Source organism: Mixophyes fleayi, chromosome 8, assembly GCF_038048845.1.
Source record: "Mixophyes fleayi isolate aMixFle1 chromosome 8, aMixFle1.hap1, whole genome shotgun sequence".
Lineage (NCBI taxonomy): Eukaryota > Metazoa > Chordata > Amphibia > Anura > Limnodynastidae > Mixophyes > Mixophyes fleayi.
This window is the reverse complement of record NC_134409.1, coordinates 41,502,187-41,790,544: the sequence shown is the minus strand read 5'-3', so window position 1 is coordinate 41,790,544 and position 288,358 is coordinate 41,502,187. Positions and strand designations below refer to the sequence as shown.

The 288,358-nt window shown below is 40.0% G+C and overlaps 3 protein-coding genes, 1 long non-coding RNA gene, 1 other non-coding gene and 1 pseudogene across 8 annotated transcripts in view; 5 read left to right on the top strand and 1 right to left on the bottom strand.

Annotated features, from left to right (window-relative positions):
* Positions 1-917, top strand: part of LOC142099209 (uncharacterized) — a 2,857-nt gene extending 1,940 nt beyond the window's left edge. Inside the window, exons 1-2 of the long non-coding RNA XR_012678491.1 lie at positions 1-439; positions 648-917. The exon at positions 1-439 is cut by the window's left edge and continues 1,940 nt beyond it. This is a non-coding gene — a long non-coding RNA (uncharacterized LOC142099209). The remainder of the gene's footprint in view (positions 440-647) is intronic.
* The window catches only part of SH3GLB1 (SH3 domain containing GRB2 like, endophilin B1), a 44,224-nt gene extending 35,291 nt beyond the window's left edge, over positions 1-8,933 (top strand). For all 4 annotated transcript variants that reach the window (XM_075182428.1, XM_075182427.1, XM_075182429.1 and 1 more), the window contains 4 exons: positions 1,316-1,405; positions 2,643-2,743; positions 6,303-6,528; positions 7,504-8,933. In XM_075182428.1, the coding sequence (XP_075038529.1) occupies positions 1,316-1,405; positions 2,643-2,743; positions 6,303-6,528; positions 7,504-7,611 (525 nt within the window). In that variant the 3' untranslated portion in view covers positions 7,612-8,933. The remainder of the gene's footprint in view (positions 1-1,315; positions 1,406-2,642; positions 2,744-6,302; positions 6,529-7,503) is intronic.
* Positions 8,934-49,121: 40,188 nt separating this feature from the next.
* Positions 49,122-67,501, bottom strand: SELENOF (selenoprotein F). Its single transcript, XM_075182434.1, has 5 exons — positions 67,398-67,501; positions 59,788-59,955; positions 53,640-53,703; positions 51,608-51,657; positions 49,122-50,895 (listed from the first exon to the last, which is right to left on the bottom strand). The coding sequence occupies exons 1-5, from the start codon at positions 67,443-67,445 to the stop codon at positions 50,764-50,766; spliced, it is 462 nt and encodes a 153-aa protein (XP_075038535.1). The 5' UTR covers positions 67,446-67,501; the 3' UTR covers positions 49,122-50,763.
* Positions 67,502-67,828: 327 nt separating this feature from the next.
* On the top strand, positions 67,829-173,258 carry HS2ST1 (heparan sulfate 2-O-sulfotransferase 1). Its single transcript, XM_075182425.1, has 7 exons — positions 67,829-68,197; positions 144,501-144,739; positions 158,353-158,438; positions 159,345-159,483; positions 160,636-160,733; positions 167,212-167,369; positions 170,992-173,258. Exons 1-7 carry the CDS (start codon positions 68,074-68,076, stop codon positions 171,216-171,218), a joined length of 1,071 nt encoding a protein of 356 aa, XP_075038526.1. The 5' UTR covers positions 67,829-68,073; the 3' UTR covers positions 171,219-173,258.
* Positions 173,259-209,577: 36,319 nt separating this feature from the next.
* Positions 209,578-209,696, top strand: LOC142100293 (5S ribosomal RNA; annotated as a pseudogene).
* Positions 209,697-229,763: 20,067 nt separating this feature from the next.
* LOC142100525 (U6 spliceosomal RNA) lies at positions 229,764-229,871 on the top strand. Its single transcript, XR_012678827.1, has one exon. It is a non-coding gene; the product is annotated as a U6 spliceosomal RNA (small nuclear RNA).
* The last annotated feature ends 58,487 nt before the right edge of the window (positions 229,872-288,358 follow it).

The following is a 288,358-nucleotide window of genomic DNA, read 5'->3' as shown; positions in this document are numbered from 1 at the left end:
TTACCGTATTACCGGTAATATTTTTAGAGCGCGAGTATTTTCCCGATCTCGCAAACAATTGAACACCCCCCTTAGTGTAATCTGCAGGCAGACAAGACAAGTTACTTAGTCATGTGAAGGGGACAAACTCTTTCAGTTGATATTTTTATCTGAACCTCTTAAATGACCCCAGATTGGCAGATACTGTATATTGCGTCTGTCATACAAAGTGCATGCAACATCCTGCAATGTCCCTTGTATGCAAAGGCAGCCCATTCCATATTCTGTGTTTATTTGCAATATGCTTGTCCACTTTCTCACATTTTACTATCTTTGCAGTCCAGATAATCGGTACAGTCTGTTGTATGATCCTCTTAGGAATAAATCATCCCTACTGCTCCCTTCAATCCTGGTGCATGATTGTATGCAAATGCAACATGGCCAAAACACATTCACAAACGTATGGCAAGGCTCCAGATAAGTGAATGGCAGCAGGGAGGCTGTCGGTGGCCCGGCGAGTCTTCTCCTGCAGCCCACAACTCTGTACCCCCTGCTCTGACTTGTAGCAAAAAATGTCATAAAGCATAGAATAAAACTGAAAGCAGCCGCAGTCCAAGTCATGTGACAACCTCTGCACAGTGTAAGGAGTTCACACAGTGCCAGAGCAGGAGGGCGTGCAGTGTCGTCTGCACCACGTGGTCTCCCTCCTACCTCTGCAGCCTCTGGCTATGAAGCCAAGTGTTGTTTTTTTTTGTTTGTTATTTATGCAGTAGACTAACCAGTATGTCGGGAACTTAATTGGCTTCTGACAAAATTGACCCTCAACTGTGTGAGGAAGGGAATTGTGTTAGTCATTCAAAGTAGTCCATGCCCCATTGGAGATTACAAAGTTCTGTACTGCCTAATATGCTTGTTGTATAAATAAACTGCGAACAATACTGCTTTGAATACTTTGTATTGCGTAATCATCAGTGAAATATTTTGGTTATTGCTCAGTGGTCTGTATTAGCAGTTATTTGAGGTACCTTGATTTATGTGGTTACTTCATTATTTAAACTGAATAGATCACTGGGAACATTGGTTTAGTAAGTTGGGGGGTGGGCGTTTTGACAGATGAGCTCCCATGTTTATTGTTCAGTGTAAAAGCCACACATGTAAGCTGCATTTAGTGAGTTCTAGCTGGTGAAATCGGCACACGTGTCATTGCATCTTGTGCAGGTTAGTTGATGGAGCACATAAAGTGGCGGAGTATTATGTGGTAGTGATCAGTTTGACGGTCTGTCTTTCTGACGTAAAACATTGAAACTCATTTGTATTTGCTGTTTTCTTTTTCAAGGCTGAACAGGAACTCAGAATCACACAAAGTGAATTTGACCGTCAGGCTGAGATTACTAGGTTACTGCTAGAAGGCATAAGCAGTACACATGTGAGTATTTTCTGAACACTATTCCTGAGTGTGTAGAGATGTTCTTACATACATTGTTTTGTTATTGCTATATGAATTTAAAGATCATTTTATTTAACCACAAAATTGGCAACAGGTTTGTGATATTGGTTGGTAATGAAAGTTAGCAAAGAAATAAAACTGCAAGATTAATCCCATATTATATATGGTACCAGCTGTATGGCAATATAACTGCCCCATATATATACAAAACAAAGACAGTTGTTGTCAACACTTATTCTTAACGCACTGCATATTTGTGCGTACCTAGCAAAATGAAAACATGAGGTATTGGTTCATATTTTGAGCAAAACATTTAAGCCTGCATTCCAGCATCAAGGGTACCTCATTGCCTGCTGGTCCTACACTGACCTACATAATGAAAGTTAATAATATCCCTTCTAAGCTGTGGTAGAAAGGATTGTTACTTAGTGTGACATTGGTTCTAACAGTTCTTTAGTAGCTGCTACTCTGTGGCTTTTTCTGCGCTTCCTCTTGTTGTTCTATGTACTAAACTACTCCCTCTAGTCATTCTTACCAAGTAAAGGGCTTCATTGGTATATGAGATATGATCTAATATTAGCCAACTACACATGCATTATTTCATAATATTTAGATGGAAAAGAAGACTATACAAAATAACTAGTTACACATCTCTATATTAGTAGTTTTAAATTTCTTCATTATTCCTAGAATTTAATTTAAAAGGGGGATTCCACCTTTGCTTTTCATTTTCCCCAGTTGGAAAGAGAAAATAAACCAGTCTGTATCAAGTGAGTTTAAAAAGATACTAGTCTGATCTTTGACATCTCCCTTTTGCAACAGTAGAACAGGCAGACCTTTACCTTAAACTGTTTTATATATTTTAGACGTAGTGTAGCAGGAAAGTTTTGTTTGTATCTTTTTTTAATGCTTTTTTTTCCCAGTACGTGACAGCTAAAAAAAAAGAGAAATAAACAGAAATCATCTGTATTTTATCTTGTCAATTGGGGATTATTAAAAAATACTAAAACAAAAAAAAATTTAATTTAAGTTTCATGAATTGAAGGCAATAGTCATTTGTCAACCTAAATGAAGTTTGGTCCCACCACCTGCTCTGTGTATGCTCACTGATTAAGTGCACAGCTAAAAGTATGGCAACATTGATGGCTGACAGTTGATACAGTTATACAGTTGTTGTGCATCAAATAACTATAATGTACATTGTGATTCAATATAGGCACATCACCTTCGCTGTCTGAATGACTTTGTGGAAGCCCAGATGACCTATTTTGCACAATGTTATCAATATATGCTGGACCTTCAGAAACAACTTGGCAGGTAACTACTTGATTGTTTTGTGTGTGTGTGTTTGTAACCATTAATACAAAGCCACCTACTTCACATTACTTTTAATGTGCGTTTGACAAGGTTCTGAGCATCTATCTTTATTAATTTCATCTTTTCATGCTTGTCCAGAGTGTCCTTAGTTTTCAATTAATTCTGGTCCAAGAAGGACCCAAGTAACAGTATAAATGACATGGGTCCTGCCTTGAGTGATATCCTGGTGTCACAACCAGACAAATCACCAGTCATGTGATGTGACAAACTACTCATGCTGTAAGGATCTCGGGAGGCATGATAGAGAGGAAATGTCTGGATTATGGATTAAAAAAAATAGAAATTCAGACTGTTCTGTATGAAATTAAGCAATGCCTATTTGATGCTGACCCTAGCTTATTTAATAAAAAAAAAGACTGGCTTATTTCGTTAACAAAACAAAAAACTGGAGTGCGTATAATACCTATATACAGGCATAAGTCTCTTGCAATAATTCTTATTTTACATTGTTCTATGAAGAGTGATGTCAAGATGAATTGCAATCTCACCTCTACCTGAAGGTCTATTTATTTTTATATATATATATATATATATATATATATATATATATATATATATATATATATATATATTATACATGCACACACTTTAACTATAATTTGCATGCAAATTGCCAGATTGTGAGGGTCGCCTTGTTTTACCAATGTGTTGTACAAATGTCGCTGTGAAGTATTTACATAACTGTGATTTGTATGGGCTTTTACTTGTGAATTGATAAGACTGTCTTTATAGAATGATGCATTTCATATAGGCTAGTGATTGTTTGGCAGTAGGTGGTCTATGGGCCCCAGTGAGCCTTCACCTACAACTCTGGCTCTTATGCTCCTGGAACGACTTATTGTCGTCTTTATGCTATAAAGCTGAAAATGAGACGGATCCTGCGTCAGGGAGGCCACGTAGCACATCAGAGGAGGAGGGTGCAGTGTTGTCTGCACCAGGTGGGTCTCCCTCCGTCCTCTGAGGACTCCAGTGTATACAAGTTCTTTCAGTTTTATAAAATAGCTCAGGTGCTTGTAGCATTTCATGAGACAGAGGTTTTGACCAATTCAGAAGGTATAAAACCACCTAGTAACAGTCTGTAGGTTCATTATATCAATGAATGACCATATGTCAGCAGTAGATATCTAGTATAGTGTAAGCCCTGTGTCCAAAAATATCATGGAGAAATACCCCTGATACTTTACCTCTGTCAAAAAACAAATCTGCACCACTCATAATCTTTAAATTAGGAAACTGTAAACCTATTTTTTTTTATGTAAATATATATGGCCCTCAAAAACACTATAAGAATGTTGGTGTCCTTGAGCTGTAAGTAATTTTTGGGTTACTGTAAATAAATTTAATTAGTGACTATTTTGGGTACTATATTAGTAGTGAGTGATCACTGGCTTCCACTGAGTTGGGGCATTGAGTGGTGAAGGGAGTTTTGGAGCACAAGTTTTTTGGCATGTAGGGACAGAGGGCATTATGGGGAAAGTGATGTCGGGGTGTGGAGGTCATTTTGTAGATTAAAGGTAATGAGCATCCCTGGACGTGTTACAGGTTGCCCATCACTGATCTGCGTTATGTAACAATATTTATACTGTTCATTAGTTTATAGAACTCCCATCTTCTGCAGGATCAATCCATAAGTCAAATAATGCAAAGATAATTGCTATTAAGACTGCATGGAAAGTATTCCGCCTAGACACATGCATACAGTCTTGCTCTGTCTACATAATGTGTACACAATTATTGGGGAAGATGCCATTTATCATATTTTATTCATATCTTGTGCATATATAACAAAGTATTTTGAATACTTAATAAAAAAATATTTAAGAAAATCTGTCCAATATTATTAATCTTGTCTAATAGTGAAAAGCTGCATTTATTTTACAATTCAAAATAAATATTTGTGTAAACTGACCTAATTTGCAATACTTATATTCCACTAGCTATTTAACTTTTACTTATTAATAGTGATCAACATGAAAACCAAAGAGAGATGTTTGAGCGAGAGGCAACTAGTGATTAACTTTACCAAAAAAGGAAAATTGTAATGTCCGAAACATATAAACTAAAATGCCTTCATTGGTAGTTGGTAATATTGTAAAATGCTTTAAAGAACAGCCACATTGAAAACCAACCAGGAAAGGGAGGGGGATTCAGCCAAGAGGTAACTCCTGGATGTGAGGAAAAGCAGTGCACTAAAGCAGCTGTCCAAGTAACGGCACAAACTCTGAGAAATGTCCTTCATAAGCACTGCTTTACTGCACAAACCGCAAGATGGAAAAATACGATCCTCAACATAAGAAAAGACTGGAGTTACTTATTGCCAATATTTCCAAACCAATGGACTTTAGCCATTGAGTTTTGTTTACTGAAAAAAATAAAAGTTTAATTTATTTGGGAGTGACTGCCACATGGAGGTGGCAGAGGAAGTGCAATAAGGTCCTGAAACCAGAATGTATCAGACAAACTACGAAGCACGACATTGGCTCTGCGATTGCCTGGGGGGTGGCGCGGCATTGGCTCTGCGATTGCCTGGGGGGTGGCGCGGCATTGGCTCTGCGATTGCCTGGGGGGTGGCGCGGCATTGGCTCTGCGATTGCCTGGGGGGTGGCGCGGCATTGGCTCTGCGATTGCCTGGGGGGTGGCGCGGCATTGGCTCTGCGATTGCCTGGGGGGTGGCGCGGCATTGGCTCTGCGGTGAATGGAATTGCAAACTGGAATTTATTGAGGGAATCATGACTAACAAAGAATAATACTGGATCTTTATACCGTTGAGTACCTGTGGGATGTGCTGGAAAGAAAGTCCAGAACCCGTCCATTATCCAATGTGACTGAATGGAACACTTTTCAGTGAAGTTTGGTACCAAATGCGGTTTGAAAAATCCTGGATAAACTGGCAAAGAGCGTATCTAATGGTTTGGGGGCAGATGTCAAAGTTGGGCCAACCAAATACTGGTACTTCATTATTCTTATTTGTTTCATTTACTTTATGCTAATATACTATGTGCAAAATTGGTGTTTTAGTAAAAATCATTTGTTTCTTATGTTTTACGTCATTACAAACTGCACACAATACGACTTTTGTTTTCTCTGACTATTTGTCATGTGTTCACAATGGTTAATTAGTGCAGCAAGATGCATTCCTAAACTCCTAATATGTAAGTGCTTCAAAACACGTGTGCTAGGAAAGTTTCATTTGACATGCATTTTTCATCCAGTTGTTAAAGAAAGACTTGTTAGAACATGCCATGGTTTGTATAAACCTCAAGTATCACGGTTTCTAGCATTCCGATGGACTATAATGAACTGTATTTGGCAGTTTCATTATCTCAGTAATGTCCGTCTGTCATTTCACAGAATGCAGGAAGAATGCATCCAGTCATACACATGAGTGAAGAGCATGTGCAGACACATCAAGGACATTTGACAAAACATTTTAAAATGATTAGTGCTATTAAAGGGACAGTGATTTCATTAGCCATTTCTGTGTTTCTTGTATCGCCAGCTTTCCATCAACGTTTGCATCCAACAATAATCAGTCATCCTTAACGCCTATGCAAAATGCTCCTCTCCCGTCAATCTCTGCCTCCGCATCATTACCTGCTGCAAGCAATTCTGTTGTCACATCAGGCTTCAGTGAGCTGAAAGCAGCAAGTGGTAACAGAAAGGCCAGAGTTCTGTATGATTATGATGCTGCAAACAGCAGTGAGCTATCACTTCTCGCAGATGAGGTAATTGCTTTGATGAGCTAAGAGGTCACTTTTTAACTGCTAAATATTCATTTATCGTTTTAATATTGTAAGTGTACTTTTTTAAAAGTGAATTGATAATGTAATCTACTTTTATTCTAAGTAGTATAAAGTGCAGTTGAAAATGTAATGTAACTAGAAATAAGGAAAATGCAGTGTATTTATGTGCCCGTGATCTACACAGCGGAGTAGTAGCCGTTTTATGAGCACTTTGCACCTCATGTCTCAGAGGTGATGAAATGGTAATATACATTCTCAGAAATACTAGCTCAGGCAACACAATGACTTTCTGACCTGTATGTAAGTGCTGAATAGACCTTAATAGGAGATGCACATCATGTAACAAGTCATTACATTGAGCAGATGAATGCTACATCTTCTGACATTAAAGCAGTTTGAGCATTAGTGAGATCATTTTGCGACTTGTACCCAGTTAAAAGTTTAGTTGTTCTCCGTATTTAAGAATGGTGGTCGTCAACTTCTTTCCCCCCTAAATTTTGAGACCACACAAGTGTCAGTGTGCCACTGTTTTGGGATCCCAAAAGAGGTGGTCCACAATAGACTGTTGTATATATGACAGTCTGTCAACCCTAAAGACAGATTCTTGGACCCCCCCTAGAGCAAGCATTAGTCCAGTCTTGATACTTCCCCAATATACAAGAGCACCGCAGCTCTGCTCTCAACCTTAGGAGAGGCCTTTTCTAACAACAAGCAGAGTTGTTGACACTGAAACTAATAGGTAATGTAGAATGAGTGTCAATAACACTACTTGGGACTCGCAAAGCCTTAGGTGAGACCTGCTGAATCATAGAATCTCTGTACCACAAGTGCCTGGAATATTACATTTCAATTTGAATGGCATCCAAAATTTTGGATTGCGAGTAGCATTCTTTAAATTGGGAAAAAATATTTGTTTGATTTATCATTTACAATTTTTTTTTTTCTCTTTATTTTTAGGTCATAACAGTGTACAGCATGCCTGGGATGGATTCTGATTGGTTGATGGGCGAGAGAGGCAACCAGAAAGGCAAAGTGCCAATTACCTACCTAGAGCTACTTAATTGACTTATTTTTGTTTTGGTTTTTTTCTCCTAAAGTGCCGATTTACAGCAAACAAAAAATATTTATATGCAATTAACTTGATATAAAAGTAGATGTGTATAAATGTCTTCTATGAATTTCAGCCATATTAAACTGGCCTCTGACAGTACTGCCAACTCTTGCATGAAAAAAAAACACTCCGTGGTCACAAGATTCTGTTTTTGACTATGCGGAATGTGTTTTCAGAACTCTATACCGACTGATTTGTCAGTTTCAACAAACTTTTGCCATGAATTGGAAGATGTCAACACCATTTTGTACTCCATTTATGTTTGTTGTTGGTGACTAGCTTCTTTTTTTTCTCTCTCTTCTTTATCAGGTTTTTTTTTCTTTTTCGCCCTATTTGTAAAATAAATGCGGTTTTTGTGCCAAATGCTTTATTCATACATTTAGTTCTGAAGAAAGAATGTGACATTCCCTTGCAGTGTCTTGAGTGTTATGTTTAGAGTCACTTGCTCTATTGATAACCATTCTCTAAAATGCCATTGATCAGGTGAAGCAGTTGATTATTCCGGTGCTTAGTTATTTGAACTTTTAAAGAGAATGTTGATATTGTTGAGTTTTTTGCCACTTTACCATGGTACCATCGTCATTTACGAGTTTCAGCTGTCATGGCCACCCCCATAACCCATAATTCTTTATTCTACAAGGATTGCTGTCTTTAATTAGGTCACTAAATAAATCCCTGACTTGGACTGACAGTACAGTTAACAACAACCTTACAATCATGCACCACTTTTCCTTGTACAGTCAGGTGCAATCTGTTATTTTACAGCATCTCCAAGCCATGGATGGATACAAGCACTGATTGCTGGGAAGTTAGGGAGGGAACCTTGTTTACCTAATATGTCTGAACAAAGGGGAATTGTTGTTCTCCCTCTCAAAGGTGAAAAACCGTCTTATAATACAATATGAACATTTGTACGCAGATCTGCTGTAATAAGGTATTTATCTTAACAGCATTGGTTCATTTTGTTTTTTTGTTTCTTTTTATTGTCCTTACGTTAGTAAACAGCCTTTAGTATAACCAGAATGATTCTGATATAGAAAGCCTTAAAATTAATATAAGAATGTTTTTATCTAGTGAATGTATATGGGGGAGGACAAAGACCTCAAGGCATACCACCGTCACACTTTATTTTGTATTGTTTTATAAATATATTTAATATTTCTTAGAATAAATGTAGAGACCAAGAACGATTTAAAAAAAAAATGAAATATATTGAAGCACAATTGGAACTTGTGTAAATTGGACTGTAAAATAAAAACAAAACATTGTCTTCCCAGTTTTTGGTTCATTTTCGTGTGTAATCTGAATGATTTATTTGGTGTTTGTTTTTATTAATGAAACATCTTGAGACATAAATAAGGCCTTATGGACTCCTGGACAGATATTTACCTTCAGCATCATCTCCTAAAATTCCTTTGATCGATCTAAACTCCTTGGTCTCCTAAATTGCTCACAGAAAACTTGCATTACAGCAGCAGTGCACAGATCAGATGGCCTAACAATTGCATAGGGCATCTTCCTGTTTCGATGATTTTGCATTGCAAGTTCGTGGTCATTGGCCTGACATACATATAATATGGTTTTAAGAAATGTTATAAGTGGTTGAACAAAAGGTGACCTATGTGTGCAAATCATGGGTTCTTGCTGCTGGGTCATTCTGACTGTAGTTAATAAGTCCCCTAACTTTTATTTTGGGATCATCTGCTACAAGAGCTTTCATTTTGGACTGTTTGTTAAAATAATGAAAATGGGAACTATCGAGGCCTGTTCATTACCTTTTTGGTTCCTTAAACATTTCCTTTGATATATGTTATGTACAATGACACAATGTTAATACTGAAATATTTAAAACATTTGTGAAAATTGTATGTCTTTCACTTACTGTAAGAACACTTACTACTCATCATTAGCATTTGGTGCTGCTGCTCTGGATGGATGGTGCTACTTGATGAGTTGGAAAAAAGGCTTCATTTGTGCTTAGTCTTTCCATTTCAGAAAGGGTGTACATTAGACCTGTTTGAGTTAACATTCACCTTACACAGAACATCTACCATAAGTAATCCATAAAACATCCGGCTTCCTTGAGTAAGAAAAAGATGGTGATGGACCAGCTGGATGGAGGAATGTCCCTTTCACTTCATCGATATTTTCATCTTTCTTCAGAATAAATCTGAGCCACCATTTGTTGTTGTAGGCAGCAGTTACATACCCTTTGGTGTTGGCAAGTGGGAGCTTTTCTTGGGATGTCTGTTCCAATGAATTTTGTGTTTTTGAAGTGACCTAGAAATATTGCTGTCTCAATATGTTGTTCTTGTGTTGAGAAAGTAAAATGCATTCCTGTATTGTTTTTCTTCTGCCCAGTCAAAGTTGTGGTGTAAGAATCTGATTATCATATGGGCGTTGCAGGCTTGCTCAGGATGCTAACTTCTCCACTGTGCTACCTACACCAGCGCAGCGCCCTTTGGCATGTGCAGTCCCTGAAAAATGCCACTCTGCTTCTTTGCCAACTTATGCTCTGATAAAGATGATTTTGGTAAAGTTTTCTGTTCTTAAATTGTGTGGCTGACGGTGACCCATCAGAGAAGTATAATTATTTTTTTTTTTGGGTGGTTTCTCAAATTTTGTCTTCAAGTTTGAGTTTCCTCTGGAAGCAGTAGACTGCCAATGTGTTGTGTACCCCTTATGCACACTGCTGTTCCTCCTTGCTCCCAGCACACATTCTCCCAGCCTGATTCTCCACTGTAATTAAACACTCTACTTTTTCAAATGTGCCATATATGGTCCAGGGTTGGGTGGGCTTAAATTAGTGACCTAGGGGCTTTTCTTCACTAATTTAAAGTCCACCCAAACCTACTCTGTCCCTGTAAAAGACAGGTCTATTCAACACGAAGGAAGTGTGTTTCCACTTAAGTTTGCACACCTACTCAGCATGATTGAATAGTCCTATGCTATTTGTGTGAATAAGGTGTGATTTGAACTATGGCTTTTCTAAACCGATTCTCATACTGCATTATACTGTATTATACTGTTTAGGTACATAACAGTTTCATCTTCAACCCACACTTGCACAATATATCATGTTTGATATTTCATTGTAAGTACTAGTGATTCTACTTTGCTTGTCCTACCATTCTGTACTAGACTTGCAGGATTGTGCTGTTTTAATTAGTAATCATCAGTGTTTATGAATCTAGGACCTGCCCTGCACCTATATTTTCTCTAGTACCATATTTTTCTTCTGGATATCTAGCTGTATTACAAATAATAAACAGCATTTTCTTTCTCAGTCCTCAAACTGCTTTCTGTAAGACATATGCCTACTTTCTATATAATGGTATATCTCAGAATGCAGGATATTGAAGTTGCAACTAAATAGAAGTTGCCCTTTAGCAAAAGAGATGCTAAAATATATAAATGTATAAATATATTCTTCCAATGTTCACAGCTCAAGCAGCATATCTTCTGTTCTTGTAAATTTTTAAAACCTTTACATATACATTTGTTAATTTTGGTAAATTCTCTTTCATACAAGGTAATTTGTATTCTAGGTTTAATATTTTTATATTGAGATATTATCTTAGATGTGAAAGGTATCACAGTGCCTTGCAGCCCTGTACAGCAGGGAAAACAGGACATACATGAAACGGGGTAATGCAAGATAGACAAAGTAACTGCAGACATGAAAACAAAGGGTATAAAGGACCCTGCTCATTAGAAAGATTACATTATAAGGATATGAGGACACAACTCAAACAAGAGGCGCAAATGTGGTTCAGAGTGGAGATTAGGACAGTTGTAAGGGTGCATTAGTGTGAATATTATTATCCTTTATTTGTTAGGTGCCACAAGATTTCCGCAGCGCCCTACACCATACAAACAGTACACTATACAGGGTGAAACAGTACAAAACAATAAACAGAGATACCAGTACTTCAGGAGCTCCAGGCAGGTTAAAGCAATAAACATGGAGCAGAAGAACAGGTGAGGAGACAGGAGGAAAGAGGGCCCTGCTCAAGTGAGCTTACATCCTAAGGGAGGGAAAAGAGAACAGGCACAAGGGGAGCCAGATGAGGCAAGGGAAAGAGCGAGTGGAGGAGATGAAGGGGTTATACGGATGGTTGGTAGGCTTTAAGGAAGAGGTGGGTTTTCAGTGCACGTTTGAAGGAGCACAGAGTAGGAGAGAGGCGGATGGAACGATGGAGGTCATTCCAGTGAAGGGGGGCGGCACGAGAAAAATCTTGGATTCTGGAGTGGGAAGAGGCGTCGATCATTGGCTGAGCGCAGGGAGCGGGCAGGAGTGTGAATGGAGAGGAGGTTAGAGATGTAGGGGGCTGTAGAGTGGGAGAGAGCCTTGTAAGTGGTGGTGAGGAGTTTGAAAAGGAATTATGTAGGGGAAGGGAAGACAGTGTAAGGCGAGGCAGAGGAGTCTAGCGGCCGCATTGAGTACAGAGAGAAGGGGAGAGAGATGTGAGGGGGGGAGGCCAGTGAGGAGGAGGTTGCAGTAATCCAGGCGGGAGATGATGAGTGCATGGATGATAGTCTTGGCAGCATCCTGAGAGAGAAAGCGACGGATGCGGGCGAAGTTAAAAGCGACAGGCTTGGGCAAGGGAGTGAATATGGGGGGCAAAAGAGAGAGCGGAGTCAAGGGTGACATCCAGACAGCGGAGTTGGGTGACAGAGGAGATGGTGGTGCTGTTGACGACAAAAGAGAGGTTATGGTGGGATGGGAGTCTGGACGGAGAAAAATAGTGTTATCGGTGGTAAGGTCAAAGAGCGTCTAAAGATTTGAAGGTTGTGGGAAAGTCTAATTGACCGAGGTAGATAATTGCATAAGTGAGGAGCGGCACGGAAGAAGTCTTGTAGTCGGGAGTGAGAGGTGGTTACCAGAGACAAGGCCAGATCGGAGGTGGATCTAAGAGGATGGGAGGAAGAGTATTTTGATATTAGATTTGAGATGTATGAAGGGTTTGGTTTTGTTGAGGGCTTTGTATGTAAGGGTGAGTATTTGAATCGGATTTGAAGGACACGGAGCCAGTGTAGGGAATTGCAAAGTGGTGTAGCAGATGTGGAGCGGTGAGAGAGGAAGATCAGTCTTGCAGCAGCATTTAGGATTGATTGAAGTGTATATATCTGGAAGTCATACCATCTAGCTGTGAAATATTGACTTTTTTGGTGCTGCCGATGAAGGCAAGCCACTCTCTCAACAAGTCATGCAAATTAGCACTTTAGAAGAAAAATTGGGGAAATGGGCCTTTCCACATATGAATAACAGACTAAATGCAGTGCTTTACAATCAGATGGTGCTTTACAGTTTAGCTACATGTGGGAGAATTAAGGAGAAAGCAATCTAGGTGTAGCTAACGCAACTCGTGAGATGTGTATACTATGATTGTTAAAATAGGTATTATGGTATGAATGTTAGTAATGCACATGTTCAATGGTGCAGTATTGTAATGGAAACTACTATATAATGATGGAGAGGTGTTGTGTTGCAAGAGAGGAGGAATGTGGAGATCAAGAGGCATCACTACTTTTACTGCAGTGTAAGTCCATATTATTCTTAGTAAGTAAGTGGTATTACATCACCTGACACTTCCATTGGTTTGAGGAAAAACATTTGGAATATTGTAGAAGAAACAGAAAGTAGAAATGTGTAACTACTTTATCTTCTGATGTTTGCCCAATCTGGGAGCAACAAAAATTAATTCTATCAGAGTACAAACTCTCACCGATAAAGGTTTCATTATTATCGTTACACAGTGCTTTTTTTGAAGAGAATGTTTAACAATGTCATCTTGCCTGCACCATTGGAGCTTACAGTCTAAATAACACACACACTAGGGTCCATTTTGATTTACAGCCATTACAATTAAGGGATATGTCTAATTAAAGCACAATAATAAATACAGCAATTACAAGTGACTAGCAAACTGCATGTATTCCAAAGTTATAGCTTGCTATGGCATCAACTGGTTACTATGGTGCAGGAAGCTAGTTCTATAGGACGATAGGAGGAGTAGTTGGCAGACCCTATAAACTGATACACAAGTGGCAGTGCAACAGCGGCAGCTAGGTTAGTATTTGTGCTGTCTGTGTTGAACATAGCAGTTCTATAACTAACATTAATGTGTGTACTTTAGGGGAACATTATACTGTACTTATTTTATATCTTGTGTTGCTTTTTGCTCCGTACAACAATGGCTTTCTCTTCTGAGAAATAGTTATGGTGTTGAAAGTTATTGCTTAGTAAACACAGACTTTTTAAATAGCATATTATTTTATATACCCACTAGGGCACTTTATGGAAAATATTTATTCCATGTCTGCTGGGCAAGTGTTAGAGCATTCTCTGCTCATTTTAATAAATGCAAATATGTAGCGTAATTTGTTTATTTGTGTAGTTTGACATATGCATGTATATAAAGTGGAAGTGTAGAGAAAATTAAAGTTATAAAATGAACTGATGAGGGAAGTTTTTCCCTCCTCAAAATTCAACAGTAGAAGTTTAACAATGAAAACATTTTTTTGGGAAGTTAACAGTTCTGAACAACTGCATTCACTTACATGTAAAGATTTGTCTTCCTATTATCAGTTGTTGCTGCAGAGCTAGACTAATGTCTGTTAAAAACCTACCCAAAAAACTTTTATATATTCTACCTCAACATACATATTCCATCTTTTGGGATATATACAGTGGACATACATGGAAGGAACAGGATTTCTGGCCTGTAGGCTATATTAAGAGTAACCAATTTGTGCTCTTTATTCATGTGGAACCTTTAAGGGGTTGGGTACATATAACCGATGCTGACCGAGTAAATTGCTACAAAAGAATGGCGGTTGGGGCAGAACGGTGGCTAAGCGGTTAGCACTTCTGCCTCACAGCACTGGGGTCATGAGTTCAATTCCCGACCATGTCCTTATCTGTGAGGAGTTTGTATGTTCTCCCCGTGTTTGTGTGGGTTTCCTCCGGGTACTCCGGTTTCCTCCCACACTCCAAAAACATACTGCTAGGTTAATTGGCTGCTAACAAATTGACCCTAGTCTGTGTGTGTGTGTGTGTGTGTGTGTGTATGTTAGGCAATTTAGACTGTAAGCCCCGATGGGGCAGGGACTGATGTGAATGAGTTCTCTGTACAGCGCTGCGAAATTAGTGGAGCTATAGACAGGGCTGCCAAGAAGAATTCAGGGCCCGGGTACAACAAATTCATGGGGCCCCCCCCTCATAGTCAAATAAGCCCCAAAAAATTTAGGTGTATGGTCATGCATTCAGGGGCGTAGCTAGCCAAACGGCGGTGCAAAAATTTTGGGAGGTGTGGTCATGCATTTTGGGGCGTGGCAAATGTGCCATTGGGGCGTGGCTAACATAAAAACCACTAGGCTCTCAATTCGCCGGAGCGTCACATATGTTCAAGCACTCCTGACTTTCAGGACATCTACCACCACAGTGTAGTATACAAACAATGCAGTGTGTACACAAACAGTTCAGTCTTGGCCTACACCTTACATTGGGCACAACATTCACCAAAAATTGGTATTGTCCCTACTAGAATCACAACATTTCACATACTGTCCTGCTCTCTCCTACCTGTTCTTCTCACTTTCTCCACCTGTGGCTGCATGTTTCTTTAGTTGCGGCTTGTCTGGATCCTGGAATGCTGGGGGCCCTATTTGGAAAAAAATAGCTACATTTAGATAATTCCAAACAACCCTGGCGTTAAATCAATACCATCCACGATTAATAATTAGGCCTTCCTCCAGCTCCAATATTACAATAATGTGCCCCTTCATCATCGCCATGCCTTATGATCACACTGTGCCCTCCATGCTGTTTTTGCCCCCTTCATCTGGCTCCCCTTCATCAGACTATACTATGCTGCTCCCCCCCTTTTTCAATCCCACTGTGCCATGCCTCCCCCCCCTTTGTAACCCCACTGTGCCATGCTGCCCACCATTTTTTAACCCCACTGTGCCATGCTGACCCCTGTTTATTAACCCCACTGTGCCATACTGCCCCGTTTTTTAACCCATCTGTGCCCCTCTCATTTTTTCACCCCCTCTGTCATGCTGCCCCCCCCCCCCCCCCGTTTTTAACCCCTCTGACATGCTGCTTTCCCATTTTTTAACCCCTCTGTGCTCCCCCTCAATTTTTAACCCCTCTGACATGCTGCTTTCCCATTTTTTAACCCCTCTGTGCCCCCACTCATTTTTTAACCCCTCTGACATGCTGCTTCCCCGTTTTTTAACCCCTCTGTGCTCCCCCTCATTTTTTAACCCCTCTGACATGCTGCTTCCCCGTTTTTTAACCCCTCTGTGCTCCCCCTCATTTTTTAAACCCTCTGACATGCTGCTTTCCCGTTTTTTAACCCCTCTGTGCTCCCCCTCATTTTTTAACCCCTCTGACATGCTGCTTCCCCGTTTTTTAACCCCTCTGTGCTCCCCCTCATTTTTTAACCCCTCTGACATGCTGCTTTCCCATTTTTTAACCCCTCTGTGCTCCCCCTCATTTTTTAACCCCTCTGACATGCTGCTTCCCCGTTTTTAACCCCTCTGACATGCTGCTTCCCCGTTTTTAACCCCTTTGACATGCTGCTTTCCCGTTTTTTAACCCCTCTGTGCTCCCCCTAATTTTTTAACCCCTCTGACATGCTGCTTCCCCGTTTTTAGCCCCTCTGACATGCTGCTTCCCCGTTTTTAACCCCTTTGACATGCTGCTTTCCCGTTTTTAACCCCTTTGACATGCTGCTTTCCCGTTTTTTAACCCCTCTGTGCTCCCCCTTATTTTTTAACCCCTCTGTCATGCTGCCCCCCCGTTTTTTAACCCCTTTGTGCCCCCCTCGTTTTCCTCCCTTCACTTACCTTTTCTCCTCTCTTGGTCTTCTCTGCTGCTCTGTGCTCCATTGCTCCAGACTGACTGAATGCTGGGCATGACATGATGACATCACACCCAGCATTCAGACAGTCTGAATAGAGCACAGAGCAGCAGAGAGGAGGGATGCCGGCTCCGCGATCAGGTGAGTATGTTTTGGGTTTTTTTTAAACTAGCCTGCTCCCCCCACCAACGACCGAGCCCCCCCCCCCCCCCCCCTGCCAAAAAAAAAAAAAAAAAAAAAAGAAAAGGAAAAAAAAACGTTTTGAAAAAAAATATTTGAAAATTAAAAAAAATCAGCAGCGCAAGGGCCCGGGCCGGGCCCCCTGACATGCCGGGCCCGGGTAATTAGTACCCGCTCCCCCCCCCTCTCGGCGGCCCTGGCTATAGAAATAAATGGTGATGATGATTGTAATAAACCCGATAAAAAGGAAATGCAGACTTAATATAAAAAAGACACAGTAGATCCCCAACATGACTGGTATATTTTGCAATTGAAGGAAATGATGGCACTTAGTATTTACGTCACTGATGAGGGCGACAGTAAAATTTCAGGATTTAAAGTGGCAATGCCATGACTCGCCGGATTTACAATCTAATTAGAGCCCAATTGCAATCCATTTACAATCTAATAAACCGATCCCTAACCTTTAAGTTAGATTGGAAATGCGGTTAGTGATGTTATTGCTGCTTTAAATCGGGAAATTTGACTCTTGCGCAGAAGTTAAGCAAAATACACATATACTTGGATGGCCTGAAATGTGCATAAATGTTTCAAATGAGTAAGTAGGTGACCATGATGCTGATTTGCTGCATAGCAGACTGAAGAAGGAATTGTTGATTTGGATTAAATAGATGCTTCAAAAGAGAACTGTATTGAGATTAGAGTCAGCAGAGGTTGGAGGCAGTCTCTACACAAATTAAGGAACTATTATACAAAATTACAAAAACATTTTTTTTAAAATATGTAAGACACTAGATCGCTGAGAATCAATGTCAGAATAGTAGGCTGGTGCAGTTTGTTAAGCCGGGGAAGCTAAAGTTTTTTTTTATTCAAAGGTGATCCCACAACCATAAAGTTGAAAGTGTTCATTGTATAATCTTTCTATTGCAAAATTTTAGCTATGAAACTTTTTCTTAGGTCTTCCTTATTGCCAGGAACTGGTAGATGCAGTGTAACTATGATGTTACAGGAGTTGACATTTCAACCATGGTTTGATCCAGGTGGAATTCAATTGACCGCGTTATTTGTGAGAGTAACATGGTCCATGCACTATTACCGTTTGTACAGTATTTTTTAACGCGGATTTCTGCTCAGAGCTGTGAGCAGAAATCAGCGTTTAAATTACCTCACTAACGGTAATAATGTGCACTATTACCGTAATGTTAATAGTATGCGGGCTGCGTTACTCGTGAGAGTAAATTAATTCCTCCCTGTGTGTCCTTGACCTCTTCAGCAGTGCCCAAACTCTGTCCTAAGCATCTATGTCTATGGAGGGGCCCCAAGAAGTTGCTGTTCTGGGGCCCAAAATTTCTCTTCCCAGCCACTGTGAAAATCCAAATAAGGCCCATCTGAGCAGAGGAGAGGATCTTCTGTTTGGACTATTGGGCAAATCAGGAGATCTGCTGGATCCACCAAGCGCTGGCAAGTAAATTTTTTTGTATTTTTTGTTGGTTTGTTTTTTTTTTACTTTTTTTGTCCACCATGCTCCTTTTTACCCTTTAGTTATAGATTGCAGTGTTAGAAGGGAAGTGCCCCTGTATCAGTCGGCAGAGTGTGGGTGGCAGGTCTGCAGAAATGCATTGTGTAGATTGGTAGATTTTTACACCAGAGAGAACCAGTGATGTCAACAGCTCAAGTGGCTTAAATGTCAGTTTTGGGGGTTTTTAAGTTGTTTTTTGTTTTTTTAGTTTTTACAACTATCAAGTTCGATTTTGACTGCTTTTGAATTATCACAGGGTGCTGCGTAGAGGTTAGACACACCTTACTGCTTCTGCTTCATTGGCAGTTCCCATAGCCAGCTGCTATAGTGGTAGTTATGTTATTGGAACCTAAGTTTCTGGAAGCATATTGAAGACACATGAATGAAGAAAACAAAGTACAAAAAAGAACAAACACATTCAAAGTCTTGCTAACTTTCTGATGACTTTCTCTGGTCATTAAGGGGAAGGGATTTTTTTTAGATGAAATTATTGTTTGGGTCGTGGGTGCTTTCAGGCTTGTCATATTACAGACGGAATAACAGATTACTACCTGCAGACTGTCTTACAGGTCATTTCACTAAATAAATATAGGGCAGCAACGTTCAATCAGTTGTACAGAAAAGAAAATTTCTGATTCCATTAAGGAAGAAACAAAGTTCAAGTTGTTTTAACCTTTTATACCCGGTCATCATTTTGACATAACTCAGCTTTACAGAAGCTGTAGAAAATGTATTTCAAGAAATTAACCTTTGGCTTCTAAAGATGGGTACACTTTGAAGCATGACATGATATGGTTTAGTGGAATATATATTGAAAGCTTAGCTGCAGTATGTATTGATGTGTTAAAAATATTCCAGAACTAGATTGGGTTCAAAAGGATTAAAAATGACATGTTCCAGAAGCTATTCTCCTCCTTTTGCTTTTTATGTGATTTAATTGAAAAGCCATCTAGTGCAATCCATTTACGTACATTGCAACCATGGATGAAATAAAGGGTTCAGTCCCCACAATGAGAAAGATGAGAGGGGAATAGGCAATATGCAATGTGGTGGTGGGGGGGGGGGGTCATCTATGTTTGTTTTGTTTGGTGCTTCCTTGTCAGGCTAAAGCTTGACATGCATGTGTGCACCAACAAAAATTACGTAGCAGAGAATTATCTGATTGAAATAAATAAATTGATTCTCAGGCATGTTTCTAAATCCATTTGGCAGGCCGGTCATCTATTTAACACATGAAGGCATTTTATTAGTCACTCAGCCCATTCACATCTCATTTGGCCGCTCTTGTATGTGGGCATATTTGAAAAGGATCTGTCACTCAGACAGAGCAGGAGGATCAATCTGCTAGCAACAGGCTTAAGTTGCAGTAGTGCAGATTGGATAAGGTCAAAAATCCTAAATATACCTAGCAACTAGGGATGAGTGGGCTCTGATTCTCGCAATCCGAACAGCCCCGAACAGTGCGGATCCGAGCCCGATCCGAGCACTGTTCGGTTATTCCCGCCGACCGCTAAACTGAAAACGAGGCTTACCATCATAATCCCGCCGTCGGATCTCGCGAGATCCGGATTCTTTATATTCCCCGCTTGCCGCCGCCATCTTCACCAGGGCATTGATCAGGGAAGAGGGAGGGTGTGTTAGGTGTCCTCTGTCCTGCTCTTTCTCGTGGTGCTGTCCTGTGCTGTGTCCTGCTCAGTCCAGTGGTGCTGTGTCCTGTGCTCTGTCCTGCTGAGTTCAGTGGTGCTGTGTCCTGTGCTCTGTCCTGCTCAGTCTAGTGGTGCTGTGTCCTGTGCTCTGTCCTGCTCAGTCCAGTGGTGCTGTGTCCTGTGCTCTGTCCTGCTAAGTCCATTGGTACTGCAGTATAACTACATTCACTGTTCCTGCAGTATATAAGTCCATTGGTACTGCAGTATAACTACATTCACTGTTCCTGCAGTATATAAGTCCATTGGTACTGCAGTCTAACTACGTTCACTGTTCCTGCAGTATATAAGTCCATTGGTACTGCAGTATAACTACGTTCACTGTTCCTGCAGTATATAAGTCCATTGGTACTGCAGTATAACTACGTTCACTGTTCCTGCAGTATATAAGTCCATTGGTACTGCAGTCTAACTACGTTCACTGTTCCTGCAGTATATAAGTCCATTGGTACTGCAGTATAACTACGTTCACTGTTCCTGCAGTATATAAGTCCATTGGTACTGCAGTATAACTACGTTCACTGTTCCTGCAGTATATAAGTCCATTGGTACTGCAGTATAACTACGTTCACTGTTCCTGCAGTATATAAGACCATTGGTACTGCAGTATACCTGTGTCCCTGTAACATTATTTCTACTGTGATGTAATTTATGACCCTTTTGTGTGTATAAACTCCTGTTCCTTCCCCAAAGCATTAGAGTATCCTGTGAGACGCTCAGCTGGCCGGTATACACATGCTGCTTTTGGTGATTTTTTTTCTTGCTGCTATTTCCTCCTTTTTGTATTTCACATTTATAATTGTATCTTTGCATTTATTAATGTTTCATTATGTGTGCGCTTTGCGATGTTAATGTATTTTGTCATTGCGGACGCATTTTAATATATCTGTATGCATCGCAAATAAATTATTTTGTTAACTTTTGAAACCACAGCAATTGTATCGGACAATCACTTATTACAGCTCTGATATATTATATATTATGTTTGTAGTGACTGCAGTGTAGCGGAGTCAGATAGTTTAATTATTTTTTCTGAATTTGGCGCCCTCCAAGGTCTTCAGATATGATGCCTGAATAGTAACATACAATTGGTAGTATTTGTGAGCAGTCCTATCTGCCCAATGGATAAATATATAGTGTCATTGAACCTCTTTTTTATGATAACTACCCTTACTGGACTGTGGAACCTTCAAATTAACAAAATACATAGGGGATTCCAAGGGAAGAAATAGGGCCACAACAGGTTCCGGACTCCATGGAGAACAGTGGATACAGGATGGTTGATGATCCTCTATATTTATCCAGTGAATAGATTGCACTGCTCACTAACTTAAAAGGATAACTCTACTCAGAACTGTAAATTAAACCATACCTCAGAGACTAACTTACATCTCCTGATATTTGGTGTCTGCTAGCCACTTCTATGCTCTCTCCCTATTTATGGTTGTTGGTGGTCCATACGCTGCCTGCACAAGAAAGGACTGAGTTGTCATGAACAAGGGCGATCCCCTTATGTCTGCTGTGTCACACACCAGGCCATCTAGGTCTGTCATTTACCTATACACTCACTTTCCAAGCGGTCCTCAGGCTCTGCTGGTTTTAGATCTCTCTGCAAGATGCTGCTCAGTCTGTCTCCACTCCAGAGATCTCTCCGGAATCAGGGTAGCAGTCTCCACTACAGGTTTTCCTCCAAAACCAGTTCCTGGGAGCTGCCATCTTGGATATAGTCACCTGATCCATCTCAGCAACTCAGAGTGCTGCTTCTGCCCAGCTGACTGCAGTCTCCAATCAGGAAACAACTACTAACAAAGGACATCCTGGAGCCCCGACTTGTTGCTGGTGTAACACTGTATTTCCAAACTCCAACCTGGTTCCCAACAGTCTGCAGTCTTTCTATCCTTCCAGCTCAGACAGTGCAGTCTGCATTCCAGTTCCTCCTGCCTGGTCTCCTCTGCTAGTCTATCACCACCTGTGTCAGTCCTTCCATTTACATGCAGAGGAACATAATCAGGCCTCCCAACTTTGTGTAAATAGTTACCAGCCTAACTGCAGAGACACAACCCAGTCTGGGTACAGACAGATCCTCAGGAGTGATATGCTGCACTCTCCTTGTTCCTGATCCTGAAGACAGTGCCATACTGTTGGCTGAAGGACCTACAAGGAGTCCACTGAATATAAATTTGTCATATGCAATAAACACATAATATATATATATATATATATATATATATATATATATATATATATTATGTACTCTGTGGTTCACATTTTGGAATTGGCATTGAGACCTGAGTATCAAAATGCATTCAACAATTTAATGTCTACTTGTGTTAAGCATATTACTGGGGTACACTTATACAATTAACTATAATGTGATATAAGTCCTACTGCATCATATGATGATTTACATATGATCATATGAATCATTATATGATTATTCATATATTTATATATATGACGCTTCATACCACAACGCTCTGTTTATAAAAAAAAAAACACGTTTAAAATGTGGTAATACTGTGTCACGAGCCGCGGCGGTACTCACGGCCGCCGCGGCTCGCTTCCTGTGTGCCCCGGCGTCCCGGTCGTCACCATGACGACCAGGACGTCACTTCCTTCTAACCCCTGGCCATTGCCAAGGCAACGGGCAGAAGCTTTGCGAGGCAGCGCCGCGTCCCGGCAACAAGGGGACAGCCGGGCGCATGCGCGGAGGTCTTTAATAGCCTGATGACTATTAAGCTAGTTATGTTAATTAGCCAGCCCCTGGGGGTGCTTGCAGAGTTAGGCTCTGATTGGTCCATGTGTATATTTAAGGCAGTGAGGTCTGCAGCCTCACTGCCGGTTATAGTTTCTGTTGCCAGTGTGCTGACCTGCTCCCTGCCTTGTTCTGTCCTTTGGATATTGTGTTGGATTGCTCGTGTATGACCCCTTGCCTGGATTTGGACCTTGCTCGTGTTTCTCGTGACCCTGACCTTCTTGCCTGAACTAGACCTAGCTACCGTGCCTGTGACCCTTGACCCCGGCTTGTGTATTGGATTCTCTGTCTGCTGCCGGCCCTCGACCCCTGCCTGGACTGAGTAAAGTCCAGGCAGGGGTCTAGGGCCGGCAGCAGCTTACTCCGCTTTCCTGGGTTCTCCCAAGTCGGTACGCACTTCACGACCCTCTGCTAGTCTGCGGCCAAGTCTGTCCCCACCACTAGGGACTCCAGTGAACACCTGACTGGCAGAGCAGACTCCGGGTTGTGCTGTACCGGCTAGAGGGGTTCCTAACATACTGATGATGTTTTAATGTGGACAACATATGGTTGAACTAATAAGTTGTAATGCACTTTTTTGCAGAGAATATAACTATATACCCATGCACTCAAATGCCATATTTTTATAACGTTCTTTATGTTACTTACTTTCCATGCAGCTCTTTGTTGATAATGTTTTAGAAAACACTGCAAACGTCTTTCCTTCCTTTCTCCATCCCACTGCAAATCTCTTTTTTTTGCATCTATTATCAGATTACCAATATACTTTTATTCAACTGTAAATCACAATCTAGTGGAGAAATAAAATCCAATAAAAATATGTATGCTGCAGTCAGGATAATGGGTAGCAAATAAGCTTTTATAACATCTAACAGCTCCGCTGTGCAGAGAGGCAGGTAAGAGATAGCAGCATAGTAGTTTCAATTCCTTATGTGTACAACTGAAGTTATGATCCTGTTATTATGCACTGCTCTTCCCAACGATAGCTACAATAATTTATAACTGAATTTCAGGCTGCAGAGCACAATACACAACACATTTAATGCTATATTTTAGCACATAATTCTTTCACCAGACCTTTAGGAATCATGAATAGAAGAGATGCAAAGAAATATCATTACATGAAGAAACACAATACTGTGGCATTGTCATAGGATGCTATTGGTTGGCAGCTGTGTTAGGTCTAATACACCGGTTTTTAAAACTTGTAATTTGTAACACTTTCAAAATACAAACAAGCAGAAAAGGTAAGTTATAAGAATTGTACAATATGGTACATTTTGTGTTGGTGCACTACAGATCACAGCAAGCCCAGACTGCCATTAACTGTTTGGGCATGCTGGTGCTTGTAGTACTACAAACATCAGCATACCCTACCAGAGCATGCTAGCACTTGGGGAGACACAAGTGTCAGTATGCCATGCATAATGGGCCTGCTGCTACCTGTAGTGCCCCAACACAAAATTTAAATAACCCAGACACTTTATTTTAATCATTTTAAAAAAATGATTAAAAATGAAAAACACCAGTAATACTGGAGCCAGTAAGCTGGTAATACTAGGGTTAATCTGATTGGGAAGGGAGCATGCTTTTTTAAAAAAATATTTTAAATGTCTTAATCCTTTGTGTGCCGACTGCTGGTGGGTCCAGCGGCTGAATTGCCGTCTGGTCCGTTGGTCGCCAGCACAAGTTGTCATGTGTTTTGGGAGTGAGAGGGGGGGGGGGTTTAAGCTTTTTAAGTGTCTTATTTGGTATCACTATTTTGTGCAGGCTGGGAACAGACATTGGACCCGCCGACATTGTCCGTTTAATGTCGACATTGTGATTGTCGGCATTACTACTTTCGACAATCACAGTATCTACATTTCAAGCATGTAGACAAAATGAATCTGTCGACAGTTAGACTGTCGTCATTTTGGTGTCAGATACAGCATCAAAAATAATACTACCACCGGCCTCAGTGGTCACATTTGCTGAAAAATTACACCCCTGTTTTCCAACAATGTTAAACTAAGTATTTCTCTACATTAAAGTCCTCCTATAAATATATTGTCTACTATATTCAAGTGTATTCTTCCTAAGTTAATTGTTTGAGTTTAAGGGTTGCATGCTAAATAAATACTGCAGTCGCTCCATTATTTTAAGATCAGAAAAAATCCCTAGTATGTTCAGATATAATTTCTACATTTTCCTATTACAGCTGTGACTTTCAGCACTTGCGGAGGAAAGGTCCAGCTGAATTATTACAGGCTACTATTTTCGTCTATAAATAACATTATCCATCCCTAGTAAATTAATAATAAGTTATGTGTGTGGCCGGAGATGGATACTGTGAGATTTCACACCTAATATTCCCTGCGGTGATTGCAGCTAATGAGCTACAATTAACAGATTTTAGATATACCAAATTGTTTTGATTAATTGTGTCAAAAGATCAATAAGATAAATTTGATCTTGGCAAAGTTATTGGGGTGTTTAAGTATCCATGAAATAGCTAATCAATTGTGGGAAAAGTCATTGTGATGCATTGTGATATTGACTTCTTGGTTAGAAGATCTATATCCTGTATTATTCACTGCTATTTTCTAAGGTTATCAAGCTAACAGATTATGATATACTGTACAACAACCTCGGATAACTGGGTGCAAAATCCGCCAGAAGGAAAGCAATGGAATAGTGTAAATATGTCTACTCTCTTTTGGGTTTTTTTTATTTGGAAAAGATTTAACTCGTTACTGGTGAAATTCCAGACCAGAGGTGTCCAAACTCAGTCCTCAAGGGCTACCAACAGTTTATGTTTTCAGGATCTCTTTAATCATGCACAGGTGAGTTAATCTATTTGGCTGGGTCAGTACCTATCCCACCTGTTTCTACAGACAAAAATGCTTAACACATGACCTGTTGCAGGGGTAAATGCAGGATTTAGAAGGGAGGGTTTCCGCCCCCCCCAAAAAAAAAAATAGAGCGAGAGAGAGCTGGTCCTTTTCGGCGAGTCTTAATTGTACAGCAGCCGCGGCGCTGTCAAAGAAGCATCCGCGGCATTGCTGTATTGTAGTACAATACAGCACTGCCGCGGACGCTTCTTTGACAGCGAAGCGGCTGCTGTACAGTACCGTTCGTTCACGGAGGGGAGGGGTTTCTGGAGAACCAGAAACCCCCCCCTGCGTGCCCCCCTGTATTGGTAGATCTTGAGGACTTAGTTTGGACACCTCTGTTCTTGACAAAAGAGACAGCAGTGGCAATTAATCTAATTGATCTAATGCATTGTCTTGGGATGGAAGCTCATGTCTTAGCAGCATTTATAACAAATTGCTCTGATGTCATATAGACCAATTTTATGTTACCTGTATTCTTCAATATATATAATTTAAATATGTTTTTTAAGTTTCATACTCAGATAGTTGAATTGGGCTCTTGTGTGATGTTTAAATGACAGGTGCTTAACGGATTCAAGAAATTTAAAATAGTTAAACGTTTCTCAGACCCACACACCATCTTCATACCGCCCAACATTTGAGAATCTGGCATCAGGGGGAGATAAATTCTGCTATGATTCCCAGACAGAGTAAGAATATTGAAGTTTCCATGGCATTCCAAACCACCCACTGCAGTGGTGGGCAGCAGACGCCTGGTGTTCGTCGAGATATCACCTGTGGAGCAAGTAGGGGGCATTTTGGAATGAGTGGGAAAAAAAAGGGAGCACCCATATATTAAACTGCTCCCACACATCGTATAACCTTGCTATGCCTCTTGTATCCACACAGGGCACTCGTTTTGCAGTGGGTACCTTGAAAAATACAGGTGTGATCGAGAGGTGGCTTATCTGTTGCATTTTGTTTTCAAGCAATATATTATTTTGTCTTAACTAGTACTCAGCCAGACTATAAAGGTTATTTAGGTGTTGTTTAAAAACCTAACAATAGCAGCAAAAAAATACCCTTGAAGATGCTCAACAATATAAGAAACTAATAGCAGCTGTTTATGGGATAATGCTATCTCTCACATTGATAAAAACACTAAATAAAAATGTCAATGCTTTATACATCCAAGCTAGATTATGATAGGTTAATAGCATATTGTGTGTGTGTGTGTGTGTGTGTATATGTGTATATATGTGTGTATATATATATATATATATATATATATATATATATATACACACACACTTTTACGCAGTCAATATATTTTGAGCACTATCTTATTTATTTTGCAGTTTTAAAAAAAAAAAAAAACTAAGTGCACATTTTAGTCACCAAAATAGTGAGGTTATATATATATATATATATATATATATATATATATATATATATATATATATATACTGATTTCAGGTAGTAGAATTAACAGGTATACTCCAATACACAAGTATGAGCAGGTGTGATGAATGGCAGGAATAGTCCACAGAAGCAAAAGAGTTCCAAGCAGTGATTCAAATGGCAAATAAAGTTCAAAATGCAGAAACAAGTAGATTAAGTTACCCAATTGCCAGGAGGCCGAGACACCAGTTTAAGGGAGCCCGGGATCAGGATTCCAGTTAGCCAGAGGCACGAGGCAGTCCAGGGAAGCTGGACTAGCTGAGTCCAGTGACCAGGCAGAGGTCAGGGTCACAAGCGAACAAGCATAATCCAGTAATCAGGCAGAGGTCAGGGCAACAGGCAAACAAGCAGAGTCTGGTAATTAGGCAGAGGGTCACAAGAGAGATGAAGAGACCAGACAGAAATGAAGCAAACTGGAACAGGGTATAAACAGGAGACAAGCAGCAGCCAGGTATAAACAGGAGACAAGCAGCAGCCAGGTATAAACGATGAACTGCACAGAACGCAGATAGTGGCGGTATATGAAGCCGTAAAACAGGTGCTGGCACTAGTTAGGTAAGGAGATTAACTCCTAAAAGAGAGGTGCAAAGTTCATGGACAAACAGCAGCATCTCTGGTGAAATTGAGGTACTGCAGCCACATACAAAATATAGGGTACAGAGTCCCAACAATTGCCCAATCACATTTTACTCAACCAATAATTACTATTTAGTTTTGGAATTGTGCAAATTTGTGCAAGAGAATTATAATTTCTACATGAACTATAGCTGACCTTTACAAATAGTTATATTATGACTTTACAAAATTACTTCCTGTTTCTACAAACTCACAATGCACAACAGGAAACCAGTCAGCGCTGATTCTAGTAGAATGGAAAGTTAATTAATCCTATGTACATACAATTTCAAACGTCTTAAAACAGCAAATATTTGTAAATGCATTAGTAATTGTACCAGGAATTTTAAATTTGAAACCAGGAAATCCAGAATTTTAAAGTGGAATTACTGCATATTAGGCATATTAGACATATTAAACATGCTGGAAAATTTACCAAGGCGAAAAAGTCCTTTTGAAAATGAACTATAGTAGGTAATGTGCCAGATTCGCTAATGTACTTGCACATCATGATTGTATATTCAGGTATATTCATATTCAGGTATTTATGGCATCATTTATAAAGCCTTGTCTTATTTTGTTTTGTTAATTGCTGATTTTCTGCGATTTTGCGAGGGGGATTTGATATGGCAATTTTATTAAAAGCAAAAACCAGCGCGTGGGGTTGGTAAATTTGTATTCTCCAACCCAACACACTGGCTTTAATAAAACAGATGTTTTAAATCCTGCTGGCAAAATTGCAGAAAATTAGTCATAAAAAAACGAAACAAAAAAATTCTTGATAATTAATGCCCTTAGTGTGCTATTTGGAATGTGGCTGGAGTTAACCTGTAACTTCTTTTCAGCAATAGACACTGTTTAGCCTTATGAACAGCAGATGGCAGCAGAATGTTTTATCACTGCCTTATGCAGAGTCCTCAGGTTGATTTTGTGGCTCTGTGTCACAAGTGACCTAAATGTGTATATACTGATTAAAAGTCTTTAGTATTATTTAGTTTGACCTGACATTTGTTTTAAAGGACAATTACACTGAGGGCAAAAATACTTACGTATGTAATACGCTGGGTATAGATGTCTGGCGTGATTGCTAAAGAAAAATACATGAATACAATTTAAAAATCTTTTTTAATGTAAGAAACATTTGAACTGTTAGCATATAAAGATTTCAATTTAAATATTTTTAAAATAATGATCATCAAGACACGTATTCTGAGCACATCCCACGCATAGTATTTTACGCATACTTGCCAACTTTTGGCAAGTGTATTCCGGGAGAGGGGCATAACTAGAGGAAGGGCGGGGCACGGCCAAACGCTGCATTTTGGCTTTGTCCCCGCAATGGAAATGCCGTTTTGTCACGGGGGTGGGGCCAAAATGACGCAATTCACAGCGAATCACGTCATTTAGGCTAGGCAGTTGCGGGATGCGGGAGACTTGCCTGCTCTCCCGGGAGGCCGTGAGACCGACCGGAATTTTGGGAGTCTCCCGGACATTCCGGAAGAGTTGGTAAGTATGATTTTACGCACGTATTTAAGCTTTGGCACTCCCGAATTCATCAATTCATGGATCTCCAGATACGTGTGCTGCTGAAATCGGAGGCAGGTTTGCTCTGCTCTATTACACCAGATGCCGTTCCGAATCCAAATCGAGGCCGAACGTCATCGTGACGTCGTCTGATCTCGGGGCTCGGTTCTCGCGATACTTCAACATTATAAATACACGCCTCCACAGCAATCCATCGCCATTTGACAGAGGGAGAGAGCAGGGTGTAGTCACAGGCTGATTAGAGCAGGGACAGAGAATCCAATATTCTTCTTGCAATTGCTCTAACAAAAATCGCTAGAGAAGAGAGGAGGATAGAGGTTTATTATTTTTTGTTAATATTTGGCACTCCTCAGTGCTTTTGGGGTGTCCCCCATAATTGTGCATAAATATTTCTGGCTGTCAAAAGTCATATCTGTCAGCAGTATCTACCAACTAATTTTTAGCACTCCCCAGTGCTTTTGGGGTGTCCCCCATAATTGTGCATAAATATTTCTGGCTGTCAAAAGTCATATTTGTCAGCAGTATCTTACCAAATAATTTTTACCACTACAAGTGCTTTGTGCTCAGAATGGATTCAAAGCAGTCCACATATGATCAGAATGAGCAACCAGGTTCTGTCACCAGTCCTGATGTTAGTGATCCCAGTACGTCATCTGGGCAAGGCAATGTCAAACTATACAGTGTTTCGAAATCAGTCCAAAAAACAAAAACCCCCCCAAAAATTTACTGTGTTGAAGCCAAAAAGAAGTGTTACTGAGCAAAAGTTAAGTGCCGATAAAAAAAAAATTGCCAACATGCCATTCTACACACGCAGTGGCAAAGATCCAAAAATGTTACCGAGCCTACAAGTGGTGCACAAGTACTGTTACGCGTGAAAGCCGAGCTGCAAGAAAACAGTAAGGCATTAGAGGATAATGTATGCTCTGAATCAGAAATGACACCAATCCCTGGGGAGAGTCCATCCACCAGTGCTATGTCTAATCGTGAGCATTCTGTTAGTGACAGTGTACCCATAAAGAGTGGTCCTTTCAGCAGTTCTGCTGATGTGTGCCTTAACAGCCCGAGTGTAGCCGGTGATACACCAATTGAGGATGCCACTTTTGAATTAGAAGAGGATGAGGGGGAGATTTGTGTAGGTGACGAGGGCACTAATGATGTTGATGATTATGATGCAGACAGATACCAAATTGCCTTTCTCAATTTCTATTTATATTCTAGATTCTATAACGGCTGAATAGTTTACTATTTTACTCCTAGTGGAGAGGGGGTCTGATGCAGACAGATACCAAACTACCTTGGTCCATTTATTTTTACTTTCTTATTCCACAGTCTATGCAGGCTGCTTTTTTTCTATACAACTACAAGTGGAGGGCGGGGGGGGGGGCATAGATAGCCACCAAACTACCATGGTCCATTTATTTTTACTTTCTAATTCCACAGTCTATGCAGGCTGCTTTTTTTCTATACAACTACAAGTGGAGGGTGTAATATACACCCAAAGACAATGGCTGCATTGCCAATAGGCAAAGATGAAGAGGAAGACAACCAAGTTTACTGAACATAAAATACATTTTTACAGTTGCTCAAGATTGCAAATACATTTTTGTAACATGCATACGAGACTGTCATCACTACTGCTCAGGACTTAGACAGGCCCTTTAGCTGGAGTAAGAGATAGGACAGAACAAGTCATTTTGAGACGCTCAGAGCTGGATTCAGATGTGGTTGCGTGCGCTTGACATTGTCACACCACTACTGTACATTGACTTCTCCACCCTGTACACTCCCTGAAATCAAAGACTGTATAAAGTGTCTTTTGCCTTCGAATACTCAGTGGACAGGGCTGTGTTCACGGACATAAATCCCGGTTCTGGGCATGCGCAGAGTGATTTTGCAATTATTATTGCTTAGTATAATCAAGCAAGCAGTCTACTACTTCACATAATATAGTGACTACTGGGGTGTATGGATGATAGTTCATTATACATTGGGTGGGGAAGCAGTAGCAGATTCTATGGAAGTCACTCAATGTAAAGAAATCTGGTTCTCTATACTGGAACAGTGCACACATTATCAGTGCCAGATTAAGACCCCACGGGGTCCTAGGCAAGGTACTCTCTCCCCCATTCCATACCAAAATACCTTTCCACTATATCACATACTCACCTGTATATTCCCCCAATATTAGTTTTCCTCCTGGTGTTCAACTTTATGACATACTGTAAATACATACACACACATATATATATATATATATATATATATATATATATATATATATATATATATATATATATATATATATATATATATATATATATAGTCCTCCAGACAGCTACCTGAACTTATGTAAACTTTGGTGAGATTTTTATAGTATTACTTTGTATTGAGCGCAGCTCAGCTCTGTGCGTGTTTGTGGATGTGTGTTGTGTTGTTTGTTATGCAAATCCTGGCAAAGACATCTCAATTCCTGGCAGTTTGGAACACTGTGACTGCTCCTACAGGCACACAGACTGCAGACAATATGTTTCTTCCACAAGGGACTGTCAGGATCCACACCACAGGGCCATGCATGTATTAAGTTACCTTTCACACCCCATACCAATTTAAGACTCTACTAATTATACTTTTCCTACATAACAGAGGCCGCACTTAGAATAATATTCCCACAAGGAGCTGTCAGGACCCATACCACAGGATCAGACACTTAGAATACACCTAGGGGTAAATGTATTATTGTCCGGATTCTTCAACTCCGGCGTGTTCAGCGTCTTTGGCGATTAAATTTAAAGCGGCGCTGCATTGTAAAGGGAAGTTTTCCTTTACAATGCAGCGCCGCTTTAAATTTAATCACCGAAGACGCTGAACACGCCGGAGTTGAAGAATCCGGACATTAATACATTAACCCCCTAATCTTTTATTCATCACAATCACTTATTACATAAAAAACCTTACGAAACCTGATGCACCTCAGTACTCCCCACTGACACTTATGTCCCCCACATAATCATAAACATAGAAAGTTGTTCACTGCCCTCATTCAATCAACAGACACATGATCACTCACATATAGAACATAAATAAATTCCCTGCTGCCTCCTTGCCTCAAACATCATATTTCAAAGGAGATTTTCCATCCCACCAACCCCCAGTATACTCCACCAGTTGTGGAACTACAAGCCACAGCATGCCTGGTTGCTCTCACCTACCTGTTCTAGCAGCTTTCACTACATGCTGCTGCTAGTATCTTAAGTTCAGATGTTGCTTGACCTGATTGTCACAAATCGGGAACTTAGCCGCACTTACCCCATCCGCCGCTGTCATATCACGGCTACCTGGGTCCCTTCTGGTCGTCTGCAACATTCCCATTCTCCACACCTCCGTTTGTAAACAAACACACACTGTTTGTTCTGCTGCATGGGCGCGGCCATCTTGGATGCAGTCAGGTGATCATTCCAGACCAACCAGATTCAGCAGCTGTGATCACATGAACTGATCAGCCAATAGTTGTTTGGGACACCCTATTTAAACCTGCTGCTGTGATCTGTTTATTGCCAGAACAACACACTTCTCTCCAGAGGATAGATCTTGGCTTCAGTGTTCCTGACTGCATTACAAGTGCAGTGTTCCTGTCAACATTTCCAGACTGCTCATTCCCCTGCTATATTCTACAATCAGCAAGAACATGAGCAGAAAGATCATCCAGGCTGCTAGGTTCTGTTTCAGTCCTGCTCCAGCTAGTCCCAAGGGTCCCGAATCAGATCAAGAAATACAGACGACCGTGACAGTCCCAATCCTGATGAGGTGGTAGAGTTTCAGCGGCCTGCTTACTGAAAACGTTGGTGAACTCTTGGTAGGCAGGAGGAACTGGCAAAATTTCTTTATCAGAGGTGGAGCAATGTGGAAGAACACGTTGTAAACAGGACCCAAAACAAGTGGGAGCCCACACCAAGATTTGTGGAGTCGACCAGTCAATATGGGGGTTATGCTTTTGAAGCCATAGAAACTCGAGAACCACAGGGCTAGTGGCTTCTGGGATGACCAAAAAGGTAAGAGATTCAGAATGCAGAACTCCTATTTGGAGCGTCACTGGAGAAGTCTGATGCGTAATGGTACCCCCTGGAATACGGCTACCATGAACCGCAGAGAGAAAGATGGTCACTGGAATTTTCACTAGTGGAATGGCTAGTTCAGCAGCTAATTTGGCAGACATGAAATTCCCAGCTGCTCCAGAATCCAGCAGGGCTGAAATGTATTGGGAGCCTTGAGCGTGTTTCAGGGTGACTGGGATAATACAGTCCTTGCCTCCTTTCCTCCAATGAGCCCCAACATTAACTTAATAACCCAATATTTAATATTAGTTTCACGTTGTATTAATAGCCCCTGCAGTAGGGAGGCAGACAGGTGTGCAGAGACATGGGAAGAGATGGAGAAGACTGGAGAGAGTAGGGAGGAACGGATCTCTGATCCGCGGTGCAGCTCATAGTTTGCTGAGGTTTGGCAAGCCACCAGACAACACAGATTAAGTGAAAGCACCGGTGTAATACTAGAAGAAAAAAACTGTTAATGGTTAAATCAGGCTCAAGTAAAGGCACCAATGCAATACTAAAAGGAAACATTGGTTAAAGTAATCAAGGTGATGTGTGGGTCTCCCAGGAGATATTGGGGCATAGGCTCCCTCCTTGGTCGTCCAGGTTGTGATCCTGTTCTGCCCATTATGGCTACAATGAATTAGACTAGAATTAATACTGAAACAAGATCCTTGATATTACCCAGCTCCCTGGCCTGCACACAGTGCCTGACCATATAGTTTCACATGTCCCTATACAGTATATGAAAACATTTAAAAGTAAAAAAATTGCATTTTATAATCCCTTACTACTCCAGGGTCCAGATGCAGCAGCAGCATCAATGCCCCTCCATTTTTCTACATTCTTGCTTCATCTTTTCTCTTTCTTGTTACTTATTTCAGCTTTGTATTTCTGTGACTCATGTGTGATAAAGGATTAATCATAACAAAACCACCTGGTTTGTATAAAAATTATTAAATTACCTATTTAGTTATACCTCACACCAAGATTGGATCTCAAGCTAACAATTTGAAGAAGTACTTTGTTTCTTCTTGCCTTGTATCCCACTACAATCAAACAAATGAACCTGAGTTCCAAGCAATCCCTTGTATTTCAGTCATGTAGCATTATAATAACCAAGCTTATCTAACATTTGAATATGTAAAGAACACAAAGACAGAACTTTATTATAGGAAGTTTAATATGATGAAAATGTCACAATGCTTAAGGTATAAATGATATAATAATAAAATGACACACAGTAAAATAATTATGCAAAGAAGTTTATTAAAAATAAAAAAGAGGGGACGTGGTTTGGACGCCATTCTACACGACCACATTTTTCCGAAGCTCCATTGATTATCCCTAATTTTTGGGATAAGCTTTGGGACTTCGCCACCACTGTACACTCCTGTACACTCATTTTACATCCGGGAAGTTGTGGAGTACTTGTGGCCGTCACAGTAAGCCCTGGCAAGCTGACATCTGTACTCGAGAGGCACCATCCTACCCAGCGTGGTATCTGCCAACAGTCGCCACCACCCAGAACTCCTCTACGACCCCCCTGTGGTCCTCTATCATCAACCTAACTAATTTATCCTCCCTTTGGATCCCCACGATATGCTCCGGCTGAACCCACCTGTTGTCCAGCTCAGCTCCCTGCTGACCTAGTAGGCACTTACCCGGTTTCCAGCTCCTGGGACAGACATTTAGGTCTGGGTCGACGGAGGTGAGGTGCCTCCTTCCCTGTTGCTGCGGTCTCAGGCCTGGCTGCTCCGGAGGTGCTCGCGCGACGTGAGGCCTACTTCCGATTTGAAACCCCGGTGTTTGGTGAATACAGTGCACCCCACTTCCGGTGGCAGGCGTGGCCTGTGAGTGCTACGGCTTCGGACTTTTCAGCCTCTCCTCTGCTACCTCAAGATATACTGTTTTGGATCTGTGTACGGGTCAGTAGAAGAGCTTATAGTTATTACCTGTACCTATCTGGACTGCACAGAAGAAAGTGCATACTATTATCACCAGTCCCCTTCTGCCAAGCTGGACCTGAGTGAACAAATCTTCAGCTTTGCAACTGAGATTCCATGTCATAAGAAAGGAGGTCTGATTCAACCTCTATTCTGCACATATTGGGCTGTAAACTATGTATATTTTCTAACTGTTTCTATCGCCACCTGGTGGTCACATTGCAATACTTCAGCTGCTGCGCTGCAGATTTACAACCTGCATCTAATATCAAGAAGGTGAAATTCCCTCCTGGCAAGCAGTTACCTAACCACTCTATACCTTAACAACAACTTATATGTAATAACCAATCATAACTTGCTGAATACCCATCTGTTACTACTCTTGGTCGAAACTCGCAAAGTACTTGGAAGAGGGCTTCTACAGTAAGATGCAAATTGCCAGATAACTAACGCTGACTTTCCCCCATGTGACTGCTTCTTTCCCTACAGTCATAGCTTCTGATCAGTTGTCCGCCTTCCTCGACTACCAATGGGTTCCCGTAACCTACTATGCCACCTAAGAAGAATAAACCTAGCTCTCTCACTCCACAGATCCGTTTTCTACTTATAGCTTCCCCTAAACCAGAGGTCTCTCCTTCAGGAAAGGACCGTCCTCAACTCACATCAGCCCCTGAGGAGGGTACCCTCCCAATATCTTCTTCTCCTCCTGTCATGAGTTCTGACCCAGAGTTGGATGCCCCACTTACAGTCCATACTTTATATCAGATGCTGACTGCCCTCTTGGGGTCTCCATTTTATTTAGTACACGCATCAGTTTCTCTTTGCTGACAAAAATAGAAGACAAATCTGGCCGCTATTTGATTCTTGTGGGACTATTAGACGAGGAAAATGTCACTAGTGTCTCATTATATGCCCTCAACTCCCCTTCCTAAAATTACTCTGTGAAGAGGTGTCTAGAGTTCAACAGGGTCACTTGATCATAATGGGAAATTTCAATTTAACCCTTGATCCTAAATTGGATTAATCACAAACCCTGTCCTCAAGTAGTTCACTTGGGTGGGGTACGTGTTGCCGATGCTGATAAATCTGACGCTGAGAACACCTACAAAAGAAAAACGATTTGAGAAGAAAACGACAAGAATATACACAGACATACCTGATCAGCGACTGTCCACATATCAGATCCTAGCAAAACACTGACAGGAGCTTCTTCCGAATGCACAGGTGTCCGGCAGTAGTGTCTGACATCAGTGCACACTCAATGAATTTTTATTTAAAAGGGCAATGTCGGGACCCCTCTCTTAACAGTTAACCTGCGTGGTCCAGACATTGCCGCTTTAAATAAAAGTTCATTGAGGGCGATCTGATAACTCTCATTTAAGCCTTTCGCTGATAAGGTTCCAAGTGCATAGATCCAGTACATCTCTCTTTGGGAGAGCTTTTTTTGTAAGTCCCCTCCTTTGTACCAATTTGACATGTTCTATAGCTTTATAATTCAAATATTGAGGATCCAATCCATGTTTCTGAATAAAATGGCTAGATTCAGAATGGCTCTCTACTTTATTCTTAATGTTTCTAATATGTTCCTGTATTCTTAGTTGCAATGATCTCTTAGTTTTACCCACATATATTTATCCGCAGGAACATTCTAATAGGTAGATGACCAAGGTGGTTTGACAATTCATGAGCTGTTTGATATCGAATTTTTGGCTGTTGTCATAATTGCTAAAAGATCTATTAGCTGTATTTACATATCTACATACATTACAGTGGTTACACTTAACAAAGCCCTTAGTTAGTAAAAAGGTGCTAATTGTATTTGTTTACTCAATTACCATACTAGGGGCCAGTAGCTCTTTCAAATTCCGATTCTTTTTAAAAATTACTACTGGCTTTTCGGGCACAAAATTCTCCAGTTCTGGGTCTTTTTTAAGGACCCCCTAGTGTTTTCTGATGGTTGATTTAATTCTAGTTTCTCCACTATTGAAATGTGTGATCAATGCAATATTGTCCTTCTTATCCTCTTTTTTTTTGTAGTAGAGTTTAATATGTCCTGCCTATCTGTCACTACAGTTTTTTCAATGGCACCAGATAATAGGTTCTCAGGATAGCCTCTATTCTTAAACCTATCCGCATAAATAGATAGTTGTTCCAAACATTGTGTATTATCACTGCAATTTTTTTTAATCCTGTGAAACTGTGACAAAGGGATGTTAGTTTTCCATTTTTTTTGGTGACCGCAATTAAAATGTAGATAGCTGTTGGTAGCCACTGGTTTTATGTAATTTTGTGTGGATATTTTATCACCTGTACTCAACAAGATCAGATCCAAGTATTCAACTTGGTTGGGGTGAATTTTAGCTATAAATTTTAAGTTATAGTCATTCTGACCAATATATGTGAGAAAGTTATTAAAACATTCTATATTACCATTCCTTACCATAATAATATCATCTATGTAGCCTTTGTATATTATTATATTTTTGGAGAATGGGTTTGGATTGTATATTCTTTCTCCCAACTCCCCATAGAAAGATTGGCGAAACTAGGTACGAAAATTGTACCCATAGCGGTACTGCACGTCTGTAGATAAAAGACATCCAAAAATGTAAAATAGTTATGCGTAAGTATAAATAGCATAGGTTCACATATGAACTCCTTATGTTGTAGATTGAGATTCATATCATCATTCATGAATTGTTTCCAAGCCTCTATGCCTTTGTTATGTTCAATACAGATATAAAGCGATTGCACATCTGTTGTAACCCACATATAATTTGGATCCCTTTTGAATTTGTTAAGAACACCAGTAGTGCCCTTAAGATAAGATAGTAGTCAATCACATATTTTACGTAGAAAGATGTCCGCATATTCAAATATGTGGGAACTTACTGAATTTATGCCTGCTACTATTGGTCTGCCTGGGGGGTTTGATAGACTTTTATGTATCTTTGGCAAAAAATAAAGATAGGCATGATAGGATTATTCATCATTAGATACTGAAATTCCTCTATATTGATAAGTTGTTGGTAAAGACCTTTAAGTAAAATTTCTCTCAAAGAAGATGACCTACTTGATAATCTATGGTGGAGTGTTGTATCCTGGTCCATTTGGCCATTGTGGAGTCCTTATCTGACTTCTTGTGTGGAGGTCTTAAAGGTTATCCATACTTGGGAAGAACCACTAGGAGCAGCACATCCAAGGTATATGGAACGCAGGTAAGCTTTATTTGTTCTTAATTAATGTAAGTGCATAATATATATGCCATTGTGAAATAAATCTTTGTGTGTGTGTGTGTGTATATATGTGTATATATATATATATATATATACTTATATTTATACTGTATTGACTTGTATGTGCCATTCGGCAACTTTTACTACATGCATGATGTTTTATTTCAAGATTCTTTTAAAGAAGTTTCAGCCATACAATTTATATTATCAAGCAAAGTTATTGACATTCATTGTCTTGGGATACCACACAAAGGTGCCCTCTAGATACAACTGTAACTCACATAACAAGACTAACAAACCACTGAACTTTTATAAAAGGCAGATGTAATTATGTGTATATGAGATTATACACCCCTACTGTGAAACATAAGGATATTTAAAGTCAATAGCAGTAATAACTGACAGGGAAGATAAAAAAAACTTTGCAATTTTAATAAATTTGATATACTTCTTTTTTTTTTTTAATTATGTCAGCATGTCACAGAGCTTTGTCTCTTGAGCGGAGTATGTGACAGGAAGATTATACTTGGTTGATGGGCTGTGTGATGCCAACTGCAGTTTTGCTGCTTGGTGTATTTGTGAGTAGTGTTATTGGCTAAGATAAATTTGATTAAGAAGAATGACATTAAAGAGAAGCTGTAAGTATTGTTCAAAGCCAGTTTGTAGATCAGTGTGAAATATATGTATGATTGCGATGCATGGGCTTAATCCTACAATTTAGCCCCAATAATGAAATAAATTATTATTAATATGGGGAGGAATGCTTCTATATTGCCTTTCCATCACAGCTTATTCTTATCAATGTATTCCAGCGTTCCAGGATTACAGAAATATTAGTTGAGTGCCCCCCGACAGTTCTGATACACCTATAAACAGATGTCCTTCAGATCTACAATGATTTTATTAAAACACTAATAGCCTACTTGCTCTTAGATTTCTATCACTTGATGACTTAATTTTAAATTAAGAAACTGCCCTTTGCAGTACCAGATAAATTATTTATGATTCTAGGCTTTTATAACATGAATAAAATCATTGCACGCTGTGTTTCCTCATTCTTATTCATTTTTCAGTCATATGAGAATTTACATCCTTAGAAAACTCCAGGAAATTAAATTTATATCAAACTGCTCTATTAAATTCCAATCGATTTCATTGTACATCCGCATTGTATTGTACCATGAAACCTTGGACAAATGGTAATGTAAAATCAACTTGATATAAAAATTAACAACGGACTGCCAAATTATGTGTGTGAAAGGATCTGATTTCTACAAAAAATAAAAGCATTGTTAAATGGAAAAAGTAAGTGACATAAATCCCTCACTGCCCCTAAGAGGTCATATAAGAGGACTGCTAAAGATTTAGGTCTCATGCTATGTGATATGCACTGAAAGGTGTGGAAGGTTTTACATCAATAACAAGGCTACCATTAGCTGGATGTTTTCTGTGTATGTTTTATATAAATAGGAACCCACGATTCTTGTCAGGGAATCTTATTTCTCTGAATGTTTGTATTTATTTTTATATTTTTGGAAAGCAGCTTTGCTTTGTTCAACCAAACGCATTGCATTACCAATTATTACTCGAGGTATACATGTTGTCAATTTGGCTATGCACAGGGCAAAATTGTACAGTAAATAAGTAATCATTATGATTGTATAATTCTTGGGCAGGATAATTGTTTTGGAAACCACACAGAAGGCTAATTTCCCAATGTTTCTGCATGCGGCCAACATTAGCGTTCAATGATCAATATCTTAGATATCAAAATTTTGTGGAGGATGGTAAAATACTGAATTTACTAAACATTTTTGAATGATACATGTTATATACTTTCGCATTGCCCCCTCGGCAATATCCCAGGTATATGAACCCGGGATACAGAGCCCTCCACCCCTGCAAATTCCAGGGTTGACCCGGCTCAGGGTCTCCATGGCAACATCACAAGAGGAGCTTTGATTGGCTCCTCTTGTGATGTAAGTTTTTCATTTTATTTCTCTTTTCAATAGGTTTCGGTAAGACCCGGGTTGCAAAACCCAGGTCTCACCATTCAGACTGGAGGCTACGGTCTGGCCCGGGAATAACCCTCCAAAAGACTAGGTTCTAAGTTCCATGGTCATCCGACCAGGGAATTAGCAGGGGACCCATTCACACTCAGCCTTGACCTGGGTCATTGGGGGCTTGCCCAGGCAATAACCCGGGTTTTTGAGGCAGTGTGAATGGGGTATTAAAAGCCTTTATAAAAACACTAAAATATACAGTGAGATCTATCAGTTTGAAGAGTCATCCAAGAACATTTGCAAATACTGTACATTTATAATGATATATTTTGCTACATGATATTTACCTCTTCAGTCCTCCACGGCAGCCATTACAATTAATTGAATCCCTTTCCAGTTTAGGTAGAGACAGGTTAACAAAAGCAAAATGCTCCTCCAGATTGTATATAAGGCATATCCTCCTTTACCACTGTGTCTTTTCCTGTCTTTAATAATAGGTATGACAGGTAGTGTTTTATTAATTTTTGTAGAGCAGGGGCTTCTCTTGGTTCCTTGTGTTGCAACATCCAGTGGCGTAAGTGAAGGACTTGGTTGGCTACATGTGGAACACTCATCTGCTACCTTCAGGAGCAGATCTGGTGTAGTAATTTTAAACTTGGCTCTAATTTTTGGACCTAGGTGGCATGCGCATGCATGAGAGCTGCATCATACGTCACATGGCACCAAGATGGAGACCAGGTTAGAAGGAGGCTTGAAACTGATCTAAAGCATTCCCTGCCCTGGGAGACATTTTGCCACAGTCATTTGATGGACAGCAACCAAAACTGACAGCAGAACGAAGCCTACCACAAACAGCCGAAGGGCCCCCACACTAGGTAAGCTCCTAAGTGATAGGATCTTGATTATTTTTTTTTGTGTATATTTACTTTAGTTCGTTAATAATGTCTGGTTTCTTCAGTATTCTTGTATAGCATGTGGAAGGGAAGAAGGGCAGCGACATACAACAGCATAAAGTTTGTGGAGCCTTTAACAATTAAGTCACAATGAGTCTTTTGCACAGCATGCAGTTCTCAATCCAAGGGAAAAACTCAACGGCGCTTATACCATGGATGAAGGAATCTTTTATGACTAGATCTATGTACCATACAAGGGTTAAAGAGAGCAAGGTCTCTGACAAGTATACATTTAGGGGAGAGATACTTGCAGTCAGAATGTGGATGTCCAGGGAATTTGGAGGATTCCTCTAGTAATGAATCCAGATAAATTAAAGGGTTATCTAAGATGTTTAATTTACACAATGTGGAGAATTTGGTTAAGCATATATACAAATCTCGGTGTATTCATAAGGAACCAACTGCCTTAGAAACTCTTACATTCCTTTTTGAAGACTGAAGAGGTAGAGTTCCTGTGGATAATCTGCCCTAATTCTGATTGATATTTGTTGTGACCTTTGGCTTGTTCTGGACCCTGCATGTTTTCTGATTTTCCCTGACCTCTGCCTGTCTATTGGAATTTCCTTGCTTGCAACCTGTCCCTGATTATCCTGTTTGCTATGGACCCATGAACCTTCGGCTGTTTCTGGATATGATCTCCTGTATTCCAGTTATTCTGCGTTACATTGTCTGCACATAAACTTTCACTACACAAGGGTTAAGACATGAGGGCATCCGAGTACCTGTGAGCACAACTAGCTCTATGAGAAAGGTGGCTGCTATAGGTGAAGATCTCTCACTATCTATTTTAAAGGTTTAGGTCAGTGGCTGTTAGCCGTGACACAATGGCTAGTATGTCATCCAGAATTACCATCCCTATTGGAGATGCTGGTAACCTGAAAGATCACATGAAAGATCTTCTCTCTATACACCTCTTCCCTGGGTGAACTCATCAGCTCCTATGGCCTCAACTACCACCTCTACGCTGACGACACTCAACTTTACCTCTCCTCTCCTGATCTCTCTCCCTCCCTCCTCTCTAGGGTGTCCGCCTGCCTCTCTGCCATCTCCTTCTGGATGTCCTCTCGATTCCTCAAACTCAACCTCGCCAAAACAGAACTCATAGTCTTTCCTCCCTCTCATACCTCGCCCCCTGCTGACCTCGCTATCACTGTCGACAACACCTCTATCTCCCCTGTCCCCCAACTTCGCTGCCTCGGTGTCATCCTCGACTCCTCTCTCCCCTTCGGCCCCCACATTCTCTCTCTTGCAAAATCCTGCCGCTTCCAGCTGCGTAACATCGCTCGCATCCGGCCCTTCCTCTCCCAAGATGCCACCAAGTGTCTTATTCACTCTCTGATCATCTCCCGCTTGGAATACTGCAACCTCCTCCTTACTGGCCTGCCCCAATCTCATCTCGCTCCCCTTCGATCTGTTCTTAACGCAGCCGCTAGGCTTATCTTCCTTTCTCGCCGCTCTGCGTCTGTCTCCCCCCTCTACCTATCCCTTCACTGGCTTCCCTTCCCCTACAGAATCCTCTTCAAGCTTCTCACTCTTACATACAAGGCCCTCGGGAACTCCACTGCACCCTACATCTCCACCCTCCTCTCTATTCATGCTCCTTCCCGTCCTCTCCGATCAGCCAATGACCGTCGCCTCTCTTCTCCCCTGATCACCTCCTCCCATGCGCGTATCCAAGACTTCGCCCGCGCTGCCCCCCTCCACTGGAACAAGCTCCCTCCCTCTATCAGAACCTGCCCTAATCTGTCCAGTTTCAAACGGGCTCCTAAAACCCACCTTTTTCTTAAAGCCTTCCAGTCTCCCACTTAACTCCCTACCAGATCTTCTGCCTCTTCCCCTTCACTCCCCTTCCCTTATCCTCCTTCTCTCCCTCCCTCGTGTCTCTCTATCTGTATACCCCACCCCTTAGATTGTATGCTCTTTTGAGCAGGGTCATCTCTCCTCCTGAATGTAAATTTGTATCACTAGCTTAGGAACTCACCTACAGGAGATGCCTTGACGCTGGCAGGTGAGCTTAACCCCAATATAGCTATATTGTGCACGAAATTCTTCTTTATGTATATGCTGACACAGTGGTTTTTATATTTTGTTTGCCGGACAACATTTTTCTTTAATTTACATTTCACGCTAGGTTGTTTTTTCTTTGTCTTTCATGTTACAGTGGTTACTTCTTTTCTACAGGCATTGTATTATTTTTTCTGACACCTTTTGTAACCCAATAATCTAATATATAAATGCTTAGTGGCGTCTGTGTGTGGGAAAAAAAACACAAGTCACCTACTAAATTCTTAGTTTGTGTGGGAAAAATTTTTCAAAAAGGGCTGAAATTTGGTAGGGCTCAAACTTATTTTCGTGAGGTAATTTTACCTCATGAACACACATGTGTAGAGGCGTGCGTTAGTGTGTGTGGAAAAAACTATTTTTTTCAGAAAGGGCTCATCCAATTGACCAGAAATTTGGTATACTGACATTTTTTGACAAAAAAATTAGAATAGTCAAGTCAGTTAACTTCCATCATCCCCCCTTCCCCCCGTGGGAGGGGTAGTAAAGGCTAAATTTACGAGTTGAGGGGTCAAACTCATTTTCGTGAGGTAAATTTACCTCATGAACACACATTAAAAAGACTGCTTGCGTCGGGAACTAACGCTCTTCCCCTGAGGAGGCCTGGGCTAGGTCCAAATGCATGACAGGAACCTTTTTAAGACCTTAAGTAGCTTGATTTGACTAGAATGCATGAGTATCGTGCACGGGTTAACTTGTATTACATGTGGTCTGATCACTTAAATTTCTTTTTTTGGTGTATGTTCTTCAGATTTTCTTTTTTCCACTCTTTATTTTTCATTATATATTTTACTACCTCATTTTCTGTGGTTTGATCTACTTTTCTTTTTGTCTCTTCCCCACCCATGTCTGTTTTCAGGTCTGATACAGCAACAGAGCTGCAGTGCTTAGGAAAGCATCGACACTTTTCATGCATTAAGCTGCTTTAGATCTTTGTTGATGAATTTTGTGACATAGGATAACAGAGATCAGGTTCTATTCCAAGGTAGTGGGGGGAGTGTAAATATATATAGGCAAGCCATGCATGAGTGCGTCTCATTGCCTAACCCATACACCTTAAGGTCTGTTGTCTTAGAATATTCTTAGATGTTTTCCCTATAAGTGATCCTGAAATACTAAACTACTTTCACCACCAGCTCTCATTTCCAAGATGTTTATTTGCAAGTTACTTTCTCTCTACAAACATATACCTTCTGATGTCATAAATATGCACCCCATTCCATTGGACAGGAGTCTATTGGGAGTATCACAAACAGGGCCTGATTAGGGAGGGGAAAAAAACAAAACAAAAAACCAACCGCTATGAAAGATTTAATCCTGGCAACAATGTGGCATCCTTGGATGGACACGCAAGTAGGAGAGACAAGGACAATGACAGGCGGAGGTGGGACAACCCCCTCTTCATGCCTCCTTTCTCCTATACCGAGATTTTAATGAAAATGAAGTGAGTGATGAAGATTACCAAAACCCTGTTAAAAGGCCAATCGAAGCAAAGTTTCCAAAACACAGAAACAAACTGTATGTGTGGTGTTGTGGAGGAAGCCAGATTTTAAATTAAGGCCATGGACTTATTCCTATTGTTGAGGAAAACATTCCCAACAGCCCAGACCATTTACTCTTCTTGTCGGATGAAACTGCAATTGTTGTGCTGGAGGTAGAGGAAAGATGGGTCAAGATACTGACAGAAGACTTGTTTCTTCTGGTGTCTATTTAGACTCCCAAAACCTTCATCTGTTGCGTTGGAACGAGATGGCTCCTTTTCTTGTTCATAACCCAAGGGGCAAGATGAAACGTTTTAAAACATATCTCCATTTCCCAAACAGTTTGTGACCTTAAAGGACCTACATCTTCTAAAGGAATAGCAGTTTTTCCTTTTACAGACTCCACGGCAGGCCACACAAATGGGGTAACCTTTAGTAAGCCGAATACAGGCAAGAAAAAATAAAAATAACCACCACTGGAAGGTAGTGTAACGACTCCTTTCCTTCCTTTTTTTTTTCCCATGCTCTTCAAAAGCAGAGTAAGGCAGTGGCAGAGCAGTACCTTCTGCATCACCAAGTCCTGGCCACAACCTGCAGGATATGCCTCCAAAAAGCCAAAGAACACAGGTTTTATGCAAGCTCTAGTAAGGGATGTTTGAGTTTAGAAAAAAAATTCCTGGAATCAAAAGGTTTAAAGGAATCTACTTGCATTCCAATTGCATCTCAGCATAATACGTTTCTAACATTCTACAGTCTGGGTCCCCAATTCCAGTTTATGGGTCTACAGTTTGGCCTCAAAAATCTCTTGGAACTAAAGTACTGGTGGTCAGGGCCACCTTAACAACATTATGGGCCCCCGGGCAAAGCAGTGCACCGGGGCCCCTAGATATAGATATATAGATGTATACAGATATAGAGCGATAGATGGATGTACTTGCTCAGTGACCCTTGTAGGTTTTTTTTTTTTTCAGGTTTTTTTTCTTTTGCAGGATTATTTATTCTCATTATGAGCCGTGTCTATGGGGGCCCCCTTGCCCGTGGGGCCCCCAGGCAGCTGCCCATCGTGCCCAATGGAAAAGATGGCCCTGCTGGTGGTCCTGACGGCTGCTATTAGCAAACAAGAAACTGCAGTGTAGCCATATCTGGACAATGTTTTATTAATTGTGAAGAGCCAAAACACCATGCAACACAAATACACTTACTATACTTTTGTTTGTACAGAAACATGACTGGATCATAAACTACAACTAGAGAGATACTCAAATGATGGTATCACAACCCAGAATACCTGGATTAACCCCTAAGAATTATGCAGAGCATCAGCAAGTCTCTGGACTTGTGACAATTTCCAACATAAATGGAAAGGTGAAGCACCCGCTTCAAAACAAGAATAACTGTGATAACAAATTCAGGATTCTAAAGGCTGGGAAGTTCATCTGAAGACAGAAATTAATACAAGGTGTACGGAGTCAAAAGGAAAAAAAACCAAAAATGGCTACATGTAAATATACTGAAAGCAAGAGCAGTGTGGTATGCAATACAACAGACATCTAAGGATCTTTCCTGACAATTGGAAGGCTGTTGCTTTCATTAAACAGATAAGGAGGCAGCAAGATCAAACACAGGATGGGAGGAATATCAACAATATTATGGACAGAAGACAATCTAGAGTCCCTTTCAGCTTTTCATGTAGCACTAAATGACAAGGTGGTATATTTCAGTTACGATAGCCATCCTGCACCATCAATGGGAATTGAACATGAAAGTGTTGAAGTATATAAGAGATCAAGTTTCCAAATTTGATTTGATGGTGATAAGCCAAAAACAGCAAAGTAAACATTCTCTACTACTGTTACAAGGACTCAAAAAAAAAAAATGTGAATAGATGCTCTAACAAAGCCTTGCAAATTCAAACGGAGGTAGAAGTTCCCTCTTGTTACTCTAATTGCACATACAATGAATCAGAGGAAGCAATATATATAATTTTTTCAATTATGACCTTGCAGACAGTGGTTCACATTAGCATGGGAAATGCGCTTAGAAAACATGGCCTCTACTACCTTAGCCAGACCTTTAATGTGAGGGGCCAGTTTCAACCAAATTAAGATAATCTCCACCCCATCAAAAAGAGATTGTGCGTGCACTGTTTAAGCGTAAAGGTATCACTGATTGACGTACTACTACAGACAAGAAAGAATTCTTCCATAACATACTGCAGTTTGAAAAACATTTTTCAATCCCATGGATTGTAAGGTTGCATACAGGGCCTTCTTACCTCTGCCGGTGTTATTTCATTATGGTCTTTGTTCCCAATTGTAAAAGCGCTATAGAATTTGCTGGTGCTATACAAAATAATTGAAGATCGGGATATTGGTGCAGGTCCAAGTTAAGCAATGCACAGACTGCTAGTATACCTCAGATACTGGACTTTAAGGTTTGCCAAAAGTCCTTGCCATTGGTACATTGAAAGTACAAATGTTGGCACGGAGTGTTTCTGCATACGAGATTGATATCAGATCTAATCAAGAAGTTATTTCAAACATCCAAAAAAATTCACCCTTGCATAAAATATTTTGTGACACATTGGGATAGCAATCTCATTTTAAAGATCAAACACTAGAACCCTTTGAACCTCTAAAGAAAGTATCACTCAAGTGGCTCACACTTAAAATATTTTGATATTCATGACGTCTGCTAGGAGTGGCAGAACTTCTGGCTCTGTGATACAAAAACCATATAAAATGGCGCTGCAAACAAATCCAAGTTTCAGGTTAACCAAGAAATTGTACTTCCCACTATGTGTCCAGAGCCAGCTAATCAGGAGAAAAAGTTACAGTATATTGCTCTGACCAGAAATAAATATCTGCATCTGTATCTCTCCAGAACAAAGGATGTCAGAAAAACAGATAATCTTTGTACTCCCAGAAGGTCAACAGCAAGGTAAAACTCCTTCCATAATCACACTTGTGAGATGGTTTAGGAGAAATTGTTTCACAGGCTTATAAGAGGATGTGAGGTTCTAACAATATTGAGGGCACATTCTACAAAAAAGTGGTGACCTCTTGGATTCACACAGCAAACTTTAGCAGAAAATCTTTACATAGCAGCAGAATATATGAAGCAATAACCATTCTCCAGCCACTATCTTCTGGATCTCATGAATTCTGAGGACACTGTGAATGAAAAGTGTATGCAATTGATAATGCACCTAAAAGGTTTTTATTTTTAATTTAATTTATCAGGGTTTGATTTGTTCTCTTTGTTGCAGACTGTGTACCATGACTCAGCAATGCATCTGCAGAAGTAGCAAACTTCTCCCTTCCCTGTGCCAGTGCTGACCTAGGAGGTGATGTCAGACACCAAAGTTACGTTGCCTGATTACTCAGTGGTTGCTTTTGAAATTTCCTGTAAGACTAATCACCAGATTTTGCCACATTATCTAAAAATGGTATTCGAGAGCAGCCAAGGGAGCTACCCCCTGTACCAGTGGGAACACTCCTAGGGAGTGGCACCAAAACCCACATACAAGGGTGGTCTTGGTGCACTCACCACTGCCTTATTCAGCTCTGCAGAGACATGGGGGAAAAAAACCCCAAAAAAACAAAAAAAAAAACCACATGACAAGGGAGGAGTCACTATACAGCTTCCAGGGGTGTCAATTTTTTTTCTCTTTCTCTACTCATTTGTTAGAGCAGCTACAGAGTCTTAGGAGGAAATACAAAGTACTAGTTTATTTGCAGTAGTCTGTATACTCTACAAACAGCAAAGAACGGTCATTTGAACAGAGCACAAATGTAATATATTTAAAAGGAGAAAAGTACAACTGATAATATTGACCTGGGATGTATCACCGGTCTCATGGTCACCCTCTCTATACAGAGGTCTGTAGTCACGTCGCCTCTGATGACACTTCTAGTAGATATAAATAATCATAATCCCTGGCCTTCACTTGTTGAACAGTTGAAGCGTTAAAGTACTGTATCTGTCTGCACTCAGACTAAATACGTAGTTCAGACACACACTACACTAGATTTTGTTAGACTACAGTTTCCAGCATCTTGTCAGATGATAGGAGTTGCATTTCAAACATTTGCCAATTCATAAGATATCCAAACCTGTTAAAGATTAGTAGCTTACAAATATGATCTGTAAAAACAATACACAAATCAAATCAGTAGTTAGAATATTTGAAAAAAAAAATATTTTTATTGTTGTATTTAAACATATCTTTCTTCAACAAGTCAATTCATTCAACTCCTATTTAAAGCAGCAGAGTTAGACATCGGGGTGCATTACACTGCACATCAGACATTCCACAAGCCTTATGAAGGTTTTCTGTGTAGTCTTCACTAAAGTGCATGACCCTAATGTGTCACATCTAAAAGCAATGAACGGAGCCCTTTCATCATAACAAAACAACACATCCTTTCAGCATCTGGCTTCTGCAAGACACTGTTTAAAAAAAAAAAAAAAATTACAAAATGCATATGAAATTAAAAAAGGGCACTTAAAAGACAAGGTGGCATCCATCAAAACTGACGCATTGCTTTAACATGTGCCAATTAATTAAGGATTACAAATTTGCATAATTTTTCTTGTGAGAAACTAAAGTATAATATAGGCGAATGTGACTGAACAATATCTAATGAATGCCACCCTATCCATTATAATGCTCCTAGTTCATTGCACATTTACTAAAGGTCAGTGAAAAAGATAGTTATAATCTCAGTGATACAGACACCGCAAACGGAGTTTGGAAATGCCTTATACTTAAACTGGCAAAAAAAAGTGATTTTTGTGGTAGAATTACTAGAGGTTTGTTGTTTACCAAAGATGGACTTGCATGTCTGACACTTGGCCAATCCCTGTTGGTCTAGATCACTAGCTAAAGTAAAGCTTTTCAGTCTAAGACGACTTTAATTTACATGATCCATGTTTTGGGTCTCAAGAAAAAAAACCCCAGATATTTAAATGCCAAGCTGCAAGTAATCCATCCCCTTACTAATATTTTCAGGAATATCTAGATCAGGGGGTACATTTACTAAGCTGCGAGTTTGAAAAAAATGGAGATGTTGCGTAGAGCAACCAATCAGATTCTAGCTGTTATTTTGTAGAATGTACTAAATAAATAACTAGAATCTGATTGGTTACTATAGACAAAACGTCCACTTTTTCAAACCTGCAGTTTAGCAACTATACCCCCAGGCCTAGGAAAAACGTGGCACCAGCAGGCTGGGACTTGCAGTTCTACAACAGCTGGAGAGTGACATTGGATTTTTCTAGATCAGAAGTTGTCAGAGAAGATATTAATGCACAAAAACACAAAATGCAAATATATCTAATTAGCATATTATATGCAAGTAACAAAATATGATCCTGTAAAGAGATATAAGCTGTGCTTATTGATATCACCACTTCATTAAAAACCATTGTGACGCAATATATTCCTTAATGTAGATTGAAAGTTACATACGAGCTCTGATCAGTATAAAAGCTCTGACTCAGAAATCGTACCTAAATATGGCTACTGAATTTCCAAAATCCCTGTAATTTAAGAAAAGGATATCTTCTCACATACAGATTAAGCACAATACAATGTCTGCAAAGCTGGCCAGGCTAGAAGACCATAAAAAAAGGTATTTGTGTATTGAGAGCCAATACTGGCGACATCACAGCTATGCCCATACAAATTATATACAGCGATTTCCTTGCAAAAGATCAAATATAAATAATTAAAACAGAGATGAAATGTGATTGTTAGGAAAAACTGCATACTACTGTGGCTTTATGGAGGGATAATGGATAGAGATCAGGATTGTGATATGTATAAGATTATAAACGGTGCAGTTTTTCGCTTAAGAATTCTTCCACGCTGTCTGTGTTCCACTTGGTAATGCTCAGTTCTTCAGAGATGTTCCCATTGTCATCCAACAGCTTCAGTACAGGATCAGAGCCACGCACATACTGTGGAGAAGAAAACATATACATTTTATACAAACAGCATGATTTCAGGTGAACGTAAATGTCATAGGTGGAGACACTTATAAACAGCACCATAAGTTCACACTTTGTTATGTGACACAGCATTTTCAGTAGCAAGGACGGTTGCAAAATCCATATTCAAAAGAGCTTTCCTTGGCGTAGCAATCAACTTCTAAATAAAGTGACTTCAGAATGCCATAGGAATTTTTAATGAAAGCAAAATAAATCTCATTCCTTATGATACAATGCTCAAGGGAGATTGTAAGAAACAGAAAAGACTACTCCATGTAGAGTTCAGCTTCTCTATATTAACACCTCTAAAAGCTGCACAGAGCAATGCAACATTATATATTCACCTCTTAACATTTATATTGGACAAATACAAGAGGAAAATAAACAAATAGGCTTAATATTCCTATAACATGAACATTAACTTAGCATTCAGAGGGTGGTATTCTATAGACGGAGTGAACGCCGAATATCGAGCGCTCGAAAAATATTACCGTTAATATGGTAATTACCCGCTGAATTTCCAGCGAGTAAATTACTGTATTAACGTTTTTTACGCGCAGATTACCGTATTAACGGTAATATTTTTAGAGCGCTCGATTTTCGGCGATCCCACCGTCAATTGAATACCCCCCAGAGAATCTTTAATGTAAAATGAAGGCACTAAGAGAGAATAATACCATACCTTGATCTGCAGACCCTTAAAAAGCTTGGGCTTATCACTCCTGACAAAAGCTAGAAATACAAGAGGCAAAATAATTAATCATGTAAGAAAACAAAACCCAATGAATAACAGGTTTGATATTTCCTGGTGCTCACTGACCTAGATAGTCATCATGAAGGGATTCCCTACCCCAGGGTTGGCTAATCTGTGACACTCCAGGTGTTGTGAAACTACAAGTCCCAGCATACCCTTCCAGCAATAAGCTGCTATATATTGGCAAAGCATGCTGGGACTTGTAGTTTCACAACACCTGGAGTGTCACAGGTTAGCCAACACTGCCCTACCCAAACATTTTTCAGTAACATTGGGGTATTAAAATTAGATTCAAGATGTAAATATTAAAATACTTAAACTACTTTTGCTGGACAGCATTATTCTAGACTTGTTATACTCGGTTTGATAGTTTTCACAATATAGACATTCTTTAAAATATACCTCTTTTGTGGAACCTAGATTATTGCTCATATTACAAACACTACATTTTAGACTGTGGAAAATGACATCTCAGAGGTCTATATGTGCGCTGAAAAGGCAGCATGTGATACGATGCTATTCCAGAAACTTTATAAAACATGTCAAGTGTGTGGCTTGGCCGGATACCAGACCAAGTCAGATCACTAGTGAGATGTCACGCCAGTGCTTAGTAGCAACAGTCAATGCTAGAACAAATAAAAACAACTTATACAGACTATGCATGAGTCAATATTTACCCCTTTTAAGAACAAAATGTATAATTCAATAACCTCCATGAGACACCTGTAACTTTTAGGCATTCTTCTGCCTGTAAGTTAATGTCTTTCTAATAATGAACAGCTGCAAGTCAACGGTTCTCATAAATAAATGAAAGAAGTACAAGAATATATCTTTGTAATAGCACAGTGAAGAACTTTATAAGGACTTTACATAACACATCTTCCACCCTCATGTAGTATTTGGAAAAGTGAAACGCAAAGAGTATAACAAGGGGACAACGGTCAGCCAAAGACGCTATATTCAAAAGTGCACCTTACCACTTGCAATTTATTAAGATCTATGAATTCTCTCTCTACTGTAGATTCAGCAAACTTTACTAAGAAAAACAACCCCTCCCCCAAAAACTAACCAGGTATAATTTACTAAATGATAGTTATTATAGATTAACCCCACTTATAAATAGTGTCTGTCATATTACTCTCCTGATAGCAAATAGGTGAAATACCAAAAATAAGTAAAATAGCTGTAATGAACAATTGCTTTTTCATTACCCACAATGCAGCACCTGGATATCTTTCCATCAATAGAAAGTAGTGTTGGTTTTAAACTGAACATGTGCATTTAAATGCTTAGTGGAGAAGTTACTTCTGATTATCTGTTTTCATTGTGAAGGGCTTTGAACATGAATGATTTAACTGCACGACTTAAACGTGATCATCTGAAAAATACAAGAACAGCTGATGCATCCCTTCTGCTTAATTTAAAAAGCAGAGAGAATAATTCAAATAGGAGCCAGCAGATGCAATAGTCATGAGACTGTACCATGCCAAGTATTTCCAGCCATAGATTACACATCTTCAAGATTTACAATATGGAAATCAACAAATAATAGATTTCTCCAATGCTGCAATTTAGGGGTCTGGTAATTGATAATGGCATGAAAGGGGGTGGGTATGACAGAACAGAGAGTAAGACGTGCCAAGCTTTTATTAGAGGGAAATGCAGCAAGCTCACGCATAAGATTTAGGAAAGCCTGTTCCCTGATAAATTCTACATCTTAATAATCCCCTTTTGCTGCCAGGCAACAGGCAGACTAAAAATATGAGTTAGAGAGATACTATGCATTGGCATTTCTGTAAAATATTAAGTTTAGCTTTGGCTGCTGAAGATACTAAATCCTAATGTACCCTATCGTGCAAATATTTACTACTCAATAATAGAATCTGCTAGAAGCCTGGCCGGAAACAAAGTGGAGTCTACAAATATTAACTACGAAAATATTTTAAAAACAAAAGCTTACCCTGGACTTGTGGGAACCTCCCCAATTTTCATCCGCAGACCTCAAGAATAGCCCCTGCATACATCTGAAAATTGATGCAGAATTATGTTAAATAGGCAAATAAAGCTGAGCTTTAAAAATGTAAACGATTATTAAAAAAAACTAGATAAAGAAAAAAAGAAATAATCCAAGTGAACTCACGTTCAAAGAGTGAAGAGTTTGCTATGCACAAAATAGGAATCAGCAAACAGAAAAAACAATCCACAACTAAAGACTGTTTTAGACTATTCAATTGTTGGCGCTACATGTAAAAGTAACGCGACGTGCGTACTATTACCGTCATTACGGTAATAGTGCACGTAAATACCGTTATTACGGTACCTTTCAAGCTGAATTTCAGCTCGCAGCTCCCAAATCCGGCTTAGTATTTCCATAATAACGGTAATACTTTTAACACCACGGGGAAATCCAACAATTGAATATGCCCCATAGTTTGCAGCTAATGCACCCGACTGTGTGGTCACCGTTCTGCTCACATTAATAATGCCTTGTTGGTTCCAGTTTTACAATGCTACCATTATGTTCATAAAAACAAATGCAACTTCTGTTCACAATGTAATTAATGACAGCAACAGATTGGGAACCCAAGAACTTAATCAATGTTAGCTGAATGGACCATTTCCAGCCATCAAAATAGATCTGCTAAATCCATTTCTGTAAAGCAAAGATGAGACTCAAGCCTTTGAGCTACTGATCCCAACTTGCCATGTTTGAGAGTAAATTAAGAGCTATAGCTCATCACCAGTGGGAACCGCAGTTTACTTGCTAATATCAGGTATAAGTTAATCAACAATAGCAAAACAGTACTGGCATGTTACAGACAATTAGAACATTTAAGCAACAGTGAAAACTGTGTGCTGTCTATTTTTAAGCGGATTACACATTATGAAACTGCATTTGGCACTTTGACCCGGACCATATGTAAAATCTGAGCCCTAGTTAAACAAGTCATCTTTGTTTAAAAGAGTTTCAGGGCACTGATGTTGCAATGAAATACAAAAGAATTAGATATTCTGCACATGAAGCTTTCTGGCCATCGTATTTGTAGACATAATCAAGTGTACTTGTGTCTTAACAAGAAAGGATGATATTCATGAAGCCAACAGCTGCGCTTTGCGGTTTCAAGCTGGAATGCAATTCAATCAGGTTCATTTAGAATGGTGGTCTGTGAAATAAACTATTTTTGACTTGACTTGGCAATGCCAGACTTGTGATTTATAGTGGGTATGATCAACACACAAGACAAAATAAGATATATCTCAGCAGAAATGAACAGCCTGCACCCACATCTAACTAAACAGCACTTAGTATTTCTATAGACCAGGGATAAGGAGGGCATTGCATATGGAATATGGGCAGGCAAGAGTGTGGTCATTATTTCGCAAACTAAATATACCTTGCTGCATACCTTCATACACCCCCCTCCATACTGCTGTCACAATCATTACTCACTTAGGAACCCTTAATTACCCATGTTCACCTAACTGGTGGTATACATACATTATGAGAATTAGCAAATTATGGCAACTCATCATACTACCTGCAGAAAGCCAACAATCAATTTGAAAGCAGTGTAGGATTAAATACCATGAGGACAGTTCTCAGAACCAAGATAACAGGCACATGAGAGCATATCTGGACTAACAACGATCATGTCGTATGTCAACTGAACTATGTTTCACCTGATGAGTAATGCAAACACCTCCTCCTTGACGGAAGTGTATGTATATGCCATTCAGCAGTTAGGTGTAGGCTTGGAGCTAAGATTTCTGATACATGTCTGGGTTGTAACAAATATTACACCCCTGCGTGTTCAAGTGATCCAATTGTAAAGGGTCATCTCAATGAAAGAGGCGTTCGTTTTTAGGGCTTTCGCATGAAAACATCATCAGTGGACAAATAGAAGTCAACTAGATTGTGAAATCCACGGCCAGTTGTCTCATATGTATGTGTTAACATACCAAGTTGTCACTTAGAGACATATAATCACTATGCTATAAGCATCCTACACTATGACAATTTCATGTGAAAACTGTCTGGCCCACGTCAAGCAGAGAGCAGTAATACAACCACGTGAAAAATAGAATCTAAATTATTCATGTTGATTGCCATTTGTTCCGCGAACTGTAAAGCAGACAACAGTGTTCGGCTCTAATACACACACAATATGGTCATGGACTATAAAATATAATGGAAGCAAATTGCTGGGCAAATGCTATTGTTATACAGGGTGAATGTATGCATATTTGAATTACTTTAGTATGGAAAGATAGAACATTAACACTTAGAAAATAAGTCTATGCTTTTAAACCACAGCTATATTTAGTAACATGAAAGCGTGGACAATTTCCAGCGCTGCTACAATTTCACGCACAGTTACAGTCACCTCATCGTTCTTTGTTTTACACCCCAGTAGCATCCTGCATCTGAAGCAGAAAACTTTAACTCTTTTTGACCAACTTATTTTGGAAAGAAAATAAAAATGTATTTTATTTGAGAGAGATGTGCATTATTAACAGTCTATCCAATAGTTTTTAGAACTACTCAAAACCCCTTACAGCAGCTACCACCTCTCTGCTATTCTGAAAGCCAAGGCCAAGGTTCCAGTAGAAAGTGACTCCTCCTTTAATATAAGATTTAAAGGAGATATGGTACCCACACACTGTTTGTCTTCTAGTTTTGTCAGACAAAAAACAAATATTGCGACTACAGACACAGGACGGTGGTTACAGTACCCTAACTACTGTAATTTCGGAGGGAGGGGGGGGAGTTACACGAGGGGACAAGGATAGTGTGGGAATGGATGGGTGCGCAGCAGGCTGGTAACGCAGCACACCAGGCAGCGTTCCACTATATAGCATTATTGACAGGGAGACTCTGCAGCAGCGGGGTGTACCTGGCCAAAGCCATCCCAAGGTGAGATGTGAGCATCATGCGGTCAGCTTACATCCTACCCTGGGACATCTTTGGTCAGCTATGACCCACACTTTCCCGTCTCGCTACTGTACCACTAGCACACCCATTTAGACTGCTAGGTCATCATAGATCCAGTGTAAGAATCTAACAACCCACTTTATTAGATGAGCACCTTACCACTATCATAGCAACCTTCTATAGCATAGTGAGAACATTATGAACATATTTAGACAAGAATGAACACATCAGTTAATAATATACATTATTCAGTTCAATAATACACAACCTTTGATATGTATCGGTGTCAAATAGTGGCTTAACTTTCTCTTTAAAATAAAAAGCTAAATAGCCATGTACTAATGTTGGGTAATTAAGGATGGTGTGAAAGGTACTATATTTCCTGTTCTGTATAACAGTCATCTACAATCTTGTCATACTGGTAGTTGGCTAATACATCATCTGTTCTATTCACACTATTACAGTAAATGTTAGTCATCCAAATTCTCCAAGAAAAAAAAAATCATTAATAATCTAAGTCTCATCTCAATAGGAGTTTACAAGAATGAGAGAGATGAAGAAAAGACTATCCATCATGATTAATGGTGAACATTTATCTTACAGAAAATTATTCTCATATGAAAAAGTCGAAACAGACTGATCGTTTAAAAAAAAAAAAAAACCACAAAAAAAACCAAAAACAAAACACGTTTCAACCAAGCTGCTGTCAAAGTGTAATCCTCTTCAGACAGGGAGTCTGCAGAGGGGTTTAAATCACCTGAGCAATAGAGAAAAAAAACAAAAAACAAACACACCAAGAACCCCAAAACCAGTTAATACAGATATAAAATGCATATGAAACTCAATCTCCTAACACAGGAATTACTCGGATAACATTTCATAAGTGAATCCTTGACATGCATCCTCTTTACGCATGTTTAGCCATGACCATTTGTAACTTTATATTTTAGAACACAACATAAGCTTGCCATCCATTATACAAGTCTAAAGCAAACATTTGGAAATTAAAGCCAAGGGAGAAAAGCTGAAAGATAAATTACCAAAGACAATTTGATGAATGAAGAATGAGAGAACAACATGTGGTATCAAGACCAATTTTAAGACAGAAAGAAGACATTGTGTTCAAACCGCTAAGCCGAAGATATTTACTCCCTACTTATCTCACAAAACAAATATTTAACCGCTATACCTACGAGTACAAAATCATAAAATGCAAGAATTGGGCTAGTCAGACACATCCAAAAACCAGCCAAAAACCCAAAAAAATATAAAAAAAAAATTAAAGCCGGAAGTACATTTTTAAAATGTTATGTTCACTTGTCTTCTGGAGGGGAATGCTTAGTGTCTTGTTTGAACAGGGGCAATATAAAAAGTAAAAAAAATAAATAAATAAAAAAATATAAAAAAAAAAAATGCAGGTGATATTCTTCAGCTGTCTCCTTGTATGTAAATTAATTCTATTTGTCACGGAGCTCAAATTTGGGTACTGTTTGTAATACAAATGATCAGCTATTTTTAATGCAATAGTGTAAATTGTAGGTTATGGTGTCTTCTATAATACAGGATTTATCTGCCTAGACCAGTGGTTCCCAAACTTTTGCAGTTCGCGGCACCCTGAGAGTTTCCAAATTTTTTTAAGGCACCCCTCCAAAATAATTTTTGAGCAGTCCTGTTTTAGAAGTAGTTGGGTCAAAAAAATGTAATAAGTATTTAGGTCACGACATAAATACTTATTTAGTTGTATGCAAAAATGCCCCCTCTGCATCCAGACACTCTGCCCTCTCTCACACTGCCCCCTCTGCTCTCTGTCACGCTGCCCCCCCCTCCTCTGCCCTCTCTCACGCTGCCCGCCCTCCTCTGCCCTCTCTCACGCTGTCCCCCTCCTCTGCCCTCTCTCACGCTGTCCCCCTCCTCTGCCCTCTCTCACGCTGTCCCCCTCCTCTGCCCTCTCACGCTGTGTCGCCCTCCTCTGCCCCTCTCACGCTGTGTCGCCCTCCTCTGCCCCTCTCACGCTGTGTCCCCCTCCTCTGCCCCTCTCACGCTGTGTCCCCCTCCACTGCTCCTCTCACGCTGTGTCCCCCTCCACTGCTCCTCTGTCTGCCCCTGTCACACTTCTCTGCCCCGCTGTCTGCCCTGCTGTGCCTCTGTCTGCCCCGCTGTGCCCCTCTGTCTCCCCTGCTGTCACGCTCCCTCTCACTCCTCTGCCGCGAGCCAGCCATAGGAAAAAACAAAGAGCCGCAGCTGTCACTGAATATCGACGTCAGTGACAGCTGCGGGAGAGATGAGTCTGCTGGGTCCCGGCACTACGCGGATTGGTAAGTTTATGTGCTCTTTGTTTTTTCCTATGGCTGGCTCGCGGCACCCCAGTGACAGCGCCGCGGCACCCCTGGGAGCCGCGGCGCACACTTTGGGAACCGCCGGCCTAGACAGTAGAGTTTTATTTATGCACTGGCTTGTTATTTAAAAAAGTGAATTATATATAGGGGGGGGAAAAAAGAAAAAATAATCAAAACTCTTACATTCATTTTATAAACCAAACTTTTATGAACTTTCAGGGTGGGTCAAATGGACACTTTTCGCATTTACAGTGCAGCATCCAATTATTCCAAATTGAAAGGATGTCACATGAGCGATTTAATTACCCAAGTGTTTGTTTAAACTATTAAAAACGCTGGCAGTGTTTTGGACAAGTCCAAAGAACTCCATAAAAATGCTCTCCAATGGAAATCCATTAATTGGAGCAGTCCCTGTAACACAGTGTTCTAAAAACTCATTAATATTTGAAAGCACTGTGCTTTTCCAGCTGCAATAAAACTGCTATAAAAACTAGGCATATTCCCTTCTGGAGCTGAAAAAAAAACCACATGAAATGTGCTCTTGTGGCACCAACACGATTCCAAGCTCTTATTATACATGTAAATGCTTTAATACTTCTTTCAACTGGGAATGTCTTCTCCTAAAATAATATTTAGCAATGTGACTCCCAAGCATTTAAGAAGTTTATATCATTTACATCTGCTTTTAGCGCATTACTGTTTCAGACATTATGAGCTTTTAAACATTTCTACTGGTTAAAGGAGTTTCCAAATGGCTATTCAGCTTACAATTTGAGCAAAAAGATTTATTAGAATATTATATGTGCCCCCACTTTGCATAATGCAAATATAAACCTTACCTTTCTTGATTCAAAGCGTGCCTCTTCCTGGCAACACTGTCTACAGAATGGCTCTATCCCAATTAGTCCAAACTGCCCAAGCAGGTCACATGAGCTGCACAATAGATTACTGGAGAAGCCAGCATCTCTGCATGCTTCCACCGATAGCTCAGTTCCATATGTGGATACCTGAAAGAGAATACAAACACATTAAATATTATATATTTTGAACCCCACCCACTGAGAACATTTCCTATATCTAAAATAGAATTAACCATTTTCTGTTGCTAGGCCATATCTGAAACTTATAGACTGGCTCTGGAAGGGTTCTGCCTACAAACAGCTTGAGCGCTCAGTGCCTGGCACTACACAAGCATCTTTTTCTGTGAACTCCAGCAACCAATCAGAAGCAGCAGCAGTGTCAGTCATTGAACTCTCAAGCTGCTTGTAGCTAGCACCTTCCTGTGGTCTATAAGATTTAATTAGGTGCATCTTCTATAGTAGTAAGGAGAAAGTGGGAGGTGATGGGCCTTGCTTGGACATATTCACTGATCAGCCACAACATTAAAACCTCTGAAGTGAATAACTTTGATTATTTAGCTACAATGGCAGGTGGGATATATCAGGCAGCAAGTGAAGTCAGTTCTCGAAGTTGATGTGTTAGAAGCAGGAAAAAACGCCAAATTGTGATAGCTAGATGACTGGGTCAGAACATCTCCAAGCATCCCAGTAGACAGTGGTTAGTACCTACCAAAGTGATCCATCTAAGGCTCACTGATGCGCGTGGCATGGGTAATGAAGCCTAGGCCAGTGTAGCACAAATTGCTGAAAAAGGTTAATGCTGACCATGACAGAAACGTGTCAGAACACAATGCATCTAAATGTGCTCCATATGGGGCTGCATAACTTCAGACTCGTTAGAGTGCCCATGATGACCCCTGTCCACTGCTGAAAGCGCCTGCAATGGCCATGTGACCGCCTGGACCACAGAGCAACGGAAGAAGGTGGCCTGATCTGAAGAATCATGTTTTCTTTTACATCATGTGCGTGTGTATCAATTACTTGGGGAACAGATGGCACCAGGATGCACTATGGGAAGAAGGCAAGTTGGCAAAGGAAATGTGATGCCCTAGCCAATGTTCTGCCGAGAAACCTTGGTTCCTGGCATTCATGTGGCTGTTACTTTGACATGTACCACCTACCTAAACATAGTTGCAGACCATGTACACCCCATCATGACATCGGTATTCCCTGTACCACCTACCTAAACATAGTTGGCAGTGGCCTCACCTACCTAAACATAGTTGGCAGAGGCAGTGGCCTCTTTCAGCAGGATAATGCACCTTGCCACAATGCAAAAAATGTGCAGGAATGGTTTGAGGAACATGACAGAGTTCAAAGTTTTTACTTGGTCTTCCAATTCCCCAGATCTCAATCTGATTTAGCATCTGTGGGTTGTGCTGAAAACGCAAGTCTGAGTCATGGAGGCCCCACCTCGCAACTTACAGGACTTAAAAGGATCTGCTGCTAATATCTTAGTGCCAGATACCATAGGACACCTTCAGATGTCTTGTGGAGTCCATGCCTCAATAGGTCAGAGCTGTGTTGGCGGTATCTGGGGGACCTATACAATATTAGACAGGTGGCTTTAATGTTGTGACTGACTATTGTGTATGTGTGAGCACACTATATATATATATATATATATATATATATATATATATATATATATATATATATATATATATATATATATATATATATATATATATTAGTGTGCTCACACATACACACACACACACACATGTTCTCTCTAAATAATGCTCAACTATAATATAAAAGTAAAAATGAAAATTAGGAGATAAGACTATTTATGTATAGCCCATGTTTAGCGACCTAAAAATAATTTCCACATTCTGTGAAACTAAAATGAGAAGGTGCCATAATGTAGATTTACATTATGAAATATAAACTACATTAAACTGATACAGTAACAAAATATTAATCTCTGCTTTCTTGTCACAACAAACGTTAAATTCAATACACTGGTACACAAAGAGCTTAAAGTAAATTTGATTACATTTAACAAAGTGGCAAAACATTACTGTGCATAAGTGCTGCAACCTTTTGAATATCAAATATCATATTGTGACTGGCCTTTTAAATAATATTTTCCCTCCTGGAAGTGAGCATTATGCTCCGTGTCCTACATGGCAGGAAAATTAGGATTTACATTTAGTTGTTTGGCTGAACACGAATCTAACCGATTCCCAACTGAATACGTCCTTGACTCAGTGCATCATAAGAAAAATTATAAGATATGCAGTTTAGCGCCAATAACACATGGTATCATCGATCACATATGTATGTGGAAAACTTGTATTGCTTTTAGATGCCGGATTAGGCTATTTAAGTATTAAAAGCATTAAACATTTCTGTAGACAAAACAGCAACAATGTTCTGCAAAGCAAATGGGTAAAATAAAATGGCTCATATAAATGTTGACATTTGTGAATGTAGGGTCACCTTATAAACAAACATTTGTGAATGCGCCATTTCATATGGGGGGGGGGGGCATTGTTATCTATATTTATACTATTATTCTGACTTGTACAATAAAGTATTGTAGAAGAAATCAAAAGGTATTTAGTAAACCTGTTTAAGAAACGCAGGTTCAGGGTACAAATTTAAAGCCCAATTAAATTCTGACATTTATCCACTTATTGCCAAATAGAATTATAGCACTAATACTAAAGAATGACACCAAGCATGAAATTAAATTACTGAATAGAAGGATATCACCTTGTTTGCAGTGTACATTTATTAGTATTCTTTTCCAGTAATGAGCATGTTAGTAGATTCCAAATAATGTATGGCAAGAACCAATTAGCTTTAATCAAGTTTGCAAATGAAGGCAGAGAAACCCTGGTGTATGCAATTTATTCTCCTTGCTGACACTTGAAGGAAGAAAAACAAGATTACAAATAGCCTTTAGTTGATGATTTTTCAAAATGGATAGGAACACACACACACACACACACACACACACACACACACACACACACACACAGAAGACCTAGTAAATGGCACCAACATATCTTACAGTGCTGTACAATAATATTTACCCACCATTCCCTGTCCCAGTAGAGTTGACAGTTTAATTTCCCTACCACGAACAAACACACATACCAGAGCTAGTTTAGCTCTTCCACAGTCCACATAACAAAAGCACATCCATGCAGACATGTGGAGAACATGCGATCACCACACAGATCACAGGTCATCCATGGCAATTAAGACAAAGTTCCTTGGAATTTCATGGAAATTTGATGGTTTACCATGATTAATACTGGACTTTTTTTGTTAGGTAGATCAAACCCAATGGTCCAGACTTGTGAGACAACAATGCTCACCACTGTGCCACCCATTATACAATATCAATACACAATTAAAACACGCATATAACTTCTTGTCATAGCACAACATTACCCTCAGCATAGCAAGTTTGTTGGACAGTAAAATCAACATCCCCTAAATGTAATATTAACATAACAAAATACTTGGCATAAATATATATATATATATAGTAAAGGAATTTTGGTATTCTCCTGAAGAGGAATTGTTGTGGTGAAAAGCTGAATGCCTCTTCAGCATAGCACCTTCTATCAGGTTTTAAATAAAGACATACATCCATTAAGTTCAATTCTCCTTCCTCAAAATGCTAGTCCGTTGATGCAATAGAGAAAACCCCCAAAAACTAAAAACAATACACCAACTAAAAATGAAGCACAGGTTAGAAGGCAATAAAAGTGAACATTCCAACTTCATAACGGCAATATAACAAACTCCCTGGATCACCAAATTATCATGTGACTGTCAGGAATGTAGTACAATAGTTTCACTTCTGCTAGGAAGAGGTCTCTCCTTTTCCTGCTGTACTATAAATTACCATTTTTCACAACTGGAGTTTACTTATTTTCCTCTAGCCACAAGGGGTGTTCTATGCAGAGAACATGTTTTCACAGTGTTTTTTGTCAAAATTTCTTTTCTGCAAGATGATTTTTTTTTAACTATATCATCAGCATTTGTTTATATAGCACAAACAAATCCTACAGCACTTCACAATGCCCAAAATTCTAGTCAGTTTGCTGTAATCTCTCAATTTTCAAAGCAAAATATGTATGGATGCCCAAAATTTAAGTGTTTATTGCCATTACTTGATTTCTGTCTAGTATGCTTTCCTCTGATGAGAGAAGAAATCTCCCCTTCTAAAAACGCATGTCCATCACCTATATTCTCTCATAAGCAAATACATAAAATATGTAAACATTGCTGCAAATGTCCCGGGTTGTGACTAACATTTAGACATGGCGATTTCATACTTGGTTTTCCCTATATGGAATGAACAGAAGCTTCTTTTAAAATTTACAATCTTATAAAGGGATTGAAGTTTGCTTTTTCCTGTTTAGTATTAAAACATAAACAACATTAAAATTCATAAAATCTGTTTCAAAATATTTAAAGAAAAGGTAACCTTTACAGGATGTCACATCACCTACATTTACGGAGATCATTTTAAGTCGTGCACTGGAAAGGCTTCCCAAGAATCCAAAAGCAACACCCAAATACTATCTTTTGACCATATTCTTTTTTTTTTTTTTTGGATAATCACCTCTGACTACCAAAAGGTGTCTATTAGGCTCCAAAAATATATCCCTCGTCATATGGCATGCCTTTAAGAAATGTAGTATATTCAGCTGCACATTACTGGGTTTTTATAAAAAGAATATGTATGTGCAAGCGAGTTGATGTATGTATGTCTTCTAGCATCATTAATAAAGCCAGCCACACATGGACACTTTCAACCGCTTGACTAGAGCGCCATGTGGACGTCTCTATATCCAATATGGCAACATATACCAAGTGACAAACTAGTGCACTTTAATAAAGACTGCATACGTGGTGAAACATTACCTAATTACATTTTCTGCCTGTGCAGATTAGATACCACCTGGGATTGGAAATATTTTTTGTAATCCCATTCAGTAAAATTTGTGGCAAATTAGTTCTAAAAAAAAACAACAAGAAAAAAAAAAATAACTAACAAAGTTTCACTTTTTGACCTGTTGATATGCTGGGAGTTATGGAAGCTACTTACAGATTAATAAACTGTTATGCAAACTTTTATGAGTGCAACTTTAAACATTTTATTGCCCATTTCTGACTAAAATAAAGAAGACTCCACCCAATGTAAATTTCCCTCGGGAACCTTCCCAACTTGCAGAAACCAGGTCTTGCGCAGTTTGGGGGTTGGGCTCACTACCTGGTGCTTCACTATAACAGTAGACATTAGACTGCAGATGCTTTTTATCTCACGATTAAACCACACAAGGTACTGTCTGCAGACATAGAATAGCAGACAAAATGTTATAATTTTCAGTACCAGGGAATTTGTATTTGTTCTTAGCATATAAAGCGCAATATCACAGTCTACGCACTATTACCGTTATTACAGTAATAGTGCGCATTATAATATAGTAATATTTAACGCTGGTTTATGCTCACAGCTCAGGGAGCTACGAGCAGAAATCAGGTTTAAAATGACCATATTAACGGTAATAGATTTAGCGCCGCGTTACATGCGACAGAATTGAATTCCCCCTATGAATACTATTACCATGGCCGCTCCCAGTCAGCAAAAACAGATTATATAACTGGCATAAATCACTATAATACACAAGAGATTAATGTATAGATTTCTGTAAATAGTTGCAGCATAAATTGTGAGTTCTGATGTCAATTGATGCATTTTAATGTCTTAACTTTCAGCATTCATAAGGAAAAATTGTGTATTCTAAAAGGAATAATACACCTGACTGCAAATTATGGACATTTTAAGTCACCTCAGCCTTACACCTTCAGGTCACATAAATCTTCTGTCAGATACGATACCCGAATGTAGGAACACCATATGGTTAAACACGTTTCATGCATACAAAAACAACAAATGCATCCCTCAACTTCAATCAAATGAGGTATTTAAAACGGTCTCCAACGTGTGAAACACACCTAAAATAAGCTACAGAAAGATTACTTCTACTTTGCGAATATTTTCCAACGATGGTACCTTTCGCATTAAAGATTTTAAATAGGTTACTTTGTGGCTCACATTAACTTTACCATGCAAACTTTGTTTGTCCTTGAAAATTTTAAATAGAACCTTAAGTTGAGTATACACTAATGTAAATATCATGCAGATCACACGATAAACGTGTAGAGTGTGCAAGAGTCAATCTTTTCAGCAGATGGTTAGGAGAGATGAAAACCACAGATCTGAAGGTAAATTGTGTTGGTGTGTACGCATGAATCGGTATGCTCATGGGGGACTTTCAGTCATTGTTAAAACCATTACAGAAATTGCATCTGCAGTAGATTGCATTAGTGTGTAGCAAACTTTAAAGCAGGACTGTAAAAATATCAAGTAGCCAATGCTCCCCACTCCCCAAAAAATTACTGCTAGCACCTTTTTTCCCCCCATCATCCCCATTTAACATCATACCAATACCCCCTTTAAATATCTTAAAATAACTTTCTAGCTCCTATACTGGAGGGATTTGCTCTTGAACGCTATCTTATTTTGCCCACCACTCTACTATAGACATCTTGGTATAGAAACTGTTCAAATGGAACTGAACATGAAAAAATAATGTTGCTGACAACATGCTGTCATACATGTCAAGTTAATCCCACGTCTATACCCTATTACCTACTTAAATATCACAGACTTTTTAAAAACAATATAGACATCCATCAACATATTAACGATTTGTAAACAGACAGGAACATGAAACAGAAGGTAAATATGGTCCTGTCCAAAACAGCGTACAATCTAAGAGGCGTATATACGTTCTACAAAAGGTAGTGGGTAACAATTGTAGCTGGTGTCGGTGACACATTTTCACGGATACAAGCACTCTGTTAGCGCCCAGCACCAGACATTTGATAACTATTCTGTATCCATGATACATGTGTGGGCAGTACGGTGGCTTAGTGGTTAGCACTTCTGCCTCACAGCAATGAGTTCAATTCCTGACCATGGCCATATCTGTGTGGATTTTGTATGTTCTCCCCGTGTTTGTGTGGGTTTCCTCCCACACTCCAAAAACATACTGGTAGGTTTATTAGCAGCTATCAAAATTGACCCTAGTCTCTCTCTGTCTGTGTGTGTGTGTGTGTGTGTGTGTGTGTGTATATGTTAGGGAATTTAGATTGTAAGCTCCAATGGGGCAGGAACTGAGGTGATTGAGTTCTCTGTACAGCGCTGCAGAATTAGTGGCGCTATATAAATAAATGATGATGATGATGATGATGATGAACAGATGTTCCTTACGTGAGTTTTTAAGTAGAGTTTAGTTTCCAACAAATAGTTATGCGCCTAAAACGCAGCAGCAGCAGCTTGGGCAGGAACCAATGCTGAGCCAACAGGAAGCAACTTAGAGCCACGTCACCCATGGTATAATAAGACATAACTAAGTGGCGCTGCATCTGTCCAGTACCCCAGCTTCTACTAGACAACATGAGAACACATATAGTACAGACACCCCGATACGACATGGCCCCATCGCTCTTACCGCCTGCAACGCGGCGACGAGCCACAGCAGCATCCTCTCCGCCACCATCTTAACACCCGGCACTACTGACGACGAAGCCCCCAGCAGCTATCTATACATTTGCCAGCTGATAGCAGATTTTTTTATAATCACTAAGGTCGCTTGTATTTTGCATTATATAGGTTAATCGCTACATAATAAGTGAGCAAGTATACCAATATTTTATGGTTTTCTTAATGCATTAAGCACCTTATCCACTTTATATATCGGTATTATTTGTCAGGCAATTACAAGACAGCTAAATAATCCGCCGTCAGGGCCTTGGATCATACAGGATGTCCCTCGGCGGAAGCAGAGCGGCAGCCAATCAGATCTTGTGACTTGGCTGAGTCTGGTTGCCTGGTAACCGGTCGCACTGTGGAAGACTCTACGCGTCACACGTAGGGGGCGTGGAAATCTGACGTACAGCGCAATGGGCCGGCGTTGGTGCTGCGGCTAGAGCTGGAGCAGCATCGGGTAGTCAGTGTGTGCTGGGAGCGGATCACGCTGGAGCCGCTGCTTACCGTGGTACCCTCCTTCCCTCCGCTCTCCCCGGCTCCGCGGAACCAGCCCGGCGGGTGTGTCTCTGCGCTGCGGGCAGTGCTCTTCCTCACACCCCACCCCGATGCCCACGTTATGTCGCGATAGATAAGGTTTGATGGGGCTCCTAAGGATTATGATGCCGCCCAAGTTGCAGCTGTTGGCGGTGCTGACCTTCGGGGTCGCGATGCTTTTCCTGGAGAACCAGATCCAGAAGCTGGAGGATTCCCGGGGAAAGCTCGGTAAGATGCCTCCAGGGGGAGGGGATGAGATGTGGCTGGAGAGGAGCCCTGTGATCTACCGCCTCGCAGTGAGATTCCCAGACACCTCTCCATACACAGCCAGCGATGTCTGTGCAGGGCTGACAGCTGTGTATGGCCACATTACTGTCTCTGGCCCTGATAGATGTTTGCCTATAGTTATCCTTGTGTATGTAGACACAACTGGAATTCTCTTATTTATTGTTCGGGGGGTAATAACCTATTGCTGAACCTACTTGCACATAGTAATGATCCAGCAGTGTGCTGAAGACATGCTCTGATCGCACTCCTACCTAAAAGTTCTGCCATATTCCCAGTCTGAAATGCATCATTCTGTCCAATTATACCAAGTTCCAAGAATAATATACCCCTTTATAAAATTTAGTCACACGCTGATATGTTTATTACTCAAAGGTTAGGGAAAAGTAGCCTATAAAGCAAGAAGGTCCATAGTGTTGTCAAAGGGTCTTGTGTTCAGTTTAACCTGTTGCTGGGGGTATTAATGACTAGTATTATATTATACTGGAATATAATGTTATATTAAATATTTTGTGTGAGTAACTAATTACTCTGTATTTTGAGTCTTTATTGCAATGATTCTTTTCTAACTGAGTTCTGATAACAGAAAGTTGTGTAGTGCATGAAACCTCTTGTTTTAAAAATGCTCATTTCATCCCAACACAGAGAGAACAATACACAATCTGAAAAAAATGTTTTTGCTAATTGGCAGGCAAGGGAATTTAATTTTGTTTTGTTATTCAGGTTTAGCATACATGTTCAAAGTTTATGTTCCTCACCTTTCAAGTGTTCAGTATGACAAGGGAGTAAGTTATTCTACACAAGAGAAATAAAATAATTTCCTATGTAGGAATGATTGCAGTGGTCAAATTGTCCCAAAATGTCAGAATGCTACTTTAGTGCTATTGATCATATCTGTGTTTTTTTTTTTTTTTTACCCTGTATAACCTTTCCTGATAGAAATTCCTTGTCTTTACCCAACAATAATCTAGAGCTAGCTATATAGTTAGAATAGGCTTAGTTTGAAAGCAGATCCAATTTAGGGTTTTAGCAGTCCCCTAATAAAAGTAGTACATTCAAGAACAAATATAATAAAGTGTTATCTACAAACCCACATACTTTAATAAAATAGCAATTGTTTATTTAAAATATCAAATTACACTGTAATACATCCTGTGTAATTTGATATTGTGAGATTTTAAATGTATTAATGTAAATTTGTTGCGTTTTTTTAATATGGAATTATGTTCATGTATTATGTGGATTAGTAGTTGGTGCTCTGGTTATTATATTTGTTCTTGTCTTTACCACCTACAGAATGCCACGTGAATTGTTCTTTAATTATTAATGATCTTCTTGTGTCTGTCCACCTCGCACGACCCTGATGTAATGTCTTAAGCTGAATTTTCTGCTGTTTCATGGTATCTGTGCTAACTGTAATTGCTAGCTCATGATTATCCATGTATGTGCTTAAATGTATTCATGAATCTGTCTATATGTTTATTATAGTCATGTATGACTTATCTGTAAGATAGTCCAGCACTGCATAATCTGTGGTGCCCTATAAATAAACAATGCTGATGACACATGGAAGTGGGAATGCAGGACTGGCTTTTTTATTTATTTATTTTAAAACCCATTATGCACAGTGTCTGCATAACTATCAACCTAAAATGTAATCGAATTGTCCATTATTCAATATTTGTGTCGAGCATGCAGTTTTCCATAGCACTGTATACTTTAAATCGCAAGTTGATCTTGCCAACTTATTTTGGTGATTAGGAGGCAAAACTGGAATTTGAACCCCACTCTACAAGGATACTCTCTGTTATCAGGATGTTTAACCAGTGAGCTGCTAATTATCTGCATTATTGTGCCTTCAATCGTGTTCATTTTACAGAACCAATAGCTGTGATTCGTAGCAAAGGTAATGATGATTCACCCTAGTGGATTTTTTTGCCTTATTATAAAGCACGCATTGGAAACAGACATTTTTTATTTTAAGACTAAAAAGAAGAAAGCAAATCTTATATTTTTATCCACACCTAACTAAAGATTTTTGTGTTTTATTATAAAATGAAGTCTTGATTGCAGACATAATAGTGTCTTGATGAGACCTGATAAAACTTGAACCACGGGCTTGATATGCCCTCTAGTTGGTGCCATATATGTCAGTATATAAAATATGTGGATCAACTTTTTAGTCGTCTTGTTTCTTGAAGAGAGTCTTTGACAAGTGTTTGTTTCTGCCCTCCACTGTATGATGCACTTTCACTACTAGGAGGACTGTTGAATCCATTTCATGAGAAACCCTTTTTCTTTACAAGATTACGATTTTAAGAGACTGGATTACTAATAAAGTCTAAGCTAATTTACATAGATTATCATATATTAGACACAGTTAGACAACACAGTTGGACAAACATTGGACTACATTTGACTTGATTTAACTCCCAGCAATAAGCAACATCTGCCACAGCCTATTTCAGCACTACTTGTCTATTTATATGGAATACTGCTAAGAGGTAATTCTTAAAATACCCTTGCTTTTTGCTTTTACCCCTTTTATCACAATGTTTCACAAATTGCTTTTCTTAGTCTCATTTCATGGCATGATCTTTAGGACTGTGTCATCTTTCACCCCTCCACCAACACACAAATTTGTTCATATTGCACCTGCATTACTCCACTCACCTCTATTTAACACCCATGAACTGTTGTCCTATTTATTATCTCTAACAAGTACAGCCTCCACCTGTCGCCAGAAAATAAAAGGCCACACATCTTACAATCCCCTTGCCTATCTTTCGCTCACTCTGCTTCTATTAGCTGGTGATATATCACCTAATCCAGGTCCCCCACACTCCTCACACACACATACATCAGAACACTACCGTTCTATAGCAAACCTCAAACACATCACCTGTCTCCCCTCTCTTCCCAAGTCCTTTAAATGTGCCCTTTGGAATGCACGCTCTGTTTGTAACAAACTTACCTCCGTTCATGATCTCTTCCTCTCAAAAAACCTCAACCTTCTGGCAATAACAGAAACATGGCTTATGCAATCAGACACTGCCTCACCTGCAGCACTTTCACATGGTGGCCTCCATCTCACCCACACCTCCAGACCTGAAGGCAGACAAGGAGGTGGGGTTGGACTACTTCTCTCCCCACAGTGCACATACACAGTTCTACCAAATGTCCCATCACTCACGTTCACATCTTTTGAAGTACATGCTATTCGCATTTTTAATCCATTCTCCCTACGTGTTGCGGTGATCTATCGTCCCCCTGGAGCACACCAACAATTTATTGAGGATTTCTCTGCATGGCTCCCTCACTTCTTATCTTCAGACATCCCCACCATCATCATGGGTGACTTCAACATCCCCATTGATAACCCACCTTCCAAAGCTGCTTCCAAACTACTCTCTCTAACATCCTCACTTGACCTCTCCCAGTGGATTGAATCATCTACTCATAAGGATGGCCACTGCCTTGATCTTGTTTTCTCTAGACTATGCTCAGTTTCTAATTTTATTAATACACCCTTCCCCCTCTCGGATCATCACCTTATCAGCTACACTCTCACCCCCACTGCTCTAACCTCTCTACTGTCTGACTCAACCAAGCCTCCTCATACTCGTAGAAATCTTAATTCTATTAATCTTCAACAATTTTCCACCTCTCTCCAACACCTTCTCTCCCCTATCTCTACATTCTCATCCCCTGAGATGGCAGTACCTCATTTTCACCTAACCTTAGCAACGGCCCTTGATCAAGTGGCTCCAGCGACACTTCATACTACACGTCGACTTCGATGTCAACCGTGGCACACCAAAGCAACACGAAATCTTCAAAAACTGTCCCGTAAAGCAGAACGTCACTGGCGTAAATCTCGAAGCTCTAATGACTTCTTCACATATACTTCTGTCTACCACTCCTATCGAAATGCTCTGGACACTGCAAAACAAACATACTTTCAATCTCTTATCTATGCTCAGGCTTCTAACCCCAAACGCCCTTTTCAATACATTTAATCATCTTCTCAATCCTCCCACCCCGAACCCTCCATCTACTATCAGTGCTCAGGATCTTGCTTCCTACTTCAAGGACAAGATTGACAAGATCAGACTAGAAATGGTATCCTCCTCCTCAACAAGCCATCAGCTCATTTCCTTCCCACTACCCTCTGACACCCTTTCTTCATTTGACCCCACAAATGAAGAGGAAATTTCTACGCTCTTCTTATCTTCCTACTCTACCTCCTGTCCTCTTGATCCTATTCCCTCGCAAATTGGTAGATCCCTGTCTTCTGTGCTCATTTCACCTCTAACTCAAATCTGTAATCTCTCACTCTCTACTGGCATCTTTCCATCACTATACAAGCATGCAGTGATTACTCCTATTCTAAAAAAACAAAACTCCGACCCAAACTCTCTCTCAAATTACCGTCCCATCTCTCAGCTCCCTTGCCCCTCCAAGCTTCTAGAGAGACTTGCCTACACTCGCCTCACACGCTTTCTTTCCGCAAACAACCTGTTGGATCCTCTTCAGTCTGGCTTTCGTTCTCAACACTCCACAGAGACTGCGCTGACCAAGGTTGTTAATGATCTGATCACTGCTAAGACTGAACGCCATTACTCTCTCCTAATTCTCCTTGATCTCTCGGCTGCATTTGACACCGTTGACCACTCTCTTCTCATACAAACACTGCAATCCCTAGGTCTTCAAGACACAGTTCTATCCTGGTTCTCATCTTACCTCTCTAATCGCTCTTTCACTGTTAATTTCTCTGGAGCCACCTCTGCTCCGCTTCCCCTATCAGTTGGAGTACCACAAGGCTCGGTGCTAGGTCCTCTGCTGTTCTCTATCTATACCGCTTCTCTTGGAAATCTAATAAGTTCCTTTGGCTTTCAGTATCATCTCTATGCGGATGATACCCAAATCTATCTATCCTCTCCTGATATCTCGACATCTGTGTTGTCCCGTGTAACTGACTGTCTTTCTGCCATTTCATCTTGGATGGCCTCTCGTCAACTCAAACTTAATCTTTCTAAAACAGAGTTAATAATATTCCCACCCGCCAACAAGAGCATACCTGACATTTCTATCTCTGTTGATAACATGACCATAAATCCCACCCCACAAGCTCGCTGCCTAGGTGTAATCCTTGATTCACGCCTATCCTTTGTTCCCCACATTGACTCTATATCTAAATCATGTTACATACATCTAAAGAACATTTCCAGAATCCGCACATATCTCACACAAGACACTGCTAAAACCTTAATTCATGCACTAATCATCTCCCGCATTGACTATTGCAATTCCCTCCTTACTGGTCTTCCCAAAAACAGACTCAAACCCCTAAAATCTATTTTACATGCTTCGGCAAGACTGATTTTCCTTGCAAATAGCTATTCCTCTGTTGAATCACTCTGTATGTCTCTACACTGGCTGCCTGTCTTCTACCGAATCCAATATAAAATACTTTTACTAACCTACAAGGCCATCAACAAAGCTGCACCAACATACATCTCCTCTCTTGTCTCAAAATATCTCCCAACTCGGCAACTCCGTTCTGCAAAAGATCTGCGTCTCTCATCCACCCTCATTACATCCTCCCATTCCCGGTTACAGGACTTTTTTCGGGCTGCACCCACTCTATGGAACTCTCTCCCTCGCACAATAAGACTCTCCTCTGTTCTACAAACTTTCAAGCGTTCTCTGAAAACCTACCTATTCAGACAAGCTTATAATATTCCTCAACCACCATCTTAACCTCACTACCTTTAGCCTGTTACACAATTTCACACAAGACAACTACCCCCGGAATAACATTGTTGTGTGACAGGATCATTTAGCTTATGAGTCACCCTACCTTTGCAGTCTGGCTGGGCCAAGATGCAAAATGTATACTTAACCTCATGTGTCAATCTCCCATTGTCCCATAGATTGTAAGCTTGCGAGCAGGGCCTTCTCACCTCTTTGTCTGTTTTACCCAGTTTGTTTATTAGTTTATTACGTTTGTCCCCAATTGTAAAGCGCTACGGAATATGTTGGCGCTATATAAATAAATGATGATGATGATGATATATGCAATTTTTCATAAGCCTTGACCCAGTTTCTTTTATTGAAGTTAGCTGCCATAAGTTAGCCCTACAGGGCTTTAACTTGATTGCCGTGTTGAAATGTAGCTGTTTTAATTGTTATCCGAGTCCGTCTCCTCGATCTCCATTGCTCTGGTCATTTTAGTAGGAAAAGCAGACAGGAAAAGAAGAAAATTGGTTTAAAAAGAGAAGTTATAACTAAAAGAGCAAAATATTGTTTGTGTTAAACCTGAAAAATGTCAAGGGAAGTTCTTTAAAGTGGACCTGTCACTTATAAACTGTGGAGACAGCCTAGGCTACATTCTCCTGAATATGATCAACTCGCCCGGAAAATGTACCTCCTCATTAAAACGCCAGCCTCATAAATATTAATTAGGCAGCTGATTAGTGATGTTACTAGTACCTAACAAAGTGATAGACTGCATGTGTTTTTAGCCCAGAAATGGATGTCTACACTATGTGCAGGTGACAAATTTGCTTTAAAAAAAGACAATTCCAAAAGCAATTTTACTTGCCTCTACATCAGCTATGTTAGAAGCAATTTGACTTTCTAAAAGCAAATACATTGTATCCCAGTACAGATACAATCCATAGCAGATGAAATAGTATGAAAGTAGGGCAGGATTTCATTTAGCTTACAAAGTTTATCTGTAGTCTGTGTTGGGCTTTTCAAGGAAGAATTTGAACAAACAGCAGGTTAAAATTCACCCAGAGTTGTGGCAGGGGCAAGTGTTGTGTTTGGGGCTGTTTGTTGTCAGGCTAAAATTTGAATTCCTACTGCCCTAATTAGTCATTTTGATTTGTTACAGGTAATGGGATAAAAATCTGTACTTTAATTCTTAAAGTGACTGTGCGGTGATTAGTTCTGAAAGTGCATTATTTGATTTGTAATGTACAACATGTCATTTTATAAGAGATAAGAGGCAAATGATTTTGTCCTTGTGCTCTAGACTAAAGAACTGTCCCAGAATGTGCTTCAATATTGGCACCTGAGAAATTCCTAAGATGGCTGCTGTTGCTACATTTTTACTAAGCAAATTACTAAATACAAGTTTTTATTCAGATATGTGGAACTCAAAATTCTCTACCAAGGAGGGTGGTTCTTTAAACTGCACCAATTGCCAGGACAATTTAGGTCAATCTCTGACTGATTGACCATCCCTAAGAGCCAAAAATATCTATAGATACCACAAAGAGCAAATGCCCCTCAATCCTCGCCACGTTACCAGATTTCCCAACATGCCTCTTACATACCCCTCAGACCAACCCCCACTTGCCCGTTAGACCTCACCTGCTTTATGTTTACAGCTAGAGCCCACAGATATGTTCAGAAGAAGGGACATGGCAGGGAAGTCAGCTGTTCCCAATCAATCTTATTCACTTTTGTTGTTGTTTATAAAGCAGGATATAAGTCAGACTGGGAGCAGCCATCGCCCAGAGCACTCTACAGGAAGGAGTCCTGTTTAGAACTCAAAAGAACTGTCTACGGCTTGAGAGCCTCAGGTTGGCCACCGTTGCACTAGGCCAGGGGTAGGCTACCTGCGGCTCTCCAGGTGTTGTGAAATTACAAGTCCCAGCATGCTTTGCCAATAGATAACCAGCAGATAGGTGGCAAGGCATGCTGGGATTTGTTGTTTCACAACACCTGAAGAGCCGCTGATTGCCTACCCTTGCACTAAGCAGTCATTTTGTTGGCCTATCCAATACTACACTGTTTTCAAGAAACTTTTAACATCTATGAGACATGATAGATCTCAGAGAATTGAGTGCATTCTGCACATGTTGCTACTACCTAGTAAATTGTAGGTCTCATTCTTATGATTTTTTTTCAGGTAAAAAATGTCTGCCTCCACTGAATTTGGACAACAAGTATACATCAATACTTTAATATTAAATTCTATATTACAATGTGACTGTCTATCTACTTCTGACTGCATGTGTATGGCCTAAACTCTCTTTTGGTATACTGGGGTATGTGTGTGGTGTTTTTAGTATGTGAGGAGATCCACAGCAATAATAGAAACGCACTATGTTTATATGGAAAATATTTAACAAGGTAATAGTTTAGCAGATGTTTTTCCTCCATTTTATGTTGTTGTAAATTGTAAAGTAGCTAATTTGCTTTGGATGCAGCGTTTGGACTTCCTCTGTATTTCAATAAAAAATTGATTATGCTTCTCCCTGGTTTATTAGAACATTCTATCTAGTTAGGGAAATTATGGAAGTACTGGTTTTATTTGTACGGTTTACTGTTAGCATCTGGTAACACTTGATTTACCAGATACTAGAGTAAGAATATGTACAGATAAGTGTTTTGCTTTCTTTTCTTCCCCATAATGGATTTCAGTTTCTAAGAAATAGTACAATATCTATGGTGTGTGTATTATGTATGTATGTGTATGTGTATATATGTATGTATATATATATATATATATATATATATATGCGCACACGGTGATCTAAGTGGAGATTTATAAGTGGCGGGTATGGAAAATGTAAATTAATTGAATTTGGTTTTACAATGAAAGCAGTGGGAGGAGTGGCAGTATGTGTTGATTATATAGATTTATTTTTATAGAAAAATGTCAGCACTCACTTACAGTATATTAAAAAGTCCATTGCAGGAGAAAACTTATTGACATTCAATTTACCAATTATCAATTATTTACTCCAGTCCATCTAGTAAAACTGTATCGACAAGCCAAAAACATTGTATTAATCTCCTAATAGGGCTACTGTACATTACACCCAGCCATCCTAATATAGCTACCTTAACAAGGCGAGATGAAGTGCTTCCGGGGTTGATGTTGGCTGAACTCTGCTTGGAGCCGTGCTCAGGTAACTAAGGCCTAAGATGCGTAGAACCTCTGTTCATGGTCCATCTGCAGTTTAGAATTAGAATACAGCTAAAATAGATCATTATTCTAAGGTCTGCCTAAGCTACACTTGCCAACTGTTGAACATAGGGCATCACACGACAAACAGATGCAAACAACCTGCATGTGTTCTAAAGGCTTCTGGGAATAAGATCTGTGGTTTCTTGGAATGAGATGTAAAGGAACCTTGGATGAATTAGTGCAGGATAGAGATTAATTGATCTCTTTACCATGCATTGTGTGCTGTCCACACAGACAGCTGTGAAATATGTGCCATTGACCAGAATGAAAGAATTATGCAGGCATAACTTTTTGTGTTCCTGTCTGTGCTATGTAATTCAGAATGGAAATCTCAACAATGCAGTATTTCATTCACTGGTTTTCTCATGTTGTTCCATGTGGTAAAAGAAACCACTCGCTGGTTGTGCCCATAAGCTGCCCATATACTGCTGATCCAACATGCAGGTGCCTAGCTAAAGCATTTCATCAATTTTACCATGTTACCAGATTTTGAGGGATCAAGCCAAGCAGCCAGAATATAAGGGGTGCTGTCAGATTGCTAAATATATGGGCAGCTTTTTAACTGTAACTGCCATCATTGTTGTTTTCTCCCATAAGCCAGCCACACTCTGCCTGGTCAGTTGAGCAACAGAATCTCTTCAATTTAGCCACACAAATTTGTGCCCAAATGGGACAGATCCCACTGCTAACGTTTTAGGACACAGACAGATAATGGTGATCTGCTGTCTTGATTTCCATTTTAATTTTGTATTTTTTTTTGTATATTTTTTTTTTTTAAATAAAACTCATTTACTATAGGAATATATAGTGTGAAAACAATGTATAATTTATGTATTACTTGGAGATTAAAAGAGCAACTTATGTATCCCCCTCGCGTCCATTCTCTATGTACCCCCTCTCCTAAAAGCCTCCCTTCCTCTTCTGAATCTTTGCAGCCCACCTCTTCATCCTCCTCTCCTCATAATCCCCCTATAAACATGTCCACCTAATCACTATTGCCATCTTGTCCCTCTCATCATCACCCCGTCTCCAGCCAGGGGCCGATCTAGACTTTTAGGGGGTGGCAGTTTATAGATTATCCCTGACTCCCCCCCCCTCTATAGTCACAGCCCCTCTCCTCTCCAGTCCCGACTCCTGTAGGCCCTGTGCCCTACAACACTATGGGGCTGATCCAGTTCAGCCACGTTATTCTAGAAATAACGCAGCGCTAGCCGTATTAACGTTTTATACAGTAATTTTAACCCAGATTTCTGCTCGTGGCTCCTGCAAAATTCAGCGTTAAAGATTACCGTACAAACAGTAATAATTGGCACTATTACCGTAGTAATTGTTACCGTAGTAAGTCAGGTTTGTTAATTGCTTTATTTTAAATAAAACCCTATATAGCTATAAAATGACAACAATAAGAGCAACAAATTACAGATATGTATGCCCCATCATCACACTGCTGCCACTTTCATCCCACCTTCACCACACTGGTGTTTCCTCCCACACTCCAAAAACATACTAGTAGGTTATTTGGCTGCTATCAAATTGACCCTAGTCTCTGTGTCTGTGCCTCTCTCTCTGTGTCTGTGCCTCTCTCTCTGTGTCTGTGCCTCTCTCTCTGTGTCTGTGCCTCTCTCTCTGTGTCTGTGCCTCTCTCTCTGTGTCTGTGCCTCTCTCTCTGTGTCTGTGTGTCTCATTCTTTAACCACCCATAAATGGGCTTTAAGTGACCCTTGCTGGGGCTTAGCGGCAGAATTGGATGGACCCAATAATGTCATTTCTTTAACGATATATAGATGAAGAACAACTATTATTGATTCCTATTTGGCTATTAAATATTGCAATTAAGGCAGGTTAAATCCAGGAGCTGTATTTCTGCTCTCTCTGGTAATAAGCAGCCAAGATCTGCAGGACACGCCAAAGTTACAAGGGTCCATTCGAATGCACTGAAAATGTGCTCACAATGCATTATTAATGCATCAAATTTTTATTTCCAATAGGTCAAATACAAGTTAAAATCTATGTGCTGGATTGCAAAAGCACTGTGGATACATGGTAATGAGCCTTAGATATACATTATTTTCATATTGTACATTTAATTTTATTTTTTGTATTGTAGATTTGTATTAATATAGGATTTCTTAAGTTTATTTAAAAACAAATAAAAGGACAAATGCTTACGATTTCTGTAATCAAAATGAATGGCAATATTTTTGTCTGGGAAATTTTCCTTAAAAAAGGAAATTCAATTATCCATATATAAAATGTTTGCACCTGTCCAAAGTTATTGTCAGGTGTGCAAGCAACACAAGCTAATTGTGGTGATAGAACTAAACATAAGTATGCCATTTGTGTTGTCTGCCTGCTGTTTCTAGTATCACAACTGACCTCTATTAGTTGTATAGAGGATTTTCAGATTGATGTCACTTCCCACTTGTCACTTCAGGTTTGTACCTTTCTGTTTTTTTCACTTTAAAAACTCTGGAGGCAGCAGTGTGCGAGGGGGGGGGGGGGGGGGCGATCGCCCCAATTGCCCCCCCTGGATCCGCCCCAATTGCCCCCCCTGGATCCGCCCCTGTCTCCAGAATCTCTCCTTCATTGTTATCCAAATAGTTTGTAACCCCCCATATACAAAGTGATCCTTTAAGACCCTCATACTCGCTAATCCACCAAATAATTCAGACATGAGTCATCCGAGCCAATCCCCCGTGAATCAGTCTTTATCATCACTCACTCATCCTTCATTACTTTCCCTTCCCCCATATCTGCTCTGCTCTTCCGCATTTGCTCAGAGGGCTAGTGATCATATATCAGGTTCATCTGAGTACTTCTTCTGTGTTACTACAGAGAGTAACTGATCTGTGATTTGCTACCTCCTGAGGAAGTTTAAATTTGATGCCACAGTCGGCGGTCAGCACAGAAAGCTCATTACATAGTGCCATGGCCCAATGTTTTAGGCGCCAAGTCAACCAAGATTTGTCAAGCCCTGGTGTATACATTGTCTGCCTTTAAAGGTACCTTTAGGTATTTTACCAATTATCAGAAGTGGCGATCGTAGAAGTGCCACTGTGTATTAAAAAGTCCCCAAAAGATCTGTTTTTGTTTAAGCAATTTTGTTGCATAACCTTGTTCGTTAAAACATTCTCGCTTTTTTATTTTGTTTTTGGTTTTTATATGATGATTCTCTTTCAGATGGTCAGTGCAGAGTGTCTTCTGATAAACTGAGATTTAGGAATTTGAATATGAGCAAAGAAGGATAAAGCTATTGACATTTTAAAATGGAATTTGTGGAGATGTTTCCTACATAACATTTTTTTCATTTGAACCTGATTCAAATATGTTTATGTCCATAAATTAGGTAGCACAAGTTTCATAATGAAGATATAGGCCTTCAAAGCAGGAATTTATATACGGAATAAAGAAACCCAAAGCCACTTTTATTCCAGACCAAAGACTGATAATGTTATCAATGTAGTAATATAAAGCTACAATATCTTCCTCAAACTTTCATTGTAAATAATTGTACGTTATTTCCACACTGCATATCAATTCAACAGAAGGGTCCATAGCTGGCCTCATTTACACTCCCTCACATTATGGGGTGTCTTGGGGATCATTAATTTAGAATACACTCCAAAAACATACTAGTAGGTTAATTGGCTGCTATCAAAATTGACCCTTGTCTCTACCTGTCTGTCTCCCTCTCTGTCTGTCTATATGAGTCTATATTAGGAAATGTAGACTGTAAGCTCCAATGGGGCAGGGACAGATGTGAATGAGTTCTCTGTACAGCGCTGCGGAATCAGTGGTGCTATATAAATGGTGATGATGATGAATACATCAATGTTTCAGTTACTAAGAAACTTGACTGGAAGGAACAGTTTTTAATTTGTAAACGTTATCGTATGAATCTTTTTAATCGGATAATAAGTGTGTTACTGAGGGTGCAATATCCTCATCAAGAAGCTGATAACCAATTTAATAGTTTTTGTGTACATTTATTTTGAAGGTTATGTCTTAATGTGCAGATTAGCAGTAGTTTAGATTTTCTGTTACAGAATGGGTTAAGCATTGATAAGCTTGTGCTCAATTAAGTTGGCTTCTTTCTTATTGATTAAGAGTCTAAGCTCTCTGAAATCCCATGCTATAGTAGAAGATAGTATTGTATTAAGGGCAGGCATTGGACAAAATAAATAACCAGTTGTGAGAGGGTCATATTGATTAATGTGTTTAATCTGCTTCATCTGTAACTTTCATGTCTCCTCGGCTTTGTCTAATTTTTGTAACGGCAGTCACAGTGCAAGTTGTTAGTAATTCTGGCCAGGAAAATTCAGTTTGCGCTCAATTAATTTACCTAGGTCCATGCAATGAGCTGAAGGTCTTATATGGTCCTTAGGCCATGTGTGTGGCTAGCTTTGAGTTCAGAGAGTGTTGTCACACAAGTGTATTAGCGTCCACAAGGCTTCTAACTGAATTGTATGTAATGTGGCAAATGTTAGCACTCCCAGAGGATATAAAACACTGTTTATAGTGTGAGGAAGATCAACCTCTATCTCTTTACACTCCTTTTTTCCTTTGTAAGTAGTTGCTTTTAATAAGTGGAAAATTGTATTCTGTACTATTGAGTCTATGAAATTGTTATATGATGTGATTGGAAGTTCTTACTAGAAATATTAAAATGCAGTTATTTAAAAATACACATCACTGAAAACACTATGGGGTATATTTACTAAACTGCAGGTTTGAAAAAGTGGAGATGTTGCCTATAGCAACCTATCGTTTTCTAGCTATCATTTTTTTTTTAGTGCATTCTACAAAATGACAGCTATAATCTGGTTGCTATAGGCAACATTTCCACTTTTTCAAACCTGTAGTTAAGTAAATATATCCCCTATGATTAATTTAGACCCGTCCCCCTTTTCCCATACCTGCGTATGGCGTGAGAACCAGCACATTGTGTTTAAATATTAATGTAGTGTGCAACCAGATTTTACCATGTGGGGAAGTGTAGTAGTGCCAGAGTCACGGTGCCCCCGGTGTAGAGCAGTATAACTAAGCTAGAAGAGCTCTGTACCTTAATAAAACAATATTCTGAAATGGAATTGCCAGTTATAAAAACAGGCACAGATTCTTTGCAGATTATTGCTTAAATATAAACCCGTCCAGGCCAATATTTTAGATGATTGTAACTCATTCAGGTAACTTTATTGTTGTTGGTAATTTATAAATCATATAGTATGGCTGAGAGTGTACGGATGCAATTTTTTTTCTTTTTTTCTTAATGAAATCTGTAATTATTCAACTTTGGTTGTTTCCTAATGTCACAGATATCCTTGCTTTTTTTTTTTTTGTTTTTATTTTTTTTTTATTTTTTTTATTTTTTTTTTAGACCACACTTGCATAATTACATATAAGTAGTTTGCCAACCACAGTTTAGACCTGTCTAATGTTGTCCGTTCACATACAAGCCATTGTCTTCTCTTCCAAGAGTCAACACCTTTTCTACAATGTAGATGTTGCATTTTAATTAAAAGTGACAAAAAAAAACATGTTTACAAGTACCTGGGTAGGGTTTTTTGATGTTGTAATTTTTGTTTTATTTGTTTGGGTGGTAGAAGGGTGTGCCAGCATTTCCATATTTGTGCAGTAAGTAAATGACACTTATGAATATTTACTGGCTAGTGTACAGATTTTTATTTATTTTTTTGTTTAATTTGAGTGTTTTGAAATTAAAAAATTATTTTTTACACAAAAAAAAACCAACAACAAACAAGCCCAAAATACCACATACAGGGCTTGGAATCTGTTTTCTAGATGTTGCAACATAATATACCTATAGAGGTTTTTTTAAAACGTGAAGAAAACTGTATGGCTGGACTTAAACTTATACAGGAATTTAGAGGGTTTGGGGAGACATCATCATCATTTATTTATATAGCGCCACTAATTCCGCAGCGCTGTACAGAGAACTCGCTCACATCAGTCCCTGCCCCATTGGAGCTTACAGTCTAAATTCCCTAGACATGAATTGTTCCCGTTCAACAACCTAATCTGTGGCCTATATGGCCTCCTGCTAGTGGCCTGATTGGGTAGATTTGATATGGGAGCTAAACAACAAATGTTATTTTAATCCAGCCAAATCTACACACATGACAATTCTAGTCCATTAAAAAAAAAAAAAAAGACAAGCCTATAATCAGACATGGTATTTAATCTGAATGTAGTAGTCTAAAGAGAAAATAGATTCTTGACATTGGCAGAAATGGAATGAACCAGCTTCAAATCAGCCACAAACAGGTGCCCCACTCACATAGCGGTTTCTATTTTAAAGCGTTGTCTGGTCAGCAGACACATACACTGACACACTGTGTTAGCTGGTAGATTTTCCTGAATGATTTGGTTTAGCTTAATTTTGGTTTTCAGTTCATCTGTTTTGTAGATGTGGAGAATCTGGGGTCCCTGTCTGTTTTGGGAAACGAGTTTGTCTTGTTCTCATGTCCTCTCACAGATCAAACTGACATTTCTATTCTTGATAGGTGTTTTTTCCCTATCATACATTTTATAAAGGCCAAGATGTAATTTTGTCCACCGGTGTTACCCTATTGGCTGGCTAATAAGCATTTCTCTATCTTCTAAAGAGTGAAGAAATTAAACAACATAAACTGACTTGTCTCCTAAACAGTGCTAAAAGAATATAAATAAATACATCTATACATTTTATTTGGTTTTATGTAGTGCTCAGTGTGTAACTGCTTCACAAAACCCATTACAATTTACAGTGCAGAAAATTCTCTTTCGTTAACACAACAGTAAATAAACCAAATGGTGATTTAAATGGAAATGATCTTGGTAAATTGCAGCCAACTTTAAACCTATGTGAACAGTTTATTGGAATAGAACAACACACTGTTGTGCTTTCATATTTCTACTTGCAGCTGCTGATTCCTCACCATGCAGTAACCTCTCTGAAGCCCACGTGCTAGCAATCATTGAATAGAAACTGGAATGACATTCAGTGTAATTTAGGTACTTGGTACTTTTGCTAAGTATCAGTTAGAAGCTGCCAAACACTGCAGGTGCTGGGGTGTGTGTGTGTGTGTGTGTGTATATCCCTTTTAAAAAATTGCCACTCCATTGGGCTTGGCAGTGCTTCACTCTGCTAATCCCATAGGAACAGTAAGCCACTTTGCATTTGTGCTCATACATTTTAGTAAAATAAAGCCACTATTTGGGATTAGCATCAAATGCAACGTCGTCCTGAGCAGAATAATGTCTATACACTAACGGAACCAGATATGTCCATATATGCTATATTTGACTGGTTTGCAGTGGTTGCCATGTTGAGATGGTAGAGTGCGTGACAGGCTTCTTCTGCAGGAGTGCATTGTGTGGTAAGTACACTTTAGCTATACCTGTGATGTCACAGCAGCCTAACTGACTGAAATTTAAGTTTCTTGACTTATATTAGATTCCATTAGTACAGTGGCCTTAACGTGACATGTGACTTCAGCTGTCTAATGGAGTGGTTTTAAACTTTTTAACAGAGCTGCAGTGGATTATCAGATTGACAATGGTGTGTGTCTTTCAAGATTTAAAAAAAAAAAGACAATTTAGGGCCTAGTGGTCTTTTTACAGTGCACCTCTTATCTATTTATTAAACAAGAAGAAACTATATGCTTGTAACCCAGTGACAATGTAGCACTCAATACATTTGACATAGATGATGAAGTTTAAAAAAGACAAGTCTGTCAAATTCAGCCTTTTATAAACTCTAGTTGTGATCCAGAGGAAATCGAAACAAAAGCCCCAGAAGCATCTGCCAGTTTAACCTCCCAGTGAGGGGGTGGGCGGATTCCTTCTTCGTTCCATACAGGACAATAGGATTAATTCCCTGGATCAATCACTCTACTGCTTAATTTGCTCATTATAACTATTGATATCGCTCCTTGTAAGAAAATCCTCCCAATCTATATTTCTAAATCCATTCAGTAATTTAACCATTACTACTAAGCACTTTTTCCCCACTGCAGTCTGACTGGACCAATATGCAGTATGTGGCACTTAACCTTATGTATCAAACCCCTACAGTTTTGTAAGCTAGCAAGCTGACCCCTCTTATTTCTTCATCTTTAATACAGTGCCTTGTTTTGTTACTGTATGTGTTCTGTATTGTAATGCTGGTGCTATATATAGAACTGTTCATAGTAATCAGGGCCAACTAGCTCTGTGGGATTTATTGCACCCCACTCCTTCTCTCAGTGGGCGGGAGGTATGTGCAGTATTGTCTGCTCCTCGGGCAGTATAGCGCAGAACTGTAACGACATAGCCAAGCGCCACACACCTAGAGTAGCACTGACATTGAGGAGCAGCTGCTAATGGCTTCATAGATGAGATACTGCCAGCTGCTTCTTTTCTTTATCAGCGGCGGTGCTCCATGTGGCGGAGACATTAAAAACACTGGTTGAGTGACGTCCATGTTTTAGGAGCCTAGGCTTACCCATTGGTAGCATCAGCCCTGATGGTAATACTACCTCCCACAATCTGTCTAAATTTACAGGGAACAATATTCTCTTATTTTGGTAATGTGCTTCCAGTAAGAGTGGATGTCCCATTGTTCCCTGTGCAGTCCTGGCTGTAACATATAAAACAGAAAAAGCTTCTCAGACAAATCTTTGTATTGTCCTTTTGTATATATTAGTGTTTTTCTTTTCTTTGTTTTGAATGTAACGTAACCATCTTATACGCGTTTAATGTCAAATTTTTCAATAATGTAACCTCTATTTCTTTTATTAATAGTCAATTTCTGGACCCTCTCTTATGTCTTTAATTATACATAGGTGCCCAACACTGTAGCCCAGTGATTTATTCAATGGAGATATTACTTTCCAGCACCTATGCCCCGTTTTATGCATCTCAGGAATATTCTGCTCTTCCAGCAGCTGCCTGACACTTGGCCCTGCTACTTTGCTTATTGTCTACTAGTGTACTCAAGCACTCTCCCCAACTGTATGCCATTGATATATATGTAGCACAATTATTATCATGACCTAAATGCATTCCACCTATATTTTATTTTACATTGAACCTCGACTGCCTTCTGTAGTCCATTACTGTCCTGCTCGGTTAGTAATCTTACAAACCTTAATGTATCTGCAAATATGGACAATTTAATTTCTAGATCTTCTACAAGACCATTAATAAAAACGGAAGAAAAGCACCAGTCCCGGGGCTGATATCCTGCTATTTCTCCGCCAATAGATAATTTTTTCCCTTAGTCCCTCTGCTTGTCATAAACTTTGAATAAGTCTGCATAGTCTTTATTTCCTCCAATAAATTGTCTTAGTTCAGCTTTTAATGTTTTGCTATTTTGATAAACTTTTTGGGGATAGACCCTTTTCGTTACCAATTTTTCTGTTATTTTGTCTTTGCTAGCCTCATTTGTCTTGCATATTTTGTTACATTTCTTATATACCTGATCCACAATATGCTGATCATGAGCTCTAGGGAGACTGCAAACTGTTCAGCAGTCACAATTTTAGTGACAGATTACTCTCTGTCCTGCTAATACAGTCCCCATACCTCCAGCACCTGTCAGGACTTTATCGTATGCCGCCTCCATTTCTTACTAGAACAGTCGTTCCCATGGCTGCTGGAGGAATTATTCAACTCCAGTAACTGCTGCTCCTGAACTGACATCTCCAGTATCTGCCAGTGTAGCATATTTATTGGGGTGTCTGAAATTGGGACTTGCCTCCCTGATACTTTCCTCACTGTTATCCAGTTGCCTACCTCTCGATCCTGCTATCCCAACATGTTTTTATTTATATGTTGTCTGTTCTGTTTAATGTGTGCATAATTGTAGGTGACCTGTTTTTAACACAGTGCAGGGTTAATTTGAAATGCAGTTGCTTTTACAATTTAGAATCAAAAGATATTACAAAAAAAATTTAAAGGGTTAATTTAGACTGTAAGCTCCAATGGGGCAGAGACCGCTGTGAGTTCTCTGTACAGCGATGCGGAATTGGTGGCGCTATATAGATGATGATGAAGCGTTGTCCATTTTAGGAACACTTCACCCCTATTCTTCTGTGTAGTAAATTGGTGGACCCTTTTCTACAAATTCCACCTATTAAGAGAGCACTGGTGGGTGGGAGGCAGGTGAGAAAGCTGAGGTTGTCCAAAACTACTTCCTATTATTATAATTTTGTTTTTTTATTACTGTGCTCAATTAAGTGAGTTTTCAAACATCACTGTGGCCTAGTGGTTAGCACTTCTGCCTCACAGCACTGGGGTCATGAGTTCGATTCCCAACCATGGCATTATCTGTGTGGAGTTTGTATGTTCTCCCAGTGTTAGCGTGGGTTTCCTCCGGGTGCTCCGGTTTCCTCCGGGTGCTCCGGTTTCCTCCCACACTCCAAAAACATACTGGTAGGTTAATTGGCTGCTATCAAAAAATAAATAAATAAAAATTGACCCTAGTCTCTCCCTGTCTGTCTGTGTGTGTATGTTAGGGAATTTAGACTGTAAGCTCCAATGGGGCAGGGACTGATGTGAGTGAGTTCTCTGTACAGCGCTGCGGAATTAGTGGCGCTATATAAATGATGATGATGATGTTAGGGTCCCTTTAACATCGTTTAATATTAAACAATAGACCAGGACCACAAGTAGTTGAATGGGTTGAGTACTGCTATCATGCAGAACCTCTTAGCGGTGCAGAAAATACTAGTGTTGTATAAATAAAATAAAAAAATCCTATTTACATATTTATTTATTTTCTTCCATGAGAAAGAAACCTTCCATAGCAGACGTTGTTATATGTGCACGTTAACCTTGCTTTGGGGGACTTTTACTATTTAATTTACTACATAACAAGACTATTTGTGGAACCTCCATAGATATTTATTTTCTTCCCCCAGGGAGGTAATTATAAACCTATCATTAGTCAGACAGCCCAGGCTTGTGGATAATTGGGGATTGCAGGAATTGGTGTCACTGCTAGAAAGGACACAGAATAATCGTTTAATTAAATTTAAAACTGAAATTGCTACGAAATATAATTGTGGTAGATAAAATTCTCAACATTTATTTATATAGCACTTTACAATTGAGAGCGAGCACAGTAATACAGTGTTTGTGCATCAGTTTTTCGAACTTCAATGGTGTTCAATAAAATGATAAAATATTTGTATTTGTTTCTGTGTTATCCCGACTTAAAGATCAAGTGAGAGCTACATTGTTTGCTGTGCTCCTCACACCAGCTCTGTATGAAAGCAGCCATTTGTGGGCTCAGACAATATTCCTGAGGGTGCAGACCAGCGATGTCACATGACACAAAGTGCATCAGTGATTTCACTGATGAATTGGTGAGCAGCATTCTCATGAATATTTGTGCAAGTCTCAAAATGACTCTCCATGGCTTCCATGACCGTTATACACGCCTACTAAATCAACAGTGTTAGAGCAATTATTTTCTATTTTTGCATCTATTTTTGTAATCTATAAACTGCTAAATATGTAATCTATAAATGCTGAATAAAACATGGGCCTCTAATAGTCAAGGAGTGCTTAGCTTGTTACTAGGTAAATTTAAAGGGGATGTGTCCCCGTCCCCCCTCTCCCCCCACAACAACTGCTTCATAGACTCGTACGTATCTCGTGTGTGGTGCTGCTGCGGACCAATCGCGGTCTGCTGAACTCCATTTTTATTTTTTTTCCAGTTGTCCCTCTATGGACACTGTCACATTGGTGTATTTGAATGTTTTTCCACTTAGTTGTTAGATGTTGGTAATGTGATCCTGGCTCTTATGATTCCTGTTTTGCCCACTCAATAGTGAACTGCAGTGTAATAAGCTACGGACACTTTAATCACGACATGCGCCGTCCCTGTGTCCTTACTTCAGCACATGGATGGGTGCCCGCCTCCCATGACTCAGCCGCCTCTGGTTGCTTGGCAATTGGACACAATTCTCCCTTCTGCCCTCTGAGCATGTGCGTCCCACTGCCAGGCAACAGGACGCTTTTCCTGGATCCAGCAACAGTGACTGAAACCGCCGCTGGTAATCATGCGGCTTTTCTCTATAAATACTCTGTTCTGGCACCAGAGTATTGGGTCCCCTTATTCTAGCGCCTCCTAGGGTATACCTGTTGTCTGTTACTGACCTCGGTTATCCTGTGACCTCGCACCTGCTTATTCCCTTGGTGTTTCTGATATTCGTGCTTGAGCTTGGCTTCCCACCAAGCTTGGTTCTGCCTTTCCCTTATGGTGCATTCGGGCTTCTGTGTTTGGACCCGGCTTGTTTGACCTCGCTTTGGATTTCCCCTGTATTGCTGCTGACCCAATGGCTTGACCCGTATTGCCTGACCTTCTGTATCCTTTGTTTCAAACCTCCTTGTAGGGGTACCTGGAGAAGACAGAAGGTGCGTTAGACTCCGCATCTCACTGTATTGTAGCGTTAATACCAGCAAACAGCCATCTTGCTCCATATAGTGGGACACATCAAATGTTATGATATAAAAATGGTTATTGGTGACAAAATGTAACTGTTACTAATACTATGGATATAGCTGAATATCATAAGACCGTTTGATATTCACTGAAGTAATTATGTAACGTGGAAAGTTTGTTATAAATTATTTTATGGGTGAAGTTAAATGCTTTACTAAATATGCTCTATTGCTACATGCATATTCCTGTCATTATTAGAGAATAACTCAAGTCCCTCTCCCAAAAATCAGGATATTCAAAATGAGCAAAGTTCAATCGTATAGAATCTCCACCCAAGTGGATTAAAGCTCTTTATGGGGAAACGGTTTCCCTGTTAGAGGGGAGCAAATTGGCTCTTAAAACGATGTATTGCAAGTGACACACAGACTGTTGACTGGTGCTATAGGAATGATTGAACTTCAGTTAGAAAAATGCCATTTTTCTGAGGCTGTGATTCTCTCTCTCCTTTAGGCGTCCTTGTGACACCACACAAAGGATGCATTATTTTGTTGCCTGCAATGTACTTCTGTGTGTGTGTATGTAAGTGCCATACCCACCTTCACTGAGATTTCTTCATCCTAATATAATACCCAACCATGCAATAAAGTAATGGCCTGGTTTCTAATTAAACATGCTGCCTCAACTATGTATAAATCCCTTTCATTTTCAGTGGTTCCCTAAATAAATCAATACACTGCCATATGGAGGGGGCCCCCTTCAGACACATGACTTTTATTTTGGAAGGCTGCCTATGCTGCAGCCCATTGCAGTAGCATGGCGCCCATTGCAGTAGCATGGCGCCCATTGCAGTAGCATGGCGCCCATTGCAGTAGCATGGCGCCCATTGCAGTAGCATGGCGCCCATTGCAGTAGCATGGCGCTCATTGATCTTTGAGACCTTCCAAAGCTATCTAGGGTTGTACTGTATACAATGCATTGCTTTGTTTCACCTCCTTTCGCTTCAGATGCTCAATAAACGATTATGTAAATATATTGAGAAAGAAATTGTTAAATATTATAAGCCAATAAAACAGTACTGCATATGCCTAAATACAGTGGCTAAATGATGCATATATTGCTGTTGCAAAATATTCTAAGCAAATTGATTATTTTTGATCAAATACAAACAATTCTCTTTCCTGCATTTTCAACTCGTTGCCTATAGTTTTCTGAAAAGGTCAGATTTGCGTTTTTACGGTATTAAAATTGTCCCTCCAAAGATAGACAGTTGGGTACTTTGAAAGTTGATTCATTTAGAAATTCATGTTGTCATTTTGTCACCACTTACACTTAGGAGAACATGGGCTACTAATATGGCTTTGACCTTCTCTTGTAAAATGTTCAGCTAATGGCTTGGGAGAAATACATACTATAATTGGTGTCATTGTCTGAAATCATCACTATGTTCTTATTAGCCTATATTTGTTTTTATTCGCTATTTTTAGCATCTTTCTTGGCCAGCACATGTGTGTGTTTAAATAGGCTTCAGGTAGCATTATTTATCTCCCTTATTTTAAACAAGGGTCTAATTAGCTGTGAAAGGTCATCACCAAATAGGAATTAAAATGTCAATATAGAACTGCAATTTATATTATGCATTCAGGAAGGGCTGTAAATCTCAGGTAATTAGGTGGTTCTAGGAAGTGTTGTGTACTGCAGCCCAGGAATTAATGGTACAGCATTAAAGCCCATTGTGGAATAGAAAACACTTAATCATGCGACACCTTTACACCATTGTCCCATCAACAGTGAGCAAATGTGAAATCATTTGAAGAGTCTACTAATTAAAATACTGTTTATTATTTGTGTATTCTGTCGCAGACTGTAGCATTATCTGTAAAGAGATGCACCATTGAACCATAAACCCTACAATATTGTTTATGAAATTTAATAAAATCTATAGAATACACATCTTGTTAACTCTACAAAAGGAATGATTGTCCTGCCCTGCCATTGCACTGCTTAGTAATGGAACTGGGAATACACACGTTTACTCAAGTAGCCCTTCCCGTAGTGGGCCAGGACTGTGGCCATAATGTATAACTGTGGCTCCCTATAGAAACATACAGCTGAATAGCACAGATTATTTTTTTGAAAAGGAATTGGAACATTATATAAGTACACTTATAAAGGATGTGACTGTGGTTTTGTTGTGTTTTATAATTTAACCTGTGTGGCTAATATTTAAAAACCCACTAAGCCAGGCTTTCCTTTATTTGATCTGTAAATATGGTTAATAGACTATACAAATCATGGTAACTTGTTAATTGTATATTAAGCAGACCTCTTCTATAAAGGTTTACTCACTGTTGTAATTCTGTAGTTTGACATAACCATGCACCATTAGGTATAAATGTTAGGAGTCGGAGGTGGGGGGGATTGCAGAACTAGAAAAGTTGATTAAATTGATTCACATGAAGACTTTCTGCTTGAGTATTGAAAGACGGCTGATCTTAAATCAATCCTGCTGAGAAAATAGCTGTGCCTTGTTAGAATGCATTGCTGGGAGACTTGGCAGATGAGAATATATTGAATATTTGCTTTTAGAGGAAATGCTAATAATGGCCTGTAAGTGTTTTCGTACTTGTGGCTGAAGCGCTGTGAAAATTGCGAAAAGCAAGTAGGATGTTCTCTCCTATACGCTGTGAGAATATGTGAAGTGGTTGTCTAGTTATTGGCTTCAAACCTAAGGTTGCAGTTAATGAAATGGCTATATGACTCGTGTTTGTTTGTCATTTTATGGAGTGCGCCATCTTTAAAAAGGACTTGCTTTTTTTTTTTTTTACAACCTTTAACATTTACAAATCTAGTTGGAAAATGTTTCAATAAAATATCAGAATGGAAATTACTCAAAATTGTAGGTGTCTTTAAGTAGCTCACTTCACTGTCATTCAAAATATATATATATATATTATACATTATACAGGAATTTGGTTTGAATGAAGGTGTGTGTATGTGTGTGTGTGTGTGTGTGTGTGTGTGAGCAATGAAAAAGGAGCTTCAGAGTGCAGTACACAACCTTTATTCAGCAGCTTGATTTAAAAATTATAGATGATTATTATTGAATCGCTCTTCAGCCCTTTGGCTCAGAACTGAAAAAAACCCGTGGGACCAAGGTACACCCATCTACTGTTTGGAGAAGTTTGGCCAGAAGTGGTCTTCATGGAAGAATTGCGGCCGAAAAGCCAAACTTCGACGTGGGAACAAGGCCAAGTGACTGAACTATGCCCGAAAACATAGGATCTGAGGTGCACAGGTGTCTTTATTACTGACACATTGTAACAGATCCACATGTGGTATAATTTTTTTTTCCCCATATCACCAGGAAAACCTGCTTTCTATTGCGAAACACTGCATTAGATGAGTCTTCATTGTGCATGAATTAGTGAGAAAACTTTCACACCCCAACTCCCATTTTCATTTATATGTAGCTGACAAATTCATTGATATTCTGCAACTATTTCTTAAAGCAAATTGCAAAAGTCCAGCTGTTTGATCTGTACAATGAACAAGCAAGCTAAGCTCCATGAAGTTCCCAAGAACCTCTTTAAATGACGACATTTTTCTGAAATGAATAGCATATTACATTACCTGCAATAACTGGTTATCTTCCAGTTTAGATGATAGCAGAAAAGCCTTTGGGACCCAGGACTCGTATATAGAGCATCATGAATGATTAAAACCTTTTGTCAGCAATGAGTGTAAAAATGTGAACTGGGAAAAGAACTCTTAGGAATTTGAATTTAGCACTTTTTTTTGTATGCAATTATATTTGTTGCATAAATAATCCCCCCCCCCCCCCCTCATCCCCCAGCTACAATGTCCACATCGCTTTCTTGAGGGTTGAGGCAACTGCTCCAGGAAAGTGATCAGACTATTACTGCATTGTGTGTCTGCTGATATTTCTGAAAGGATTATTTGTTTGCTACACTGTGTGGTGTCAATCCATTATGCAATGTCTTTTACTGTGACTGCACAGTAACTGTGCTTTTTGATATTAAAGGAATTGTCATTTGAATTTTTTTGTTTTACATACCACCTATGCTACAGTGTAATGCATTAAAAGTACTGTTTCGTTGCAGCCTGGCTTGTAATTTTAAGTTCATATGAATAATTGCAATTTTTTGGGGGGACAATAATTATGTTGACAGTCTGTTCTCGCCATAGACAAAACCAAAAGGCACGTTGCAACTAATGGTAGACTAAATTAAGAATACTATGTGTTGTGTTTTTTTTTTGTTAAGCAAACTTTGAAAAGTAATAAAATAAATTTCAGGCTAGGGATTTTCAACTAGTCGCTTGTGTGTTCAGGAAAAGATATAGAAATATTATAACACTGACACAAGAGCAATACAAAATTTGATAAAATTATTACTGTGTGTGTGGCTACCCTGACATTAAATGTCCCTTTCAAAGTTCTGCTGCAGGCCTCTGTTTTTGACCGTTTTTAAAATGAGTGACACACCCTGCCTTGTGTAAGTGCTACAGGTCTTATGTGCAGTGAAATAATGTAAAACAATGGCATATTTCAATGGCTGGTAAAGCATTCTTAGACAAATTCATTAGCACCCCCTAAATGAATTTATACTCTTATCAAAATACTCTCCATCCCTTCCTCTTAAATCTACCTCTGACCTGCGCCTTGTCTCCTCTCTGGTAACCACCCCTCACTCCCGCCTATGAGACTTCTCCCGTGCTGCTCCTCACTTATTCCCTACCACGCTCTATCAGACTTTCCCACAGCCTTCAAATCTTTAAATGCTCTTTGAAAACCCATCTCTATTTTTTCATTTTTTTTTTTATTAAAGAAGTGACCTTATCCCCAATAGCACTATTCACACTAATGCACCCTCACAACTGTCCCAATCTCCACTCCAAGCCACACTCGCTCCTCCTGTTTCAGCTGTGCCCTCTTCTACTTAGAATGTAAGCTCTCTAATGAGCAGGGTCCTCCGTACCCTTTTGTTTTAATGTCTTCATTTATTTTGTTTACCTTGTATGTCCCTGTTTTAGACATGTATGGATTTCCCTATTGTACAGTGCTACGGAGCACTGTGGCGCCTTACAATTCCTGCGTTAATAATTCTATTTTTTTATTTTGCATACTTTTTTCTGCATACTTTTTTTGTAGACCGATCTGTTATTTCATACATGATTGTTTTAGAAGTAGGACTTTTTTGCTATTTTGGTAAGTACCTCTGCTTACCATGGTGTGTGTTTTTTTTTTTCTAAAGCCCCCCTTAGTGTTAACCTGCACTTGTTTACCACTTCGCATAAATAAGTTGTTTATAAATAAAGGGTAACTGTTGACTGGATGGTTTCTGGTTGTTGGACAGTTTGTGTTCATCAGCCACTCTACGGGTCAAAGTACTGGTGAAGGGTCTAAAAGTGTTAAGCATTGTATTTGTATACTTTGATTTCTGTAACTTGGATCCATATTTTCACTCATTCTGTCCCTAAGTTGACACATGGGGCAGCCATGAAAGTCTGCTTATGGTAGCGGGTGTTATTTCTAATCAATAATGAGTTATTTCAAAAATTCTTTATTTTTAGAAACAATAAAATGGAAAAAAATACAGTAAAAAATTAGGGGTCACAGCCTGTCAATTTAGGGATAGTTTTGTTCCATGTAGCCAACTGTGCTTTCTGTCAATACTGAAAGCATTGTGGTAACACCAAAGCCCTTAACATGAATCTTGTATATACCTCTGTCTAGCAAGAGGTGTGTTTTTTTTTTTTTTTTTTTTTTTTTACCTTTCTAGTGTTATTCAGTTGAAAAGGCCAAATGCTGTATCAAATGCTTTGACTGCAATCTCTTGGTGCACAAAATCAATAATAGCATGGTTTGCAGTATACAGTTAAATGTCTACTTGAAATGACTGTTCAGCTGATAAACATTACAAGCCCACTGCAGTATGGTTTCAAATGTGTTCTTGCGACTAGCTGAGAATCACAAATCCCTTTTTGGAATGCTGAGATATTGTGATGCCCTTGTCCAGTTCAGTAATCAAAATCATAATCCATGAAATGAGAAACATATGGGCATGTTTTGTTACAAAGATATAAACAGGGTTTGGTCTTCTCTCCTTTTCTCCAGTGATCTAGCACATAAAAAGTTCTGTAACAAAAGAATCAGAAGTACATAACCTTTCATGGCCGTAATTCTCAATGCCTAGCACAAGATCAAGGTTTAAAGTTATTAATCGCTTTACATGGGCCTTGTGCTTGCTGAGGATCAAAGCTTTAATTTGCATTAGGAGGTAAACTGTAAACTTGATTACCAGGTTGTCTTGAAGAGAAATGAGTACAATTTTAATATTAAAAACTTGCCTTACTGGTGTGAAGCGAAAATTAACTCGACAGATAAAAATGCTTTACTGTAATGGCCAAACTTTAACTATTTACTCATAAAATTGTTGTCTCTAAGGGCCTGATTCATTAAGGATCTTAAATGAAGAGGATTCTTATTTCAGTCTCCTGGACAAAACCATGTTACTTTGTAAGGGGTGCAAATGAGTGTTCTGTTTTGCACATAGGTTAAATACTGACTGTTTTTTCATGTAGCACTCAAATACTTGATAGCTTATTTGTACACTGAAATTGAAAGTTGATATTTGTGTGCTACATGAAAAAACAGTCAGTATTTAACTTATGTGCAAAACAGAACACTCATTTGCACCCCTTACAAAGTAACATGGTTTTGTCCAGGAGACTGAAATAAGAATCCTCTTCATTTAAGATCCTTAATGAATCGGGCCCTAAAAGTCCATCCTGCCAGAGTAGTTTCTAATTTGACTCCAGAAACTTTCCTATTAACAGCAATGTATTTTACAGTGGCATCTTTTACCCCCTTTATCCATTTCCATATCAATTTACTACCCAATTTATTTGGGTAGTACACCGATGGGGAATCCCTCCACAATTATCTCGCCTCCCCCCCCAATTATTTTTTATTTATTTTATCTCTCTTCTGTCCAGTCCTCTAGCCATAGTAGAATAGTTACTCCGTAGATTAGAACAGTTCTATTCAACTGTGTCAAGTGAATGATTTAAGGCTAGATACACACTGGAGCGTTTTCGTCCAATAATTAGGCAAATAAGCCAACATTTGGCCGATCGGTTTGGAAATCGGGTTAATGTGTATAGTAACACAATGGTTGAAAGTCGTTCCAAAGTGTTGATTGTCGGCTCATTTGGTTGGTCGGAAAATATTTAACAGTACGACCATCACTTAACGATAATGTAGTGTGTATAAGTTTCCGATCGAATCCACGAGCAATTGCCAGTAGTTCCTCGAGCAGCGACTCCTTTGGGGGCGTGTGTATGTTAATTTCTGATGCCTGTACCAGTCCCACGTGGTGCAGTGTCCGCACGTCACTCATATGGTAATTAGGTGCTACTAGCGGTAAAGCAATAGCAGGTGACTATTGCATTAATGCATATAGCATATGTCTGCCATTTCAAGTAGAAACCTTTTGTCAGTGTAGTGTTATAAAAACAAACCCAAAAATCTATTTATGTGTATTGCCTATGGATGCCTACATAATTACAATCCTTTGTTTATTTATTGTACACTCAATACACATTCATGCAAATTTCTGTATTACATTTGTTTGCCTACATAATTATATAACTTTTTTCATATAACAAGTTTTTGTGTTTCCTATAGATGTGTATTTTATATGACTAGTTGGATATTAGTACACCTGTGTAAATGGTAATGCATCTTGCTCCTGTGTTCTGTAACACTTTTACATGTACATTCAACATATTTTATAATCAAACCTTTATTTGCTTGTTAATGCATATATTTATTTCTAAAATACACAGAGTAAACCACTCATTGTAAATCCAACAGATTTTTATGAGGTTTGGGGTGGTTACTATTGAACATGCTCTGCCCTTTATTTAAATTTCTTGGGGGTATCGTTAGATTGACCTCATATGACGTATCAGTGTGTACAAAATTCAAATATTTGCTCACGACAATATGACTGAAAAGTCGCTAACCAGGTGGTCGGTCTTTCGTTAACGTGACTAATGTGTACGCATTAATCATCCAAGCGATTGGACCTTCGGTCAAAGATAAAGTTATTGTACATAACTTATCGGTCGGAGAATTCTCCAGTGCGTACCTAGCCTAAGCCTAGGCAGCTAATTGGATGCCCGAGGCACCTGTCCATTTATTAGGTGATATCTTGACTTAATTACTTGACAGTATTTGCATAGTCCTGATGGCTGGAGGACTAAACAATGAAGTATAGGTAGCAAAATGCAGGTAATGGTGGGAGTCTCAACAGGGGAAACGCACCTTTTGGGATATCCACAGTGAAGGAAGTTTGACTTGAGTGGAGCTTTATTGACAAAAGCCCGTAAGTGTCCACATGTTGGAATACCAAATGAGTGCTCCTTATTGTGACACAATCTGATCCTGTATGCACAAGTTGACTGAAAACCCAGTTAGCCTTTGTGTTTCACCTTAAAGTGTAGGCACACCTTATGTTTGCAGTCTCCTCATCCACATCTGATACCAAATTACTCTCTGATCTGATTATTAGTGGGATTGCAATGGCTATGTGCGGCCACACGTGCAGTTCATTCTTGCCGTTGACCATTATATTGCAGCTTTGTTATTCTTGCTAAAGTATGATTTCCATTTAAAGAGCATTTATTTTAAGTTATATGTAAATTGGAGACCATGTAGATCATGTGGCTGTTTTGCTGCCGAAATATTAGTTCAAGTAAATTGTAAGCATACATTCCTATCTCTGCTACAGTCTTTGTATACATGTGACCAGTGAGGCTCCTCTCTCCATGTGCTAGTGTAGGCTTATGATGGCTGATGGGAAAACCTGCTCTCCCTCTTCAGTAAGGATGCTAGAAATTGTTTTTTTAACATAAGCCCTGTAGTCATTTCAAAGTAAAGGTCATCGATTTTCTCCTCATTCCTTCAATATCCTCCAGATAATTTTTGTCCAATTCAAGTTCCAAGGTTCTGCTTCAAAGCCAATTTATTTCCACAGGGTGAATTTAGAAACCTATTGGTAAAATGATGTGCAAAGAGGAACTTTGGGTAAACTTCATTGATTAACAAATGTATGTTTCGGATACAAAATATTAATGTGCTTTTATTTTAGCAGGAGCTCCGAGAACGTGTTTGTTTTATTTTCTTTCAGTAAGTGGACAGCAAAATCTCCAAATCCACTGAACTTTGGGAATCTTGCGGGATTCACAAATGGTAGATTTCTTTTATTTCATATCTGTGAATGTTCTGCTTTATTATGTATAAGCTATAAGTGTTACATCTAGGCTTGCTAGCTGGAGGTGATGATCAGCAAAGGCCTTGTTGGCTTACAAGGCTGCTGTGGTTCATAGAGATGGTTTATTTATGAAACAAACATGACTGTACAAGCCCATTGTAGTTAAATTATAGGATGGTACACAGGCATTCTGCTGTAAGTGTGCTGTTGAGATCTTGAATTGACAGCTGTGGTGAATGTGAGTTTTTTGTTTGTTTTTTCAAACCCTATTCTTTATCAGCATTGTTATTTAACTGCAAGGGCTTTGTTGTCTGTTTTGAAGTAATTTGCTACCTATTAATCTTTTTGGTTGCATATTAAGAGTACTTTTTTAAGACAGTTTGGATTGAGGCATTTGTAAAAAAAAAAAGGGTTTGTTTTTATGCAATATGTAAAAACATTAGTACATTGCAGAACACTTTATCTTTCAAGTGGCGTACATACTTATTGTTCATTTTTCACTAGCAGCTTTTCATTTGGCTGCTGACTGTTTCCAAATGTCTGGCTCTGGCCATTCCCCCATTTGTGTCAAACCTGGTTCTGCCTCTAGATCAGTGTTTCCCAATCTCAGTCCTCAGTCCCAGGTACCCCTAACAGTGCATGTTTTCCATATCTCCTTGCTGGAGCACAGGTGCATTCATTACGATCTGACACATTGTAACAGATTCACAGGTGGTATAATTATAATGTGTCAGTAATGAATACACCTGTGCTCCAGCAAGGAGATATGGAAAACCTGCATTGTTAGTGGTACCTGAGGACTGAGTTTGGGAAACACTGATCTAGATTATGGCCACAAGTTTTTTATTGGTTGATTAAATAAACATGGCCTGTATATTAAGAACCTGCTGCTGGATATTCCAGTGTATGGGCATTTTAAGACAAAAAAGGAGGGTGCTATTAGGAGATGAGTGGATTATAGAGCAAACGGATACAAAGGGCATGTAGGCAGCCTTGGTAACACCATTGTTAAAACTATTACATTTTCTACAACAGGTACATAGAAAATGTGTTTTAGTTTGTCCTAAAGATGTTAACAAATTGGTATAACCTTTTTATCTATACCACCATATACAATTGTCCTTTATCTGCCATTATATGCTCAGCAATGCACTGTGCAGTGTCCTTTTAAAGAAGAATGCATAAATGATTTTGCTTCTTCTTGGTAGCAATTTATAAATGGCTGCTCCTGTCAAGCACACCATCATCACTGGTTCCCTGCAGTCAATGTCCATTTTGTTTGGTACCTGGCACCAGGATCGCAGTATATAAGGGGCAAGGATGCCAGGGATTTCCCATTGAAGCCGTGTATGATAAGGCTCCACGGGAAGTTATGGCAACACTGCTGGTTCAGAGATGTAATACCTGGAATTGCCTGCAGGCACAAATCATACAAGACTCCTACTGGAGTTTGCACTTAATTGGATCCTACCCCATCATGTCAAAACTGAACACTGTATCTAATGCAAAGTGCATGAAACTTAGATTAGATGTAAGAGGGAATCCTGTAACTTCAGTAGCTAGGACCCCCTCAATGGCAGACTAGGTGAGGGCAGAGGATGCTCCAATCCACTTTCTGCAAGCCTGCACTAACAAATCCATGCAAACCCGATCTAATATTAGATTTCTTTCCAGGTACCGTTAGATTCAGTTTACATTCAATCTGTATGTGCTGTTTATAGTGGTCACCAACTGGGAGTAAAATAAAATCCTATGTAACTATATTCCAAATATGTTTCTAAAAGTATACATATTTACATCTCTACTGGGGAAAATTAATGGGGTTGGCCGTTTTGTATTAGCATGACCTTTCAAATTCAGTCTTTCCTTTCTAGTTTTATATATAATTATCATATTACAAATGTAATATATATTATTAGAAGAGTGCCCCATTAGTCTAGAAAAAAAACCCATGACAACATAATATAAAATACCACTAAACCATAACAAGGTGTGAATGATTGTTGCTGCCAACACTCCTCAAATTTCGCCAGCTGCCCAATATTTTTTTTTCCTAGTCCTGGCTTTACCCCACCCTTTTCCAAACTAAAGATTTGTGTGCACAAGAAAGTTATACTTCTGTATAGGGGTGGTATACGATCAGAGGGCAAACTGTAGAACTAAAATATGTACTCTACTGTCTAAAATCTTAAATTACAAACATTTCTTCTCTCTAGAGAACTGACCCATATAAAATTTAGTTTCTATATTGTAATTATGTGAAGCTATGAGTACAATGGAAAGCCCTTTTTTTCTCCCTATATAATTCCAATAAAATAAAATGATTTTATTCTAATATGCTACAAAAAGTACTATATGTTCTACACAAATTAATCTTCTATATTGCTTTTCAAGCCAAACAAGTTATACCCATTTTTATAAACTGTATAGATCATAAGCACCCTTCCAATATTGTATATTGGGGATGCATAGGGATTTAGTCTTTTTTTTGTTTTTCTTGTATATGAGTAAATGGTTTTCAATAGATATGAATAAAATGCACCTCCTCTGTCACCATATATAATATCTGCATGTAACCTTGTTCATTTCCTTCCATCTTTATTTAAGGAATTCTAATACAGCCAGCAGACAAGGGAGCTGGAACACAAGCTATATCAGTAGTTGTCAGATCATTCTTACTGTGGTTTCATCCTGCAAGCAGCTTATATAACCCTTACTCAGCATTAAAACCCAAATTCAGAACACAGCCGCTGCAACATGAGCCTGACCTGTGATAGGAAAGTGCATGTAAAAGAACTTGTTTAGATGGCAACATTTCATATGCCTGCAAAGAGACATTGTTTATTGATCCAGAGGTATTTTTATTTTTTTTATTTTTTTTGTGCATCTGCAAAGTGAAAGAAAATACATTATAACATTAGTCTTCTGTTCTGGTTTTGTTGTATTGATTTGCTAACCGCAAGTAAAACCACTTTATGTAGCACAGGCTATAATAATGATGGTCCATACTATTCCATAGTCATAAATTAACCTGGAAGATATGTTGTCATTCTAGGAACGTGTGGCTTTAGGAGAGAGATTTTATTGTGAGTCTAAGGCTAACTACACACGTATAATCTCCATTATATTTATACACGTTTTGATATGTATATATTGACATGCATCAGATGTACTGAAATGGAACAAGAAGCATTGTGTCTGACAGTACAGTTCTATTCCACCAGCTAAATGCTAATATTTACCGTGTAGTACGTTATTTTTATATGTGATTAACTTGCATTAGCAATGCATAATGTTAACACCTGTGTGTATATAGCCTTACTGTAGTTGTAATTTAATGTCCGTTTAGTCATGAAGCTCAGAGGTGGCTTCTAATATCTTTAATAATTTAAAGTGTGAGTACATTATTCTTTTATAATACACAATAGACAGATTGTTTTTACCTTAAGACTGATCTATAATGATACACAGGTAGATTTATCAACCCTTCTAATATATGGGTCTTACTGCCCATATATACAAAAGTACACCGTATGTTCTAACTCCATGGCTGGCATTTTAACTATTTTGAAAACCACCTTGGCCTCTTTAATATTTAACCCTTGCAGAGATCCACATCGGGACATTGGTCAAGATAGCTGTATATATTTCATGGCTGGCTAATTCTTCATTCCCCAAGGAGAGTACATTTTAAATGTGAATAAGCATTTGTTTTCTTCAATGCTGAAGTGCCCTATGACTCAATCCTTTCGTTTTGATTTAACTTTGTCCACTAGCTCTGCCCATGTGTGGTCACATTACTATTCTGACCTCTAACCTAATCAGAATGAATTGTCTCCTGTTTTTTTTGTTTGGTTTTTTTTCTGCACAGTTAACTCCTCTAGGAGCGAAATTACAAATGGTCATCATTTTGGACCTTTGAGCCGAAGTTACTATTTATATTTTATTTTTCACAATTTTTTGCAAAGGGATTTGGTGAAATCTTCTTCAAATCTACACTAAGGGCTAGATTTGCTAAGCTGTGGGTTTGAAAAAGTGGGGATGTTGCCTATAGCAACCAATCAGATTCTAGTTGTCATTTTGTAGAAAGTACTAAATAAATGAAAGCTAGAATCTGATTGGTTGCTATAGGCAACATCCCCACTTTCTCAAACCCACAGCTTAGTAAATCTAGCCCTAAGTGCTTTTTTAGTTGTCCTAAAAAAATTCTGTTTTCTTTTTATTCAAGTAATTGTTTGAGGAATCTTTTTTTTTTTGTTTTCATGTCTGTGTTTACCAATTAGCTAAGATATTGTTCAAGTTAATTGCTTTGTTGTCACAGTGGCATTTAGCTGTCTGTCTGCACGTCAACTTTGTCATTGATGGAAACAAAGTCTGACGGACTTTTAGGAGTTGTTCTTTTATCAGTATAAATTCTCTTTGGCAGCTCATATTGTCACATATCCTGAGCTTGATAACATCCCAGCTATAATTGAGCACTTGTCAATCACAGAGCCAGCTCTGCCACTTTGCATTTAGTCACAAATTCAGTGAACTATTTTTTTTGTATTTGAAAAGTTGTTGCTATGGCAAAACTACAGTTTTATTTTTATTTTTCCCACAAACTGCTGCTCTTGTACGCACATGTTGGATACGTAGAAAGCTTTAATGTTTCAGAATGTGTTATATTTTTGTTTCAAGGTCTTGTGCCCCAGTGAATAGAAACTTGCAAAGAGCTCAACCTGGATCATGTGTGTTAGATACATATGATGGATGAGCCTGGCAGAAAAAGAGCAGATTCATTCATCTAAGCTGCCGAATATCTACATCTTGTACTATATAGTTTTCTCTCACTTCTTCCATGAGCATCAAGCAGCATCTTGTGGCGAAAAGGAAGGATTTATTTATTTGGGGGGGCAGTGACCGTATCATTCCATTCAGGTCATGTCTGATGGCCAAACCTGGGTGATATCTAGACGTGGAATCACTTATGACTCACACTGAGGCTTGTTAGTGCATTTATGAACTTACTGTACCTGTTCAATTGGTCACAAGACAAAGTGGGATGCCTGACAAAATCAGTCATGCATTGGTGCATGCTGTAGTGAGTTATTGGAGTTTTATTTCCTTTTTTAATGTGCTTGGTCATTTTAGATCTCTACTCAACTTGCCAGCTTTTAAATCTCTCTCTCTCCTCAAAATTGCCTTGCAAAATTTAATTCCTGACCTTGTCTTTTATCTGCTGTGGCTTTCAAAGCTCTCGACATGGATTTGGTTTGTCCTAGAAATGGTGGATGGGAAGTGAACTGACAATTTTTTGTCAGTCAACTACTCCATTATTTCTTTGGTCAACTGAGCATTATGGAAGGTGCTGTTTATCAGCTAGCAGAGTGCAGTAGTTTTGAATATAATCCAGTGGGCTTGAATGTTTCCTGTGTATGGTAGAAGCTAAATTTAGTTTGTAGTGCAGCATTTGTAACTTATACATGTGATGGTATTGAATCTCATTGCTGTTGGCAGTATTGAGTTAAAGGGTGTTTCACCTTCAGCTGCACCTTGCAGGAGCGTTCTCTCTGACAGCAGCACATTAATGTATAGCTGCGGCGCCCATCTAAGCACTAAATTCTAGAGTGAAGCTACCTCCCAGCAACTTGAAAGTGGTGGGGTCAGCTGTCCATGTTCCTGCTGTTTCTAATACGCTGCCTATCGGGGGGAAGAAGGGGGCACTTTAGCTGTCTTTTTCCCCTGTAAAAGACAGGGATATTTAAAATGTCCCCATTTAAGCAGTACGGTGGCTCAGTGGTTAGCACTTCTGCCTCACAGCACTGGGGTCATGAGTTCAATTCCCGACCATGGCCTTATCTGTGAGGAGTTTGTATGTTCTCCCAGTGTTTGCGTGGGTTTCCTCCGGGTGCTCCGGTTTCCTCCCACACTCCAAAAACATACTGGTAGGTTAATTGGCTGCTATCAAAATTGACCCTAGTCTGTGTGTGTGTGTGTGTGTGTGTGTGTGTGTGTGTGTGTGTGTGTGTGTGTGAATTTAGACTGTAAGCTCCAATGGGGCAGGGACTGATGTGAGTGAGCTCTCTGTACAGCGCTGCGGAATTAGTGGCGCTATATAAATAAATGATGATGATGATGATTTATGGAGAGCTCAGTATGGATGCTGCTACAACTGCTTAATGGTGTTTGCAGCAGAAGAAGGAATGAAAAAGTTGAGTGTTCTTGAACATAAGACACTCGTCGAGTGGGATTTTTATGTTTTTATAATTTTATGGCTTAATTTTCTGCATAAAATTTGCCTTCCATTGTTTGTGCCACTAGTATCCCAGTTCATGATTTTAGTTTATAAGGTCTGTCTACTCTTAGCTGGATATGTCCAGGAAGTAATTTGGATACTTCAACAGAGATACAGAATAGAAGAACCTGTCCAGTCAAATTTGGGAAATGAAAAGCTTTTACAAGGATATGTCCATATGGTCCGTAGGTAGGCACTGATGGGGAATGTGTATAAAATTCCCAAACATCCCCCTGCATGCTATAGGCGTTATTAGCAGAAATTAATTTGTTGTGGTTGAAATGACTTAATAATGTATGAACAAAATATTTTTTCTTTTTAAATTTGGCAAGCAATTGTATCATTATATTTCTTTAAGCTTATATATTACCCCATAGTCCATTGTGTGTGTTTTATGATTAGTTTTTGTGGAATAATAATCAGCACAAACACTGTAACTTGAGTTACTAAGCTGTGTACAGTTTCCTAGCTGGTCAGGTCTTAATATTTTTAATTTTTCTCCTTCCAAAATTAATTTCCTTCTAGTTTTATTTTCCCTTTTTGCCACAATTTCTGTTAAAGCCAACAGTATGATGTTTGTTTGTGTATTTTTAGCACTAAATAATGCTAATTTAAAATGGTGGTTCTGCTCTCTGTTTTAGAACCTAGGTGCCAGAGGAGATTGGGAAAGTAACTCTAAGGGGCATATTCAATTAGGGTTCCGGTTCGCGGTAACGCACGTTACGGCGGAAAGTGCGCGTTATTGCTGGTTTTACGGTACCGCAATAACGCAGATTTTCGTACGCAACCCTATGGGCTGCGAACGAGAATCCACGTTATTGCGGTAACGTGGATTAAGTTCGCGGCCCGTTCCGGCGCGATCCCGCGGACCGGAATCGTAATTGAATATGCCCCTAATATTGAATATTGTGTGAAATGAAAAAAAAAATCCAGCACTTTTTAGATTTTTGGGTGCTGTGGGTGTCTCCTTGCCAGATGGCCTTCTCCCAAAAAAATAGCCAAGTTAGTGAGTCGGCAGAATTTTGTCTCTCCAGTGCTCCTCCCGTCTCCTTTTATATCTGCACTACAGACTAGTAAGGGACACTTGGGGGTGGGGAGGAAGAACTGGCTGTACCTGAAAAGACGCACCCCTGCACAGTTTACTATTATATCAGCCTTCTCTGTCAGTGATTAACTGATGTGGTGTTCTGACATACTGTGTAGTGGTGATGGGAGAGAGTGTGGGTGCCCTGGTAAACCTTTACAATCCTGTTTATATATTAACCTATTGTATTACCTCAAATTGCATCATCACAGTTCGCTGGCGATTAATATAACCTATTTTTTTATTTTTTTTAAGCAATCAGTGTGTGGATTTCTTTGCACATATCCAGTTCTGGAGTGATGCTGCAATGCCTCAGTGCAGCTTTATTGACAGCTATTGTATCCATCACACAATTACATGACCTTGGTTTGAGCTTTATGGATCACTAAGTTGATGTGCAACATCCTTTCTCTAGGGCTGAGGTCATTAATTCTTTCCTCAGCTGTGTGGTTTTATAGAGCCCAAGAACTGCTCTTACTGTGGGCCTGTTCTAGACTATACCCTTGTCTGTTAGGACATGTGGATGGTAAAACTGGGTTTGGCAGTCGACATCTTGCCAAAGACCTATAAATTGTAGCAGTCATCTTAGTGCTACTGATGATTTACTGGCGCTGATCACTGAATTGCCGGGACATATTTAAATGCTGGATGTGATAATTTTCTTGGTTATCTGTCTCTGACAAGTACTAGTAAACCTGACACAGGTTTTTTTTTCGTAATGTTATGACGGAGTATTTGAAAAATATCTCAAGCAAACTTCCAGTAGTGGCCTTTTTTGCTTTTTTTTATATGAACAGATGCATAATTCAGTGTGTAGTATTACTTCTACCTTTCAGGTGTCCTACTGGATGATGGTTATAGATGCTTGTCGGCTTTTTGGCAACAACCCTTTTGTCAGTTGCAATCTTGGGGTTAGTTAATGCAAGCTATGTAGTTCCTAGATACAAGTCTCTTCCCAAAGAATCTCTGTTCCAAAACAAATCACTTTCCTGCCTTTGTCTATTGTATTTCTGCTAGGAAAAGTCTGGCAAGGGGGCAAGGTGATGACTAGACTACTGTTTTGTCCTCATGGCATTAAGAGACAAAATGATTAAAGCCATGATTATGTCACAGCTTGGTACTTTTAAATCTGTTTAGTTGCATTGATTATGTATCTTGTGAAAGTTGAAGCTTAGCACATAAATTAGTGTCCTGTATTGTATGCGAAGTCTTGTGGTGCTTGTTAAGATGTCATACAACAATCATTATGGAGGAAGTCACAGAAGCAACAAGAAGGGCAACATGTTAGGATTTTTTACAGTTCAGCTAGCATGTTCAGTTTGATGTCATCTGATTGTGACCCTCGGCTTGCAGGTTGACCTCTGAGTTCACCCCCTTACAGTTGACTGGTGGTTGAATGTTGAGCACAGTTGTCATGATCCATCCTAATGTCTGATTTGGCTGCTTCTAGTCAAATTGGTTTCCAGCAATTCACTGTGGTTAATGTATTTTGATGAAGGAAACAGACAAAATTCAGAGGTCTGCTTTCTGTTGCCTTAGATGGTTGTTTGTTTACTCAGAGATGCTCTGTTATAACAGAAGAGCAATTAAGTTTTTTTTATTAGCCAGTTAAGAGTTTTAAGGCCTGAAATATCTGGGCCAATCCTAATTATTTAAATGTTCCTTGAATGGATCAAAGCTATACTTCTTATATTAAATGTTTGTGAAGACCTCTGTATTGATTTATAACTGCTGAAAGAACCCAGATAACATGTCTATGACCTACTTAGGCCCATAAGGAACCTATAGGGATAATGGGTCTACCCTACAAATTAATATTACCAAATCATGTTTCCTATATACATGCGCTGAAAATTCTATAATGTTTATTGAAATGAATGCCATATCTCTGCTATATTTCAGGAGGGAATAATGGTATATTTTAAAAAACCCTTTGACAGTAGGACAATAATTTAGTTGTAAAACAAGCAACCTCTTTCAGTAATGAGAGGTTTTGGATAACAAAGTATCCTAAGGCATAAATGCACAGTCAATGGACTGAGCTCCCTAGTGAGGTTTAAGAATCTGTGTCCCCTGATCATGTTGTATAGAACTGAGATTTTTGGCGTCATTTGAGGTTGAGCACCACTGTTAAAATATACAAATTTTAAAAACATACGTATTTTGTTGTAATATGAATGTCTTAAAATAAACCCTTTCTCACCTAAACCACCTGTTTTGTATATATTTCTATGATGGAGAAAATGTTAGAAATATGGTTATTTTACATGATTTTTTAAAGCAGCTATCCCACCATTTTTTTTTATTTCTTTTTTTAACAACATGCAGACTATAAAAAGAATCTTTGTATTTACCATTTTCCTTGGTTTGTTTCTTCAGACTGCTGCTAATTATAATTCTGCACAATGTCATTGACAACCATGGTGACTACAGTCACATAGTACATGGTCTAGTGAGCAGAGAGGATTTGAAACACCTGTCTGAGTGCTGTCTGCTCTGTGTATTGTAAAATCCTCTCCCTTCACATGACTTGTCGAGAGCTGTGATTTGTTGTGTGACCGGCAAACCTACTTTGGCGCCTTCCAGAAAGATTCTGAAAAGGTGATGGTATTTTGTCAGGGGATAGCTAAAAAAACCATGATTGTAATGCATACCTAAAAGGTGCTTAACTTGCTATAGAAAAAAAAAACAAAGACCCCGTAGGTGGGATTGCAGGTTTGACAACTGTATATGAGAGATAGAGACACAGCAAAATCCCCCCCCCCCCCCCCCACTGTTTATTTCTTGTATGACATGCTCCTATTTCTGCTTAACTTGGTGTGGTATGATTCCTCGGACAGACCAAACATGTGCTTGAATATTTTCTTTCTGTTGAGTAAATACTGCTGGAACTCTTGGGTTTTGGTCTGCCTATACCACACAGTTAATCTGCTAATTTATATACTTGTTACCATAGTCATCCAGTGTTGCGCGAGTCTGATTTTGTAATGTGTAGCAGATTTTATATATTGGCATTTACAATAATTTGCTATTTAGAAATAGATTGGTTGCTTTGTCGTATTGTGGCGAGGTTTCCTTCCAGCAGTCAAACAATTGTTTACAGCCAAAATATGATGATTTCAATATATGTTGCTCCGTCGCTATGTTGCCTAATAGGTTACTTTTTCGTTAATAACAAACTATGTAAAATTTGGCAGCTTTACCTCGAGCACTGTGGAATATATTTGTCAACAAACAAAATAAATATATATATATATATATATTTATTTTAGAACATTTGATACCAATTTGAGTCTTGCATTTTGCAGCTGTCTGCACATAGTGATGCCACATACTTCTAATTAAACCATGTTCAGGACACTGGCAAGGAATAGCCAGCAATATCTACATGACAGTGCTACACACAGGTTAAAGTAACCTTATAGTTTTAAAGCAAATACTTGTGCAAATTGCTGACCCTTGCAGTGACACTGGCTGTCCATCTAAATCCTTTTAAGCTTTCAAAGACTTTTTTCTTTGGGCTGTAGAGACAAGGTTTGTTGTCTACTGGGTGCAGGGATATGTCAATCACCAAGATTAAACCCTTCAACCTATTGCTGCCATTGATTTACCTGGTCTCATGTGAGAAATTCATTTGACATGAGGGTCAAAGCCTAAACATTGCCAGTCTATCATTATTAGCTGTTTAAACCGTTCCTTTAATATTTGTAAGTGTATTGTTTTCTTTTATGTTGTCATTTTATGTTGTGGCATTTTGTATTTAACTTAGTATGTTAATAGCGGGTTATAATCTTTTGATATCTATTATGCTTTCCGTTGTCTGAGAAAGAGTCTACATGATAACTCTACCTGAATATAGTACAGTTGTGTTAAAAGGCAAGTGGTGTATTGCAGTGTACTCTGTTGCCCCAAATTTAACGAGTGACACAAAACCATTAAATCCTTTCAATTATTGTGTTTTTTTAATTCTATTTAAAAAAAACATGTAAATCAGTATGGGAATGAACGCATTGGTTTCAGTGACCACCATACCCACCCAAGTTTTGTGATTGTCGTTTGGAGCATCTGCATTGCTGCGTCAATGCTTGTGTTTTTTGTTTTGTGTTTTTTTCTGTTTTTTCTTTATTTCTTTATTTTATTTTTTAACATGCATGCTCCATTTACTTGCTCTCACAAGCGAACATAGGGGTCTATAGAGTGTCCAGTTGACCTAAACCCCCCTGCAAGAGCTCATTATCACTTTGCAAAAGGAGAATGTGTTTTCCATAGAGTGCCAATGACATTTAATGCAGCCACAGTACATACCCAGCCTTGGACTATTTTGGAACCTTTTGATACTTGGCCTGCTATTTGCCCACACTCTGCTTTTCATTTTCTCTTAGGCTGGATACTTACTATCCAAAATTTCTCCTGATGTGATATTCTTAACGATTTTATCAGCGATTTTACTGGGCTAAAAGAAAATCGGCATGCCAATTAATGTGTACACATTAAATACATTTTACACGTTTTACCTTCAGATCTGTGCTCTCCATCTGTTGTAGTAATCTGCTGAAAAGATCATGACTCTGTGCACTCCATAGAGATCTATGGACACTGTCGGTCATGAGAGCCTACACGCTGCAGAATTGGAAGGACATCGTTCCACTGCTGAATGAGATTTTTAGTTTGGTTTCAAAGTCAAATGATCCGATGTGCTTCGGAACGATAATCGTTCATTGTTGGAGTGTACACATTGTGATATTGGGCCAAACGGTCGTTTATTGTGTGATTTGCCTGATAATCTGCTGAAAACCCTGTAGTGTGTACCCAGCGTTTGGACAGATTTTGCAGGATGCAGTAAAATGGTCCTGTGTCTGCTGCTACTAAAGGCGTTGTTAGCACAGGAATGACAATGAAAGCTTTTGCTTCTCATGCAGTCATTAAAGGGTAGAAGTGCCGAAGAAGAGGAAATTGCTGATTGCATTTCACCCCCCTGGGGCTTTGTGACAAGGTGTCCTGTACTTCACACTATTTAAAAATTAACTAGTATTTTTGATATGTTCAATACTATTCAAGTGATCAAATCTGTCAAATTTTGCCTATATTAGGAATTTTTAAAATGTCTCCATTCATATAGATTACTTTTTTACTGTATTTTTATAGTAAGCCTTCGCCTTTGGCCTATAATATGATAAAAGCCATTTGTTTGTTGGGATTTTTTTTGCCACCCCATATGGGTATATGTTTCATTTCACTCCTTAGCAAAGGGAGAAAAGTTGCTAGTTGTAAAACCATTTACACACTGAGAAGCATTTATCTCACATTTATTTAAGAATCACAGAAATTCTATCTTGATAACCACTTATAAACCAATTTAAAGTGTTTGATCTTTGCTAAAATTATCTTAATTTTAGGCATATAAACATCATTGTAGTACCTAACACTGTACCTGTAGTCAGTATGTTGGTGATAGACTGATTTACCATTTATGCCACAAGAGGCTCTTTTCCCCCCTTTGCAGCAATTAATTTCAGTCTCTGTTCTATTATACTCGTCTCCCTAAATTAGTTCCTGTCCATTCTGTGCATTAATAAAGCTCACCAGTGTTTGTGTGTGTGTATATATATATATATATATATATATATATATATATATATATCATATCCGTTCACCACACATTCTTTTAAATGTATCACCCCCCCCCACCCCATTTAACCCTTAACCTTCTTATAAACCTTAAAAGTTGCTTGTTACATAACTGAAGACTCATTTCCATTCTGGAAAGTGCATTAATGACTGGTTCTGCTGTTTCCCCTGGCACCCGGGAGAAACCGTATATAAGTTGGCCAATTTAAATCTAGTCAAGGTCAGACCATGCTCATTGACAGATCCAGCACCGTTATCTTCTGTAGCGCTGGGACTGTTAATCATCATGCTGCAGCATGAAACTATAAAGGTGTAAGGCTGGATTGAAATTGTTCACCGTGCAATATGTGTTTTCTTAGTATCTAGTGTAAGAATAGCACAGCTAGCTAGTGGCTGCAGTCAGTTCATTTCCTGTACTTTCCTGCAGATAAATCATTGTTGTGTCCTTCCTTCAATTAATCTTCTTTCCTCATCCACATTAAAAAGGATGGGATCATCTGTCATTTTATTGCTATACTACGTTGTGCCTTATGCATAGTGACCCGTCTTTCTCCTGGTCCTGCTGCCTCCAGACTGCATAGTATAGGTAAGACGAGGTATGGAGGATGCGGGCCTGGAAGCGAGCATAGTGAATTCACATACCATAGCTAGGAGGCAGGGTTGCCAACTCTGAAATAAAAATCAAGCAACCACTTGGTGAAAAACAAGCCCAAAACAATCCTAAAAAGCCCCCAAAAAAAGCCCAACTTACAGGGAACCGTCCTTTTCTAGAACACTAATTTCTACACTGAATCTCCATTTAGAAAACCTTTATAAACACAAGAGGACACATTTATACACTGATATGGCAAATAAAAAAGCAAATGCTGTAATTTAGGACACTGGTATGTCTATACCACACATCCCCATGATATAACAGTATAAGCAGTCTTCTGACATGAGCAGCTTACTGAATGGGACTGGGGTGTTATATGGCAGTGTTACCTGCTAGAGGTGCAGCGATCGTGTGTCTGTCACAGCACTTATTTCAGTAGGTTGCTGTAGATCTGTTTTTCTGTGATTTATTCCACGTCCTCCTCTGACTCCGCCCACCTGCAAAGCGCCACTTCATTGGAGGATGTCGCTGCACAACCCGCCCACAAAAAAACAAAAAAAACTTGAATGCACCAATCACAAAATGGTAACGGAGGAAAAAAAAAAACAAAAACGATTATGCAGCATGAGAACTTGGAGAACGTCTCCAAGCCCAAAAACAAGCTACCCGCGGCAGTGAAAAAAAACCCGCAACTTCACAAAAAAAGAAGCCCAATTTCGCTTGTTATAAGCGGAATTGGCAACTATACTAGGAGGGCTGTCGTCATAAAGAGCTCACTCCTGGGATGCCTGTGTCTGTAGCTCACAGCTCAAAGTTTATATTGGTGAGTTTTAAATAGTGCTCCTGCTCACACAATACTTAGTGTAATGGAAGAGCACTCATGCTGCTACAAAGCAACAGTACAAAAGTCAAATTAGAAAAGGTTAATGCAAATTAGAGCATGAAAGGGTAACAATGGAAATGCAGACAGACATACTTATCTCATAAAAAGCAAATGTTATGTTGAGCATAGAGAACGGACCTATTCGGAGCAGGGTATTGTCTCTACTGCAGTACAAAATCAATTCAAATTCTGCTGGAAACCAGAGGCAATGGTAAACAGAATCAGAACATGAAAAGAAATCTTGTGAGCCTAAATGCAACTAGCTAGCACTCTAACAATAACTTTTATTTACCATTCCTTATTAGGTGGCAGACATATTGGCTCAGACAGGCTTCATGTGAAAGTACTTCTCCGCAATGGCTCAATAGAAAATGCATTGACCTGTAAAACTATATTGCTGAGCACCCGCCGCTCTTGAATGCGAATATATGTGGTCTAAGGCCAACTATTATAGAGAAATCCAAGTGAGCCACAAGATATTTTAATGCATGTATCACTCAAATGGAATCTTTATTGTCCTTTCCTACTAGCTATTAAAAGAAGCAGAGTACAAAGAAACTGATTGAACTGAGTGATTGTAGGTAATCCAATGCAGCAGACCTCAAGGCTTATTCTTTTATTAGCTTCAAACAGAAGCAACGTAAGAAACAAAATAAAAACGGCTTTGAGATGCATTAATACAAGGGGGGGAGGGGGGAAACCTTTTGGTTTGGATGCAAGCTTTGGATTTAAACCTTTTTTTATTATAAGACCATATTGTTAGATGAAATGTTTGCTTTAGTTGAATTTCAAGTGAATCTTGCTGGAAGTTTGATGTCGGTGTTTACAGCACAGCCTGTGGCATTGAGGGATGTTTGTTTTGTCTTATCACAGAGTCTGTGTTAATCAAATCTTCCAACGTAAATGTACCATCATAGAATTGCTTTCAAGCAGAACATGGAATGCTTGTTGTGGTAAGTGTCCAGTTTGTACATGTTATAGAACCTTGCTCTGGTTACAAGCTTGCATTGATTTATCTCTAGAGAAGATTGTATCATGTTTTGTGGCTTAACGGTCCTAGAAATGTTTCTGCTAACTCTAGTCCACAATTGACGATGTGCTGTCTCTAAAATATTAACTTTTTATTTCTGCTCCAGTGTCATATTTAATTTTATTGTATTCACGCACCCCCCCCCCCCCCCCCGAGATTTTTGTATTTAAGGGACTTTGCGTTGTCCACCTTGTCCCCCCCCCCCCCCCCCTTTGGAACCATGATGTTAATGTTAATTGGGCAGGGAAAATATGCAAATCGCATATAGTGACCTTTTAAAGCAATTTGTTTTGGAAACTTGACCCAAGGAACAGAGCCTTTGAGTTTATGCTGAAAGACAGTTGTACATACTGTGTGTCTGCTGATCATTTGCCATGAAGTCCTAGATCACCAGGTATGTGGGTAACTGAATTAGACGAAGTAGGACAGCTCAGTAGTGGCCAGGTGACTGCTTAAGTCAGTGTCTTATAGTGCAGTTGAAAGATGACTGCACAAGTCAGTAGCTGTCATCTTTCTACCACGTTTACCAATGTGCAGGACTGTACATTGAGGGCATCATGACACAAACAAATTCAGTACGTTGACCTGAAACAGGAGGCAATTATGTTCATGCCCATGTGAGCTTACAGGTGTGGTGAACACTTGACACACAAGGTAGCAGAATAACAATTGTAACTGCTGGTAGTAAACGAATGTGTGGGGCTATTGTAAGTCCGCAGCATTACTATCTGTCGGTAAGTTAGCAGCTATTGGTAACTGGCATTTCCATGCAGCTACCAGTTATGTATGTTAGAATGAGGAGAGAAAATGGAAGGAAGTGGCACGAGATCTGAACCAGCCACTGTCAACCATAACTGTCCAATGCTATTTATCTTCACCTAACATGCTTCCTCTTCTGGTTCTAAAACAAGGAGGACAGAGATGGTATTAACAATGACAGTTGACAGTAATGACTATATTGATTACCATCTCTGTTCAGCTGCTGGACCAGTGATTTACTCTCCTCGTTGATACGGTCATAGCCAAGGTTCACAGTCCTTTGTGCGGCGCACACGAAGCGATAACTGACCAATCCTGTACTATCAGTGTGTGAGTTGTCAGCATAAGACTTGGCAAACCCTGAACACAGAGGACTGGGTATTTGGCACTGGTTTTCTGAAGTCCATTCTGTGAACATTGACTTTGATACTAAGTTTTTGATCATTATTTTCCCTAACATGGTGATGATTCATGGGCAGCTGTATACGAACTCTTAGGTACTTGCCAGGATTGTGTTATGAAATGTCGTAGTGTGGAGATAAATGGTATAATTTATATGTGGAAATTAGAATTCTCAGCAATCGGGAAAACAACCGAGTGAAGGCAGTTGCTACAGGGAGCTATATTTCAAGCACTGTTGTTAGTTTCATATAGATGTGTGTGTTCCAGTTCAATTGGAATAGAATTACATTGACCTCATTATCTGAATACATTTCTTGAAAAGAGACTTGTAAAAACGATAATAAAGGAAGCTGAATGTTTGAAAGTGAAATGTGTGCATGACTGCCATTGCTAATAACCGAGTGTTGCCTCCGGTCCCGAAACACCTAATGTTTGATTTGTGTGGGCAGAATGACAGTGTTTGCACATTTCAATCAAAGTGCAGCTTGACAGGATGAGTCCTGACTGCGTTATGCTGCTTGTAATTAAGTGATGACAGGTGCCCTAATTTCTAAATAAGGTTTGATGTGTTACTACGTTTCTCAGACCTGTATTACACATACACTAGTAGCGGCAGATTAGTCATAACATGCTGCATCCCTTGGGATCTTTGGGAATAATGTGAGGGTTTAAGCATTTTTACTGCTTGCTAAAAGAAAAAAAAGCTCTCTGGTTGGGAAATATGAAACAGGATTGAAAGGTATGCTCTATATAGTGACTTACTGTGCTATTAGACTCCTGTCATTAAGGGATATGAGGCATAATTCTGAAGTTTACATTAAGCTGTATGGTCCTTTGCCCAGACATACTCAATTTGTGGTTATTTATTTGCCAGAATAGCAGACAGCCCAGCCCAGATCTGATGTTGATTGGAATATCTCATCATTTTCAGAAGGCAAGAGCCAGGTGAAGGGGGAGTCGGTCACAAGGCTCTATTTGGTTCAGTTGGGTTGGTGCTGCGGTAGCATGACCTGGGGGTAAATGTATGAACCTCCGATTTCGGCAAGTCGCAAGTGCAAATTTAAAGCGGCAATGGCTTTTAAAGGCAAACTTGCCTTTACAAGCAATCGCCGCTTTAAATTTTACCTGCAAAGTCGCCAACTTGCAGAAATCGGAGGTTCATACATTTACCACCTGGTGTCTTTCCACGTGATATTTTAGTAATCTTCACTCACTTTCTGCTCTCAACCCCTAGGGTTGCGAGGAAAAAAAAGGAGCAAAGATTTTGTTACCGTAATGGCCGGTAATGCGCACATAAACGCAGCGAGGGGCTAGTATGCCACCTCGCAGCTAATTGAATAGATAGCACAGACGACTGGCATGTATCCATCTTAAGCATATTTTATATTTGAGGTAAGTAACCTCAGAAATAATTAAAACTGATACTGTGTATTTAAATCCTGTAGTATTATGCTAGCCTCTTTTACTGCTGATGGATATTTACCATTTTTCTATTAAGGTTTGATTCACATGTGTAGTTGTATTTTGTTATTTTTACAAATCTTAAAATTCCAAAGGCAATCATGCATCTATATAGACGTACTCGTTTGAGAGTGTTAACATCCATTTTGTTTGTTTTTAGACCTGTGAAATATTTTTTTGCACAGAGTAATAGGACAGCGCCACCTAATGGGCACATTTTTACCAATAGGGAGTGATTGTTGGACATGAGGAAGTTTTAAACATATCATCTCTCCTGTCTCGGAGCACAGTGTTTACTTGGCTTTCTGAATGTTTCCACGCACTACTATAAATTCTTTTTAGCGTAAATTTCCATTGCACACTTGCTGTAATGCTACTTTTACCCCCTTCTCCCCTATCGTGATGTGGGCTTTTCTCAGCCTGTTGTCTGTATCATTGACCCTTGATGTAGTGCTTCAACTTCAACTAGTGCTGGTATTGGTTGCTTTCACCATTGAATTCCAGATCTTGGCTGTTTTGAGTGGAACGGCAGCATTGCCAAATAAATCTAATAATAAGCCTCATTCAGTGCTTGCATTCTCGCTCTCTTTCTCCTTAGAACTATACAGTTGTTGTTTTTGTTTTTTTTTACTTGTCTAGTGTGAATATGAAAAACATTGTATGCATTTATCCCTTAACACTTTTATCTAGTATCTATTACGGCGTTGGCAAGCACACCATTCAGTAGATAGCAGATATTTGCTTCTCCTCATAATCCCTTTATTTTCTCCAAGAGCCAGCCTGTCAGTCTTATTATTAAGGTGTGATAATCCTCTCTATAGAATATCTTGGGGGGGGGGGATGTCATGGCATAGTAGTAAGATTATTATATTATTAGGCACCAGTCATATTACGCAGCACTACACAGAGGGTATATAGACATTCCCATAAATCCCTGCTCCAATTCACTTCCAACACACAGGTCCTTTTTTTTGTCAGAAAACTGTGGAAGGAACCTGGAGCACCCAGAGGAACCCATACAAACTCCACGCTGTTATGCCCCTGGTCGTAATTGAATTAATGACCCCAAAGCTGCGAGACAGCAATGCTAACCACAGTTCTGCCTTATAGCCACTCTGCTTAATTATGCCTAGTTTTAATTACTCTAAGAAACTGAAGTTATACAGACCATTTATAATGCACAGACCATTTTGAGTCGTCCAACACAATGGGGTGTGAAAACGTTTTGGAGTATGATCACTCAGGCAGTGAAAGCAGCTTATTTTCTGATCAAAATATCAGTTAATAGATCACCCTGACAAAAGCACTTACAATACAGCAGTTATAACAAACGCTGGACAGCGCATAGCGTCTTGTTCCTCCATCTGTTTTTTGTTTAAATTATCTATACTACTGTCACAGCAATATTTTAATTGCTTTTTTGGCATGGGTTCAAGAAGCAATTGCCTGTTGACGCATGACAACGTACCACAGGCAAAATCACCATAGGTTTCTACTGATAAAGTGCCACTTACAGAAAGTCTAACTGTAATGAAGACATTGGGGTATATTTATTAAACTGCAGGTTTGAAAAAGTGGAGATGTTGCCTTTAGCAACCAATTAGATTCTAGTTGTCATTTTGTAGAAAGCACTAAACAAATGAACACTAGAATTTGATTGGTTCCTAATGGCAACATCTCCACTTTTTCAAACCTGCATTTTAGTAAATATACCCCCATTGTGTGTTGGAGTTCATTTTATATTGATTTATTTTCCTGTTCCGTGCTCGCTGTAAGTTACACTGCTACTGTGCTGACATACATCCAAGTGCGGATAATGTCAAATATACAAAGGGCTTATTGCCGCGTCAGATGTTTTAATAACACGTTGCCCCCCATTGAATATTTTAAATACAAGAATCCCCAGCTGTGGCAGCTCAATTAGTGAAACATGTTGTACATACCACTAGGAACAGGTTGCTGACAGTCACACTCTTCCATGTCACATGAAGAGTAGCAGCTGTTTGGAAGGTGAGAAGATTTCCTGTTCTGCAGAACGCTCACTAAGAAATGAACTATTACAGGAAGATCACGTCCCTTGCTGCTGCGTTTCTTCACCTGCTGCGCAAATAATAACTTGGGTCTTCTGCTAGGGAGCTTCTGAATGTCTGCCTTAAACAGTAAGGGGCACCTGAAATGTGTGTGTTGTCTTTAAAGGTTGCCCCCTTGCACTTATAATGATTTGGGTGGTGGTTATGGTACTTGGGTCATTTTCCAGAAGATAGGGCAGCATAGTAGACTAAAAGCTTTTTTTTTTTTTTTTGGATGCATCTGTATTGCGTGGGAATAACGATGGCTCCGGAATGGGCATCATCTTTTACCTCTAAAGTTGAGCAAGGACCAATAATAATAATAATAATAATAATAATAATAATAATAAAAAAAAACTTTTTTCTGGTACTTTCATCATCGGCAATTTATATAGCCGCACTAATTCCGCAGCGTTGTAGAAATAAGTTGCTCACATCAGTCCCTGCCCCATTGGAGCTTACAGTGTAAATTCCCTAACACACACGCACACTAGGGTCAATTTGATAGCAGCCAAGTAACCTACTAGTTAATTGACACTGAAGATACAATTCCCACATGAATATACCTCCTAATATGTTGTGTTGAAGCTAAAGCTGCATCTACTATGAGTCTGACACGTACCATGTGCAGAGATAATTATTATGCTATGGAAACCATTCTAGAGATGAAGAGGTAATGGAAATAGTTTCTTTTTGACGTGACTGATCTTCTTTTTAGTACGTTTGATATAAAGCAGTATCAATATAGTGTCATTTAGTGCCTAGAATAAATAGGAAAATCTGTCCCTGCACATTGTTACCCTAGATGGTCAGTGTGATCTAATTTACCAATGCAAATACTGTTTGGGAGTGTTCCAGAATTATAATGTGGTGCAGCACATGGGGTCATTGTTGGTCGTGGAAGAGCAGAAGACAATGCCATGCATTCCGAGCCATGGCAACCAGATCAATGTGACTTCCCATCTGTATGTGCGGCCAAATTCTCACTGATTTGGTGGTTTGACGGGTAGAATTAAAAATCTAGTTTACAGTCTAATATTTTACACAACATCCTAATGTGCGGTCAGCTTTTAAAACCAATTGTTTCGATTAGTCTAAGTACAAGTTTAAGTAAAATCATGCAATCCAACCTTTACTTCTATTAGTCTTAATACATTTACACTTTATTGCACAGCTGTTAATTAATTAGACCAAATTTAATAAATATTGAGCAAGCAAACTGCCTGCAATAAAATATACAATGACTAGCAGTTTGTGAGTGACGCTGCTATTTCTGTGGTTTAAGGTGTTCCGTTTTCCCATAGGGCCTTCTGCATTTACTTGTCAAATTGCTTTTTAAAGAATCGTTCACCTTATTCGATGCCTTGTTTTGTTTCCTTTCCCATGTACAGAAATGTGCGGCTCCCATTCCTCACAATGTAGCCAATATTTCAGTCAATTATATATTTCTTTTAGATGGAGGCTGTGAAGAATCCACTAACCATACATTTGCCAAGCCCATCAAGTAGGCTGTGCTCATCCATTTAACATAGCGGCAGACCTATTTGTCATCCTGTTAAGTGTGTCATCTCTGTTTGCCGTTTTTCCCTCATCAGTAAAAAGCAATCTTCATTTAAAGAATGATGTCATTTCATTTTAAGCCAATTCTTATTACCTCCACTGTGAAATGGAAAATGGTCACACAGCAAATTGTCAAATGGGAAAGATTTTTTTTTTTTTTTCATTCCTCAATTGGAGCTGCGAGACTGCACAGGCTTTATCTTGTAAAATGTCCCTGGTCAATCCCCCCCCCCTCCCCCCCATTTAATTTGGTGTCAGAATGATTTGATTGTATGTATGAAAAAAATGAGTTTTTACAAGTAATCATTTTCCACAAATTGAAAGTGTCATTTTTTTTTCTTTCTTAAGCTCTGCTGTTGCCTTAAGTGTTCATAGCTGTCAAAGCTCAATGTTATGTAAAAACATTAATTTTATGTCTCTCTCGACAAATGTATCTTCATGTAGAAAATTGCTCTGTCCACTAAGTGCAATTTTAGTGCAGTGTATTTAAATGTATTTAAGGTTTAGTGTGAATATATTTAAAGCTGCTATAGCCATGTTGTATGCTGGCATACCACCGAAATTCGGCATATTTAGTAGATGTTATGTGTCCTGGCTATCTAGTAAATCTACTTTTTGTGAGGGTTTTGGGTATGGCTTATTGGTACCGTATAAAGGTTATTCTCCAAGATGTGCTGTCAGATGCTTATTTTGTTAAAGTGCTTCTTCAAACTCTTACTTTATAAACCTCTTCTCGATTTTTGTTCTGTATTTTATGGGGGTCACACACACACACGCACCATAAACTGTCGGCAATAATTGGTTCCTGTGCCAGCACTTGCATACAGTTCATATGGGCAGCAGACCAAAATGTGAATGGTCTTTTTCTAATGTTTCAGTCTGGGGTCGACAAACGCCTATCCTAGATTAGGTCAGATTTTTTGTAGGAAAGATATGGGGCTGTAGGTTGGATACAAAAAACACTATTTTTTTTATTTGTTTTTATTATTAATAATAATACTAATAATAATAATAATAATAATAATAATAAAAAAAAAAAATACGTGTGGTTTGGTTTTGGAATATATGGTACTTTCTAGATGCATAATGTTTTGTTTCCAAATAATTATGCTTTTAAACTGTTTCTAATACAAAGAATTCAGATGGTAAAAGATAAAATAGTTCATGTTCTACAGTGCCAACTATTATATTTTGGGAGATTAATTTTTTCTCGTTCTTTTGGAACTATGTTTTTGTTTTGTCTTTAAAGTGTTTTCTATATCAGAGGACTATACTGCAAAAATTTTAGAAGATGCTTTTGAAACTCCTTATACAATGCCTAAGCTTTACCTCTGTTAGATCAAACGGTACCCAGTCAATGGCATTTTAGACAAGTCTTTGCGGAATATTCAACTATGCAATTGTTACTTGTGAAGCAGCAATCTCCTTGAAAAGGTTTGGGGAGACTGGCTAGAGTTTAATCAGGCTGATCTGTTTAGCTTTATCTAGTTCTAAACGTTTAATCTCCAACAGCTAACTGCAAGTGGTATTTTTAATCTAGAAAATGACCAATAGTATTTATTTTATATGTATATTACCCTGTGTGTGTGTGTGTGTGTGTGTGTGTATATATGTATGTGTGTGTGTATATATATATATATATATATATATATGTGTGTGGCCTAGTGGTTATCACTTCTGCCTTACAGCACTGGGGTAATGTGTTCGACTCCAGACTCTGGCCTTATCTGTGTGGAATTTGTATGTTCTCCCCGTGTTTGTGGGTTTCCTCCGGTTGCTCCGGTTTCCTCCCACACTGCAAATACATACTGTAGGTTAATTGGCTGCTATCTAAATTGACCCTCGTGTGTGTCTGTCTATGTGTGTGTGTTAGGGAATCTAGACTGTAAGCTCCAAAGGGGCAGGGACTGATGTGAATGAGTTCTCTGTACAGCGCTGCGGAATTAGTGGTGCTATATAAATAACTGATGATGTATATAATAGTGTCAATATATTATACAATACAGCAAACACTCACATACACTAGGATTCTGTTTTGATTCATAAAGTTTTGATTGACAAGGTGACACATAAAAAATGTGGAATGACTAAAAAAAACAACTATTTGCAGAGGAGAATAATAAAATAGATAATATGTATGTGTACAGTCCTGTAAAAAGGAACGTAAAATTTGTTATGGATTATTTCCCACATTAATTTAGATTTACATATCCAGACATAATTAAAAATCAACTAGTCTTAAAATTTGATAAATAGAGATTTGGAAGAAGGTGTACTATTTCTTGGCTATATGTCTGTGTGCTTAAATCTGTTTCCTTTTGTATTCCCCCCCCCCCCCCCTTTTAATAATTGTTTATAGTGTGCCACCATATTATGCAGCTTTGTACAGAGAATATTTAATCCACATCAGTCCCTGCCCCAGTAAAATTTAAAATCTAAATTCCCTACCCCCAAAACACTAGATTTTGTCAGAAGTCTGTTCACCTATCAGTATGATTTTTGTACTGTGGGAGGAAACCAGAGGGCACCCACACAAACACGGGGAGCACATACAAACTCCACACAGATAGGGCCCTGGTTGGAATCAAACCCATGAACCCAGCGATTAAATGTATTATCCTCTGAGCAGGGCCATCTCTCCTCCTGTTTCCACCACTTCTAACTCTGCTCTCCAGCTACTTTGCCCTCCTCCTCGAGGACCCTCCTCCCCCCGTCCCCTCTGGGGGTCTCCCTGTCTTCCGCGCCCTCCTTCTTGGGCTCCGTTGTTTGCCGATCCTCCCTCACCCTTTCCCCGCCCTCTCTAGCTGTGCATTGAGCTTACTGAGTTACTGTGCTTACTGTTTACTGTACTGTGCTGTCTCACCTTGTATTGTAATTCGTTTTGTCCCTGTACGGCGCCACGGACACCTTGTGGCGCCCTATAAATAAAAATCAATAATAATAATAAAAAATATATTTTTAACACCCATGTTTCATCAGGACTGCGATTGGTTTTCTTGATGACATATAGAAACATGAAATTATGAAATGGTTGTGGTTGGAGCTATCAGAGTATTGGACACAAAAGTTAGAGCTAATTGGCATAGAAACAGCCACAAGCTATGCTAGTGATGTGCCTCTGTGGAACAAAGTTCATCCATCTATTTTCTGTAGGTTCTTGTGTGTTAAATATACATGCAATATTTTTAAATCAAAATATTTAATGTAACTGTGAGTAATCTCCCACCCCCCTCCCAATTTTATTATCGCTTGAGTGGATATGACAATGTAATGGAATTGGAACTTGTTGTTCTGTTACATGTTTGGTTGCTGGCAAAATAAGAATGGGTTATCCACCCCTACCCCAAATAAGTTAATATTATGTCTTCTGTAACTCTGACCAAAGTTTTCATATCATGATGACATTAAGCATTTTATATTTCAAATTGTGTGTTCATTACATGTTTAAAAACAATTGTCATTTGCTCCAATTAACTAGCCCACAGTCTGATAAAGATTGATCAGAGTGTGTGACTGTACAATCCAATTGACCAGTTACCTCATTGGCATACTACTGTACAATCATATCTCTGCCATTTAGACACCTTGGATATGGCCAGATGGGACTCTAGAACTTTATAGTAAGACTTGGTTCTACATAGAAAATGCCTGTTCTTGGAAAAAGTAAGTTATTTTAAAAGAACACGGCTAATGTATAAAACTTATTTAAAAATGTTTAATAAATGATCAAATTTGATGTCTCCTCATACAGTCATTACTTCGTCCATTGAATATGTTATGACTACTGTACATTAAACTCTGTAATAGTATACTACAGAGCAAATGAAAATCCTACCTGGCACATTTTTTTTTTTTTGGGATAAAATCCACATTTTCTAAGCCTATATTTAAAATCTGACTTTCAGTTCTTTCCTGTAAGACACGGTGAATTAATGGAGGATTGAACTCTGCATTGTAACAAAGATAAGTATGTGCACTTCTTAATGTAAATGCTGCAAGGCACCAAAATGTTTGAGCACTTGTTCCCTTAAGTCTGGTAAATTAAATTCATTCTTGTGCAAAATATATTTTAAGTTTGAGTTACTTTGGCTTTGACTACTAGAACACATTTATTTGAACAAACACACACAGAATGGAAAATAAGTTTATTTCTTCTCCATTTTTATTTTTGTTTATTTTTTCCTACCATTTTTTAGGACAATATTCTGTTTGAGTATCTGCATAGACAAGCACAGGCTATGTGTGTTTAATTGGGGCGAATTGCTCTGCCATGTTTGTGTCCAGTCTTATTGAATTGAAATATAACTGTACAACTTAATTTAGATGGCATCATTGAATGTAATACACGCAAGTTGCATTTTGCACCAAACAAGAATGATATGCAGTAATTAAATATTTAAACATGGTCATGGTCCAAGAAACCATTACAGGGACAAATAGTTTAGACTTGGGACAAGTTTCTGGAACTTGTTAGGTATGCTAATTACTGTCCATCCTTTCTTGTAATTTCTTAACTGTTGCTGTCTCAAAATGTTTTGCTCTGCCTTGTGAAGCAAAGATGGAAGCTGTCACTCATATTTATACATACGAATACTTGGAGAACAGAGGGGTTATTTACTAACAGGTTTTCTGCGTTAGAATTTTGAACTTGGTTATTAAAAAACCCATCAGTTTCATCATAAAGGCCACAAGTTATACCTATATGTGGTACTTTCCTCTTATGTTAAAATCCATGAACCTGAAACTAGATCTCGGATGCAGGTGGAGTCTCCACAGAGCATTGTTTAACATAAAAAATTAGCATGATCTTTGCTGTCTTGATCTGTGCAGTTGAAACTGACATGTATCAACACTTTAATGCAAGTTACCCTATTAGACTAATGTATGCCATACACAGGGCCGGTGCTAGGGTCCTCGGCGCCCTAGGCACAATTTCGAAATACCCCCCCCCCCCAGCATGGAGGTGCGCCCCATCAGCTGTCGGAGGGGAGAGGGGAGGGCGGCGGCGGTGGTGATCCATAGCTGTGCAGCGGCCGTGGAAGGTATGCCCAGCGGTCGCTGCACAGTATTACAGTATAAAACTATCTGCATTTTAATTCTGTGGCGCCCACCAGAGCCCGGCGCCCTAGGCAACTGCCTAACGTTGCCTAATGGGAGCGCCTGGCCTGGCCATACATCAAACATTCACTCATAGACTGTACATACTCCCATCTAAGCATAATCTACATCTAATCAATGGTGTGAAAGTGGGACATTTAATTTCAACTCTGTTTGTGGAAAGTATTTATAGTAAAAGTATCTCAAGTGCTTGCTTCATCAAAGGAAAAAGGGGTATAAAGAAAGCAATGCTAGATTCCACTAGTTTACATATATACAATTTCCAATAACTTTGCATAACTTACCACATTTTTCCAAGCTGTTTGTCATTTAGTGTGTGTTTATGTATATGTGTGTGTGTAATAAATATATATATAATATATATGTTAACCCGTGCATGATACTCATGCATTCTAGTCAAATCAAACTACTTAAGGTGTTAAAAAGGTTCTTGTCATTGATTTGGGGCTAGGCCAGGCCTCATCAGGGGAAGAGCGTTACTTCCCGACGTAAGCGCACTTTTTTAACGTGGTTTTGTCCACATGTCACCACCTCATCATTCTTCTCCATCACCTCATCCTTCATCTTCATCGCCACATCCTTAATCTTCATCGTCTTACTGTTCTAAAACCTCTCGATACACAACGTTTCTGCTAAACACCTTATCGCTGTGCTCAATCAGTCTTCCTTGAAGGGCAGTATTCATAACCTGCACTTTCACATCACTGCTTCTCTGTACTCGTGAAAATGCGACATACAATTGTCCATGACCAAACACAGGCTCTGGTAAATAAATACCCACACGGTCAAGAGTTTGAGCCCTCAACTCGTAAATTTAGCCTTTACTACCCCTCCCACGGGGGGAAGGGGGGATGATGGAAGTTAACTGACGTCACTATTATATTTTTTTTGTCAAATAATGTCAGTATACCAAATTTCAGGTCAATTGGATGAGCCCTTTCTGAGAAAATAGTTTTTTACACACACACACACACACACACACTAACACACGCCGCTAGACTTATATATATTAGAAGGGGAAACAATCCTTAGAATTAAGTTTCATATATTTTCCGATTTGCAGTGATACTCGCATTGTACAGATATAGTGATAAAGCATATTAGAAATTCATTTCATTTCCTGGATTACTAGAACAGGCAGCATACAAGCACTGTTGAATTATTAATTCCCTTTTACAGTAACTGTGATAAATGCAGACGCTAATATCTTTTCTACATAAACCGCATAAAAACAGAATCCTCAATGGCCCTCGGCATAAATTCAGTGTAAGAATTGTCCAGCTTGGACCCTCTCTGCCAAAATTTAGCGACCTAGGAAAAGCATTGGGCATTAGTGATGGTCACTGTCAAGAGGAAGACAAACCTGCAGTAAATTCTTTGATATTTTTTTTTTTTTTTTCGTGTGAGCGGAAAATTCAACAGACTTACTTTATCAATACCTGTCAGCTGCTATAGATTGCTTCAAATCATTTCCTACTGTTAACCATAAACAGGACTCCCTTGAGTAAAAGACCCATTAATTATATTAGTTAAACAAAGTAAGCAATACAAGGTTATTGGATTATACACATCTTGCTGAGTATTAAAGTGAACCTACCCGTCCACATTAATCTACATATTAATGAATGCAAAGATGCATTAGTGTTTTGCAGTGATTAAACTGGTCCCAATTAATATATGCATTAACTTGCTGTTGTGCCCCCTGACTAAACCTCAGAATGGCAGTGATCTCTTATGCATAATATATAAATACGTAATCATAGGTTATGAATACATTTTTAATTCAGTGTATTGCTCTTTGATTGCACATGTACAGTACAGATGGCTCTTGGACACTGTAATGTCCAGGTACTGCAGTGAGAGGGTGAGTCAGCAACGATTGGCTTAGCAGCGCTCTCCTGTGTCCTTCCTCATTGTCATTAATACAAGACCCAGAAGCCAGGCAGTGATGTGATTGGCTGCAGGAGGAGCTTAAGTGAATAAATGAGTAGTGAGTGCACCATAGTAAAGTAAACATGGTTCACGTTTTAGGATGTGCTGATGTATGTTTTGGTAATTGTGATGCTTTTGAATTAGTCATTGTGTACTTCATGTTTGTGATGACACACACTAAATTAGCATCAAATGCTAAGTGTTATCTGATGATGATGATGATGATGATAATATTAAGCAGGGATACTAGGAGAGCTGTATACAAATGTAGGCCTGTGAACCCGTCAAATGGTCTCTGACCCTGTGCTCCAGCATCTTCTAAAATATGTTGTGGTCAGCACTGGTATAACCAACATATTTAAATCGTGTGTGTGTGTGGTCCAAAAATGCCCAGTAATAATTCGATCAACAGCAATAATCATTATTGGGTTGTTAAATATGTTCGGAAGGTAACTGCTAGTGACTATTGGCCTGTCTCTGGTCATCCAGTAGCTGGCCATCACCACATGTTCTTTTTGAGAGAGAGAGAGAGAGTGCACAGTGGCTAAGTGGTTAGCACTTCTACCTTGCAGCGCTGGGGTCATGAGTTCGATTCCCAACCATGGCCTTATCTGTGAGGAGTTTGTATGTTTTCCCTGTGTTTGCGTGGGTTTCCTCTGGGTGCTCCGGTTTCCTCCCACACTCCAAAAACATACTGCTAGGTTATTTGGCTGCTATTAAAATTGACCCTAGTCTCTCCCTCTCTCTGTGTGTGTGTGTGTGTGTGTGTGTGTGTGTGTGTGTGTGTCTCTATATTAGGGAATTTAGACTGTAAGCTCCTGTGGGGCAGGGACTGATGTGAATGAGTTCTCTGTACAGCGCTGCAGAATTAGTGGCGCTATATAAATAAATGATGATGATTCATGTCTTTTTAAGAGCAATGTATATTGCATGGAACCCTGCATTTTTGGCTACAACAAAAGTATTCCAACTTGGTATTGCGGTTTCCACCTGAAAGATGTGGATTTTATGCATTGATTTATATCAAATGTCTTGTTCAGTCAGGAGATAGAATCTTTTACATTTTCATTTATGGATGTTGACTTGGTATTGGTGTTGGATATAGTTCACTAATAACAGTTCAGGTCATTGATCCGGGGAATTAATCCTATTGTCATTTACTGATACAGGCAGTTTTTTGGGTGTTTTTTTTCTCCATTAGCCACTGTTTCAGTTTAATTTAGTACTTTGTTTCCCATGAATGAACGCTGACCACACTCTTAGGGCCCTATAACAGCTGACAGTTTGGAGTGACTACAGATTGGTCATATCAGCAAACATGCTTGTAGATCTATTGTAATGTAACCTCAGTATTGTGTTATTGTCACAGCTGTTTCTGGTAACCCTAGTTCTTGTAGTTTGTAATGAATAACTTTTTTTTTTTTTTTTTTTTTTTTCTATTTGTATTTTTAGCATTTTCTAATCTTCAATACAAATACATGTGTAGCACTCAGTTTCTTTATTGTCAGATCTATTCCTTGCCTTGTAGGGTATTGCCTTAGTAGCTTTTGAGTCAATTTCTTCTCTGCAGTGATAAATAGCTGAGTATCATATACAGCGTCTTTGTGAGTCTTAGATCTACAATGCCAAACTGTCTGCTCTGTATAAATGGGCTAAAGGAGACTCTCTATTGATCTGCTTACTTTCTTTCTTGGATACAAATGACAGGCTTTTTGTTTCCAAGTACATATGTGTCTACGATGTACCTGACTTGATGCTGTACTAAATGGCTGGTTAAAGAGCAACTTGTCTTCTGCTAGTCCATTTTCTTCTTTGGTCTCTGTCATTAAATTGCCAAGATGTATTTCTATTTTTTTGTTTTTTTATGCAATTTTACCAATTTATCTCCTTAATGTAGACCAATATGAAGGAACAGATTCAGATTTGTAATACTCATCTTGTCATTTCTTTTCTTACATTATTTTATTTGCTGTTTTTTTGGGGTTTTTTTGCACGCCTCGCAATCCTTTCCCCTGGCCTTTTTACAATCTATGCAAATGAGCAGTGAGAGAAGTCTCCTTTATCAAGCTATATTTCATTTTAACCCATTACAGTCTAAGACATTGGTTCCCAAAATTTCTCAGTTCGCAGCACCCTTAGTCTCCATAATTTTTTCAAGCACCCCTCCAAAATATTTACCAAGCAGTCCTGTTTTTTAAGTATTTGAGTCAAAATAACGTAGTAAGTATTTAGGTCATTACGGAAATACTTAGTTGTTTGCATAAATAATATACATAAATCCAAGGGAAAAGAATATTTTTATATATATTTTTTTTCAATTATATTTGTCAAAGAATAATTTACAGCTAATATTAAGATGCATAAGATCAAACAAAATAAAACATGTACAAAAATCATCACACTGTTGCCCTTCACCTTTACTGTGTGTGGACAGTGTGTGTGGACAGTGTGTGTGGATGAAGAGGGGCAGGCAGTGTGTGTGGATGAAGAGGGGCAGGCAGTGTGTGTGGATGAAGAGGGGCAGGCAGTGTATGTGTGGATGAAGAGGGGCAGGCAGTGTGTGTGTGGATGAAGAGGGGCAGGCAGTGTGTGTGTGGATGAAGAGGGGCAGGCAGTGTGTGTGTGGATGAAGAGGGGCAGGCAGTGTGTGTGTGGATGAAGAGGGGCAGGCAGTGTGTGTGTGGATGAAGAGGGGCAGGCAGTGTGTGTGTGGATGAAGAGGGGCAGGCAGTGTGTGTGTGGATGAAGAGGGGCAGGCAGTGTATGTGTGGATGAAGAGGGGCAGGCAGTGTATGTGTGGATGAAGAGGGGCAGGCAGTGTGTGTGTGGATGAAGAGGGGCAGGCAGTGTGTGTGTGGATGAAGAGGGGCAGGCAGTGTATGTGTGGATGAAGAGGGGCAGGCAGTGTGTGTGTGTGGATGAAGAGGGGCAGGCAGTGTGTGTGTGTGTGTGTGGATGAAGAGGGGCAGGCAGTGTGTGTGTGTGTGTGTGTGTGGATGAAGAGGGGCAGGCAGTGTGTGTGTGGATGAAGAGGGGCAGGCAGTGTGTGTGTGGATGAAGAGGGGCAGGCAGTGTGTGTGTGGATGAAGAGGGGCAGGCAGTGTGTGTGTGGATGAAGAGGGGCAGGCAGTGTGTGTGTGGATGAAGAGGGGCAGGCAGTGTGTGTGTGGATGAAGAGGGGCAGGCAGTGTGTGTGTGGATGAAGAGGGGCAGGCAGTGTGTGTGTGGATGAAGAGAGGCAGGCAGTGTATGTGTGGATGAAGAGAGGCAGGCAGTGTATGTGTGGATGAAGAGAGGCAGGCAGTGTATGTGTGGATGAAGAGGGGCAGGCAGTGTGTGTGTGTGTGGATGAAGAGGGGCAGGCAGTGTGTGTGTGTGGATGAAGAGGGGCAGGCAGTGTGTGTGTGGATGAAGAGGGGCAGGCAGTGTGTGTGTGTGTGAAGAGGGGCAGGCAGTGTGTGTGTGTGTGTGTGTGTGGATGAAGAGGGGCAGGCAGTGTGTGTGTGTGTGGATGAAGAGGGGCAGGCAGTGTGTGTGTGTGTGGATGAAGAGGGGCAGGCAGTGTGTGTGTGTGGATGAAGAGGGGCAGGCAGTGTGTGTGTGGATGAAGAGGGGCAGGCAGTGTGTGTGTGGATGAAGAGGGGCAGGCAGTGTGTGTGTGGATGAAGAGGGGCAGGCAGTGTGTGTGTGGATGAAGAGGGGCAGGCAGTGTGTGTGTGGATGAAGAGGGGCAGGCAGTGTGTGTGTGTGTGTGTGTGTGTGTGGATGAAGAGGGGCAGGCAGTGTGTGTGTGGATGAAGAGGGGCAGGCAGTGTGTGTGTGTATGAAGAGGGGCAGGCAGTGTGTGTGTGGATGAAGAGGGGCAGGCAGTGTGTGTGTGGATGAAGAGGGGCAGGCAGTGTGTGTGTGGATGAAGAGGGGCAGGCAGTGTGTGTGTGGATGAAGAGGGGCAGGCAGTGTGTGTGTGTGTGGATGAAGAGGGGCAGGCAGTGTGTGTGTGTGTGTGGATGAAGAGGGGCAGGCAGTGTGTGTGTGGATGAAGAGGGGCAGGCAGTGTGTGTGTGTGTGTATGAAGAGGGGCAGGCAGTGTGTGTGTGTGTGTGGATGAAGAGGGGCAGGCAGTGTGTGTGTGTGTGTGTGTGTGGATGAAGAGGGGCAGGCAGTGTGTGTGTGTGTGGATGAAGAGGGGCAGGCAGTGTGTGTGGATGAAGAGGGGCAGGCAGTGTGTGTGTGGATGAAGAGGGGCACTGAGTGTAAAGGTGAAGGTGGATTGGTAAGTTTTTTTTTTTTTTTTGTTTTTTTTTTATTTGTCCCCTGGCTACGGGCATGTGACACACTTTTGGAACCGCAGGCTTATGAGATTAGTTTGAGAGTATGTGACTTTACCTTCTGTTTTCAATATTTCCTTAATGTGACCAATTTGTATTTGATAATATAAACCCTAATCCGAGCTACGCTCCGATTCCGATCACATTCTACTCCGTCTCCACTCCTTGGCCTGACGCTACAGGCCGGCCAGTGGGAACCATTATTCCCAAAAAGCCCCTGCTACATTGTCAGCTGAACATCCACATTGCCCCCTTTCATTTTCCTGAAGGGGATTTTTAAAGTCTGTTTCCATGATCTGGCCACTTCAATTTTGACACTAGTGTGTGGTCAAACTGGAGGAGATATGGTTGTTTGGAATTTGCAGCAGTTGTGTTACTTTCTGATCATGCGGAGACCTGTAAGTGCAATCAGGAAAATAACTGCGCACACAAACGGATACTGATTTATTTATTGTTCCTTCTGACTGTGTCTCCGAACTTGTCCAACATGTTCCAGTATTTAATTGAATTATTAGGCATAGCACTCATGTTGGGGCCACATACACAGGTATCTGGCTGATATAGTAGTGTACGTGGACTGCTTTAAACATGGTGATTTTTGGTAGTCTCTGCATTATTTTAGAGCATTCTAATTTTTTTTTTTCTTCCTCAAATGTATACACCTCCCATCCCAATTGATAGACGGATTGGTCAGTGGAGGAAATTGGGAAATTTCTCCCGATCTTTAACTATTTTACCACCAGAAAAACAAATGTCCCGACCAGCGTGCTGATTCATGTCTACACACTGAACGCATTTTACATGATTTACCTTCAGATCGTTGCTCTTCGTCTGTCATAACCATCGGCTGAAAAGATTGTGACTCTGCACACTCCATAGAGATCTATGGACACTGCCGGTCATGAGTGCACACACACTGGAGAATCGGCAGGACATTGTTCCATCATTGAACAATGTTTATAGTTCGATTTAAAAATCAAATTAAACCATAAGATGTGCTTTTGGAACTATAATCGTTCATTGTTGCAGTATATACAGTAATACAATATCAGGCCAAACGGATGTTTAACGTTTGATTGGCCCGATTATCCACTATAAATACTGTAGTGAGTACCCAGCCTTACCCTTCACCTGCGTGTTAGATCTGCATATCCAAAGTTCCTCCACCTCTTATAACATAGTAAAAATACCAATGTCTTCTGTTACTCAGTTTTCAGGAAGAAAAAGAAGTGTCATTTTGAGAACCCTCATCCCAGACACACTGTTGCTAGTTATGTTAAGCTATACGCTGAATTTAATGGTGGTTTAGCAGCTATCCAATTACAGTGTGTATATGAAATGTGAATGAAACAGTAGTGGGTTTTCAGCACCAGTAGGTCAAAATTTTGAGACAGCTGCTGCATTAGATTTCAGTTAATGAACTAGAGGCCCAGCTGGGATTCAATCCTGACCGCTGGTCGTTTTTCTGCTCGCACACCAGCAGTATAGAGCACCAGGTGTGTCCTTTGGTGTGTGAAGATTATTTACTGTTTGCACCCTGATGTTAAGCATAAATTTTATTTTAATTTTGTAATTTGCTTAGTATTCTATGACTTTACCAGCGAGCAGGCTGGCAGTAGCACACCAGTGAAGCTATACAGTGTGGTGGTAAAAGGGGTTGTCCTCATTAATAACAAACAATGAACTATGCACTGCCTGTAGGCACACCATACCTGGGTGACATGACCTAAATCACTCTTGCTTCCCTTCATGCTACTTTTAATGATGGGTTCCTGTTTCTTCACTGCGGAGACACAAGAGCAGCGCCTTGTAACTTGAACTACAATTTGGCGCCCTTTCCTTTATACACTGTATGGAAAGGTACATAAGGAGGTGTACATGAAGTTGTGATTGACATTAGACCTCACTTTGCCTCACATAACATCTACAGTGATGGGTCTGTACTTCTTTAATAGAAAATGAGGCTTCCTAACTTTATGAACTTTAGGACGTGTTTAAAGATCAATGCAGGCCTATGAACTGCTTATTATATGACATTACCTCTTTTCTGTGAGGATGTTACTAGATTTCACAATAGACTGACATTTAATTTTCTCTGTCTCCTAATCCCATTATCTCCCAGAGCATTTCTACCAATCTTAATCATATGATAATCCCCTTACAACATCTTGGCAGCATGCATGGCCTACTGTGTATGACATCCCCCAAAATATGGACAAGGAGGTGGCTCCTATAATCTTCTCAAAACCTGTAGAAAACTGTATTTAGGTGCTTCAATTGGATGCTCTGTGCCAAATGTACCCTTCAAGTGCCTCCGATGCGCCGACGCGCTCTCTCTCGTGCCTCCGGTGCGCCGACGCGCTCTCTCTCGTGCCTCCGGTGCGCCGACGCGCTCTCTCTCGGGCCTCCGGTGCGCCGACGCGCTCTCTCTCGTGCCTCCGGTGCGCCGGCGCTCTCTCTCTCTCGTGCCTCCGGTGCGCCGGCGCTCTCTCTCTCTCGTGCCTCCGGCGCTCTCTCTCTCGTGCCTCCGGCGCTCTCTCTCTCTCGTGCCTCCGGCGCTCTCTCTCTCTCGTGCCTCCGGCGCTCTCTCTCTCGTGCCTCCGGCGCTCTCTCTTTCGTGCCTCCGGCGCTCTCTCTCGTGCCTCCGGCGCTCTCTCTCGTGCCTCCGGCGCTCTCTCTCTCTCTCGTGCCTCCGGCGCGCTCTCTCTCTCTCTCTCTCTCTCTCGTGCCTCCGGTGCGCCGGACCTCTCTCTCTCTCGTGCCTCCGGTGCGCCGGCGCTCTCTCTCTCTCTCTCTCTCGTGCCTCCGGTGCGCCGGCGCTCTCTCTCTCTCTCGTGCCTCCGGTGCGCCAGCGCTCTCTCTCTCTCTCTCTCTCTCGTGCCTCCGGTGCGCCGGCGCTCTCTCTCTCTCGTGCCTCCGGTGCGCTGGCGCGCGCTCTCTCTCTCTCTCTCGTGCCTCCGGTGCACCGGCGCTCTCTCTCTCTCTCTCTCTCTCGTGCCTCCGGTGCGCCGGCGCGCTCTCTCTCTCTCTCGTGCCGCCGGCGCGCTCTCTCTCTCTCTCGTGCCTCCGGTGCGCCGGCGCTCTCTCTCGTGCCTCCGGTGCGCCGGCGCTCTCTCTCGTGCCTCCGGTGCGCCGGCGCTCTCTCTCTCTCGTGCCTCCGGTGCGCCGGCGCTCTCTCTCTCTCGTGCCTCCGGTGCGCCGGCGCTCTCTCTCTCTCGTGCCTCCGGTGCGCTGGCGCGCTCTCTCTCTCTCTCGTGCCTCCGGTGCGCCGGCTCTCTCTCTCTCTCTCTCTCTCTCTCTCTCTCTCTCTCTCTCTCTCTCTCTCTCTCTCTCTCTCTCTCTCTCTCTCGTGCCTCCGGTGCGCCGGCGCTCTCTCTCTCTCGTGCCTCCGGTGCGCCGGCGCTCTCTCTCGTGCCTCCGGTGCGCCGGCGCTCTCTCTCGTGCCTCCGGTGCGCCGGCGCTCTCTCTCTCTCGTGCCTCCGGTGCGCCGGCGCTCTCTCTCTCTCGTGCCTCCGGTGCGCCGGCGCTCTCTCTCTCTCGTGCCTCCGGTGCGCCGGCGCTCTCTCTCTCTCGTGCCTCCGGTGCGCAAGCTTCTGTCTAGATCTCCATAGTTCATAACCGTAAGGAGATGCTCTCTAAAATGGGTGCTTATCAAACAAATATCTTGGGTTAGCATTTCTGAAAAAAACAAAGTTTAGCATGAAAGAAAATTGTTAATATGTGTTGACGGATCTATATTTTAAAGACGGCATTAATTCTAGCTGATGCAAGGATCCCAAGATGTCCCCTTGTAGTCGTATTAGAGAGTGAGAACAAACAGGTTTAAACCTAAAGCTATTGATGAAACCTTCCAATGATTCACTGGCTTGGCAGACTCCGATAAGCCGTAAAGATTAAATAACCAACAATGCTGTATTATAATCATCTACGTTGATCACACTTGTATCCTGTACTGGGACTATTTCCTGTAATTTTCTGCCTTTTAGCAATAAAATCTATTTTAAGATATCTCTGGCTAGAACTGTAAAGAATGCATCTACCTGGGTTGGATGTTGTAAAAATGAGAAAAATATAAGTTGTTTGGGCATGAAACATACACCAGATATTCCTGCAGACCTTTTATAATGACAAACTGCATTCACAGTGTGCAGTGTGATTCAATTGTACCTGAGGGGCTGGTTCATCTGAACATCATTTCACTCTCCTCCAACAAAGTGACATGTTTGGACTTGCTGTAGCAGATTCTGATCTTGTATCCAGCTTGCCATTTCTGCTTGTTTACTGCGATTCTGCAGGAGGCTTGAGTAATTGGCATTTAATCACCATGTGTGTGTGAAGCAGGAGAGTGTTGTCAGATTTGTTTTATTTAGCCAGTTTATTTTTCAGAAGTGCATGGCAGGAAAAATATTGATTCCTCCTTAAACCTCAGGTAGTTACTTCAAAAGTAATCGAAGTGGTATTTGACACTCCTCATTACATTTGTAAGTGCTAACAGCCACTTCTTTCTGTCTAAAAGCTGTCACTTCTTCCTTTTCACTTCAATCGGTTTCCAAAATGACGGAGCACTAAAGAATTGTGTAGAAATTTGTCCAGGGGATCATGTCTGAATGCAGTTCAGTTTCATTTGCCACTGTTTTTGCAGGTAGCAATACTCCTGAAGTGGGCTAAATTAAGGGAAACTAAAGATGAGTGGCTCAGATTAATTACCCATACACCTCTTGGGGCACATTTATCAATGTTCACATAAGGATTGAAAACTATTTTTCACTTTATCACATTGATAAGGATTGAACTATTTCTCAAATTTACGTACAACCCAGCACAGAAACAGCAGTTCCGATAAACTGCTGTTTCTGTGATAAAAAACAACTACACATCTTTGTGCACATGCACACTAAGATCTCTGCTGTCTCTGCAACTATAGGTGAGTGACAGGGAGGGATCATGTGATCCCTCCACACATGCGCAGTCCAGCTCTGCTCTTCGGAGCAGAGCTGACAGCACTGAAACTTTTCAATTATGTTAATGTACGCCAGCTTCAGCTGACGTACATTAACATGACAAGTTTCCGAAAAAAACTATTTTTCGGAACTTGTTAGATTGCTGTTGGGAGCAGTCGCCATACTATTGAATGGTGACTGCTCCCAAAAACGAAGCAGAATGCAAAGCAGCAGATATCCACGATATGTGCTGCGATGCACCTTTCTTAAATATGCGGGGGACACAGAGGGCCATGGATTTTACGGGAAGCGCACGATAGTGCTCCATCACTATTTGTTAAATATGCCCCCTTGTCTGAAAGAGAGGCAAAATGTAAATTTCACATGGTTGTATCTCCGGAGATTTGATTATGGTCAGTCCAGGCTTTTGACTTTCTGGGAGATGTAGTCCTGCTCTGTCATGTCTCATTATGTTATAGGAGAAGCATGACTACAACTCCCAGAAGTCCATGCACAGTTCACATGCTATTATTGAGCCAAGTTAGCAGTTAATGCTGGACCCCTCAGAAAGAGACATCAGTGGTTGTCAGAGATATGGCGGGGACCTGCCCAGCAGCACACTACATCATGCTGCAGCATGTCCAGCGTGTAAAGCCTGTAGGGAAGTTTTAGAAAGATGGGTAAATGTGTGTTGTATTCTCTCTTTATGGCAGTGATTGCCATATGTCTAATGGTCCATTTGTTAGTGTTACATTGGACTTCATTCTGTATTAATATAGTATTTGGGTATAATGTCGTTAACCTTTATACATTGCAATTATGTCATTTGATCTGAAATAAAGGTGCTTATGTAATGCTGATTATTGGGATATTTCTGAAGAGAAATGATAGGAAAGTACGTTTTTCCCATCAACAAAGCAGAGTGCAGTGTGTGGCATTGTGGTAGCACAAACAGGTAATTACTCAGATTGACCCCTATCTATAAATAGACTGAACATTAGTGTCGGTAAATGCAAATGCTGGTGTAGGAACAAAAAACATTTCATGATTTTAGGTGGGTTTGTAGTTCTTTATTTTTCAGTAATAATTATTATTATATTTTTTTTTTTGTGGAGTCCAGGAACCAAACACCAACTTGGTTTTGCCAAAGCACAGATTGACTCACTCATCTCTGCAAAACCTTTGGTGGATGTTTGTCTAAACGCAGAAAGGGGGGTGGGGGGGGGGGATTATGACCTGATATATAAAAATATTTCTTTCTTTCGTATCTGTGTAACAAATGTGTGTAATATACAGTGTGTTCTGAAACAGTGGTGTGTTTCACTGTACTCTAGTATAAATATAATAGTGAGAAATCTATGAATATATATGGTTGCAGAGTGAAGATTCATGATATAAATTGAATTTCACAGTCAGGTTGTTCGTTGTTCGTAATATCAAAGGTGTCTTGTTTAATTAACAGTGGTTTTTATATTTTTATTTAAAAGTAACTTGTAAAGTTCGCTTGAAGATATTTCACGGTTGATATTGGAGGAAGTAGGAGATGATCGCTGCTCTCACACACTTCAGGTAACCACCAGGGAGAGTGTGTGTGTGTGTGTGTGTGTGTGTGTGTGTGTGTGTGTGTGTGTGTGTGTGTGTGTGTGTGTGTGTGTGTGATGTCTGTATTACAAAGGAATGTGTTGGCCATAGGTTTGCATGACAGTTAGAACACAAACAACAAATTATACATAATTAACACATACAAAATTACGTAAAGAAAACACTAGGTGAGTGCCCTGTTTGCGACGCGTACATTCTAGAGCAGTGGTCAGGGAACAGGGGTAAATTACCCCACATGGGGTAAAAATGAAATTCCTGGGGGTTGTGCTGCCGATTCACATGCTGTCAGTTGGATTGTAGACCCCTTTAAATGTGAAATTGCTGTTGTACCACAAGAGTCTCAAGGGTTGGCAGAGGCACTTCTTGAGCTTCGATGCAATAATGAAGCACGTATTGCATTTGAAAACAAAGCAGATCTGTCATATCTTTGGATGTCAACAGCTGCAAAGGCATTCAAAATTGCACATGAGGAGGCAGTCAAAAAGTTGCTGCCTTTTGCAACAACCTACCTTTGCGAACAAGGATTTTCCACTCTAACGAACATAAAAACAAAGCAGAGAAATCGATTGGACGCTGAAGACTGTATCCAAATTGCTCTGACATCAAAATGCCCCAATATTGATGCTCTCGTATCAAAAATGAAGCAACATCATTTCTCCAAAACCTGAAGTTGAAGCTTTCAAAGAAATTTTGAATAGATTCAATAAAATTTTGAATTCCAATAATTAATAATATATGATTTCCTTCCTATCAAATCAAGGGGGTAACGTCGGCGTATCTAAATATATTTGGGGGTAAAAGGTAAAAAAAAGTTCCCTGACCCCTGTTCTAGAGGGTATGGGCAGCACAGTGGCTTAGTGGTTAGCACTTCTGCCTCACAGCGCTGGGGTCATGAGTTCAATGATCTCTCGCTCGGCGCTCTCTCTCGCTCGGCGCTCTTTCTCATATCATTTGTCACACAAGCAAAATGTCACAATTCCTTTTGTCTGACATAGTCATGTTAAGAAGAATGTACACCCTCTATTTAACTGTACAGTGTTGATTTGGAATTGCTAGGAAATGGTCGTCTAACCCTTTCCAGACTGAGGAGCAGCAACAATTGCTTCTATGAGGTCACAGCAGATGTATTTTTCTCCTTGGCATGGTGTTAACATAACGTGAATGCCCCAGACTGAGCTGCCAAAGGTTCTGCTTTTATATAGATGCGTTAGTACTTCCTGATGACCAAAGAATTAAGTGCATTTGATTAGCTCCTGGCACAAATGACCTTTATTGATACGGAAGCCTTTAGAGCGGTGATGGGCAATCTAATACACTTTGGGGGCCGCACTGTGAGGTTCTTACCTTCCAAAGGGCCATACATTACCCTTAATCTCAGTAATAAATTAAAACGATATCTGTATTAACATATCGGCAGGTGTTTTAAATAAGTGTTGCAAGCTATAACCCACGATTCTGACAATAAAGCAGTAGGGACCAGGGGGCCGCAGGTATCTGCTCGGAGGGCTGTCTGATGCCCATCATGGAGTTAGGGTGTACTTACTTACTTCACACATGGCTTCATGTTGTTTCATTTTTTTTGTAGCCTAAATAATGACCTAGTATTACCTGGTATGGTTTATTTATCATAGATTGCATTTATCAAACTGTATGACTTGGTGAGGACTGCATGATTATGTTCTGATCTGTAAAACAGACTTAAAGGGGCACTTGTCCTCGTTGCTATGTGGAATCGAAATTGTTTCCCATCTTGGGAAATGAAAAAGAAAATATATGCCAAATGGATTTCTAATTGGGCACCAAGCTGTACATAATGACAATCTGCTCTCCTGTACTTGGAAATTACTGGGTAAAATGTCATAATGTACCTGCCTTGTGAAAAAGTGCTTTATAAAGTACAAATGGCTGTTTACTTTTTCCCTGCATTCTCCCAAGTCTAACACTTTAATTTATGCATCTTACATTGAACATTTGATATGACACATGGTGTCAATTAAATATGTAATGTTTTTATTGTTGGGAAATAATCACTTTGTGATGGAATGGGAAAACAGTTTAATGTTTACTGCAACAAAATAAATAATATCAATTAATCAAATGGGAATGTAAGTGTAGAGAGAATGATATACTCTATTCCCAGGTAGTGAAATGAGCTGTTCTAAAGAGATGCTAGTTAAAAATCGACCACCTGCCCATTTAATGGTATTTTATATTAAAAAAAAAATATTTTTGTTTCGTTCAGCTCTTCTGTCTCTTGATACACAATATAATGCTACATTATAGCGGAGTCTAGCACCTTAATGTTTGGTTTCATATAGCACATTAGTGTATTAGAGGCAGAAGTGTTTCATGGAAACACAGATCAGCATACCTGTCAAATGGTTTTCTTGTAGGTAGGAAGCTGAGAACTATGCAGTCTGTCTGTGCTGTGATTGCTTGTTAGGTAAGAACATTTAAAGGGTTTTGTAAGCAGACAATTGGAACAATATATATAAATTTGGAGCTTTACTTTAAAGGTAAACATTGGCGCATGCTATTTCTTTTGTGTGTTATTGCACAAGTAATGAAGACTTGTACCATATATACAGACTACTGGGTGGATTGACGGCACAGTTAATTTCTGTTGTCCATGAGTAATGGCCATCCATGTAAGGTTTGCTCATGAGGGTTCTCCAGCTCACTTGCTTGAGGGGGAAATGTATTGGAGAATTAAATTTCATATAGATTGTGGGTGATTTTAATTAAAAAGTAGCAGTAGAAATATATTTGTATAAGCTCAAAACAGGATGACATCCACAATAGTGGTGACTGTTTTTATATGTAATTCCATTGTAAAATTGGACAGACACCTATCAAACTTAGCATTTTTAATTGTTTTGATCCAGAAAAAAGAAACACAACCCCTTCAGTGAAGCAGTTGTCAGTTTAACCTCACAGGGGAAACACAAATGAAACACTTTAGAAGTGTCAAGCAGATTAGTTCCCCGACTCGATCATCTGCTATAATGTCCTGTATTAATTTTAGCCACTACATCCTGTTACGAAATTCCACAGCCTGATCACCTTACACTGAAGCATCCCTTCCTATGCAGATGGTGAAAGTCTTTCCTCCAGTCCTAAATATCAACTGTGACAGTATAAATGACCCAGGGATGTGTGCATATTGGTTCCCATAGTAAGCAAACCTAATATTCAGTGAATTATGTGGTGGTAAAACTGTAGCTTCCCCCATTTAATGCTGCCTCAGATTTTCTTGGCCTTTTCAACAGCCACCTGGCACTAATCTTGAATAGCGTGTTTGTTTGTTTAAAACTTTTTGTGGTGGACTGACACCAGTGATGTAAAACACTGGTGGTGGCTTAAACTAAGGCCTGCTGCTCTTATTATGTAAATGTACTGTTTGTCTGATGAAACATTCCAGCACAGGCAACATTATTACTTCCTCCCCTGGTAGTGTGGAAGCTGTGCAGTGTTCTGTTGGTGGCTGCTGAGGGTACTGTTATGTGTTTGCAGAGAAGAAAGGGGGCTGTGTGGGGTTTTTTGTTTGATGGAATAGTACTGTTGTTTTTTTTTGTGTTTTTTCTTGGGGGGAGGGGGTGCAAAAATTAGCCTTTTTTTTTTCTCCGACTTTGTGTGTGTATATAATATAGCACATACTTGCCAACTCTCCCTGAATGTCAGGGAGACTCCCTGAAATAGGGGTGATCTCCCTCACTCCCGGAAAAGTCTGGCATTCTCCCTGATGCTGAGCCACTACAAGACATGGTTGGCTTCACCATCTGTGGCATGATGACACAGTTCAGAAATTGTGTCCTGATGCCTATGGAGGTAGCCATTTTCATGGAGACCAAGATTTAATCAAAGACTCTACAGGCAACACATCATGACTTCAGTAATAGAGACAGAAATGTAAAAGACGCTTCATCTCTAGAGATTTATTAGCTGCTTTTCTTTAATGCATAGTTGACTACTCTCCCAGAATGTCCGGCAGACTCCTGCATTTCTGGGGGACCTCCCAGGAGAGCAGAGCAACCTCCCGGTTCTCAACCCTGCAATAGATAAGCGGCTGAAGGCGGGACTTAATGATGCGAATATTGCGTCATTGTAGCTCTGCCCCACTGTTGTAATTCCCTGAAATTTTGACAATCGTTTAGGGGCAGTGTCAAAATGATGCGATTCATCAAGCCCCACCCCCAGACACCCACCTCCCCCTGGATCTCCCTGAAGCCAACGAGGAAAAGTTAGCAAGTATGATATAGCATGTGTGTGTATTTATGTGGCCATTCAGTAGGCTGGTACACTTTTTGAGATTGGAACTTGATAATTCTCTAGGAAACAGCGACATCACTGAGGTACTATTTTCAATCTGTATATGAGGTAATGTCGTCTGGTGAACTGATGAGCTGCATTGTCTTCAGAAAGTAGTTCTGTCTGATCCCGATAATTAAGATTTATTTGTCCAGTCTACCCCTGCACCCTGTAGTTGGTGTGTTTATTAAGCTTGGATTTAATGCTTGCACCAATGTTATGTACTTTTACCTGCAATGTGTGGGGGAACGGGTGATAGTCTGAAAAAAATTGTGACTTGTGACCAACGCAATATCTTGTATAAATGTTGTAATCTAGAGTCCTTGTTTAGAGCAAGTGCCTGCAGAATTTAGCACTATCTGCTGGGACTGAGTGAGTGTAGCATATTACACTAAACACCTCTCAGATGGATTGTATTTCAGTTATCAAAGTACGGCATTGTAACCCTGAAGGGAATATGCTTAATATAGGCAGTATATTCAGCGAAGTGGTAATAGCTTTGTATACTTCTTGCTAACGGGAAGCTGCCTTGTCTATCTGCATTTGTTGCATAATTGGAACCCTATACCTGTTTGAGATGGTGCCATTAAATTAAATTAAAGGAACAATACAGACATTGCTCTTTAAAATAAAGAGAAGGAGATACTTTATGTTTAAAGCTGGATGTCTACCACAGATCCAAATCTAGTGAATCTCTTGCAATTTTCAAGATCACGTCACTAAGACCTAAAGCTTTAGGAATCTGTTCTACTTTTTTGAAAGCACTGCCTGCCATTGAGCAGTTACTTTGCCATTGACCACTGATATAAATTCAACACAGCCTGTGATGGGATGAGTTACAGACAATCTGGCGGAAGACTGTTTAAATTAAAACTTACAATGACTTTACAGGAAACTGCTTTATCCACTCATGCATTAAAACAATCGATGCTTCCTAATTCAGTTAATTAGCTACCCACTTTCCTGATTCCTCCTCAGAAACAGGTAAAAATTAAACCGGTATAGAAGATGCATTACATATGATTCGTACGTATTTGGTATTTATCCAATTGTTAAAGTGCAGCGTTTTGCTTCTTAACGAACAGTGTATCTATGCGCCTCTGCTTTGCATGTGGGCCTGGTTTTAAGTGACTGGTGCATAAACTTTTAGCGCATAAATCTTTTAAGACTTGCAAAAAAAATTCTGTTCAGCAGAACGGTTTGGGTTTAAATATTAGCTGAAGTGAACATAAAAACACATCAAAGTAAACACAGGCAGGACAAATATAAATCAAATAGCTGAATACAACTGTGTTAAAAATAAATACATGAACTACACTTGTGCTTGCTTTATAAATGACTCCATTGACTTCCAGTTTTCACAACAATAATGTGGATTGTGTTTTGTCTTATTTATTGCTTTATGCTGGAATTTTAGTTCCTCTTTTTTGGAACATTCTATTTGCACTGTGTGATGATATTACAGTTCTATGTTGTGCTCCCTTCTATAGAGCCATTATGTTGCAGTTCTTTAGTGTTACTAATCTCTCCCCATTACATCTGTATTTCAGAGAGGGCCATTGCACGCCACGAGGTGCGGGAAATAGAACAACGCCACTCCATGGACGGCTCCCGGCAAGACGTAGCACTTGATGAAGATGATGACATTTTGATTATTTATAATAGAGTGCCCAAGACTGCCAGCACTTCCTTCACAAACATTGCCTATGACCTCTGTGCAAAAAACAAATACCATGTGCTTCACATTAATACAACCAAAAATAACCCGGTGATGTCTCTTCAAGACCAGGTAAGATTACTCTCATATCATGCTATAGATGGTTACCTTTCATTTGTTCTTTTTCCATGTATAAACCATAACTGTGACGCTGACCTTGTGGTGGATATGATTGTATAGTTTATCACTTTAGGCGCACTCCTTATTGCCCCACAGGAGCATGAACTTAATGTTGACAACACTCTGCTTTGCAGCCCAACAAGTTTCATAATTTCTCTGCTAATATTAATATGATCCCGAGAGTTCTTTGTGATTTATGTTACACACAACTAGTGCACAAACCAGTAACTATTATGCTGGAGCTTGCCATGCATAATTCCAGCAGGGCACTATTATGTGCCATCTAAGGTGAGGAAAAGTGAACATATTCTTTATATCCCATACTTGCCAACTCTCCCGGAATGTCCGGGAGACTCGTGCATTTTGCGAGAGTCTCATGGACTCCCGGGAGAGTGTGACAATCTCCCGGAAGTGCCCACTTCCTAGTGAAGTGGGCAGAATTAGGTCCCAAATGCCGCGATGGCGTTTGGCCCCGTGTATTTTGGAGGCCCGCCCCCCCCCATCACGCCCACCTCCCCTGCAGGCTCCCGGATACCAACATTTTAAAGTTGGTAAGTATGTTATATCCTTCCCTTGTCCCCATTCAGCACTTTGGTTGTGATTCCCACACTCCTATTGGTACCTAAACTGAGTCACCAGAGCGCTTACTTTGTCACCCTGACAGCACCTGTTCTCTCAACCAGCTAACTGGGAAATTCATGGTGGTCTGTAGTGGATCTGACAGGAACCACTGGTAACTAATCAGGGATGTAATCACTCCACAGCCTGAACCCTTAGGGTGAGTTCAATACTGCACAGATGAGTGCTGTTCCCTCTGCCTGCTAATCTCATGTGTATCGGGTAACGGTAGGGAACCCAAGCAGGGGTTTGGTTTAATGCATTTTTTAGCAGGGGAAGGCCCTAACTAAAGAGGTGCGTTTAGGTGTTTGTATAACAATGCATTGATTCAGTAGGGAATTGATTCCTTAGTTCCTTGTCCTATAAAGCAATATAATTGCATTTTTTTCCAAACGTAGCTTGGTTCACTTTAAAAATAAATCCTCAGTACCCAGGAATTTGCTGGCTCCCGAGGCTTCTGATCACTTGACTGTGAATACATCATCCAATCAGATTGTTATCAAAACTCTCCTTGAGCTGAGTCTCATCAGCAGCAGGTACAACATGAACCATTCTGTGTCATTGTGCCGCATTATGTGTGATTTGGTATCTTGGTAATCAGATGTTTAAAATCCTGCGGTAAAAGAGATTGCTTGAAAAACACATTTTTCTTTGTTGTGTTTGTATATAAGTAACAGGCACATACATACATACATTTTGCATCTGGATGAGGAAAGCGTAATCCCCATTCGGTGGACTTAGTTCATTAACACTTTTCATATAATCTGCAGCACCAGGAGTTCTAGAATATTTGCATTAACACTTTTCATTTAGATTCTAAAAGCGGCATGATATTGATAATGATAATTGCTGTGTTTGAAACTTAAATCATCATCATCTATTTATTTATATAGCGCCACTAATTCTGCAGCGCTGTACAGAGAACACATCAGTCGCTACCCCATTGGAGCTTACAGTCTAAATCCCCTAACATATACACACACAGACCAAGAGAGACTAAGGGCAATTTAATAGCAGCCAATTAACCTATCAGTATGTTTTTGCAGCTTGGTAGGAAACCCGAGCACCTGGAGGAAACTATTTGGCAAATAACTGGAACCAAAACAGGATATGCTAAGAAATCCAAATAGCAACATATATTTTGGCATACAAATTAAGCAGCTATTATTTTAGAATGAATCAAACTGTTGCTTTTTTTATGCGGCAAATAAAATCGCAATAAATCATTATGTCGAGTGTGTCAGGGTTACCAGCAAGGGAATTGAATTCCCTCCCTAGTGTCCTACTCCTTTTACATGTGTTGGAGAACATTTGGGCGAGCGTATATTTTAAATGCCTTTGAGGAAATTGCTCTGAGTCAATGAAACGTGTCGGCTTTCTTTGGAAAACTTTTGTTTGAGACTACTCACCGCTGTGTGGAAGAACTCTGGTGTCTTTATCCCTCAATCTATTTTTGAGCCACTGTGTGCGCACACACACATTACGGAGCAGACTGTTTTATCGTAGGAACCCTTGTACACTGGTATTGATTCACGGGGAACACTTTCCTTGCTGCACCACCGGCTCCCAAGAGCTCTACGGAGCCAGTGGGCTCAGCGATTACAGATTGATCCTAGGTGCGGTCTTCTAGAGGTCTGGTAAGACTGTTAGGGGGGTATTCAATTGTTTCTTTTAACGCGCTAAAACAAAAAAAATATTACCGTTAATACGGTAATTACTCGCTAAATTTCATCTCTTAGCTCCCTGAGCAGCTAACTGAAATTCAGCCCGCTGGCAGCGAGTAAGTACCGTATTAACTGTTTACGCGCGCAAAATTACCGTATAATATGAAGTTTTTTTCGAGCGCTCGTTTTTTTTTGTTTTAGCGCGTTAAAAGAAACAATTGAATACCCCCCCTTATTCTTTTGCCCCAATGCTGGGTACCATCTAGATCACCTAAGGCAGGCACTTTTTGACTATTCTAGTATCACTCCTATATTCTATACCGTGTGATTTTTAACATCTTCAGTGGACTTCCTATTATATCTGCTCTATTATTGCTACCAATGCGTAGTCATTTAGTTTATGAACATTTAAGAGAAGGAGGGAGAGATATATATATATATATCCTCATATCCTCCATGTGATGTATGTTGCATGCAAATCTATGTTTACACTTATAGATAAAGCGGTTTGTTCTCATTTGATCTATTTGTACGTTTTACCCTGATAATTACATTTTATATGTATTTCGTATGTATTTTTTTATATATACTATATATGTGATGCTAGCTATATATATGTATGTGTGTGTATGTATATATATATATATATGTGTGTGTGTGTGTATATATATATATATATATATATATATATATTATTATTATTAATAATAATAATAATAATAATAATAATAATAATAATAATAATATTATTATTATTTTACCATATCTGCAGTTCACAGTTCTTTTTGTAGTTATTCAACTACCAGTACAGATTCTTCTTTCATATGTACACTTTAAATGTGTTTGATCACATATCTTGTGGGACAGCAGCCTGTCTATTCACTAGGAACCGTGCCTCATGCCTCAGTGATGTCACCAGTTCCTATTGAAGTCATGGGCTACATTCTCATGAATATTGAAACCATCCACAAAATGTATATTTCCACTGTGTGCAGGTGTTAATTTTGATTTCTCCAGTGGTAGCTTGCATTGTTATAATGAGAAGTAAATTGCTAGAGAACTAATTCTCTCTTCACATTCAATATATGTATAAAGAAGCTGCATTCATTTTAATGATTGTTTTGGTATATACAATTCTCCACTTAATCAAATTTGTTCTCGCAAATTTTAAGGCTGCAGAGTACATGAAATTAGCCCTTTTGTAGAAAACTTGTTGTTCTTTTTATATACTTTTATATTGCGCTCTTAATTCCCAGGTCCAATGTTCCACTGCCATTATTTTGTGTTGCCGAATTTTCTTTTCATAAAAAGTCAGGCTATGCGGAGTGAGTCATTTGTTTTAATTTACATTTGTTCTTGTACTGTGTATTTATTTTCCTTTATTGTTGAGCATTTTGTTGCAACTATTTTTCCTGTAGCGCACATGCTGTGCTTTGCACATAATCCTTTCATATGACAAATAGGGAATTGAGCAGATATAGCTTGGAAAAACACTTATATGGTCACAATGAAATAAATTACATTTTCTGTGTTTCGTGCTCCACGGGTACTGTCTGTTCTGTTGCAGATTATAATATTTGGTCAAATCCAGCAGCAACTTGGAAGGTATAAGTAATATATAACTGCTATATATTGAAAATATACTGTCATATCTGTTAGCCAAGATTTTGTTTTCATTGTATGTTTAAAAACTATTTGGCTCATTGTAATTAAAGTGCAACTGTCATGTGAGGCAGTCCTCAACACTAATGCATGCAAATTAGATGCTGGTCAGCAGTGGGGTAATATCTTATGGACTTATAAAGTCCGTATCATGACAGAATTGGGCTAGCTATGATATCTGTGGAATAATTCTGTGCTGAGCAGTGAAGTCAGAGAAGAACCAATCGAACAGAATAAGCCTCTCTGATAATAATGCACACTGGAGAATTGTGCATTATGGGAGCTGGTGAGGCTGAACAGTGGTGCCTGACCATGGGACCCCTAAATTTAACCCAGTTGCACCATTTGAGGATAGGGGAGAATTTGGATTAATCATTATCTGCTGCCTGGAGTCTGCTTTTTAAGTTTCTTCTTTTAGAAGGCATAACACAATTGATTAAAGGTACATTTTCTTAACCTCACTAAATTTAATATATTAAACAGAATGGGTGTGAAGAGTTGAGACCACAGATGACTGTTTTTCTTTCCTATGAAGAATAAGTTTGAAACTTTGGATGAGAAGGAAGACGCCCTCCAAATTAAAAATAAACAAAAATTGTGTGGATTAGAAAGTTGTGGGTGGAATCCGTATCAGGAACGCCACCATACTTGCCTATATTTATTCTGTTACATAGGAGTGGGGTGGCACTGTTGGTAAGTGTGAGGCAGCACCAGAGTGTGCACTCGGGAAGATAAACATAAGCGTTTAATTTGGAATTTAGGTTATTAATATTATTTGGTTACTGAGAAAAAGCCACTGCTATCTGTAATCAGACATTGTTTTTCTACATTAATCTACCTTTTACAGATCTTTAGAACTGACAAGATAGGAAACTATATTATATGTATACAGTATTGGCTTGTTCTACTGCCACCCTATCCCTTTCCTTCCTGCCATAAAGTTGCTTACTTAACACCCAGATTATTGTTTGCTCAAATCAGTATCAAATCTCTCTTTCTAATACTGGAGCTTAAAGTAGAAATTCCATGACAAAATGAGATGTGTTTTAAAATAAATCACAGTCAAGCTATAAGAAGAATCTTCGTATGTGTAATTCCCCTGCTTTGTTTCTTTAGGCTACTACTGATTTATTATTTTAGTGTCCCAGACTACCATAGCAACCACAGTCGCAGGGCACATGATGCTGTGAACAGAGTAAACACCTCTCTGAGCTCTGTGAACTGTTAAATGCTCCCTTTTCTCCCGCCCTCCTCTGTCACAAGACATGCTGAGAGCTGTGAGCCTGTGTCTGTGTTACTGGCAGACATATTGTGTAACCTTCAGAGAGATTTTTTAAAAGGCGTTTATGGTTTGCAAAAGGGCCACTAAGATAAATGACTATCCAATGCATGCTTAAAAAGTACTTTACTTAATATTGAAAGATAAAAAAGATAAAAAAAAATATACCTATGTGGTATTACTGTTTTAACCAGTACATTCAACACTTTAGTTGAAAGCAACAGTCCCGCATAGAGATTTTTTTTCTATTTATATGTTTTCTTTAAATCGCAAGTAAAGTAGATTTAGGCATGCATCTGTCATTTTTCTTAGCTGCCCTACAAATCATTCTCCTTTTTATAAAGCTCTCTGGTTGGCAAATAAAAAAATGGCTGCCAGACATTCGACCTGCTACGCGGACACAGGCTCTCAGTATGTCATGTGATGGCAGAAGGAGGATGTCACAGAGCAGACAGAGCTCAGAGGGGGTGTCCAAAGCTGCTCTGCTCACTATGTCATGTTCCTTGTGATTGTGGTTACCATGGTAGTCCAGAATCCTAAATCATTATTAGCTGCCTGAAGTGAAAATGGTAAATACTAATATTTTGTCTTATAATTTACCATAGTGATTTATGTGAAAAATATCACCTTATTTTTTTTCCCCATGGGATTGCTGCTTCTCACTGAGCAACGATGTAAGAATATAGATAAACACAATTTATGAACAGACAAAACATAGTATCCCTTAACCAAAGTCCTTAGTGATGCCATCTTTAATTGTATACAGGGGCGGACTGGCCATCTGGCACTTCTGGCAAATGCCAGAAGGGCCGATGGCTTGATGGGCCGCTCTGTCCACCCGAGCAGCAGCACCTCCTGGCAGCACTCTTTTTCCCCCCACCGGGCAGCACATACGTTACCATGCGAAGGGGGCACAAACCCCTCTATGTCGGGTCTAAGATCCTCTGAAGGGGGCAGTCGCTGACTGTGCAGTCGCTGATGGCTGGCCCCTCCTCCGGGACCAGCCAGCTTCACACTCCCTGCGCTTTCAGTCCATTTTTTTTTTTTTTTTAACTTCCGCGCGGCCGCGCGATCGGACATCATGACGTCACGCAGCCGTCCAGGAGCCGTCGGTCTGTTGAGCGCGCAGGGGTGTTGAGGTGAGTTGGTGTGTCCGGGGATAGTGACAGGTACTGGAGGGAGGGGGGGGGATGAGTAAAAATAACTGCACGGGAGACTGTACGGGAGAAGTGATTTAAAATGTCTGCAGGGAGGGGGTGTGAGGGACAATGTCTGCAGGGGGCAGGGGGTGGTGTGAGAGACAATGTCTGCAGGGGGGGGTGTGAGGGACAATGTCTGCAGGGGGCAGGGGGGGTGTGAGGGACAATGTCTGCAGAGGGGGGTGTGAGGGACAATGTCTGCAGGGGGCAGGGGGTGATGTGAGGGACAATGTCTGCAGGGGGCAGGGGATGGTGTGAGGGACAATGTCTGCAGGGGGGGTGTGAGGGACAATGTCTGCAGGGGGCGGGTGTGAGGGACAATGTCTGCAGGGGGCAGGGGGGGTGTGAGGGACAATGTCTGCAGGGGACAGGGGGGGTGTGAGGGACAATGTCTGCAGGGGGGGTGTGAGGGACAATGTCGGCAGGGGGATTGGGGGGGTGAGTGACAATGTCTGCAGGGGGATTGGGGGGGTGAGTGACAATGTCTGCAGGGGGAATTGGGGGTGAAAATGTCTGCATGGGGCAATGGCTGTAGGAGGGGAAAAATAAAAAATGGCCAATGTGTGTGGGTGACAGTATATGACTGTAATGTGTGTGGGTGGACAGTATATGACTATAATGTGTGTGTGGGGACAGTATATGACTGTAATGTATGTGTGGGGGACAGTATATGACTGTAATGTATGTGTGGGGGACAGTATATGACTGTAATGTGTGTGGGGGACAGTATATGACTGTAATGTGTGTGGGGGGACAGTATATGACTGTAATGTGTGTGGGGGGACAGTATATGACTGTAATGTGTGTGGGGGACAGTATATGACTGTAATGTGTGTGGGGGACAGTATATGACTATAATGTGTGCTATTAAGTGAATGTGGGGCTGTTTGGGGAAAATTAGGTATATTTATTAAATGAAATTATGAATTATTTAATGCCTGAGATGGTTGTGGGAAATGGTTATTTTTATTAAATATAAATGCTATTTAATTTCTTGCTGGGGTTGTTTGGAGGGAGGGAAAGCAATTTATTTATTAAATGGGAATACTATTAATTTAATGTTGGGGCTGGTTGTAGGGAAATAGGTCTATTTATTAAATGTATATACTTTTTAATGTCAGGGCTAGTTGGAGGGAAATAGATGTATTTATCAAATGTGAATACTATCATTTTAATGTTGGGGCTGGAGTAAGGCCTAATTTTAAAACGTAGGTGTTATATTGATTTAACACCGCTGCTGGTTGGAGTTTTCTGAATTTCATATAACCATTTTTTTTCCCAAATAGGGCCCCCAACATTCCAGGATCCAGACAAGCAGCAACTGATCTAAAGACACCAGCAGCCACAAGTGGAGACAATGACAAGACAGGTAAGAGAGACCAGGACATTCTGCCAACTGTCCTGAATTTGGTGGGTGAATGTCCCGCTTAGTCAGGATTTGGTCTGACTACAAGGACAGTTGGGAGGTATGTACTGCTTCACATTGTACTGCTTGTGAAGGCAGAACTGTGTGCACCTAATAGTAGTGCTCACAGTATTGCCTGTGTATTTGTTGAAAATGTGTCTAATAACCCTATTACATCATAGTAGCCCCCCTGACTTAAGTGCCTAGGGCCCCCTGAGCCTAAATCCAGCTCTGGTTAGCAGGAGGGAGCGGATAGCTACTCCCAGTTCCTGGATAAGACACAGCCTGCAGAGCAAGCCGAGGAGCTCTAAGTCTCATGAGATTTATTAATCTTGTGAGACTAAGAGCTTCCCTGCTCACTCTACAGGAAGTTCCCACCCTGATGGATGTCAGCAGCATCAGAAGCATAGATAAGTGCAGTGGGCTGGGGGTGTGGTAATGTGTTTCTGAGGTGGGGGGTGGCATGATAGGGAGGGCCTGATAAATGTAATGTTTTATTATAATGTATGTATCAATGCCCCATGTTGACCATGCCCCCAACATAATGTGGGTATGCCCCCGGTGGCGCCGCTGCTGTGCAGCGGCACACAATTTTGTGCTGCTCATCAACAGAGATGGGCCTGTATGCTTGAAATGCCAGGGCTGATTTTTAGTCCCAGTCCGGCCCTGATTGTATACAAAGATATTTAAAAGTGAATAACATCCTCCTTCGTTTTAACCCATAATTAAGAGTATGGCAGACCCAGCGGATGGCATTCATGCCCAGTGTTATCTGCTACTCCTCAAGAGTCTTCACCAGGGGGTTGGGACCCATGGCTATGCTTTTTTTTCAGCTGTCTCCACCCTTTACTTTAACTCTGTGGTATTAAAAATCTTCGTTGTATGCCTTTTCTTTTTCAGAGCTTCCCCCCCACTCCTCACAATGGATCTAGTCACCATTCTCCCTTCCTTTTCTCTCTTCTGTTCCCTTTTCCTGGTCCCCCTTTTTTTCTCTTCTCCTTTTCTCTTCCCTCTGTACAAAAAATTTGGGTCACTCCTTTTTCCTTTTATTTAAAAGTCCGGTTGAAGTGTAGGATTTTTTCATCTGTGGTTTACATTGAACAAACACAACTTTTGTGTAACTTGTTAAGTTTTTTTCTTTTTGTATTTTTATTAACTTGTCTGTAAAGAGTGTATTCAAATGTTTGAAACCCTGATTCGAACATATTCCATTTGTTATTCTGTCTCCACTATTACTGTTGTAGACACATCTATATATCTACCCTTAGAATACCCTTTACTCTTGCTGTATTTTTCAACAAGGCAGTATAATGATGGAGCGATTCTGAATGTTACGAATAGCTATTTAATAAATGTAATATTAAACTAAAACTAAAATACAAGAGGATCATTTTAGATTAAAGACATTGAAGTGCTGGCGAGCTCAGTGCTACTACAGCAATGAAATTATTTATTAACAGATTTGTTTTGCACCATTACTTAGATATTTAGTTCTAGAATTTAAGTGCTGTAGTCTGAATGCCGCAATAACCGTTTCATCAGAGGCTAATTAAGGTCTCTTATGAAGCTAAAGAGGAATGCCGGTCTCGGATCTGTTAATAAATTGTTATTGTGAGAACAGATTGTGTATGTATGTTGTCCATTATTTTTATATAACAGAAGTCTGGCAGCGCAGTGGGAAAGCAATGTGTTATAGAAATGTCTGGATTTGATGTATGAAGAAATAACTTTCAAGTGTACGGCTGCTGGCCATGCATAACATCCAGGAAAGGATTCACTGATCTGACGTTGTTAGCTCTGCAGCCCTAACTTGATTCAGGGTGTGAAGCTAGGGCTTTATACCTAGGGGGGTATATTTACTAAACTGCGGGTTTGAAAGAGTGGAGATGTTGCCTATAGCAACCAATCAGATTCTAGCTGTCATTTTGTAGAATGTACTAAATAAATGACAGCTACAATCTGATTGGTTGCTATAGGCAACATCAACATTTTTTTTTCAAACCCGCAGTTGTAGTACAACAGACTAGGGGCTAGATTTACTAAAGTGTAAAGCATACAATGAAGGTTAATGACTTTCTACCACTACCATACCTTGCTACAGAACTGTTCTCCAGTACAATCACTGCTGTGCTCCCACCTATACCATTTGTAGCATTCTTTAGTAGGTGTTCAACAGCACTTGGGAATAAAAATACTATATAAAGGAAAATACATTGTTTAATCCTGACCCATTAAATTTAGGTGGTATTGGCATTGTCCATATAATTATATATTAGCCTGTGCTCCTTGATAATGTGAAATATGATGAATTCTAAGTAATGTGGAATAACAAAAGTATTTCATTTGTGTGTATGTCTATGCTGTAGAATTATTTCATCAGGGATAAGCCTGTTTATTGGCTAGGGCTAATTATAATATTCATAATCAATGGAAGTAGCAGCATTGCATGGAAAGTTGCAGTGAGACTGTTGCAAGACCAGGTTCTTCTTCTTGTGGCCTTTTGTCCTGGAGACAACACTGTTTCTTGTATGGCTACAGGGAAGTTCCCAGCCTTTAATGTATAACTAAGATAGGATGCAACAGACTGTCATTCTGGTGCAACATGCGGCCTATTATGATAAAATACAAATAAAGTCTGTCTTTATAAGGATTGCTCAGCTGTTTTTGAGTATGATGGCCAAGATTAGAAGATGCTTTTGTAATCGCGCCTGACTGGATACCGTTTAGTTCCACTGGGTGTGCAATGAAAAGTATTAAGAAGCCTGTGCTGCTTTTTTTTTTTTATTTATATTTTTTTATAGTTGTAATAGGCATATCACACTAATTTCTTGCTGGTAAGAAGTAAAGTACATATCCTGCTGTAATAGGAATCTCATTAACACTGTAACTATAGAAAACAAGAATCATAATCCCTGTGAGAATAGAAGTAAGAGACCTTTATAAAAACTGGATTACAGGTAACTAAATTAAATGCTGCAACTCATAACATTGATTAACACAAGTTACGTTTCTGAACATTACCAGAAAAGTCAGTGTCTAATTGTTTGTTATGATCTACAGCAGTGTTACCTGTGCACTAGGTGGCAGCAGTGAGAGTCGTGGCTGAGCGCACAGAGCTGTCCCTTCCCCTTCAGGATTCCTTCCTTCCATGTTGAACTGCTCTCAATTCGTTTTATTAGTTTTAAGTATTTTAAGGACAAATATATAGATATTGTACCAGCTGACGCTGCTACCTGGGGTCACTGAACCTAGTAACTCTGCTACTTTCTAGCCAGCATAGCAGTTTGGACACAGTCTTCAGGTCCTCATCAGCAATTTTGATATATGTAGTTACAAACTCTATGCGTTACCTCCGACCAAACCCATAAGTCCGGTTACCCACTGGTGTTAAGAAAACGCCAGTGACACTTATGTAAAAGAAGATTTGCTTTTGAAAGGCAGTGTGCAGCCATCACTTACAACTGTGGTTGGGGGGAGGTTCGGTTCAATGGAGGACACTTCATTGATACACCTACCTCCTTGCGCCCTACTCAGTGAACAAGAGTGAACGCAGAATACAGCATCCAAAAGATAGTTGTACCACTGCTGCCCCTGTCCACAGGCCTGGTCCTTGGAACCAATAGGTCCAATCTCCATACCTGTTTGCATGCCTCACAACTATCCCAATTTAGACAGGATAGTCCTCATGTGGGCGGAGGTTCCTGACATCCTGACCTCTGATGGTCGGAATGTTGGTGTCTGTACTGATCACTGCTGCTCTGTGACAGTGTATAGCGGTTTTTAGGAGATTGGGTTAAAAGGAGCCCTGGCATTTCAGAAATGCCAGGCATATCCCCGGGGAGGTGGTTACACCCATTCTGACATAGATTAGCACAACATGTCCCAATTACAGATTTTGGGTCAAGATATCTGTTTTCTAGCATATAAAAACATACTAGTGTATGATTAAGAGCAATGGGTAACCCGTCTAACTGAAATCATTTGAACTCTGAAAAGTTCCTCAAACTGTCTACATTTTTAGAAAATTTGCGAAATAAAAGTGCAATGTGATTTTGAGTATGAGGTAAAGTAGCCATTTTCATGTTTAGTAAGTGACTGATGTCTATGTGCAAGGTTCCCATACCCAGCATAAATTTCTCAGGCAGCAAATTGTCCTTGAAAATAGTTTCCAAATGTTACAAACTATGGTTAAAACAAAAAGTGAAAACTATAGTCTAAAGTTTTGCTGACAGCCTACTACAAAAATTATATCAAAATAATTGCTTTATCTTCCACCAAAGAAAGCGTGTGAGGAACCATTCTTGAGTTTAAGCATTTATCAAACCGAAATCATCAGATTTTCATCTGAAGGAAGTGTTGTATCCCGAGCTGTAAAAACTATTCTACTAATCTTCATTCTAGTAATCTTTAGTTATCGCTCAGAAACACAATGGAAAATATACCTTTCTGATGTTGGTTCCACTTACTCAGCGTTGCTGGCATTACCTATGATGAATATGGCTTTAGTTGGACGTGTTACCAATTTCAGGAAACCACCCAAACAGACACTTCTGTAAAAAAAAAAAAAAAAAAAAAAGGGGCATGCGTTAAAGCAGAGGTGTCCAAACTCAGTCCTAGAGGACTACCAACAGGTCATGTTTTCAGGATTTCTGTAGAAACAGCTGGGATAATTGCTGACCCAGCCAAATAGAATAACTCACCTGTGCATGATTAAAGAAAACATGAACTGTTGGTAGCCCTTGAGGACTGAGCTTGGACACCTCTGCATTAAAGCTGCAGTAGGAAACAAAAAGCCATTATGTTTGGTTGTAAAATACAATACTGTTATACATAATTTTAATTAGAAAGTATTCATGTACGTGAATTCAGAGGATAATGTGTGGGCACCATCTACAGACTCGACAAAATTGCACTCGTGATATAGTAGCCACAATAAAAGCAATTTTTGTGTGGTACAGTCCAACTTCTATCACCTTGATTGCACAAAAAAAATTTAGTCTGATTAATTGAATACATTATTTGGCATAAGTACTAGGCATTGCTCATAGCAACAACGCGCGCATGTATGTATTTTGTCACCTAATAAGAAAACATCACTAGCTCCAATTTAAAGGGAAACCATCAAATTTAAAAATTAAAAAGAAATACTGCCCAGTTTACAACAAGTTCCCAGCCAGTGTGTGGTCCTGTCTTATTATTATTATTATTATTATTATTATTATTATTATTATTATTATTATCATTTATTTGTCTTACTACGCTGACTGTTTTTGACTACACTCGGGGAGACAGGACAGGGCAGTGGGAGTAGTTTGAGAGCTGTGAATAAGCTAACCTGTACACAGACTGTAATATATAATGTTTATATCAAATTTAAAAGGCTTTTGAACAGGCTTACTGCTCGTGCGTCATTTTTAATTTCAGTTACAATTGATACTGTGGGATATTCTGTTTATTTAACGAAAATAGATCTCCCACCTTTTTTAGAAGATTTCTGAAAGCTTTTTTTAGATCCATGTGTCAGAGCCCTGCTGGTGTTCTTAGGTGCAATAATGATTCACATATAGCGTGTAAAATGTCCTTTGCTGAAATAATTAGTTGACTATGACTATTTTTCAATGTTCTCCTACACATTTGGTATTCAAATCTTATGTGATGGAGTTGAAACCAGTTTCTGGAATATAAACAGTTTGCATCCAGTCTGACTACTATTTTCTTATGATCCTGTTATTTTCTAGATGCGATTTGTCAAGAATGTAAGTTCGTGGAGGGAAATGAAACCAGGCTTCTACCATGGACATATTTCCTATTTGGACTTTGCAAAGTAAGATTTTTATTTATCTGTCATTTATTTATAATTTTTTACTTTAGAGCCTAAGCAGAAACACTTCACATAAAAAAAAAAAATGCCCTCTAGTGTGCACCCAGGTTGAGAGAGATACATTTAATAACATCAGGTCATTTTGCTATTTAATATCTTGCATGCAGTAGCTTTTGTTATCATAATTCTGAATATCTTCCGCAGGAAATTTCTAAAAAAAATCGTTCTATTAAAGTGCCCTGATTTACTGATCTGGCTGTCTTTGGCTAGACTCGGTGGGACAGGGCAGTGGGTGTAGTTTGAGAGTCATGTGTAAGTTAAGCTGTACAAAAACTGCAATATATAATTTTTAGATCAAGTTCTTAACGACTTTACTGCTCTTATATTTCATTTTTAATTTTATTATAGTTGATGTTGTGAAAGTCACAGAAATTATTAATCTCGCCCCTTGTGATTACTGATTTTTACAGCCACCTTTGTCTAGTGTCAGACAAACTACAAGACACCAGAGGTTTGAAGCTATATTATTTTGGGCGGTTCTCTCCATTTCCCCACACATTAGAGTCAGCAGGTGAATGTACAGATTAAACCCTGCATTTATTTTCTTACAAAAAGTAGGCGTTTTTACAGTCCTTCCTTGCATCAGCCTTCAGCATTTCAGCTTCTGCTAAACGTCACCCCCTGCCATCCTCGGCCAGCCATTGTACTAATGCAGGTCTAGGTAATCTTTAGCACTACAGCTGTTGATCTGCCTCCCGTGGTGCTTTAGGTGTTCTGCCTCCTAATCACTGTGGGAGTTGCAGTTCAGTAACGGAGGGCACGCTGACAGTTACCCTATTTCTGCTCTGTGGAATTTTTCATTTGTCTTTGTGGCGCTATTAACCAATTTATTCTGTTCTTATATTCCAGGTTTGGCTTTAAGAAGAAACCTATTTATATAAATGTAATTAGGGATCCTATAGAGAGGCTTGTTTCGTACTACTATTTCCTACGTTTTGGTGACGACTACAGACCAGGTCTGCGTCGGCGAAAGCAGGGAGATAAAAAGGTACAGAAGAGACTGATTTAAGTGATTTTATCTTCAGCAGTAAATGTTATGTTAGATATTCAAAAATTACATTTTTGCTTGAATTGGCTTCTAACAGGTCCCCACAGTTGGGGAGAACTACTTGTCATCCCCCCACCCCTCTGCCAGTCCCTCCCCCGTTAATAAGTGTGAACTGTTCTAATTCAAACTGTGCAGTATCAGGTAGGACAGACCTGTGGCTCCGACACAGAGCTGATCAAACCATACTTGCCTACACTCCCTGAATTCCTGGGAGACTCCCGAATTTTGAGGAGTCCTCCCTCCCGGAAGAGTAGGCAAACCTCCCGGATTCGCTGAATTTCGCTGCATTGAATTGCAGGGGCAGGGCTTAATCGCGTAAATAAGCCCCGCCCCCGCTATTCAATGCCGTGAATTTCACCATTTTATAGTGGGGGCGTGACAACGTCTCCACGCCTCCTCGCCTCCTCCTACCCCCTGTCACATGACTTCTCCCCCAGGGAGAGAGAAGTTTTGAAAGGTGGCATGTATGCATCAAACATCCCCAGCGCCTGGTTGCCTGGATAACAACAATTGCAGTACTGGGATGGGAGAGGTCTCCCAAACTGTAAGGATCCTTGACATGAAAGTTCCACTACTCTACTAATTGTCTATGTGAATGATATGTGGTAAATACAATATTATTTTTAATCTAAAAAGTAGCTTACAGGTAAGAGATCAGCTTTATTAAATAGATATGAGATATGTGGTTTGTAATTTATACCAGGGGATAAATGTATCGAGCTGAGAGTTTTCAGGCGAGTTTTCAAAGGGAGCCAGTGATCGGTTAGTTTAGCTGGTCCTTATAACTATAACAGCAGCCACTGGCTAAATAGTAGGAGCAGGATCAGTAGGAGGTAAGATGGTGTTTGCTTCATGTACATGGCAGAGGTGCATTAAATAAGTTGTGGATCATTTATTTTATACTGTGCATGAAATGAGTGAATTTGCCAGCATATGATTTAAGTTAAAATGTTTCTGCCCCTTTAAAATAATTTAAATGTAATTAATCAGTATTTAACTCTTTCACGGGCACATTGCTGTCCACTTGGAGGGATTAAAATGTTTTGCGATATGTTTGGCATTTATATCTCATGGTTCATCTTTATCTTCCAGACCTTTGATGAATGTGTAGCAGCTGGAGGATCTGACTGCGCTCCAGAGAAACTTTGGCTTCAGATCCCGTTCTTCTGCGGCCACAGCTCAGAGTGCTGGTAGGGAGAGAAAATTGGCTTACCTTGTTAATTAAGCATCTTATCTCTGTAATCTGTACTTAACAAATCAGAATTTGTACTAAAGAAGGACATTAAAGAGAAATTATTTAGCGGCTCTCGGAACATCTTATTTGTTTTTCCAAGATCACGGCTCTTTGGAAGGCAGCCTTTTTTATTTAAGGGAATTCATTTCAGGTTTACCTTCAGCTTGTAAATGGTTTGTTTAAACTAATGAAAACCTGGCTTATGTGCTGACCAAATGTTTGAGAATTCAGTTGTATGAGTTCACGATGGCCGTGGTGTGTAGTAGAAAAGGGCACTTTATCTCCTCTCTGTTTTAAACTGTTAGAATGCATATAGATGTCATATTTTAAGTGACTTTGATTAGGGTCAAAACACCTACTGTATACATTCTTTTCAAAACTGGTTGCGCACTGACATGCTGGTGCCAAAAATGTGGCCAGTGCCACCTATACCCAATAAGCACCTTAGAAGTTTAACAGCAGCAGCACAGATTATTTCATAAGATAAGCGTGCAGATCTATGGTCTTGATGGAGGCAGTGTCCTGTCCGCTTGTGGTAAAGTAATAGAGGACAGAGCTGTATGTGACAGGGACAACGTTAGACGTGAAGGGGAACTGGAGGCGACCTGGAAGCCACAGTGATGGTGGAAAAGAATCTGTCCACATTTTAGCATAATTTCTAGGGATTCTTTGTTGATAGGTAGGTGCAGCTAATCAGGGGTGTGCATGATGCCACTGGAACCAGGTTGACAGTGACATCAGGTTCGCAGTCGCACAATCGCCTAAAGATAAGTCATTCTAGGTGCTTTGCTCCTGAATGCAACAGAACTACCTTCAAAAGGATCTTGTCATATTAGGTCATATCTCTCCTGCCTTCTGGTAGCAATAGATCATTGTTAATTTACCATTAGATGTAGTCTAACTAGGTCTCCTGTGCCCCTCAGCAATGTTAAAGTATCTAATGAACATCTTTGGTCCCCCACTAGAAAAAAAACCAAAACATTTGTAAATAAAATCTAAAACAAACATATTTTTTTCCTGGCCACCCAACTAATTCCTATCTAGGGCCATTCAGTATGTGTCAGCCTATCCTGTGTCATGAGGACACTCGCTGATTGGGTGTCGCAGACTCATGCAGTATTAAAGAAATGTTGCGCAGAACACAGAATCCATGATCCCACAACATTCTCTGTCCTTATTTGTGTCTACCCACACCCGACCCTACATACCGTTTAGGGCTGGTTTAAGATTGTGCACATGAGTAAAGTTGAAAGGACAAAATCCCTTCAGTCATCCAATGGTTAAGAACAAGTATTGAGCTGTGGTGATAAGCCCTTTTGGCTACTGTATTTTGCTGCTGACTCACCCCTAGGAGTGGTTATGAAGCCCTCATTTCCCATACTGAATACCTACTGTCAATCGTTCGATTATTTTCCATTTTGATATCTATTTAGAATAAAATGAGGACTCTTTTTAATTCAGATTGTCAGTCATTAAATGTTAACTTATTAGTAAAACACAACCTTAGGTTGTGGTGTCAAATACACCCCTGTATGTCATAAAATTGATGCTTCCGACTTATTTAATTATACTCGCAGGTTAGTGTAATCAAACAAAAACAAGAAGCTTGGCGTTCTGTTTACCTGTTGAAAATATTGGTTTCAAAGAAAAGGGGCACCAAAACACACCTGCTTTCTTAGTATTTTTTTCTGAGATAGCAGAAACTAATTTTGGAGCATTATAAACCTGATATCCTGGCGCTGTTATAGTAATTTGTGTTCCTTTGTCTGCAGGTTGTATGTACAGCTAGCTGTTGGGTATGCAATTTTTCAAGCACAATTTTAACTAGAACTATAATTTTAAATGGGTTGTTTGAGCAAAAGGTAAAATAATTCTCTTTTCCAAGGACAAAGGTTCACACTGTGACTTAAGATCAGATTACTGTACCTGCTTCAAAGTTATGTTCTATTTAATAGGCAAAGGGTTTCAACTGTCTAAACTTGTGTGTTTGTATAATTTATGCAGTGTGGTTTTTAAAATAACTTGTGTAATTTATAATTTTGAGATGTGTGTAAGATGCAAAGAGGGGAAATTGGTTTTTCGGTAGAGTTAGGCAGTGGTAAGGTAGGCTTTGTTAAACAGGTGAGTTTTAAGGGAGACTCCTCCAGCTTTGGAGGCATGAGGAGAGTCATGATAGAGCAAGAGAGTGTTCCACATGTGGAGAAACACATGAGACAAGTCTTGACAGGAGAGATCTGGTTACCAGAGGGGGAGATGAGGCAGCAGTCTTTGACAGAGAGGGCAGAAGGGAATATGAAGGGAGATGGAAGTTGGAAATCTGGGAGGCAGAGAAGGGCTTTGTAGGTAACTTTGAATTGGATTCTATAGAGAATAGGGAACCTGTTTAGGGAAAGTGATGGGAGAAGAAAATCAATCTTATTTTATCGCTAAGGCAAGATTGAAGAGGTGAGAGGGGGAAGCCAGAAAGGAGAAGGTTGCAATTGTTTTTCTTGAGTAAAGTATTTTTTATATTTCTTTAGTTGCAACATACAAATAACATATTTAACTTCTATCTGTGCCTATCACTATAAACTTTATACAGTGATATCTAGTCAACTTTTAGGGTGATGATATCATCATAACATTTTCACTACACTCCAGATCAGATCAGTTGAAGCTGCACAGGGCTGAGACTTATCCATCCACCTGGTGACTCCCCAAACCCACCATATCATCCTGGTGAGGGTGGATAACATAACTTGATTCATACCAGTGGTGCCATATCTTATGGTATTTATGTATGGTCTTTCTACTTTCATACATGAACCGCTCATGCCTCCATACTTCAGTAACTAGATTAATCCAGTGAGGTACACTAGGTGGTTCAGTCGCCATCCATCCCCTAGCTAGAATAACTTTAGCCAGGAAGGTTAAGGTAAATAAAGGTTGCAATTGTTGAGGCGAGAGATAATTAAAGAGTGAATTGGTGTTTTGGTAGCTTTGAGAGAGGAAGGTTCTCATCCTGGTTATATTCCCAATATGAAAACACCTGAGTGGGACATGTACTGGATTTTAGGTGTAAAGGAGAGGGATGAGTCGAGGATATCGCCTAGGCAGCATCCTTGAGGAACAGAGGAGATTGTGATGCTGTCAACATTAGGTAGTGGTGGAGACTTGAGATGAAGAAAAGTTTTGAACACATCTAGTTTGAGAGAGTATTGGGGCATTCAGGAGGAGATGAGAGACTGTTAGAAACCAGAGAAAAGAGGGAAGGGTTGAGGAAAGGGAAGGATATGTAGATTTGGGTGTCGTCCATGTAGAGGTTGTACTGGCTACATGAAGGAACCGATTAGTTCACTGAGGGAGGAGGTATAGGGAGAGAATGGAAGGATTCTGAGGATGGTGTCTTGAGAGACCTGGAGGGTAGAGGAGGTAGGACAAACTGATGGTTGAGACAGAGATGATCTATAGGAGAGATAGGGAGCAGATCGGGAGTGGACCGTGTAGGAGATCCAGTGGAGTGGAGGGTAGCATAGTAGAAGATGGTGGTCAATGTTGTCAAAGCCTGGAGAGAGATCCAGAAGGATAAGAGCACGAGAAGTGACCCTATGGTGGCGGATAAAGAGATTGTATTGGTGGGTAAGGAGGCAGGCTGGCATTTGAGGACATGGAGCAGAGAAGACGAGAGAGCATGGGGCAGGTAGAGGGGGGACAATATGAGAGAAGAGCTTGAATTTAATTTCCCTGTGGTGGGGTAGAAGGAGCACATGGAAGAGGAGGGTGGTGACGGAGGCACTGTACACACTAGGTTGACAAAGAAGGTGCAGATGTGAGAAGGTAGAGAGGTCCCAGCTTTTCATAGCTCACTTATTATCCAGCTTTCTGTATTAAGGATTTTCTCAGAATTTGGTACTACATTCGTAAAACAAGTTTTTTTAATTTTATAAATAACCCCCTACACTCTCGGTGTTCTCATCCGTATTCATTTATTTAGCAGCGCTTCTCACGGGAACTATAAGAGGATGCACTTTGGTGATCTTGTTTGTTGGTATGACCTTTTCACTGAGCAGCAGCAGTTACTTCTTTTAATTCTTCATATCAGGATTTCCGAACTCTCTGGGTAACGGGTTCCCAAATTTGCTATTCCTGTGGCTGTGCATAATTGTAACCATTTCTGTTTAGACCAGCAGAATAGGGATAGGTAGATACTAGGGAAGGTAAATTGGCGTGCATGGATGTAATAGGCGCTTTCCCTCAGAGCTCAGGATTACCCATGGGTATAATATAGACATAAGGAATGTATAGCGAAAATAAAGTTAACCAACAGGGCTTACAAGATTAGTAGGACCTCAGGAATCAAGGATCAACTCGTTTAAGATTACTTGAATAAAACTATATTTTATTTGAAGATTTCAGTCTAAGAGCATTAAATATAGTCTCTGTCAGCAGTGCCCAATACTAATGAATGTTTAATTTAAGCTATGGTATCTAGTAAAAAATAACTTCAGGTAAAACTTTCTCTGCTCTCCTCGGATCAATACATCACGGCAAACGTGTTCCATATAGCACTTCCGTTAATCAGCATGAGGCTGTATAAATTCAGGTCCTATTTTTTTCTCCAAGCTGGGAATTTACTAATTAGAAGAAACTCACTATAAACAGACAGCAGGATATTGAGTAAAACTGTTAAAATGTCATTAAATATTTATGAGAAGATCAAGGTCTCATTAGACTTCCAAGAAGTGAAACCATATTAGTACGTCGTACACAGCAGCTTGTGTTCTTTTCATAATCGCGGGTTTCATTCATAGCGATGTCTAATTTAGGTTATCATATTCAATGTGAGTTGTTCCATAGTTTATTTTAGAGCTTGCACACACTGTATTTTTTTATTTTTACTTTTTTCTTTGCCAGTCATTTAAATATTCTTCGCAAATAAAGCTGCACACAAGCAGAATTGGGAATGATTGATCCCTATGGAAGTGTTCACACACATACTTCATTATGTTTCATCTGCTGGGCTTGTAAATTACTATGTGTAACCTCAGGGATCAATGATCCCTACTTTATCCTCTGTCTACGGCTTAGATTGCCTTCCCCCCCAAGTATTCCTTTGAGACATGTCTGTAAATGGGGTTGACAGGTGATTATCTCCCAACTACACTAACAGGTCTTAATGTGATCTGGTCTTGGCCGTGTGTCAAGTGATCAGATCTTGTCCAATTTCACCAACCGTGTGTGGCCAAATTGAATGAGTGCCAGGCAACAGGATCACTTTCAGAGCAGCAGGATGGACTCATGTGGCCAGCAATAAGGCCAGTGTATTAATTAAGCTTTGCACCAAAACTTATAGCCTTTACCCCCTTACACAGGGGGGCAGTCAAGAAACATGGTCCTTATATAATCATTAATGTTTGAAGCGCCACACATTCCCTGCCGTACTGTACAGTCGGCAATACAGAAAACAGAAGCGTCAGTTACATGATAGAAGTACACAAAGGAGCAAGGGTACAAACCATTATACGAGACATGAGAACATAGCAATTACATTGTATATAACCGCACATCCTGCATGTCTGCATATACATTCCCTTTACAAAATTAATGCACAGGGAACTCTTACTGTGCGGTGGGACAGTTGTTTTTAGTAAATTTAACTCCATTATAGTAATGAGGGTTTGATAAAACACTCCCTGTGTAAAGCTATTATTAAATAAAGTCTTTATCACATTGTAGTCTGCAAGGTACTTCCCATGGGGCCTTCTGTCCATCAGTTAGACGTTACAGCTGTAGCAGAATTCTTGGATTTTTATTGCCTAAATAATACTTGTTGGGCCGCTCTTGTGCTCTCTATACGCACATTGCCACATGAAGATTACGGTTGTACAGCTTTTACGGCTCTATAGCTGCTGCTTTTAGTGCCCACTTTCCTCAAATTATTTGTTGAGAGAGAAGATATAAAATTGTTATTGTGGTGTTAGGTATTACTAATCTCTCGAAAAAAATGTTATTTCCCCCTCACCTGCAGCTGCAAGCAGTTAGCATCATGTTATTTTAATGATTCCCAAAGAGACCAAAGATCATACATTTCATACAGGGGTTTTTCAGCATCTCATTAGCTGATCCGGATCCAAACACCCAGCACATAAAATGTACATTGCATGTTTAACGTAATCGCTATTTTATGTATGCTAAGTATTTTACCACTCAAATAGCCACAAGGATAAGGCTCAGGCTAAAAAAAAAACTATTGCCAACAATTCCTTTTCTGACAAAGCATCTGTCCTGACACTTGGGATATTTTTTGTAACCGTTACCATAGGAACCAGTCAAAAGATGCACTATATGATGAGCAATACGTTTTTGTGATAGGCTGTTTGTCGTCTTCCTGCTTTTCCACTCCACTATGATTATTTGAAAGTTTTAGATTGTCTTTAACTAAACTGTTGTTTCAGGAACGTGGGGAGCAGATGGGCCCTGGACCAAGCCAAGTACAACCTGATTAATGAGTACTTTCTAGTGGGAGTCACGGAAGAGCTGGAGGATTTCATTATGTTGCTGGAAGCTGCTTTGCCCCGTTTCTTTCGAGGTGCCACAGAGCTCTACCGCTCAGGTATTGGGACACCAGGTCTTTACGTTTTTATCTTGTCTTAGGGATCGTGAGATTGTACTGGAACGTATCGCAGAAAAATCCATTGATTTCACAACGGTTATTGATCGACCCCATTTCCCTGAAGCCTGTTTGTTTAGAATCTGAACCGTCCTCCTTTTCTAATTATTGTAAAATGTAGCTCATCCACTTCATTTAATTAATGTGCTATGATGGATGTGGGAGAATTGATGCAGGGTAACTAAAATGGTATTAAGAGCATATGTTGGATAACTTGAGAGCCTACATTGGTATGTTGAAAATAGAGGTTACATTGACTATTGCTGCATTCAGCAACACTGGAAAAACTTATACATATTTTATATTATGTGACCCTTATGTCTGTAATAATTTTGCCATGTATCCTTTAAGGAGTATACTTTTTTTTTTTATATAAATGATCCCCTTTTGGGTTGTTTTAATATATTTAGCTATATTTAACTCAACACAAAATACTGTGTTAGCAACATTTTACTGTATTCTTATATAGTAAAATGTTGCTAGAACAGTATTTTGTGTTGAGTTAAAATGGCACAGGATAATGAATCCCTGTGTATAAAATTACTATAGGTTGATTCATCTTGCTGTATACATCTATATGGACTCATCAGCATCCCTTCTAGGGAGAGCCACAAACTTGCACTGTTTGGTATGGGTTTATTTTGATCCCATAGGTGGAAACTACAAATCATTATTGGTAGCCTTAGGAACTGGTCTGAAAACAAGTGGTCTTTGTTTCCTACATTAATAGGAGATGCTTTAGCACCATTTACCTTTGCTAACCCGTCTGACTGCTTATTTAAAAAATAAAAAAAAATTGTCCAATTAGGAGCAGTGAATAAATGGGAGACAAAGCTGCAGCAGAAATATTGGAATTGGCAATCCCTTATGAAAAGCCTGGTACAATACCATATTTTTGTAAGGGATTCCAAAGGCAGCAGTGGAACCAAAACCGTTTTCTTTATTTCTATCCCTCCAGTGAAACAGTGAAGAGAATACAGATTTTGATTGGCCACTACTCCTAAACAAATCTGTAGGACCACATAGTATTAACAACAGTATATAATTACAGACTTTCAGCCAAGCAGCTGATAATTAATACTAGCTGTGCTGGCTGTTTAAAATGAGTCACTGCAGCCTCTAGGCCCCAGTCACACAAGAGTTTTTGATTTTGGCAATATATAATGAAAACCTCTCTGTAACAGAAGCCATAGTAATAAATGATCCTATTTTTTTCTTTTTTTTCTTTTTAAATTCAGCATTCCTATTTTTAAAGTGTCAGCTGCTGGCAAGCCTAGGTGCCAGTATTTGAGACCAGAATCATTTTTAGAGAGTCGCTTATTTTAGAATTGAAATACAATTCTATGAATGGGGGAAAAACGATTGACAATGCAGTTTTTTAATTTTTGTTCCAAGGCTATAAAAAAAAAGTCTGCTTATTACATAATATATTGTTTAGGTCATAAGACCTAAATTAATAACTCTTATCCTAAATATAAACATTAGTTAGATACATGATACAGAGTATATCTATCAAAAGACCTTTTGCTGCAGATTTTGGATGCTCAGAAGACTGAGCACAGCCAGCTGTCTACAACTGACGATATAGTATGTCATATCCAGCATTCTGTCCTCTGCCGTTTGGTATGTGATACGGTGGTTGGAGCCTGGTGTACACAGAGCTACATATACCTGCTTTCCAGTAGATTAAGAACCTACTGTAAAATGCGCTGGAGAGTGCATCTAACCAATTATGAGTCTATCCTGCAAATTTAGCCATCCAGCCTCTGCCCCACTAAAAGATCACAGAGATGTCCCCACTTTTTAAATTCGGTTTCGTCGTAAACGCAGAGTTAACAATAGTATCATCAAAATAGAGCCTGAGTAAAAGTCTCATTGCATTGTACAGTTTGCACCACACATGCCAGTATTATGAAAACTCAGCGATAAAACTGTGCTTCAGCTTCCCTATATCATAAGTGCCTTAGGCATTATTTAAATGGGCTTGGATAGAACTTCCAGCGACACTGAGTTCATGAAATTTGTTCAGAGCCGATGTACTGAAAGTTGTCCACTTGGTGATGTCACTGGATGATTCTCGAGACCTGTGTGCATGCTTCTGCCTGTTAGCATTTAATTAATACTCATGAATATTCATAGCTGCCCAGAATATGTCTAAACTCATGTAGAATGTAAGAAGGGTCAATATATGAAACTATATAGCTGTAACACACAGTAAAATGTACCATATGTTTAGTTATGTAGTCAAATCTGTTCAGATAATTGGTTTATGTGCACTTCAAAGTAATTTTGTTATGTGAAAAGCTTTTTGTGTAAGTTAATTTCGAGGTGAAATGTTTAAGAAGCTGTTTAGCAGCTGCAAAGTCATTTATAATGTAATTTATTGCTTCCATTTTCTTGTCTTAGTTCATTGTTTTCAGAGAATTCTATAAAAATGTTGTTATTTTGAGTTGACTTGAAACTCTGCCCACTTTGCCTTTTTAGGAGCAAGAGTCCAAATCCTGTCCAAATGTAACTGCTAATTTTAACATGAACACAGTTTGTATATCCAGATCACCGTTGGGATGGCCTCCTGTTATCCAGACAATGGTAGCTTACATGAGATGTCTGAATCGGTTACCCCCATTCAAGGCATTATTGTTAGACCTAGTGCAAGCGGGATCTATTTGTGACTGCAATAGCAGTTACATTTTAACCAGCGCCATGGAAACTTTTTGTCTATCAACTCCTAAAGCCTCCCCTGGTTAAAAAGAATGGTAAAAAAAAAAGGTGAAAATTAGTTGAAGTTACGTGTGCTCTCTTGAAGACCATGGGCCAGATTTACTAAGCTGCTGGTTTGAAAAAGGGGGGATGTTGCCTATAGCAACCAATCAGATTCTAGCTATCATTTTGTAGAAGGTACTAAATAAATGACAGCTAGAATCTGATTGGTTGCTATAGGCAACATCCCCACTTTTTCAAACCCGCAGCTTAGTAAATCTAGCCCCATGAATTAACGTACATATTTGATGTGCCTGGGAGTACTAGAATAATACATTTTATTATGCTACTTTGGGGACCTCTATGAATATATAGGTAAAGAAAATTGACCATCAGAAAATTAGGGAAAACTATCTTTTCATAATTTTTGCTTGTTTACTCCAGCTGATGGTCAGAAAATAAAGTTAACAATGTAAAGGGGGGATTTAACACTTTCTGGAGCAAGGGTATATCTTTATCAACTGTGAGGTTTTTGGCCATGTCCTTTTTAAAAGAGATCTCCACATACATTTTGTATTGAAAATTAATCACTTCCGTTTTAAAAAGATAGTAATCCAACTCCCTATTCAACAGACTAGAACTTGGCTGGAAGCCAAGGTGAATGTTGCCATTTTCCATTGTGGCAACAACGTTGTAGTTCTCTGCACCACAGCGAACCTTTAGGGCCCTTACCCAAGAGTTAGTGCCTGAAATCTGGAAACAAATAGATTTTTGAGTATTACAAATGACTGTCATTTAAGATTGCTGTTTTCAGTGCTTTATTTCTCTAACTTCCTATTATTCTGCTTTTTTTAAAAAAATAAAGGAAAAAAGTCCCACCTAAGAAAAACAACTGAGAAGAAAGCACCTTCCAAGGAGACGACTGCCAAACTTCAGCAGTCAGACATATGGAAAATGGAGAACGAGTTTTACGAGTTTGCTCTCGAACAGTTCCAGTTTGTCAGGGCGCACGCGGTACGAGAAAAAGATGGCGAACTGTACATTCTGACACAGAACTTTTTCTATGAAAAAATTTACCCAAAGTCAAACTAAGGATGCAGCGTGTGCTGTTAGTTTAATGGACTACACCTTTGTTCATAAGACTTTAATTTCAGGCCCACAGACTCTGTTGGTAATTATACCCTTGAGACGGTTCATTGGTAACTTGCTAAGGTTGTCATCAAATGAGCCATATCAAATGTTCGGCACTAAGAAAATGAGACCTTGAGGTGATCTCCAAGTACTGCCACACGATCATACTGATAAATACAATATGTGAGGATTTAACTCTAGCAAAATGGACACTGGAGAGTTCGCAATATACACTGTACAGACAGAACCAAACTATTAACTTCTTTTTTTTTTTTCTTTTTTTTTTTTTATATAAACTTTGTTCCGTCAAATGTTTTCTCTCAAGCTTGTTTATTTTGTGTTTAATTTGAATTGCTTGTTATCGATCCTGTACCTGTGAATATTTAAACACATTCAAGATTTGTATTGAACATGCTGCTGTGTAACTTGTCCATTTTCACACTGGTGCTTAATTAGAATCATTTTGGCTCTCTTGTAACAATTCGAAAAAAAAAAAAGACAGCGCTATATATTTTGTTTCCTTTTGCTACTTTTTAGCCCCCTAACCATTGACTTGAAAGAGTAGTACACTTTTTTTTATTATTATTATATGAGTAAATGCATTTAATGGCTTTGGTTCCTGAAAAAAGTATAAGTTGGTTAGATCCCGTTGATGGGAAAGTATTACAGATGAAATGTTTCGCAATCTGTCTTGCAATATATTTTTCTGAGAATTTGTTAACTGGTTGCGGACTAACCGATTTGGATTCCCAAAAGTGACCAAAATCACAGGTGTCACCAGCCCACCCTATAGTTTCCCCCTAAAATCTAAAGAAAAACCATTGTTAACACAATACTTAACAGTATGGATTGGTTTTAGAATACATTTGATTGTAATAAATGAGGCGTTATAGAACTGTTTAAACAACTGTGGAAAGTGTATTTCGCTTTGGAGAATAGTAATTATAAGGAAATGATAAATAATATATTCCTCTACAGTGGCCAGCATACTTACCCACTTTTAAAACCTTCCCTCCACCTCAGGTGGCGGGGGCAGGAGGCGGCGATGGTAGACGCTATGAATGCCAAAATTTGTGGCATTGTGTATCTCGAAGGGGTCTTGATGGGAATAGCGTTATTAAGCCCTGCCTCCACAAAAATCCAGGAAGATGCCAACTCTTCTGAGGTTTTGAGAATGCCCCAGAAATTACGCGAGAGTAGACAAGTATGATTTTAGGTCATGCGCTATATGGATAAAAGTATTTGGCCACACCTGTTAATTGTTGAATTGAGGTGTATAAAATCAAGCACCTAGCCATGCAGTCTCTATTTGCAAACATTTGTGATACAAAATGGGTCGTTCTGAAGAGCTTCTGTGGCTTCAAGCGTGGTACTGTGATAGGATGCCACCTTTGCAATGAGATGGTTCGTGAAATTTCATCCTTGCTGAATCTTCCGTCAACTGTAAGTGATATTATTAGAAAGTAGAAGTGTTTAGGGACAACAGCAACGCGGCCAAAAAGCAGAAGACCACGTAAAATCACAGAACGGAGTCAACGACTGCTAAGGCACATGGTACGTAAAAGTTGCCAACGCTCTGCTGCTTCCATAGCTGAAGCGTTATATGGTCATATGAAATGGAAATTACTAATATTTTCAGATGGCAGTTAAGACCAATTTTGATATTTAATGACCTATTTCTGCTGTAATACTTTCTGATTCAATCTTCTAGGAATAAGGCTTACAATATAATTGCTTTTATAAAAGTGCTGCTCCCCCTTTAAATGATTTACTATAAATCAAGACATCATACAGCGAAATGCACATGTTATCCTATCCATTCTTGCTTATTTTCTGTATGTTACAGTTTCTACTAAGTCATAAAGACACAATTGATGATCTGTGGTAATAAGGTTTCCTATGTCCCGTAGATTTACCTGTAGAATATTTTTTACTAAAGTGCTTTGTAATGTGTTTTAAATATTAGCATTTACAAACAGAATAAAAGCTGTAAATAATGCACATTTTATGTAATTGGACCAAAATATTGTAATTTTTATTGTAATTTATTGACAGTTGTTTTAATATAATGGTACACACAACATATTAATGTTAAGAATTTACCATTAATAGTAATGGTTTAAATTGGTTATACTTCAAGGTCTATTTATATGAAAGTGAATTGCTACTGCTATTTATCTTTTTAAGTTGGTCCTTTCATATAATCTAATTTATCCTTTCTGTTGCATTTGTACTTTATCATTTGTATCCACAAGTTAATTGTTTAGGTAGTAGTTGTACAATAGTAATTATTTATTATTAATGTGATAAACACAGCTGCAGGGTAAAAGTAGATGTAACAATTATAGCACTGGCATCCCTGCAGACTTGTATAACTCGTCACATGGACCTAACACATAGCTCCTTAAGGCCAGTAACCTCCATTTGGGGGGGGGGGGGAAGTAAGAACTGCATGTGGAAAAGTATATAAACTTTGTGTGTACATACGTTTTGATATGCAGTTCGCATTTGTAATTCCCCAAGTTGATATGCGCTGAACATGTTCACATGCATTTGCAAATGCATACAGCATGCAAGTGGCACACAGCATTTTCCATTCATTTCAATAGCCCATTCATTTCAGTTGGGTTTCCAGTGTGATATATGCAGACAGATAGTCAAAATAACCTGTAACCAATGATTGTCCAGGCCTATTCCAAACAGATATGGTAGGCAATGCTCGGGTTACATTGGCTGTGTGGTAGCAGTAAGGCTGTCTGCTTTGGATCAAACCATTGGTGCCTAAAGCTGAGGTAGGTTGGAAAAGGGATGAGATGTGGGGGTAGTTCACAACCCTGGTAAAAAAAAATATATATATATATTTATTTATTTTTTATATAAAGAATCCTGCCTTGTGATGAGGTCTGTTTTCCACCCTCTTGCTCTGGCTGGATAGCTCATGTTTCTCTAAGAACTTGACAGTGACATTCCTATTATCTGACAAGAGGGTATGAACTTCACTCCCAAATGTTATGTCCAAGCCTTCCCGATAACCCTGCGTGCTCCAATAATGGGATGATCATTGAGTTATATACTGCTTCAACCTAGTTTTTGATCAAAAGGTTTCCATGTAATTTGATTTTAGTAGTTCTATAATAAATATGGCTGTCTCTGTATGTAGAGGAAAAATAGTTGACAAAATAGAGTTCTGCACACCATGCCCTCATTTTGTCAGCATCTATGGGAACAAAGTAAATATTCTCAGCACATAAAAGGAAAAGTAGTTGTAATGATTTTTCTGCCTACAAAGGTAAAAAACAAACAGATTTAGACGGTGATCTAAGTGAAATGCACTGGAAACACACTTAAGAATTTCATTCCATATTTTACTTTTCTAGTGTAATCTGCTATGAGCATTAGCAGGAATATTTCATGCATTACAGAACGTAGCTTTAGTAATCTAAAAGAAAAATCTCTCCCAGCTTGTTTGGGTAGGCAGTTGTCGTCTGTAATCCTCCCGCAGTGTCTGAATGTGATGTCCTTCAGTATTCTTACTCTGCTGCCACTCTAGAAGTACTCTTCAATACTGAATAGTTCCTGCGAGGCTTTTCATCTAAAAAGACCACTAATCCTAAAATAAAAGTTGGCTCAAAGAGCTGCTAATGATTTTCATAAATATGTAAAGTATGTTTTTTCAGGGCCGAAGATATTTAAGATACAGTTGTGATCTGGATGGATATTTACCTATACACACATCTGCAGATGTTTTGCCAGTAAAGCTGGGTACACACTACACTGTTTTCGTCCAATAATCGGCTCAAACAGCCGACATAGGGCCGCTCGTTCAAAAGTTGGGTCAGTGTGTGCAGTGACACGATGGTCGAAAATCTGCCCAAATGGATGATTGTCGCCTCATTTGGTTGGTCGTACCGTTTAATATTTTCGTTCCAATCTCGTTTCCGCTGTGTAGTGTGTATAAACTTCCGACCGATCCACAACAGTGAGTACGAAATTAGTCATTGCTCACGACAACATGGCTGTAAAAAGTCGCTAAAGGGACGTCCACTCTTCCCTTTATCGTCCTAAACAAAGCTAGTGTGTATGCAGTCCATGGACCGAGCGATCAGAACATCGATCGCATGTAAAATCGCTCGGCATAAAAAGTTGGTTGAAATCTCTAGTGTGTACCCAGCTTAACTCCATTGGCCACCGCAGCCAACCTTTCTACAGGTGAAAGGGGCTGATAATAGGGCACAATAGCGCAGTAAATGTAAATACATTATGACACCTCTCCGTCTTTTTGAAGTTATGGGAACGTTTACATCTATAGCTAAATGTTAGTAACTTCCTTATGAAAAACGGCTCAGTTAGCCTTCGAGATCTTCTCCGTGCACAGGTAGACTGATCACTTGTCATCGGTGTGACGTCGCTATGTTCATGGGTCTACACCTTGTCCAGCAGGATGCATGTGATCACAAGCCTACTCCGGCACCAGGTCTACTCCAGCAATTCTATATCAGTTACATTATACTACTTTGCATGAATCTTTGGGTTCTTTTCTGTCAAACAGTCTGCGGTTTTTGTGTTTTGTGGGGTCGTTTTTTGTTTTTTTTGGGGTTTTTTTTAGAGAAGTGAAAGAAAATATTAATACATTTCCGCTCAAAGTCTTAAAAGTTCCCTCAAGTACTCTTACATTCTTTTACTGTGAGTCACCTCCAGAACGCCTGGGAGACTGTCCATGGATCAATCATCCTTTATGTTCGAAACAAAAATGCATGTTTCTTTTTCAGTTTTCCACCGTCCAATTTCAATATTTGTCCTCTTATTATAGTAATCCTCTTAATTTTTTGCAAAAACTGTCTTCCTGATCTCTAATACTTGTGGTAGAAACATGCAGATACATAAAACTACCTTTGTCTCTTCTCTCCTATAAGCTGCACATGGTCAATGCCTCATCGCTTTCTTGATGCGTTTTGATATGCAGCCCATGCACCATGTTAGCCGATCTGATATTTCTATTTGGAAATATGGCCTCCTGAACGGTAGTCGGTACTCAAGGTGAGATCCTGCCTGTGACCTTAATATCCCCTTCACTCTGGATTCCGGAGAAAGGATATTAATTTGTCCTAGAGTGTTTATAAACCAAACTCTTAACAAAAAAAATAAATATATATATAAAAATATATTTTAAATGATAAATGCTACATCTTTGCCTTCTGCACAATTTATTTAAAAAATGTACTGCTGTTAAGTTTATTATGTTGAGTAGAATGGTCTGCAATAGACAGCATTATAGAAAAGTGACATATTTAAGAGTGTGCATCCTGTCAGCCCCTATGGGCATATTTATTAAACTGTAGGTTTGAAAAGTAGAGATGTTGCCTATAGCAAACAATCAGATTCTAGATATTTAAAATATATTTCAAAAAATGACAGCTAGAATCTGATTGGTTGCTATAGGCAACATCCCCACTTTTTCAAACCCACAGCTTAGTAAATCTAGCCCTTTGTGTATTTGCTTTATGATTTTCCCCACTTTCCCTTCTCGCTCAGAAATATTATTAGGTCTTCTTGCGTATATTCAACATTTAATGCTTGAGGACTGTGAAGACCTTTCCAAAACTTTAATCTTGGTTCATCAAAGCACTCCATGGTTGATGTTGAGGTATACATTGACTTATTGTCTAAAATACCCATCCTTTCTTCAGCTTTAACTTCTTCTACACCCCATGCTAACTGTTGGCAAGTGTTCTTTTCTGCAAGGGTATGGCCTGATTTTCTCTAACTGTCTCCTTTTGTGATTGTGGCCAAAATGTAAGAAAAAAAAAAAGTCAACCCCTGAAATATGCAAAGTAAAACTTAAGCCAGAAACTTTTTGAAACTAAGTGCTGTGGACCGTTAAGAATTTTTTTTTTTCAAAGAACAGGTCTACTTTTGACACCTCTTGCATGCAGAATGTTGTTGTGTAAAGAATGCTCTACTGTGTTCAATTACATTATATGTGGGTTCTGTGTCATAAAGCTGACCATGTTAGTCTGTTCTATAAGATTCTTCTGTATCTTCCACATCTCATCTTGCCTTCAACCATTCCCTTTGTTTCCATTTCGTTCGCACTGAAGATTCAGGAGCCCGCGGTTGTTGAGTTGGTACAAAATCCAGAGGGCTTGTTTACACAAATCCATTAAAGCAGGAAAAGCACATTAAAAATAGGGGGGCACTGGTCTCTTGCATTCTAAAATGTTAAAAACGTGTGTTTTGTGTTTTAAATTAAAAAAATGTGGTATGACCAACTTCTGCCCGAACATGATACCAGTACAATAGTTTTAAAAATCTATTTCAGCGGGGTTGCCCAAACTTTTGCATACAACTCTAAACTTGACGTAACTCCCCTCATACTGTATTATTAAAGCCAGGGTCAGAGGGCTGACTTATTGAATGTTACCTGGAAATTGGAACAAACTAATCCATTTTTGTGTTTCTTTTTACATTTTGGACATGTATGTATGTATTTTATTCCTTTAAAAAGCTTATTTGATAGCACATGTGCTTTATTCCACAGCATCCACACAAGGTTTCCTTCGTCCAATAGCAAGGGTAGTGGCTCAATACTTTATAGTTTTCTAAGGCTGCCAAGCATCATTGAAAACATATTGACAGCATGGTGTCTGCACATTTCCAGGTGTAGATGAATGATTAGTTCAGGTATACTAGAAATATCATCCCTTCCATTGTGATCTTAAGTTCGGTCTAATAAGATGGAAGAATAAAATTACATTGTCAGTGTGACAGATGGACCGCCTATGCCACCCTGTCTGTTGTTGCTGGGAACTGGCTGGGCTTGCTTTGCCACTGTTCCCTTTTGGTATCCCAAATGCGCCCTTTAACTGCAGTAGGAGGGGCTTAAAAATGCTGCCACCACTGGACTCCTTACCAGCATCCAGTATCGGGTTGCTTCTGGGTAACGGACGATGCTAGTGTACCTTGTTACTGGTCTACTTGGGCTGGTACCCCTGACCTCTTCCCATGAATAAGGGTTGCTGTGGATGAATTGCCTCTCGCCTATCACACTGGCCAGAGCTGCTGGGTAGCGGGCAGAGCGGTGGTACCGGAAAGCTGGATCTAAACCGCAGAAACCGCCGGGAATGGATTAGAGTTGGGTTTAATCTGTAGGTCACAGGGATAGAGAAGTTTCCAAGCAGGTCTATGAAGCAAGTTATGTTTATTTGCTCATCCTGGTTAAAGGTACCAGGTGCCAGGTCAGATGAAACAAGAAGAACAATTTTCAATACAAAACTGCTTTTTATACAGTTTTTAGACACAGCCTCACAAGGTCAGCCAGCCCCCTGAGGTTTGAGCTATTTTTAGAGTCAGAATGCAATGTGTTTACCCAAACATGGATTTACATGCAATGCAAAGCTAACAATACTTACTTATCTGTGATATCTTAAAACTTGCTGTGATTTCCTGCATTTTAATTTAGACACAAAGAAAGTCTACAAGCAAGTCTAATTAAAGCTTAATGTGCCTTCATGTGCTGGACCCTCACATATCAAAAGGACTAATTAACATGGAGATTAACATGGACAGTTGCAGAATACACATGCCCAAAGGAAAGTTACAAAACTACAAACTAGTGACTTCCCTACCAAAATAAAGACTTCCTCAACAAAGACTTATTGCATCAGGTATATACCTCAGAATGAATGCATTTCCTCTAACAAAGTTAAAACAAAAAACAAATTTCTTCCCCCTGCTCTCAGAAATAAAGATATTTCCTTTACCAAAATATACACAATATAAAAAAATAAGTACATTTGCAATTATATAAATAAGCGCCCTGCGCTATTTCCTGTAAATAAATTTATACCATAAGTTATTTATAAGTGATCCAGTCAGTGTCACAAAGTGCTCATTTATATTATATTTGTACTTTGATCATTTAACTTATATGCTCAGAAAATTCCATTTATAGAGATTAAGTACTAACCTACAAGGCCATCAACAAAGCTGCACCAACATACATCTCCTCTCTTGTCTCAAAATATCTCCCAACTCGGCAACTCCGTTCTGCAAAAGATCTGCGTCTCTCATCCACCCTCATTACATCCTCCCATTCCCGGTTACAGGACTTTTTTCGGGCTGCACCCACTCTATGGAACTCTCTCCCTCGCACAATAAGACTCTCCTCTGTTCTACAAACTTTCAAGCGTTCTCTGAAAACCTACCTATTCAGACAAGCTTATAATATTCCTCAACCACCATCTTAACCTCACTACCTTTAGCCTGTTACACAATTTCACACAAGACAACTACCCCCGGAATAACATTGTTGTGTGACAGGATCATTTAGCTTATGAGTCACCCTACCTTTGCAGTCTGGCTGGGCCAAGATGCAAAATGTATACTTAACCTCATGTGTCAATCTCCCATTGTCCCATAGATTGTAAGCTTGCGAGCAGGGCCTTCTCACCTCTTTGTCTGTTTTACCCAGTTTGTTTATTAGTTTATTACGTTTGTCCCCAATTGTAAAGCGCTACGGAATATGTTGGCGCTATATAAATAAATGATGATGATGATGATAAGGCCCTGATTCATTAAAGACATGAAAGCAAAAAAAAGGAGTAATTTTGCACCTTGGCAAAAGCATGTTGCATTGGAGGGGGAGCTAAATTTAAAATGTGATGGCAGATTTATAGTTTGGATAGGGCATGTTCTAGATCAACTTTAAATTTCAGTGTAAAAATAAAGCTGTCAAGTATGTGTGTGCTACATGAAAAAACAGACAGTATGTATCTTGTGTGCAAAGTAATAAACTAATTTGCACCCCTTGCATTGCAACATGGTTTTGCCCTGAAGAATATTTACTCATTTATTTATTTTTTTGCCTTACTTTCCTTAATGAATCAGGCCCTAAATATGTATTGCTAGCGTGCTTCCTCTATATATGCATTGTATCACTCTCATGGTTTGAGAAATATGTGTGTTATTTATTAAACTAATGTGATGTTTAGTGTGTGGGTATTGGCTGCATTCACGACCCAATCCAGGCACACATCATTAAAAGTTTACTATTTAAACACTGCTTTGTGAATGAAAGGTGCAAAATGAAACCTTTATTTCAGTAGGTCTGGAAAATGTTCTCAGCGCCCAATGTGAGATCCACCAGACTTTGTGCTTGTAGTCACTCCATGACCACAGCCAGATGTCACAATTTACACACTACAGTTAACTTTTTATTTTAGGTTTTAAAGCACACAGCTGAGATTGGCAATGTGGAAAGTACTTGGAGAATGCACTGCACTACCCCGAGAGGAAACAACACTGATAGATAACCATGTTTCCTGAGGGTAATAATAACTACTGTTCAGCTGACCAGTCCTGGAACTGGTCCAAAGGGCAAGTTCAGACTCATTTACACTACCAATTGTAATATTACTACTTGAATGAATTCCATGATCAGAGCTGAGAACTACTGTAAAGGTTCATATAAAGTTAATATGCAAAAAAAAAAGAAGCCAAGGTCAGTTCAACAAAATGTGTCATATTGCTTTAGTGAATAGTCGTTACTGCACCCTAGCAGCTTAAATATTCGAGCTTGGCATTGGCTTTCTCTTGTTTGTTTCCATCACTGAGCACAAGACCTCTCCGCATATATCTCCTGTGAGCAGCTTTCTTCATGCTCCTCCAGAACCGTATAGATACCTGTGAACTGTAGACTCTGACTGAGACTGTTGCCGATGATTTGTGGTTTTCATATTGATTGTTTCAGGGAAAATATTATCTTGTGTTGAAGGGTGCAGTCACACTATGCATTGCTTTTGTGTTGTACAGGTCTATTTTTCATTCATCTCAGAATTTTATATCTAATCAATACTGTGATGCCAGAATCATCCTCCCACTCTTTTTCTAATAGCAGTCAGACTGCAATATGAAATAGTGGTTATAATAAAGCAGACACAATCTGGTATGCTGTGATACACAAACAATATCTTGCTGGACATCGAAGAGAGGTTGAAACCCTTTTTTTTTTAACATAACGGATTTTATTTAAAATCTCTGATATTCTCATGTGAGAAGTAATACTGTATTGGTATATTGTTTGTCCTGAGATTCCATTCCCAAATGCAGTTTCCAGTTTACCCAGAATGCACCATTCCTTTTCTGCTTTAAATGAACTATATATGTTAAGCGTATGGATCACTATATACTGTTCAGTCAGACTATAGCAGATATCCTAGATGTGGGGCTTACAATCATACATACAACAAATATCATTTCCTTCCAACCTCTTACCGATTATGCTATATATTTGAATAGATAATGCTATACACTTAGACATACATAACACATCATAGGGACAATGATACTGATTACCCAAAGCCTTTTAGATGCTATTTATATATATATTTGCTAATAGCAATCTTCAATAACAACCTTACACATAATATAAAATAGTGTAACACAGATTGTACAATATATTAAAAGGTTTCCTTTATTCTTTACACGTTATATATTTATATGTACCTTAATTGTGTATATATCCCAGACTCCATTACAATTCCAATGTTAACAGCATTCATATATATCTTGCTTGATATAATATTACTACAGTATGCAAACCCTATTTCGCACAGATCACAAATGATCACAACTGTCATCTTTATTACTGTACAAAAACCCGCTGTCCTATATGCTGCTTCTATAAACACACTGTCTCATCTCTCACAGCCTCCATGTGCTCTCACAACATAAACCATATGTTCAGTACGACATAAGTGTTGTATGTAACAATTATCACTTGTATCCATCACCATATTGTCTATATAATAACACTACTGCCAATAATCCATACATCACATCAACCTCCGTGTTCGCTCTCAAATTCCATTATTGTAAATAACACAAGCTATTAAACTCCATTAATATATGCACAGTCAAACTCCCTTATTGTGCCGATGTGATTTGGGTGATGGGATGATAAGGAGGATGTATGAGGTGGATAGTCCAGCTGGAAAAAGACCCAACTGAGTAGTGTTCTGATTTTGTTAAAACTATGTCTGTGGGAGGAGCCCTGTGCAGGATATAGATATATGCATAGTAGGTGTGGTCCAGAGAAGGTAGTTCTAGATGTGTTTGGGAACCAAAGCAAGATGGTGGATTCCTTAACACCTTCCTTGTTTTTCCAGATTAGCGCTGTTACCTCTTTGAATGCTCATCAGATGAGGAAATGCTATGGAGAAAAGGTTGGTGTAAGTGTGGGGGCAGTAGATGAAAGTTGGAGCTAAGAACCGCACTTAGATTAGGGCATAGTTGCCTACACTTCCAGAATGTATGGGAGACTCCCGGGAGAACTGGGCAACCTCAATTCCTGGCCACTTCATTAGTTAAGTGGTAGGGGTGGTGCTTAGGACATGATTCACGTGTCATCTTGGCCCTCAGTGTTTCGGGGTGGGGCCAAATGATACAAATCGCCTAGATCTGCCCCCACACACAAACCTCTCCCCACATCTCCCCAGAGGCCATCTTGCCAAAGTTGGAAAGTATGGATTGGGGTTATCATTTAGATAAAATTAGAATCGGGATTCCTTACCTTTAGGATCAGCAGCTGACTCTACGTATTTATATGTTATCATGGGAATACATCACCTCCTTGGAGCCCAATATGAAAGAAGTTAGACAAAGACTGTAACAAAAAAATCCATAAACATAATAGTGTAAAATAAAATAACTTCTCTTTATAGTAAATATAAAATGTAGTTTATGTAACACTCACAGATGAGAGTATAAACTTGGCCTATGCCTTAGCTTATATTACTTAAATTGTGCAAAGTTTAAATAAAATTTAAATAAATCCCTACTAGTTTAGGGTCAATTTTGCCCTAAAATGAATTGTCTTTAACGCTATGGTTAGTTCCAGCAGGTGCTAAGTGCAACTAATGGCTCTAGTCTTCTCATATAGCAGTGGCTAGTAACAAACATAGACAATGCAGATCTCCCACACTGCAGTGTCATACCACAGCCCCAATCCTCTTGCTATTGAGACTGTCAGTTAGCACTATAACCTTGTGGGGTGGAAATTAATGGACACAAAAAGTGAGATGGGCATGTTCTCAATTTGACAATCTTATTGGAGACAATGGCAGAACTACTTCCATTGTTGGGCGCAGAGCTTCGGAGGCCTCATTGCCACTGTGCATGTTACTATGATGGAAGGCTGCCTCTGCTTGTACCCACCATCTTCTCAGAGCAAGTGCAGTGCAGTTGAAACAGTCCCAACACGTATGATCAGAAAAACAGAACGGGAGCAAGGGAAGATGAACTTCATTGCCACCCCCCAAAATGTTGTTTTTTTGGGCATTGGAGACAACAAATTTGCTAACGTTTGGTAAGTTATGCCTTTCTAGGCCTCATTTACACTTTCCAATTGGTTTTTATTATTTGTTGAAGCCATTACACAAGCTTTTCTGTCTAATTAATTCCAGAGCTTCTCAATGGGATTGAGATCAGGTGACTGAGGAGGCCATGTCATAATTTGTAGAACTTTCTGCTTTTCTTTACTTTTCAAATAATTGATACACAGTTTAGATGTGTACTTAGGGTCATTATCTTGTACTGTGATGAACCCTTTTTCAATATTTTGAGTTCCACTTCGTACATTGTGATGTACTAAAATACTGTGGTATCATTTCTTATCCATCGTTGACGTTATTTGAACTAAACCTCCAACCTTTCCTCCACCAAAACAACCTCAAATCATGTCATGACCTCCACCATGTTTAACACTATGATTTATACAATTTTCTAACACACGTTCTCCGACCATTGGACAAACATACTGATGTCTTCTGATTCCAAATAGTGAAAATTTGGACTTTTCAGTCCAAAATACTTTTTTCCACTGATGCATTGTCCCATCCTAGTGTTCTTTGTCCCATCTAAGGCGTTTTACTTTATTTGCAGACCTCAACAATGGTTTTCTGCAAGCTGAGCGACCATTTAGGCCTACATTACGCAGACCTCTTTTAACTGAATCAACTGATACTGGAGTTTGGTTAATTTCATTGAGTTCTTCATTGATTGCGGTTGCTGGGAGTCTTCAGTTTCACTTACTCATTACGATAATGTATTTATCTTCCCTTTTTGATGTACACGTGGGACGATTAGAATGTTTTTTAGTCACGTTTGTACCTGTTTCTTTGTATCAAGCTAATTTATGAGTTAAGCTAGGTACACACTACACAGTTTTCATCCAATAATAGGCTAAATCAGCCAACATACGACCGCTCGTTCAAAAGTCGGGTCAGTGTGTGCAGTGACACGATGGTCAAAAGTCTGCCCAAATGGATGATTGTCGCCTCTTTGGTTGGTCGTACCGTTTAATATTTTCGTTCCAATCTCGTTTCCGCTGTGTAGGGTGTATAAACTTCCGACCAATCCACAACAGTGAGTACGAAATTACAATCATTGCTCACGACAACATGGCTGTAAAAAGTCGCTAAAGGGACATCCGCTCTTCCCTTTATCGTCCTAAACAAGGCTAGTGTGTATGCAGTCCATGGACCGAGCGATCGGACCATCGATCGCATGTAAAATCGATCGGCATAAAAAGTTTGTGGAAAATTCTGTAGTGTATACCTAGCTTTACACTGGATTGTTTTAAATTTCTAGCAATTTGTCGATGAGTATAGCCTTCTTCAGAAAGAGTTTGAATGTGCCACACAATTCAAGTGAATATTCGCGTCTTTTCTTAATTTTAAAAAAGTTATTATTGATTTTAACACTGTAAAAAGGAAATTAAATGTAAAACAAAGTAAGATATAAAATATTCAATTAATAAAAATATGTTTTATATTAAATATATTATTGAATAAAATTAATCCACATACATACCAGATTTATTAATAACCACCTCAAAATTACGTACTTCTGCATATCAATACACTTTAGGGACTGCGATGAACATGAAATACGCTTGTGTTTACAAATAATATGGTACATCATCAGCAGCAGCAGTTATTTATATAGCGCACTCATTGCACAGCGCTGTTCAGAAAACTGACATCAGTCCTTGCCACATTGAAGCTTACAGTCTAAATTCCCTAACACACACAGACGCACACACACTACTAGTATGTTATTGGAGTGTGGGAGGAAACCCACGCAAACATGGGGAGAACGTACAAACTCCTAAAGTCTTGATTTTAATCATGATAATGATTTTAGGGAGCAATTAAAGTTGATATTCATTAAGATAGAGCAATATAAGTAAACAAATAAGCTTTGGCCAAAGACTTTTGCACGCTAGTGTATATATAAATATATATAGAGAGAAACACAAAGAGAACCAGAGAGCAAATAAAGAATAGAATAGAGAACACAAATAAAATGTGTATAGTTCTTATATAAACTGTACAATTAATAAAATCCAAAGTCATCATCTATTTATATAGTGCCACTAATTCCACAGCGCTGTACAGAGAACTCATTCACATCAGTCCCTGCCCCATTGGAGATTACAATCTAAATCCCCTAATTTACACACACACAGTCCGAGAGAGACTAAAGACATTTTAATAATGGGGTGTTCCCAGTAGGCAGTGTTTACTACCTACCAAAAGTGGTTCATGGAAGGACAATAGGTGAACCAGCGACAGGTTCACAGGCACTGATGCGCATGGGGAGCAATCCCTAGCCCGTCTCGTCCAATCGCACAGAAGAGCTCCTGTAGCACAAATTGCAGGAAAAAATAATGTTGACTATGATAGAAAGGTGTCAGAACACAGGGTGTATCTCAGAGGGCTGCGTAGCCACAGACCAGTCAGAGAGCCCATGTTGATCTCTGTAGAATGCCAAAAGCACCTACAATGGCCGGATGGGTGTGCGAAATTTACTTGGGGAAGAGATCGCACAATTTTCACACAGCAAAATCCATATTCTACACAATTATCCCTTCTATGCTTGTCACCAGTAGGTAGGTATTAGCATCCAAGTATGCTGTACCAGTTCTAGGAATGCGATGTGTCCTTCACAACAACTGTTCCAAAGAGAAGATTTTGACACCATAGGACATACCCAACCTACCATGTCCTGATCCATAAGCCATGTCCCACTGAATTATTTGAGTTGTGATGTGCTGTCATTTTGGCTTGAGCAGGGACCCAAGTTAAAACAGTAGAGCTGCCTGTTGCTCAGCTGTAGTCTGGAGTCCTCTGATTCTTAGGTAGTTAATAAGTTTATAATTAAACATACATGTATGTGTTCTGTTCTCATTTAATCAATAAATTAAGAAGCCACTTTGAAAGCACAATTACTTTATCAGATGTGTCATTTAGTTTTCTAAGAATTATTTTAATGTGAAAGAGCGTAGTATTCATTTTTTTTAAATGCCAGCTGGAATTGTCAGCATCAATGTTAAGTCTAAAGTAATCATAATATATTTAAGACATTCCCTGTAATGAAATACTTTCATTGGCTCATTTGTAACAAACATAATTTTCTTATCTCTAAGATAGTTATCAGATCTGCCATGTAATTGTAGATACATTTAAAATGCATATGCTGTGTGACAGCCTTACAGTTAGTGCTCATGAATGATTCAGGCCTGCCGTCTCTACTGTGCAAACGTACAGCATACATGTGAGCTAACAATATTAAAGTCACATTTATTTATAATCTCTTTATTTTCAGTTTCAAGTGCAGTTACAAAAAGTATACTAGTCCAAAGGAATCAAATGTGCAAAAACACACAGCTGCAAGTTGCATGTAAATCATCATCATCATTTATTTATATAGTGCCACTAATTCCGCAGCGCTGTACAGAGAACTCATTCACATCAGTCCCTGCCCCATTGGAGCTCACAGTCTAAATTCCCTAATATAGACACACACTCACACACAGACACAGAGGGAGACAGACAGACTAGGGTCAATTTTGATAGCAGCCAATTAATCTACTAGTATGTTTTTGGAGTGTGGGAGGAAACCCACGCAAACACAGGGAGAACATACAAACTTCACACAGATAATGCCATGGTTGTGAATTGAACTCATGACCCCAATGCTGTGAGGCAGAAGTGCTAACCACTGGGCCACTGTGCTGCCCTAAATGTGTATATCATCTTCTGAACCACATTCAAATATCAAACAAGAATTTTGTGTTGGAAATCCAAGTTGAAAGGAATAAAATAAGGAAAAATTCATAGGAAAAGGTCTTAGACGAGCCTTTGGTTATAGCCACCTCAGGAAGTGGCACAATTATATGAGAAACAGAGACTCCAGACAGCAGGGCAATTTCAGTGGTTCATCACTAAACATTTAGCTGCATTTAGAATCTGAGAGGTCAATTTATCTGTATCCTTGTCACTTACTTATGTAAGCATACCCAACAAGGAGGACCAAGGATCTTTTGATATTGAGCATTTATTGATATGTTAACCCCTTTTCTCAGAGTACCTGGAGGAAGGGGGCTTGAAATTATTTCACAATTAAGCAAGTCTCGTCTCTACTCATACTTGTCGCGGATATTGACAAGTTCTGGAAAGACCTATAACTAGGACACTAGGTAGAAGTAGTAGGAACCATTGGAACAATTCCGTACTCCCCTGGACCGGATCTGGACTCTGACACTGGCAGTTCCCTATGTAATTACAGTTGCCCCTAATAAAATGTCAGCTCTGTTAACCTGGCAGTGCTCTCTGTTAAGCTTTTGGCTACAATCCGTATAACTGAAAATATTTCATATTGTAAGCATGCAAGCAGGGTTCTCCTACCTATCTCTTTATGTATTACCCAGTATTGTCTTATTAATGCTTGTTCCCAATTGTAAAGCGCTACGGAATTTGCTGGCGCTATATAAATAAATGATGATGATGAAGACACATCTCAAAAGGTCAGGATTAATTTGCATTTGCAGTCCCTCACTCTACTGTGCTTGTTTGTTTACACCTCTAATCCACCTCTCCAAGCGCAGTGGGCTGAAAGAGCAAATCTAAATATCGACGTAAGTTGTGTGCATGTACCGAAACACATCTTCACATCGTGCAAATTCACTTATGTGTAGCTGTAAATCAGGCTCTCCTCTGTTTCAGTGGAGCCCTGGAAACTGCACGTTGAGGCAGTCCTTTTTTCTAGGACTTTTTTTCAGGACCTGATTAAGGGTTCATGTGGCCCTAGGCTAAAAACACTTGTAGCGACTCTTGCCTTGTATGCCAGGCATTTACATGGTAGATAAAAACAAACTTGTTTATGTTCCCTTGTTTTCGAAACTTGGCTCCAATCAACTTCATAAAGGATCATAGCAATCACTGTCAATCATTTCTGTATAGCAGAATGGAGGCATTAATGAATTTCAGTTTATACCTTTCCCTGTCACAATTTTACACCCCAGGAATGTTGGTGCCCCTCAAAAGCCTTGCGTCCTAGGCTGCAGCCTAGCCAGCCTACTTGGTAATCAGGCCCTGTCTTTTTCACTGCTCTATTACAGCAGTAGCAAAAGTAGGTGCTGCAAGATAAGTCTAGAGGTATATGACTGCATGGACTAATTTGAAACTCATATCTATTGGTCTAGGTGGACACCACTCTCTGCCTTGTGGTCAACCAATGTTACAATTAGTTCACGGAGGACCTGGAGCTAGTGTCCTACGTTCTCTCACCTATAATTTGGCTCTGCACATCACTAGGGTGGATGGGACTGTAGCCATGCCCTTCCCCTTATTGTTCTGGGCCCATGGGGTTTGCTCCAGTTATAATCCTCCACTGTATCTGTTAGGGGCTCTGGTTCTCTGCAGTAGCACAGGCAGCTGTAGTTCCATCCTGGTTTACAGACCACAGTGTATAGCGTGGTAAATGGAAACGTTTTGTTTCTTTAAGCATTTGTTCTTCAGTAACTGTAGGTCACTGATTCTTAAACATGTCCTTAAACTTACCAACAGACGTAATTATGTGAACCGTATTATCCTATCATCTGTCCTATTTTAACGTGTTATATTTTTATCCCATTACTAGTTTTTTTGCTAATTTATAATTCACATAGGTATTGTATACGCATCCTGCAGTGTCTTGTGTAGCAGAGCACAGCAGACCTACACCCGAATTTAAAAGCGCACAAATCTTGAGATCCCTGCCTTGATGAATTCGGGAGTGCGCAGAGCCCATTTATGTGCATTTTAAAAGAAACGCACAATTTAGGCCCATAATGTTTATTTGACCAGATTTCACACACATTCCTTATATACAGATAATAAAATGATTATAGATTCCATAACGAGAAATTTCAGCACCTGGGGCAAGAAGGCAAATTCACACCTCCTAGCCATCAACTGTAACCCAATTAGCCTAAAATATTCATGTCCCTGAGCCCCCTGAGCCTTGCGCTCTGAGTTGCTGCCCCTTTCATACATCCCAAGATACGGCCCTGTTCCTATAACTATCTTACTGCAACAGGAATTCAAAATGAACCAAGAGATAACTTTTACATTTCAAATTGAATGAGGCATGTTGTATATAATGTGAAATCTGTCCTGTTGTTGTGATTATGCAACAGCACCATCTAGTGTAGAACTAAATGTATTTCTGATGTCTGATACATTACAACTAGAGATGTTCACTGACCCCCGTGTTTTGGTTTTAGCAAAACCGCCCTCGCGTGTTTTGGTTTTGGATCCCGATTTTTTTTTCTAAAGTCCATATTTTTTTTTTTTTTGCTATAAATCACATAATTTGGCTCTTTTTTATTCCTATGTTATTATTAACCTCAATAAAATTCCAATAATTTCCAGTCCAATTTTGTCAAGTGACAAGAACACTGCTACCCCTCCTCTTTCTGTATGAACAATGGCACTGAGCAATGGCACTGGAGACTGGAGAGTGACAAGAACACTGCTGTCCCTTTTCTGTGTGATCAATGGCGCTGGATCTCCTGGGGAGGGAGGTACTTATGGAATCCAAAATCCGCGAGATCCGACAACGCAACAATGATGTTTTGACTTGATTCAGATTTGAGAACGTGCGAAAGTAACGAGCTGGCTCTCAAGCCTACTCGGATCCCCTACGTTCAGGTGGGCTCAGTTTTCAGAAAACAGAGCCTGAGCATCTCTAATTACAATATATACTAATGCCTATTTTAAGATGACATTTAAACTCATACAAAATTCATATTATAAATACTTGAAATCTATCAACATGGCCTATATGTTCTGAAATTGACCAGCTTGGAAAGTATACGAATATGTTGTTGAATATGAAAATATATTTAATACAAAGTATTATTAAGGATAATAAATTGATCTATAAATAATTAAAAATAGTTATTAAATAAATGTACTAAGCTGAGGACATATAAAAGTCATTTTCCAAGCCTCTGCTAACTCTAGAAGGCCCCAGTAAATATGCTCTCTCTAACCCTTTGAATCTCATTTACATATCTCATCCCAAATAATGAAACCTCATTTTTTCATATGGACTTGTATAATGCTCACGAGTACACCTAGGCTGCCTTCCACAAGGAATGTCCAGATCTGACAAACTGTGTGGAATAGTAGCTTCTTATTGGCAGTCATACCTCTCCTAGGCACTGACTAAAGTATATACTGAAAGGGCAGCCGTGTAAATGACATTCCCAGAAGTAAAATGGAGAACCTTATTTGCATATTGTCATTATAGAGTGTCCTAAAACTGTCTCTAAGAATATCTATTGTTTCAGTGAAGCCCTGACTGCTTTCCAAATGTAATCTGTCGTGATTGCATCAAATGTCCAAAATGATGTGGCCTCATAAAGCTTAAGGTTTAAATAGTTGTGTCATTTTCTTCAATCCAAACCTGACATTTGGCACATTTATCTTTTTACAAAATCCTAATTTGCATATACCACAGTCCTTTCAGTTGCATGACAATAAGCCTGCACCCGGTATTTGCCATATCGTATATGGTACCAGCTGCGTGGCAATATAAATGCCCATATATGTATACAAAACAAACAAAAAAAAAAGTTGTCAGCGCTTATTCTTTAAAACTTCATATCTGTGTGTATCTAGGAAAATGAAAACATGAGGTATTAGTTCATATTTTGATCAAAGCATTTAAGCCTGCATCCCAGTGTCAAGGGCACCTCATTATATGCAGGTCATACACTGACCTATATGCTTTAAGCAACATTAAAGTGGAGTTAAAATCAGATGCTCTCACCTCCCAGGTATAGGGGCTTACATCTAGCAAGGGCTGGCTTGTGAGCCACACTCAAATGTGCTTTAAATAGTCTTGATGGACAGCTGCTATGACAATAAGGCTATATTTTGAAACAAAACCAGAGAAAAAAACAGCCCATGCTTGGTATTTCCCACAGTATATATGGTACAAACTACATGGCACTAAGCCCACGCAATATTATTGCCCTTATTGGTAATATTGCCTTATTGTCATAGCAACTGTCCATCAAGCCTATTTAAGATTTCAGAGTGTGCAGTAAGGGTTGAAGGATGTTTGCTGTGAGTGCCTCTGTCTAGCCAGTGGTGATTTTGAAATTTGATAGTGGTCATATTCCTCTATTGCGTCTAACCAACCCTCAACACACTATCCAACTTGTATTAATGTAAGCAGGGTGTCGTCCACATAGCGGACCAGTTTGTGGTCTTGCGGGCCATCCTTGATCTTGGTGATGTCTGGCTGTTTGTGGAGGGAGGTCGACAGAGGTTCCATTGTCAGAACAAAAAGCAGGGGGGACAGTGGGCACCACTGTCTGGTGCCATTCCTAAGCTGGAAGGAGGGGCAATGCATAACCATTGGCCATAACGGATACTGTGGGGTTGTAATACAGTGCCAAAATATCTCTAAGCAATGGGCCTGTAAGGCCCATCTTCCACAGAGTGTGGTGCATGAAGGACCAGGCCACACAATCGAAAGCCTTCTCTGTGATGATGGCCAACAGCACGATGGGAGTCAAGATCTTGTTGGCAGCATGGATTAGGCACCTAGGTGAGTGCTGGTGTGCTGGCGTGCAATTCCCTCTTTGCTTCCCTGGCTAGAGCAATAAGCACACCGCGAATAGTGGCCTTGTGGGCTTCCCCAACTATTGGGGTGGGACGTCTGGCAAAAAGTTATGTTCTCTGAACTCTGGAATCATCTGGACCACCTGGATTCCGGTCTCCTTCATGAGGAGGAGTAGATGGTCAGGCAACCTCCAATGTGGTTGAGTGGCTGTCGGGTTGTAGGAGTCCACCTCCAATGTCCCTGCTGCGTGGTCTGACCAAGAGATATGAATGGTGTCTGCAGATCGAAACAAAGGCATTGTGGAATCATCAACCAGCACCATGTCTATTCTGGAGTGGAGCCTGTGCTAGTCAGAATAATGAGTGCAGGTCCTAGCCGTGGAGTAAAGGACCGGGGACGAGTCATAGAGGCCATGTAGTTTCAGAGATGAGTTGATTATACACGAGTTGTTGAGTACATTCACTTTAGGCGTGGTGGAGGGAGAGTGATCAAAGCATGGATTTAGGACTGTATTGAGGTCCCCACCCAGTATAATTTTGCCTTTAGAAATTTGTGAGAGTTTCAGGAAAAAATTGGTAAAGAATTGTCACGAATTGGGGGCATACACTAGTGTGAGCTGTTCTTGGCGGATTGTGCTAGTGATTATAATGTATCATCCTTGGTCATCTGAGGTGGTGAAGTCCAATGTAAATGGGACTGTGTTGTGAAGCAAGATAGCTGTACCCTTGATTTTACAGTCTGAATTTGAGTAATGGTCAGTGGGAACTGCTTGCACGTGAGACTGGGGTGGGAGTGAGTAAAGTGGGTTTCCTGCAAAAATACTATGTGAACTTTGAAGTGCCATGTGTGGAAGTGTGTTCAGAGCTACGGCAGCATTCTGGTGAGAATGGAGGAGCTTTGGTCCAAACAGTGAAGGGGGAATGAGGGCTGGGAGAGATACAAGAAGGTGTTAGTATAGGGAGGAAACAGGGATAGTGGTAGTGCAGGAGAATGACTAGTGGTATCCAGGTAAGTGCACATCTTGTGTGCTGAGGGGCGCAGTGAGGGCTGCGAGTCTTTGTTGAGAGAAATTAGGTGGGCGAGTGTGGTATTGGGTTGATGTATGGGCGAGGGGGTCCCAGGTGGGCCAAGCGCAAGTGTCGAAAGGGTGATGTAGCTAAGGGGAGCAGAAGGTGAGATCTACTACAGGGAGAGCAGACAGTTGAATCGAGAATACCCTGGGGTCATATCAGGAGTCTATGCTAAAGCTAATCTTAGTACAAATTAAACATTACATAACTAACAATTAACAATACAAATGATGCTGAACATTTTTTAGTGGAATTTCAAAACACAATTATGAACTAAACCTAAACTGAGAATATGGACTTAGAGTGAGTCTGCGACCTGTAGGCTCAGGTGGATGGGGCAGCAGAGGTGTGTAGGGTGTTGCTGGTGGGTTGGGGTGTGGTCAGGCCAAGAGCATAAATGAAAACTAAGATATCAACAACGTGGCTTTACTGATCCGTCTCCCCAACATCAGAGAGGCCGAAAGTATGCATCCATATAGAAGCGCGGGCAGAGCATCTGGGAACGTAGGAGGGGAATGGTGGTTATACACCAACAATAATTATGCATTGCAACTATAAAGATACTGTGATAAACCTATGAATGGTTAGCAAAGTCCAATCTGACTCGAAGATTCACAGTACCAGAGAAGCGAAGGGGAGAGAGAGATGGGGAGGGGAGGTGCAAAAGAAAAAGCAAGTCAGTTATGTTGGGGATGTGGAGTTTCTTGTCGCAGGCTAATCTCAGAAGCAGGTTACGCTGTTGACCAAAAAAAGTTGTTTCAGCCCTGGTTTCTTGTTGTTTACATACTGACGATATTGGGTTAACTATGAATGTTGAGCCAATGATATTGACATACTTACCAACTTTTTACACCTCCCCTTGGGTATATCCCGTAAAGTGTGAGAACAGAAAGAGAAGGGGCACAGCAAATCATGTCAGATTGATACAGGGGGCGGTGGCCAAAATTATGCAATTCACCATGAATCCCATCATAGAGGTTGTTGTCCTGCCCACTTCACGAGGTAGTGGGCAGGATGTGGAAGAATGGCCTACTTTCCCGGGAGTCCAGAAGACTAACACAGTATTCAGGAGTCTCCCAGACATTCCAGGAGAGTGGGCAAGTATGAATAATGAGGAGGCAATACAGAGATCTCCCTGAGCGGTTTAAGCTGCTGTTAGATGATTACTTGACTATGTTGTTGCTAATATCTGCCTACTAAAAGACCAGAATTTGAATAGAAGAGGTACTTCAGTCCACTGATTTAAATAACAAATATTCTTTATTGAGTTTCATTAAAATAGTTAATTTGACATATCGGAACCTATTGAGGCTGTAGAACTTCTTTCACCTTGTGCGGCAGTGTGAGAGTTAACCCTGTCTGCATTCTATACCTGCAGACTCTTGGGATCTCTCCTATGCAAGAAAGATGTGGCAAATAGGCCTCTTTGTCACATACCCTTCCCCTTAGCTTTGCTAACCTTGGTGACGCAGACACAACATCTCTGTAAAAGAGAACCTCCTTTATCATCCCCAGTGTAATCTCAATTATGTCTACCAGTGTATGAATGGGGATTTTGTTTTTAAAAGGACACTTATAAGCCCTTTCCACTTGTAGCTATCCTGTGCCAATGGGATGGGTTTTCTGACAACCTGTACAAGCCCTACAGAACCTTTTAATGGCTAAGTAGACCTGGGCCAGTAAAACATGCATAGAAGCTGTTCCCTTGTTCTTCCTTCCCCTAGGTGTCTGTCACCCACCTGAGTGTGTGCCGCTCCTAGCACTAAGGGTACATGAACCTTTGGCACTACAAACTATTTTACACTCCTCCCCTTTACAGCAGCAATTTGAAACAAAACACCTTCTTTAACAACATATGATGGCATACAGCCTGCCGAGTTGACAGGTCCCTCAGCATCAAAATTATTAGCCAATTTAAACACATGTTGCAAAGTCATATCATTCCTCTGGTCTTATGCAAAGTTCGTCACACTCATCAGTTCTGGATAATTAGACCAGTCTGTTCTCTCACCAACAGGCAAGGCGGGCACATCTGTGATGCCACCAGCCAATGCCAATTTCATCTGTCCAGGCTTGCCTGCATGGTAACACTTTTCTGACAGTTTTGCTGTATTCCCCAGTATAGCAAAGACCCAAAATATCAAGGTCCAAGGACTGTGACTTTTTGGGTAGGAACTTTAAGTCCGGACTTCTGACCACTCAGTTGCTGTCATGTCCGGCCAGACCCTCTCACAGAGGACCTTCATCATAATTTATTTATATAGCACCAGTAAATTCCTTAGCTCATTACAATCGGGGACAAACACAGTAATAAACAAACTGGGTAAAACAGACAAAAAGGTGAGAGGGCCCTGCACGCAAGTTTACAATCTATGGGACAATAGGAGTTGGATACATGAAGTTAAGTCTACATGTTGCATTTTGGTCCAGCCAGATTGCAAAGGTAAAAAACAAAAACATAAAGAAAACAAAAGAGATTATTATGCTATATGATCCAGTCACACAGCAATGTTTGTCCAAAAGGGAAGAGAGAAAGAGAAAATATGTATCGAGGGGCACTCAAAGGGTTTAAATTGTTGAATGTAGACTATCAAATTGAGAAAAATTCATATATATATAAAAAACATAACTTTATTGGTATTCATTAAAATACTGGAGTTCCCCATGTATTATTAGGGGTTAATGACAAATCACAAAATTAGCGAAAATATTAAAAAATGTAAATGAGTAATAGTGACCAGAATTGAGGATACTGTTAATAAGCAGTGTTACCTGCTATTCTGTGTTGCTGTCTATAATATTAATTGTGGGTGAAATACCCTATATAGTATAAGTCAAAATACCTGTAGTCTAAACCTTACAGTAATAAGAGTATGATCCTATTAGTAATATGTGATGATATAAAGACCGCGTCTATACGCGTAGTCACTCTGGATAGAGTTGAAAGGACAGATCAGGATATACAGTTTCCTGTAATCAGCTGTGCCTTATTTACATAAAGATTATGCTAATAGGATTATCCATAACACCTATACAGTACTATTGTATTATTCATTTTTGTCTATTCATTGTAATCAGCTGTGCCGTGTTTACATGAGGATTATGCTAATAGGATTATCCATAACACCTATGCAGTACTATTGTATTAATCGTTGTTGTCTATATGTATAGAGACTTTATTGATAATCTGAGTCTAGTTTCATTATCCAACATTAGTAAAATCAAAAGCCCATAATGAGTGGCTCTGCATGGTGGAGTTAGTACTGCTTTCCCTGTAAAGGACCCTGTATAGCAGACGCTGATATACGTGACTATTATGTTAACATATCTATCCTTTTACGGAATATAGATGATGTTATAAGTAGCCCCCTAACATGAGCACAGTGATTTATAGGCGGAAAAAACTGAAGGTTAGAATGATATTACAAGTTTGACAAGACAGCATTGCACAGAAACGCCTAACGCGCGTTTCGCTAATTGGCTTTATCAAAGGCTTTTGCCTTTGATAAAGCCAATAGACAAAAATGAATAATACAATAGTACTGTATAGGTGTTATGGATAATCCTATTAGCATAATCTTTATGTAAATAAGGCACAGCTGATTACAGGAAACTGTATATCCTGATCTGTCCTTTCAACTCTATCCAGAGTGACTACGCGTATAGACGCGGTCTTTATATCATCACATATTACTAATAGGATCATACTCTTATTACTGTAAGGTTTAGACTACAGGTATTTTGACTTATACTATATAGGGTATTTCACCCACAATTAATATTATAGACAGCAACACAGAATAGCAGGTAACACTGCTTATTAACAGTATCCTCAATTCTGGTCACTATTACTCATTTACATTTTTTAATATTTTCGCTAATTTTGTGATTTGTCATTAACCCCTAATAATACATGGGGAACTCCAGTATTTTAATGAATACCAATAAAGTTATGTTTTTTATATATATATGAATTTTTCTCAATTTGATAGTCTACATTCAACAATTTAAACCCTTTGAGTGCCCCTCGATACATATTTTCTCTTTCTCTCTTCCCTTTTGGACATACATGTTATAGTATGTGAGGGTGCACCACAAATCAGTAATAGATTATTTACATAGGTCACATTTGGTTTGACTTTATTAAATATTTTCTGTATGGGTTTACCCAGTGCGGTCTACAATTTTCTCACACAGCAATGTTTGTCAGAGGATTGTTGTCCTGAGTGAATTGTGTAATGGGTGATAAACTAGTGAGGTTAAGAAGGTGGTTAAGGAATATTATAAGCATGCCTGAAGAGGTGAGTTTCCAGAGAATTCTTGAAGATTTGTAGACCAGAAGAAGGTGTTATTGTACGAGGGAGGGAATTTCACTGAGTGGGTGTAGCTCGAAAAAAGTCCTGTAAATGGCAATGGGAGGATGTAATGAGAGCGAATGAGAGACGCAGATCTTGTGAAGAATGGCGTTGTCGAGTTGGGAGATATTTTGTGACAAGTGAGGAGATGTATGTTGGTGCAGCTTTGTTAATGGCATTGTAAGTTAGTAAAAGTATTTTATATTAGATTCAGCAAAAAACAGGCAAACAGTGTAGAGACAGACAGTTTAACTCAGTAGACGAATAACAATTTGCTAGGAAAATCTGGCCGCTGCATGCAAAATTGATCATAGGGGTGCGAGTCTGTTTAGGGAAAGACCAGTAAGGAGGGAATTGTAATAGTCAATGCGGTAGATGATGAGTGCATGAATTAATGTTTTTCCAGTGTCTTGTATGAGATATGTATGTATTCTGGAAATGTTTTTAGATGTATGCAACATGAGTTAGATAAAGAGTCGATGTGGGGACCAAAGGATAGTTCTCAGTCAAGTATCACACCTAGGCAGCAAGCTTGAGGGGTGGGGTGTAAGGTCATGTTATCAACAGAAATAGAAATGACAGGTATGCTTCTGTTTGTGGGTGAGAATATTGTTAACTCTGTTTTTGAAAGATAGAGGACATCCAAGATGAAATTGCAAGAAAACATACAGTAACACGGGACAACACAGATATCGAGAGATCAGGAGAGGATAGATAAATTTTGGCATCATCTGCTTAGAGATTATACTGAAATCCAAAGGAAATTAATAGTTTTCAAAGAGAAGTGGTGTAGATAGAGAACAGCAGAGGACCTAGTACTGAGCCTTGTGGCACACCCAACTAATAAAGGAAGAAGAGTGGAGGTGGATCCAGAGAACCTAACACTGAAAGAGCGATGATTAGAAAGGTAGGATGAGAACCAGGATAGGACAGTGTCTTAAAGACCTAGGGAATATAGTGTTTGTATGAGAAGAGAGTTGTTAACAATGTCAAATGCAGCAGAGAGATCCAGGAGAATTAGAAGAGAATATTGGCCTTTAGTTTTAGCAGTGATCAAATCATTGACAGCCTTAGTTAACGCAGTCTCTCTGGAGTGTTGAGAACGAAAGCCAGACCTTTCTAAAGAGTGGGAAATCTCTTCCCAGGACAAGTGGATATGGCAACTAAGGTACTATGGCTGCCACAATTTTCATTGTTTGGCCTTTATATTTATCTTTCAGAGCAGTCCTTTGCAAACTCTTGGTTGCCCCATATCTGCAGCACACTTTAACGCTGGGCAGCCACAAGACCTTGGCTCCAGCCAGGACAGAGCTGAAGATCACTGTAAGTTCCATCCCAGAGTCCACTGCCATATGGACAACCCTGTTGTTCACCTGCACAGTCACTTTTCTTAAACCAGGTCCACTGGTTGCGAAACTCTGGGAACAGCAACTTTCAAAGACAGGTCCAGCTTGGGCAAGTGAACAGTGTCTATGGGGTCTAGAAACACTTTCGGTCAGATACCTTTACAGCTGGACCTCAACCAACAGCAACACCACAAAGCATCCCTATCCGAACAGCGGGATGAGGCTCCACTGACCGGACAGCGCGATGAGGCTCCACTGACCGAACAGCACCAAGCAGTACCACGGCTGAACAGTGCAGGAAGAGACCTAGGGTTGTACAGTGCCGGGAGAGACCTCGGGCTGAACAGTTGCGGCAGACAGCTCGGGCTGAACAGTTGCGGCAGACGGCTCGGGCTGAAAAGTGACGGCAGACGGCTCGGGCTGAACAGTGATGGCAGACGGCTCGGGCTGACCAGTGACGGCAGACAGCTCGGGCTGAACAGTGACGGCAGACGGCTCGGGCTGAACAGTGGTGGCGGACGCTCGGGCTGAACAGTGGCGGGAGGCAACTCGAAGGAGACTAGGACTTCAGGTTTACCCAAATGGATGCTCTTATCCTTGGTGTTTTCTAAAACCCTCAGAGAGGATGCCAAGGCCACAGCTTTGACATGTTATTTGGCACGCTTATCAGAAAGAGTGTTCTTTTAATCGAGCAATCGTTCAAACTTTTCACACTCTGCAGCCAGATGGAATCTCTCTAATTTGCATTCCACAAGTTCCTTTACAGACTCTCTTGATGTGTGCACCTCTTGTTAAACCATGACAAACTTTTGATTCAGCACAGCAATCACTTGGTCCTTCTCCGCTGCTATCTCTTTAAGATCTACCAATGTTTTTTCTTTTGCTTCATACAACTCTTGTAATTAATATCTCAAGGACATAGAAACAGCTTTTTGGGCTATCATCTTTTCAATACACTGCTGCTTTGTGTCCCACAACTCTTTCTCAAGCCAGGAGATTTCTTCTGCAAAAGCTTTCTCCATACTATCATACTCTTCCATGCCCACATAATCTTCTAAGAAAGTTTTCTCCAATCATACTCTTCCCTGGCCACATAATCTGACCCAGGTAACTGGTGTGGAACTAAATGCCCAGCAATTTTCAAAACTCTTGCTTTCTTAGAAAAAAAATAGGCGCTGAACAGTAATATTGCTCCTGTCTGCCTGTCCACAGGCAGAATATTTGCTTTCTCTGCAACTGGCAGCTTCATAAACAGTTTGGTGTGTGATAGTGGCATTCAACACATTTCACTCACCACCAATTTTCATCTTGATGGCTGGGTGGAAAGCTGTGCATTGGCTGTCCTTTACAGATCCCTCAATGACACCACTTGTAGCACTTCTGACAACTTGCCGCAAAAACACCCTTCTGTTAGGAACAACAGGTAATTATTGTTTTCATTCTGTCTGCTGCAGTGTTGCTGGTCAATCTGGGTGTGATCACTTGAACTCGTCTCACCTGCAGCTCAATCTGACACCTGCCCTGATTGGCTACTACTGCATTAAATGCCTGTCCGTTTCACTGAACCTTTGCTGGTTATAGTGTTCACACACTTGCTTCTCTGTGCTCCTGTTTCTATGAATTGTCTGCTCCTGTTTGATACTTGATTTTGACCTCTGCCTGTGACCTGACCATCCCTGTATGCTGCTTGGATGGATCTTTTGCTTGTGACCCTGACTTCATATTTCACTGCCTGGGCCACCCTTTGCTTGTTATTTGACTCTGCCTTTTCCTCCGTGAGATCATTAAACAGCCGCACGATCGTGGTGCCTGCTATCCACTCCATCAGATTCCCCTGTGTCAACTGTGTTTCTCCTCCCAGAATTACATCTCCATCTCCACATAAGCCACTGTTAAGTACTACACCCATCTTCTACTCAACATTAACAACAGTTATACTGGTGGAGATTGGTACTACATCTTGTTGCAACTCAGTATATCTACCTTATCTGCTCCAGGTGTATCTTGCATCCTTGTTGCCATAGATACAGTATCTCTGCTCAGCATCCCACTGCTTAGTCCTTGAGATCATATACCAAAAACTTATATGGGGATTCGTGAACAATATTGAAAAAAACAAGTGCTCTTAGTAATTTTACATTATTCAACCCATCCGAGACATTGTATCTTACTGTATCTTAGGATATGTATGTACTCAGTATTCATATTCCAGCTTGGGGTATTTCACCTTGCCATATTATTTCAAATTCTTATTGATCACTCTCTCCACATGGAAAGTTTAATATTAATCATATTGCTTATTTTCACAAAATATTGGTGACTTATATTTTTCCATTTGCAAATTGTCTATCACTAGTTCACCCTTGTTTTTGCATTTGTTTAATACGTTTTTATATCAAAACAGTCTCCTGTTACCTATTCATAAAAGATGGTGAACATTAGCAATTTGTATTATAGTGCTAGGCCAATTATTAATGGTAGTAAACTGTATTTTCATACACCGTAATTGCAAGTAAAGATCCAAATGTTCAATATATCTTTCCTCCTGATCTACTGATGATAAATTCACTTCTTAGGAGAGCCAATATATTGTTTCAGAAGTCACCTTATTGTAACAGTAGGGCTGATTCACAGTGGGACATATGCCAGTTTGTGTAATGTGTCTTGTATGATATTACTTTTGTGCCTATACAGACTTGAGTGATTCTGGCCTTTTACACTTACCTGCGCAGGGTGGGGTAAGGAAGGGCTGCTCTAACGTTGGCACATATAGTAAAGGTGTGTTTACACAAATGTGGCTCATGCAGAGCTGGAGAAACACACATATACACCTGTTGGGAAGTGTATAATTTGCACTTGCTAGAGGGCAAGTATAAATACATTCTGATGGGGAAGACTTGCCATAAACCAAGCGCATATGTTACTGATGCGGAAGGGGGCATATCTCAAGATTTCTATGGCTCTGCATTTGGGAGGGAATAGATTATTTTTTCCATGTTTTTAAAGAATAATTTACTCCCATTTTGCAACCAACTCAGAATCAGTGTCTCCAGATAACGATGTTTCTGCTGTGCATTCTTCCTTGTTGTGTTTCTTCTACTTTCTATAAGACTTAACATTTCTGTTAGCACCTTTGTTTTGTAATTTTTATTTTTATAATGGATATGTCTCTAAGAACAAACCCAGATACACAAAATGTTAAAATTCCCTCACCAGAGGGTACCTTTTCTGGGGCTATAGCTGTCCGTCCTTTTGAACCTATCCCTACACAATTGTTATGGTAGGGTTGGGATCTAAGTAATTATCTGTAAAATTGCCAACTTTCTATTTACTGATCTTTTCCTTTACCAAATGCCCTTCTACTACTTTCCCCTTCCTACATTTCTTTCTTATTACACCTTTAAAACACTTATTAGATTAATTTGATTCTTAATAAAAATAGATAATATAGTGGCACGTTATACTATAATGCATTCTCAGATGGACAAACAGGGCTTTATTTATGATAGTTTTATGCAAATCCATTTGTTGAGCATTTATTTTGCCATTTACATTCTGTGCATACGTACCAAACTGCGTCCATATTAAGATTAGAGCAATTGTTAGATTTGCAGCTCATTTTGCGAGGAAGTAACATAAAATTCAGTACATTAAAAGCATGACACATAAGTGTATCACACCTCCTAGAGATGTGACCTAGTAAGCCATAACCATACTCCTAGATACGTTTCATAGAGGCTGCATCTTACTGAGGGCCTGGTGTAAAGATACATGCTGATGATGATGACACTAGCAGCAGTATGTCGCTGCTTTTAATTGGTTGCTTGCATATTGTCTCCTCCAGCTGCTAGTTGTTCATTCATTACCGTTACAGCTATATCTGTCAAGTTGCGGCAGTCTATTCAGATTTCTTGTCATTTCCATTTTGACTACTATAGGAAAACTGATTTCCTTTCGATTTATAAAGTGATAAATGATGGATGTGTGGGTGACTTTTGCATTACTAACACTGTGACGAGTGGGGACTCAAATTGGCCTTGGAAAAAATCCTGAAAGTGTATGCAGGACCAAAACTACTGTAGGAGGATCCAACACAAAGTAGGTGGGGTTAGCAGACCATTAGCACTAATTATAACAGTGAGATAACAATAACAGAACAAGTATAGCAGTAGAACAAGTAGGCTTCCCCATGCAAAGGTAATCTTTCTGTCCCCGGGGTTACTTCTGGCAGGATTATCTCCAGAGGTAAGCCTTTGAAGTGAGATAAAGCCCTACTGATTTATTAAAGGGCTTTTGCCATTTAGTAAATCAGCCCCTTAGTGCAAAATCTTCAATGAGAATGATCAGCACAGGAAAGGCAGAGAGGCAGGTATAAATAGGGAACACCCAGGTGCAGGAGATAATTAGTGACACAGGTTAATCCCTAGCAATAACAAAGAAAAAAGGCACAATAGTAGCACTTTTCGTGAACATAGGTACTGCCAGAATATATGCAATGAACACAAATATAAAGTCCTATAGTCCATGAGACAGGGGCTGCCAATGCAAAGCAGCATGCAATGCAGAGGGTTGCAGGCAGATCTTGACAAGTGGTCAGAAGTAACCTGGACCTGAGAGAGATAGGTTAGGTAAAAGAACGGTAGGCTTTGATGAAAAGATGGGAGTATTTCGAACTTTAAAGGCTGGTGAAGAGTTTGGGTGTGGATGCCCATGCCATTATAACATATACATACCAAAATAACAGTACCATGATTCCAGCATATGCATATACATTGAACAACAGCCCCATGCTACCAGCATATTAAGACCCATGTCTCCATAACAATACCATTGCAAGATAACAGTTCCATGATGTCAATATATACAGCCTGTCCCAGGTCCAGCCACCATATGTGGTAGTAGAGTTTGAAACATAGATAGAAGTCGGGTCCAGCAGCTGAACTGAGATGGTAATTCATTAGATAATCTAAACAAGCCTTTCCTTGGTGGAATAACTCCTCAATGCTGTTCTGTATTTTCTCACTGCCTTCAGTATATTTTAACTGGTTTACATTTTCAGAGACACTGATTATGTGGGAGATAGGATGCAGAGTTGATCTAAAGAACAGCTATCACTAATTGTTATCCACATACCACCATAGTAAATAATATTAGAATTGTTGGAGGGTGCTTTTATGTGGGTAGGTGAAATTGCAGTCTGACCTCTTACAAAATATGTGAACATATATAATTTTTACAAATATGTAAATTAAAACGATATATTTTATGATAATTTATGTATCATTATAGTGAACTCTGGTTGGTTGTAGTGCTCTATGATAAGCCCAACCTTAGTGCTATAAAGGAATAAAAGCGCTGAGGTTGTTTCTTATTAATTTGTTTTCTATTGCCTTTAGCTTGAGGACCAGGTTAGTAAGGACATCAACCCTACAGGGTGCAGCGGATGAGGAACGTCTCGTCAAATACCAATACTACATTAAACATTAGAATTTTCCAATAGAAAAAGATGTTTGCAATTAATTTTCTAGAACAGGAATCTAATGTGTCACACAAGCAAGCAGGGACTGTAATGGTGAATAGCTCTTTGGATTGTTAACACCTTCCTTTTAAAGTAAGAATGCAGCAGAGAATATCCTCCTGCAGGTTTCTTTCAGCATAAAAGAAGAACTTTGTGAACCAGGCTCAGTCCTGGTGGCTTAACATCCACTGTCCCAAACTTGGACTACAGGATAATTTTCAGTTACAAACTGTAATCCAGCTTTATAACAGCAATTTCAAACTAATCCAAACTATTTAGAATATCTCACTGTTCTAGGCAATATTGGATTTGATCATAAACTACTAAAACCACTTCATGATGTCTTTACCCATTTCCAAGGAACATGTTCCACAGTACTCAGTTGCCCCAGGTCTTATCTCATGGTAGTAGTAATTTGACCAATCTCCGCTGGTAGCCGCCATCTTGGACGGGTCTGCGCATGCGCAGACGCAATTTTTGTATTAAAGCCTTCTCAGCCTCCTATTGGTTGAGGGAATTCCCTCCACTATTTAAACCTGCCTCTTCCTCTCCTCTGAGCCTGTTCTTGGGTTCAGTTTGACTCTCCTAGTGGATGTCTTCCCCAGTCTGAAGCTATCCTGCAGTTTGCAGACAATTCCAGGCTTCCCAGCTCTCCGCTATCCCAGCGGTCATCCTGCATTCCGCAGACAATTCCAGGCTTCCCAGCTCTCCGCTATCCCTGCTGTCATCCTGCATTCCGCAGACCATTCCAGGCTTCCCAGCTCTCCGCTATCCCAGCGGTCGTCCTGCAGTCCGCAGACCATTCCAGGCTTCCCAGCTCTCCGCTATCCCAGCGGTCATCCTGCAGTCCGCAGACCATTCCAGGCTTCCCAGATCTCTGCTATCCCAGCGGTCATCCTGCAGTCCGCAGACAATTCCAGGCTTCCCAGCTTTCCGCTATCCCAGCGGCCATCCCTGCAAACCCGCAGACCATCACAGCTCCACACTGCTCCACTATTTCCACGGTCATTTGTGGAGCCCACAGATCTCTAACTCACTGTACTCTGTGGATCCTACCCCACTCCCAGAGGGCCGCGACCTGCGTGGCGGTTGCCGCGAAGTCCATACCACCTTGCGGGGATTCCTGTGGAAGGCGAGCTGCTGCGTTAGACTCCGTGCCTCTGGTGAGTGTTAGTATTGGCAGGTCAGGGGTCTGTATCCCAGCTAACCGTGACAGTAAGAACAGGCCATGATGGATCCCTCCACGGAACCCTCAGCAAAGGACCTACTCCAGCACCTGGTCTCCCGAGTAGAACAGCAGGATGAGATACAACGTCAGTTATTACAGTGCTTCCAAGCCTTGATCACCCGTGTGGATTCTCTGCAAGTCACTGCTCCTCCTGCCGTTGTGGATCCTCCTGTTGCCGCTCAACCAACTGAGCGCCTTTCTTCATCTGCCCCATCTACCCTCCATTTGCTACTCCTACTAAATTTGAGGGAGATCCGAAATACTGTCGGGGCTTCCTTAATTAATGTTCCATCCAGTTCGAGCTTCAACCTCAGAATTTCCCCACTCATCGCTCCAAGGTGGCTTATATTATATCCTTGCTCTCAGGACAGGCCTTGGCTTGGGCCTCCCCCCTGTGGGAGAGAGACAACCCACTTCTGAGCGATAGCGCCGCCTTCATTGCAGCTTTTCGAAGAATATTTCGATGAACCCGGTCGGGTTCCTCAGCGGCTTCCAGTATCCTCCGGCTCCATCAGGGGACTCATTCTGTAGCTCAGTATGTAATCCAATTCCGCACCTTATCCTCAGAACTCCAGTGGAATAATGATGCCCTGGTGGCCGCCTTCTGGCAAGGCTTTTTTGACAAAGTCAAGGACGTTCTGGCTTCTTAAGAGCTTCCCCCCACCTTGGACGCCCTAATTTCCCTTTGCAACAAGGTCGATCTGAGGTTCCGGGAGAGATCTTCAGAGAAGGAATCTTCCTTCCGGCCCTCCACCAGAATGGCGCCTCGGTTTCAATGCCCGCTATCTCCTGTGGAGCCCATGGAACTGGGACGTTCTGGCCTAACTCCGGAGGAACGAGAGTGCAGACTGAAAAACAGGCTTTGCATCTACTGTGCTGATCCGGGCCACCTGCTGAATTCGTGTCTTAAGAGGCCGTGAAACGCAAAACCCTAACCTGCTCAGAGGAGGTCAGGCTGGGGACTTCTGAATCCTCTCCTATTTTTTCTGGCTCTAAAACCTGTTCCTTTCCCGTCTCCATCCTGGTCTCCGGGAATTCGTTTACTACTACTGCATTACTGGATTCCGGGACAGCAGGCAACTTTATATCTCAATCCCTGGTTACTCGGTGTGCCTTAATCGTTATTCCTCTGGAGAGGGCCATTGTCGTTACGGCCATTGATGGTTCACGAATACCTAGGGGGATTATTACTGAACGCACTCCCCTGCTCAGCCTTCAAGTAGGACTTCTACACCTGGAACAAATCTTCTTGGTCCTACCTGTTGCTACCAGTCCGCTCATCCTGGGCTTCAACTTCACTCCCCGCAAATAGATTGGTGCTCGCCACAAGTTCTCGCTTGGGGTTCCGCATGCCATCAGAAATGTCTTCCTCGTATTCTCCCTGTTAATGTGGTTACTCATCTTACACAAGGTCTCCCTCCTCAGTATGCTTCCTACGCTGATGTATTCGATAAGGCTCGCTCTGAACACCTTCCCCCTCATTGACCTTGGGATTGCCCGGTAGTTCTACAACCCGGTAAGGTACCACCCAAGCGTCGGGTATACCCACTTTCTCAGCCTGCGACCCAGGCGATGTCAGACTATATAAAAGAGAACCTCCACTGTGGATTCATCAGACCCTCTACCTCTGCAGCTGGAGCAGGCTTCTTCTTCGTCAAGAAGAAGGATGGTACTTTACGACCGTGTATCGACTATCGAGGCCTTAACGCCTTTACAGTCAAAACCTGCTATCCTATACCTATTATCATGGAACTATTTGATCGCATCAGGGGAGCACAGATTTTTACCAAGTTAGATCTCCGCGGGGCCTACAACCTCATCAGGATCAAGGCTGGAGATGAATGGAAGACAGCGTTTAACACCCGGGATGGTCACTACGAATACCTCGTTATGCCGTTTGGATTGCGTAACGCCCCGGCCGTCTTCCCGAGCTTTGTAAACGAGATCTTCCGGGATCTCCTCTATGTTTGCGTGGTCGTCTATCTGGACGACATTTTGATTTTTTCTCAAGACCTCCTCTCTCATCGGAGACACGTGGCCGAAGTTCTTCTCAGACTCAGACAGAATCAACTATTCTGTAAATTGGAGAAATGCTCCTTTGAACTTCCACAAATTCCCTTCTTGGGCTACCTGGTCTCTGGATCTGGTCTCAAAATGGACCCTGAGAAAGTATAAGCTGTCTTACAATGGCCTCTTCTCACGAGCCTTAAAGCTATCCAGCGCTTTTTGGGCTTTGCCAATTATTATTGGCGCTTCATCCAAGGGTTATCCACCATTGTTGCTCCGTATTTAACTTGTGTGCAAAACAGAATACTAATTTGCACCCCTTGCATTGTAACATGGTTTTGTTCAGGAGACTTAAATAAGAAATTTCTTAAGTTAAGATCCTTAATGAATCAGGCCCAAGGTGATTATAAACTACTAGAACCATTTCATCATCGACATCATCATTTATTTATATAGTGCCAGCAAATTCAGTAGCGCTCTACAATTGGGAACAAACAAAATAATAAAACAGTACTCGGTAATAGACAGAGAGGTAAGAACACCCTGCTCACAAACTTCACAAGGTCTTCGCCTATAACAGCCCACTTTCTAAGGAACATGATTTGCTTTACAGCACTCATTTGTCCCTAGATCTTAATTCATGCTAGTATTAATTTATAAAAAGCAATATTGCTGGTGGAGTGGACAGGACATATGAGGTAGTAGACAATTGCACAGGTAGCGAAAATCCAAAATACAGGACAAAGGTCAGGACAGTCTGAGTACAAAGTGTATTCAAGAGACAGGCTGAAGTCTTGGCTAGCTGCAGTCAATAGCATGAATCCGAAATACATTGTGGGATCAGGGCTGGCTAAAATCATTGCAGAAATCTGTTAAAACAGGTCAAGGTAAGGGCAAGAAGAGATTAATGCAAATCCAGAAACAGGCAATGGTCAGGGACAGCAGAAGACCGCAAAATCTAGTAAACGATCTGGGTCACAAAAAGAAGTCAAATCATTGGAAAAAGGAGAAAGAAAAAAGAAACTGACTGAAGTTTGTTGCACAAAAACATAAATTGTGCACCAAACGTATGCCATTTTCTTTTTTCTTTCTCCTTTTTCGTTGTAACCTTGTACTAACTGGTAGCAACTTTATGCCATCAAATTGTCGGATTAGCAAAACCTAATAAATGATATATTAGATTAGATCAAAGATGGTATCTAGTTATAGCCTTGCGTACAATTAAATACTAGTGCGACTACAGCAACGTTTTCTTTTAAGCACACTAGCTCAAGTAGAAACTATAACCAGCACTTGTGATCAACAGGAATGTTTTTTTTTTAAGGATAGCCAATGAGGACAGACCAACCACAGGGTCCTTTTAAAGTAATGTGTGCTTTCTTCTTAATAAAGGTGTATCACTTCCTCTTTGTCCTCCACTGTTACATATAAAGAAACAAACACAAAAGATCATAGTGCTAACTCTTGAACCTAAACAGCTGCAAACTTTCTTCTGATTTATACTTCACAGCAGATATAATCCAATTATATTTCAAACTCATAAATATTCTCATCGACAAGTGTAATATCAATCTCCTTTTCTTTTGTTTTTTAAAGAGGTCTGACTTTATAGGAGTTATTTACTTTTTACAGATGAACCAAGCAAAGTATTTTATTTCACTTATCACTCCACAGATTGGGTTTATAAACAAATAAAGCAACAATTGTGTGATTTGCTTAAAAAGTAAACAAATATTCTTTATTTTCCTAATATATAAAAAAATATAAAAACATTTGATACGCCTTTATTAGGGAGAATGCACACATCACTTTAAAAGGACATTGTGTTGATATATGCCTACAGCCACACCACCCTGAACAAGCTCAATCATGTCTGATCTTGAAAGTTAAGTAGGGTCAGGCCAGGTTAGTACTTGGATGGGAGACAACCTGGGAATACCAGGTGCTGTAGGCTAAAGTATTATTAATGAAATTCTATTATTATTGCATTGTATAATGTACTAGTAGCGCACAGTACACTTTGTTTTTTTTGATATTTTGTAATATTGGTTAGATTGGATATTAACCTAAGGTGTATATTGCTGCAATTGAAGGAAACACAGGGGAATCTAAAACATTTATCTATTGCTAATGAATGTGGGGTGTTATTTGGGCAATGTGAAACGTCCCCTAAGTTTGCACCTGTCAGACAACTGAGGTATCATATTTATGATTCCAGCTCAAATTGTAAGGCTGATGCCTTTGGGTGGTTGAACAGCAAGCTGTTTTTGAGCCCCTTCCCTTAGTGGCACCAGCCCTTTGCTAACAAGTGTACGGCTGGATTTTACTATGGCAGGGGGAATCTACACTTATGGTCTCCCAGTTATAGTGTTAACCAGCCCAGATTTTCTAGCACTGAGGGTGGATGAGATAATGAAGTTTGTGGGCATAATACCTGTTTTTTCATTTGCTTAAACATTATTACATTGTCTATGGACTGCCTTTATTACAGGTTGCAATTTGGTGTTTGAAGTGCGCTTTTATATTACTCAGAAAGTGTAACATGCAGGTGCAAAAGGGCCCCATTCAAAGTGTACAATGAAATCTGATCTTGGCTCTGAGAATTCAAGTCCTTTTGTGAAGTGGAATTGGCAAGGAAAGTGACCTTCTCCACCCCTTTATCTCATTACAATAATATCGCTCTGCCAAATGAAACCTGATTTCTGCACTGCTCACAAAACACGTGTTACCCTCACAAATGCAGTGTAAATCTAGGTGTAGTTTTGCAAATCAGATCACAGGGCTGGTCCAGAGCTGCAATTATGCATGAGCCAGAACAGCTTGGGTAAGGGGCAGAAAATTAATATTTGTAGAGACAGAGAAGGCCTAGGCTGCCATTCTTACAGTGTCGATATAGGACCTTCTGGCGGACCCTCGAACGTCTTATTGACTATATAAATTGGGAGATACTTGACTGGATATCCTTGAGGATGACGGAAGGATCTCGGACTGGCCACAAATGGAATAAATAGAGCAGTCTATGGAGTAGATTAATTTTCATGACAGCTACTCTATCAACCCAGGAAATAAAGAGAGAGCTCCAGGTGTTCAAAACACATTTTGGGGAAAGGGGAAGCGGAGTTAGCCACAAATTATTTGTCATAATGTTTAATTAGGTTAACACCCACATATTACATTTTCTAAGGCTGTCAGTTAAACTTGAAGGTTTCTTACAAATATCTTTGTATATCAAGAGGGAAGTTGAGGGCAAGCACTTATGTTTTATCTGAATTTATCTTAAAGTTCAGTAGCAGGCCATAGTTTCTAATCTCAGACATTAAGGATGGAATTGAGACATGAGGATTTGTAAAGGTGAGAAGGATGTTGTCTGCGCAGAGTGTTAGTTTGGAAGATTGAGATCCTGTTGTAATGCCAGAAATATTCTGAGTAATCCTAATTCTAGCTGCAAGTGGATCCATCATTAAGGCATAGAAGAGGGGAGACAATTTACAGCCCTGAGTTGTGCCATTACAGATTGGGAAAGCGAAGGAAGAACAACCATTTCCAAGAACTGAGGCCATGGAATTAAAATATAAAGAGACAATACTCTTAATAAAGAGTCCTCATATGCTGGCTGTGTTGAGGACTTCACGCCTGAATGACCAAGAAACTCGATTGAAAGCTTTTTCAGCATCAAGTGCCACCACCAGTGCGGGAGTCTTTAGTTTGTTATCAGCGTAAATTATATTGATGGTTTTTTTAGTGTTATCCACAGCCTGGTGGTTCAGGATACAATCCACTTGATGTGGATGGATCAAAGATGATATTACTCTTGCAAGTCTATTAGCTAATATTTTGCCAATTCATTTTATATTCACAGTTAAGAGGAAAATGGATTGATAGCTTGCACATTGGCTAGGATCCTCACTCTCTTTAGGGATTACTACTATATTTGCTCTGGTGGAGGCCCCAACAACTTCCTTGCCCTCGAATATGGTATTAAATAGATCTAATAACATGGGAGAGAGGGCTGGTAGCAGTTTTTATAGTAAATTGCAGTGAGGCCGTCTGGACCCGTTGCAGAGGCATTTTTGAGGGACTTGATGGGAGCTTAAGCTCTTCATCAGTTATTTTCATGTTAATGAAGGTCATTTGGGGTACAGATAAGGAGGGGAGATGGCATTCCCCAAGCAATTGTCTGACGCAGAGATTGTAGGGGGAAATGGTCAACTATAATTTGAGGGATCGCATATTTTAGTTTGAGGCAGAATCTTGTATTGATATTATTTGATTACACACTGTCTTTTGGATCTAAGGCGATGGGTTAAGATAGAGTCTGCTTTATCCCCCTTCTCATAATACCTTTGCAGGAGCCACTGCAGGGTATTATCTACCTTGGATGATAGGATTTGCTGAAGCTGTCCTTTGAGGGTGAGGAATTTTAGGTATGTCTTACACTTAGGGTGACATTGCTGTTTCACTGTGAGAGTGGATATAGACAATTCCAGATCGAGGACATGTTTTGTTCTTGATTTTTGCACGGCAGAGGACATGCTGATAAGACGGCTGTGTATAGATGCCTGATGAGCTTACCATACAATTGTGGGGGGATATCTGGGGTGGAATCAAGTTCCCTGATCTCCACAATTGCTTGTGAGATTTTTTGCCTATCCTCCTTTTTAGATAGGAGACAATCGCTGAGGCACCAAGTAGAGTGAAAGGGGTGGGTGCAATTGCACCTAGATCTATGTGTAATAAGACTGCAGAGTGGTCAGAGAAGGATGTAGGCATGATATCATTGGAGAGCAGGAGGAGAATGGCCAATCTACTGGTACCATATCAATGTCAGAGTGAGTGTTGTGTGGGGCAGAAAAATGTGTGTAGTCACGCAAGGATGAATTTAAGACTCTCTGGGAATCATAGAAATCATGTAATTTAAGGAAAGAGTAGAGCTTATGAGATTTCTAAGAGGGCCTATGAGGGTAGGATGAGTGGGTGAGCAATCTAATTTTGCGTCTCATATGGTATAAAAATCCCAACCAGCTATGATGTGACCCCTGGCAGACTGAAGGAGTTTAGTGAAAAATTTGTCAAAAAAGGCACCCTGTCCCATGTTTAAGGTATTTAGTGTAGCTACCGTGATAGGTGTCTGGGACAATGTTTTGGTTATGATCGTGTATCTTCCCTGTTCGGCTAGAATCAAAGTAAAGGGAACTGAGGGGTGAATTAAAATAGCCGTTCCACATACGAGCGGAGGAGGAGTAAAAGGCTTGTGCATAGGTCCTATTAGTGAGTTCCAGATGCGAACTGGCAAAATGAGTTTCCTGAAACAAAACTGTATGTGCTTTTGAGCGTTTAAAATTCTACTATGCCATTGTGCGTATCTATAGAATATTAAGCCCCTTCGCATTCAGGGACAAAGTCAGGAGGCGGGGTGAGGACAATGCATAGAATGCAAGGGAACCCATTCAAATAGACTGTTTTGATTAAGTTGTGTGGTGAATGATGTTAGTATGGGAGGGTGGGGGATGGGGGGGACTAGGGACTTGCAAGCCAGCCAATCTCAAGTCCAAAGTACGTGAATGGATACATCCTGTGTGTCAGGGGGCTGTGGGGAAAGTGACTGACAGCCAAATTACTAAAAAATAGTAAATATGTGTATAAAATAAGAAAAGAGTGAGGGGGAAGGGAGCTGAACCACAGGGGGCACACACCAAAAGTCAAACAAACAGAGACAGGGACATTTTATCCGGGAGGATGGCACATGGTTTGAAAAAAGAAGGAGAAAAAAGGCTTGGAAATACCCAGCAAGAGTGGAAAGGCTCATGGGATGACTGACTGACTTCCAGCGTGACCTAAGTACATTAGCGATATATACAATTTTTTTTCATCTCAAGTTTGAGATAAGATACTAATAAATTGAAACCAGCTCAACATGCAAGATAACAAGATAAAACATTAGACAAAAGAAAGAGGGGTATGGCCCTTGCCAAGGAGGGAAATGTGCCTATTACATGGTACATTAAGAATTAAACATGAACATGACCAGAAAGAGTAGGTAGAAATAAACTGGAGAGTTTACTGTATGGGAGAGATGATCTCAGTAGAAACTTCTGAAAGAGCCGGAGAAGAGATTGTATCAGATTGGGATACAAATGAACAACTCTGAAGGACCTGCAAAGACAAAACTGAGATAAACAAACCAAAACATATAGACAGAGGCAATGAGTCTTATACACTTGGTAAGGGGTACAGCTGGGTGACTATTCCTTAGACCAGTCAGGAGTAGGCGCTTTCTTGACTTGTGAAGAAGCAAGTGCAGGTGACATAGGGGGAGCCAAGGGCACTCCCAGTTCATCGAGCATGGTCATGCCTTCCTCAGGGGTTTTTAAACTGTGTGCGGTTACATTGTGGGTAACTTGGATGTCACAGACTTCTAGGATGCTAGGACCCTGATCTGCCAAATTACTAGTACTTTTGCAGTTGACGCGGAGTCTAACGCAACGGCTGGTCTTCTCCAGGAACCCTCTGGTCGCGGCCCTCAGGAGAGTATGGTGAGATCAGTGGATTTCAGCGTTAACTGTAGACTGTGTCACAGGAATGGTGGGCGAAGATAATCTGCAGATAGAAGGTATAGCCACTGGAACAGCGGGTATGATGATCTGCGGATAGCAGGTATAGCCACTGGAACAGCGGGAATGATGATCTGCTGATAACATGTTTATCCACTGGAACAGCGGGTATGATGATCTGCGGATAGCAGGTATAGCCACTGGAACAGCAGCAATAATGATCTGCGTATAACAGGTTTAGCCACTGGAACAGCGGGTATGATGATCTGTGGATAGCAGGTATAGCCACTGGAACAGCGGGAATGATGATCTGCAGATAACATGTTTATCCACTGGAACAGCGGGTATGATGATCTGCGGATAGCAGATTTAGCCACTGGAACAGCGGGTATGATGATCTGCGGATAGCACGTATATCCACAAGGAACAGTGGGAATGATGATCTGCGGATAGCCGGTTTAGCCACTGGAACAGTGGAGAGAAGCAATCCAGAGCTTGTTCTCAGTAGGAATGATGACCAAGAACAGGCTCAGATGGAGAGGGGAGTCTGCTTTAAATAGTGGAGAAGCGCCCAGGAGCCAATGAGAGAGCAGGCGAGTTTTTAAAGAGAAAGCGTGTCTGCGCATGCACAGACCCGAACCTATGATGACGCCCGGCCGCAGAGACGGGAGGACGCCGGCAGGGAGGTAAGTAAGCCGGGTCTCGGTTTAGAGGTACCGAAGACCCAGCATTTGACATTGGAGTTGAAATGGAAAGCCCCAGCAATAGCGAATGCAGTGGTTCCTTAGGTCTTTTGTGACACTGATCAAGTTTCATAGTTTCCACAAAGTTGAGGGGACTAAGTCTTGGTAAATCTGTAGGTTTTGTCCAGAATAGGGGATGAAAGGGGCATTAGGAGTTGAGAAAATTAATAGTTCCTTGACTTTATACTAATCAAACCTAACTACAACATCCTTTGGGGGTTGATCCGTCAGCGGTTTAGAGCACAGAGCCTGATGGGCTCAATTCAGTTGGAAATCAGAGATTGGAGAATTGGGAAGGTATTGGTGGAACAAGCCCTCCAGATACTTAGGAAGGGAGTCAGCGTCAACAGACTCAGTGATATTCTTGAAACGGACGCTGTTATGCCTCAAACTTTTTCTATGTCCTCATTATGGCCTTGCATGTCTACCAGTATCTGACGTACCTCCATCAACTTGCTCTCCATTGTTTCTTGGTAGCCACAAACATCAACTACTTTGTGCTATAGAGAATCTGTTCTGAAACCTAAAGCTGCTTCATCCGCTTTGATATCTTGAATGATCGCTCTCATAAAGAAAATGGAAGTTGCTCAAATCAATGCCTCTTTGGTAAGTTAGCTCTCAATTTAAAAACACATATGTATGGCCCAAATATATGGGACTCTCATTGTTTAGAGTAGGACCACCCTATTAGCAAAAGCACCGTGGAGTGGTGGGTGGCTTCAACATACATTTGCAAATGTGTGCAACTAAGACTTTTGCATTTTTATCTACAGTAGAAATAGCAGATCTGTTGCTGGCTATAGCAGTGTGCTGGGGGTATTTGTCTGTGTTTGTTCCTTTTAGGATAACCCCACCCTTTCATGCACCTGATATAGCCTATAAATTGATTTGAGCAACTTCCATTTTCTTTATTTGTCTGAGAGGCATGTTGATGTCAGTAGCTGAGGGGGAGTGCTGGCATTGGATTGCTATTTGGAGGCTTCTGGGGTGCCTCTTTGGTAAGTTAGCTCTCAATTTAAAAACACATATGTATGGCCCAAATATATGGGACTCTCATTGTTTAGAGTAGGACCACCCTATTAGCAAAAGCACCGTGGAGTGGTGGGTGGCTTCAACATACATTTGCAAATGTGTGCAACTAAGACTTTTGCATTTTTATCTACAGTAGAAATAGCAGATCTGTTGCTGGCTATTGCAGTGTGCTGGGGTATTTGTCTATGATCGCTCTCATCTCAGTTTGTATTGTAGACTGAATAAGTTTCATCAACTCTGGAGTGGAGCAAATCAACCCTATGGGCCCAGAATTCTCCAGATCTGGTTCTGGAGAGGGGGTAGCACCAGAGGTAGAGGTGTCTGGACTGGATATTTCTTTTCGTGAATACATAGCATGACTCACGCTGTCAGTGAGAAAGTCCCTAGGTTATGAACAGGTTATAAATAGACCTCGCGTCGTTCATATTTCACTATGTGGCAGTTATTCATGCATACAGGAACTAAGTTTTCGTTGTCTGTGATGGTTTTTTTTTTGCCAAACTGGTTCTAAAGGATTATTTGGGGTTCTTCAAGCTATAAGAAAAGATTATTTATTTTCCTTCATCTGTGGAATATTTTGGGGGTTTTTTTCATGGAAAATCCAGGACCTTGTTTTAAAAAATTTTTGGGCAGCTACAGGACTTGAAAGGTATCGGGTTTTATTATAGACACAAGCCTATTGGATTAACAGCTTACAATATTGGATCCCTTACAGATGAAGAACACAGATGTTGATAAGTATTATCTGTTTTTTTTTAATTTTTAGCAATATGAAGTGGCATAAACGAGGAGTGTGGTTTATTAAAACAAATTTTTGTGGCATTTCATGGCTCAGCAGGCCCTGGGTGTCAGGTAATTCTCCAAGTTCCAGCATACTCTGGCTTCCATAGGTATGCTGGTGCTTGTAGTTCTACATGCACCAGCAGCTCAGACTGTTAATGGCATCCTTGTCTTGCTGGGACCTGTAGTTTCACAAACTAACATATTGATTACACTTCAATTATTCTCTTTATTACCCCACACCCACCAACCAGGGGTGTGGGAAGAGCCCTACTGTTTTCAGCAAAGGGAACCCCATAAGGTGGGTTCCCCTGCTATAGTGCCAACATCCCTGGCTGACTTGCCTAGTGCTGGTTGGAGTAAAATTGGGGTGACCCCAATTTTTTTTCCCCCCTAGGCTGGCAGCACAAGGGTAAATATCATTGGGAGGTGGGCACTCCACGTTTTTTTTTTAAATTAAATCTATCTTTTACAACTGTCTAGTGCTGCCGGATCCAGCATCTGTAATGCCGCCAGACCAGGTGCAGCACTTAGACTAGTCTCCTTGCTGGAGACTGTTTTACAACAGTGCACTTTTCAGTGCGCTGGAAGCTGACTTGGACGGGAACACCTTTACTGTACATTACCTACGTTAATCCGCCTATTCTCCACCATGTTCACTCCCCAAAGATGAGAGCTTAATATAGTTCATCAGGCCTTATTTGATTAGACTTTATTTAATACAGCCTAATCCATAAACCATATTATCCTTTGCAATTATTTGGTATATTTTTTAAGCATTGTACATATTTTGGGGGGTATTTGTTGACTGAAAAAGTAAAACTTACACATAGATGATGTAAATCAAATGCTTCGGCTATTAGACGTTTCACATTTTGCCACTAGATGGTGCAAAAGGAAAGAAAACCTCAAATATTTTCTCTGCTTGTACCACTGAAATGTTGTTAAAGAATTAACATGGAGTTCTGTTCTCTAAATGTTTTGTTTTATGTTTAATACATATTTGCCACATTTTAACAATTGTATTTGACATTATACAGTTTCATCATATTTCTTGTGCATTTTCTTATTTCTGCATCTCTCATGCCCAGGGATGACCACAATCTTGTGCATATCAAGTTTCATGGCAGAACATCATGCCGTCTCACAGAGTTCAAATTTCCAGTGATACAATATTCAAGTTTCACTTTTATTTCACCATTTCGAGTATTGCCTTTCCGCGTTATATTTTGAAGATTTGCATTTATACTCTATTAATACAGCTGAGACTTTGACAGTCACTTCATTGTGTTGTGTAGTTGGGGTTGGTATAATAGTAGGAAGACTTAAGGCCACATTCTTTGGGTGAAAAAAATAAGTTTCATGGCCAAATGAAGGCAACATTTTAATGGAACAGTTTTGAAAAATTAGCTAATTTTTACTCTCACCTTGTCATCACGATTGTTTATTTGTAAAGTGCCACAAAACTTTACTGTGCCTGACAGTCAGTATAATAAATCATCAATAAAAATAGAATAAGCACATACAGGGTTGGCAAAAAACAAATAAATGATTGATGACTGATGGTGCTCATCTGTTAGTAAACACAGAAACTCACTTCATGATCAATTTGTTTTGGAACAATAAACTCTGTATAAAAATTTTGATGCTAAATAATATCCATAATATCCTATTTTATCATTCATTTGATGTGGAGGATAAGGATCTTGGGCCTGATTCATTAAGGATCTTAACTTGAGAAACTTCTTATTTCAGTCTCCTGGACAAAACCATGTCACAATGCAAGGGGTGCAAATTAGTTTTCTCTTTTGCACATAAGTTAAATACTGACTGTTTTTTCATGCAGCACACAAATACTTGATTGCTTATTTGTACACTGAAATTTAAAGTTAATATTTGTGTGCTACATGAAAAAACAGTCAGTATTTAACTTATGTGCAAAACTAGCACTACCCTGTGGGTGTGTCTTTTTTTGGAAGTGAGTACATCTTGCCAAAGTCACCCCAAAACACCCACATTTTCCCCAAACACCGGATTACCTCCAGCCACCCCCCACTCACAACACTTCTAGTCACTACTAAAACACCTAAACACACACTTCAAATGTCTTATAAGACAAAACACCCACACAGGTAACCTAAATGTCCCAGGTAATCACAAATAACTTGCTTCAAAATATGCCGCATATTCTCTCTCACTGACCTCCAAAACAACCACTCAGTCACCCTGAAACATTAATACCCCATTATTATCCCCTAGACAGACACTCTCCTCAATAGTGTCCACAGAATTTATTGAATTTGTACCATAAGACATGATATTCTGCGGATAGAATATTTTCTGTGCAGGTTGCTCCCTCAGAGCACTTCTCCTCCTGACCTTTCTGTCTCTCCACTTCTGATTGGTTCAAGTTAAATTATGGGTGGGACAGCAGAACAGTCTGCCAAAATCGGCACTGCCCTGGTCGAATCGGGACGGGTTAGGAGGTATGCCATATGAAAGAGCTAATGAATTGCCAGAGTAATAGAAAATAATTATCATTGAATATCATTTGGCTCATTTACTGTAATGTCAGCCTACTCAAAACCCTTTTTATAAACATCAAAAACCAGACTGGTGGTCTTCAACTATGTTAGCCCCTTTACCCTCCGAAATATATATGCTCACCGGTACCCAGTTGATTCCAGGACATTTGCATGGAGTTTTAGGTGATTAGCACTCATGCCTAGAGTACAGGTCCCTATGTCATAGACAGCAGCCACCAATCAGGAGAGCCTAATATTTACCATGGTAATCATTGACCTTTTTTCGCAAGTAGAAGAGGAGGAAGTGATAAGGTCAGATACTGCAGGGTGAAGGAGCTGATCAAAATGGTAGAATATTCAGCAAACTAATATATTAAACCAGAGTTAGGTATCAGGACAATTATCAGAGTACAAAATCAGCAGGCAACATATCATGGTCTAAACAGGTATTAACGTCAAGACAGACAGCAAGAATGAATGGTCAGTAATCCAACAAATTCAGGGCAGGCAGAGTTTAATCAAAGTGAAGGTATTAGGTTTAGTCAATACACATGAAATGGCAAATAATCAGCACTATAACAGTCAATGAGATTATGAATAAGCCCCTATTTCACAGACGGTGAGCGCCAATCAGGAGACTCAAACAAGCATTGTTTTCCACTAGTAGCATCATCTGACATGTACACCCTTAGTCCCACTTTGGCTACAAATGTTGCTCTTATAGCACCAGGGTCTGTGACCTACCTTGCTCTTGTCTGTGGAACACATATTGCACTGGATAAGCTCACCAGAAATGCAGGACATGAACATGCTAAGCTCGTATACAGCAAAGAACACCTTGATCTGATCTCCCATTAGAAGATTCAAACTTTTGCATCCCCTGCAGATAGGGCCATCTTGACACATTACCTTTGTATATTAATAGGGATCTTCAACAAAAATATGTGTATAATATCGCAAACTATCATTTTAACTATAGGCCCACATTTTAACAACTTTATAAATGATTCTTAGGGGTAAATTTACTAAATGTTCAAAAAGAAAGACTGGAGATGCTGTCCATAGCAACCAATCAAATTTAGGCCTACATTTTCAAGAATGTACTCGATGAATGTTAGGTAGAATTTTATTGGTTGCTAAGGGCAACATATCAACGTTTGCATTTTAGAAGCTTTAGTGACTTTAGCCTTATTTAGTGTGTCCTTCTCAAGTGCTCCTTCCTCTCTCAGGCTGACATATAACATATATTTGAAATGGTCACCAAAACGCTCCCTCAGAAGACTGCTGTACTTTTCAAAATGTTCGGGAAAAAAAACGGACAGTTATAAGACTTATTATAGTTAAATGACAATCATTCCCATTTCCATTGTAAATGTGAATAGAGTGAACAGGATTTTGCAATAGAGAAGTGATTCTGTAAATTTCCAGACTACCCTTCACCTTTCTAGTTAAGTCATTAATACTTTTTCCTTGTACATCTGCTCACACCCACAGATTACGCCTGTTTATATTCTAAAACTGTAATGCATTGTGTTTAGTGCTCTTGCCAAAAAGTATGTATCTTATTCATATATATCAACTAATTCCAATTTTGGCGCAAGCTGTTGCAATGACTGTACCTCAAATATGAAGTGACTAATGAAAAGTCAGAGTATATGCTGTAAGCTTCTGGGAACTCAAATCTCTGCAACTGCTTTTTATATATTTAGCCCCATTTTACAGAAGTGTCCTGAAACACTAACCTCACTGACTAGTTTGAGCTTCCATATATGGTAATGTTGACTACCCTTGAAAATATCTGTCTATAATTAAATTACAGGTATTTTATAACATTCAACCTGTCAACCAATAGGTGTGCAGTGAAGTTGATCACATGGATTTTAGAGTTTAAAACCAAGTTAATAACTGAGCATCTGAAGCATAAAAGTGATATAATATTTTTAGGACAAAAAAAGTATTGTGTATTTAACCCTACTGCTAAATGATTGATCCTTTCTTTGAAAACACACTGGGGGGTAAATGTATTAATGTCCGGATTCTTCAACTCCGGCGTGTTCAGTGTCTTCGGCGATTACATTTAAAGCGACGCTGCATTGTACAGGGAAACTTCCCTTTACAATGCAGCGCCGCTTTAAATTTAATTGCTGAAGACGCTGAACACGCCAGAGTTGAAGAATCCGGACATTAATACATTTACCCCTGGGTCTGATTCATTAAGTAACTTACATGAAAATACTTACCATATCTTGCGCTAACTTGCACTGCTCATTCCCAGAAATGAACTATACACAAGTGAGTGTATACGCAACTACGCAACTACAGAACTACGCAACTACATCCAATTCATCCTTGAATGCACAGGACCCTTACCGGATTTATTAACCAATACAAGAATAAATAAAAGAAACTTCAAAATAAACACAAGTCACTCCTGGCTAACAAACTAAAACAAAATGTAAGAAGTTCCAGCATGGTTTTCTCACAGCAAAGATCAAACTTCCTCTCACAGAGGCTCTGTACTCCCTTTCCCAGGTAGTGAGAAACTGGAGGAGGAGTACAGATTTATCACTTTCTCACCAGTACGGACTATGTTGTAGGACGCAAGAACTGTGCTGCCAGCAGCCTTTTAAACAAAGCTCACAGGTGACAGCACTAATCAGTCTGACAGCAGAACAGAAGACCTGGACTGGGCCTTGTAAATGTAGCCCGCCCTTCTCTCTCCATTTACACCACAGGGACCCTTACCAGATTTTCCCTAAAGCTGAATATCTCTCTGGGAAGCATTTCCCAAATATAAACATACTCCCTGTGGTTTTAAAACATGTAGGTTAGAAACCTGGGACTAATAAACCTGCCTGCAAACACTATTCCAGTGTCTTTGTCACAACATTCATAGTTCATTTTAAAAAAAAACATTAAAATGAAGCAATTCTGCAAATTGTGGGGTTCTCCAAATAATACGGATTTAAAGTCAGCAACATATATTTTTTTCAATTTGGCACTTAAAATAATTCCTAAAGTCAAAAAGTACCACTTACAACACAGGAATATATCATATAGATTTAGATTTTCATAAGTTCTTGTGCTCCTACAAGAATATTTGTGTTCTGCTGTAGTTAAAGCGACTTTTAGCAATGGGGAAATCTGTTACTAGCTCCTGACAAAGACTGTGGGTAATATAGTAGATAGGACACACCGTACAGCTGGCTTGTGGTGCTGACTCATCTTGGGTGTAAAGTCTAAATTGGTTTCTGGTCTTCACCAGGCACCCTGCCAGGAGGTGATTGACTTTACAGCGGGACAACAAAGGGATGTGGAACCCAGGCTTGCCCCACAGGCAGCAAATGAAACAAGAAGGACCTAGAGACGAGTTTAGGACCAATTCTAGCCAGGAACAGGCCAGGGGTCAGAACAGACAGCATAGAAAAGAAGTCTGAAAATGAGCCAAAGATTAGGGATACTAGGATGGTAACGGATGGCCAGGACAACAATCAAACTCCAGAAGAGGGGGTTGTCAGAGATTAAGCCAGGTCAGTAACAGATCAGTTAAAATCACACCTAGATAACAGCACACAGGTGCACTAAATAATTGCTGCTGAGAAACAAGATTGCACATTGAGTCATTCTTTTAAATTCAGCATTTGCTAATGACAGCAGGTGTGTCCCCATTGCAATATCCAGTGACAGAAGAAGGGAACAGTGAGACTGACCACCTATGAAGAAGCTAGGTATGAGCATAGGTGGCCCTGTAATTAATGCTGTTGAGAGCAAATATTACAGTAACCTCCCCATATGATTTCCAGGCAACCGTTACACGGTTTTAGTGGGTAATGTAGATGGAATATCTTAAGAAGAAAGGCGTATCCTGGCTTTGATCCACTGTTCATGGTCATAGTTTTCTAAACCACAAATTAAAAAATATTGCTGTTAGCAAGCACGACCTTGATGTGCAGCTGTATTTCTGATGATTCTAGAGAAGAAAGAAGGAATGGGCGCAAGGCTATTTGAGAGCCATAACTAGAAATGGGGGCAGCTATATAAGGAACACTGCAGAGGATGGCACATTGCAGTCCCAATTGGTTGCAGTGGCAATGAGAAAGAATCAGGGGCGAGCTGGAATGGATTCTCCTTCTGCTTTAATCATCTCCTCCAGGAACCTAGAAAAGTATTGACATTATGAGCACTAGCCAACTGTCTATCACTTTGCTATCATCATCTTCAGCTTTAGTTTTTTCGGTCTTATAAAATACATAAAGATACAGCACTTCTATTTTTCCACTATCTTTGCAAATATCTAAAATAACACTGGAATGAACTGCCCGCACCTGTTCATATGTCAAGCACACAGTAATTTAATTCAGTTGGGAGGGGAATGTGGACCCATGGCAGTTACAGCTTAAAACTTAAAATGATATAATGATGTGGCAACATTGTTTTCCCGAAAGTGATTAATGCTGGATCAGGTGGATGAGGGCAATAAAGAAGGAGTACATATTAATATGCAATATTATGGTACTGATATCAGTATGGATGGTGTGAGTGTTCTTAAAGGAGGCAGATTGTGAAGAGGAAGAAGTTGAGCAGAAGACCCAGTGCCCCATATACCTAGCAAGTGTACATATTCCCAGAACATTAGCATCCTCAGCAATCTATGTTTTCGCCTCTCACATATTATCCTTATCAGCAACAATTTGTCTCATTCCACATCCTTTAGTATTTCTGACAGAGTCCAATCACATCAGTGGACAATTCTAGAGAATTTCACTCATTAATCAGTTTATTAACCTTGGCCATAAGCTAATTATGTGGGCTCAACTGATTTATCTACAGAGACAAACAATTCCCTTTGGTGCAAAGCCCATAGTGGGGTGTCTGTTGTGGGCAGACATTCTTACCTCCTCCCACCCCCACAACTTTCAGCATTTTAGCCATAGGGCAAAAACATAGGAATTGATAGCAAGGACTGTGTCTACTTCCTTGAGCATTTCACCTCCTAAGGCAATAACCAGACCAAAATGTCAGTATCTACCTCCTGCAGCCCTTGTTGCAGTCACTATCCACCACCAACCCTCAAATATTTAACAGGAAAATAGTTTGCCAAAGAGATTTTGCTGAATCCGGATACTAGTTATGGAAATGATGCCCTTTAATGTTGTGACATCTGAGTTATTTTGTGATCTAGTTTTGTGCTTTGAGCATAACTGGACTAACTTCAACACCATTATTTTTGCAGCAATTCTATTTCTGTTAATAACACTACCCTCGTTTCTGTCCCCCAAGTCCATTGCCTTGGAGTCATCCTTGACTTCTTCCTCTCATTCAAGCCTCACATTCTGTCCCTCTCAAAATCCTGCTACTTCCACCTTCGGAATATATCTAAGATACGTCCCTTTCTCACCACGGAAGCAACGAAAACCCTTGTTCACTCGCTTGTTATCTCTCCTTGACTACTGTAACCTCCTTCTCTCTGGCCTACCTGATTCTCGGCTTGACCCTCTTATGTCTATCCTCAATGCTATTGCCCCCCTCATTTTTCTCTCCCGCCACTCTGTCTCTGCAGTCTCCCTCCAACAGTCACTACATTGGCTCCCCATACCCTACAGAATTAAATTTAAACTCCTCACCCTCACCTTTAGAGCTCTTAGTCAATCTTCCCCTCCCTACATCTCCAATCTCATCTCTACCTACACTCCTACCCGCCCCCTCCGCTCTGCCTGTGACCGCTGCCTCACTACTTCACTGATCACCTGCTCTCACTCTCGTCTTCAGGACTTTGCCCGGGCTGCTCCCCTGATGTGGAACGATCTTCCACGTTCCATCAGGTTAGCATCTACTCTCAAAGGCTTCAAGCGTGCCCTTAAGACTCATTTCTTTATTCAAGTCTATCAGTTCTCCTCCTAACTTCCTTGTCCTGGCTCTCTCCATCAGTTAGTACCACCCTATTTGTGTCTCCACCTTCCCTTTAGGATGTAAGCTCTCATGAGCAGGGCACTCTTTCCTGGTGTGCTCCTTCTACTATTCCATCACCCTCTGTACCTCTTGGCCTGCTTCGCTAGCCCTGTTTTCCCAAGTTTCGGCCTTCTTCTCGCTGATTTCTACCATCCCTTTCACTATCTGTGCCAGAAATAATCTGATTTGCTTTACCCTGTCACCTGTGTTTGTATATATTTTTGTATCATGTTGTGTCTTTGTTCTGTTTTCTGTATATGTAATGTTCGGCGCTGCGGACCCTTTGTGGCGGGTTATAAGTCAAAGATAATAATAATAATAATAACAAGGCCATTGTGGTTATAAGCAGCAGGCAATTCACATACCGGGACGTCGCAAAACGTGCTAATTTAGTAAAACCAAAGAAATCCTCCTACTACACAAACTATTGTACATGAAAATCAAAATTTCCCAGCTCAGCTCTAAATTACAGTGTAAAAATAAAGCTGCCCAGTATATGTGTGCTGCATGCAAATGTAGCCAGTATTTTCCCTGTATTAAAAAAAACCCCAAAACCTTTGCACTCCTTGTGTTGTACCATGGTTTGCCCAGGAGAAAATTTGCATGTTTTTTTGACTTTGCTCCCAGATCTAATTGAGGCCCCAATTGTTATTTTCCAGCACCCAATTCTCCTATTAGTGCAATGCCTGGGAGAGGTGCAGATTGCGAAGAACTGGTGTTTTCTTAGGCAGAACCTCCTTAGCTGCTCTTTTGTGAGTATATAATGTTATCTGTAATTTGTCAGGAAAAAATAGTATCATTTAACCAGGGACAGATTGTGATCTTAAAGTGTTCCTGGAAAAAAATACTGAAGTGGCCTCATGTGGGTAGGACCAAATCAACTGTAGGTGGGGCCAACACAAATGTAGGCATGGTTTAGAACGACTAGAATTTGGTTGTAGTAACATTCAGGAAAACCTAGATGTGATGACACAATGGCTCATTTCTAAAGCAATGCAAGGAAAAAGCTGCTAGTCCTGCATTATCGGCGATAGGTTTATGCCTCTGTGCTCAAACTTGTTTAGTTGCCTGTACTAACACATCCTTCCATTATTCCCTTCATAGAAACATATCTGACTTTGTTTAATAAGTTTAACTATTGCAAAACATAGAGCAGCATATGAGCACCTCACCGCACTGTTGCATCTTCCTCTGATGTCATGATATGCAAACTAGCCAAACTTCTCTCTTTAATATATAATAATGTGTACTGTGTATTTTAAAAAGTGCATTAAAAATTAACATTATAATAAATGGCTATCCACTGCGATCACCACAAAGGTAAAATGCTTCAAGCATCTGCAAGAAAACACTTCTTTTTTTAACAATTGTGTATGAGCCCTAAATGTGCCCAGTGATTGGTGGTGGTTTAAATTAATAATAGTGCAGGGAGGGATGGCATAAGTGAAGAGGAGAGCTATTCCAAGGCCTTGCTGGTGATACAGTAAGTGCAAAGGAGGAAGGATTAATTACATTGTCATTGCAATGGTAGAAGGCAGGTAATGTAATCAATGCAAGAACCAATAAAGTATCACCAGAGCTAGAATAAGGCTCTGGGGGGCCCGGGGCTCTTAAGACAGGGGGTTATTTTAGATACATTTTAGACAAATACACAAGCAAAACTGTGTGCTCTACTGTTAGGTACATGCAGCTCTGCCGTCATGAGCAGTACAGTGTGAAGCAGGACATACTCACCAACTGTCCTTTTTGTCGGACCAAATCCTGACTAAGCGTGACAGAAGGCCCAAATTCAGGGCTGCCCCGCAGACTGTCCTGCTCTCTCCTACCTGTTCTTGTCACTTTCACCACCTGTGGCTGCTGCTTTCTTTAGACTGGTTGCTGCTTGTCTGGATCCTGGAATGTTAAGGACTCTATTTGGAAACGAAAATGGGTACATGAAATTTAGAAAACTCCAACCAGCCCTGGCATTAAATCAAAATAGCACCCACATTTAATAATTAGGACTCTCTACAGCCCCAAAATTAAAATAATTGTACTCACATTTGATAAATAGATCTATTTCCCTCCAACCAACCCTGACATTAAATTAATAATATACACATTGAATAAACAGACCTATTTCACTCCAACCATGCCCAACATTAAAGGAATAGTATTCCCATTTAAAAAATAAACCTATTTCCCTCCCTTCAAACAATAACTTAATAGCATTTACGTTTAATATAACCATTTCCCACAACCATCCCCGGCATTAAATAATTAATATTCACATTTAATTAATAGCATTCCTCCCCAAACTCAGCCTCAAATTCAATTAATAGCCCCAAACCACCCCAGAATTAAATTAAAGGTCCCGTCCCCTCATCTTAATTTAATAGACTCCAGTATTAAAAACATAAATAAATAAATAAAATTTCCCCACCGCCACCCCACAAATAAAATAGCACCCATTAAATTTTAAATTCCACTATTAAATTAATAGCCTGCCTCCCACCCATGTACTATTAAGATAAACTCCTTCCCTTCCCTCATATCACACAATATATTAAGACCCTTCACACATAACAAGCCCCCTTCTGCCCTCCTTCACATCTAACAGCCCTCCCTGCCCTCCTTCACACCCCCACTCTGCCCTCCTTCACACCTAATGACCCCCCACTCTGCCTTCCTTCATACCTAACAGCCCCCCCACTCTGCCCTCCTTCACACCTAACCCTCCCCACTCTGCCCTCCTTCACACATAACAACCCCCATTCTGCCCTCCTTCACACATAACAGCCCCCCTCTCTGCCCTCCTTCACATATAACAACCCCCCCTCTGCCCTCCTTCACACATAGCAGCCCCCCCTCTGCCCTCCATCACATATAGCAGCCCCCCCTCTGCCCTCCTTCACACTTCACAGCCCCCCCTCTGCCCTCCTTCACACATAACAGCCTCCCTCTGCCCTCCTTCACACATATCAGCCCCCATCTGCCCTCCTTCACACATAACAGCCCCCCACTCTGCCCTCCTTCATACATAACAGCCTCCCTCTGCCCTCCTTCACACATATCAGCCCCCATCTGCCCTCCTTCACACATAACAGCCCCCATCTGCCTTCCATCACACATAACAGCCCCCCCTCTGCCCTTCTTCACACATAACAGCCCCCACCTGCCCTTTTTCACACATAACAGCCCTCCCTCTGCCCTCCATCACACATAACAGCCGCCCCTCTGCCCTTCATCACACAAAACAGCCTCCCCTCTGCCTTCCAACACACATAACAGCCTCCTCTGCCTTCCTTCACATCTAACAGCCCTCCCTGCCCTCCTTCACACCCCCACTCTGCCCTCCTTCACATCTAATGACCCCCCCACTCTGCCCTCCTTCATACCTAACAGCCCCCCCACTCTGCCCTCCTTCAAACCTAACCCTCCCCACTCTGCCCTCCTTCACACATAACAGCCCCCCTCTCTGCCCTCCTTCACACATAATAACCCCCCTCTGCCCTCCTTCACACATAGCAGCCCCCCTTCTGCCCTCCATCACATATAGCAGCCCCCCCTTTGCCCTCCTTCACACATAACAGCCCCCCCCTCTGCCCTCCTTCACACATAACAGCCTCCCTCTGCCCTCCTTCACACATATCAGCCCCCCTCTGCCCTCCTTCACACATATCAGCCCCCCTCTGCCCTCCTTCACACATAATAGCCCCCCCTCTGCCCTCCATCACACATAACAACCCCACTCTGCCCTTCTTTACACATAACAGCCCCCCCTCTGCCATCCATCACACATAACAGCCCCCCCACTCTGTCCTCCTTCACACATAACAGCCGCCCCTCTGCCCTCCATCACACATAACAGCCACCCCTCTGCCTTCCAACACACATAACAGCCTCCCTCTGCCCTCCTTCTCACATAACAGCCCCTCCACTCTGCCCTCTTTCTCACATAACAGCCCCCCCCCCTCTGCCCTCCATCACACATAACAGCCTCCCCCCCACTCTGCCCTCCATCACACATACCTTGTAACAGCTGCAGCTGCTCTTGGAGACTCCAGTCTGTACACATGGGATGGCACCTGTCATGTAACAAGTCCCATGTGATCTCTGTGCGGAGACTGTAGCCGGCCACAGAGGTAAGGGGAGGAGGGAGGGATGTAAACAGATAACCGGCAGCCACAGTAAGGAGGGTGGCTGGTCCAGGAGGAGGGGCCAGCCACTCACTGCACGCACTCCCCCCCCTGCACCCGATCCGGGAGTAGTAGAGGCACTCCACATAATTTATTTTTTAACCTTAGAAAAGACATTAGGCAGCCTCCTGAGGCCACCGGCCTACCGGGAAAAGTTCTGGTAGGTTATTTAGCCAATCCACCCCTGCATTTAATCCAATCCAATGTAGGGATTAGATTTGCTCCGGTAGATTACCAAAACTAATTTAAATCTTCTGTGCATTGTCCTCGCTTCAAAAGCACATGTAGTAAAATTAGAATAATACAGAGAAGATTAACTTGGCCCCCGCTCAGTGATGTCACACGAACGAGGAGTGAGGGAAGTATTGTCACTAGCATCTAATTTGCATGCTCCAGTTTAAAGCACAGGGGGGCAGACGAACACAGGGAGGAGGTATCATTGGTGACTTACACTACATTTGGGTTTGATGGTTTAAATTACAATTTAATATATTGTTTATTGGATTGAACTGATAATGTGAGAATAGTGGCGGAACTACCATCGGTGCATGATAATGGGACCCTACTGCACGGGGGGAACTAGCGAGCTGTGGGCCCCCGGTTTCCTCCTCCCCGCTTCTCTGCACCTCTGCGTGAGAGCATAGTGCCCTTTAAGAGCTGTCTGCCATTTGCAGACTTTGTTATAGTCCAGTAAAAAATAAATCATATTTTGCTATATTTGGAAGTTAAAGGTTTCATTTTCTTTTCTTTCTTCCATCTACCTACAATCAGCAACATGAATCCATCTGCTTCTTTCTTTCAGCCATGCTGCTTGTTACACGTTTACCATTTTACTCATTGTTATTCCTTGAAACCTCTCACTACCAACATCTCCAATAAAGAATCTGCTTAAAAGCCAAAAAACGAGATGGAATTAGAGACTTTAATTTGGTTAAATGTAATTTTAGGAATTGCTAATTACAATAAAAATCTGCGAGGCAATTATCCGTATTGGATTTGGCGCTATTTTTATGGGTTTTGGACTGTTCTGTGAATTGTGAGGCCCTGCAGTCATTATTTGTCTATGAAGTAAAAGTAGATTGTAGCTCTCTGTAATTTGTACATCCTAATTTGTCGCTGATTTTTCTCCCTCTGGCACTGCAGGCATCTCTTTGAATCCTACTTTTTCCCAGCAGGACAGGAATGCTACTAACTCATCACTAAAGAATTTTAAATGTCTAACCCTGCTGCCTATCCCTTCCTGTGATGACAAAGCTTTCTTAAGCCCGAACCACTTTTGGAGTCAAATTAACTCACTTGCAATTCAACGACTTCCTTATTGAAGCAATCTGTCTGTAAGACTGTAACGGTGTAATATTTTACCAGGCTTGGTAAATGCTAGTGCATTGATGACATAGCAGATAAAGAATGGTTATCTGTCTATATGTTTTCTTTTATCTTTACTAACTAGTTAGAACTATAGCAAAACAATAGCAACACATAATAGATTCACTGTAACAGCATGTGAAGGTTTCATCTCACAGTCTGAATAAAAAAATATATTCAGATTGCAAAGAGGAATCATCATCCTGTACATAAGCAATACCATATACTGGTGTGATTTATTCTATAGAAAACGTAAGTACATTGGTGTGCGCTGTGAGTTTCAGAATAGTATGGGCTCAAAATTCTAAACGTGAAAGTGATTTTCATAAACAATAGCAGCAAGAACCTTATGCTCATGAATGTGAGATTAAAAGAAACATTGGTACACTGTAGATGGGGATGCAACATTTGTAATTATCTTGTTGTGGGGTTTATTGTAAGCTCTCCCATGAGCAGGACTTTCAATACTCTTTGTTTTCACATCTGCATTTATTTTGTATACCTTGTGTCTACCTGTTTGATGTATGCCCTGTTTTCTCCACTCTGTGGTGCTGCAGAGCACTGTGGCACCTTACAAATCAGCCATAATAATAAAATAAATAACTACAACTTAGTAATATATATTAAATCCTGACAGCATGTATAGATTGTAAACACATGTTCACACAGGGCCTGATTCATTAAGGGAAGTTAAGTTAAAAAATTGAATAAGTAGTCTCCTGGACAAAACCATGTTACAATGCAAGGGGTGCAAATTAGTTTTCTATTTTGCACATAAGTTACATACTGTCTGTTTTTTCATGTAGCACACAAATACTTGATAGCTTATTTGTACACTGACATTTAAAGTTGATATTTATGTGCTACATGACAAACAGTCAGTATTTAACTTATATGCAAAATAGAAAATTAATTTGCACCCCTTGCATTGTAAAATGGTTTAGTCCAGGAGACTACTTACTTAATTTTTTTACTTAGCTGCCCTTAATGAATCAGGGCCACAGGTACTAACACAAAACAGAACAAATACAAATCATTTCATGGTAGCATTGTTAAATATTTGTTACTCGTGGCTTATAAAACACGGCAACAATCAGTATGAAAGAGACTCTAGGGGCTAGATTTACTAAGCTGTGGGTTTGAAAAAGTGGGGATGTTGCCTATAGCAACCAATCAGATTCTAGCTGTCATTTTGCAGAAGGTACTAAATAAATGAAAGCTAGAATCTGATTGGTTGCTATAGGCAACATCCCCACTTTTTCAAACCCGCAGCTTACTAAATCTAGCTCTAGGGCTTTCTCCCATATGAGTGCATCACAGCATTAGTAAAAAGTGATTGACCCTAAAGGCCAGTACAACAGATGTCTTGTCTGTTCTCTTGTGCCTATTGGAGAAACCAGGGCCATAATCAGTGCTGTGCGAGAGGGACGACTGCCAAGTGCGCAACGATGAAGGGGAGCGCAGTTTATGTATATTATAGGTTCATTTAGTTAAAATTGAGGGCTAGGGGGCGGCATTTTTCTTTCTCCTCTCAGACGCTAAAATTTTAAGTTACGTCTCTGGGAGAAACCAGCACATTCCAAAACTGTTCATCGGACCCGGCTATAAATTTCTCCTGAGCTGACATGTCTACATCTGTTCCCAATGTTATGGATGCATTGCATGTAAAACATGTTCATAATTGGAAACTTCCTTAATTTCCAGGAACAGTCCCAGATTTTAACAATGTGTCTGTAAATATGTTCATCCCTGGAAATATCTATATTTTTACGTTTTAACCAAGTTCCCAGGAAAAGTCCTCTTATGTTGGCAACAATGCATGTTTAACCCCTTTGTTGTCTAGGACATATATCTTCACCACCACGTTGTCAGTCTGACACGTTAATGTAAATGTGCTTATGTAGACTTCTAAAGCAGGTCTATAAATTCAAGCAAAATTTATGATAAGAACCATGGAATTTGGAGAAAAAAATGAAGTGCATTTTAGTGAAAGAAAAATAAAGAAAACAAATGAAACAATCTGATGTTACGATGTCACAAGGGTGCACACTTTACATAGGGCTCAATTATTTAGGGGGTATATTTACTAAACTGCGGGTTTGTAAAAGTGGAGATGTTGCCTATAGCAACCAATAAGATTCTAGTTGTCATTTTGTAGAATGTACTAAATAAATGATAACTAGAATCTGATTGGTTGCTATAGGCAACATCTCCAGTTTTGCAAACCCGCAGTTTAGTAAATATACCCCTTGGTCTTGTTACCAAAATGGTGTAGATTAGGACTAACAGAATAGATGAAATCTAATTCTGTAACACGTTTCTTTTCTTCATTTAAATATGTCGGTGCATTTTTCTACAGCAGCACATGGGTAAATGTTATTGATGCTTCCTAACTTGCACTAATTTAAAATAAGAATGATTTCACCTGGCCACCAAATAAGAGACTTTGTATTCTCTGGACATCATTCACACCTTGGTTTTGTTCCGCTGCACTGTGAATGATGTCACTCCACTCAGCACACATCTAGGTACACAACTACTTTCTGGTCTCTGCAAATGCCATATAGAGGTATGGAGAGTAGGAAAAACCTTTGGAGGGACACTATACAAATGTCAAATTAAGGTCCAACATACTCCTTTCATACCACCAAAATCTTTGTTGGCCCTTCCCCCCCCCTCAACCCGCTCCTGAATTACAAAACCTGGGTTGGTTTCCACTACAACAGGGAGACTGCAAGTTTTGGGTTCCCTACCAAATAATTGGCTGGTCATCAGAGGGCTGAAAAATATAGCAGCAAGGCCCATGTCCCAGAGGCCACCAACCCCATAATGAAAAGTGCTAGAGCTCTTCCCGAATCTCCTGGGCTGTCAGGACTGGAGTAATGAACAAGATTGACACCATGGAGTGACAACTTGCAGCGGTCCCGTCACCTATACCAAAAGCAAAATGAAAAAAAAGAAATCACTCAATTTAGAAATAAATTTCAATAGAATAAAGACTCTAGACACCCAACCCTTGTTAACCACTTAAAGGGTAATATAAAAATATAAAAAAATATAAGACAATGTTTTCATCTTTCTTGGTAATATATTCCAAATGTAATAAAACAAAAACCAGAGAAAACCTAAATTAACCCATAAACAATGACCTACTTGCAAGACTCTCCTGCACACCCCTTCTCCAGCCAGCCAATCACAATCAGATGTATATATACAGTACAAAATTCCAACTATCTTAAGATGCATGCACACCAGCAAGAGTAGAATATAAGCCTGGTATACGACCGACACACATCACGGACATTTACTTCCCACTTACACCCATGTTTTAAACCGATTCCAAAAAAACACATTTGCTGTTAACCATCAATAACACTTAACAATAGTCTCGAATACACCAGAAACAACTCTCTTGTGTACAGAAAAAAAGTGTTGCTTAAACATACACACAAAATTATATTAAATGCCAAAGAGATGAAGAAAGTACCAATCAGCAAAGAGCAGCATTTCTTTACAGCCAATCACAAGCAGTTCCAGTGACCGTCATCATCAGATATTTGCACTTGCCCCTGATCACCCTCAAATAATACGGCTTTTCTAGGTTGGATGCATGGGTACATATATGCGTGGAGCCGCTATTCTGAGCATGCCGAGTGCGAGACCACTCATGATATACTTTGCTATTTGGTGTTCTACTCCATCTGCATCAGCCCCTTTGTATTTTACAAAATCACCATTCATTTATTTATAACAGCAAAGAAAATGTAACCAAGTCAGTGTTCTTCTATTTAAATTAGAACAAAGTGAACTTTAACATGTATTTTTTTCTTGGTCCCAAGGTGATGATGGTTCTGGTATGACTGACCGCTTGAGCATAAAACATATTAGCTTGCAGGGCAAATCATGGTGGATGTTATATGCAGACCTCCAGGGCCTTCACACTCTTGCAGGGGAGGCAGATAGCTAATAGAATATGTCTTAGTTGTTTATATTTATAATTTGTTATCAAGGTCAGAGTGATATGGGGTTGTTCAGAGATTGAGATTTTTAAGTATGATGATTGAATGCTAATGGAATCTTCCCCATTTATTGAATTAATAAAGGCTGTGGCCAATTTGCAGACAAGCAAGTGTCTATGTCAGTTCTTGGTGAATTACAGATATATCATTGTGAGTGGATGTGAGCTGTCACAGTGACACTGATATCTCCCATGTGGGAAAGAGATCCTGCCCCATGGTTACCTGGGTTAGCCCACAGTGAACGTAGCCTGCTCTCTTGGAGTGAGAGAATTACTATTGGTATCTGATCACTCCCCATGGGCAGTCAGGGAGTGCTGTTGCTCCCTGATAACCTGTTTACACAGCCACATAGCAGGCAGATCCTGCCCTCTGTTGGCAGAAAGAAATGAAATATTTTCAAAACACTCCTATGAGTGTCCGTCAAGGCAACATTTTTTATTCTGCTTTATTTATAAGAGGACACTGCACTGTACATAGGGGTCTAGAGCATAGAACAAAATGACAATATTACAAAGTATATACACATAGGACATATGAGAGCAATAAACATAACAATGGAAACAGATATGCAGAATAATAAAATGTATGAATGTAATTAAAAGAAACAATTGCATGGCATACAAAAAGAATTCAGCATCGGGCAACATGGACGGCAAAAAGGACGGAGAGTGGGCAGACATGAGACACAGCATAGAGGAGCTTACATTCTAAAGGGAGGGAGTAATGAGAGACATTAGGAGCAAATGGGACAGTAAGCATAATGTGGGCTACTAAGGTGCAGAGGCCTGTAAGATGCTGAAGCCACGATAGTGCAGATGCCTAGTTGAGTCATTATGGTGCAGGGGCCTTGATGGTACAGAGTTCTGGAAGGCCTTGACAGTGCAGAAGCCAAAATGGGCCATGGTTGCAGGGACTAAGATGGTAGGAAGCCGGTGCTACAGCAGCAACACATGTGGGAGGCTGCGGGCGCAGGCACTGGGCCTGAGAGGGTAGCAGCAAAGACCAGAGCAGGAGGTGGGAGTAAAATATATAATTTCAATATAGAAGTCACAGAATAAATGTAATTTTGTCCAAATATCAAGTGGACCTTTTATGGAGTACAGAGACACAGATGACAATTTTAAATGTTATATGATATGTTTAATGAAAATTAAATATGCCCAGTACAGCCTACCAGGAGCAGGCTGGACTAGGGGGCAGGGAGGCATCTACCCGCTGACCCGGTCCCTTAGTGGGCTACCTTGGACTGGGGCACTGGGCCATCTGCATTTTTCTTGCCTTTAAAATGTTCCTAATAGGCTGGTCAGTCAAGTCATGCCCCCTGGGCTACAATTTGCCTGCCCTCCCCTGAGGCCTACTGGGATGGAAAGTCAATAGACCACTAGCAATGAGAGGGTTTCAAGGAGAGTGAGAATGAACCCTAGAGAGAAAAAAATGCCCATACTCACTGAGACACAACATTACACAGCCCCAATAAAAGCCACTGATGGCCACAATGTACAGATCATTTGCAAGCTACATAGCACAGGCTGATTGACAGCCAGATTCCACAGACCCCAATTCAAGTTACATCGCACAGACCTATACTCTTTATACTTTGATATGTTATAAAATAGACAATATAGTATTAAGCCACATACTTTGTAAGAAAAAAAATAATTTACACACTTATAACATGCAACAGAACTATGGGTTGTTAACTAAAAGTTATATATCATCAATAATGCAGCTGGATGCTTTAATTGTGTGACAATGAGCATAATAACATTGGGTTAAAAGGGCAGAGTGGCTGATGTTTGCTTTCAATTTCATTTTCAGCCAAGATCTGCTACATTCTGAAGCTATCTTTAAATGGATTCTAAAGTGCTATTTTGACTGTGTGAGATGAGAAATTACAAAGGCAAATTAATTTCATTATTTGAGAAACAAAGACTCCCCAAAACGAAGGCTAAGAGATGTCAACGCTATTCAGGTGTTATGCATTTAAACATACTCTTATTCAGAACATAAAGCTTATAAACTTATCAGTTACATTTAAAGTACAATACCTATATAATGAGGGGAAGAAAATGTGGAACAACTATTCAAATGAAAATACTGCACTGTTCGAGCCGGCAAGGTATCTTTTGTTTTCTGCAATGAGCATATGTAATAGATTTAATTATTAATTTCCTATTGTTCTCTGTGCATAGACAAGGTTCAAGGCACTACCATTCTCTGCCTTTCATAGATATCATTTGTATAATTGTTTTCAATAAAAACTGTTCCAGCACTTATTTTAATTTTCTTTCTAAATAGCTCGGTTTCTAAACAGCACATTCCTAAAGTGGGAACACCTGTACCCTTCCACAAAGTTAGTCGATCATTTGAAAAGATGAAGTTTTGTTTTGGTAGATAGTAGTTCTTTTCAGACTCTTTTGTGCACATGGATTATTGTGCTCCCTTTTTATTTTTAATGAAGACTTTACATTTGTCAAGGCCTGTCTGTAAATAAATGATAACAGGAAGCCAATGTTGGATTTTGTCATTATTTCTTGTACTCTTCGAGGGCTCTGAAATTCATAACAGGCAAGAAAGCATTTAAAGCATGAAAACAAAAGAGCGATGTTTTAAATGCAGACAATTAAGGCTTAGTTTTCTATTATGGTGATTTGGAAAGAAGTTAATGGATGATAATTGTCTTATTATTCATTGCCACGGAAAAAAAGTTTTCAGTTTTGATTGCTTTACTAATCATGTGCATTTTTTTCTATCCAGATCAAGAGAAGAACATGATAAGGAACATATTTGCTGATCTAATTTAGATGTTGATTACCATCTGGTAAGGTCTGGAAGATTGTGCAGAATTAAAGGTGTTCCCATCATGTTAAAACCCCCGTCTGACCTCTGCCTTTGTAATTATAACACTGGTTCTTCTTTTAGCTCAGATCAAGTGCAAGAGATCACTTGATGCATGCTGGGAAAGTTTGCAAACGCTATGTAGGGGTATTATGATTAGGATGCATTGCTATCCTGCATGATGTAAAAGGGGACACAAATTGAATTGTCAAAATTAAATGTATTCCAAAGGCATATTCAGTTTTTACAGCCTGATTACATCTAGGCCTTGGCATATTCATTTCCCCTTCTCATGCTTATTATGGAATCTCAGTAAATATTTAGATATTACAATGTGTTAATCAAAAGTGTCCGTGCATGCTATAGATATTTGCAAGTATTACTATTTATAAAAAAAATCTCTACTGCCAGTGGATATATAAAATGGGGAAATAAATTACAATTTTATTATGTTGCATAAAATGAATCATTCGTAGTAATTCTTCTTAATATGACTCCCCTTCCTACTGAACCATTTCAGGCAGCTTCAGGTGAGTATTTAAGCAGAACATGCTTAAAAACTCCTTGTTTGAACAAACCTTTGCAGTTTTTAGCAAAGGTGTAACTACCCTAGTAGCAAAGGGTACATTTTGCTATGAAATCCTTAGCTGGATGAGGAAGGGGGGTTCATTTGTCAAAGCCCCATGTGAATATAATTGTTTTTTTCACCCTTTGGTGATACATTGTATCCATTACTAAATTTTGCTACGGGCCCCACAAATTTCTAGTTATGCTCCTGGGGCCTGATTCATCTTGGAACGTAATATAAATGCAACTTGCGTTTTAAAAAAATGCACGTAACTTGTACGCATATATGCCCGTATTCAAGGACAAGCGGATCTCAAGATAGGTTTTCATTTGAATCTGGGTATAAATACAATCTGGCTATATGTTACTTGCTGTATGTAGACAGACAGAACAGATATACAAATGCATATGTGCAATATAAAGTCCCATCAGAACGCATGCAAAAAAAATTATAAAAGAAATTGCTAACTCATAATACTATGATCATTATTAAAAATAATTAAAAAATAAATAAATAAATACATTTTTAAACATTAAATACATAAATCAGTCGGCACTTACACCTTCCCTATAGCTGGTGCAAATGATACAGCTAACACGTACATACAAATTGTCCAGAACTTGAATCGGCCACATCTGCATTGGCACACCCTCACTGTACATTACCTATATTCTTCTGCCACTTTCCGCCTTTCAAGTCATAGGCAGTAGTAAGTGTCATTTGCTACATCTACTACAACCTAACTCTGCACATCTTCTCTAATTGCGCTGAACATTGCAGATAGTTGTTTAACAACTTGCTTTACTTATTATCCTTTCTTGGCATTATCTTTATAACTATATAATCTTTCTCCCACCCTGCAACACATACCTTTGTCTACTTTGCTCCCTCACTACTCCACTCACCTCTATCTAACATTCATGAACTTATTTCCTATTGATATTCAATAATTTGAACATCCTCACCCTGTCGGCAGCAAATAAAAGGTCATGTATTTTACAATCATCTTACCTATCTTTCTCTCTCTCTGCTTCAAGCAGCTGGTGAATTATCAGCTAATCCAGATGCCCAGCCCACATCCTCCATACATATATATCAGATCATTGCCAAAATCCAGCAAACCCCAAACATATTACCTGTCTCCCTTCTCCTCCAGGGTCATTTAAATGTGCCCTATGGAATGCGCGCTCTGTTTGTAACACACTTAACTTCTCAACCTTCTGGCAATAACAGAAACATGGCTTACACAATCAGACACTGCCTGACATGCAGCTCTTTCACATGGTGGCCTACATTATACCCACACCCCCAGACCTGGAGGCAAACAAGGAGGTGGTTTGGACTACTTATTTCCCCATATTGCACATTCACAGTTCTACCAAATGTCCTATCACACTCATTCACCTAAAGCGGCAATGTGGGGACCCCTAAGGTTAAGTGTTTAAACACAAACCGACAATGCCGCTTTAAATTTGGATTGATAGACGTCGCGATGACATCAGCCTGCAGTGCTGAACACTTCTTCAATCGGAAAGGCTTTCTGTCAGCATGCTGATCCAATCGGAGATCTCCATCGTCGGATTGAAGGTAAGTCTGTTTCATTTTCATTCGGGTTTTCATTATTTCGGATTTTTTTTTAAGGGTTTAAGTCGGAATTGTGGAAAGAGATAAAGCGTATACAACCCGCTAGTTGTAGAATATATTGCCTAAACTGCTACACTATCGGGTGCCCTTTTTCCACCTCCTTCTGTCTTCTTAGATTTCACTAAATATCGGACTTGCCACACAATCTACTGAAGAAAGGCAGCCGCCTTGTATAAAGGAAGTGTTATGTGGTGTAAATGGACTGTGACAGGATGGACCGCCTATACCACCTTGTCTGTTGATTTTAGGAAGTGGCTGGGCTTACTTTGCCACCGTTCCCTTTCTTTATCCCAATTGCGCCCTCTAACTGTAGTAGGAGGGGCTTAAGCTGCTGCCACCACTAGGCTCCTACACCGGCACCTAGAACCACTTCCTTCTGGGTAATTCTCAATGCTAGGGTACCCCCTTGCTGGTACATCTGGGTTGGTATACCTGACCTTTTGCTTTCAGATCAGGGTTGCTGTGGATGGACTGGCCAGAGCTGCAGGTAGTGGGCAAAACGTTGGTACTGGAATGCTGGGTTCACCTCAGAACAACCGGAGAACGATTATATTTGGGTCGAATCTGTAAGTCACAGGAATTTCCAGCAGGGTAAGTAGTTGTCAAAGAAGGTTCTTGAAGCAAAATTATGTTTTATTAGATCCAGTAGTTCTAACAAGGACAGTTCACAGTCACTAGTTGAAGGTACTAGTAACATCCAGAAAGGTACAGATTGTATGAACATTACATGCTCAAACAGCCCACTTTTTATACAGTTCTTACTTAACTCCTGGCAGGGAGTAACGTTGCCCCCTGTTCCTGCCCGACCCCAACACAAGTTATTTTTAGCATCAGAATACAATATGTTTCCCAAACATGAATTTACATGCAATTAAAAGTTAACAATATTTGCACTACTCTGTTATATGCTAAAACTTGCTGCTTTCATTATCTGAGCTGCAGTCACACCAGACAGAAAGGCAGTGGCCCCCTGTTGCGTATACAGGCTAAACAGACGTGTCAGTCACTGTGTGATGAACAGGGATAATTAGCATGAGTTTATCTGTTTCTAGACAGTTTCAAAAACACGTGCCATCCACTCTATTGCTAACTTGGGAATTCCCAAAGAAAGTTACAACCCCAATTTTTGTGTTTTGGATGAAGTTTTTCAGGTTTGCAACCAATTACAGGGTATCCCTCCGTTCTGCTAGGATGCTGGTGTTTGGTGTAGCAATCCGTTGGTATGTACATAGAAACTTAACACCAAACACCTCATGTTAGGCTATATTTAGTGTAGAAATGGCCTACAGGTCTCATACTTCTGTGTAGCAGCACTCTTTCCCCACTACTAAATTATCTAACACTATGAATAGTCTTTTCTCAGTTTATGCTTAAAAAATGCATGTTTATTCATACCACTTCCAAACCAGGAGTTTTATTTTACTTGATTCAAAGAAACACACATTCCATAACATGTATTCCAATAAAACAGAGCTTATTACTTAATTATTTTCACATAACCAAATGTCATTGAGCAGAAAGATATATATATATATATATATATATATATATATATATATATATATGTTTATACTGTTCTATATTGAATAGTTAACAACAAATTGTGCTGTCAAAGAAGAATACAAGTTAGCAATAGAGAGTCAATTAACTTAGAACGTTCTTGAGGTTTTAATAATAGAGCTTGAGTGGAGCCTGATTTGGTCCATTCACTTTGGGAGTCAAAATATGAAGAATAGTTTGTGAGCATTATTCTTAATGCAGGACTAATTGACTGTAAACTGCTGCTTGGATTTCACAGAAGCCCTTATAGCCAATCAAGGGGCTCAGAAAACACCCAAACTGAGGATACTGTTAAATCCCGCTTACAGTGTCCATATTAGGACCTCATTACATGTCTTGAAAAGACATCAAAGTCACATTTATTTTCAGGGTAATCATTTACGCTGAGACCTGATGCTGACTCCTGACTTTATTAATCATTGTTGTCATTTGTCAGCATCATACCAATTTTTTATTTCAAATGATACATGACACGGGACACTGACAGAGAATGTTGTCAAGGATAATAGTCACTTGTCAATCTCAGCCAATTTTAATTTGAAATTATACCTAATGCTGGCGTTTGAGACCTAACTGTTTTTATTGTTTTAAAATGACATTTCACAAGTAATAATCAGATATTAGCTTGTGCAGTACTACTATAGTAAAAGTTAAGGGCATTCATATTTTTTTTAATGTTTAAAATAATATTAAATATTAATAAAATTTAATAATTATTCATAAGAGTACTATTTTATATATTTTTTGTTTAATTTAGAGTGACATTTCATGGAAAATGTACCATATATAGCAATATGTAGAAAATGTATGCAACATCATGCTCTCACATCATAGAAGTCCCAGCATATCACATCAAACAAAGCCAAATTATAAAGGTTGTTGAGACACTTTCTGAAGACAGAGTTGTTCTCTAAGACGGAGTGTTTTGTGAAGTGGCATTATTTTCATCTGAACGCTGACCAGATCAGGTTGAATCAATGGGCTTCTATAGTTGATCTCAACAAGATTCTGTTTTGACTTTAAAGAATAAACTGTAAGGAGAGGAGATAGCACAAATTTGAAGGCAATCATTTTTTTTGGGGGTATAGCTCAGATATTCCACCTGGCATTTTCTACCTGTCCACAATGGACAATCCTCTGAATAAACCACATAATTCAAATTCAGTGTCACAGACCATCTCTGGCATATGCTTCTGATTACGCTTCTCAGGCCCCGCTGCGTATCTTAGATCTGTAAGAACAGCATGATACCTGCATTATTAGGGACGGATGGAGAAGCTCTGAGTCACATCTATAGTCCACCTTTGGTCACAAAAGACAAACAGAGGCATTGGGAGAATATAGAAAAAATGAATTAGTGCACAAGATTCAATAAACAAAATAGATTACCATAAAGTTGATTACAATCAACTGGATTATAAAAAGTGCAATGGATCAACAACACATGAGAAGCAGAGGTCCCTCTCTCAAAGAGCTTACATTGGTTTATGAGACAGAGTGTACAGTCTCACCCCATTATGAAAACAAGATGGAATCAACATGGTACCATGAAATGCCAGTCACCAATGTCTGCTTTATTATTGGAGGCAAATATTACCACTGCCTAATAATAGCCACCCGCATTTTGCCCACCACCAGCTACAACTGTTATTCTGCTACCATATTTATCACGTGTTTCCCCACACCACTTTAACTTCTGTTTCTTATCATTGGATGTGTTTTGTTTGTGTTATGTCATCATCCTCTCAATACACAGTGCGTGTAATATGTCAGCACTGTATAAATAAACAAATAATAATAATAATAATAATAATAATAATAATGTTACTCAAAGATATCATATTTGGAGATCTGTCAGCCAGCTAGAGGTGGACAGTCTGTCAGTCTGTCCTTTGAGAGCCAAAATCTATAAACTAGATTGTCAGGGAGATTGGCTCATTGGTAGCTTAAGCATTTTTTGCAAAAACTTTCTAATTTCCACAAGATGTTGTAAGCAGTTCTAGCTACCCAACAGATTGGCATACACATAATCTATTTTTCTATTGTAGGGATTAGGCTTTTATTTCCTTTCTATAGTGCTGTATTATTGGAAAATCTGATACAGTGTCTCCAGCCAAGTCAGAATTGTTGCTTAAAGTTACTTGGTTATAGGTACGCAGCCGTAAAAAGATTCATAAGGCAGTGCAGTGTTACTCAAACATGCTGTGGTCATAGACCAGTTCTGATGTCATGGTGGGCACTTTAAGCAAGGCTCTACAGCTTCGGGATGTCTGGCTCTCCGTGCTGTGCCAAAAAGAGGACACAGTGACAAAAGTGGGCATCTGGACACCCTGGAACACCTGTAAAACAGGTCTAGGATCCCTCTGAAAACCTGAACTGGATCTTGACTCCCTCAACCAGATCTGGGCACCCTCTGGGCTGACACTCTCTCTCTCTCTCTCTCTCTCTCTCAAGATAGCACTCGCTTTGTGGCATCTCCAGATACCTGACAGTTTTCTCTCTTAAGATGACAGTTCTCTTTTTTTCCCCCTGTATGCAACGTTGTACAGAGAATATTTGTCATTCACATTAGTCCTTGTTCCTTTGGTACTTACAGTCCAAATTCTCTAAAACATAAACACACACACACACACACTAGGGTCTATTTTAATCAGTAACCAATTAAACTACTAGCATGTTTTTAGTGTGTGGTAGGAACATGGAAACTCTACACATATAGAGTCCTGGTTGGGAATCAGACTTATGAATCCAGCATTGTAAGAAAGCAATTCTATGCACTGTGCCACCTTGCTGCCCTCTAACAATAGCAGATCTCCCTCTGTAATCACTCACTCTATGTGTATTCACTCTTCTCTGTTAGGCAGAGTTCTCTGGCAGGGTCATGTTCCCTTGGCTGGCCTTCCTCAGCAGCTTTTTCTTAATGGCCATGCCTCCTTTCCCAGATGGAATCAAAGCAATGGCCATCCCTCCTTCCTTATCTGTACTCCTGTGCTTCTCTCCTCTCATTAGTATCAAACCGCTGCTGGTGGGTGGGCTCTGATGTCACCTCCCCTCCAGCACCTCAAACATGCTGGGGATGTAATCTCTTGTGCCCAGAAGTGCATTGTTATGTCCCCAACCAGTAGCTCCTACTTCTCTCTCTCTCTCTCTCTCTCTCTCGCTACACTCCCATGGCCGTGGCTCTCTATAAAGGTGAGAGCTGGGCCTGGGTGTTATATTATAATGGTCTATCTTTGATCTCGATTAAGTGGTTTAATTGAGTAATTGTAATACGTTTTTAAACATTGATAGTAATTTGCGAATTTTAAACTTTATTAAAAAGAAAACATATTGATTACCCAATGAGCTCAAAATCTGTCCTTTGCAGTAAAGAGAAACAGAGACAAAGGGCATCATTTAGCAGTTAGGAGCAAAGTAAACAATTGGTGTAAATTTGCTCCAGGACAAATCCTGTTGCAATGCGTGTAGCACACAAATACTCAACAGCTTTATTTTTACATTGCTATTTAGAGTTGTCCTACAAAGTGCCCCCTCTCTGTTGCCTGGCACTCAGAGTGTATTGCTAGTGCTTGAGGGCAATTCTCTTCCACCACCTTCCAGCACCATCTGGAATCCTTTCAAATATGCTGGCATTGGTATGGATAATAGCAGACACTTCTTGGTAGTTAGCTTGAAATTAAGGGCAGACTGGAGCCATTAGAGGTAAGTCACACTCCACTTCAGCCTCTTCCTTTGAGAATCTTAGAGACAATAATGTATCCAAGAAAAGGTAGCTCTGGCCACCTAGTCCCCAGATGATAATTCTAGAGAAAGGCTGTAAAGGCACATCTGAGATATATCGCCTGTACCACCTCATTAATATTAGAAACACTAGAGACATACTATTGAGGAGGACCTGATAGTCTATTCTTTGATGTGTGCTGACATATGTGGAGACAGTCCCACTAAGCGACTGGGTATGCTACCCCACAGGTTCATTTGAAGTTGTCTCACAGCGAAGACATCTTGAACTTTGTGGGGGCCAATATCGAGGGCTTAGGTCAACTTCCCCAATTCCCAATGCCCTCTCTTCTGGCTTACCTGGATTAGAAGGCTCCTCTGCTCCAAATCTCACTGACCTTTACTCTTTGCTTGCTTCTTAAAATATTTGAGTTTCTCTCTCTCTAAGCCCTCTACTCTTGGATCAGTTAGACCTGCTCATCTTCCCACATGAGTACTTTTAGTCTTGGAGTCACCACAACGGGTCTCTTTACCAGATGTTTCGAGCCTCCACTATCCCTTGCACATTGTCTTCCTCGTTCATTAAGTTTAGGAAGGGAGGAGCTTCCTCTCCTGCTCAGTAAATCTCATTCTTTGGGCCTCTGGATCAAGGGTCAATGTGTCATGGAGCATTTGTGCCATCCAATGCTGATCCACTTCTCCAGCAGTTATTCCTCCTTTAGCCACTATTTGGTACAGCAGCTTGTTGAGTCCTTATAGGAACTGCACCAACTTCTCCCATGGCATTATACAGTATATCTCTTGAAATATCTCTCAGCTGGTACAAAGACAACCTCTAGATCCATTAAATAGGACAAGTTTGATCCCTAAAAAGGTGCATTGTTGCTTGTAGCCATCTTTACTTCGAAACCGACCTAAATGATCCACTGATTTCCTAATAGCTATCAGAAACAGTTCGCTTTGTCTGTGGCTGGCCCCCACCGTGGACTGGCTAGCCTCAGATTCTTTTCAGACTCCTGGAGAGAAAGGTGATAGTGGCAGAATTGTTCTGGCATTCGGTATGGTGTATGAGGGGTAGGATGCCCCACAACAGCACTTCCTGGCCACTTCACCTTCAGATGGCCTATCTACTCACTTAAAATCATTAGATGGACAAGTATGCATTCCCTCTCAGCACTGCTTTCCATTGCTGGCAGTAGGGCAATTGATCCTACCTCTTTCCGGTCAATCACCTTTACTGCATGCTTCATCTGAAACATTTGTATGACACGATCATCAGGCATGTCTGCCAGTCCTCCTTGTATTACCAAACTTTGCTCACTATTAATGGCTCATTCATCATACCAGCCCTGGGCTTTCTAATGCGTTCGTTTAGCCATCTTAACTACAGATGTGAACTCCCGAGCAGTTCTTTTGATCTCCATAGTGCCTACAATGTAACCCTTGCACCACTTGGTACTCGAGTGTATCTAAAGGAGGGAGGGGTGGTAAATCTCATGATTAGGGTAATCTCACGTCTTTCTTTATTTCACAAATACCATGCCTCCATCCGTGTCCCAGCATATGTAATATATGTAATAATATTTGCTAAGAAGACAATAAGGAGGATAGTAACTCCTTGAAAAAGAATAAGCACAGATAAGTGCATAGGTTGAGGGAAATTGTAGTTCCGGTACTGTTGGGCATTCCAAGACCAAGCTTCAGATTCAAATAGGCTGCAACCTGCTGTGAACCCTGAAACTTGAAGGGCTTTCTAAATACAATCAAAGGCCTGAATGTTTCTTCAATAACTCTCCATTACAAGCTGCAATGTAGTAGTATTAGCAGGCCCCTGGAACCATGAAAATGGAACAGGATTTTGTAAACAACTGGAACAAATCTGGACTCTCTTGACCTCTAGACTGGACCTCTTGATTGGACCTTGACTCACTCTGGACTAGAACTGGGATCCCTCTGGACATCTAGACTATACCTAGACTTTCTTGGTATCTCTAACTTCTCCGACTCAGGCAGTGTTAGATAGCCTCTCTTTGCCAGTAGCTCCTCCTCCCCTTTCACTCAACTCCCAGGACCCAATCTCCATGCACAGGGGAATTCATGGTTCGGAGGTTACATTGGTATAGGACTGTGCTGCCATTAGGTTGTATATCTTATAATGGACCAATTTATTATGTCATGGGATCATATAGCAGAATAAAGATTTTGCTGGCGTACAGGCCCCATTAGGCAAGGTTAGGCAGTTGCCTAGGGCGCCGGGCTCTGGAGGGCGCCACAGAATTAAAATTACTTTAAAACTGTGCGGTGACCGCTGACCATACCTTCCACGGCTGCCGCACAGCTTCAGATAAATCCACAGGGAGGGGGAAGGAGCTATGGATCACCACCGCAGCCTCTCTGCTCCGTCTCCTCCACTCCACTCACTGACTGTAAGGCGTGACATCATCATCACGGCCCGACAGTGTCAGTGAGTGGAGGGGAGGAGACGGAGTAGAGAGGAGCAGCTTTATGGAGGCAAGTTAAGGTAAGGAAAGATGTGGGGGGGGGGGGGGAGGCGCAGATTGTGAAAGTGTACCTAGGGCGCGAAGGACCCTAGCACCGGCCCTGCTGGCTTAGAGCTATATATAGGCATAGTCATCCTAAATACAGTGGGCACATAGAATTTACAGATGAGCTTAGAGTGTTGTGCAGAGCATGGATAACCTGCATGTGCCCAGCAGTCCTTTACCTCAGTGATGCCTCTGTCTTCTGCTTAGGGATGTGCACCGGCGACTTTTGAGGTCTCGTGTTTTGTGTTTTGGATCCGGATTTTCGTTATTTTTGAGGTTCGGATTTGTCTCGCAAAACACTTGACGAAAGGTCTCGGTTCCGATTTAAGGTATTGGATTCGGATTTTTTTTGAAAAAAACATAAAAAGTTTAAAAATCAAGTTTTTGGGCTTATTTTCACTCCTAGGCTATTATTAACCTCAATAACATTCAATAACAAGCATTTCCACTAATTTACAGTGTATTCTGAACACCTCACAATATAGTTATTAGTCCAAAACGTTGCAACAAGGTATCTTTCTGGACTGCGTAGAGGAGTGGGTCACCACAATATATATTAAAAACCCTGAACTTTTATGATTCGCACCAATAAATGTACCTGGACTGCGTAGAGGAGTGGGTCACCACAATATATATTAAAAACCCTGAACTTTTATGATTCGCACCAATAAATGTACCTGGACTGCGTAGAGGAGTGGGTCACCACAATATCTTAAAAACCCCGAACTTTTATTAATCGCACCAATAAATGTACCTGGACTGCGTAGAGGAGTGGGTCACCACAATATATTAAAAACCCTGAACTTTTATGATTCGCACCAATAATTGTACCTGGACTGCGTAGAGGAGTGGGTCACCACAATATCTTAAAAACCCTGAACTTTTATGAATCGCACCAATAAATGTACCTGGACTGCGTAGAGGAGTGGGTCACCACAATATCTTAAAAACCCTGAACTTTTATGAATCGCACCAATAAATGTACCTGGACTGCGTAGAGGAGTGGGTCACCACAATATATTAAAAACCCTGAACTTTTATGAATCGCACCAATAATTGTACCTGGACTGCGTAGAGGAGTGGGTCACCACAATATATATTAAAAACACTGAACTTTTATGAATCGCACCAATAAATGTACCTGGACTGCGTAGAGGAGTGGGTCACCACAATATATTAAAAACCCTGAACTTGTATGATTCGCACCAATAATTGTACCTGGACTGCGTAGAGGAGTGGGTCACCACAATATCTTAAAAACCCTGAACTTTTATGATTCGCACCAATAATTGTACCTGGACTGCGTAGAGGAGTGGGTCACCACAATATCTTAAAAACCCTGAACTTTTATGATTCGCACCAATAATTGTACCTGGACTGCGTAGAGGAGTGGGTCACCACAATATCTTAAAAACCCTGAACTTTTATGATTCGCACCAATAATTGTACCTGGACTGCGTAGAGGAGTGGGTCACCACAATATCTTAAAAACCCTGAACTTTTATGATTCGCACCAATAATTGTACCTGGACTGCGTAGAGGAGTGGGTCACCACAATATCTTAAAAACCCTGAACTTTTATGATTCGCACCAATAATTGTACCTGGACTGCGTAGAGGAGTGGGTCACCACAATATATTAAAAACCCTGAACTTTTATGATTCGCACCAATAATTGTACCTGGACTGCGTACAGGAGTGGGTCACCACAATATATATTAAAAACACTGAACTTTTATGAATCGCACCAATAAATGTACCTGGACTGCGTAGAGGAGTGGGTCACCACAATATATTAAAAACCCTGAACTTGTATGATTCGCACCAATAATTGTACCTGGACTGCGTAGAGGAGTGGGTCACCACAATATCTTAAAAACCCTGAACTTTTATGATTCGCACCAATAATTGTACCTGGACTGCGTAGAGGAGTGGGTCACCACAATATCTTAAAAACCCTGAACTTTTATGGGTGTGACAGCAGAACAGTCTGCCAAAATCGGCACTGCGCTGGTCGAATCGGGACGGGTTAGGAGGTATGCCATATGAAAGAGCTAATGAATTGCCAGAGTAATAGAAAATAATTATCATTGAATATCATTTGGCTCATTTACTGTAATGTCAGCCTACTCAAAACCCTTTTTATAAACATCAAAAACCAGACTGGTGGTCTTCAACTATGTTAGCCCCTTTACCCTCCGAAATATATATGCTCACCGGTACCCAGTTGATTCCAGGACATTTGCATGGAGTTTTAGGTGATTAGCACTCATGCCTAGAGTACAGGTCCCTATGTCATAGGCAGCAGCCCCATATCAGGAGAGCCTAATATTTACCATGGTAATCATTGGCCTTTTTTCGCAAGTAGAAGAGGAGGAAGTGATAAGGTCAGATACTGCAGGGTGAAGGAGCTGATCAAAATGGTAGAATATTTAGCAAACTAATATATTAAACCAGAGTTAGGTATCAGGACAATTATCAGAGTACAAAATCAGCAGGCAACATATCATGGTCTAAACAGGTACTAACGTCAAGACAGACAGCAAGAATGAATGGTCAGTAATTAGGGATGTGCACGGGCGACTTTTGAGGTCTCGTGTTTTGTGTTTTGGATCCGGATTTTCTCGATGTTTTGGGTTCGGATTTGTTTTGCAAAACACCTGCCGAAAGGTTTTGGTTCGGATTTAAGGTTTTGGATTCTGATCTTTTTTGAAAAAAGCATAAAAAGTTAAAAAAAAATCAAGTTTTTGGGCTTATTTTCACTCCTACGCTATTATTGACCTCAATAACATTTAATAACAAGCATTTCCACTAATTTACCGTGTATTCTGAACACCTCACAATATAGTTATTAGTCCAAAACGTTGCAACGAGGTATCTTTCTGGACTGTGTAGTGGAGTGGTTCCCACAATATAATAAGAAAACCATCAACTGGTCTTAATCGCACCAAAACATGTACCTGGACTGCGTAGAGGAGTGGGTCACCACAATATATATAATAAGAAAACCATCAACTGGTATGAATCGCACCGAATAATGTACCTGGACTGCGTAGAAGAGTGGGTCACCACAATATAAATTAAAAACCCTGAACTTGTATGATTCGCACCAATAATGTACCTGGACTGCGTAGAGGAGTGGGTCACCACAATATAAATTCAAAACCCTGAACTTGTATGATTCGCACCAATAATGTACCTGGACTGCGTAGAGGAGTGGGTCACCACAATATATATAATAAGAAAACCATCAACTGGTATGAATCGCACCGAATAATGTACCTGGACTGCGTAGAAGAGTGGGTCTCCACAATATAAATTAAAAACCCTGAACTTGTATGATTCGCACCAATAATTGTACCTGGACTGCGTAGAGGAGTGGGTCACCACAATATCTTAAAAACCCTGAACTTTTATGATTCGCACCAATAATTGTACCTGGACTGCGTAGAGGAGTGGGCACTGGGCACCACAATAAAATATATAAAAAACCTTCAACAGATCTGCATTACACTACACATACGGCTGCTCCTCCATCCTCTCCATCATATACATGTTGGAGTTTTAGCGTGTGACAACCTCTTGTTTTTGATAATGTCAGTGCATTTTGAATATTTTTCAATTTGCCCCACACCACTGAATGTACTTTATCTATGATACGCAATACGCATCTATCTATCTTGACTGCGTAGTGTGGTGGCCCCGGTACACAATTTGGTACCGAGGCCACAATATAATTAAAAAACCCTCCACGTGTCTGAATTCCACCAAACAAGTATCTGGACTGCATAGTGGGGTGGCCCCGGTACCCAATTTGATACCGGGGCCACAATACCTCCTCCAAACATGGTACAGACAATTCGTCATTGAGAGACCCCAGACAGACAGGGTCGAATTGTTATTGTTTGACTTTGTAAACCCAAAAAAATGTCCCTGTTGCACATAGTCGTGCAATGAAGACTGACTTTTTCATTTAAAGGCACGATCTTTAAAGTGTAGTGTTTGTAAGTCTAAGTCATATTATACTTTTGGTAAAATTGGTTTATTTTGTTCCTCTTTATGGTAATTAATTAGTAATAGAATTAAAGTAGGAAATAGAATTAAAGTATGAAATAGAATTAAAGTAGGAAATAGAGTGGTATAGAGTTGTAGTGTGGTATAGATAGAGTGGTCCACACAATATAATAATAAAACCCTCAACTGGTCTGAATTCCACCAAACAAATATCTGGACTGCGTAGTGGGGTGGCCCCGGTACACAATTTGGTACCGAGGCCACAATATAATTAAAAAATTGGGCATCAACTGTCACCGTTGTTTAATATCTGATACACCTAAATATGGACTGCACAGTGGAGTGGCCCCGGTAGTAAATTTGGTGCCGGGGCCACAATACCTCCTCCAACTTCCAAGTGTAGTGTTTATAAAGACACACAGCGTCGAAGTGTTATTATTAGTTGACTTTCTTAACCCTAAAATTGTCCCTGTTGCAAATATTCGTGCAATGGACAGTTACTTTTCTATTGAAAGACTCAAGCTTTCAAGTGTAGTGTTTATAAAATATAAACAACAATACAGTAGTTTTAGAGCACGTCAATACCTCTTGTTTTAAATTATGACACGGCATTTTACTTTTGGTTTAATTTCTTGAATTTTTTTACATTTGGTTTTACTTTTTGAACATGGCAAACGACTGTTGCTTGGTCATATAATGCAAAAAAAAAAGTTCCAAGATGGAATTGTCCTTGGGCCCTCACACCCACCCTTATGTTGTTGAAATAGGACATGCACACTTTATCAAACCAATCATTTCAGCGACAGGGCCTACCAAACAACTTTGGCTGAAATGATTGGTTTGTTTGGGCCCCCACACCAAAAAAGCTATTCATCTCTCCCTGTACAGACTAAACAGGCTCTACTGAGGCAAGATGTCGTCCTCATCCTCAACCTCTGATTCCTCTCCCCCTACAGTGTGTACTTCCTCCTCATCACACATTATCAATTCGTCCCCGCTGGACTCCACAACCACAGGTCCCTCTGTAGTATCTGGAGGGCAGTGCTGTACTTCATTGAGGAATTGATTATTCATTTTTATAAACATCATTTTTTCAACGTTGTGAGGAAGCAACCTCCTTCGCCGCTCACTGACCAGGTTCCCCGCTGCACTAAAAACTCTTTCCGAGTACACACTGGAGGGGGGACAACTCAGGTAAAATAGAGCCAGTTTGTACAGGGGCTTCCAAACTGCCTTTTTTTCCTGCCAGTAACAATATGGACTGTCTGACATGTCTACTTGGATGGTGTCAGCAAAGTAATCATCCACAATTTTTTCTATTGTGACAGCATCCAATGCAGCGAGAGTAGACATGTCTGCAATGGTTGGCAGGTCCTTCAGTCCGGACCAGATGTTATCAGCATCCCCGCCAGTGCCTCTTTTGGGAAAACTGAGCTTTTTCCTCGCAGCCATAGATGTGGAAGAAAATGAGGGTGGAGCTGTTGGCATGTCACGGTCCTCTTCAGAGGACAATCTCCTGACCAGCAGGTCTTTGCACCGCTGTAGACTTGTGTCCGCCGGAAACAGAGACACAACATACGCTTTAAACCGAGGATCGAGCACGGTGGCCAGAATGTATTCCTCTGACTTTAAAAGAGTGACCACCCTCGGATCCTGGCAAAGCGTACGAAGGGCTACATCCACAAGAGCTACATGCTTGGTGTAATCGCAATGGCTTACCAGCTCCTCCCTCACTTTCTCCAGCTGCTTCTGCAACAGCCTGATCAGGGGAATGACCTGACTCAAGCTGGCAGTGTCGGAACTGACTTCTCGTGTGGCAAGTTCAAATGGCTGCAGAACCTTGCACAACACGGAAATCAGTCTCCACTGCGCTTGACTGAGGCGCATCCCCACTCCTTTGCCTATGTCGTAGGTGGCTGTGTAGGCCTGAATGGCCTTTTGCTGCTCCTCCATCCTCTGCAGCATATAGAGGGTGGAGTTCCAGCGCGTCACAACCTCTTGTTTGAGGTGATGGCAGGGCAGGTTCATGCTTTTTTGATGTGCCTCTAGTCTGCGGTAGGCACTGGCTGAATGCCGAAAGTGTCCAGCAATTTTGCGCGCCACCGCAAGCATCTCCTGCACACCCCTGTCACTCTTGAGGTAATGCTGCACCACCAAATTAATGGTGTGGGCAAAACATGGGACGTGCTGGAAATTGCCCATATTTAATGCCCGCACAATGTTACTGGCATTGTCTGACACCACAAATCCCCATGAGAGTCTAAGTGGGGTAAGCCACTGGGAGATAATTTCCCTCATTTTCTCTAATATGTTGTCAGCGTTGTGCCTCTTATTAAAGCCTGTAATGCACAATGTTGCCTGCCTTTGCATGAGCAGCCATTTTGTAGATGCTGCTACTGATGCAGCTGTTGCTGTTGCTGCGGAAGGGGATGCATCTACCCAGTGGGCTGTCACAGTCATATAGTCCTTCGTTTGCCCAGAACCACTTGTCCACATGTCCGTGGTTAAGTGGACAGTGGGTACAACCGCATTTTTAAGAGCACTGAGGACACTTGATCGTACTTCTCTGTACATTTTTGGTATCGCCTGCCTAGTGAAGTGGAATCTCGAGGGGATTTGGTACCGGGGACACAATACCTCCATCAACCCTCTAAATCCCACTCCACTGATGGCGGACACCGGGCGCACGTCTAACACCAACATTGCAGTTACAGCCGCAGTTATACGCTTTGCAATAGGGTGACTACTATCATATTTGGTGGTCATGGCAAACGACTGTTGGACGGTCAATTGTTTTGTGAAAGACTTAGCGGTCTTACGACTTCCCCTCTGGGAAGATGACCGACTAACAGCAGCAACAGCAGCAGTGGCAGTAGTAGGCGTACCGCTGCAGGATTCCTCGGATGAATCCCGTATTGAGGAGGACTCAGTCTGGCTGCTGACTTGGGCTGCAGGACTGAATCTGATGGAGATTGTGGAGGAAGTTGACGAGGAGGGTGTTGCTGGTGTGTATCCAACTGGACCACGGGATTTAGGTGTCCCTGTACCGATGAGGGTCCTAGCCCCAGTTCCTGAACTAACCACTGAACTATGAAGGTTATTCAGGTGACGTATAAGGGAGGATGTTCCTAGGTGGGCAAGATCCTTACCCCTGCTTATTTGAGCTTTACATAAGCTACATATTGCCATACATTGGTTGTCTGGATTTGGATAAAAATAACTCCAGACCGAAGAGGTGCATTTTTTGGTCTTCTGACCAGGCATGACGATGGGCTTTTTTATCCCATGGACATCAGCTGTTTCCCCCCCTGGTGCCTCATTTACAATAACCACATCACCATCCTCATCATCAAGTTCCTCCACAGCGCCAGCTACATCATCAATAGCCTCCTCCCGAGCCACCTCTTCCCGTACAGTGATGGGAAGGTCAGGCTTGACAACCACCAACACCCTTGGACTCGCCTTGGGGATTTGTGATAATTTCTCTTTAGAAGGCAGAGTTGTTTGCTGTTTTGTTGCTGACAGCATAACTCTCTTCAATTTTTTGTAGGGGGGGGGAGGAGGAGGAGGGCTAAGATCCGTGGGTGAAGCTGAACCACTAGTCATGAACACGGGCCAGGGCCTAAGCCGTTCCTTGCCACTCCGTGTCGTAAATGGCATATTGGCAACTTTACGTTTCTCCTCAGATGATTTTAAGTTTCTCTTTTTGCTACTTTTTCTTAACTTGGGCTTTTTGGATTTTACATGCCCGGTACTACGAGATTGGGCATCGGGCTTGGAAGACGACGTTGATGGCATTTCATCGTCTATGTCATGACTAGTGGCAGCAGCTTCAGCATTAGGAGGAAGTGGGTCTTGATCTTTCCCTACTTTATCCTCCAAATTTTTGGTCTCCATTATATGTAGCACAAGATACTGCAGAATGTGTGAACTTGGTAATATTGCAGTACCAATGGACTTATACTGCTGGATTGGTTTTGCAAATTTGGTTATAATTATTATATATTTTTTTTTTTTTAAATTTTTTATTTTTTTTTACTTTTTTTTTATTTTTAAAAAACTTGGGAATAGTGGGGAAATAACTATGCCCTTAGAAGCACAGAGCACAGGACACAGCACCACTGGACTGAACAGGACACGGCACAGGACCCAGCAGCACTACGGAACTCAGCAGGACAGAGCACAGGACACAGCACCACTGGACTGATACTGCAGAATGTGTGAACTTGGTAATATTGCAGTACCAATGGACTTATAATGCTGGATTGGTTTTGCAAATTTGGTTATAATTATTATATATTTTTTTTTTTTTTTAATTTTTTTTTTTTTTTTACTTTTTTTTTATTTTTTAAAAACTTGGGAATAATGGGGAAATAACTATGCCCTTAGAAGCACAGAGCACAGGACACAGCACCACTGGACTGAACAGGACACGGCACAGGACCCAGCAGCACTACGGAACTCAGCAGGACAGAGCACAGGACACAGCACCACTGGACTGATACTGCAGAATGTGTAAACTTTGTAATATTGCAGTACCACTGGACTTTTACTGCTGAATGTGTGAACTTGGTAATATTGCAGTACCAATGGGCTTATACTGCAGGATTGGTTGTGCAAATTTTGTGGTAATTAAAAAATATTAAAGTAGTTTTTGGTATTTTTTAAAAAAACTTTTTTTTATTTTTTTAAACACAGGGGAATATTGGGGAAATAACTATGCCCTTAGAAGCACAGAGCACAGGACACAGCACCACTGGACTGAACAGGACACAGCACAGGACCCAGCAGCACCACTGACCTCAGAAGGACAGAGCACAGCACACAGCACCACTGGACTGATACTGCAGAACACAGCACAGCACAGCACAGCACAGCACAGCACAGCACAGAACTAAACAGCACAGAACTAAACAGCACAGAACTAAACAGCACAGAACTAAACAGCACAGAACTAAACAGCACAGAGGACCACCTAACACACCCTCCCTCTACCCTGATCAATGCCCGAGTGAAGATGGCGGCGACTAGCGGGGAATTTATAGGATCCGAGTATCGCGAGATCCGACAACGGGATTATGAGTCAGAGCCTCAGTTTCACTTTTGAATTTGGCGCCAATACCCGGATCTGTCTCGGATCCGACTCGGATCCGCAACGTTCGGGTGGGCTCGGATTTCATAAATCCGAGTGCGCTCATCCCTACTTCTGCTCTGCCTCTCCTGCAGGTCCTTCCGGTACAAAAATAGCTTGGCTGTTCCATGTCAAATGATATAACATGAAGGCACCACGGATTTCATCCCAATTTTACTCCCACTTTCATTACCAAAGATGTGAGAGGAAAAAATGAAAATCAATAAATAAGGAAATCTGAATGTAGTAAATGGCTGTAAAAATGGAGTTAGTATTTTATGCTTTATAGTGCATTTATGAAGTAGAAAATGTATACATGTAACCATTGAAGATATTTGTGGTTAACTGAGTGGTGATTTACACGAGAAAAGGGTTGATAAATAAACTGTTATATGAATAATGATAGAGCTAAAAAAAAACAATAAATACAACACACCAACTTGATCAGGACGCAATCTCCAAATGGGAGGGAGGTGTGAAAAATCTAAAAAATTAAAAAATCTCTAGGGGGGCATGATTTCAAAACAGCACAAATTTAGTTTTTTGGTTTTTTTTTTACTATTGTTTTCACATTCTATTCTCTGCTGTCTTTCTGGTTCAAGAGCCTGTAGCCTAACATTGGTGTTGGGCTGTTTATGGTATTATTCCATTTTGCCACCATGGCACAGAATATGGTGACATAGAGTTGGGATTGTGCTGACATGTAGCTGTATATGATGGCATGAGGCTGTATATATATTATATATATATTGTGGCATAAGGTCTCTAACAAGATATTCCCTAGACATCACAAAAGAAGATCTTGTCTTTAACTATCATTTATTTATTACCATTTATTATATGGCACCAATCATATTACGCAGCACTGTCCAGAAAATATTTTGACATCAGTCCCTGGCCCAATAAAGCTTACAGTCTAAATTCCCTAGGGTCCATTTTGCTGGAAGCGAATAACCTAACAGTTTGTCATTGGATTGTGGGAGGAAACTGCAGTACCTGAAGGAAACCCAGACAAATACAGGGAGAACATAGAATTTGCACACAGATAGGGCCCTGATTGGAATAGAAATTATGACTCCAGTACTGCTAACAAAACTAACAACTGTGCCTCCATGCTGCTCTGAAAGAGATAGTAAAAAAAACAGTTAGCATAAATATTAAAACTACATACTAAATATTAAAACTATTCATATTCCTAGATTTACTGGACTTTATTGGTCTTGTATGTATCACCTGCTCCATTCCATGCCCTAATAATAGAATATTTAGAAAAAATAAAAAAGTGATAATTGTCATGTCTGCCATTTGTTAAGACGCTCATCTAAGAGGATAAGATAGTAGATGCATGATCTTTGAGTAGAAATAAAATGTATTAAATACAACCAGGCTTGACCAAATGACCTAATCCTTTTTTGATTTGCTTTTAATCTCTGCATGAGGACTATCCTTTGGGGATGCTTATCACGCACATGAAAAAGATGGGACTTGTTAAACAAACTCACTGTGGTCGTTGCAGTTAATGAGATGTGGAAAGCTTTGTAATTTGATTTGCTGGACCATATGTTGTAAAGTGATACTGCTGAATTTACTTCTGAGTTTTTTTTTCCATTTGAAAAGTGGGCAATACTTTCTTACACAATCAACTTCCATGTAATGAAAAAATGATTTCCAAGCACTAGGTATGTGCCTTTGTACAGCATACTCAGTGCAGTTACTCAGCTTCATATCGGTCTGCTGACATCTGTAATGTTCTTCACTTCACATCTAGAAAAATATTTGACAATTCATAGTAACCAGTTTTTACATTATAAACTATCATGCCATAGCCTGGCACCAAATTAGTTTCATACTGAGAGAACAGGGTTCAGTTAATGATTGGGTGAAATCTCTTGTGTAAAATAAAGCAAAACTGTAAACTAGTAAATCCCACAGTTCCTTTTCCAGGAACCCTCGCAGTTAGCAAGTTACTCAATCCCCAGGGTGTTTCATTCTATTCTCCAGAATCTTAAAGGAGTTCTCTTTTAAGATAGGTATTGAACACTGGTATTCCTGGGGTCCTGTAGACCTCAGTGCTCGGGACTGTATAAATTTTGTTAATTTGCTTACTTTGCTAGAATAATCAATGATGAATATTCATACAATCACTTCTGTACAGTAACTGATTTATGTGATGACAAATCATTAAAAAGACTCAGTAAATACATATTTCTAAAAGCAAAAAAAGGAGGTGGTGGTACTGTGTAATGTATTTTAAGACTGGTATGTTAAAATGAGGTTACTTTTGACAATTGTTGCTTATTTATTAAATGAGCAGCTAGGAAAGAAGCTTTCACTAAGCAAGAAACTTCCCTTTTTGTTCTATATCCTTTCATATTATTTAATGTATTACTTGTTATTAGTTCACTTATTGTTAAAGCATTCATGGATGGGATGTCACTGGCCAGGATTAGCCAACAGTGAGTATATTTATGTTTGGGGGAGATATTTGGAGATGGTGTAATTGTTCACTGTGATAGAGAGTTCAAGATGGGATGAAGATCGAGAAGTAACGAAGACAATGAGCTCGGTTTTAGCAATGTTAATTTTGAGAAAACGTTAAGACATCCAGGAGGAGATGACGGATAGGCAGTCAGGTAAACAAGAAAGGAGGGGGGTGGGGAGATCAGGAGAAGAGATGTAGAGCTGAATGTCATCAACATAAAGATGATATTGTAGACTGTAAGAGGTGAAGAGATCACCCAGGGAGGTTGTCACGATTCACGGCAAGGAATATGGTTCCTGGCTTTGTCATGCAGAAATATAGGATACAGGTAGGGGGACTCAGTGAGCAGAGATCTTGTAAATAGTCACAATGAACAGCAGGGCTGAGATGCTGGAAAGGATGGTAGGCTCAGCAAACTGATATCGAGGCCTGAGTAGAGCTGAGACAGACGTGCAGAAATACAGGAGCCAGTAGGAGAACTCTGTAACGGGTAGAGGCACTAGAGGGCCATTAGGAAGTTGATGAGAGTATTTGTGTTGAACGCAGATGGTATAGACAGCCACACAATCTTTTACATTGGAGGGAAGGGTAGGCCACCAATAGTATCGTGAGATGATCTCCAATGATTTGAGGAAGCCTGTGTGACTGGAGAAGCGGGATGCATGGAACCAGTGCTGGAACCAGAAGCTTCTTCCGGAGATGAAGAGGAACAAAAGTCTGCAGGTAGAACAGGACTAAAGGACAAGGTTGATGAAAGTAGAAACTTGGGATCCAAGATGGGATGTTTCCGGAACTTGGTCAGAATTCTGAGTGGAAATAATTCTTTAAAGAACATCTGCCTTTTTATTCATACAGCCAGGTTTGTAAGTCACACGGAGATCAAAACGAGAAAAGAATAGTGACCAGCGAGCTTGGCGTGGCTTAAGGCACCGGGCTGTTTGCAAGTATAAGAGGTTCTTATGGTCCGTGAAGATGGTAACAGGAAACCAAGCTCCCTCCATCAAGTAGCGACACTCAGAGAGTGCCATTTTCATGTCGAGTAACTCCTTGTCCCTGATGGTGTAGTTGCGTTCTGCAAGAAGAAATTTGCGAGAATAGAAAGCGCAAGGCAGGAATTTATTGGAGTTGGGTTTTTGGGACAGTACAGCTCCAATGCCCTCTGCAGAGGCGTCAACCTCAAGGAAAAAAGGTAGAAAGTCATCCGGTTGTCTGAGGATGGGAGCTGAGGAGAAAGCCCCTTTGAGAAAGGTAAAGGCCTCTATAACCTGCGAGGACCTAACCTTGGTATTGGCTCCTTTGTGGATGAGAGCTATAATTGGAGCGATAATGGTAGAATATCCTTGGATAAATTGTCTATAATAATTGGCAAAACCTAGGAAACGCTGGATAGCCTTGAGGCCAGATGGTAATGGCCAATCTAGGATTGCACAAATCTTCTTGGGATCCATCTGTAGCCCGGTGCCGGAAACAATGTAACCCAGGAATGGCATAGACAGGGCCTCAAAAGAACATTTCTTCAGTTTGCAAAAGAGGTGATTTTTGCGGAGTCCGGATAGAACTTCAGAGACATGTAGATGGTGGGAGTCGAGATCTTTAGAAAAAATCAAGATGTCATCAAGATATACTACTATGCAGGAGTAGACCAAATCTCTGAAGATTTTGTTGACATAACTTTGGAAAACGGCGGGAGCATTACATAGTCCGAAAGGCATGACGAGATACTCATAATGGCCGTCCCGAGTGTTAAAGGCGGTCTTCCATTCATCGACTGCTCAGATCCTGATGAGATTGTAAGCCCCTCGCAAGTCCAATTTAGTGAAAATCTTGGCACCTTTAATCCTATCAAACAGTTCTGTGATAGGTGGATAGGATAGCGATTCTTTATAGTAATTCAAACCGCAGTAGTCTATATAAGGTCTTAAGGTTCCGTCCTTTTTTTTTTTACAAAAAAGAAACCTGCCCCAGCAGGGGGAGGTAGAAGGCCAAATAAAGCCACGTTGTAGGTTCTCCCGAATGTAGGTGGACATGGCTTGTGTCTCATGTAGGGAGAGACGATAAACACATCCCTTGGGGGGAGTCTTGTCCGGGAGGAGATCAATCCGACAATCCCAGGGGCGATGAGGCGGGAGAAGCTTGGAACATCCCTTGTCAAAGACATCAGAAAACGAGGAGTACTGAGTCAGACAATAAGAGTGGCAGGATGGACCCCAAGCAAGAACTTGAGAAGAGTTCCAATCCATATGTGGAGAGTGTTGTTCAAGCCACGGTAACCCCAAGATCATGGGTGTGGTAGTTTGAGACAGTACAAGGAACGAGATCTGTTCAGAGTGCAGTACTCCAATTCGAAAGGTGATTGATTTTGTTTTTATATAAATGATCCCATTAGGGAGCCGAGAACCATCAATGTCAGTTATGATAGTAGGAATCTTCAAAAATACTGTAAGCAACGACCACCGAGAGACCAAGGAATGGAAAATGAAGTTTCCAGCTGCTCCGGAGTGCAATAAGGTATAAGGCGCCTTCCCCGCTGATCCCCTGTCAGACTGGGATGGACCCCTGTCTTCCGACCGGAGCGCTCTGTTGCTTAGCAACAGATGTGCTGCAGCTTCCGGCCAAGCCAGCCTGTCGGGCGCATGCTCCCTGCTCCATCCCGTTGCCTGCTTCCACCACAGTGTTCCGCCCCCTGGCTCTCCCAATCAGTGTCCAGCCTATTTCTGGTCCCTGCTCCATTCCTGTTTCCATACAGTCTGCTTCTATCAAGTTTAACTCTTCAGCCTTATGTAGGCCTACTGAGGACCGCAATGAAAGAGAACACTAACCAGTATTAACACTACTGAACTAGCAGGTGCGTAGTCTAACATACCCCTGCTACATGAAAAAACAGACAGTATTTAACTTATGTGCAAAACAGAAAACTAGTTTGCACCCCTTGCATTGTAATATGGTTTTGTCCCGGAGACTTAAATAAGAAACTTCTTAATTTAAGATCCTTAAGGAATCAGGCCCCAGGTGTCAGGTAGAAGGGGGAGATGAAAGAATGAGGGAGTAGATTTCTTCATCCGAGGTAGGATGGAAATAGCACCAGTGTTGAATGTTAGAGGAAGGTGGAGTGATTCAAATCTGCCTCAATTTTGGAGGAGAAAAATGAGGCACAGTTGGTGGCAGAGAGGGAGAGCTTGATAGGAGGGGGGGGGGGTGTTTGAATGTGGAAAAAAAGCAGTGGGGATTGGAGGACTGAGAAGAAATGAGGGACTTAAAGAAGTGTTGTTTAGCGAGGAAGAGGGTGGAGCTGTAGAAGGAGAGGGTAAATTTGAAGTTAAGGAAGTCAGCAGGAAACAAATTTTCTTCCACAGGCACTCAGCAGCCCGAGTGCACTTCTGAAGGAAGAGCGTGAATTTGGAGTTCCAAGGCTGGGGTATCAAGTGGCGACAACTGATAGAAGAGACTGAGATAACCGCATCCAGGGCAGTGGTGAGAGAGTGGTTGTAGAGGGAGGTCTCCTGGACAGGGCATGTCATGGTGGAAAGAGGGGCGAGGACAGTTTTGTGAGAGGAGGAGAATGAAGTGGGGTCAAGAGCAGCAATATTGCATCTAGTGAGGGTAGTTTTAGACAGGGGGAACAGGGGAGGAGGACAAAGTGAAGGAGAAGAGATGGTGGTCAGAAACAGGAAAGGGAGAGTTAGAGGAGTCAGAGAGATCACATTTATGAGAGAATACAAGGTCAATGGAGTGACCAAGAGAGTGGGTGGGGGGAAGAGGACCACTGAGAGAGGCCAAAGGTAGAGGAAAGGGCGAGAAGTTTGATGGAGGCTGGGTCAGTAGAGTTATAAATAGGGATGTTAAAATCTCCTAGTGTGATAGAGGGGAGGTCAGCGAAAAGGCAGTGGGGAAGCCAGGCTGCAAAGTTGTCAAGAAAGAGAGAAGTGGGGCCAGGGATCAGGAGACAACTGAGACATGGGGGAAGAGATGGCGGCTAGGCATGGTGCATAGGGGAGAAGAAGCGGATAGAGTGGAATTCAAAGGAGGGAAAAGAGAGAGAAGGCACAAATGACCTGAAACGTACAGGTAGGGGATATCAGGAGGCCCACATCACCTCCTTGACGGTCATCCGGTCTGGTGGAGTGGGTTAAGGGGGATCGGTACATGACTGAAATATGGGGGAGGAGTTGGCAGGTAGGCATGGTGGATGGGGAGAAGAGATGGATAGAGATAGCTGACTTAAAGGACAGCTGGGCCTTGTATATTTTATATATACAAGGATCCCCATTTTCCAGGAGCATGCCTCATGTTGCTCCTACCCTCGTGGCCAGAACGAGGCTTGAGGTGGAGTTTGCTCAAGCCTCCTGAAAGTGTTCTTTTTCGGTGGTGACCAATATTTAAATTTACAGGTCAAACACACACACACACACACCCACACCACCACCGTATTTTCCCTTTCTTACAAATTTTTTTCCTGTTATTAGCCCTGTTTTCGAGGAAGCAACATCTCAATACTGGGGAATCTGGGATTTGAAGGTGAAAACACTGGTGATGACTCACTTGTCAGCAGAGGATAGTGCTACAGAATCACTGATTAAAGGAACTGGATGAGAGAGAAGCCATAGGGAAAGAATCTTAATAGAAAAAGTGCACTAGAGTGTGAGTAAAGGAAGCTAGAGTGGGATGAGTGAATATTGGATAAAGTAAGAAGGGACAGCTAAGGATAAAGGAAGAAGGGGAGAGTTGAGTGTGTAATCTTGTACTAAGAGGGTGAAAAGGGGAATAATAAGAACAAATAAGAATAAAAAGCTTGATGGAGGGACTGAGTTGGTCGCTTGGATCACATGAAACACCTGTATACCACTAGTCGTGCAGTTCACATTCTTTTATTTTATTTTCTGGCTGAACACTTAGTGACATCAGAGTATTTCATATGTGGTCTACACAGGAAAATGAACCAGAATACAAATATTTCCTAAATCATTCTAAAAAACTTAAGATAAATGAGATTTAAGGGAGAGACAAAATATATTTCTTCACCTGGGGACAGGGGTGGGCTGGTAAAATTTTAGCCTTGGGGGCAAGAATCGACTCAGCAGCCTATTTTAGAGGAAAAAAAATGCAGGTGGCCCAGTGACCAAGGTAGCCCACTATATGACCGGCACAGCCAGTCCCTGACTGGGGATCCATTCCCTAGGTCTGCCACTGCGCCATTCTACCATTTAGAATGATGTACTGCTGCTTGTTTTATATTCTGGCAGTGTTCCCCGTCTTGTCCTTTCTTTCAACTGTAACAGCCAGGCAAGTACCAATCAAGCGGGTACCTCTCATGCAGGGTGGGACTAGAGGGGAGACGCATAACAACCATCTCTGTTACTGATTGTGGCAAGTATTTTTTGTTACGTTCTGAAATCAAACATTTAGAAAACTCTACTAGAAATCTTGCTTTTGCCACTATGTTACATCATCATCAGCTATTTATATAGTGCCACTAATTCCGCAGCGCTGTATAGAGAACTCGCTCACATCAGTCCCTGCTCTTTGGAGCTTACAGTCTAAATTTCCTAACATACACACACAGACAGAGAGAGACAGACTAGGGTCACTTTGATAGCAGCCAATTAACCTACTAGTATGTTTTTGGAGTGTGGGAGGAAACCGGAGCATCCAGAGGAAACCCATGCAAACACTGAGAGAACAAACAAACTCCACACAGATAAGGCCATGGTCGGGAATCGAACTCATGACCCCAGTGCTGTGAGGCAGAAATGCTAACCACTAAGCCACCTGCTATGTGCCATATTTTATGTTAAATTGCCCTTTACATGTCCTGAAATTAACTATAGGTCAGAGAACGCAAGAGAATGCAATTCATTTTCGAGCACAAAGAACACTTGCAACAGCCTAAGATTTCATGGGCGAAACGGGGAAGAGAAGGGGCATATGCTTGTAATCAATGTACAGTAAGGGCACAGCAAGCTCAGGCTTTTAACATGGTTGAGCCTGATTCAGTAAAGTACATAAATGCCTACAAGCCATATTTTGTGTGAAATTGTTCTGTGCACGCCCAGAAACAGACTATATGCCAGTGAACGCAGCAATATCAAATTCATCTTATGGCAACATACAACTTTACAACTTCACGAGCGGAAAAGGGAGGGAAGGGGCATGTGAACGTAGTCAATGTACTGTAAGGTTATGCCAAGGTTATGCCAAGCTTGAGACATTAATAGCATCCTGATAAATGTCTTTCATGGGAAAACATTTTTTTAATGATTTTTCATTAATGACTGTATTATTAATAGATGCCGCTAATTGAATACTTTTTTTTTCTGTGCTTTCTGATGGGACTCTATATTGAACATATGTATTGTACATATTCTACAGTGTGTTTTGTGTCTGTCACAATACGGAAAGTGCCGTATAGGCGGAGTGTACCTAGATCCATTTTCAACAAGAGACGTTTCTTCAGATCCATTCTAGTTGAATATTGTCATGCATATGCCTGAATGATATGCGTTTTTCAAAATAAAGCACTTAAAGTTCGATTTGCTTTCCTTAATAAATCAGGCTCATAATCTGCAAACAATGTGACTGAATACACAAGTGGTAAGACACAAGCCACCTTGAAATGGAATTGTGTTTCAGACCACAGTACCATAGAGCCCAGAACAGAGATATATAGTAGGGATAAAGAGCGTTTTTTTCAGTCATGGTTCAGACAGTACCATAGCCAAGCCAGAGTCATAGAAGGAGATGCAAGGACTGCCTATGCACAAGAAGCAGGGGCCTGATTCATTAAGGATCTTAACTTAAGAAGTTTCTTATTTAAGTCTCCTGGAGAAAACCATGTTAGAATGCAAGGGGTGCAAACTAGTTTTCTGTTTTGCACATAAGTTAAATACTGACTGTTTTTTCATGTAGCACAGAAATATCAACTTTAAATTTCAGTGTACAAATAAGCTATTAAGTATTTGTGTGCTACATGAATAAACAGTCAGTATTTAACTTATGTGCAATAAATGTGCTACAATGTACCATGATGTTCTAATACAGTCTAGCACAACTATCTTAAAAGAGGTTGGTATGGGCAAGGCTGCATTAAACAGTAATAGGCACAAGGCGGAGATGATATTAGTGGGGGTCCATAACCCTTTGCGCAATGTGATACAATTGAATGAAAGGGGTCAATCCACGAACAGCCAATCAGTAAGCCTTGCGTCTGATTGGCTCTAGCATGGGAATACATCTCTGATTGGCAGTTCACATGTTGATTCCCGTAGGACCATTTGCGTTACAGCTTCATTAGGAGTAAGTACTCATCATTCTATCAGGAGTTTTTATTTTTTTCCATTGCATTAATTCAGAACAGAGAATAGAAAATTCCTTATTGATTTAGGAGAGCAATAAAGTGGTAAATGTGGAATTTTGCGGAGTATTTATTTCAAAATAACTAATACAACAATTAGAGTATATGGATTTGTTTTTTTTTTACTATTAGACACATTTGAGGAACTACATGTTCCAGCTGGCCCTGGCTGGCAAGGCTTGCTGAAAATGTAGTTCCATAAATTTACTTAATTATTTTCTCATTATAAGCTATTACCCTGGCACCCATCACCCGGAGGTGCTTGTATGAGCCAGTACACTGTGCTGGTTTGTGCTAATGGGACACATTTTATGTGAGTCTGATTCCCCAAGAGAATAATTAATGATGGTGACTGCCATATATTTACACTGTATTTTGGAAGTTCTACAATGCCAGTTGGTGAATCAGTGCAACCATCAATGTTTAACACCCCTGAATCAACATCATCATCAGGGCCATCTTTTCCATTGGGCACGATGGGCAGCTGCCCAGTGGCCCCACGTGCAAGGGGGCCCCATAGGTACGGCTCTTAATGAGAATAAATAATCCTGCAAAAGAAAAAAACCTGCAGAAAAAACCTACAAGGGTCACTGAGCAAGTACATCTATCTATCTCTATCTCTATATATCTATATCTGTATCTGTATACATCTATATATCTATATCTAGGGGCCCCGGTGCACTGCTTTACCCGGGGGCCCATAATGTTGTTAAGATGGCCCTGATCATCATCATCACCATTTATTTATAAAGCGCCACTAATTCCGCAGCGCTGTATAGAGAACTCATTCATATCAGTCCCTGCCCCATTGGAGCTTACAGTCTAAATTCCCTAACACATACACACACACACACACACACACACACACACACACACACAGACTAGGGTCAATTTTGATAGCAGCCAATTAACCTGCTAGCATGTTTTTGGAGTATGGGAGGAAACCAGAGCACCTGGAGGAAACCCACGCAAACACAGGGAGAACATACAAACTCCACACAGATAAGGCCATGGTTGGGAATTGAACTCAAGACCCCAGTGCTGTGAGGCAGAAGTGCTAACCACTTAGCCACCATGCTACCCTGAATCCAACCTAATTATCTTTAGCATGTCCACCCGAATAAAATATTATATATAGACTATATATATTAATATTATTATTATTACCATTTATTTATATAGCGCAATTAATTCCGCGGCGCTGTACAGAGAACTCACTCACATCAGTCCCTGCCCCATTGGGGCTTACAGTCTAAAGATGCATAAAATATGAATCCCCCTGTGAAAATGTTATGGCTGGAGGGAGTACGAGCAGGGACAGGCTGGGCTTGGGGGGTGGGGCATCTGCCCCCTGGGCAGGTCTCCTACTGGGCTACCTTGGGCTGCGTCACTGGGCCACCTGCATTTTTTCAATTTTAAATTTTCCTAATAGGCTGCTGAGTCGAGTCTTTCCCCAGGGATAAAATTTGCCAGCCCTCCCCTGAGTACTAGACCACATAAGCCCCCTTGTGATGGTGAATACTTACACCACCAGCATCTTTGGAAACTACTCTCCGAATTGCTGATTTGATTTACCATGTTAAATACTAAAGATTATCACAACTCCTATCCTAAATGTATTGTTTAGATCTTTATTGTTTAATTTCACTCAAGCGTACTTTCTAGCAATTAATAAAGCAGAATTACTTTTTCTCTTTCCATGTCTTAATTTCCTGGAAAAATAATGTTCCCTTATCATTTAGTCAGAGGTAAGGTAATTCACTGCGAACAATAAAACGGAAAGAGAATAGGTATATACTGGCTTTACAAATGACTGGGCTTCAGAGTTCACTGTTCCTCGTTCAGATGAGAGAGATGTTATGTGTTTTAATGTCTTTATCACAAGCGGCTAGGGAATTTTCTGAAACAAACTCCTGCAGACCAGCAGTGCCTATAATACTGCATTTCTGCAATATAAAAATTAAACTTTCTATTAAATGGCAGATAATAGCACATGGAATTTGAGACACTAACCTCTATTGAATGTACTTCCTCAGCAATATGTTGAATTCTCCTGTGGATATACATAATAGGAAGTGTTGTAGAGATCAGTGGGCCTCGTGGGCTTCCATTTTTTTTCTTAGACATAATGAAATGGCTATGTAGCTGTTAAACCAGACTGGCTGCGTTACATAACTCATAAAAGTTAAAATCAGTTTGACTTATCACACTATACCCTTTCCCAACCTTGTTAAAATGACACTGTGTTCCATTTACCTCATTTTTTCTATTATTATTAAAATTCTGACTACAAACCACAAAATGATTAAATGCCTCTAGAAGCAGAACATTTTGCTTCAAACAATATTATTACAGAGGTATGAAATGTTTACTGAATATATATCCTGGAAAATATAAGAAATAAACTGGTATTGCCGTATCAAAATAAAACCAAGGAACCCTGGGAATTGATTTTTTTTTTCAATTTTGTTATATTTAATTATTTGGAGAACTATGTTTAGGAAGCCTTTTTTTCCCCTTAGTTCTTTTAAAAGCACTTTTTGTTTTTCATTTGACTTTTCAATTATTGCTAATGTAATAGATAGTATGATCATGTTATTACTTTCTGTGAATCACGCACAAGGTTAATACAAGTGTATTGTGTAATGTGTAGCTCTGCACAAACTGATGTGGCTATGAAAAGCAGCATGATGTATAAAATATATATATACCAGCAATATGGACAATCAATATATTTTACATGTTTAATATATAATATTTAATATATTTAGACAAGCTTAAAACTAAGGGGTATATTTACTAAACTGTGGGTTTGAAAAAGTGGAGATGTTGCCTATAGTAACCAATCAGATTCTAGCTGTCATTTTGTAGAATTCACTCAATAAATGAAAGCTTGAATCTGATTGGTTGATATAACATCTCCAATTTATCAAACTCGCAGTTTAGTAAATATACCCCTAAAACACAGACAGAACTTACTTGACAATACAACATGAACCCATTTCTACATTATTTCACAAATACACTGCTCTGTGTAAGATTCACATCTAGAAGGGTGACGTTATAGGTCTTACCGAAAAACAACAGCCAATACGGTTGCTTAGGTCATTTTCTAAAAGTGTCATTTAAATAAGTAATGCTTTATATCACTTGCAGCATACTTGTCACCCACATATCTACTAGATAAACATAACTTGATGAAGCAGATGAATTTTGGCATACTGTTGTCATTTGTCATTGGTGAACCAATGTTTTTTTGCTGCAATGTTCCTTGTGGACCAAAGACTACAAAAATATATAAGAGTACAACACTGATATTATAAGTTGGTCTTGCGTCATGCATAAGTTCTTAGCCATCTAATACCTCACTAACAAAAATTATATGATGCAGAAAATGAATGTTCATGGTAAAAAATAAAACATCTGAGAGATATGCAGCGATATAAAATTTGGAACCTTTGCTAAATGAGAAAGTTGGGTTTGGTGTAATGTTGCATGAGTTCAACCATTATACAGGATCCATTTACTTCCTCATAGTAGAATAATACTATACTATACATGGTGTAGAGTCTAAAGCACAAAATATATCATAAACAACTTAAATATATCATAAACGACTTAAATATATCATAAACGACTTGTGGAGCATAATGTGTATAGTAGAAAAAGGGAAGTGATTAAAATATTTAAGTCCATAAATAGTTTCAACTAGGTTGGAGAGGTATTCTCATAAATTGAGCTACGACAAGGGAACACATGTATATAAATAAGTACACAATTTATAGTGTGTAAATATTACATGGTGGTACAAATATGGTAGGTGGCTGTGGCTATATCAAAGGGGGGGGGTCAGAAGAATGTGGAGATGGTAAAATAAAGATATCTGTTTAGTGTGTAGGGAAATAAAGATTATATGTGCAAGAGTACAGGTAAGTGTGGAAGAGTGGGCAGAAGTAGAAAGGAGGGATGAACCAGATATGGTATATAAGTAATTGGATAGAAAATGTTAATATATATTGATATATGGTAATTTTAAATAAATTCAGAGAATATAATATAGAGGTATTAGAGTGACTAAGGGTTTAAGATGGTAGATGGAAATGGGATAAACAGGTATAAAAATTGCAAAGTAAATGAAAGTAAGAAGAAATCAAACTGTATATAGTATAGAAGTTTTGCCACAAAACATGGCTTCCTCAGTGGATTCCTCACTCTTATATAAAATACAGTTAACATACACTTAGCGCGCACCTTCTCACATCTCACAGGAGATAGGGACTTCTGTACTCCCTTCACTGGATAGATGACCCTTATCTCTCTTCTCAAATGGAGTTCCTATAGTCTGAAAATCAGACTCATGGAAATATCAAACAAATGGAGAAGTAATAGTGCAGATTGTCTACAATGTAAATATAAAAGTCCACAGAGTTCCCGGAAGGATAAGTGTAAGCGGGATTTTGTTACATTGGTGAACTGACATCATGGAGGAAATTTTCATGCGAATATCCTGAATTTATCTGGTATGAGTATACACATTACCATTTTGGGATATCCTTGATGTCATGTTTTATATGTACAGGTCTCTGTTTGGAGATAATACATTTTTATTAAATGGTGTTTTATAATAATGCACCAGATTGGTTTTTATTTCTTCTTTTCTGGCACATCATGCTAATACTCTGTGGAGGAACTTGAAAGCGGTACACAGGAAGGATTACTAGAGATGCTTTATGAAAGCTAACATCTTGTAAGCATATATCTTTGGGGGAGATGGTGTAAAAAGTCACAAGAATTACGGTGGTATTCCTTCATTTTCATCACGAGGTTGAAGAATATACTCTTTGTCCGGGAACTCTGTGGACTTTTATATGTACATTGTAGACAATCTGCACTATTACTTCTCCATTTTTTTTATATTTCCATGAGTCTGATTTTCAGACTATAGGAACTCCATTTGAGGAGAGAGATAAGGGTCATCTATCCAGTGAAGGGAGTACAGAAGTCCCTATCTCCTGTGAGAAGTAAGAAGGTGCGCGCTAAGTGTATGTTAACTGTATTTTATGTTTGTGTTTTATCTGTGGAGAATAGTGGATACTCCTCTACATACATCAGGCTGCACACTGAGTGGAGCGCCACATCAGATCAATTACTTTCTAGTGTTATAAGGATTCCTCACTCTTGACAACATATTTTTACCACAACTTAATATCTACACACTCATGTTTGTGATCTGATTGTGAGTACATCTTTCTGTATTCAATGGCACTGAGTAGAGATGCTCAGGCTCGGTTCCCCAAGAACCGAACACACCCAAACTTAGCACATCCGAGTACCTAGCGTAGCCGACTTGGTACTTTCACGCACCCTCGGAATTGAAAACGAGGCAAAACAAGGCAAAGCGTCATTGCTACGTCGTCGGATCTCGGATCTCACGAGTTTCGGATTCTATAAGTTCCGCCCTCCATGGCGATCCAGCACCATTTCACTAAGGGGCACAGAAGGGGTAGCACAGTTCTTGGCAGTCTGTAGACCAGTTGGGCAGTGTCATAGGTAGAATAGAAAGAGAAGGGGTAGCAGTGTTCTTCACAATCTACAGTGAAATTCAGGAGCGCTCCATTGCTCCATTGCTAATTGTCATTGCTGAAATAGAAAGAATTAATAGGTCTGGCAGGCTTGGTCTTCTAAATCTGCAGTCCCATAATGTACAGTGTTATATAGGTAACGCACAAAGAGGAGAGCTCCATTGCTTCATTGCTAATTGTCATTGCTGAAATACAAATACTAGGGCTGGCAGGCTTGGTGTAAATCAGCAGTCACATTGTACTGTGCTATATAGGTAACACACAAAGAGGAGAACTCCATTGCTCCATTGCTAATTGTCATTGCTGAAATACAAATAATAGGTCTGGCAAGCTTGGTATTCTAAATCTGCAGTCTTTGTTTGAAAGTGTATGAAAATAATATTGTGACCTGTGAGATGGTCAAAATTGACTGAAAATGACTTGAAATTAGTGTTATTGAGGTTAATAATTATGTAGGGGGGGGAGGGGAAGCAAAAATATGTGATTTTAGCAAACAAAAATAGGGATTTTACAAAAAAAATCGCTAACCAAAATCAAAACACACAAGGGCGGTTTTGCCAAAACCAAAACACGAAGTTAATCCAGATCCAAAGCCAAAACCAGAACACGGGGGTCAGTGAACATCTCTAGCATTGAGTTTCATTGCAGCTTATTCCTTCATCTCCAGTGATTTCTCTTTGGGTGGATGGATATATTCTATTACAGGTAATGCTGTTGTACCTTCCAGCATTCTTTAGCTTCCATATGTATTGGGAGTTATGACTACATTCCATTTGATTTAGTACTAACATGATGACAAGTATGAACTTGTTTTGCTCCTGTGTTGCTAGTTATTTGATCCAAACACTGATGTTCTTTGAATCATCTGCTGCTTATCAACTATATGAACCCTGCTTATCTCTTTATATATATTCAACTTCTTGGGAAAGTTATCACAAATATATTGTGCTTTAACTATGCTAACGGGTCTAGTTGCTGTCCTTTTCTATATTCTGAAATAAGTGTTGAAGATGACCTGCTATTTAAATTAAGGACCAAACCAGTGGTCGAAGTGAAAATTTAGAAGTAGCAGTATGGAAATTTAGAAGTGGCGGTATGAAAAATGTAATAGGAATGGAAGTGAATGGAATGTGATAGTTTTACAATGAAGGCAGTGGGAGAATTCGCGGTATGGCATACCACTGTATACACCCCCACTTCCACCACTGGACTGAACTTTTATCATTTTAAACTTGTGTGGTCTTAGGACTGTGCTATCTGTTGCCGAAGGTAGAGGTTCTTAGCAACTGGGGTCTAATCCTGCCAGAGTTCAAAATAGTTTCCTAGCCCACTGAGCATGTCTCTGTGTGCTGCCATTCTCCAGCTATCTTTATATCACCATTGCTGACATACTGGCTATCTTTATATCACCATCGATAGTATACTAGATAGCATTATATCACTAATGCTAATATTCTGGGTAGTATTATATCACCCTTAATAGCATAATAGCTAGCAATAGATCACTTACAATGTCGCAGACTAATACCTGAGTCAGTTCCCCTCTACACCCATGTGGCACCAATGGGATAAAATAATAATAATAATACAAATAGTCCTTGCCTCCCCGCCCAACAATCTACATGACTGACACATTTGCTTGGACGCCTCAAAAAATGTTCATAATTAATATGCCCTCAAACTCACAAAATGAAACCCAAAATTCATCTGAATTAAGTATACTAGGTGAGGATATTTAACCATAAATCATCCAAACAGTCCTTCAGTCCTGGTGATCAGATTTCATATGACCCATATACGGTAACATGTATATATTTTCATGCTGCCCAAAAAAATATCAGTTCATTATCAATAACAACTGTCTGTAATATAGTATTTTATGGCACAGGAACGGTTAAATAGTGAACATATGACTGCAAGTGTTACATCAGAGTTATGACTACAGCAGGGGCTGGGAGCTTGCTGCTGCAGACTATGTACATGTGCCTGACGGCTGAGACTCAGGCAGAGAATCCTGCTTGGTCGCTCCAATTGTATTTTAAACACAATCAGCGGGGATGCACAGCTCTAGTTATGGTTGTGATGCTTGGGATAAACACAGGTTTGTTCTAAGGTTGACCTGTTACCTATACAGGCAGTCATTTTTTTGATTCAACCAATATTCATGAGAATGTAGTCTATCCATACACTATGATCCATTACCTTATGAAATTATGTTGGGCCTCATGAATATTGGTCATTCAGTGTCTGAGTGATGTCACTGTTTCCAAGCAAATTGATAAGCTGCATACGGATATTGCTCACAAAAGGATGCTTTTACTGTGACAGGCCCATTTTAAATAAAATGAAAAGACTGTATGTACTAACTGTGAATGATAAGTTCACAGGTAAGAGGTGTAGACAACACTGCCTTAGTGTCAGAGAGGAGTGCAGTGCTGCATGGTTAGGAATTTTGGGGGATCCGCTGGTTCAGAGGGAGACAACTGGACCCTAGGTAGGTAGAACTATATATTCTAGCATAACTTATTGAACTCTAGCCAAAACTATATTTTAGGTTTTAGGTGGAGCTATCCTTTACATTTATTATTTATATATTCACACTCCAAAAACATACTAGTATGTTAATTAGCTGCTATTAAATTGACCTTTGTCTCTGTGTTGAGTGGTTAGCACTTCTGCCTCACAGCACTGGAGTCATGAGTTCAATTCTTGACTATGGCCTTATCTATGTAATTTGTGTGTTCTACCCGTGTTTGCGAGGGTTTCTTCTGGGTGCTCCGGTTTCCCCCTACACTCCAAAAACATACTAGTAGGTCAATTGGCTGCTATTAAATTGACCTTAGTCTCTCTCGGCCTGTGTGTGTGTGTATGTTAGGAAATTTAGACTGTACGCTCCAATGGGGCAGGGACTGATGTGAGTGAGTTCTCTGTACAGCGCTGCAGAATTAGTGGCGCTATATAAATAGCTGCTGATGATGCTGATTATTTACCTTCTGTTTCATATAATTGTATGTAATTTGTTTCTTTTGGAATCCCTCAGCACTGTATAATAAGTTAGCACTATAGCGCTATATAAATAAAAGATAATAATAATAGCTATATGAGTGTATGCAGTCATTCTTTAAATTACACCAATGGGTGGTGTTCCATTTCAGCTATTATTTATTTTAGAATTAGAATTTAGAGGTATATGGAAAAATGATTTGCGAATTATCTTTCATGGTCTAACCAGAAGTCTATGTTACTCAATTATATGCTGTACCTAGAGACAAATTGACGCGGGTACAGTATTTATAAATATTGAACTAACCTTTGATAACATGTTGTAGGATTCTGGCATTTAAAGGGTTCTGGTCTCGCAGGAGTTTATAAAGACTGTGTTGTGGTTAGTGTTTCTGTTTTATTATTCATGGTATCAAGGGAACTGTATGGAGTCTAAACCCCTTCCAGTGAGGGCTGCTATGAGTCACAGTCCATTTGAGTGATTTGAACCATGTTATTAAATAAGACTTAAGATGACTTATTATGTGAATTTAAGAGAAGATGTCTTAATGATGGATCATTTATCATTTATCGTTCACTGGTCAGTTTGTATGCATGGCGCATTTTAATTTCATTTATATAATAATAATGCTATAGAAGTCCATAAAATACATATTGATAAAGTATAACAAAACAAATATTATGTACAATGATACTACAGGAATAGAAAACTCTGATCCCAAGAGCAATCTATATATATATATATAAACAATAATTTTGCTATTTAAACTAGTTAAGTGGGACGGGCAAAAATTGGTAGAACCCTGTTCCTTTGAAAAGTGTATTGATAATAGTGGCAGGTTATAACTGGGACATAATTATTCCCAGGTATACAAAATAGAAATAGGAAAGAAAGGAGGTGGAGCTACTTTATATGGAAAATGAGCAGCACGGTGGCTAAGTGGTTAGCACTTCTGTCTTACAGCACTGGGATATGAGTTCAATTCCCGACCATGGCCTTATGTGTGAGGAGTTTGTATGTTCTCCCCGTGTTTGTGTGGGTTTCCTCCGGGTGCTCCGGCTTCCTCCCACACTGCAAAAACATACTAGTAGGTTAATTGGCTGTTAACAAATTGGCTCTAGTCTGTCTGTCTGTGTGTGTGTGTATGTGTGTTAGGGAATTTAGACTGTAAGCTCCAATGGGGCAGGGACTGATGTGAATGAGTTCTCTGTACAGCGCTGCGGAATTAGTGGTGCTATATAAATAAATGGTGATGATGATGATGATGAAGTTACTTTAATACAGAGCACTGCAGGAAGGATGGAGAGCAATTGCATAACTCTAGACACCGGGGAGATAAGAGTTTTATCAAATAGGAACAATTTATGGACCGCTAGGACAAAATGAGAAACTGCATAGATTATTAATAGAGGAAATCATCAAAATGTCAATGGAAGGTGAGGTGATAATTATAAGAGATTTTGATATACCCGATGTAGACTGGAATCTGCCAACATTCTGGATTGCTTGTGTCGGGCATCTCTCTAACAATTACTTAGGAAACAGCACTAAATTTAATTATCACAAATGAAGAACAGTAACAAAAGTGTTAGATTTTAGAAAAACTGATTTTAGTAGAATGAATAAAGATCCTTTTGTGATCTCTGCGGGTGGGAGTCTATAGGAGGAATGCAGGAACACTGGAATAAAATCTAAAAAAATGCACCGCTCCATGCAACAAAATTTTGTGACAGATATGTTAGTAAAAGCAAAAAGAAGTTAAAGAAGATGAATGTTAACAAGACTGTATATAAGAAATTGACACACACCCAATCAGAGGAGAATAAAAGCATATATAGCTAGCCTAAAAGAGACTAAACACACAATAAAACCTACCAAAAACAGTCAGTAAAAAATGGGTACAAAACATTCTGTACATGCATTAGTGAGAGGAAAAAACACACAAATAGAGGAATAGTAAGGCTAAAAACTGATGGAGATGGGTATGTTGAAGGAGATAAAGAAATTGTAGGCTGCAAATTCAAAGGAGTCACCTATACTAGAAGGGAATAGTACAACCCAATGTACTGTAGACAGAAATATATTTAGTACAGAAGAGGTGTTACTTGAGCTCTCGGAATTAAAAGTAGATAAGTCAAAGGGTTCAAATGGTATACATCCAAGAATACTAAAGAAACTACAACTAATCCTAAGCTTTTAACCAATCACTGCTGACAGGTATAATATCAAGGGATTGGTGAATGGAAAATGTATTTCCACTGCACAAAGTGGGGAAGATTACAATACCTATGTGAGTATCAAATTAACAATAGGGAAATTAGTGGAATTTTAAATAATGTGGACAATTTAGATTTAAATAAATTCAAGATAGCATTTACTATTGGAAGATCATGTCAAACAAATCAAGTGGATTGATTTAAAGCGCTACGGAATCTGCTAGCTCCATAAAAATAAATGTTGATGATGTTGATATTAATGAGTGGATTGATTTAACTTGATAACTAAAGTGTTAGATCAGGTTGGATCAGTGAATATAGTCTATTTAAATTTTATATGGTATCTTGCAATAAATTAAAACAGAACCTGAAGATCATTAGATCTTAAAAAAAATGTAACTATAGTTGAATAGTTAACAGTTTGGCTAAAGATTAGACTATCAATTATTGTAGCATATGGTGTAAGCTCAGATGAAGGGCTGGCAACCAGTGGAGCACCTCAAGATCCAGCCCGGAGTCCTGCCTTGTTTAATATATTCATTAGTGATATTATTTTTGGAGAGAAGTTGTTTCTTTTTGCAGATGATCTAAAGATTTGTAACATGGTTGATACCTCAGGAGATTTAAACAAATGTATAGGGATTTAGAGAAAATAGAGGAATGGACTACAGTGAGGAATATTACGTTTAATACATCAAACTGTAAATTTGTACATGTGGGACATAAAAATGCAAAAAAAACAGAATAAAAAATGAATGGTGATGTAACACAAGAACAACAACAGAGGTAAGGAAGCTTAAAATTATTATTTCAGATGATAAGAAGTTGGTTTGGTTGTATAGAAAGAGGTAGCAGGGAGAGGGAAGTTATAGTTCTATTTTATAGGCCACTGGTATGACCTCACCTTGATTACTGTGTCCAGTTTTTGAGGCCAAAAAGACATTAATAAAATAGAAAAAACTCAGAGAAGGGCTACTAAAATGGTGCATGGGCTTCAATACAAAACGTATCAGGAAGTAATGAACAGGAGGAAAGAAGGGACATAGGTAATATGATAGATATAGTAAAATATAGAAAACATTTTAAACATATTAAAATAGTTCAGGAAAGCCGAATTTTTAAAAATAAGGGGATTTTTCAGAACAAAAAGCCGAACTGCGTTATACACAATAACTATATATCATATATAGCGCTTATCTGCTACAAAATCCAAGCACACTGGCTCTATGTACATAAGTACATAGAACCCTTTGTTTCTGTTTTCTAATAAAACTCCACCGAACAATCTCAGTCTCTTAAACAGAAAAGTTCATATTAAGAGAACAACAGTTAATCTCTCTCGTTATACTTATTACATTTCTCATTTAAGTTTCCTCGTTTGTATTATTATTGGACTTTCATTTAGCTACCCACGCCTTGTTCTTAATTGCTCATCATTAGCAACATACATGGGGGCCTTCCTGCATAATTAAAAATGTGATCATTAGTATATGGGAAGACAAAAGCTCCTTTCAGATTATCATTAGTTACTTCGCCTCTACGGAAGTTCTCATTAGAAAAAAAACTTCCCACCTGGTTTAGTTACCGTAATGAGGTTTCGACATAGTTTTCATAGTGAAGTTTTTGTCCTTAGACTAATGCAATAACAGCCTTCGCTTTACTTGTTAAATGCATAATTGTAGACATGGTAAGAGCTGTTCTTTTTTTCCCTTAAATTACAATCATTTCAAAATAGTGTTTTCAAAAACGGATAAATCCAAAAGCAACTAAAGCCTCTCACATGTTTTTGCCAATTGCCAGCAATCATGATTTGATAATACATATTTAGGTTCCTCAATTTTCTTTCAAATGCGTTCTAAGCTGCCAGAATGTTAAAATTACCAAAATAACAAACTGATGTTAAAGGGATCTGGAGTACATTTCTAGCTAAAAAGTTTCTAAAGGATGGCTAAATAAAATAAATAATATCAAAACAAATATTTTTCAGTAGTAAAAGTAGTAAAATGCATTCCCCCACTCTTTATTAGATTTACCTCCCAGTGGATTTAGAAAGCTATATATCCACACAACCATTTATTTTAATATAAGTTGAAGTTGAGCAATTCATTTTTATCCAGTTCAGCTATAAAGAGGTTTTTTTTTATTTGGTGTCCAATTACCTGTTTTTAGCAATAAAACAGTGTAAGCCTCACCTCTGACCAAAGCTGACATTGCCCTAATGTCCCGGGTATGAATGAAGAAGAACCATTTGTTTCCCACCCAAGTCAGCACTGTCATAATTGTTTAAACACCTGGCTTTGAAAATCGCTGTTGTTCTCTAACAATAGCAGAAGTGATTGCAGAAAAAAGAGAGTTTCTCCACAGTGGGTTAGCAGCTCTAGGCAGGCGAGAAGAATGCAATAATCAATGTCCACCTAGCTATTAGACAGACAGAAAAGCAGCAGTCCGTAGAGGACACGGGGGGAGTTCCAGAAAACAGGTGGTGTTTCATCTAAATAACATGTCTAGGGAAAGAATAAGTTATAGAGGTAATGGGGGTATGTGAATGATAGGGAGAAGATGACAAAGCCTCTTTGCACCTAACATCTGGAAATGTGACATTAGAAAGATTTCCACTTTGCTGTGACTATTCTGCTTATTATTGCGCAGACATTTTTGAGAACACGCAGCCACACTCTAATGATGTCACGAACTGATTTTCCCAGCCTAAGGGTAGATTTATCATATCTCCTGAAAAGGAAAAGTGGAGGTGTTGGCCATTGCAGCCAATCAGATTATAGTACTCATTTTCTAGAATATACCAGAGAAATGATGGCTAAGATAGGATTGGTTGCTATGGGCAATACCTCCACTTTTAAGATAGTTAGTAATGGATTACCTTTTGCCACATATGTCAACCTTTACCAGGATCAAACAGGGACGGCAGCAGAATTAACCAAACCAAACATATTAAAGGTTGTTTACTATGCTGCAAAACGTAGATTTTGTTGTGTGACGCCAGGCACCAATATCTGCACATCCATGTTTATGGCTAGTGTGTACTCTTCAAAATGGCTTAGAAGTTTGCATCTTCTAATAGAAGAGTTCCTTGTTAAATGTGGGCTAGAAAAAGTCAACAGTCTCATATTGTATCGATATGCAAAAACATGTTTATGATTTGCAGGACCAAATATAAGAGGCGCGCATTCATTCCTTGTTTCACTGGGAGGCGCAGAGCCTTTTGTCATTCTGCAAAATAACTTGATTTTTATCATGGAGATGGCAGTAATCAAGCAGTTACAATTCTAGGAGGAATTTCAGCAATGTAATATAAACATTCAAATATACAATAGTGACTCATGAGATAATGAAAGTGCCAACGACCCCTCACTCTCATAATTGAGGTTTACATATCAGGAAGAAATAAAATGAATAAATGGGTCTACTAGCTTGACTTTTCTACTCTTTGCGCCATGTAAATTTCCAGTTGGATCCACAAGCCTACAAATAGTGGGCACAGATTTTCTGGGGTCAGTGAATCTGGATGTGAACCTATGTATGAGATTGGCCCACAAATAGGTTCACTTGTGGAAATGATAAGTACTGCAGTTCAGACCGATGAAATTTGGATCTGACATAGGGGTTAGTGTGAGGGCTCACCACTGAGTTAAAAAGATAGATGGTAGCTGAAATGCAAAGCTCAACCAAATCTGGTGGCTAGTTGAAAGTTAACCCCAAACCATATTCTAGTATACAAATATATGCAAATTAGTCACAATGTGCAAAACTGGGCTGGATCTGATCAGCAGTATACAAAGTTTTGCCCAATGTGGTTAGGTGAAGGTTGTTCTTATATCTGACTCTCTTGTAGATATAGAGGATGCTGTTGGTATATAATTGCACCAGTAAGAATAAACAGCATCCTAATTGCGATGACCAAAAACAGTATATAAATTGTGTTGACCAGAAATCAGGTCTATTGCTGGGACACCAAAATTCAGACTGCCTTTAATGAAATTCAACACCTGTTAGGTGCCAAATTTAATTAACTCCTAAGATGTGGGAGTCCTGATTCTAATGCAATAGTATGCCCAACACTCTTATCCACTGCCAGTTTCAAGTAAATAATCTGGTCCTACGCTAAAGAAGGGCTCCTCAGTGATAATTGAAGAAATTTTATTTTTAATAAAATAAAACTAATTAGAAAAGACAGTTTATAAGGTGGGGATGGTATGAATGTGTCAATTCATGCTTTGGGTTGCAAGCATAATAATATTAATCTCCAGTTTAGTACAGAGGAACTTACATTACTGCACCTGGTGTAGTTTGAGTTGGGGGATTGCGTCCAGCCCAATGCCACTCCACCCCATACCCATACCTATGTTGTGGGTCTTAAAACCCCCACCTGGTATAGTGTGGGGCACGGGCAAGATAATGGCATTCAGTCCGGTGTTTGTGGTCCTACCCGCCCACCCGGAGCATGTTGGAGTAAAAAGATGGCTAAAGCCCATCCCTCTGGAGATGGTAGAAATGAGGAAATCTAATGAACTCTGCTTAATTCTGGGATTAGATTTTCCTGCCTAATACCTTTATTTTATGTTATTATTAATTTATTTATTTATTTTTATACTATCGCTGCGCAGCTTTAGCTACTAGACAGCGGTAACATTGCAGTTTTCCAAGAACCTTAGCTGGTTTCCAGAGCAAAAGTCAATTTCCTGCTATTTCTCCTGGTCATTGTTGAAAACTGCTGGTTTTAAAATCGCTGGACATTGCTGCTCTTTGTCCTTTTTCTGCAGAACTGTCAGTTGTTTTAGTAAACTGTACCCATAATATTAGGCAAAAAGCAGCAATGCGTGATAGTGGTAATTGCTGTTATATCCCTGTCTCTTTAATACACTAGATTAAGGGCATTTTATTTTAATTTTCCTAGCATGTCAAATAACCTCTGGCACATGGAGATATGAAACGTTTTGCCAGTGACATATTATCCCCTGAGAGAGTGATTTTACTTTCATTTCAACACAACTGTCTGCCTGTCAGTAATGAGATTATATTCAGGTAATCAAGTACAAGACTGGATAATGCCCACTTTTCAAAACAGCACAAAAAACATATTTCATATAATTTTCCTTTACTTAGAAAGCACCCACATATTATTAAACACATTATACAATAAGCAATAAAAGCTGGATGTAGCCATCAGTAGGATTCCTTGCACAACAAAGATTGATTTGTATAGTCTCTGAAACCATTAATATTATTGACAGATTTCTTAAAAACAAAATGCGTCATTCCCCCTCTGGTGTGTGTTCTTATCTGCTACACTTAGCTGTTATTGTGAAGGTTTTGTGTGAGAATAATGAGTCACTAGTTACTGAAAACAAGGGCGAGAGCAAATCATCAGTGGCAGATCATCTGCAAACAATTAGGTCTTTGCTACTCATTCTGTTTTGTTAGGAAAAGGCCAAAGGAGCCTGCAATCACTTATATATCCAATTACCATAAAATATATTAGCAATTCATTTATTAATGATTCATTAGTTAACTGCACATAATGAGCAAACAATAAGCAAAGCTGAACGGCTTGCCAAATGGAAGGATTGTGGGGGATTTTAAAGTGAAAAGGTTATGCCTATTATATGTAAAGGTTCGGCCATGATTAAGTTAATGCGGAACGTAATTATGAAATCTGCCGTTTAGTGCCAGGCGCCACAAAATTCCATCTAATAGAAGTGAAATTAATATTTTTTCACATTTTGCAGAACAATGGCTGCTAAATTTCTGCTTCACAATCTCCCTTCAGTAAGTTATATGGCACAATTAAGTTAATAAAATTCCAGACAGCAAGACTGTGTTCTTTGTTTGCTGTTCAGGGCCCTTCTAGAAAAACAATAAATCGCATTCATGTCAGCCAAGGCCCATCCCTTTGCTAATTACCTTGTGGTGCTGAAATGACTTCTGTGAAATTGGGAGCACGTAGGAACATACAACCGTACAAGGGAGTCTTTTCAGACTTGTGCAGTAAATGTGTGATAGGCCCCAGGCACACAGATGTTAAACCAGCGAATTCCCCTACAGATTACACTAATGGAAACCCTGTCAGGGAAAGTCAAATGCAGGATCTGTGGTCAAAATCTAATTAAATTTTCTGTACTTAAAAGAATATGAAAGCCTGCGGGTAATGAAGAGTGTATAAAAAAAAAAAACCTTGCTTGTTTGTAAAACTGTTTAATTGAATAGTAACTACTATTGAGCTATAAGTCACAATGCAACACCTGTTATTGGAATTAGTATTCTGAATTACAGTCTGTTTGGTGGTGCTGGGGTTCAATCCAAATTAACACATGCAGAAGTTACAGGAGCTATAGCTTTGGGAGACTATATCCCGCTGTTCTTAATGAGTAAAGGCTGGTTATATATTTGTTGTTCTATGAAATTATCTGCAGCCTTCATGCCTTTAGCACACTACAAAATATGTTGTGGATTCAGTCCATAGCACTAGGAAAATGGCTTTGTAGCTGTTCTGCTATATGTAGGGCTAAGATTAAACAATCAGGTACTACATTGGTACACAATTATGAAAAATGATTTTACTATGCATTAGGTTAATAAATGTCTCTCAGTGTTAATAACTATGAATTAATTGACTGTTGTGTTTTGCCAACCTATTATTTATTGGACCTATACCTGATATACACAGCTATACTCTATACTATTTGATCTAAGTTTAAAGTTTATTATTTGTATTTAGCATGAGACTGCTGTGTATTATTAACAATGATTTGTATTATACGTTTCACTTACAGTCAATGGGCCTGATTCATTAAGGAAAGTAAGGCAAAAAAAAAAGAGTACATTTCTCCTGGACAAAACCATGTTACAATGCAAGTGGTGCAAATTAGTTTATAATTTTGCGCATAAGTTAAATACTGTGGTTTTTTTTTCATGTAGCACACAAATACTTGATAGCTTTATTTCTATACTGAAATTTAAAGTTAATCTAGGATATGCCATTCCCCAGTTACAAATCAGTTCCCACATTTTAAAACTACCTCACCTTCAATGCAACATGGTTTTGCCAAGGTGCAAAGTTACTCCTTTTTTCGCTTTACTTTCATTAATAAATCAGGCCCAAAATGTTATGTGTTCATTAAAATGCATAGTATTGATTCTTCTTTTCATGTACCTAGCGTCATTCTTAACTTAAAATCTACATGATTTATACTTTACCAAATAAAAACCAGGACACCAGATTGGGATTTGGAAGAAGGACAGTTTATTGAATTATAAATTGCAGCTCAAAAGCGGTGGTGGTGACAGCAGGACAGTCAGCCAGATCTATTGCTAAACCAATAATGGTGGAATGGTCAGACCATTGTACCACCAACCCTGGATATACCTTATCTATTGACTGGTGCTAACTTCAGTCAATTTAGTGACTATGCCCCCTGCGGACTCGACATTAGCATGCCCCCTATTGGCAGCCAAGGGATCATCCTCACAGGAGGACCAAGAGTCTGGTGACTTCAAAGGGGGCAGTGACTAGAGACCAATCCTTACCAGTACCATACGATATCTGACTGCTGACTGCGATGCTCTCCTACCGGAAACTGTGCCTAGTCTGTGTGGGAAAAAACTTAGGTGAGTACAAAACATAAATCACAATTGCCGGGCGGGAGGGAGGTATCCGGATACATGAAAAGAAGGCGCAACTGGGGGCTGGGGGCTCTCACCTCTCATCTAGCTGTACATTGAGCTTCCGAGTTACTGTGCTTTTTGTTAACTGTACCGTGCGATCTCACCCTGTATCATGTTTCTGTCTGTCCCTGTACAGCGCTGAGTATACCTAGTGGCGCCCTATAAATAAAAATTAATAATAATATTAATTATAATAATAATAATAATAATAATAATAATAACTGCCAGTGCTGGTGACTTATATAGAGAAAAACCTGGACACTCCCAGTGGATACTATTGGTTGTTCCCTCTGGAGACTTAAACCCGAATGGGTAAGTGCTATGACAGAGACAAACGCATCATTTTAAATACCTTTGGCTTATTGCCTCTCTTGTTATTATGTGTATGTATCTTTAGCTGTAAAGTTCATAGAAATATTATTTTAAATAAGGCCTCTTGTGTGCTATTTACTAAGGGAAGCAGTTGTGGGTAACACAGTGTAGGCCATTTACAAAGTGCAAAACGACTACTGTGCAGTGCAAACCAACTTTGGACCTACCTTGCGGTATTGTATCCTTAGTTTTGCACAGGTGTATGGGTGTGTAGCAAAATGGCAGCATTGGCAGAAGAGAAGAAGTGTGCACAAAGGGAGCAAAGCAGTTGGGTGGAGTGAGGGTGTTCCTAGTGTACAGGAAAAGCACACTGGTGTGCCATGTTTTGTGGAGCAATGCTTTTTGAATGAGATAATTGAAATGAGATGAAGGGATGGACACATTATTTCCCCTCTGCAAATGGACTTGCAGTTTATACCGTCTTAGAGCTTGCGGCCTTCGGGTTCGTTTTATGCCCTTTTTACTTCCCCATCTTGCACCTGGCAGTGTCATGCATTTCCAGGTAAACTCCCAGAAACATTCAGGTAATATGTTATCTAGTAATAAAATAACATATGTGAACATAAATATATAAATTGCAGCCATGATATTATTAATATATAGTATATAGTGGAAAGTAAGTCTAAAGATAACAGTCTCTGGTCTAACAACTAGGAAGGAACAATCTAACTGTTTATGAATTGCAGTAGTTTGCAAGAAATGTCCTCCGCCCAAGTGGAAAAAGCTGTCAGCAAAACCTCTTATCTTCCTCCCTATTCTGAAGTTGACCGTGACAGCTTTACTCAGACTGAAGGCTGGCCTTAACTGATCTGAGGCAAGAGTAAGGCTGGGTACACACTACACTGTTTTCAAGCAATTATTGGTCCAAACAGACGGTAAACGACTGATTGACCCGATATCACAGTAGTGTGTACCCTGGAACGATGTATGATCATCGTTCCAAAGCACAGATCATTGTTTGAGATGATTGGTTGTACTGTTTAAAAAATGTCTTTCAATTATAAACATTGTCTGTCCAATTCTGCAGTGTGTATCCACTCTGCAGAAATGGAACGATAATGTAGCTATTTACCTGACATTTGACAGCTGGTATCCGGAGGCTGTCCATGCTTTGAAAGGTGCAGGTAGGGTTAATGCTGCCCTGTGTGCTGGTCCTGTGCTGTGTGGGTAGCACCACTTTTCAGAGGGGGGGGGGGGGGTCTAAGCTTGACTTTACTGCAGCACAATGGTTCAGCCCATCAACAGAGAGGGAGGAGGGAATGGGGAGAGACATGTGCAGGGAAACCTCTCACTGAAATATTGCCTGTCAGCCTTGAAGGAGAGTTGCTAACAAGAAATGTGTAGTAAAGTTAAAACAATAATGACCCTGCCCGGATAACATGAATACAGGAGCTTTAGTTGTTTTCAGGGGGGTTCTATACATGTCTCAGTGACCCCTTAATTAATTGGGGGCATTTAGGGGTTTTAAAAGACCCAAGGAAAACAAGCTGAACTTCAAGGTCAAGGTACGTCTATAAGTTACATATGACTTTTTGTCAAGTCACCTCAGCTCTATGTCCACAGACAAAAAAATGAAGCTTGCAATGAAAAGAACCTGATACCTACCTTGAAACATGGAGGAGGCTTGGTTATGCTTAGGGATTCTGTGCCATATCTGGCACGGGGTACCTTGAATCTGTGTAGGGCACAATGAAATCTCAAGACTATCAAGGCATACTGGAGAGAAACATACTGCCCAGTGTCAGAAAGCTCTGTCTCAGTCGCAGGCCATGGGTGCTCCAACAGGGTAATGATCCAAAACACACTGTCAGGCACCATCCCTCCGCTCCTTCGGGATGGCCGCCTTCCGTTTCCTCCGCCGCGTCTGGTTGCCTGGCAACCAGACGTGAGACTTCCGGCCCTATTGCCGGCTGCACTGCGCAGGCACGTCCTGTTGCTAGGCACTAGGCAACGGGACGCTACTAGGATCGCCGGCGCCGGCAGATGCATACACGCCGGCATTTTGGTACTTTGTGCTTACTGTTCTGTAATGTTTAACCCTGTATGGTTTACTTATGGCGCCTAACAAATAAATGATAATAATAATAATAATAATTGGTTTCCGACAGTATTTAGGGCAGACTCTGGTGCCAGAGTATTAGGTCTCCCTAGCTTCATCGTTCTCTGTGTGTGTTCTGGCTTGGCTCCTGACTATTCTACTGTGTTCCCACTGACCCGGCTTGCCAGACTATTCTCCTTGGATTCTTCCTGTACATATCATTACCGACCCGGGTGCCTGAGTATTGTATTAGATTCTCCCTGTGTACCGTGATCTCCTGCATTACTGATCCTGGCTAGATTGACTATTCTTCTGAATTTCCCTTGCATCATCCGCTGCCAGCACGGTACAAAACCGGCTTAGCTGACTACTCTTTGTACCTCGCTATACGGCTCTGTAAGAGATCGCGACCTGCACGCCCCCAGCAGCAAAACCCATACCGTCTTGCGGGGGTTCCTGTAGAAGACCAGAGGACGCGTTAGAGCTGCGTCAATGTTAGCAACTACCCCTCATTCAGAATTGTGACAGCATACACTGCCCATGCCCACTGAGGGTACAGGTGAACCTTCGGCCTGTGACCTTCTCCTTCATATAGCACAACCGGTAGAGCAACAAGAGACTGATCAAGCCCAGCTGCTACCGTGTGTTCAAGGGGTAGTTAATCGTCTGGATGCCCTGCAGAGCTTCCTGACAGTCCCGACGGCAGCAGTTTCTACTACAGCTACTTCACCG

Coding starts and splice junctions, on each gene's coding strand:
- HS2ST1 (XM_075182425.1), top strand. CDS start 68,074: ATGGGGCTCCTAAGGATTATGATGCCGCCCAAGTTGCAGCTGTTGGCG. Junction 68,198..144,500: donor GGATTCCCGGGGAAAGCTCG/GTAAGATGCCTC, acceptor TCTGTATTTCAG/AGAGGGCCATTGCACGCCAC. Junction 144,740..158,352: donor TGATGTCTCTTCAAGACCAG/GTAAGATTACTC, acceptor GTTATTTTCTAG/ATGCGATTTGTCAAGAATGT.